Source organism: Gobius niger (assembly GCF_951799975.1).
Source record: "Gobius niger genome assembly, chromosome: 12".
Classification (NCBI taxonomy): Eukaryota; Metazoa; Chordata; class Actinopteri; order Gobiiformes; family Gobiidae; genus Gobius; species Gobius niger.
The window spans coordinates 34,485,720-34,749,166 of NC_136863.1; the positions used below are offsets into that span (position 1 = coordinate 34,485,720).

General features: G+C 43.8%; 4 protein-coding genes across 4 annotated transcripts; 3 read left to right on the plus strand and 1 right to left on the minus strand.

Annotated features, from left to right (window-relative positions):
* Positions 1-29,593: 29,593 nt before the first annotated feature.
* On the plus strand, positions 29,594-160,321 carry cspg4 (chondroitin sulfate proteoglycan 4). Its single transcript, XM_079568230.1, has 11 exons — positions 29,594-29,833; positions 114,670-114,833; positions 116,288-119,845; positions 121,895-122,083; positions 122,812-123,087; positions 139,661-139,837; positions 150,000-150,198; positions 151,187-151,318; positions 151,979-152,139; positions 156,394-156,577; positions 157,800-160,321. Exons 1-11 carry the CDS (start codon positions 29,761-29,763, stop codon positions 159,596-159,598), a joined length of 6,912 nt encoding a protein of 2,303 aa, XP_079424356.1. The 5' UTR covers positions 29,594-29,760; the 3' UTR covers positions 159,599-160,321.
* Positions 160,322-194,039: 33,718 nt separating this feature from the next.
* snx33 (sorting nexin 33) lies at positions 194,040-221,136 on the minus strand. Its single transcript, XM_079567394.1, has 2 exons — positions 219,676-221,136; positions 194,040-194,578 (listed from the first exon to the last, which is right to left on the minus strand). The coding sequence occupies exons 1-2, from the start codon at positions 221,132-221,134 to the stop codon at positions 194,325-194,327; spliced, it is 1,713 nt and encodes a 570-aa protein (XP_079423520.1). The 5' UTR covers positions 221,135-221,136; the 3' UTR covers positions 194,040-194,324.
* A 1,527-nt stretch (positions 221,137-222,663) lies between these two features.
* On the plus strand, positions 222,664-231,732 carry snupn (snurportin 1). Its single transcript, XM_079567227.1, has 9 exons — positions 222,664-222,756; positions 224,814-224,978; positions 225,093-225,285; positions 225,461-225,565; positions 227,188-227,284; positions 229,325-229,422; positions 229,703-229,780; positions 230,104-230,184; positions 230,970-231,732. Exons 2-9 carry the CDS (start codon positions 224,821-224,823, stop codon positions 231,288-231,290), a joined length of 1,131 nt encoding a protein of 376 aa, XP_079423353.1. The 5' UTR covers positions 222,664-222,756; positions 224,814-224,820; the 3' UTR covers positions 231,291-231,732.
* Positions 231,733-236,078: 4,346 nt separating this feature from the next.
* ptpn9a (protein tyrosine phosphatase non-receptor type 9a) lies at positions 236,079-260,084 on the plus strand (the record flags this gene model as incomplete). Its single annotated transcript, XM_079567599.1, has 13 exons — positions 236,079-236,153; positions 246,453-246,638; positions 250,943-251,032; positions 253,641-253,765; positions 253,842-253,947; positions 254,378-254,488; positions 255,679-255,995; positions 256,276-256,363; positions 256,503-256,572; positions 256,712-256,790; positions 257,804-257,954; positions 259,057-259,264; positions 259,824-260,084. The coding sequence occupies 13 exons, from the start codon at positions 236,079-236,081 to the stop codon at positions 260,012-260,014; spliced, it is 1,797 nt and encodes a 598-aa protein (XP_079423725.1). The 3' UTR covers positions 260,015-260,084.
* Between the last annotated feature and the right edge of the window lie 3,363 nt (positions 260,085-263,447).

A 263,447-nucleotide genomic window follows, 5' to 3' on the forward strand; every position in this document is an offset into this window, starting at 1 on the left:
CTTTAAAAATAAACTTTGTAAGCAGCTTTAACAACTTTATTAACCTTAAATAGATGATGAAATAACAACCAATAGAGAATGTTTTAACCCCTTTCTTATTATTATTTATTATTATAGTATCTGCTTCATTGAGATGTAACAGCGTGCAATGCAATGGATGGATCTAGTGTCAGATGTTTTTTGCATGAATGATTTTATTTATCTGTACTCAGTGTGTGTTTGTTTTGTATCCACTTCCCCTGAAGTGCACATTCAGTGCTTTCAGGCCAACTTTGTGAATAAGAATTTGTTCTCCATGTTTTGTCTGATAAAATGAAGGAAAATGATAATAATAATATTATATCAAATATCAAATTAAGAAGTGCATTATTTTTTTACACTGGGAGCAAGTGCCTGATCAGAAACATCGCTCGCTAACAAGCTAGCTTTGTTATGCTAAACATTTTAGCTCAACATTAACTTTCTCACGAAAACCAAGTGAGCGAAGGTTAAATCGGACAAACGTATGAATATTTGTACTTTTGTGGTGGTAGTCGTAGTTGTCATAGTACCAGGAGTGCTTGATTTAGTTCGATATCCCCTCCTGCGTATCTGCTCATTGTCTGACTAGCACAAGTGCCAGTCCGGTGGTCTGCTCTGCTGCTGCGCTGACACGTGAAAGGAAACATGTGGGACCATGTGCAGAGGTGCAGAGGTACCTGCAGCCGTCAGGCTGGACAGAGCTTTATGTGTCAGGCTGGATACAGTCAAACTCAGCTGGAGGTCTCCACATGGAGCAGACACACAGGCCTGGCTAAACATGTGTCTGAATACAGGGAAAAAAGAACAAGTGGACTTGAATTCACAACATTTGAGTGTTCTGTAGATGAAGCTGTTGTTGTTCCTGTGTAAAAGTTCTGAGAAAGGAAACTGAATGCACTTATAAACCATGACAGCTTGTGTAGCCGCTTCTCACAGGCATTTGTCGTCGTCGGATTCACCATACAAATAAGAACTAGTTCACACACTTAAGTCTTTTCCCCGAGCGTCTCTTTAAAGGCCAGACGCATCAACCATATAGTGGATAATATGACAGGACGACAACAAGTCCATTTGCATGAGCCGGATGGCAGCAGAAGAGGTGTAGTCTGTGCTTTAAAGGGCAAAACCGTCGCCACTTTAAAATGTGTATTATCTTCCATAGACTGTGATGCTTTGCTTATACAAGTGCGGCTGTCAGGGAGGACATGAAGCACATGTGAGCACAAGGTGAAGGATTCAAGGTGGGCGACAGTGGCTCAGTGGTTAGGGAGGGTGTCCATAGATTCAAAGGTTTGAGTCCTGGTCGATCGACAAGACTTAAAGCTTTTTAACGATATTAAAGGTATTTGTAACATTTTCATCCTAAACTTTTGCTGTTCGCACTGTCAGGTTTCCTCTTCATAATTTGTGTATTTACGACATTAAATGTTGCGCGAGACAAAAAGCCCTTTCAAAGCGGCGACCTTGATTCTGTACTTTCTGTACTGGTTGACAGTCTGGATTGGCAGAGCAACTTCCTGCCACTTTTGCACGCTGCTAACCTTTAGCTACAAAAGCTCCATTCTCAAGCAGAACCATTTCAGAAACATTTGCAACATTTTTCCATCCAGCTTCCCCCATGACTAATTGATTTCATCCGTCAAATCAAAGCAGATCTTGAAGGACTGTGTTCAGATTGTGTTCCAGGTAAAAGGAGCTCCTGACATTGTTCCCTCATCATCTGTCTGGAGGATTTCACTTGGGGTCCGATACCGATATGAAGGGGGCTGGCATTGCTGATAGCCGATATATATGCCGATATTTTTTAGTTTTTTTTTTAGTTTAGTTTATTTTGAGCAATTTCAAGTTCCAAGTTGTTACAAAAGAAAAGAAACACAATAATGCCCTAAAGGGAGTCGGCTGAAGCAAACAATGCTTATTTATGCCGACCCCTTTAAACGTATTTACAAACTTTACAACTGCCGTTCTTTTACATTCCGGTTTGTTCTCTGAGACCAGCTCATTATGGTACAATTAAGATATACATAACCATAATCAACACATGGATTAGGGTATAGATACCTGACCATAATCAAACATAGGAAATAAGTTTACATTGTCTTTGGTACAGAATAGGAAATAACATAGGAAATAAGTTTACATAATAATTTTAAGTAATTTAATGTGATGTTGTTTTTTTAAATCTCTCAAATAGCCTAAAGTTAAACGTTTATTATTTTAGTAAAGGTTTCAATGTCGACCAATGTGTTTTTTTCTGAGGCTGATTGGCTGATGCCGGTGTGCACCACGGATATTTTTGGCTAAATGTCTAAAAAACGTCTAAGAAACGTCTAAAATGGTGTAAAATCTAAATCTAAAAGCTTCTAAATGTGTCAGTAGGCTTGAGCGAGGTCCCCTTAATTGGCCGTTGACGATGTTTACAGTGAACCATCGTGATGCACGATGATATCGTCCATCGGCACAACTCCTCCTCCAGCTGTTCTGGGGGGACCCCGAGGCGACACCAGGCCAGCTCGGAGACATAGTCCCACCACCGTGTCCTGGGTCTTCCACGAGGCCTTGTCCCACTAGGACATGCCTGGAACACCTCCCGCGGGAGGCGACCAGGAGGCATCCGAAACAGATGCCCGAGCCACCTCAGCTGGCTCCTTTCGACGTGGAGGAGCAGCGACTCTACTCCGAGCTCCTCCCGGGTAGCTGAGCTCCTCACCCGATCTCGGAGGGTGCGCCCAGCCACCCTGCGAAGGAAACTCATTTCGGCCGCTTGTATTCGCGATCTTGTCCTTTCGGTCATTACCCAAATCTCATGACCATAGGTGAGGATCACATGACCACAGGTGAGGATCACATGACCATAGGTGAGGATCACATGACCATAGGTGAGGATCACATGACCATAGGTGAGGGCAGGAACGTAGATCGATCGGTAAATCGAGAGCTTTGCCCCGACTCAGCTCCCTCTTCACCACGACAGACCGATACAGCGACCGCATCACTGCTGACGCCGCACCGATCCGTCTGTCCATCTCACGCTCCATCCGTCCCTCACTGAGAACAAGACCCCGAGATACTTGAACTCCTCCACTTGAGGTAAGGACTCCCCACCGACCTGTAGAGGGGAAGCCACCTTTTTCCGGTGGAGAACCATGGCCTCGGATTTGGAGGTGCTGATCCTCATCCCGGCCGCTACACACTCGGCTGCAAACCGCCCCAGTGCGTGCTGAAGGTCCTGGTTCGTTGAAGCCAACAGAACAACATCATCTGCAAACAGCAGAGATGAGACTCTGAGGCTCCCAAACCGGACACCCTCCGGCCCCTGGCTGCGCCGAGAAATTCTGTCCATAAAAGTAATGAACAGAACCGGTGACAAAGGGCAGCCCTGGCGGAGACCAACACGCACCGGGAACAGGTCTGACTTACTGCCGGCAATGCGAACCAAGCTCCTGCTGCTCATACAGGGAACGGACAGCCCTTAGCAGAGGGCCCCGGACCCCATACTCCCGGAGCACCCCCCACAGGGCACCACGAGGGACGCGGTCGAACGCTTTCTCCAAGTCCACAAAACACATGTGGACTGGTTGGGCGAACTCCCACGAACCCTCGAGCACCCGACGGAGGGTATAGAGCTGGTCCAGTGTGCCACGACCAGGACGAAAACCGCATTGTTCCTCCTGAATCCGAGGTTCAACTATCGGCCGGATCCTCCTCTCCAGCACCCTGGAGTAGACCTTACCGGGGAGGCTAAGGAGGGTGATTCCTCTGTAATTGGAACACACCCTCCGATCCCCCTTCTTAAAGAGAGGGACCACCACCCCCCGGTCTGCCAATCCAGGGGCACTGTCCCCGACCGCCACGCGATGTTGCAGAGACGTGTCAGCCAAGACAGTCCTACAACATCCAGAGACTTAAGGTACTCAGGGCGAATCTCATCCACCCCCGGAGCCACCGAGGAGCTTTCTCACCACCTCGGTGACTTCAGCCCCGGTGATGGGCGAGCCCACCTCCGAGTCCTCAGCCTCTGCTTCCTCATCGGAAGACGTGACGGCGGGGTTGAGGAGGTCCTCGAAGTACTCCTTCCACCGTCCGACGACATCCCCAGTCGAGGTCAGCAGCCCCCCACCCGCACTGTACACAGTGTTGGTGAAGCACTGCTTCCCCCTCCTGAGGCGCCGGATGGTTTGCCAGAATTTCTTCGAGGCCGACCGATAGTCTTCCTCCATGGCCTCCCCGAACTCCTCCCAGACACGAGTTTTTGCCTCCGCGACCGCACGAGCTGCAGCACGCTTGGCCTGCCGGTACCTCTCAGCTGCCTCAGGAGTCCCACAAGCCAACAAGGCCAGGTAGGACTCCTTCTTCAGCTTGACGGCATCCCTTACTTCCGGGCGCCACCACCGGGTTCGGGGATTGCCGCCACGACGGGCACCAGAGACCTTACGGCCACAACTACGAGCAGCCGCATCAACAATGGAGGAGGAGAACAGAGTCCACTCGGACTCCATGTCCCCCGCCTCCCCCGGAATCTGGGTGAAGCTCTTCCGGAGGTGGGAGTTGAAGACCCCACTGACAGAGGGATCCGCCAGTCGTTCCCAGCAGACCCTCACAACACGCTTGGGCCTGCCAGGTCTGACCGGCTTCCTCCCCTGCCAGCGGATCCAGCTCACCACCAGGTGGTGATCGGTTGACAGCTCCGCCCCTCTCTTCACCCGAGTGTCCGAGACACGCGGCCGGAGGTCAGACGACACAACTACAAAGTCGATCATCGACCTCCTGCCTAGGGTGTCCTGGTGCCACGTGCACTTATGGACACCCTTGTGCTCGAACATGGTGTTCGTTATGGACAAACCGTGACTAGCACAGAAGTCCAATAACAGAACACCACTCGGGTTCAGATCGGGGAGGCCGTTCCTCCCAATCACTCCCTCCCAGGTCTCACTGTCGTTACCCACGTGGGCGTTGAAGTCCCCCAGTAGAACAATGGAGTCCCCAGTCGGAGCACTATCTAGTACCCCTCCCAGGGACTCCAAGAAGGCCGGGTACTCTGCACCGATGTTGGGCCCGTAGGCCGAAACAACGGTGAGAGACCTGTCCCCGACCCGAAGGCGTAGGGACGCGACCCTCTCGTCCACCGGGGTGAACTCCAACACGTGACGGCTGAGCTGGGGGGATATGAGCAAACCCACCCCAGCCCGCCGCCTATTTTAGCCGATATCGGAAATATCCTAAGCCAATAATAACGGCCATCTTGTGTTTTTGAGACCATTCCTTCTTCTTAAATGGATTATCACTCAAGCTTTATTGTACGGCACTGCTGATTTGCTAGCATGCCGTTGTGTAAATATGAAAGCTTGTATTCTCTGTCTGTTCCTCATTCCTTCTGCTGCGCTCAAGGCCCATTTGAATTCATAAACAAGACACTATTCCAGCACAAAGGCAAACTTAAAGCTCCGTCTTTAGCCATATCTCCCGCAGGTGAAAGCCCTGCTCGGCTCCCTGGGAGACCCTGTGTTACAGTGAAGCCCTGCTCGGCTCCCTGGGAGACCCTGTGCTACAGTGAAGCTCACATCCCCAGACTCCATCACAGCCTGACACCCGGCTCTTAATCAAATGAAACGGTGCATGAAATTCAGGATTTACCCGACTCTGTGCTCGGCATTGATTGTTGGAAAGATTCCTGTCACTGCAGTGATGTGTCGTCGGCTTTGATGGAGCAAAAAAAGAACCCCCAAAAAACAGTTTTAGTCGATCAGATCTGGGAACATTAATAATCTCTTTCATGGCACGGTTTTGGAGGAACGAAAAATGTTGAGATCTGAAAGAATGTGACACTTTCTCAAGTCTTTCAGCGACGAAGTAAAGTTGTCAGCCTTTGGATGAATCATATATATAATAACTGCGCTTCCAGAAAGAGAACAAAGAATACTAGATACACTTCTCATGAGCTTTTGACCTTGTTATAGTGTTGCTTCTTCATCTAAAACAGTGGTTCTCAACCTTTTGGAGCCGCGACCCCTTTAGAACAGTTTATGGGGTTCGTGACCCCCCGCTCGGGTCACACCGAGCGGGGGTGAGAAGATAAGTTAAGTTAAACTGCATTAATCTTTGTAGAGAAATGAGTTCTCTGCATTTGACCCATCCTCAGTATCGCATGGGGCGACCTGTAGGAGCAGTGAGCGAGTGGGCCGGCGCTCAGGGACCCGTCTCCATGATGTGGAGCCAGGCTGGTGGTCAGAAACACCTGGCTGGAGGATTAACCTATTGCACATGTTTTTATAACCTACCACTAACCTACGCAGACACGGGGAGAACATGCAAACTCCACACAGAAAGGCCCCGTCCAGGTGGGAATCGAAACCCGGGACCTTCGACCTGTGAGGCCCGAGCACTAACCGCTGCGCCACCGTGCCTATAAACAGGCCCACATAAATTCATCAAACTATGAGCACATAATGGCACTCTGGTAAAATAGCAAACACATGCTACAATAAAGTATTAGATTATATGCTAATGAAAATATGCCTCTTTCATCTAAATGATCTGGCGACCCCCAGATTGAGAACCACTGATCTAGAACATATTCCTCTGTTGCCGTAGCTCCCACTTTGGATTTCCAGGACTTTGTAATGATGGGGTTCATCGTGGTTTTGTGGATTTGCTGGCATGCCGTTTGCCAAAGGCGAGCGCTCTTATAAACCTGCTGTTTTCGCTGCTGCCTGCAGAGGGCGCCTTATGCCAATTCAAAATCATGACCAACTCAATCTTACATTACTTAGTTTTATAAAAAGATATTACTGTTGAGGTGCCCAAAAACATATTAACACGCCACAATTATGCACAATATAAAGTAAGTGATGTATTTAAAGTAAGTTTCTCTCGTCATTATAGGCCTTTATTGTAAACACAGCAGTATGTGGGAAAATGTCCAAACACAGTACAGTTCATGTAAATGTAAACAAGAGTCTGAACGAAGACAAACACCAATGCACGTCTATGGTGGTCTGGCCTTATTCACACTTTGATTAAACATAGAATCTGTGCTTCTGATTTTGTAATGTAAGCTTCCGTGCTGCTGATGTAACTGTGGGGCCCCTGGAGGAAGGCCCTGGACACTGTATACTGCTGTAATAAACACCGGAGGGAGAAGAAACGAGCTGTCCAAACAGAAAAACACTCAAGAGCCGTTTACTTTGAGCACAATATGTTACGTCAATAGGGCCTAATATCCACTGACATGCACAGCTAACTCTCTCTGGCCTCTCGGTTTTCTCTCGTCTTGAGCCTGGTCAGGATGATCTAGTTAGTGACATTTACAATCCAAAACATTGAACATTTTCCAGGCGTTCAACAATTCTATTCACTCAAATAAAACATTGAGAGACAAAACCTTGGTAACAGGCTTTGAGGCTCAGCGCGAACCTCCAGGATGGATGATTTCTCGTCTTTATTCCATCCATACATTTTCTTCCGCTTTATCCGGGGGCAGCAGCTCTTCTTTATTGTAAAACCACATTTTCAACCAGACACTTGTTGCTTCGTGTCAAAACAAGCTGCTCTGATAGTTTGTGAGAGCGGAAACTTTTCAATGTAGACAACGAAAGACAGGATTCAAAAGTTTGACAAGTTTAAAGAAAATTTGATAAAAAATTACAATCATGTACATGGACCTTTTACTACGCTCGCTGTGAAGGATCCATAGTCCATTATATGCTCTTTGACAGTGGACAAATGTAAGACATTTCAAGAACAAATAAATCTCTTTTCAACCATTCAGCGCAAAGCTGGCCATGAGTCCAGCACCTCTCAGAAGTTCGGCCTCCTGCCAGACCTGCAGCTGCACCTTCACCTCGCCGTGTGAGGAGGCTCCTGCTGCCAGTGGCTCGTCTCACCCCTCCCCCACTTCTCACACCTGCTGATGATGTTTTTTCTGTCCTGCTGAGCTTTCCATAAAAAGGGCTGCTTCCAGCGTCCGTCTTACAAATGGTAAATGGTCTCAACTTATATAGCGCTTTTCCACCTACATTAGGCACTCAAAGCGCTTTACAGCAAGGATCCACTCACCCATTCATACTCTCATTCATACACCAATGTACGCATTTTTAAAGAGAGAGACAAACTATCTCTAAAAGGAAATATTCACCTTTGATTGGACTAAAGTATAAAACAGTTCCACAATGAATATAGTCATCTGAATATATCACCCAAACTCTCAGAATCTTCCCAGGTGACCCTCTCAGATTTGGATGATATTTTTCAGAACCTCAAGCTGACCATGATCAGTACCAGCCTGGAAAACATGTTGCCTGTGTTTATGACGAGCTCACTGGTACATTGGCAACACAATGCAAAGAAATGATGAAGAAAAGGATGTATTTGTAAACTTCATGAAACAGGACCGAGAAAACTATTTTCCCCCAGAAAACCACCCAGACCAGTGATGACCAGTGATGGGCCGTTTCACCATGTTCTTTGTGCTGTGGACGTTCCTATGATGACCCACCATACTGGCACAGGAGTTTAAAAAAACAACAGAACTGCTCAAAAATGTCTAATCTCAAGAAATATGTGTGCAAAACTAAAATGTTTTGTTCATATTTGTCTGTGTACAGACATTTGTTGTTTTTTTGTCATTCTAAACCTTGTCTTTTTGATTTTGACAATGGATTTATGGTTAAAGATGCACTCGTTTTTGTAAAAGAAGATTAGCATTCAAAATATTTTGTAACCATGAAGTCATTTGACATAGTTAAACATTTCCTGGCTACAGACTGACTGATGCGGCTTCAATCTGGGAAACATTTTGAAGGACCTCAGTCACTACGTGGTCAAATCCTGCATAGACTGGAGGGCCATTTTTGAGATTTTCCCGAGTAGGAACCGTCTTTGTGAGGCTATAACTCAAAGAGCCTTTATCAGATGGACATCCTGCTTCTACTGCAGCAAGATTATATCCTACTAAAGTAAAATCTAGAATATGAAGATGATCACTCAATACACTTTTGTAGAGCCCCTGACATTTTGGGGGGGGAAATAGAGGTCAATCAACACCTCGGCCGTGCCCTGAATGGCGTGTCATAATCACGCTGCAGCACCTCTGAAAGCTTCAGGTTTTGGGGGGTGGGGGAGCAGATTCTTCTCTGAGCTCCAAAATAGACTCATTATTTGAAATGAAAACCAAGTGCAGAGCTGCGGGTGTTGTATCTGTGTCACGCTGTTAACATCTGCAGCCGACACACACCGAGAGATGGGAACAAGAAGTGTGAGAAAAGACCCAAAGATGTCGTTCACTCTGCCGCTCGTGTGAACTCAGCAAATGGGGAAATGAAGTCACTCGATTCCGTTAACCCAGCGTTTGTTTGGTGTGTGCGTTCTGACTTTGAAGGAAACTTGAATGGGCAGTGCATTAGACAAAGCAGATTCATTTGTAGTAGTAGTTGTAAGTAGTATAAAGGACAAGTGATCGTAGAAAACAAACAGAGACAAAGTGTCTACAACCCAAGAGCTTGCCATTTAATTCCCATTGTTGGAACTTCACACCATCATGTCTTTGGGCAAAGCGGCTCTCTTCGCCTTTGCCGCTTTGAAGGTTGAACTAGATTGAAGTTGTGTTTTCTGTAGATAGGCAATCTACCACAACAAACTAACTAACCGTTCTGCAGTTGGTCAGGCATAGGTTCAGCAACACCTCCAATCAGCTGACGACCCTGTATTCCAAATGATTATGGAAACATTGTATTTCAGTGTCATAAAGGGAAGAAAAAAAGGACACCTGTGATGATTAGTTGTCAGGTAGGCCCAGTTAAGGGAAAAACTACGTTCCACATTATTAAGCAGACCATAATTTTCAAGCGATAAGGGAAAGAAAAAGGATCTCCCTGCTGATGAAAAGCGTGAAATAGTTGAATGCCTTGGACGAGGTCTGAAAACCTTTGATATTTCATGAACGATTAAAGGGACAATACAGAGTTTAAAAATGTTAAAATTCTGTATTTTCCTCCATGTTCCTCCATGTCCTCATGTGTAGAATGAGCCCAGACCTGTTCACCACAACTGCCTCTAAAATCCTGCACTGTCACTCAGAAAGGTGTCACTTCGGGTCTGAAGTGCCGTCATGCACGAGCTTAATATAGAAGCTGCAGTTACACATATGACCTGAGGTGGCAGTAGTGAGCATAAAATGGCCAACCTGCATCCAGCCCCTTTAAACTTACTCATCGTACTGAGGATTAAGAAGAGATTTGTGTCTGACTCAGAGCACACATGGGTTTGTTTTGATAAAGGCACAATAAGGACAGTTTTGTTAAGGTTTGTAGAGGAACCCCAAAGCAGAGCCAGAGACAAAACCAAGTTCAACAATTTATTTCCGGACAAGAGGCAGTCAGGATGGGCAGTGGAGACAGGGGGCTGGCTGGCCGATAGGTTGGGTAGAAAACTCACTCCAGGAGAGGCGCCTGAGCACAGGGAACAAAAATGAGAATCCAAAAAATAGTTTTCACACAGCTTTCACTGAACACTGAACTCTACCAAGTAGACGGAATAATCTGGCAGAGAAGTGGTGTGCAGCCCAGGGTCTTGAAGACTGAACTTAGTGGAGTTGATACAGGTGTGCCTCATTCCCCTGGAGGAGCCAGCCACGCCCCCTGTCACACACGCCCTGCACAAAACAGAAAAAGGGAGGGGGAGCAGAAAACAAAACAGATCCTCAACAAGTTTCTGCCAGACAAATACATCAGATCAAGAGAACAGCTGCTACAAAGCAGCAGACAGGTATTTGAAGCTGCTGGTGCCTCTGGAGTCTCCTGAACATCGAGGTGTCGGACCCTCCAGAGGCTGCAGTTGTGCATAAACCTTCTATCTAAACTGTTCATTGAAGCTGATGAACAGAAACGGCAGCAATGGCTCAGAAATACATGAAGAACATTTTCTTTTTCACTGATGAGGCCGTGTGACCCTGGATGGTCAGATGGATTGAGGTGAACGGCCCCAATGTCCCAACAAGGCTGTGACATCAGTAAGGAGGGGGCGGAGTCATGGGGAGAGAGCTGGTCAGTCCCTTTGGGCTCCCTGAGGGTGTGAAAATGACCTCTTTCTGACTGACCACTTTCTTCTACGGTACAAAAAGAAGAGCCGTGTTTTCCCGGCTTTATTCTTGGCCACAATTTCCCTCCAAAATGATTCTCCAGTTTTCATACATTTCTATATTGTAAATTTGCATATCTCCTACATATCACCGTTCTGCTTTGGGACTTACTCATAACTCATGTGTACTGTATGGTTGCACAGTGACTTAAAGACATTTTAACACTTAATAGGTCACTTCTTGTGCCCATAATAATAATATTCAATCAGTCAAACCCCTTTAAACAAGGCAAAGATCTTCGGTATAATGAACTGGACTCTCGGTATTGCAGCACATGAGGGCCATGTTCCCCATCAGGAGTCTGCCTGCAAATTGACGCTCCAAATGAGTTTCTATTATGGATTTACAGTCGATATCCCGCAAGCCTTTGTAAAAAACCCTTGAAGCGCTCCCCCTTCGGCACTGACGCAGACCAGGTCCCCTCTGTAATGCCTTTAATGCATTACTGTCAGCGTGAGCCTCAAGTCTTTGGGCCCTGTTTCCTTTCTCTGCCTCTCTTCAAAGTGTTTTCTTTTTCACCTGGGCTTATAAAATGACAGGGCCGCGCCATTTGCCACTGCAGAAATCTTTCCACTCACAAAGAGGGAGCCGCAATCACACGGAGGACGGCCACATGTGGAGCGGTGACGCCAGGCAGGTGGTTCTGGTTTACAGGCCGGGCTGTAGGAGACGTGGCTCTCCGTCGCTGAAACACTTCAGTTTGGACCATTATGGTGGAAAAGTGATGACGCTGATGTGGCCTTCGTAGATTTGTAAAGTCCAGGAACAATCGCCGCTCTCAAAGTGCGTCTATTACGGCGCCGTCGATCCGTTTGGACTTTACCGTGTCTTTACTTTGGAAAGGTTTATATCTAGTCATCTAACTTCAAACTTAGAAATATGTCAAATAATCTGAGTAATACAGATCATTAAATTTAATAGCTCGACAAACAGACCCGCTAAAGTGATGGACTTCTTCCCACCAAGGCCGTGGTAACCCAGGGTGCTGAGGGTGCTTCAGGACCACCTGGTGGATAGTTTGTGTAATGCAAGCAATATTATTGAATAGGAAATAGGCCCAGAAAGAGCGTTTTTGGGGGAAACCTCTCCCACGGCTCGGCTTACCACTGCTGTTGTTCAGACGGTCTCGACAAGCGGCACTGACATCCTCATCGGATCATTCATCTCAGTCACAGTCTATTAATGAAAAACCTGGGTGTAATTTTTGACTCTGATCTGACTTTTATTCCGCATGTTTTTAAGAGCAGGCTCCAGACCCAGCTTTTTAGCTTAGCTTTTAACTGACCTCCTAATATATAATATATATGGGAGGGTGTATTGCCAGGCGTATTGTTTTAAATGTTGTAATCTGTAAAGCACGTTGTGATACCTTTCTGTATGAAAAGCGCTTTATAAATATAGTTTGATTGATTGTTCGTACGTAAAAGTTATCGGGCCAGATCTTGTGGCGGTGCACGGGGCTGTGGCGCGGATCGGCCGCGCTCGGCGTGAACGCGAAGCAAAACAAAAGCACATGTTCACCCCCCACTCCCACACAACCACTCTCCTGGACGCGGAGTCCATCTGGTTGGAGGAAAATGTGTGTCTCCACCCACTTAAATGCGCTATGTCTGGAGTGGCAAGATCACAAAGTGCAGCTACTGAGGCAAAATGTCACGCTATCGTCTGCGTTTTGATGCACAAGATCAGGCCCATCGAGTTTACTCCACGCAGTAATCTTCACTTTACTGCGCGGATGCCAAACTACTCCTGGTATTATTACGCCTTACAATATAGTCCCCCCTTTTATCCACTTAGAAAATCCACATTGTTTAATTGTGTGTAATTATACTTTGTAGTGGAACACTTCACGTAACCATATTTAAATAGGGAAAACGTGGAAGAGCTTGGTAGCTTCTATCTTGACCTGTTTTGGAGCTATAGAGGAGAGAGGGAGAGGCTAAATGCTAACGCCGTCTGCGCTGTGTTTACGTGACTGAAGATCAGACAGGTCCTAAAGAACTCGTCACAGCTCAGGTAAGAACATATCTCAGTATGGAAAAACGGTGGCCTGTTCCTTTAAGCTCGTGCATGACGGCACTTCGGACCCGAAGCAACAACTTTTTGAGTGACAGTGCAGGATTTTAAAGGCAGTTGTGGTGAACAGATTTGAGCTCGTTCTACATAATAGGACATGGCTGGAACATGTAGGGAGAGGAACATACTTGCTTTTAGCATTTTTAAACTCTGTATAGTACCTTTAAGGTCCGGAGCCTTCTCTCCAGTGTCGTTGTCAATTTATGTTACTTTATTTTGGCCTGTATTATTATCAAATGCCCAGTTGAGAGTTAAGCCTGTATTTTCAGCACATATTACTTACTACATATACTTTTGGGAGACAAAAAAGATATAGTCGTGAGAAGGGCACTTAAAGGGCACTTACAGGGCACAGGGGCAGGAGCCAGAGCACCACCTGCACTTCCCTGAATGGAGATTCTCTGTAGGAATTACAAGAAGAAGATCTGACACATTTTTAAAAAGCCAAATAGAAAAACTATGACTCAGTAATAGACTGTCAGTCACAGCGGCAAAGCAAAGGTAGCAGTTACATTTCCAAAATGCTTACACTCGAAATATGAAACATGAAAACCAAAATCAGTCATGATTCATCTTCAGGCATCTGGTTCACATTGTGACTCGAGCAGTTGGGGGGGGGGGACACATAGCGCTTGTTGTGGTTTAATCAAGTCTTGAGTTTAGGGAAAGGAGAGTGAGAGAAGAAGGTGGTCGGGCCAGACAAACTCACAGGGAGATGTTCCAGCTGTGGTGAAAGCAGCGCCTCTCTGCCCAGTGTGACTTCAGAGCTGGATGTTTCAGCACAAACGTCCCGGGGGGGCTCACAGAGGACATCAGATCTACTACCATGAGAGTCGCCGTCTGAAAAGTTACTCCTACAGTAACGCTGGGAGGGAGCGCACGTTAGAGACTTGTGCCAATGGTGGAGAAAGTGATTAAAATACAATTAGCGTTCACACATTTGTCTTTTTTTCCCCCCGTCTTGGCTAATTCATTTAACTTCCTGTTTTGGCGCTGGCACCGTTATCAGCTCCAGCAGGCGCTAATCGAGCCAGCACCTTAAGCAACAACAGGCAGAATGTGTTCTTCAGTGTGCCGGCGTTTATTTCCTTCTGTTTCGCGCCAAATGCCATTCTGTGTTTGCATCCGTTTATCTATATACAAGTATTTATTATTTTAATGGTGTCACGTAAATATGCTACAAAAAAGAAATGAGGGAAAGCCTTTTTAGCAATGTTAGGCTGTTTCTGAAGTATTACCTGTTCGCAGAGGTGGTGGTACATTTACCCAAGTACATGTACTTAAGTCACTTCTTTAAAGCAACTTTTACAGGGAGTTTTTTCATACAGTGCTTCTGACTTCTACCTCATATACTTCATATTAAAATAGTATCTGTATCTTACTAGAAACGGTAAAAACAGTCAAACTAAAAACAGTAACTCGTGCCACTGTGAGTAAATGTAAATGCTGAAGTGACAAATCTTCATTTTGACATGTATAAAATATATATTTCTAGTTTTGTGCCTTAAGTCTTCACAGTGATTTCTTTGTATGTGTTTTTATGGGATTTTCTTTGAAAATATTGTAATTTTCACATTATTTCATGCTTTGTTTCTCATCATTTATGTCACTACTAAATCAGACGCTCAGTTCCTCAAGTCACATTTTCTTAGTACTCTTTTATCTTTTGTAATAACTTGTACCTATGTAGTACGTACACAATGGAATGACTTGTATTCGTACTTTGTAAGTACATAATGTTATAGAACACGAGACCCTTAGGGTTAGGGCTTAAGGTCAGGGTTAGAGTTAGAATTATGTCTTATTACATTATGTACCTACAAACTACTAATACATATTATTTCATTGTGTCTCTAACCCAGAGGTGCATCTTATTACACACTGTTACAGAGCACTTGTACTAAGTTTAGTCAGGTACAAGGTATCAAGGGTAACATAAAGTGTTTCTCTTTATCATGATTACACGACTCCATCATAGGAGGAGTCTGACGCCTTTTACCCCCCCCCCCCCCCCATATTACTCATACTCCTCACGTCAGATTTGCCAATATAATTGGAAATAGTTTATTGTAACTCCCTCCAGGACCTACAGAATCCTGGGCTTCTATTTTTATACATTTTAGACAAATGTGTGAAAGAAGTGCATGCTGGGAGTCCCTCGTCTGCCCGTCCAGCCCTGGACAAACTTATCTAAACTGATTTTTTTTTACTATTACTCTTTTGTGATTTCTTTTGTCACTTCTTTGTGACCTCGCTTGTGTCTATGAGCCGTGGACAGCATTATTTCAGGCAGAGTGATGCATCATGGGAATGTTTTATTGACATTGTACATTAAAACCTTCTCTTTTCTGTGCGCTGGCCAAACGCCTGTAACTGAATTGGCCCACAAAGACCTTATATGGCTCTATGTGCATATAAGCTGAGGGCTAAAGGCTTTTGCATTACATAAAGCACCCACACTGAAGCTGAGCCCACTCGCTTGTGTGGGTGCTTCACCTCCAGGGGGCAGTGCTGAGCTCCGCAGGGTGAGAGGGTGGGATTGGTCCTTGGCTTCAGTTTAGAGGGAGCCTTTTAAAGCTGTTACGGGGGCTGCGGCGTGGCAGAAGGTTGTCTACAGTAAACAGTGTCGTGTTACCAACGCCACGTGCGCTTTTACTGCCGGCTTTTTACAGCTTTAACCGAGTTGTAGAGTTTTCACTATCCACACGTGTTTCCTGTTCCCTGTGACTCTGTGTCAGTGGCTGAATCACTTGCTTATTTATACTTTTTGCCCCCTTAGTGTTTTTGGTAGTCATACAACAGAGGTCCCCGACTAAATGAGCTCAATGTTCGTAACGTTTCTTCTGTAACTTTCCACATAAGTCCAGGACAAACGAGTCGTTGCTCGTGAAAATGTTTCAACATGAGCAGAGGTTTTGTCTGTTTTTATTGCAGAGCTGATCAATGAATTAATCATTTTGCCATTTTATTTCAATGTTATTCAAATTGTTTACATCAGTTTAAAGTCAGCCTTAGAAATATATTGAGAGGATGAAAGGGCTTTGGGTCCTCTGGTATATAAGACACCTCTAATTACTATTTAATTGTTTGCATATTTCCTGTCTATCCTGTACACACCCTGAGTGTTTCTGAGGGATGAATCTTATCATCTTAACTTTCAAATTTCACTCTATCTCTCCTCACTTTGCAAATTTACAGACGATCACTTTAATAATGATCTCTCTTTTAATTTCTGACTCTGGAAACACATCTGTGCTAGTGCTGTTAGACCTGACAGCTGCGTTCGACACGGTCGACCACAACATCCTTCTTACCCGCCTCGAGTCGTGTGCAGGAATTAAAGGCACAGCGATCGAGCCTGACTGACCCGTCGTTTTCTGTTAACCTGGGTTCTTTTAACTCAAGAAAAGCTCCTCTTGATAGTGGAGTGCCCCAAGGTTCGGTTTTAGGACCTGTTTTGTTTTCACTGTACATGTTGCCGCTCGGATCTATCTTTAAAAGACATAACATATCATTCCACTGCTTTGCTGACGATGTTCAGATTTATCTTCCATTTAATGTCAAATCTAACTCAATCCAAGCCCTGCAGAAATGTCTTGATGATGTAAAGGACTGGATGTCACTCAAAACAAGAAAACAGAAATGGTCATATTTGGCCTGAGCTTCCTGTTTTGACTGGTGCATGTAGCCCCCTCTCCTCTTTCTGTCGTCCATTTGCAAAGAGTCTTGGTGTTTATTTTGATGTTGCTTTTAAAATGGACAAACAAATAAGTTCTGTGGTCAGAACAAGCTTCTTCCAGCTGAGGCTTTTGGGCAAGGTCAAACCCTCCCTACCACCATGCCAACCTGAGAGAGTGGTCCATGCGCTCATAACATCACGGCTGGACTATTGCAACTCATCATATTACGGCCTTGACCAGTCGTCCATCCGCAGACTCCAGCTCGTCCAGAATGCGGCAGCTCGTCTGCTCACAGGGACCAGACCACAGGAGCACATTACACCTGTGCTTTCAGTGACTTATAGAATCCAGTTTAAAATGTTACTGTTTGTTTTTAAATCTCTGTTACCCACACTTGTGCAAATTTGTTTCCATTAGTTGTGTGTGAAGCGGTGGATGACTCCGGCACTCCGACACGCTGTGATGAGCTGCTTTAAACTAAAGGAAGGCCAAACCTAACCATGTGTGAACCGCTTTACCCTCAGACCTGCCCGGTGTCTCAACAACAGTAAACACGAGCTCCCCCAGGGCCGTGCGCCGGACGCGTATCGCAGTCCTGCCTGTTTTGATCGCTGTTATTGTAAACCAAATCCAGGTTGCACGGCACGGAGGATTACATCTGGGACTGTTTAAGGACCTTGCCCTGGAGGAGTGGAATCCTATTTGAAAACATTATGCCGTCCGTGCCCTCTGCCTTCACCTGCTCCAGTCCCCCGCATCCTCTCCTCGCTCTCACACCGGCGAGCTCCGTGTCACTACATCCAGATTCCTCCTCTGGTTTGCTGCAGGACCGGGCGGGAGCTGTCAACATGAGTCTCTCCACACGGCCCTCCTCAGTCTGGGCCTCCATGACTTCACATCCAAAAGATCCTTTACGGGACACGTCCTGCGCTTCTTCATGGTCCAGTCCGTCCACGAGAGACCCCCCCCCCCCCCCCCACGCTTCAAGCATTTCAAATAAGTGTCTCAAAGTAGCGCTCACATGTGGACTGCCTTGTGCCAAGATGCTTTTTGTACTAATTAGATGAATGAAAGTGGAAAAAGATTGTGTTACAAAGCGGCTCACGCTATGAACTTTAGGCACATTTCGCACCAAAGCATGTTCACACCACTCCGTTTTCCATTTGTATCTTTATTTTATTTGTGTCAAACAATCCTGATTCTCCACTTTAACAAATGAATTGTGAAGCCAATTATAAAAGTATGGCGTGTTAATTTCATGAAATTGAGGTAATATCTCTCTAGGAACATTCAGTAATTATTTCTACCCAGGCTTTAGCATCACATAAATGTCCTTGGTAGAATCACAACAGCCAAGAACACCTTGCAATTTGCCATGTTTGATACTTAATGCAATGGATGTATCCGGGGCGTCAAACATGTGGCTCGCCTGCCCTGTAAATCCAGAGTATGTCAAAAAAAAAAAAGTCTCTCACCCATTCCTGTGCAGAGTTATGATGTTTTAAAGAATAACCAAAATACTCATTCTAGCCACTAGGGGGCATTAAATTAAAAAAGGAAAGAGTTCAAGAGCTTCAAGTGGAGGCGGGACTTATGACAAAGTGACAGAATCAAACATGGCGGCGCGCTCGTGGCTCTGGAGAAGGACGTGGGCAATGTATCCCCAACATGGAGGATAAAACACTGGACCACGTGCTTCTTTGTTTCTCTGAACATGGAAATGAAACAAGTTCAATTCCGAAAGACTGAATTGAAGTAAAGCTTTCTTTTAATCGCAGACCAGGTCTTTAGAGCGATTAGCTTTAGCTACAAGAGCTAGCAGTAGCATCGCCTTCATCACGGAGGACGCTATCGAGACTAAATGATTACAACATCTGTGTTAATGTCAGGCCCAGGCTAAACCTCATCACAGTCGTCAGTTGCTTTGGTTCAGATGGACTGAGACACTGTTCTTTTAGGGGCGACAGTGGCGCAGATGGTTGAGCGGGTCGTCTGTGTACACCGGTGTATGAAGTAGTAGAAATGTATTGTCCCCGTGGGGAAATTCATTTGCAGTGAGTGGAGATACACAAGTACAACAGTGACCACAGTAGACACATCCAAACATTGACAACATACAAAAAACAAACCACGGCCCGTCAACCTCAGTTTAAACTATGTTAAAATCTACATTCCTTAAAAACCTTCTCTGACAGACCAGCTGTGCAGAATTAAAAAAATAAATCACTGTTGGTTACTTCGTATTGTTGGTTTGTTTAATTGTAAAATGGCTTGTGGCACAAATGACTGCCTGGTCCTGTTTTTAGTCAGGGCGGGGCTCCTGTACCTTCGACCTGAGGGGAGCAGCTCAAACTCTCTAAACAGAGGATGTTTTGAGTCCGATAATATTATGTCTGCTTTATCTAGAGCCCGAGCAAAATAAATGTCCTGCAGACCCTTCAGACGAACACCGAGGGAATGAGAGTTTGAATGGGTGACTGGTCCCCTGCTGTAAATGTCAGTGCCTAATGTAGATGTAAAAAGGCTATACCAATACTCCACAGCTAAGCCAGCCCTGAACCAGCCCCCCTTGTGCCCCAGCAGCCTTCTCAGAGCGTTTAAAAACCACAAAGACGCACAGAGCTCAGTGACTGGCTCGGTTGATGTTCTCCAGATCTGTCATTTCCAGTGGTGGAGCTGCTGCTTGTGCCCAGACCCACTTTGTTTCGATCATAAAGAAGTGTCCACTGAAGAATCCACTGATGTTCACATGTTATATTCATTTGCACTTAAAAAAAAAAAGAAATCAATCTTTAATTATTGTAACAAATATTGTCAAGATCTCGTCTCATTCTTGTGAACCCAATCTCGTGTCATGTCTCGTCTGGTGGAAGCTGTGTCTTGTCCGAGAACAGATTTGATTATTTTGTCTCCATGATGGTGAAGTGGAGCAAATGAACCGTCATGGAGCTTTGGTTCATGTGTCAAACATTTGAGTGGAACAGTTCAGTCTCACCATCTCATACAGTTTCCACATGTCCCCACGACTTGCAGATATCATGAAGTGTGTTTTCTAAAATATAAATATGTGCAGATTGGATGGATGGCTTGTTCCAATACTTGCAATACTCTGCAAACTTTAAACCTGAGAACCATTGCCCAATTAAGTCAACAGTGTCTGATTCAGCTGCGACTTTCCTACACCTGAGCGGAAACATTTAGAAAACTCATAATTGCATCTTGTGCCGCAGAAGAAGAATCATTTGCTGCGTGTGAAACAGATGAAATTAAAGCGTTTGACTAAGAACTCAAGTTTAATCTTTGCATCCAACCAGAAAATACTAATCCTCGTGAAGTCTGTCATCCAGTTCATTATTTAGCATGAACATTTCTATGGATAAGTTCTCTTTCTGTTGTCGTCTTATCGAGGGGAGTGTAGACGCGGTAATTAAACAGCATTGCTCAAATAGGTGTAGTCATAATCATCTGAATGAGGAAAGGTTTCCTGAAAAGTGAAGAATTGCATCTTTGAAAATTTTTTGTACAAACTCAGGGTGAAGGATGAAGGACGCCATTTTGTTTGTAACTGTAATCATAGCTTAAGGATAGGGCTGGGCGATTTTGGGAAAAAAATGATCACGATAATTTCCCCATGTTGATCCATCTCGATTTTCGATTCGATTATTTTTGTTATAAAGACTAACATGTAAACAGATGGTCAAACTGAAAACTGCAGCTAACTCATGAGCAAAAACAAACACTTCTAGCCTCTCAGTACAATGTTCCCTCACCTGCCCACGAAACACTCAAACATCTGCAAAAAAGTGAATGTTTGAAGAATGTCAGGAGCGGGATTTGGTGCATGGCTTGGCTTCAGAGCCTCACGAGGCCACAGAGTGAAGCACTAACAACTTACTATGTACATAAAGAAATACTCGTCGTAAACAGCACATTTATATGTATAAAAGAAGGTCAAACTTAACGTCCAGCTGGTCCACAGCTGCAACCTCAGAAACAGTCCACATGGTCCAGAGAGCGATCGAGCTCTGGCGGCTCCTCCTGTGTTTCTGTTTTGCCCATTCGATTAGTTAACGTTTGCTTTGTAGCTGATTTTACACTTAGATCAGCAGGTCCTCTCCTCATGTGCCGCATGTGTCATCTGTGCTTCCTGTTTGTTTGGGCCGAGTGTTTCCCTGGGATTGACCTGACAGGCGCTGCAGCTGCGCCGTCCATATTCTTTTCCAGAATGTGACAGGACTGGACGATTCTCCTCGTTTAAAAAGCACCATGCGATTATCGAGATTGATTAGATTAAAATTCGATGAACTGCCCAGCCCAAGGCAAGAAGATAACGGCACATGTTCATGTAAACAAACCAGCATGAGTTTGTTTATAAGGCAAAGACAAAGCATCACTGCTAATGTTAAAGCTGCTCAAGACGTCCACGTTTTTTCGCCTCCACACAATAACAACATCTGCGACTCTATGAACCCTTTAAGGAAAAACTATAGTAAAAGCTTAGCTCTTAACTGTGTCACATGTTGTATCCAAGGCCGCATGGCTGGAGTGGAGTTCAGGGCTTTCTCTTGGAGAGGTTAGTACGACCTGTTGCTTAGCAGCTGTAGCTAATGTCCACTTTGCTGCTTTTAAGTGGAGTCAGTAATTCCCCAGGCAGTTAATGAGGATAAAATCCTATGTGTCCTCTGTTCTTTAAAGGTACATTATGCAACTTTTTATGTGGAAAAAAAGTTTATATCCACACGAAGACAAAACACTTATATGTTCATAAACTTTCTTTGTAGGCATGAGGTCAGCTCAGTAAATGTGTGCGTCCACATGGGTCGACTCAGGTCTGTGGAAATGCCGCAATTCCTCTTCCAGGCCTGTGTGAGGCGCTGTGACGCTCACACAGAGAATAGAACCAGATGTAGAGGGCGCATGTAAACTTTTGTGGAATGTAAACAATGAAAATGAAACTGATTCAAGGATTTAGGATCTACAGAAGAGACGAGGAGGAGAGTTTATCCTTCAGACGTAACGGGACTAAAGCAGAAAAACCTGTCGGTGACTTTTACTGTCAGTCCAAAAACACAGACTGACTCGTGTTTTTCTACTCGTCACCTGTGGCTTGTGGACTGAAGTGGAGCAAAGAGGGGCGGAGTCAAACCATCACAGATCCATGAGTAAAACTCAGTATAAGGTCAGTAGATTATGGATCACAGACTCCACTCTGGAGCTGTGATGTCATCGTTTAGTAAAAGTTGCGGAGACGTTTTAACAATGGAGCCACGTAAACGGTGTTTTGAGATCTTTCCACTTTGGGACGTAGTTTGATACACTGGATTGATCAAATATCTGTGTGTTTGGTCCTCAGTGTGAGTTCATATGGACAGGGCCTTAGTGTGGACCCAGTGGCTGGATGAGTGGTCAGCATGGCGTCTTTACTTTCCATCACAGTGGTCTCGGATGCTCTAGGACAGGGGTGTCAAACATACCTATGTTTGACTTTAATCCGGCCCTGCCATGTAGAGCATAAACTTCAGAGTATGTCAAAAAAAAAGTAAGTCTCAGCCCATTCCTGTGCGGAGTTATGATTTTTTAAAGAATTACCAGAATGCTCATTCTCAGCCACTAGGGGGCATTACATGAATAAAAAAGGAAAGAGTTCCACACGTGTCCATAGCCATGTGGCAAATGGACAGTCTGCCCCAGGGCGGCTGTGGCTTCAATAACAGCTTACCACCACCAAGTGAATGAACAATGACTACTGTACTTTCAGGAACTTGTGACACAGGCTTGCATTGGAAACATATTCTCTATCACCTGCGGCCCGCGACCCACCCTGGGAGCTGAATTTCGGCCCGCGACCCACAATGAGTTTGACACCCCTGATCTAGGATTTTTCACTGCTGACCCTCTCACCAGAAAACCTACGAAACCATTGATCCTAGAGTTTTGTAGAGACCACTTTGATCCATGCTGACCACTCACACAGCCACTGGGTGACTACGAGGTCAAACACACACACATATCAAGGCTATTTTTCACATAGAAAGCTCCATAATGCACCTTTAAGTATCAGCTCTGTTCATCTGCATGAGACTCTTGACCTACAGAAGTCACGTGACTGGAAGACATGCAGCTCCGCTTCCGTTCACTTTCCTCAGAGGAAGAATCAGCGCCGCCATTCCAGATCTGTGATTTTAATTAGGAGCAAGTGCAGAGCGGTGGAATCAAAAACACCAGCCCGGACACTGATCAAGGAAATGGCTCAAAGATAAAGTCACCTTGAAATCTGTCCTGCCTGGTTTAGACTTTAATTAAAGCGGCTTATTCCTGCACAAGGAGCAGACGCACTCGAAAAGGCCGCTCCAATTACTGACGGAGGGAAGAAGACCCGTAAGAGCCCGTCTACCTGCTGCGTCACAGGCAACAGGGCCAAGAAAACACATTTCTCAGTGTTTGTCGTATTCAAAAATAATCAAAAGGCCTGGTATTTTGTAAACCACGGGAGAACAAAGTGGCATAATAAAAAAAAAAACATGTCTCGCAATTATCTTGTATTGTTCACAGCAACAAAGAAATCTGTATATATATAGTGACTTCATTTCATACAATTGAAGCTTTTAGAGTCAGAATAACTGGATTAATGAACTGATTTATTGTTTAATTCATTCTTTCTTTTGCCTTTTTACGCAGCAAACAATGTGCCGCATTTTCAATACGCCCCAGATGCCTTTCCCGACACGACCTTTCGCACATTATTGAAGTTTGGCAGCGGCATAAAGGCTTCACTCACTTGGAACACAGTGTGACTGAATTGTGGTATTTTGTTTTGGTCACAAATGGGCAAAGCGGTTTTACTTTCAGTTTACCATGTGAGGGGCAAGTTGTACTCGCAGTAACAGTAGCAGAAGAAGAGCTGGTATCATTCACAAAAACTCTTAAGCCGTCATCTGCATTGGGTTGTTTTTAGTGTCAAGGACAGTTTAAGGCGAGACACTTTAGGTGAAAGTATTGATGTTTCCCGCAGTGGTGGAAGTGGAGATTTGTATCTATTTTCCTCCCTTTACATCTTAGTTTTCATGTCCGATATAAAAATGATGATGTTTATTTGATGATGTTTTGTCTGCGAGGTGGGGGCGACCCGGAAGTAGAAAGGCCGTCTTTCCCGCGGGTTTTCATTCATAAATATTGACAGATTTGACATCCACGTGTCCTGCTAAGGGGCCCCGTGATGACGCTTTCACCCAAATATGGTGTTTTTCCTCCTACGAGACGCTGGAGCGGAAAAGTGGAAGAACGGGCCGAGCATGCGCACTCGCTACAAAACTTCAGGGCTGGTTTTCTCTGAATGAGAGAAGCCGCACTCGGGCAGAGCCTGAGCCCTTATAGAAGCTCCCACAGACTCCACACTTTACAGGCTGAGACACAACAAGAGTTTTAAGGTTTTTTCAGAGGGATTTTTTAATATCTAATTCCTAGCCTGATTTATTCAGCTTTGAAACCAAAAAAAACAGGCGGAATTTGAGTTTTTACAGATTTTTTCACTGATGATTAGTTTATTGAAAAACTAAACAAAATATCCAAAATCCCTCTGAAAAAATCTTAGTTACTAATATGTCAATAAAATAAAACCATCACATTTAATCTGGCTCAATTCATTATTTTGATTTTGTTGCCCAAAATATAGGCAATTTGGGCCATTTTAATGCTCAAAATGCCTTATTTTTATGTGAAAACATAAAATGACAGAAAAAGTGCAATACATTTTTTTTCTCATATTTATATCTGTGATGTTCAGCAAAAGTTTCACATTGACATCTCTACATTTATTAATTTTTCCCCTGTTCACCTGCAGTGTCTCACCTTAAAAACGTTTGTCTGTATGAAAGAAAGGTGTAAGTAGCAGAGGTGGATTGAGTAGCCAAAATAATCACTCAAGTAAGAGAATATAAGAGACAATGGCACGAGTGCTGTGAGTGACGAGTGTAAAGTGTGATGTGTGTGATCCATGTCTCCTGATGTGCAGAAGAAGAAACATGGACATCTTACATGTATGGGTGGTTATCATGACGCCTCTTTAACTTCCATCACGTTGGCCTCGATGAAGCTCCAGGATCAATTGTCTTTGAGGGTTTCTGGGAGGCAGACGGCGTCTCTGGAATTGCCCATATACAGGCATGAAAAGGCTTTGGGGTCCGGATCTGGACCCAGGTCCGCCAGGTGGGGCCCCCTGGTATAGAAGGTACCCCATTACACCTGTTTACTATTGAATTGTTTTGATGCGCAGAGTGACGCTCGCTCAGTGAGGCGCTCGCTCAGTGAGGCGCTCGCTCAGTGAGGCGCTCGCTCCTCAGTGAGGCTCGCTCAGTGAGGCGCTCGCTCAGTGAGGCGCTCGCTCAGTGAGGCGCTCGCTCCTCAGTGAGGCTCTCTCAGTGAGGCGCTCTCTCAGTGAGGCGCTCGCTCAGTGAGGCGCTCTCTCAGGGAGGCGCTCGCTCAGTGAGGCTCTGACTGGCTCGGTTGATGTTCTACAGATCTGTCGTTTCCAGTGGTGGAGCTGCTGCTTGTGCCCAGACCCACTTTGTTTCGATCAGAAAGAAGTGTCCACTGAAGAATCCACTGATGTTCACGTGTTATATTCATTTGCACTTAAAAAAAAAGAAATCAATCTTTAATTATTGTAACAAATATTGTCAAGATCTCGTCTCATTCTTGTGAACCCAATCCCGTGTCATGTCTCGTCTGGTGGAAGCTGTGTCTTGTCCGAGAACAGATTTGATTATTTTGTCTCCATGATGGTGAAGTGGAGCAAATGAACCGTCACGGAGCTTTGGTTCATGTGTCAAACATTGGAACAGTTCAGTCTCACCATCTCATACAGTTTCCACATGTCCCCACGACTCGCAGATATCAGGAAGTGTGTTTTCAAAAATATAAATAGGTGTAGATTGGATAGATGGCCTGTTCCAATACCTGCAATACTCTGCAAACTTTAAACCTGAGAACCATTGCCCAATTAAGTCAACAGTGTCTGATTCAGCGGCGACTTTCCTTCACCTGAGCGGAAACATTTACAAAACTCATAATTCCATCCAACCAGAAAATACTAATCCTCGTGAAGTCTGTCATCCACTGTCGCCACCAGCGAATGGCACTTCTCCTGGTTTTCTTTTAAAAAGGCCACTCTGCAGTGTAGGCCACATTTGTGCAGTGTGCGACTAACAGTTGTTCTGTGGACAGTTTCCCCCACCTGAGCTGTGTCTCTCTGCAGTTCATCCATCATAGGCTCCTTGGTAACAGCTGTGGTCAGTGCGGTCCTTGTTCGGTCAGTAAGTTTAGGAGGACGGCCGGGTCTTGGTAGGTTTGCAGTGATGTCAGACTCTCTCCATTCCTGGATGGTGGATTTAACTGTACTTTCATTTCACTTCATGATTGTGTGTCACGATTGTGTTGTCACCAGTGTGTGTCTTTCACATAACATTTGTATTAATATATGTATGTTTATAGTCCATACTGTGGTAAAATATCGAGAAGTTAAAGGGGGGGCATATTTATGCAACCCACAGTATTTAGTGCCTTCATTTCATACAGTTGGAGCTTTGATAGTCGGAATAACAGGATTAATGAACTGACTTATTGTTTAATTCATTCTTTCTTTCCCTTTTTCCTCAGCAAATAATGTGCCACATTTTCAATACGCCCCAGATGCCTTTCCCGACACGACCTTTCTCAATTATTGAAGTTTGGCAGCGGCATAAAGGCTTCACTCACTTGGAACAGTGTGACTGAATTCTGGTATTTTGTTGGTCATAAATGGGCAAAGCAGTTTTACTTTCAGTTTACCATGTGAGGGACGAGTATCTTCTGAGTCACTGCTGGTAAATAATATCCACTGTGGTGTCAGTGTTTAATGTGCACAATAACTACAGTATTTTCACTTTTAAAATCTCCATTAGTTTACAATGGCTGCTAATCCCATAATGCTTAGCGATATGACGTCACATTCCCGAACTCTACACAGGTGTGATCATGTTGAAGAGGAAAACAAAGAGGAGCAAAATCTAAACTTTGTATAATTACTCCAAAACTACTTTAAAGGGACTATACAGAGTTTAAAAGTGTTAAGATTTAGTATTTCCTCCCCCTACATGTTCCTCCATGTCCTCATGTGTAGAATGAGCCACAACTGCCTCTAAGATCCTGCACTGTCACTCAGAAAGATGTTAATTCGGGTCCGAAGTGTCGTCATGCCCGAGCTTAATATAGACGCTGCAGTTACACGTTTGACCTGAGGTGGCAGTAGTGAGCATAAAATGACCAACTTGCTTCTAGTCCTTTTAACAAATGATGAATTATGAATATAGTTTTCTACCAAGATGCAAAAACATGGAGACAAAGTGGTTCAACAGCCCATAAATACAAAAATGAAGGAGAATGCTAACATGATGCTTCAAGTTAGCATCGTGCTACTAGCTAATGCTGGCTAGCGCTAGCTGCAACTGCCATTTTTTTGGCTTCTACTGAACAATCTGCTTTGAAAAAACATCCGTATGGGCCTGATTCAGACTTGACTTTACTTGTATGTGATAAATAAGTTTATATTTCGCCAGAAAACGCCCAGTGCACCTTATGTAAAAAACAAAACAAAAGGTAAGCAAGCTACTTAGTATTGCTTTGACGTATGAAAATGATTTGGCCTGAAAAGAATATATGGTGAAGTAAATATGGTGAAGTGTAAAGGGGAAACTCAAGAACATTTTTTAGAGTTCAGGACTGAATGCTATTCCTTAGAAATCGACCATGTCAGGTACCAGCAATCAGTGTTATTTCAAAAGAATATAACAAGTGCAAAAAACAATAGGGACTCATGCATGTAAACACGCCCCTCCCGACTGGAACTATTGGGCTAATCTACATCTGTCGTCCCAGACTTAAACACTGTCATTCATCCTGACCTACTGTACGTGTTTTAGGGACTTCTGGTTCTAAATGTCCCAGAATATGAAATAAACAAGTTCAATCTGACACGAAAAATGATGGCGATTGTGTATTGATATTGCTTACCTACTCCTTTTTGGATTCTAATGTTTTTTTTGGTTTGTTATTTGGTTTGGAATGAATTCGAAGCAAAGACTACGACTACTACTAATATTTGACCCAGCAGCTGTGTGGGTGGTTAGCACAGCGCCTTTACTTTCTATCACGGTGGCCTGTACAACGCTCCACATCAAGTGTTTCTGGTAGGTTTCCGTGCTGATTGAACTGTCTCCATGGTTACATACGTTCCATTCAGAAAACCTACGAGAAACCCGACTTAAACTGAAATAAAATGGATTCTGAAGCATCATAGATAGATACAGACGGCATCTCGTCATAGAAGGGGGCGTGGCTTCGCTGAGGGGTAAAATAGAATCTTTAGAGAAACATAATTTTCCCTCTTTTTTTAGCCATTTTCTGGTCGAATATGAACTTATTTATCACACAAATAAAGTCAAGTGTAAATCAGGCCCATGTGGATATTTTCTCACAGCAGATTGTTCAGTAGAAGTGAAAAAACGGCAGTTGTAGCAAGCGCTAGCTAACCCTTAGCATTAGCCCGATGCTAACATGTAGCATCAGGTTAGCATTCTCCGTTATTTATGTTATTTATGGGCTGTTGAACCACTTTGCTCCTCCCCATGTCTTTGCATCATTATTTAGTAGAAACTATATTCATAATTCAGTGTTTGTTACAGTAGTTTTTGAATAATTCGAGAAAATTTACATTTTTTCAAAATTATTTTCCCCCTTAACTGTTTTCAAGAATGACCATATATGGGCGATTCCAGAGATGCCGGAGAATAACGGAGAATGCTAACCTGATGCTACATGTTAGCATCGGGCTATTGCTAACGATTAGCTAGCGCTAGCTACAACTGCCGTTTTTTCACTTCTACTGCACAATCTGCAGTGAGAAAATATCCATATGGGCCCGATTTACACTTGACTTTATTTGTGTGATAAATAAGTTCATATTCCACCAGAAAATGGCTAAAAAGAGGGAAAAATTATGTTTCTCTAAAGATTCTATTTTCCCCCTCGGCGAAGCCACGCCCCCTTCTATGACGAGATGCGTCTGTATCTATAGCTAGCCACTCCTACAGCCTCTGGATCAAGTCAAATACGCATTTTTATTTTTACAGAAAAAAGTTACATAGTGCACATTTAAACATTTTCTCACAGTGAAAGGTGTAGTAGCCACAGCAGTAGTTGAAGCAGTTGTTGTAGTATATGGTGGTGGTATTAGTGAACAGCAGTAGAACTAGTACTTGTAGCAGTCATTGAGGTAGTTGTAGTTAGAACTGAAGAAGATTCACACATCTCTTTGTAACTTCCTGTCATTCCCGTGTGTAATGCCCTCACAGTGTGCACACGCAGCACAGACACAAACGCCGTCATTATCTCGAGTCTCGTGAACATTTCTGCGCCGCGATCACCCCGTCTGTGACCTGCACACACAGACAATGACCGTGTTCTCCGCTCACATGTGCGACGTGGAGCAGAGGCTGTGGATGTTTAACTTAAAACATTTATAGCTCTTAACACACAGACTTCTTCTTCTCTTTTTTCCCGCCCCCTTCCCTTTCCCCTGCGAGCTGTCTGACCAGAGGAGCAGGGGAGGAGGAGGAGAGAGAAAAAAAGGGATCTCGCTTGCTTCTTGAAGGAGGGCGTCTCTGTCTCGGGGCCCCTCCCTGGCCCTGCCCCTTCCCCATCTGCAAGTATCCCGTGGCAGGTCCCAAAAAGCTGGAAACTCATTCAGTCTCTTCTGAATGGGGAGTCTTTAACGCCGGAGTGTGCAGGAGGACTTACTAAACTTTTTGAAGAGAGATGAGAGTCATGGCTGTGGCGGTGGCCGGCGCCTTGCTGGCTTTGCTCTCCCTGTCCAGTCCTGGCAATGGAGGTAAGTCACACAAGCCTTAAGAGGGAACGTGGCTTCAACTTTTCTTTTTCCTCGGCTTCGTTTTGTATGAATCAGATATCGAAGTTCTGGTGAATGTGCGTTTCTGAATAAGCTTAAAACTTTTGTGCAACTTTTTTTTCATGAAGAAATTTCCCTTTAATCCAAGCCGGCAACCTTCATTCAGTCCGCCTTTCATCGCTTGAAATGCTCTTTTTTTTTTTTTTTCTTTCTGCCGCGGTTGAAACTCGAAACACCGCGCCGGGTGCCTGACCCTGATCCGAGGACGGCTAATATAAACCAGCGCATCTGCCCGTCTCCCGTCCATCAGCCTGGGCGCTGGTGTGAGAGGCTTTACCTTGAGAATGTTTGCTTTGGTTGCCAACAGGAGGCAGAGAGAGTGTCAGGGAGGTGCTCGGGTCGGGTCCCTCTGCCGGTGTGTGCCATGAATGGGTCTTTTTTTCTTTGCGATGTTTTGGGGAGGGAGGGGCTGGGGGGGGGGCACAGTGGCCTGGGCAGGGGCCGAGCCGAGACCGGCCACATGAAAGTGAGAGAGGCTGTGTGAGAGGGAGGGTGGATGCTGCTCGCTGTGCACAATGGAGCCTTAGTGAGGAGAGTTTTCACACTTTCCATAATATTTGGGTTAACAAGTCGGACGGGGGAGGAGACCTGGACGTGGAATATTCATATTCTTTATCTTACTACATTATGTACCACGTAATCATCAGTGTCTGCACCATTAATCTGACTTTCATGTTTGTAAGACCTTTCCCTGACAACGGAAAGGAATCTGAATCATCAACACCTGAGCCAGGCGGAAACCCTTTCCATTTACACGGCTGCACAATGTCACAGGTTATGTCATTGTAATATAGATTTGAGATTCCTGATCACTGCATATTATGAACATACCCAGAAGAATTTAAATTTAAACTTCTGCTTGAGCAATCGTGGTCATTGCTCTTTGGTATTACCATTGAAACTGTGAGTTCAGTTTGAATGAATGTGCTGCCCTACAAGTCTACATTAAAGCCACGACTAACCCAGGCCCTTATTAGAGACATGATTTTGGAAGAAAAAACAAGATAAAAAAAGAACATCTCCAAATGTTGAGCCTGATCATTCATTGAAAGTGTTGGATCCACAAACCTGGCACATTCGAACAGGCCCATTTGTGCCGAGGGAGAAGGCGTCGAACCTTGTGACAGCTTTTCTTCATTGTGGATGGGTCCAGCCATGATTATTGGTTTTGTCCATTGATACAGATGGCTACGGGTCACACAAGGGGGCGTGGTCTAGCTGAGGGGGAAGAAAACCTCTCATGGGAATCACGATCTGTCCCTTTTTTTAGTAGTTTTCTGTCACACACCAAAATAATCAAGCCAACATTGGGTAATTATGGATGTTTTGTTCACAGTGGATTGTTCAGTAGAAGCACTCATTGTTAATGTTGGCATGTGTAGCGTGTAGCTAACGTAACGTCCAGGTTAGCGTTGTCTGTTGTTGTTGTTGTATGTACTGTCTGTATGGGCTGCTCTGTGTCTTTATTTAGTAGAAACATATATTGTTAAAGTAATGGTGGAGAGATGGGAGAAAGTTCAGTTTTTTCTCGTCTTCGTTTTCCACTCTGGCAGTTTCGAACATGTCCATATATGGGCAATTCCAAAAAAGCCTTCTGTATGAATATATTTTTTCAACTAAATAAAGATACAAAGACATGATGAGGATCAAAGCGGTTCACCAGCTTTAAATACTTATAAAACGGACAATGCTAACCAAGAAGCTAGTGAAGCTAACATTAGCTTCATGCTACGTTAGCAAACGAGCGTATGGACTTGACTTTATTGCTGTGCGATAAATGTTTATTGTCTGCGAGAAAACGGCTTAAAATTGTGAAAAATTGTGCCTCTCATGAGAGGTTCTCTCCTCCCTCGGCGAGGCCACGCCCCCTTGTATATTTACAGACGGCATCACATCATAGAGGGGCGTGGCCTCGCCGAGGGGGAAAACAGAATCTTTACACTCTTTTTAGCCATTTTCTGGTTAAATATTAATGTATTTATCACATACAAATGAAGTTAAGTCTAAATCAGGTCCATAAGGATGTGAGTGTTCAGTAGAACCGGAAAAAACAGCAGGCGTAGCTCGCGCTAGCTAGCATTAGCACGATGCTAACATGAAGCAACATGTTAGCATTCTCTGTTATTTATGTATTTATGGGCTGTTGAACCACTTTGCTCCTTCCATGTCTTTGTATCTTTATTTAGTAGAAACTATTTTCATAATTCAGCGTTTGTTAAAGTAGTTTTTGAATAATTACAGAAAGTTTAGATTTTTCTCCAAATTGTTTTCCCCCTTAACTGTTTTCAAACATGACCAAATATGGGCGACTCCAGAGATGCGTCTGTATCTATGACTTAGATATAAATCACATCAGAAATGCAGCGTTCTGACGTTTCCCACAGTTCCATAGTGAGAAATCCTGAGCTGTTGTGATGTCACGTGAACACAACCACCAGCCAACTTTGCACCTAAACCAGCGCTGTGTTTGCCGTGACGAAAGCTTCAAATGGCTGTGAAATATGTGCACTTGAGTAGCAGAATTCATGTAAGTACCAGCTGGCGTCCGCCCCCCCCCCCTCCCTCCTCCCACAGCTGCACCTTCCCCAGTCTGGTGGCAGCGGTTTACATTTGCGTGGGTCGTGCACTGTTTGGGTGAAGACAATCTGGAATGAAGAGGAAACAGTGTCGTCAAGAAAACGAAAACAAAAAAACAAAAAGAGCGTAACAAACTCACCTCGCCGTGAAACCCCACATATGGCATTGTTGGCAGGATTGGCAGCAGCTGTTGAGCCCATTGTCTTTTTCCGCTGCTGTCAAATCTTCAAAACTCTCGCCGCAAAATCCACTCCAATTAACTCCGGCCAGAAAGCTCTCCGCGAGTGGCTTGTTGGCAGAGCGAGGGGTTCTTGATCTAAGAGAGGGGAGTGCCGCTTTGTCTCGCGCAATGGCACCAAATCAAAAGTTGCCGGAGGAGTTTGAGGCGGTGCCGCGCTGTAATCTGCGGCACACAAACCAGAAAGGAGACATCTGCCCTCCTGCCTGCCGCTCTATAGATAAACTCAGAATGAAAAGGACGACACGCACACGCGCCACCTCCACCGATGAATCAACTGTACGCTCGGCTAACGGCGCGGGGATTAGCGAGCGCCAGGAACAACCTCCGTCTTCAAACCTACATGTGTGCATTGAGTCAGCAAGTCGCCCATATGGAGCCAGGGACCCAGTTTATGTACTGTAGGAGGAAGATGTAAAGTGCAGGAGTTGGATGCGGTTGACTTTCTAATAGGATTGAAGAGGATACGTGTTATACACTTATTATGCCGTTTATTTTGTTCGACAAAGTGCTGATGAACACATTCATTAGCGTCTTTTATCCCATTCGTCAAACACTGGTGTATGAAGACACAGAAGGGGAGGCAGGTGAAGTGTCTTGCATAAGGTTGGTGTCATGTTCCATCACAGAAAGGTTCTTAAAGGGGGGGTATTATGCAAAATGGACTTTTTCAAGCTTTCCATCATGTTATTCTGTCACTCCCTCATTAAAAACATGGCTGAAGTGTTGCCTTGGCACATTTTGAGTAATCTGTAAAAACTCTGATGGCGGCCATTTTAGGGATAGGTTTGCCTGAGTCCTCCTAGGAACGCCCCCACCTCCTGGAGACGCCTCCGAGCTTTGGTCACCAGCCGAGTAACCAACCACTGCTCCTCAGCAGAACCCCCTCCCCACTGATGCCACAGACAGCGTGTGGAGGGGGCGTGTCTAAAGGCTCAGAGGTTCTTAAAGAGACAGAGGCCTATTTCAAGACATTCACTACAGCCATTTTGAGAGAGACATTTTATACAAGGCAGTTATTCTAATTTACTGCATTTACAGACCAACAGAAGGTTTGTCATCATTGTAGTGAGATATAGACTGGTGCTATGGGACTGGACAAAGCAGAACACCCCCTCTTTAAAGGGACTATACGGAGTTTAAAAATGTTAAAATGATGTATTTTACTCCCCCTACATGTTCCAGCCATGTCCTAATGTGAAGAATGAGCTCTCTGTGTGGATAGAGTAACTTTAACCATTTTGCATTTCAAATACCTTATATTTGAGCAGCATCAGCTTCGTGGTTGTATAAGCTACGCGGCGGCGGAGTGATCTGCTAGAAAATAGTCCCACAAAATGCGATCATTCATGTGATGCAGGTCAGTTATATTCCAAACATGATTCTATGGACACAGACATGTATATGGTTAGTCTGGTGTTATAAGTGATTTGCCTCAGGTGCTCTGTGGAGCGGCTCACACTGTTTTTAATGCAGGCTAGCCTTGCATTAGCCTAGCGACACGAAACTCTTCAAACATAAGAACTGCATGAATTACAAAAAACATATCTCCAGGTACCAGCAACACTCTGGATAACTAGGAAATGAGGCCCTATGTCAAAAACCCTGAAATATCCCTTTAATATAGAAGGTGTAGTTACGCATAAGACCTGAGGTGGCAGTAGTGAGTATAAAATGACGAACTCGCATCTATCCCCTTTAAAAGGCCTACACCACGCAAAATCAAACTTTCTTTTAAAAGTTTTCACCATGTTTCAGTTTCTCATCTAAAACATACCTGAAGTGGTGTTTGCGTTCGTTTGCGTAGCCGTTATCTTTCTTACTCAGTTCGTCTCCCTCTGCCATGTTCTTCCACCACTGCTCTACATCACCAGGGAGAAGTTCCCTGCCATGATGTTTCTCAGTTTTTTTTACAATCTCGACGCCTTCGCCAAACTGATTGATCCTGTCCGTGGCCAAACTGTCTCCCTCATGAGGATTAGCGTGTCCGCTCGTGCGTGTAGCGCTTAGAGAGTGCGCGCTCTGCTGGCCTAAAGTACAACTGTGCTTTGTCATTCCATCGAAAACAATCAGAATATTTTGACAGAAAAAATATCATGGCTAAGGGGTATAAATATAGAAGCTTAAAGGAACAGGCCACCGATATGTTCTTACCTGAGCTTAGACGAGTTGATGTGTACCTGTCTGGTCTCAGTTTTGGAAACCATTAGCATCTTCACTTTCCATCACGGCGGCTTCTACAACTCTCCAGGATCAATTGTTTTGTAGGTTTTCTGGTGAGAGGGTCCGTCAGCAGCGAAAACCTACCAGAAAACTCAAAACAATTGATCCTGTAGCGTCACAGAGGCCACTGTGCTGGAATGTAAAAGTCAAATACACACAAATCAAACTTTTTCCACATAAAAAGTTCCACAGTGCTCCTTTAATATCACACTGTAGCATCATGTCAATCTCAAAGCTCCATTTATAATTAGAGGAAAGGTTTGTTGGCAGGAACTATGGCCTGGTCCCGGATACTGATAAACACACCAATTAAAACATAATCATGTGTGAAGTTTTCAAATGAGTGCACAAACACTTAGATCATGTTATTTTCATACATCCGATATAGCAGCGTGTAAACAAGCTAATCGAGAAAGCGCAGGGAACATTGACATATCTGTAATGATTAGGCTGAGTGTAGCGCAGGTCATTTACACATTATCACATCCATATTGGACATGTACCTGCTAACGGCTAAAGATAACCTCGCTGTAGCGCGGGCTAATGGGCTTCTTCATTAAAGGGAGCCAGTATGTGCCGCATGTACAGATGTCTGACCGTATAATAAGGACATTTCTGCGAGGGGGACAGTATCTCCACGTCTAATTATCCGCGGGCACGGTGCTGGCTGCGTCTGTGTGTGAACAGCTCTCACCCGCTGACCCTCGAGAACGAAATGCTAATGCTGACCAGATGTACTCGGTCGCTGATTCAATTTGAGTTTGTCTGCCACAAGCTGCTGGGGCCGTGAACCGCCCACTACAGAGGAGACATCACAGCAGCCAAACAGTCCCTATGAGGTCCACATGCCCGGCCATTGATCAAGCTGTTCACCTGCAAACGGTGTCAGGAAGTGGATGGAGAGTAAGTAAGAGAGTAGGGAGACCAGTTTAGGAGAGAGTAGGGACAGACAGACAGAATCCGATATGCTAATGACGAGGACTCCAAAACAAAACGCAGCGAAGCATCGGGATGAATCTACGAGAACAGCCATGTTAATCTCACAGGCTACACAGGATCAATGCTTTGAATTGGGCTGAATGGAGGCAAGGTGTTCACAGGCGAAATGCTAACTGGAGGCAGCAATGGGATTTTGTTTTTACTTTCTGTTTCCATTTACAGAGAAGAGGACATTTGGGGGTTTTAACAATGATACAATCCAGGAAGTACAGAGCGAAGTGCTGACACCACAGAAGAGGAACCGCGCACATTACAAGATTACCCAAGAATAAACTATTTTAATACTGTCATAGACACAGACGGCATCTCTGGAATCGCCCATATATGGTCATGTTTAAAAACAGTTAAGGGGGAAAACAATTTGGAGAGAAACCTAAACTTTATCTAATTATTCATAAACTACTTTAACAAATACTGAATTATGATTATGAATATACTTTTCTACTAAATAAAGATACAAAGACATGGAGAGGAGCAAAGTGGTTCAACAGCCCATAAATACATAAATAACGGAGAATGCTAACTTGATGCTACATGTTAGCATCGGGCTAATGCTAACAGTTAGCTAGCACTAGCTACAGCTCCCGTTTTTTCACTTCTACTGAACAATCTGAACAATCACTGAGAAAATATCCATATGGACCCGAATTACACTGGACTTTATTTATATGTAATAAATAAGCTCATATTCAACCAGAAAATGGTTAAAAAGAGATTCTATTTTCCCCCTCAGCGAAGCCACGCCCCCTTCTATGACGAGATGCCGTCTGTATCTATTGGGATACTAGAGTTCCATGTCTGCCGGGCCCTCGTTTAGAGATTGGCTTTGAGGTTCTCTGAAAAAAAGAGAATAGATCTAAAACATTGTATACAGCTTGGTGTGGTAGGGCCTCGAGGAAGACCTACATCTTTCATGAATGTCATTTTGTTTTTTGCCACAAAATTGGACACACAAGTGGGGCTTAAAGGTTTTTGGGGTGTGAGAGAGGAGTAGGGTTAAGTGCGTGCAGATGATTCTAAGATTTTATTGCGTTTCGAGGACTTCCTTCCTTTGACAGTCTCTAAGCTGTCCCCTAGCCTTCATATTTGCTCACCCACACACCACGAAAAGTTGGTTGCTAGCACCATCGGTCACTTAATCAATTCAACATTTCCCAAGAATGTAATCTCCTCAGCAAAAATGCAGCAAGACTGACAGTAAGTCGATACATAAAGCCTCAATATCCGACTTCTCTAGTGTCCTTCAGAAACCAACACCTGGCCATAATGTCTATAAAGTTTATAAGCGAATGGTGAATTCCGCCAACTTCAGAGCCAGCGCCGCGGTGGACGTCCTCAGTGGATTTATTGAAGTCATATTTCCAAACAGTAAAAGCCGACATGACAAGCAGCCATTATTATTCAGAGTCTCTGTGACAGCCAAATTGCAGATGCACAGTTTATCCCATGCAAAGCCGAAAGTGGACATGACAGGTTCCTGATTGTATCTCTTTTAAATCACAAAGTCTGCTGCCTGGCACATTCAGAGGTCTGCTAGAAAGTAGCCTCTCTTAGTTCCTTCTTCAGCTTTAATGGCACGAATACAAAGTTAGTATATGATAGAAATGATTTATTAAAATACGCACTACCTTACCGTTAGTAAGTTAGTCCTCCGATACCATAATAAACAACATACATTCAATAATGCTGCCCCCTTCAGCATCTGTGGCAGAAACGGGTGATGTTGTATCAAGAGCCGCTTTGAAACCTCTAATGGATACACATACCTCCAATGGAGACTAGTCCACTATGGCAACAGTCGATAGACCAGTGCATGGCCTCAATCTATCCATCCCAGTTATCCATCACCACAAAGACCTCCTGTGTGTTGTATTCCACGTGCCACTAACTTTACAATCTTGTTGAAAATATCCAATTTTCCCTCTCACAGGCTGTCATCGCTGTAAAGGGATATTTTCCATGTTTTTCATGTCCTGATAGGCCTCAGTTTGAAGGTGTTATATAAATTAAAAGCTTCATGCTGCGGAACTGCATGTCTGTCACCCTTCAGCCGTGAAAAGCAGATCATTCACTCTAATTAGCACTTAGTGCTTGGAAATCTATTTATAATAAAACTGGCATTTAATAAAACTCTAGACGGTTGAGTTTGCAGATAGATGGAGGGTTGGACGAGGAAGAAGACAGTTTCTGTTCTACTGTTTTGGCAGAACTAGAGGCGCTGTGTGTCTTAAACCACAAATATGAAAAATATGAGGAGTGTGTAGAGAATTGGATTACTCAGCATATTTTTCATGTCTTCAATTACTAACGTTTCCCTCAGTGGAAAAGTGGAATTTTATGTAGTATAGTAAACTTTTAGCACCAAGCTCTACCTCATAAAATATTTGAAATACTAGGCCTAGATCAATTACCAAATCAGGACTAAACCTTTTCTAAAATTGACTTAAATTGGATTGAATTATGTTTTAACTGGGTGTAAAGTGTCTCAACCATAAACGTCAAACATGCATTATTTAAGCAGAATTATCTCGGAATGAAATGAATGAAGAAATCAGATATTGCAGTGACAGTGGAAGCAATAGCAATATTGTTGAAGTTACAGTATTTAGATCAGTTTGAAATGTTTACAGTCAGCAGAACACAAACTGAATCACTCTCTACTGTCTTCAGTCGGTGAATGCTTTGTGTGCTATATTTCATCTGTCTCTTCAAGTGTGTTTGCGTTTGTTATTAACAGGGAGATTTGCATCCTGAGACGGGACGTGACTGTACGATCTCCCCCTGCGTATAAAGTCACTATGGCAACAAGGGCAGAAAACAAATAGAGCCTTTGCCTGTGTTTGGCGAATGGTCCATTTCCGACAAGTGCGGTGTGTGTCTTCCCGGATCGCTGGCAGCATTTACGGCTCGACTACAAGTGTCCCCTTCAATGATTAATAAGCCCAATATTTGCATCGGGAAATTGACTCTATTAGCGCTCCGGTAGCTGTTCCTGCCTGTCTCACACTCGCTCACATGCTTCTCGACCCTTCTCTCAACCCCCCGGTTTAAACACACAGCAGTGCTAGGACAGACTGAAGACGTGCTGTTTGGAGCCAGTCCAAGCACAACTGCACAATGAAGATGTGCAGAGCGTGAAGATCCCTCCTCAGAGAGAGGGAGACGTGGTATTAGCTGCTATAGGCCGGGAGATCTGCCTATACATGGCTTAACGCGCAATCCCAACATTGTAGACATGTTGAATATTAAATTGCTTGGAAGGTAAATTGAATGTTCAGTTAAAAACCTACAGCATTAACCCCTTAAGCCACAGGATGATTACGTCATCAAGGCGTGATGCAAAGGAATAGAAACAATCATTTTCTCTGAGCCTCAACGGTGAGATGTTCCTCTGTTGAGTTTTGGACTAATCTACACACAAGGAGCAGCCAGGGCAAAGGATACGAGAAGCTTCAAAACCTCAGGAGTCTTCAGCAGTCTACCTTCAGTTTTTGTGCACAAATCTTGGAGTTGTGCTGCAAACGAACCCTGCTAGAGGGACGTTGTGCGCTCTGGAAAGCTGTGAGGACATCCTTGATAATCATTTTGTCTTGATTACGCTATTTTTGTAATAGTGTACTGTAATAATTGGAATTGTAGCCAAATTTCAGCCCTGAGCTCCTCCTCAGGTGGTTCCAGAGGCGAGGGCCGTAATATTGGAAAGACGCCTCATCATGAGTCTTTTTGTTGACTTTAGGAATAACTAGGAGGCCCCTGAGGAGGAGCGAAGGGGCCGTGAAGGTTCGTAAGGTAAAAGTAGTTCTGAAAGATAAGAAGGACCAAGACCATTAAGACATTTAAAAACCATTAAGAGAACTTTAAACACAATCCTGAAACACACGGGGCCAGTGCAGCGATTCTAAAACCGGTGTGATGTGGTCCCGCCTCCTGGTCTTTGTCAGGACTCGAGCTGCTGAAGTTTGTCAAAGTTGTAAACCTGAGATCCTCTTTATGGGAAGACCAGAAAGCAGAGCATTACAGTAGTGGATAATCCTGTTCACTTTCTGAAGTACTCCCATCTGTATTTCTTGGATTTTGTTGCGTCATAGAGAGAACAAGAAACCGTCCTCGTTTTGAAAGCCCGAAATCCATTACGGACGCGTTCAGTTAACACCATGAATTTGCTAGCATGTCGTTCACTTATTCCAACCACAGCCTTCAGATGGCGCTCCAGGCTGAAATCCTGTCCAGCTCAAACTCCTTGCTGCGATTTCTTTACATAGATGTTTTTTTTTTCTCTTCAAGTATAAATGATGTGCCCACTTTAAAACGCCACGGTATTGCGCTTAGCTAAACAGATTTTTTTCTTTAAGAGGCGTCCATGCTAGTAGCTCCAGCCTCCCAACTGTCACTCAGAGTGTCCAAATAAACCCAAAGACCTGATTGAATTGTCTTCCACACAGTGTCCAAGCTAGTTACTGGTACCTGGCCCATATCTACGCCTGAACCACAACACATTGAATTGCTAATATGCTATCTCCTCCCTGTATTAGCCTACTTAGGGGTCTCTTCGGCTCCCACTACCCATAATGTCGGTGTGCTGGTCCCCCTTAATTGGCCACAGTGAATAAATTGTGAATGGTTGTGTGACGCTAGGCCTACCACCTTCTGCCCGTTGTTGCTACCGTTAGCGCCACAGGTGACTTTTACCACTAACTGGAAGTCAGCGACTTGGCACGCTCCATCACAGCACCCGATCAATTGAGAAAAATGGTATATCGTGTTCACTTGTCACTTTCTGCCTGCAAATTGCAAATCCATCAAACTGAACTAGTTATACGCGCCAAATCCTTCTGAAATACGGTTTCATTTTAGTGATCGTGCTGGATGTTATATTCTCACAAATTCTGTCTTCTCCGAAATTCAATTACCGCCCTGTTCCTCAAACATTAGTGCTCGACATGAGTCCCTTGCCAGTCCCCTGCTCATTGACAACCTCATCCATTTGGCCGCATTTTAATGAGGAACTCATCGCATGTCACAGTGGGGAGACGATCAATATTGATAATGTCTGTAATAGGATATAACCCCCTCACGCTGCCTCCTGCCTGCCCGCCTGGCGCTTCAGCCTGCCACGGAGTTTCACAAAGTTAGGATTTATTTATCAGTTGTATGTGTCCGACATCATAACAGGAAGCTTGTTACGCTTGGCCAAGTTTCACCCAGTTTTCTCACCTGTACCTTCACACGTTGATTCAAATACAGTGAAGCCATGGATCATTCGCTGTTTTTCAAAAGTAGTGTATTGGTTTTATGACAATGGGACTGCTTCGGAGCCTCTTTCCTAGTTTTATCCAGTCCGGTCTGTTCTCGGAAGCTTGGAAACTGGTTAGTACCATGGGCGACAGTTTGGGAATACCAAGTACTGTTGGCTTGAAGAGAGAGTGGCACTCGTCTTCACACTCGTCTTCACATCCAAAAGGTCGGTGCTTCTAATCCAGCCCAGCTAGTGTGTGTTGCAATCGTGACACGTGGACCACCTTGCCTTTGTAGGGATGTGGTGCGATTGAGTGATGGGTGGTGGTTGGAGAGGCCATTGGCGAAGATTGACTGTGGCTTTTCTGTCACTCTACCTTGCTATAGCAATAGTAGCGAGCCAGTCCTGTCTAATTCCCAACCTCAAAGGAGAGGGGATGGGTATTTAATTACAAGCAAGAATTACGATCAAAGGCAAACGTGATGGCGAAAGAGAAAGTACAGAAAGAGTGGTTGGTTGGTTGAATGGTTGATAGGTGGGTAAGTAGGTAGATAGGTAGGTGTAGGTTGGTTGGTTGGTTGGTTGGTTGGTTGGTTGGCTGGTTGGTTGGTTGGCTGATTGGTTGGGAGATAGTTAGGTAGATAGGTGTAGGTTGGTTGGTTGGTTGGTAGGTGGTTGGTTGGTGTGTTGGTGTGTTGGTTGGTGGGTAGGGAGATAGTTAGGTAGATAGGTGTAGGTTGATTGGCTGGTTGGTTGGTTGGTTGATAGGTGGGTAAGTAGGTAGATAGGTAGGTGTAGGTTGGCTGGTTGGTGTGTTTGTTGGTTGGTTGGTCGTATGGTTGGTGTGTTGGTTGGAGGGTAGGGAGATAGTTATGTAGATAGGTGTAGGTTGGTTGGTTTGTCGTATGGTTGGTGGGTTAGGGAGATAGTTAGGTAGATAGGTGTAGGTTGGTTGGTGCGTTGGTAGGTTGGTTGGTTGGTCGTATGGTTGGAGGGTAGGGAGATAGTTAGGTAGATAGGTGTAGGTTGGTTGGCTGGTTGGTTGGTTGGTTAGTTTGTTGGTTGGTCGTATGGTTGGTGGGTAGGGAGATAGTTAGGTAGATAGGTGTAGGTTGGTTGGTTGGTCGTATGGTTGGTCGTATGGTTGGTTGGTTGGGAGATAGTTAGGTAGATAGGTGTAGGTTGGTTGGTGTGTTGGTGTGTTCGTGTGTTGGTTGGAGGGTAGGGAGATAGTTAGGTAGATAGGTGTAGGTTGATTGGCTGGTTGGTTGGTTGGTTGGTTGATAGGTGGGTAAGTAGGTAGATAGGTAGGTGTAGGTTGGCTGGTTGGTGTGTTTGTTGGTTGGTTGGTCGTATGGTTGGTGTGTTGGTTGGAGGGTAGGGAGATAGTTATGTAGATAGGTGTAGGTTGGTTGGTTGGTCGTATGGTTGGTGGGTAGGGAGATAGTTAGGTAGATAGGTGTAGGTTGGTTGGTTGGTCGTATGGTTGGTGGGTTAGGGAGATAGTTAGGTAGATAGGTGTAGGTTGGTTGGTGCGTTGGTAGCTTGGTTGGTTGGTCGTATGGTTGGTGGGTAGGGAGATAGTTAGGTAGATAGGTGTAGGTTGGTTGGTTGGTCGTATGGTTGGAGGGTAGGGAGATAGTTAGGTAGATAGGTGTAGGTTGGTTGGTTGGTCGTATGGTTGGTGGGTAGGGAGATAGTTAGGTAGATAGGTGTAGGTTGGTTGGTTGGTGTGTTGGTTGGAGGGTAGGGAGATAGTTAGGTAGGTAGGTGTAGGTAGGTGTAGGTTGGTTGGTTGGTCGTATGGTTGGTTGGTTGGTTGGTCGTATGGTTGGTTGGTTGGTTGGTCGTATGGTTGGTGGGTAGGGAGATAGTTAGGTAGATAGGTGTAGGTTGGTTGGTTGGTGTGTTGGTTGGAGGGTAGGGAGATAGTTAGGTAGGTAGGTGTAGGTAGGTGTAGGTTGGTTGGTTGGTCGTATGGTTGGTTGGTTGGTTGGTCGTATGGTTGGTTGGTTGGTTGGTCGTATGGTTGGTGTGTTGGGAGATAGTTAGGTAGATAGTTGTAGGTTGGTTTGTAGGCTGGACCAGAAGGGAAGTGCATGAAGCGAACTAAAGGTAATACACATTTCTTCATAAAGTGAGTGAATAATGCATGTTCTAGAAAGCCTCTATATGTGTTGGACTGCTGTTTGTGTAGGTTTCCTGTATACATCACTCTCCACCCAGGTAGTGAAGTCTACAGTTTATCACCTATTGATGAAGGAACTGGCAATGCAATTGAATTATTGGAATTATTTTTTCTACCAGCTCCTCACACCCATGCTTCTTTCATGCACCAGAACACGTCAGATTTAGAATATTCTTATTGTACATACCCCACTGTATTCTTATTCTTATTCAGTTCATGACAATAAACAGCTAGTACACGTCTCCTTTGAGATCCTTTGAGACAATTTTCATTCCCAACACTTTTTTTATTATTCCACAATAAATCCACAATCCAAATGAATGGCTTAAGTGACACATCACGCCTTGGAGGAATAATGGTCAAAATTGCAAATTAGCTTTAATTTGTTATGTAAAAGAGCGCATAATAAAATGAGCCATCTGGAATACTAATATGAGCAAACCGCATGAAGACCGGGCGCCATAATGTATGCAGATATTGAGGATGCTGTCACGCTCCAAGCAGGGGAGGCATTGACTTCAAAAGCGCATTCTTTGGCTCCGGTTTGTCCTTATTGTGCGCGGAGAAATGCTAAGAAACAGCCATGTCGCTCGCCTTGAGGACTCTGCGCTTCTCTGGCGGATGATCTTTCCCACAGTGCGCTCTTTGAGGTGACTGGATTAGACTTTAGGCCCATGATCAGCTTAAAAAGGGCCCACACACACACACAAACCTCATTTGGCCTGGGGAGCGTATGCAAATAGGGTTCATGTGATGTCAGTTCATTCTAAATAGACCTTTTTGCAGATTTAGGTTCAGACCAGGTAAGTTCTCCATGAAGCAAAAGTTTGGCTAGACTTTTTTCTTTAACTTGTTGTTTGTTTTTGTATTGCCATTCGAGGTTCATCAAAGCACAATAATCCTCAAACGTTTCACCCATAGATTCAAAAGCATTAGTTTTGTTACACATACCTTTCCCTGGAGTTCTCTGAATGAATCTGACTCAACTTTGCTAGAAACGGGACATTGTCTCCATGGAGATGTTGCTTACTTTGCTTTGACAACAGGTCGCCAATTCACAAGTTCCTCTTCCAAATGCTCTTGTGAGCAATATATATAACGTGGAATGTTCCGCAGTGTGGCTTTGAATTAAGTATATCTCATGCACCTTCTATTTTTAATGAGTTGAAAGATTTAGTGCATTTAAACTTGTGCCATTAGAGGTATATAGTTGTTAATAGGTTTCTTGGGATAGTACCTGGTGGGTAAGAATCCTAGTTTTACAGCAGTAAAGAGAATATTTTAAAAAGGAAAGTTGGAAAACGGTTATATTCTAAACATCGGAAGAGGGAGAGTTGGTATAGATACTGATGACATAGCTGCAAAGAATGAGATTAAACACTCATGTCTCATTCATACCGACCCGATTTTCAATTAACTTTATATTTGTGTGCCAAATGTGCTTACAGTCCGCCAGAAAAGAGTCAAAAATCTTGATTTCCATGGGATATGACTGTGTTGTTCTTATAATCATCGTCAAAAACGTTGGGATTTTGATGCAGTAAATCCATCATCCCACAAGTCCCCAAAAACATCACTAAACAGCGAGGTTGCAAATCCCTGAAAGAAGTTGTACTATATTAAAAAAATGCCGTTGTCTTTGCATTTTCATTGGCTGTGATTGTTCCACCAGATTGCAGCCTATGGAATTTTCACACATAAACAAACCTCCGGGCTCTCGCCGCTCTCCCAAAAGTCCCAAAAGTCCCAAAAGTCAAAGTTCAGCACGGGTTGAGTGGACCCGTGTTGTTCTAACCCAGCCCATGTCAATCAGTCACGCCGGCGGAGGGGGGTAATGACACACGGCTACAGCCAGATTGCTAAGTGGCAATTCGACATGGTAAATTGCGTCTAAACTGTGATTACCTTGTCAGAGATTGCAGGCGGCACTTAAGTTCCCAGTCTTACCTACATCAGCGACCGGCGGTGCTACTGAATGGAGACCAGGACTTACTCCAGACAGCTTCACTCCAAAGGAAGTGAACGTCACATGACTGATGGACCGTAACATTAAGACCACTGGGCTGATGTGCTGTACCTTATTCTTCAACCTCTCAGAACCAATAGATTGTGCTGGACCATGTTGAAGCTTTATACATAAAGATCTTTTTCTTCTTCTTCTTCTTCTTCTTCTTCTAAGTTTTGTTTCAAAAGTATGTGAATGTTTGTTCTGAACTTACTGTAGTTAACACGATTCTATTTACATGCAGATAAATTAACTAGTTTTCCATGCTCCGACATTTTCTGTGATGTTTTTTATGTATGCTTGGCCACGGGAAGTAACACGAAGAGGTACATTTTCCATAACTGTTGCCGGGAAACCATATTCATCTTTAAAAACCTTTTATCACCTTTCTATATAAAGCACATCGTTTGACACCTCACGTCCAAATTCTTTTCTAATGCAAATGGTAAACAACATGTTGTATCGTGGCATAATTAGTCAGTCCATTACAACCACAGCAGGTGCCAACATCCGTCATAGTTGTGCATTAGTACATGAAGTCATGTCATGCGCATCTATAAAAACTTCCATAATTGAACATGAGTTACAGGGAAACGGAGATACTTCCTGAACCCACTGAACACAATATTGTTTTGCATAAAATGAGCTCATATGCAACACAACAGTGCTAGACAGGACATTCCAATCAACTACTGTAAGTATGTTCACATCAAATATGAATCATACTCCATGATATTAACAAGTCTCAGTAACGTGGCTACACTTCAGAGACCGACAGTTTGATCTGATTTTCAGCCATTTCATTCCTGACACATTTGTGGGCGAAATGTGCAGCTCACGGTTTCCACAATGGAGTCAGAATTCTATAAGTGGTCCTAATGCTATGGTTGAAACACAAACACATTCTTTGTATTTCCGCTTTGACACGGCAAGACATGAACGGCAGCCAAGAAAGTGCACGTAGATTTATCACGTTGGCCCAAGAAATGGATACAGGCACATTTTCCATTCACAAGATTATCATCTACTGCGAGAGACTTGTAGGGAAACTTGAGCTCACATGATCATTTAAGGTGATTTATGTTGAAAGACTGCAAGTGACTGTCCACTGTCCAAGACGAATGCACAGTTTAGTGTTGAACAAATGCTCGTCAAGCCTACATTATTTCCCACATAACATTTTCTTCTTAAGTATAAATAGTGTAGATGTGTTTCCAGAAACTAAGCAAACAAGTAAAGCTAGCATTTATTTTGCGCGCCTGACAGCTAAACACGGCAAACATCCTTTAGTACAACATGTTGCTCGCTTTAAAACAACTTTTTATGTATGTTGGTGGTGTGTGGGTGCAGAGGAACACCCAGGGCCACCCGCATTTAGCCCTTCGTTTCTGAGCAGGCCTGTCGTTGAGCATTTCCGCTGGGAGAGTCTGCACGTTTACTGTCGGCCATGTGTTCTGCACCAAACGCTTAATTTAGGAACTTGAAACATTGTTTGCTGTCTCTGGTTTCCGGTATAGGTTTTAAAGCTGTCAATGGGAAAATGGATGAATATGGTATGAAACTGGGATTGGGGGTGTTTCTTGGAACGTTTGCTTGGGTGGCTAGCAGCGTAATGTTCCTCCACCGTCTGAAGCATAGAAATAAAAAAGGAGAGGCACCGTTCGATCCTAGCGTACGCAGACAGTTAGCAAGTAGGCTAGTCAGGGAAACTTTTCAGCATCCGTTAGCCTGTTCAATGTATTTGTTCTATAGCCGTTAGCATTAGCCATCAAACCTGGCAAATTATGAACAATTCAAATATTTTCATTTTTTAAAATTGATATGAAAGCCTAGGAATGGGTAATAAATACAGGCTACTGACCTTTGCCGATTTAACTTCAGATACGAATCAGCATATAAGAGTAGTCTCTGAGCTAAATGCTAAATCATATTCAGCTAAGTTTCTGCTTTGAGTGGGTCGGATACTTATTCACCATACTAATAATACTGTATAGGGACTGGCTTCACTATTCATTTGTTTGGGGGATGGGACGGTCAATTCCAACAGGTCCAGCTAACAGAACTAGGCTAGGCATTTGGAGGAACAGGCTCAACGCCATAATGCTAACTACCGGAAGTGTCACCATGGTTACTACCCTCCCATCTTTAGTCTGTTTAGATTCATCCCTGCACTTAATCCTGTTCTGTGATCACTTACCCATCGTTTGGCATGTGTGTTTGGCGACGGTTAGAGAGAGGTCATAGTCTAAGAACCTGCCTCAAAGTACCTGTGACAAGTATCGCAGTATACAAATCTCTGCACACTCACATATGTTTAGCTTTGACTAATAAGATGTCATCTCAGGACCCTTTGAAACCCATTGTCATCACACAAATCGCTCTGCTTGGAGGTAGAGCATTGTTTCCATGACCTCCCAGTAACTTTCAAAACACAGAATGGCGAGTTTTCACCTTTTGAACGTGCCCGAAAAGACCCCGTCCACTCGGCTGCTCTGTTTATTTCCGATAAGAGGTATTTGAGAGTTCAGTGCCCAAAATGAACCTCCAGAGAAAATGCCCATCATGGCAGCGCTGCCCACTTTTCAATCAGCAGAATTATGCATGACCAGATGCCCCGATATGAGAGCACTCTGTGGGATTTCCACTTTTACTTTGGATGAATGGAGATGACTATTTTTTATTCATATTTCACAGCTTCATTTCTACTGAATGAATCCATTTATTTGTGATCAAATTGTGGAAGCTGTAGGCGCTATGGTGTCAGGTGCTTCTGTGGCACTGACCAGTCTGCAGACCAGATTTAAGCTTAAGTGTGGTCCTGAAGATTAAGGCGAGACACTGCAGGTGAATAGGGGAAAACAAATAAATGTAGAGACGTCAATTTGAAGCTTTTGCTGATCATCACAGATATAAATATGAGGAAAAAATGTATTGCATTTTTTCTGTCATTTTATGTTTTCACATAAAAATAAGGCATTTTGAGCATTAAAATGGCCAAAATTGCCTATATTTTGGGCAACGAAATCAAAATAATGAATTGATCCAGATTAAATGTTATGGTTTTATTTTATTGACATATTAGTGACTAAGATTTTTTCCGAGGGATTTTGGATATTTTGTTTAGTTTTTCAACAAACTAATCATCAGTGAAAAATCTGTAAAAACTCAAATTCCGCCTGCTTTTTTGGTTTCAAAGCTGAATAAATCAGGCTAGGAATTAGATATTAAAAAATCCCTCTGAAAAAACCTTCTAAACATTGTCAGGTCTCAGCCTGTAAAGTGTGGAGTCTGTGGGAGCTTCTATAAGGGCTCAGGCTCTGCCCGAGTGCGGCTTCTCTCATTCAGAGAAAACCAGCCCTGAAGTTTTGTAGCGAGTGCGCATGCTCGGCCCGTTCTTCCACTTTTCCGCTCCAGCGTCTCGTAGGAGGAAAAACACCATATTTGGGTGAAAGCGTCATCACGGGGCCCCTTAGCAGGACACGTGGATGTCAAATCTGTCAATATTTATGAATGAAAACCCGCGGGAAAGACGGCCTTTCTACTTCCGGGTCGCCCCCACCTCGCAGACAAAACATCATCAAATAAACATCATCATTTTTATATCTGACATGAAAACTAAGATGTAAAGGGAGGAAAACAGATACAAATCTCCACTTCCACCACTGCGGGAAACATCAATACTTTCACCTAAAGTGTCTCGCCTTAAAGGGCATAATGTAACTTTTTATGCGGGAAAAAAGTTTCTATCTGTGTGTATTTGACCTTCGACCCGGCAGCTGTATGACTGGTTAGCATGACGCCTTTACTTATATATCAACTCTTTTTTTTTCCGTATAAAAAGTTGCAAAATGCACCTTTAAAAGTAGTCCATGTCCAGTCCATGCGTCATTCATTTTGAGTAACACTGTTTACTTTTTCTCACGCAGAAGCTCTTTGATCTCTTTCCTGAGTTTTGTAGCGTAATATAAATGTCCTGCACATTATTATTGCCCATAAAACTCTACAAATAAAAAACGGAAACGCATTTCATTGAAGTCACATGAAGCAGATTAATGTCCCGATGAGACTGGCCCACAGAGTGCCCATTGTGGCATGGCGTGTCACTCGCATGTTAGAGCCGCAGTGATGTGGGCAACACCAAACGCTGCTGGAAAAATCAGACTGAATCACGGGAAATGGTTCCGAGCGCTGAGCCCTGATTCATCTGCGTTGTAGGAAACGTCTGGGGTTCGACATCTGGAGCCAGAGCGGCCACTGGCAAAGCTCAAACAACACGGTCCCGCCGCTGCTTCAGCCTGATATAGACAGAGCGGCTGCACTTTAAGAATGTGCAATTAGCTGAGTAATGAAGAATGTGGCCTCTGCTATAATGTCTGTCTGTTTTTCAGTACACCATATATGTACTTCTAAATAAATGAATAGGTTTTGTCTTTTTGAATCTATAATCCATGATTTCTTCATGCTTTTTCTTGTCCGAATGTTACAAGATTACGAATAAAACAAGTTATGAAGGCATGGCTGTGGCTGAGTGGCTGAAGCTGGCATGTTCTACCCCTGTCTGGGAGGGTTAAGTCCGGGCACTATGTCGTCCTCCACACAACTCAAGATAAGGCCCTTCTGATGGGTCAATGCAGAGGAAAGCTTTTCCTAAAGGGACATTTACAAACACACAGAAACAGTTTTAGATTCCCTTCTTGCCATGATAAACGGCTGGACATTAGCGCTCACACTGGTAGATTTCCATTTCAGCAAGTGACACATTTTCTCTCAGTTGCCACTTTAATAATGTTGATATTTGAATTTATATGGGCAAAAATCATAGATTGTCAATACTAATGGGCTAATTATAGCCTCATTCTTCTGGAAACCATAAGGAAGTGGGGGCACGGGTCAGAAGTCACTTTCTCTAATGGACCTTACAGTGAAACGTTTGGACTGTCTGAAAGTCGTTATTGAACACAGGCGTGATTCTGACCTCCACGTGTTTGTCTTCACATGCCCAACGTCGTCCTACTTTTCCTTTTGCTATTTATATTTTCACACTATTATAATGGAGCTGGCTCCAAAAACCCGATGACCGAGCTCCGCTAGCCCGCGCTGGGGAAGCCACGAGGCTATTGACGGTCTATGGCAATAACGAGAAACGTAAATATGGTGCACCTCTCTGTGAAAACTACAGAAGCACCAAAACCCTGTTTCTATGAGTGGGAGAACTGTGTGTACATTGCAGACGCAGACATGTTTATCTATCATGAACTAGCAGGTTAGCTGTTTTTATATTTCTTTGGCAGTAGCTCTCTGAAAGTTAAATGTGCTCATAAACACATCCCTGTGGAGCATTAGGATGTTAGAATCTGGTTAGTGAGAAACCACAACTAACTTCCTCTTTCACTTTTAAGGAACCTCAAGTGAAAGGGAAAAAGACAGCGGCCAGGGAGGAAGTGATGTCAAACTTAGAGCCACTGCAGTAACTTATTGCATATTTATAGACTCTTCCCATAACATAGTCTTAATTATTTCTTTATACGTCAACAATGGCTCTCATTTATTATCTTTACAGCCGGGCGTGTCCGTCTCATGGGGGCCCTCCGGAGCCCGGTCCGCTCCGCTCTCCCCGTGTTTGGATTCCCTCTAAACAGGATCAAATCATTTGTTTGCCTAAGCTCAGTAGGGACACTCGGAGCTGAGCTGACACATGAAAATGAGTCACTTTCTTAAATATAGAGGAGTCCGGCGTGTGCGGGATGGGAGCGGGATGGGAGCGGGGGGTATGGGGTAGTGCCTGTGTCCCGGGGCGAGTGAGTCAGAGGCACCAGGCCGCTGCTGTTTAATCATGAGACTCCAGACTGATGCTTTCTCTATGGCTCTAATTAGCTGGGCGCTGCGAGCTGTTATTAGCCTCCTGGACTCCACTGTGCGGTGGAGCTCTCGGGACGGTGAGGGCCGGAGCTGTGATGTTCAGGACCTCACAGTTTAAGCTTCTTGAAAAGTATTGCATGGTTTAATATGTGACGTCACAACACTCTCATCTCACTTTGTTCCACTCATGTCGGTCTGGACTGTGGGAGGCGGCGCACAGACCTCTCTCAGTCTAAACCAGGAGCTCCCACACTTTTCAGACTGCGGGCCCTAAAATGATCATGCGAACAGCTGGGGACCCCCACGGTCAAACGGGATTGCCTCTCGCCATAGTTTAAATCAGCAACAAAATCAAGTATTAACCTCTTAAAGGAACAGGAACACCGTTTTTACACACTGAGATATGTTCTTACCTGAGCTTAGACGAGTTAATACAAACGGAGTTAAGTTAGAAGCGACCGAGCTCTTACACGGACACTCACACAGACCAGACGGGTACGTATCAACTCGTCTAAGCTCAGGTAAGAACATATCTCAGTGTGGAAAACAGTGGCCTGCTCCTTTACTGAGCTCCTATCTCTGAGCCTCTTCAGCGGGTTCTCCTCGAGCAGTCCACTGAGCTCTTCCCTGGTGAATAAACTCTTCAATCTTTCTTGGCTTGTGTTTGGGATGCACTAACAGGGTGACCAGACCTAGAGCTTTATAAATGGGTTATACTTGATGACTGACAGAAAGTGTTCAAAGGGACACATCTGTTCACCCTGTTACGCATTCGCAAACCACTTCCAAGGCTTTCACTGGCTGTCACAATATTGTGCAACACATGTTTGGGGTTTTCAAAGCAGTGCAGTTCATTAGTTTTCGATGTGTCGCACGTGAAACGACAAACTTCTAACGCCTTGTCATCACAACTGCCACGGGGATTAAATTGAACAGATAGAAAACCAAGAGAACGACTTAAAAAACCCAAACCCAAAAAGAAGCTTCATTTTGTACCAAGGCCTGGACTTTTGCGCGAGAACCCTGGACAGCAGCAGGACGTCCCGAGTAATCCCCACAGCAGACGTACTCATTACACATCAGTATAAGAGCGCGGACTGTCCCGACGAGCCCACGATGACGGGGCTAAATTTAGATTCACGAGGAGCCGGCTGAAGGGATGAAAGAGGGAGCGCTGGGTGGGAGGGGCTGCTGGGTGTGGTGGGTCTTTGCTCTTCTGTATATCCCAGCAGCGCTCACACAGACCCCAGTGTTTGTCCGGCCAGCTCCAGTGACGTCAGCGCCGGGAACGTAAAGAGCTTAAAATAACCGCAGGAAATGATGTGTCCAGAGAAAGTTGGCGGGACGTTTGGTCCGCTGGTGTGACTGGTGTGTGCTTGAGAACAGCTGCAGTGGAGCCGGGGAACACGTCAGGGCCAGAACCGGACAGAAAGCCTCATTGTGCAATCAGGAGTTTCACACAGAGGTTTCGTGAGGCTACAGCAGTGGCTGCGCTGGTAGGAAGGTCTGCTTTCTGAAAACATTTACACACTGAAAACAGCATTTCACTGTGCGCGGCTTTCGCTGCATATCCAGTGTGTGTAATAGTGTTGAATGGCTTATGATGGTTATCCAAATCCACTTCATTTATATGGGGCTGGCACCGTTTATGAACAACATGCTGCACACATTATAACTGATATGACGATAATGAAACACAGACTCCCCTCGGCTTTGGAGAATAATAAGTCCCAGTAAAACCCAAATTGGAGCATTATACGGAAATGGCTTTTAATGCAATAAATAACCAGAGTGAAAGCAATAAAGCTTCATTTTTTGGGGGCGGAACAGTGTCCCAAATAAATCACACCTTCGTGAGAAAAAGCGGAGATTTCATCCTGCAACGAGAGAAAAGTATATTCTCCTGTCGGATATTATTAGTATAAAAGATATGATTTGGGGAGTTCTTATTTCATTCCCAACATAATGGCTAACTTCCTGTCAGAAGGCGGGGCACCACATTATGTAGATTTGTCTGCGCCTCTGACATGACCTATAAGCCTGTGGCGAGATCGTTCTTACATTGTGGACTTTAATCAGAAGCAAACTGTGGCTGATGAAAACAGACGGACACAAACAAATACAAAAGAGGAGCACAACACAGACGCTTCCACTTATTGCCCAAAAAACTACAGTTTCCCTTAACCCTGAAGAGCCACATCTACTCACTGTCTGTAATGGAAGATATTGATGAAAACTGGAATTTCAGATGTCTGTGATTGAAATATCTTGGAAACTGGATGATTTGATGAAGCTTTAAGGATAGTAGGGATTATGTGGTCACATGTGGCTTCATACTGAACATATACAATGGTACGTTCTTCACTAGACCGTAAAGCAATGTAAAAACAGCAGAAAATCCCTGTGAATTAGTCTTTGGCATTCATTATGGAGCATTGACTCATCAGACTGCTGCTCCTTCAGCGGAAAAATAGGACATCCTAAAGCCGCTGGAGTTTACGTTGAGAATTAGCATTAGAATGAACTAAACTAAACCATATGTATTGTGTCTGTACTGTAGAGCTAAAGCAGAGGGGCTGGAACGTTTGCCTCGTTTTGAATAGTATTTCATAGTTTTTAAGTCTTGGTTGATTCAGTTTGGTATATAATGGAACTGTGTTTCTATAACGACATTCAAGACAATGTTTCTCATATTTCTCGGACAGAAACGCGTCAGATGTGGCGGAACCAACCTATAGATACTGACGGCATCTCTGGAATCACCCATATATGTTTGAAAACAGTTAAGGGAGAAAATAATTTGGAGAAAAATCTAAACTTTGATGAGTCCAAAGTGATGGCATTTGAAGACCGTCGCCATGACAAATAAGAATCGTGAACAAAATGGACTGTTCTGAAAATGGTGATCCTCCTTGGACAATGGCTGAGCTACACTATGCATTATACAGTGCATCCCCTTCCTTTTCATAAAATAAGCTTCTATATTTGAATAGTCTATTTATAGCAAGCTGAAAACAATCTCATATTTTGCCTTGCGTTTCCATTTGCAGCCATTATTCGGATGGCATGAACTTAATGGGACGCCTTTCCAAAAGTGATTATGTGCTTGATTAAACAAAATTCATAAACATCGAGAGCGTGAAAAAGCGTCGGAGACGGGCAGCGTCGGGGCCGGGGAGCGACCCATAAAATGTAACATAGTGATGAAGGTGTGCTTGAAAGTGATCCAAAAGCACCGTGGCTGAAGTGTCTGTGAATGTTATTGTGGTAAAGTACATTTCTTTTGCCACCATAGGTTTGGGGAAGTAAAAGCAGACCGCGTATGCTGTTTTGTGTCTAAATATAGTGCATTTTTACTGCGAATGTGGACATAAGGAGTCTAAAGTAGCTTAATGTTTTCTGCCTAGTTCACTTCTGAAAACTGTCTCGATCTGAGCTCAGGGTGAGTTTACTAAACCTGTTATCTGCCAGGTTAAAGTAAAGGTTTAGAGTTAGAAATGATGCATATCCAGATTTCAAAGTGTATTGACTGGGAACTTACATCTTATATGCCAGTGTGATCCATCCATCCATCTGGTTCCACTTGTCCGTTGGCGGGTCGTGGGGGCAGCTGTTGGAGCTGCCCAAATCACATTGCACCAGCCCCTGATGGCGCCTCCTGCTGGCGGTGGGTCCACAGAAGGACGGCCTCATAAGGGCTTCTGAACCTCTCTTTGTCTGACCCGTCACCTAGGACCAGTTTGTCATGGGAGACCCTACCAGGGGCACGAACCCCCCGACACCATAGCCCCAAGATCATTCAGGTGCTCAAACCCCTCCACCACGTTAAGGTCAAATGAAAGGCTAAACGCCGGCGTCGCGAGCGCTCTGGATGACAGCCCCGCACTTTTGTGGTGCGTAATGCAGCCTGATCCGCTGTGTCAGATCGGGCCATGGGAATGCAGCGTGTGGAGGACCGGGGGGAGGAAGAGGGGGGTGAGGTTGTATATGCGCCCACTGGATGACCATTCGTGACCCGGAGCATCCTGCCACTGTGCAGCCAAGAATGCGCTCCCAAACGTCCCTTCCAGTCCCATCGTTATTGTCCTGTGGAGTCAGGGGAGCAGCGTGTTGTTCTGTGCGGCTCATTCACTTGGAAAGCTTACGCAGTAGTTTTGTTTTCTCTTTTTTTTTGTGCTAAACAGTAGCAGATGAGCTCCAGGGCTCTGTGACTTTGTATTTGATTTGGATAAATTGGGTAAATAAACAGCAGCGTTGCATCAGCATAATAGTTCTCGCTTCTTACTGAGGAAATGCAATGCGACGGTAGAGCTGGGCAAGATGTTCTGTCCTGAAGTACTGCGTATTCCACACAAAGAGTCAAGTTTGAGGAGTAGTAGTAGTAGTTGTACTTAGCATGTGGTAGTTAGTACATGTAGTAATTGTTTCAGTGTTATGTTTTGCTTTTTTGTGTGTGCTTTGCAAACTGAAGGACTGAGGTAGGTTGTATTTGAGGTGGTGGTATAAGGTAGCAGTAGAGGTAGTTATAGTAGTAGTAGTAGTAGTAGTGGTAGTAGTAGAGGTAGTATTTCTTCCTCTTTTTATATGAAAATGTCTGAATGTTCAAATAAATTTAAAGTGAAAATTAAATCTGTCATGGTCATATCATCATAGTAGTACTACTACTAGTAGTAGTAGTAGTAGTAGTAGTAGTAGTAGTAGTAGTAGTAGTAGTAGTAGTAGTAGTAGTAGTAGAGGTAGTAGTAGTAGTAGTAGAGGTAGTATTTCTTCCTCTTTTTATATGAAAATGTCTGAATGTTCAAATAAATTTAAAGTGAAAATTAAATCTATCATGGTCATATCATAGTAGTAGTAGTAGTAGTAGTAGTAGTAGTAGTAGTAGTAGTAGTAGTAGTAGTAGTAGTAGTAGTAGTAGCAGCAATATTATTAGCAGTAATAACAAAGGATAGTGGCGTTAGTGATGGTCAAAGTACTTTGCTGGTCAAAATACTGAGTAGAAGTACAGATACCACTTGGCCAGATATTACTCCAATACAAGTAAAAGTTGCTCAGTCAAAATACTACTTCAGTGAAAGTACTGAAGTATTTGATGTAGGAAGTAGTCAGTTAAAATAAGGTATAATAAACATGACACGGCCGCTACAAAAACATCAAAATCGCACAAATTCCCCTCAGTACGGAAACACAACGGGGACAAACCTTCCTCATCGTGACTGTGGGATTGACAGTCCACCGGCACAGCGCCCCCTACTGCTCTGGAGTGTGGATCATACGGCTTTAAGATGAACAAAAACACAGTACGTTTTACTTTGGAGCTTTGTTAGACATGTAGAGGAGTGTAAAGCATTGTGTTTATCTTTGAAATGGAGTGGACTTAGTAAAATAAAGTTTGCCTTCCTGCCACGGCTTCTTTTTTTTAAACATATATATCCCCAAAGAGTGTTGTGGTGAATTTGCAAAGTAAAACGCCATTATCTAAGTTCTCCCTGCGCACCAAGGAGTTAGAAGTTTTTTAGCTGAGGGCCAACCCTGGGGCACAAAAGAAATGGAACCATTATTTGCTGTTGTTTTGCAGACTTTTAACACCAGATTAAATCAGCTTTTCACAGCACTTTCCCTCATGCGTTCCTGTCCAAATCGTCCACGAGCAGTTCAGCCGACCAAGCACTTTTGGTCACATCTGCCCGACTCGTAGCCCTAATGTCTGCACCATATGGACTCGGGACCTGTGGAGAGGCGAGGTGAAGCTTTGGCCTGGTTTTAACTTTATATTGGAGTCTTCATCCCAATATATTTGTCCCTCCTCATCACATCTGGCATCAACATATGTCCCACTGTGTCCCATTTCCTCTGTTCGAATAAACACATGGTTGTGATTGGCCGATCGCTGTCATCTTTCATTCATGCCAGAGGAAAAGACAGAGATGAGCTCACCCTGTCACGAACCATTGGCATTTAGGAGTGCGATGAGAGTCAAGTATTTGGATGCAGACTGCCCTGTGAAGTGCGTCAGGAGAATGTATTGTTCTAAGAAATAATGCTCTGAATGATAATGGTCCATTATGGCACTATTGACAGACTAATTGGATGTGATTCAAGATGGCTGCCAACTGATTTGTATGGCCTTTGCTCACTGATGCCTGTCAGTATTTGCTCCTGGATTTATTGAGAATGTACTGTTATATAATATGATTGTATATTATTACACTGCCTGACCAATAAAAGGAGTCATCACATACTCTAATATTTTATTGGAACGCCTTTAACTTTGATTACATCCCTTTGGCATTGTTTCAGTAAGCTTCTATGATGTCCAAAAGTCCGCTACATTACAGGGTTTTGCTGATCTTGCATTGATGATGGGAGAGTGTGGCCACTGAACAAAGCCTTCTCTGGCACATCCCAAAGATTCTCAAGTTCTGGACTCTGTAGCGGCCAGTCCTGGTGTGATAATGATGTCTCACGCTTCCTGAACCTTTACCAATGTGAACCCGGTGAATCCGAGCAGTGTCGTCTTGGAATATGGGTTCGTCTCATCATGGAAGAAGAAACCCATTGATGGACATATAGTTTTTCTGAACCTTGACCTGACCAACCAACAGCAGGACGAGATCAGTTAGTTAATGAATCCAAGTGGATGCTTTTGGGGGTAAATACCACCAAATACAACTGTTTTGAAAGCTGGAGGTGTCCTTTCAGCTGAACACGAGCGGTTTGTTTTTACACTTTGCCGTCCTTTGTTCGGCCGAGGGGAATTTTCTTAAGAAGTATGATTAGTTAGTTAGTTAATTTATTTTCTTCTGTCATTATTTTAATTATTTAAATTACATGTCACATGTTTTCCAAAGATCTTAGACATTATACAATAAGAAAACACATACATTAAGAATTTAGTCTAAATGATGCCCGACCGAAGGGGTTTAGGCTGAAGCCAAGACTTATTTTGCCTAAACCCTTTTACAAACTGTGACTCTGTGTCCAAAGAGACACATTATACACTTTCTTTAATACCAACGATGGAAACACTTAAACTTCAACAAACAAAAATGATGCTCTGTTTCCTCGATCGACTTCTCTTCTAATGGTCTTCATTCAAGTGTACTATACTTGTCTATCATGTTTGACTTATACATTTTCTTAAATGCTTTAATAGTTTTGGAGCCTTAAGTTGAATAGATAAACCGTTCCTTTAACTGATAAACACCTCCTCTTAGTATTACTGAGCGCCAGAGGTTTTTGTAGCAGATCAGTTCCTCTGAGGTTGTTTATAGATTCTCTAGTTTGAAACATCTCCTGTAAACACTGAGGGAGCCTGAGACTGTGAGCCTTGTACATCACAACTGCTGTGTAAACATCAACAAGATCATGCAATTTTAAGATATTTAGTCTGATGATGGATCGGTAACTAATCAAGTAGGCGGCAGGTCTGAGGGACAAACTTAGCAACACTTGTGTTAGATTGACAAACTTATCAGTGAACTGTAAGCCTAAATGTAGCACTTCTTCACTCATTATTTCCAATCAATGGATGGCATTTATCTGTTCATCTGCACAAGGCTCTAAACATATACGCAGTCTCCAAAACTCGCTCCATCGAGGGCCCAACGGTCTGAACCTTGTCCGATGGTGTCAACTCTCCCAACGGCAGGGGGAGAAATGGTGTGAAAAGGCCTTTAGTTTCCAAAGGTTTCAAGACATTTAGGGTGTGCAATTTCAAGGGGGAAATGCACACTTAAGCTTTCAACACAGCACATTTTAAAGATCATCTTAAATTGTCAGGCTTTGAGCTGGTATTGAGTTCAGCTTGAGTTCAGTCCCAGCGGGAGAAGCTGCTAAACGAAAATAAGTTACTTCTAAATCAGAAATAAGCTCTGTCAATCATTTCGCCATAGAGTTGGGAGAATATCTTTCACCAAGTGCTAGACATTCAAACTTGCCTAGATCTCATTTGAAAGAGAAAACAAGCCTCACACCAAACTCTCTGTTGGGAATACAGAGGCTTGGCAAGCACGATATTGCAGCCGCTTTGGCTTGAGTTTGTGGAAGTCTTGTGGGTTCAGAAGAACACAAATAGACTCAGAATCGATGAAGCTGGTGGATATGAAAAATAACCGTTTCCCTTTCCCAGTGGAGGTAAAGGTTCTCACTCACAGCCAGTTTTGTTAACCCTGGCGCGGCATCGCTTTGCAGGTCAGATTCAGCTGTCGACAGTCGTGTGGCTTTTCGTCAGCGCGTAATAACCTGCAGTAGATGGTATACAATGTTCTTTTTCTAAACTTGCAGTTACCTTCATAGACATGGATGGGAAATCACATTATCTGACAGATTGTATAAAGCGGAAGCATTGAGGAGAATCTGTTTTGAGTGGGAAGCAGCGGATTTGTGATATGAATGCTAAATTTGTTGGAGTTCTTTCCATTTTTTTTAAAGGCCTGGGCCCGATTTTTGCTGTAGTAGTTTGATGAAGCGTGTCTTGCCCTTTAGTATATTGTAAAAGCAAACATTGGTGGGAAAAAAAGACGATGTTATGAAGAAAAATAAAGCATTTTTATACTTCGTGAGTTGAAAGTTGGGAACCGTTCTTATAAAGTCATCCCTGTGAACATTTGGGATGTTAGAAACGTGTTTGAAAAGCAAAGAATGAGAATGAGCTTAGACCACAACTTTAACCTTTACTCGCTTGCTCTTACATTGATGTAAACCGAAAACATCGGGTACACAGAGTTTGTTTGTTTTGGGCACCTTTAAAGCAACACTAAGTAACTTGTATTACCCCAGAGGGACTACGGAAAGGATTTATTAAAACAAGTGTTAACGGGAAGATTTGGGGGTCGTTCATCTCCTCCTGGTGTCTCTGGAGGCCCCAATACACACTAATAGAATCATGAAGAAGAAGCTAACAGGCTAAAGGGCAACTGCGGGCTAGCGCCACTTTAAAGAGTATTTAATTAAAAAGTAAAAAAATCGCAACTTGAACAACACCTGCAGTTGCACGTATGGCCTCTGGGGCAAGAGATAGTGCTGCTTTAAAAGCGGGGTCATTTTATTTGGTACGGTTACAATAAAAAGCGTAAACTAGCATTAGTATATTGTTTTGTGTGTGTGTTTTTGAGAACGTCTTCCCCTTTAACCCCTTCTCAAACAACATGTGTGATTGTTTTGCGCAGAAAGCGACAGCAGCAGTATTTTAATCATTGGGAATCCTTTTTTACAAGCACAACCCGCACACAGAAGCCCCTGAACACAACAAACATTGATTATAATTGACGTAAACATCTCTACTTGCTCTTGCCATGTAAATTCATCTTCTGATAACAATGACAGTCTGTACAATCAGGCCTAAAGAATGGTCCTCTGATTAGTCCTAATCAAGCGCAGAGCCGTTAATGTCTCCGCAGCCTCAACACAAACACTCCGGGCCACGGCTGATCCGTTCACTGCTCTTTTAAAACATGTTCTGCTCTTGTGTTTCTCAGGTGGGAAACTACAGTTCTTGGCTGACTTTGGGATAATACTCCAATGAGCTGTTCATGTTACTGCTATACTTTTCCCACAGTGGCCGGGGGGGTGAAGGGTCACGTCGCTAAACTAAGAGACTTCAGGTTTCTCAAGGGGACAGGAGATTTGCTGCGCATGTTGAACGCGGTTTTAGATCAATATAGCATTTTCTTACCCATAAAATGTAACATAGTGATGAAGATGTGCTTGAAAGTGATCCAAAAGCACATTAATGAATGTTATTGTGGTAAAGTACATTTGTTGTGCCACCATAGGTTTGGGGAAGTAAAAGCAGACCGTGTATGCTGCTTTGTGTCTAAATATAGTGCATTTTTACAGATTGCGAATGTGGACATAAGGAGTCTAAAGTAGCTTAATGTTTTCTGCCTAGTTCACTTCTGAAAACTGTCTCAATCTGAGCTCAGGGTGAATTTACTAAACCTGTTATCTGCCAGGTTAAAGTAAAGGTTTAGAGTTAGAAATGATGCATATCCAGATTTCAAAGTGTATTGACTGGGAACTTACATCTGATATGCCAGTGTGATCCATCCATCCATCTTGTTCCACTTGTCCGTTGGCGGGTCGTGGGGGCAGCTGTTGGAACTGCCCAAATCACATGGCACCAGCCACCAGATGGTGCCTCCTGCTGGTGGTGGGCCCACAGAAGGACGTCCTCATAAGGGCCTCTGAACCTCTCTTTGTCTGACCCGTCACCTAGGACCAGTTTGTCATGGGAGACCCTACCAGGGGCACGAACCCCCCGACACCATAGCCCCAAGATCATTCAGGTGCTCAAACCCTCCACCACGTTAAGGTGGCAGTTCCAGGAGGGGATGCCAGTGTGATACCTCATTTAAAGGAGGGGCATTATGCAAAATTCTGTCACTCCCTCATTAAAAACATGGCTGAAGTGTTGCCTTGGCACATTCACATATTTTTGAGTAATCTGTAAAAACTCTGATGGCGGCCATTTTAGGGATAGGTTTGCCTGAGTCCTCCTAGGAACGCCCCCACCTCCTGGAGACGCCTCCGAGCTTTGGTCACCAGCCGAGTAACCAACCACTGCTCCTCAGCAGAACCCCCTCCCCACTGATGCCACAGACAGCGTGTGGAGGGGGCGTGTCTAAAGGCTCAGAGGTTCTTAAAGAGACAGAGGCCTATTTCAAGACATTCACTACAGCCATTTTGAGAGAGACATTTTATACAAGGCAGTTATTCTAATTTACTGCATTTACAGACCAACAGAAGGTTTGTCATCATTGTAGTGTGATATAGACTGGTGCTGTGGGACTGACAAAAGCAGAATACACCCTCTTTAAAGCAGAACACCCCCTCTTTAAAAGATCCGTGTGAGTGAAACACATTTGCTGTTCCAAACTCTAACCTCTGACCCTAGACCGAACCCAAACTCCCTGATTGCAAGGAACAGGTTAACTTGTGTTTGGACAGCTCAAGCGCCTCCGACCTTCACGGTTTGAAGTGCTCTTTTAAGGTAACATCATGGCACGACTACGTTTTGGCAGAGCTTTCCGTTGAAGGAACGCTGGGATTAGTTTGCTGTTTAAAAGATGTTCACGATCAATGCTCAGACCCCATCAATCCATGCATTATTGCAGGCGGCACAGTGCTCTGTTACTAACGGTCTCCAGCCAATCCATCCGTGATCTCCCTCTGATCCTGTAGGAGTTTGCGGACAGAACTTCCCTGGAAAAGACACTGAATCTCAATGGGACAGTGAAATAAAGGTCACAATAGCCTATAGATGCAGATGCAGATACAGATACAGGGTCCAGACACACATACACCGAAAATGAAAGCGACAAACCTCAAGACGGCACTTGTTCGATGGCCGTTTCTGACATAACACTTATATCATCAGCCTGCGGGGGAAAATTAGGTCATAAAAACACTATTCTCGGGAAATTTGAACATATTCATCTTGAGACATCTGTCTTTGTGCACGTTAGCGTTTTCAGGCTGAGAGGAGAGAGCTGTGGAGCCGGTGCAGGGAATAGTTGGATGATACCTTGGAGGGGAATGAAATGCAAAACAGCTGCGCTACAGTGTGACAGAGCCGCCATCCTTCCTGTCCTGACTACAGTACAAGCTTCTGGCTGCAAACTTTCACTTCTCTTCCCAAGAAATCACTGAATATTTATAGACATGCACTTTTTTTGCGCACAAAAACTCCCAAAACCCATATAACTATTGTAGCAGGATGAAAAATAACCTAATGGGGACTTTAGCCAGTCAAGTGGAGCCAGGAGGAATCAGACTGAGACGAGAAAGGCTGGGATCCTGAACTATTTCTGAAACAACCTGGATTTGAGATCTGGGGCTTTCCTGCACTGCATGTCTCTGTTAACAAAACTCTCGTCCTCTTTGTCCAAACTAGTTCTTAAAGAGGGTCGGCCCTGTTATGCTTCATGCAGGTTTGGTAATAAGGTCAAACACATGTTTCTATCTTACACTTTGTGGATCTGGAGCAACTTAAACCAGCTAAAACAATCACAACACAAACAAATATCCTGTAGTCTCACTCGCTGGTTACCCACCAGCACCTTGTGCTCCCCTTAGCTGTGCAACTGTTTCAATAAAGAGAAACAGAAAGAAAAAAAGTCTGGTCAGCCCATGTGGCTGTGAAGCTGTGGCGAGTGTTGATGGATAAAACTTAGCAAGAGACCGAGAGGTGAAGAAAGATTTCCTGGATTTGTAGGACCTCAGGAGGAGCTTTTCAGGAGCTGCCACTGCAATGCTAAGGCAGCCACTGGGGAAGATTCAAAGATTGCTCAAAGATGTGCTAGTGCCTTGAAGTACAACTGCAGGTATGTTTTTGCTGAGAGAACAACATAGTAATAAAGAGCTCGAGGATTGGACTTTATTGATCTCACTATGACAAGTATACTAGAAAGACACTATATACAAGTGAATTTCTCATTCCCTTGTCAGCTCCCAAGAGACACTTGAGAGTGGTTTACATGACCCCCCTCTTTAGAGTGGGGCTGAGTGAGCCCAACTGGCCAAAAAAGGCCAAATGGTTCACATGATGTGATGTACATGATGTACATGATGTGAAGGGGAAAATAATGCCAACACGTTGCAGCAAACTCGCATCATTAACTCCATAGATTTTCCCGGTGAGCTAAGCTGAGTTTCTGAGAATCTGTCAGTGTGCTGTTATAGTGAAGTGTGGCTCGGTCCTTCTGCTGCAAAGAACTGGAAGATTTGGGAGATTTTCCGGAATTTCAAGAAATGTTCTAGAAACTCTTCAAACCCTGGTGCTCAGACGTGGCCAACATGATTTATTTAAGACTTTTCCTTTCTCCTGTGATGGATAGGAGAAAGGAACAGCATGCCACTGGCTAAAACCCCATTTTGAAAACTTTTAATTGACTCAGAGTTTGTTGATTATACACTTTTGCAGCCGCTACCTCAACATCGCTAATTTAATGTGACAGTGTCAGACAGTTTGTTGGGACCCTCTTAACCCAGCATCACCCCCCCATAAACACCACCCTGTGACCTGCTCATCATCAAACAGCCGTGGACCGACCGCCTCTGCCGCACTTCCTGCCGGGGTCGACCTGGCCTATGATTCACTCTGGGCGCATCACGGCAGCAGACACCCTTTTAAAGCGCTCCTCATGCATTATCGATGGCGGTCTGAACTTTGGTGAGCCACATCTCTAAAGGGTGAAGTCATTTGGAAAGTGTGTCTGTGCTGAAGAGGTAGTAACCCGCTGTAGTACGTTAGCGCACACGTGGGGTTTATCAATGGGGCCCCTCGCGGCGAGCAGCTGCCTTTTGTTGTACATGCGATAAATTTCACTCCCCCTCAAAACTTGAGCCCTGAAATATCGTGTTTGTGGAGAAACGGGCGTGGCTTTGAAAATATAGGGGAAGTCATGTTTTATTATGTTTGCTTTTACATTTTACTTTGAAGGGTACACAAGCGTATGGTTTGGGGAATAGGTGGAAAGGATCAAACCCACACAATGTATAAGACAGGGATCATTTACGCTATATTGAACTGACCATTTATTCAACAGTTCCAGTGAAGTGTCAAGGGAATCCTGCCCTCAGAAAGGACTCGTATCATTCGTGTTTTTATCGGTAGTGGAAAACGAGGAGGAAGGATACTGTTATGACTGTTAGATGGAAGATATGCAAATGTACAATGTCGGGTTCATCTCCAATGTCGGGAAAATGGGGAACAATTTCTAAAAAATAAAGAAAAAGGGGGAGAAATTGGGAGAAATTTGTGTAAAATTGGAACAATTTGGAAAAAAATAGGGGAAAGATCACTAATAAAAAACAAAGTGGGAATAAAATAAGGAAACAATTCATTATCTTATACCTAAACTCCCCCCCCCCCCGACACCATACCAGTGTCGCTGTCAGAAATTCTGGGCCCTATGGAAACAAACATTTCTGGGCCCCTTACACTCTTTTTATACAGACAAGTTTTGACCCAACAGACATTTTTATTTGTCAAAACGGGCAAAATATACACAGTGAGTGCATGAGGGCACATTAAACTTATGTAAAAGGAAAAAGGGGTCTGCTCTTCTGGGCCCTTAGAATGGTCCTGGCCTTCCACCCCGTCGCCGGTATCGTTGAGCGGTGCCCAGCCCTACTCCTGCCCCCATTCTCTCTCCAATAACAGCCTGTCCCTTTCCATTTGGTCACTTTGGTCCCTTTGGTCCCCCTCTCGGTCGTCCTTTTAGTCTCTGTTACTCAGTCTCTGTGGAGAGATGTTCCATGTGCATTCAGGGGCAAAATGCTTGTGTTACATTGCAACCTTTAAACTGTTTAAATGCTGAATCATTTTGTGCTTAACTACTATTAGCAGACAATTACCCTTAGCATGAAACCGCAAGAGTGTGTGCTACTTCTAAAAGCGTGAGCCCACCTACTTAGAGAGCGCTGTCTCGTTATGACCCTGTTTAGTGCAGACGTTTTATGAGGTAACTGTGTCCTCTGCATTGGGTCTTTTAAATGTTTTTTTCTAATAATGACTTAGTGTAGTGTCAGTTTTATGATCGAAGGCTGAAGCTTGTGTGTTTTAGGACAGTGGGTCTGAAACTTTTCACTTTAAGTCCCGCCTAAAAAAAACTTGACATTCCATAGATCGATATCAAATCTTGAGTAAAACTGGTGTAAAAACCCCCCAAAGTGGTCCTTTTTGTCCCGTAGAGAGCGGACATTGTTTTAACGGCGTTAGGTGAGACTGGAAGCGTCCCTGAACTGAGCACATGTGCTGAGTAAAGGGAATGGGATCCAGGTTTCAGACTAAAACAAGGCCAACAGTCTGTGAGACAATAACATGCGCTCCAGGAAGTGTGTAGAACGAGTCAGAGCTAGACTTTACAAATGAGAACAGGGTGTGGGCGGACCAGACAGGACCATCCAGTAACCACAGTGTGCTAAGTACCCGTTCAGGGAGGGCTGGTTTGAGGAGCTCTGCATCGTTTCAAAAGCATCATGTTGAAGACTCGTGTTCAGCTACAGTTTCATGTGTAACTGGTGGAGTATTGGAATCCAAATACAGACTTTTAAGCAAAGACAACAAACTTAATCCAATTAAACAAAACATGAGTCCACAATATTCTATGTTCTGTGCTGTGTGATGTAGTTTGGTGATCAGTAAAAACTTAAGATCAAACTAGGGTAACACATTGTTGTTTTAGTTAATGACATCATTATGACATTTAGCTCACCTCCGTCATGGACAACACCTCCCACCCACTGCACGGGACTGTAGAGGAGCTGAGCAGCTCTCTCAGTGGCAGACTGAGACACCCTCAGTGCAGGACGGAGCGCTACCGCAAAGCCTTCATCCCCACTGCTGTCAGACTGTGCAATAAGACTGTGAAGTAACATGTGCAATAATCTCTGTATCAGCTGCACTTTATTAACTCTTCTTCTTGACTCGACTGTAACAAGTGAATTTCTTCTTTGTGAGATCAATAAAGGTTTATCTTATCTTACCATTTTGTATCATGACATCATGATTACGTCAATATGACATCATTATGGCATAATAGTGACAGTATCAGTATTACGCTTATGCTAACGGAACCATTATGCTAATGAGACCATTATGCTAACCATAGTGTTATGCAAACGTTGAAATAAACAAATCAATTGTAAGTCTATTGGGAGAGATATTGTCAAAATGATATCGGAAAAAGAAAAGAGAACATTTGAGAAAGTTCCAAGTATTCACAAAGTAGTGGAACGTTTTATGTTGTAGCTTTGAAAGGTTTGAGAAGTTGCAACATGCCACAATTAAAGATAAGGTAATACAGAACTTTATTGATCTCACAATGGAGAAAGTTGCTCGTTACAACAGAACAGAAACACTCAAGCTGGTGCAAATAGTCAGGAAATGTGCAATAACAAAAAAGACCAGGATTTTGTGCAAACATAGGACAATGGACAATACAACACTCTAGGGGCAAAGAGTATAGATAGATATAGAAATGAGAACAGAATATAAGATATAAATGTATTAAAGTGTCTCACAGTCATAGTGCAGGTGATTGATAAAGTGACACTGATGCAGAGATTATTGCACATGGTTTGTATAAAAGGGGGTGTTAAATGTTGACTCATTTCCTCACGCTCTCTCTCCGGGCTGTGAGAATGGCACATGTCTGCATTTATCATTCATGATCTGTGATGTTTAGCTCCTTGTGCTCATTTGAAGCGTTTGAAAACCCGCCTGGCTTCTTTCTATTGTTCACCAACACTTCTTCACTTGACCTGGCTTTGACCCGTCTCACTGGTCTCTCTCTCAATCCCATTTGCATCTGGCTTTCGCAGCTCGTCCACATCCAACAAACATTAAACTTTTTATATTCCTGAACTTTGCGTAACTTGCAACACGCCATGAAACGTTACATTTTACGGCCATAGCTTCGTATATACGGCACATCTGGATTGGATTAGCCTTCCCGACGCTCCGCTGGACACGCAGCAGATATGCCTGTTACGTCGGGACACTTCGCCATCTTCCAGCTACAATCGGCCCATTGTTTCCTGTCAGTATTGCATCCCGTCCAAACAGTTGCCATCAAAGGCCCGAGGCGAAGCATGTTTACGAAAATTGCACACTCCATTCTCCACTGTACGGCGTTACCAATACAGTGTTTCCCAAGGGCCGTACTCTATTTGACTGCTCGACATCTGCGCGGCATCTGAACGCCAGCTGGATAGTTCAGGAAAAAAAGCCTTTGGTTGGATTATCCCGACTTGAGAAAGAATGTATCTGTTATGAGATGAGATACAGGGCTCGCCGCATTTGGCCGCGTATTCCGTGTACATTCTAATAAACAAGTGTAAATGTATTCACAGCCAACAAAGGGCTCATTTGCATGCCGGGTTTTTAGTCTGTTGCTGTGTAGCATGTACGCCGCGTCGCAGTATCTGGGATGATTATGTGGGTCAAAACGATGCGGTTTTCAGTCAACAAGTCTGATGTGACTTTGTTTTCAGATCGAAAGGAAAGTTTTGAGGTCTTGTGGACGTCCTACTGTAATAGTGCATAGTTTTTACTGCCTGATTGTGACGCCTCTCAGGCTCCACTGTTGGTTTGTCAGGAGGGATTTTAACAGACAAATATGTTGGGTGTAATGGCTAGTATTTGATTTGGTCAGTGTTGGTGCTACATTAGACCATAGACACTCCCGCCCAAATCGAAACCTGTTCTAAGTTCCGAAGTACTTTTCTGGTGACTTTTCAAAAGTATATTAACCTCTTAAAGGAATAGGCCACCGTGTTTTCATACTGAGATATGTTCTTACCTGAGCTTTGACGAGTTCTTTAGGACCTGTCTGATCTTCAGTCACGTAAACACAGCGCAGACGGCGTTAGCATTTAGCCTCTCCCTCTCTCCTCTATAGCTCCAAAACAGGTCAAGATAGAAGCTGCCAAGCTCTTCCACGTTTTCCCTATTTAAATATGGTTACGTGAAGTGTTCCACTACAAAGTATAATTACACACAATTAAACAATGTGGATTTTCTAAGCGGATAAAAGGGGGAACTATATTGTAAGGCGTAATAATACCAGGAGTAGTTTGGCATCCGCACAGTAAAGTGAAGATTACTGCGCAGTAAAGTGAAGCTAAGCTAAGGTAAGAACATATCTCAGTATGGAAAAACGGTGGCCTATTCCTTTAAAGGATCTGAATCATGCTAAAGTGAAGTATTGGCATTCAAATGATGTATTGTACCAGTACCACTATGGAGCACTCATTTTTGTGATAAATATGAGTATTTTCTGGAGGTGTTCTTCCAACCCATAAGACAAAACACTTGGCTTCGGTTAACTCCGCCCCCTCTCTCCGCTCATACAACTTTACCGTAGTAGAAATATAAATATCACAGCAAAACGTTATTTCACAATGCAGTTATAAGGAGTTGACATCTGCAACACAGCTTCACAAATGGCTAACACACATAGCTAGCACACAAGCTAACTCGCGTTTTGATTGACTCTGCGCTCTGTCCAGGCCGCTCCAGCATCAGCTGTTTACGTGATGGGACTCGCGTTGGTTTTAAAAGTGAATCCACTTTGATTCTGGTGAAGGTTCACCAAACATCCATCAGTGACAGTCACAGAAAAACACTCATCTGTCTGAAAGTCGCTGAATCCCGGAGAGAAATTCCAACCTCTGGCGAGTGGCCTCTTCTTTAGGAAGGGTGAATAAAGTCTGTCCTCTCGCAGCCAAACGCGCATTTTCGCCACATTATCGTTTGGTAAGAAAAAGAACACGTGTCCAGAGTAGGTTAGAAAGAGCTCCTTCATGACATCTGTTCAGACGCTCAGGGGGTGCGTTTGTTTTCACTGCGACAGAAAAGATGTAAAAGCCACCGTGGAAGAGCTTTGTCGCTTGTAACTTCACCCCCGTTTGGAGCTACAGGAATGTACTGTGAGAGGCCAAATGCTAACAACATCTTTGGTCTTTTTACATGATTGAGGGCGCACACAAAGACCAGACAGTTAAGAATCAACTTGTCTAAGCTCAGGTAAGAACATATCTCAGTATGCAAAAACGGTGGCCTGTTCCTTTAAGGCGGGTGGCAAGAGGTTAAACACTTATAAATGAACAAATGCTGCTTTGTAAATAGTTAATAAATAATAGACACTAATAAGAATAATAACGCTTTTACACAACTTCAGTGCTCCAAAGGTTATTGTTGAGAAAGGAGCATGGATTGCGATCTCCTCTGAAATGCCGGTTGGTTTGGTGTCTGGGCGTTGGTCGAGTTTCCAGCAGCATCACTTTCTCTTAATACCGTGTTTTATTTTTGACTGCTCTTTGGTGGAGCGATGTGGCAGCACTAACTGCATGTGCCATGTCCAACGTAAAGCCACAGTTTAGCGCAGGCACGGACCGAACACCACAGCCCTGTGAGGAAGTGTTTCCAAGCACCAACTTGTACTGCCAGCGTTTCCCAACCCAGCACACCTTTAAAACAGCCCCACACTTGAGATTTTCCCTTGTTTTGCCACAAACAGGACTTTCATGGAATTAAGTGACTCTATGTTCATAGAGTTTTACTGTTTTGGCCGAGCAGAGGTAGTGTTCTTGGCTCTAAGCAAGAGAGCTGAGCGAGCCTGTTCTTACCATCGAGGCGTGAATGGCAGGTTCAACTGCTTTATTATTTACAACACAATATTACACAGGATTTTTCAGAAGATTTTACAAACTTTTACCGGGTTTGACATTTATTTGATGTGTGTTATTTTACTTCTTTATGATCTTGTTAGAACAGAAAATCTAAACATTATTTTTCACACCCCACTTCATTAGTGTGAAACTATGTTGACTTCTGACAAACACCATTAACCTTAAAAGTAACACAAAGAATAACATAAAATTTAAAAAAAACTTTAAAGTTTCAAGTTTCAAGTGTAATGGTTTTGTAAAGCCCAATATCACAACAGAAGTGGCCTCACAGCTGCACCAAACATCAAGGCAATAAAACAGAGCAATAAATATGACAATTAAAGGTTCAGGTGAATCCAGGCAAATATAATGTCCAATAGGAGGCAGCGACGAGCGGCGTGGGCGTCCCCCGTCCCCCCGAGAGATCCACTCCCATGGACGGACAGGCTATAGAGACCCAGGGCCGAAGGATCCCTCAGCAGACGGGCCGAGATCACAGACCGTCCAGTCCTCAGACTCTAGAATGCAGGTTCCTCCGTTCACCCAGGTTCCTCCGTTCGTAAAGCTGTTTGAAGGTCTTTAGAGCAATGTTTACTTTTAGATATATAGGATAGAAATCAGTGAGTCGGATTATGGGCTGCACCATTTATAATGTCTTTATAAAGAGTTGGTAAATACTTCATTATTTGTACCATCTGAAACTGTTGGGGTGTTAAAACTTCAGTAAAACTTCAGTTACTGCCAGTCTTAGGTTACAGTAATCATTTTAGCAGGCGTAGTTGCAGATGTTACAGTTTTATACAATGTGTATCGTTGTTTAAATGTCCCAAAAGAGGATTCAGTTAGAAAGCGTCTTTTTCCAAATTTGCTAATTTTACATTTCTTGTTGCCACAGAAATGGTAAATGGACTAAACTTATACAGCGCTTTTCTCCCTTTATCAGGCCCAAAGCGCTTCACATTCACACACCAGTGTACGCAGACACTAGAGGCAAGTGGGCTGAAATGTCTCGCCCAAGGACACAATGACAGTGTGCATTTGCCAGAGCTGGGATTCGAACCCATGACCCTCCGATACCTTCACGAGACGACCCGCTCTACCAACTGTGCCACCGTCGCCCCTGATGAAGCGCCATTTCTGAAGACAGTTAGCAAACAAGACACAGAGTCCGTTAGCCTGTTCAATGAATTCATCCCATAGCTGTTAGCATTTAGCTATCAAACATTGCTAATTATGAACGATCCAGAAGTTTTCAGCCGATGTCAACCCATAAAAGCCCAAAATCATAGAGACTTAGAGACTTTTTGACATGTTGATTTTGATGAGAACTAGCGAAAGAGCTAATGAGCTTCATGCTAAAGTTTCTGCTTTTTGGGCCTGATTTCCGGGAAGCCGTTGGCTAACAGCATTTGTAGAAACAGACTGAAATAGCTAGCAGTATTTCTGTGATTTCTATGATTATTACCATCACAGTGTTTTACTTCCTCTTTATACCATTGCCATGACTACAAATGGTAGCATAGGGAGAAGTCTTCTAAAGCACGTTTCCCTATGCTCAAAGTAACCATTTGTAAGGCAAGAAAGCAATGACATTCAAATGGTGTGGATGTTTGTGAAGGGATAGAAACTCAATGTTACTAAACGTTTGAAAGCCTATTTTTGACTCTGTGTATTGTGTCTTTCATCCCTCCACACGTCATCAACCACCGTGATTATTACCCAGTGAGTGTACCCAGTAAAGTATTATTTGGTTTCATCTCAGAGGCTCACCAACACTCCTCCCCCCTCCTCCGCTCGCCTCGTCTCTGGTACACGGTGTGCTGCTTGACTCGATCTTTCCGTTGGAGCGTTTTCCTCTGGTTGGACTCTCGCACAGGAGTCGGAGCAGTTTTCTGAGGACACAAAGGCTCCTTTTACGTCTCAACAGAGGAGCGACAACAATGCACCACCTGTAGAAAGTGCTTCACCGCTATTACGCTGCGCACACTATACACAAGACAAATGTTTTAACCATGAAGACAATAGGCCCTAAGTATACTTTATTAATCCCTTGTAGAGAAATGAATTATTTCTCTGAATGTGACCCATCCTTAAAGGAACAGGCCACCGTTTTTCCACACTGTGATATGTTCTCACCTGAGCTTAGACGGGTTAATACATACTTGTCTGGTCTGTATTCGTGCCCGTGGAAGAGCGTGGTCGCTTTCAACTTCACCCCCGTTTTGAGCTATAGGAATATGCCGGGAGAAGCCAAATATCAACAACATCTTTGGTCGTTTTGCGTGATTGAGCGCCCGTACAAAGACCAGACAGGTACGCATCAACTCGTCTAAGCTCAGGTAAGAACACATCACAGTATGTAAAAACGTGGCCTGTTCCTTTAAGAACATTGCATTGGATGTAAATACATGACTGGTGGAACGTCTAAGTTGAAGCTTTGTCGCTTTAGTGCTGCCGATCAGCTTCAATACAAAAACACCTCCCATGATGTGCACGGAAGTTTCCTCCTATCAAGTCTTGGCTCCCGACACAGTGCCTCCATGTAATCTTGAGCTATGTAGTTATTTGGACAATATGCTACTACTAAATCATCGAGAAAAAACAGGACAGGAACAGCTGTGCCTCCTGAGAATTCACTCGGGAGTCAATGTAGCCCAATAAGCCCATGGGCTCCACTGACTTGCTCGCTATTGGTACAATCTGCACGAGATCAGTTATGGAGATTCATCTGATGTACAAATCGATGCCAAAACTATGATTATGCCAATAGCAGATTTCATGTGCCAACCCCTTGGAGAGAGAAGCTGAAAGTAAAAAAAAGACTCAATCACTACAGTCACTACAATCTCTACGTTTTTTAAAAGTGTCCATTTCCTCCTGTTCCGCCATGGCTCAGCTTACGGCCCCTCCTTTTTCCAGAGTCCTCCCGCAGCTTTATAAATGTTTCAAAGCGAGCCAGCATCTTCTCTTCAATCCAAAACCACCTCAAAGCCTCGGCCAAGAAGGCAGGGACCAACACAAACCGGCACTTCTGCAAACACATGCCTTCACCGCAGCACATCACAGAGCAACACGACACTGGACTGGCAACCAAGCCGACTGCAGAGGCCACAGGGGGCAGAGCCACTTCAAGTCAGAATGATCCGGGATGGGTCGCCGTCACATGACACAGAGATGTTATGTTAAGGTGGAGGATTGACTGTCAAAATGCAGATGTTTGGAAGTCCTTGTGCGCTAATCGTCTTTGTAATAATGCAACTGGACACAACCTAGATGGGTTTCACAGTGAAGAAATGTGAAGAAAGTGTTCATAGCAATTAAGAATTCTAAACACCCATCTTTTGAAAGGTGAAAAGTCCTCAACATGACCTCCATAACAGGAAAAAGTAATGTGTCTGAAACCCATCCTTGCGGCCGGTGTACGCTGTATTGCACTTTCTCCCAATACTCTGCTACTACTTCATCAAAGAGTGAATCATGAGTATATTTTTCCATCAAATAAAGATACAGAGACGTGGATAAAATACAGAAATAACGGAGAATGCTAACCATGATTCTAACGTTAGCTTCATGCTACATATGCTAACTTGCTGTGGGTGCCGGTTTTTTGCTTCAACCGGACGATCTGCTGTGAAACAACATCCATATGGACCTGATTCTGACTTGATCTCACTTATACATGATACATTTGATCATAGTCCACCAGTAAATGGCTAAAAAGAATGAAAAATAGTTATTTGTATCTGTATCTATCGGCTCTTTAGAATGTTTTGATGCCACATGAACACAACATATGGACAGTGTTTGCTAGTTCCCCCTAACATAGCACATTTAGAACAATGTTGGGCAAATCTGAGCCAAATGATCACGTTTTCATACTGCTGTGTATCTGCATCCTCTCGTCAGCTCGATGCCACAGTCGCACTCAGTCACCGCGCCCTGATGAAGCCGTCGCGCTCATCACGGCTGGATTTAAGAGCCACATCCAGCCACACTCATGATTTAGGCCCTTAAACTTGATTTACGGGCGACATTTTTCTTTGACGGTTGGTCCTACACGCAGCGGTTGGAGATCACATGGAAGCAGAGCAACATGGTCCACAGCCAGTCACTTTGTAGAAGCTAATAAAGCGTGGGGGGTGTTACTGACAAAAACAGCTTCTCGTTGTTGTCTGCAGAATCTGATGTGAAAACAGAGTGTCACATGAGGCGACAGGGCCAGTTTTCATCTCGATCTTCTTGGTTTTTGGAAGTATGGGCAGGGTTAAGGATGAGTTTGGTTACTTTTGCAGGATATCGAGCACAGCTAACCACGTTACCGTATGTGTTGCCCAGTAGAGTTTGTGTATCGTTTGGCTTTTCCTTCCCACTACTTTGCCAAGTTTGACTTCAGTTGGATAAGTGGGCTTTATAGGCATGTTTTAAGTGGGTAGTTTATCTGAAAGCAAACTTGCAGACACTAATGGGGTTGTGATAATGTTTAAAAGTGGATGCAGAGGAGTCCGCGGTTTGTGCGGTTCGAAATGCAGACCACAGGCCATTGACTTTTAATCCGGTGCATCCCTCCGATCACTCCTGACTGTGTGCCTGGTGCGTAACGCCACACAGATGTCGTCGAACTCCAAATACTATTGTCCTTTGTTTCTTTACGACTCTACAACTAGTCTAAGGATTCTGTCATGACAAAAACATAGACAAAATAATTAATAAAGTTTCCACTATTATCATTGGCAATATGTATGTATTATTGTATATCATATAAGCAAAATGAAATATCTCGAGATATTCTCGTCTTTGTTTTATGGAAGGTGTGCATCGTTTTCATTCAAAACAGAACCTTTCACGTTTCAATAGTAAAACTTATTGATTGATGTGTTGTTTTAAGGGTTTATCTCACCGGCCTAGGGACTAGTTGGAAACTGGAGGTGCTGCTGGTCACAGAGATGTCAGGAGATGCCTGTCTGGAGATGCGAGTATCCAGATCTTGGTGAAAATGAGCAGGTTCGATCTCAGCGGCGACTGCATGTGGTCTCTGCATGGTCTCGCTAGGCTTCCTGGTGTTCCTAAATGGTCTCCCATCCAAGGACCGACCAGGCCCTTCCCTGCTTAGCTTCCAAGGTCTGACGGGATTGGGCAGAGCAAAGGCGGTGTGGCCACTAGTTGGGTCGAGAACACTATTTGTTGTCCTCAACCTGTGTTTCTGTGACGTCCCTGCAATGTCTCCGACATCTGTCTGACACCAAGGAGACCTCAAAGAGACTCCATACGACTCTGTGACAGGTCTGGGACATTGCAGGGACGTCACAGATACGTCTCACCACAGCTGCTTGAGACTGTGGACACGTCTCGCAGACCATGTGGAGACTCCGCTGAAATTCAACCTGTAAGTTTTCACCTTATCTCCATGGGACGTCTTAGAGACATCTCCAAACTCCAGACTCTGGTCTCCAAACAGTCTCTAGGCCGGTGATATAGGCCCCATGGGTGCAGTCCATCAACTCTCTCACTCACTGCACACGTCCATGATTGTATCCATGATGAGATGAACAATTCTGCTAAAACTCTCCACAGTCCTAAATCATCATTTCAGATTTGGACGTGCGCTCCTGCAGTTGTCGTTAGCAGTAGTAAAAGCAGCGACATGTCCAGCCGTTACGGACCACACCCTTCAGTGAGTCACGCGGCGGAAACTACATGTCACTGAGCTTTTTACACAACGCTGACTTCAAGTACCTCAAAATATTCTGTCTGTGCGTGGAAAAGAAGCTGCTGGCTACTTTTCATGGGACAATTACACTCCTCTCTTGGCTTTTTCTTTCTTTCTTGTTCTAATTTCCTGCACAGTTTCCTTTGTATAGTTAGTGAATATAGTTAATCCAAATGATTTCATTGAACTTTTGCTGTTTTGCATGACTACATTTGGAGAAGTAGGGATCTGTTTTTCTAGGTTATAGTCTACTTAAATTACTGAGGCAAAGGAGATTAAAACATTTGTAAAAGGCCAAATAAAGCAAAACATAGAACCTTTGAGACAGAGTTATTAGTATTATTAGCAATTAAAAAACTCGCACGAGCAGTAAAAAGTACAATTTCTCTAAAGTTTCTTTGTGAAGTTAGTCGTCTAATAACTATAATTAAGCAGTATGTTGTACTTATGAAAGAATACTTTTTCTTCAGCAGTCCAGCCCCGCTGCAGCAGACTAATTACTCTTTGTAATCACTGGTTCACACATTAGTTATGGCCCCGTCTCAGTCAGAGCTTCCTCACATTCTTCTAGTTAAATGTAACGCAGCAGGTGGGGCCTCAATATTACACTTTTATTTCATTCGGAGCACAGAGAATAATGAATGACTTGTAATGACACGTCTGGAAACACCAGATTAACATAATTAAAACCCAACTGCAAAATAATTTAAAACTAATCTTGAAATGATCGAAATGAAGCTTCAAGATGTCAAATGTTCCATGAAATATGAGCAACATGTAAACACTACAATGACAACAATACCATTTCTGAAATGGAAATCCTGCAGCATCTTCTGGTGAGGCTCGGGTCTATTTTAACGTTCGTTGTTTAAAAGTCGCCCAACATTGTAGAGCCAGTCATTGTCAGTTAAAGCCACACGAACAAAGACTCATGTGACATGTTGTAGATCACATAGCAGCAGTGATGTTTTCCATACACTCATTGTCTCAGATCGCAGAGTTTATATGACTCAGTAGCAGCAGCAGCTAATGCTCCAGTGGGTGCATAATGGAGCAATGCTGTACATTAGGAGTTAATATCCTGGTTTATTGTCAGAGTTTATTGGGTGTGAGGATTTGTTTAGCACTATAGCTTACAGGGCAGGCTGTACAAACAGGCGAGAGCGTGTGAGCTCACTGTGACGCTAAATGAAGTCGCTTAACACATTGTTTAATTAAAGTGAGCATTTACTTACAGTGCGGTGGGGGGGCCGGACTAATGTGAAGCCTAACGGATAATACAAGAATATACAATGCTTTCCCTCAGTTTAAGGCACTTTCACACCTTCCAGACTTGGACCACGTCACCCATTGTTCTGGGTCGTGCTCACTGGACGCAGTAACAGCACCGAGCCAGAAGGGGGCAGTGTGTCAGTGTTGGACAGCGACAAGGAAGTGGACCTCAATGTTAACGGAGGCAATGAATTATTAAGTTTTATCCACGCAGCAACACACGCTTTTAGTCTGGCAAGGCAAGTTTATTTGTTTGGCATGACAACTCAATGTGCCTCACAGCAACATCAAACACCCAAACACAATAAAAAAAACAATAAAAAGCATTAAAAATACAATAAAAATCAATAAAAACAAATAAATCGACACAATTACATTAAAAAATGTGTATATATTAAAATCTGTTGATGCCTGTTTCCCGCCCTCGCGGAGGCTCCAGGCTAAACTGAAACACAGCCTCACCGTGTTTGGTGGCGACTCTGGAACCACCAGGAGGCCCCTCCCTGAGGATCTCAGGGCCCGAGGTGGTTCATACGGCTGTAACACACAAAAAGTATTTAACTAGATCAGTATAAACATCTCAATTTGAGCACAATAATCCACATTTCAGTTGTTTTGACTGGTTAAGAAGTTGTTGGGCATTTGTCCCGGATTATTTCACTTGTTCTGAGATGTTTCTGACTCGTTTCGATACGTTTCGTCCTTATTTCAGGTCATTTTCTTTGCCAGTGGGGAAAGAAAATTGGTCTTATCTCATTGGCAATTTTACTTTCTTATTTCAAGCGAGATTTACCCTAGAACTGGTCTGAAATGTCCTCAAACAAGCAAAGTAAACTTGGTCCGATCAGGAAAAGTGTCTAAATGAGTGAAAACCGCTCAAAACAAGAAACATTTCCTCAATTCAAGTCATTTAAGCCAATGCTTGATATTGACTTTTTGTAGCATGTCAGAGATGGACTTTGTGCCTGACCAAGAAGGGACTTGTACACAAGCAAGAGCTAATTTAAAGTCTATTCTCTGAGCAACAGGAAGCCAGTGCAGAGACCGAAGCACTGGACTAATGTGGTCGCACTTCCTGGTTCATGTCAGGACTGGAGCAGCAGCGTTCTGGATGTACAGCAGCTGTCTGACAGTTACAGTCGTCTGACCTGCTGGAGACAAATGCATGAATGAGTCTCTCCAAGTCTGGTTTAGACACTATGGACTTAAAGGAACAGGCCGCCGTTTTTCCATACTGAGATATGTTCTTACCTGAGCTGTGACGAGTTCTTTAGGACCTGTCTGATCTTCCCCCGTGCCTTCAGTCACGTAAACACAGCGCAGACGGTGTTAGCATCCGCACAGTAAAGTGAAGATTACTGCGCGGATTTCGAACTACTCCTGGTATTATTACGCCTTACAATATAGTCCCCCCTTTTATCCGCTTAGAAAATCCACATTGTTTAATTTTGTGTAATTATACTTTGTAGTGGAACACTTCACGTAACCATATTTAAATAGGGAAAACGTGGAAGAGCTTGGTAGCTTCTATCTTGACCTGTTTTGGAGCTATAGAGGAGAGAGGGAGAGGCTAAATGCTAACGCCGTCTGCGCTGTGTTTACGTGACTGAAGATCAGACAGGTCCTAAAGAACTCGTCACAGCTCAGGTAAGAACATATCTCAGTGTGGAAAAACGCTGGCCTGTTCCTTTAATATGACTGTTGAAATTCAGGTCTGGGTCCAGGATTACCCCTAGATTTCTAACTTGACTTTTGGGTCCCAGTGAAAGAGCTTCTTGACGACCCATGTCTGCCGTCTCTAATGAAGTGATGAGACTGAATGTGGAGAGCAATGACAACATTGTAAACGCACTGTGACCCGACCACTTGGCATAACTTTTCACATCAGCTTGTTATGAGACCTGGGCCTCGCTTTGATCGCAGGCATCTGAAGCGCCACATACAAACGGTTTCAGGGGGGATTTTGTCACCGCAGTCAAAGCCAACGGGCGAAGGGAAGGCGGCGGGAATGAATCTCCATCGCACGTGATCGCGAGAGCCTGCTAATGAGCCTTCATGAATGCCTGACCCGAATAACGGCGTAATCGCATTGGGAAGGAACACGCTCGCGCACGACGCTCCCAAAAGAGCTGTTAGCGTCCTCGCTCCAAAACGCGCTTAAATCCTCGGGAATTTTAATTACTCGGAGATAGTGGGGAACTAGGTTAGCCGGTGTTGTTCTTCAAGGAGGAACATTATCGCCGCTGTGAATTTGCCTTTACTCGGAGCTGCGTCGAAGCTTTCCCAGGTGATGGCAGATGTACGGGAAAGCTCAGAGTTTGGCAGGTTCTATTTTGATTATTTCTTTCATTAGGTTTTATGTTCTGCCAATGCTACATTTAAAAGAGACGCATCATGCAAATATTAGTGAGTCTGTGAATGGAAAAAGGCTCTTTCAGAGGTGAATGCTCCACCTTCTTCTCCTCTCTGTACATCTGTAATGAGATTTATGTTGTGTATGTTTTCTATACAGACTCATTAGTGTCTTGATTCCCACGTTTGGCCTGCAGAGTTGCGTCTGGGCTGTAACATGTGGCTGAAGCGTGTTCCTCCGCCTCCCCACACATCCACTCCGCAGGTTTTGCTTACTCCTAAGGAAAGGCGCCAGTAAACACATCTGCTCGCAGTTTAGGCTTGGGGTTTCTGCGGTGTGGGAGGCGCCCCGTCCCGTTCCTCCCGACCAGGTGAAAGTAGCATTTTGAATGTAAGTCAGCCAAAGAGAATGGAAAACACCTCTCCTTTCCCGCCCTGTGTAGCGGTGAATCATCTCCGCTGCATCCTCTTCACTAACACCTCCCCTCCGGCAACACAAATCAGAGCTTTCGTGCAATCAGCGTCCCATATAGTGCAACTCTAGCTTTGACAAAGGGAAAACCTTAAATCCACGGTGTTCCTCAAGTTTTCTTTTACGCAGATTAGATTTAACCTGCGTCCAATTGGAAAGTCTATTGTCGAGTTTTCCTCCTCTGTTGCGGGGCTTAATGCCGCCGTTGTCGACAGTGAATGGAGTGGCAGGATTTGGTCTAAAACGACATCATTAGAGTCAATGACGGGACGCCTGTCTTGTTTCACTCAAGGATTTTGTTAAGACTTACCTGATTCAAAAGGCCTTGTTTCATTTGCTTAGAGTTTTTCAAGTAAAGTCACGGTATTGTGCAGTGTTATAGTAGATATAGTTCTACAACATGTGCGTCCTTTATCTGGGACTTTTAGAATGATGTAACAGGCGTGGCTATGGGAGGACAGCAACACAAAGGCAGTGATGTCTCAGATAACTGGGAATAGTGTTATGTGTTCACTCATAGAACTGGAGTTACATCCAGTAACTGCCATTTAAATATTATGCAAGTCTGTTAGATACAGTATGAAAAATAACAGTGAATCATGCAAAGGAATATATTTCAAATTACAAATGTACAATGCAAGACAATCAGTTGGTCACTTCAACCAGTTAATTACAAACGTGGCGGTGTGAATGTTCCTGAGTTCCTAGTGCTCGTTCAGCAAAGTAAAGTTTTTACATTAGTAGGTATTTTTCTAAATGACTCATTTTGATAAGCCAATACATAACGGATACTTTTGAGTCATTCATGTCCATGCAGAACATGTCCTGTATGTAAATGACTGTCATTGTAAAGGCGTAGCCGTCCCTCTCACACATGGTCGACTGATGGACCATTACTGATAATGTCCCCTTCCGGACTCACTCTGGATATAATTTAGAAAATTATATGTCATTTTTATATTTCATTTCCAGCTAATAAAACTCTATATGCCTGGTCTTTATGACATACAGTTAGATGGGTTAAAAACGACTTCAGTTGTTGTAATGTTCACAACACAAAAAGTTTTCTAAGTGCACTTTTTCTTGAAATGTATATTTGCCCTCAATTTCAGTCAGTAAAAAAAAAATCTGCTTAGAAGAAATAAGTATTTTTGCACTTTTCTATATTTAGAAAAGAACATGTCTGTTAGAATTAGATTTAAAAAAAACAAAATTACTTGAAATGAGTTTTATTCTCATTTTAAGTGCAAAAACACTAGTTCTACTGGTATATTTGTTGTCTTTATAAGTCAAATTGTCTCAAAATGAAGTCAAGCATTCGTTATGGGAGTAATTATAACTTCTCCAGCTCTATGTTGTGCAGTGCAGCTTATGTTTTAGAACATTTATTGTATAGTTTATTGACTGTCCTGCTCGTTCATGAAAAGAGAGGCGACATGTGTCCCCCTCCCTGTGTGCACCCACGGGAGCACTTTTCCCCAGCAAACACTGACCCAGTTTCCCTAATAACACGTCTGACCTGTAAAAGTGCTGAGACGGCTCCGGGTAAGGGTGCTGAGGTGGGACACATTACTGTATGTCAAGCACATGTGCACGAGGCGTTCAGGGGTAGATGGAGATGGGGGAAAGTGAAGGGCATGAAGAGTGAGTCTGGAAGAGGACATGATCAGTAATGGTCCATCAGTCGACCATGTGTGAGGGGGACAGATACGCCTTTAGAATGACAGTCATTTACATACAGGCCGGACATGAATGACTCACAACCAACATTTACGCCATTTTAAAGACTCAGTGTGGAACATTGCAGCCATATAACCCATGTGAAACTCCAAAGTATCCTCGCTATGCATTGGGTTATCAAAACGAGTCATTTGGAATTGGACCTAATGTAAAAACTGTTCGCACTTTACTTTGCTGAACGAGCACTGAGAGAGAAACTCCAGAACATTCATACCATCACATCTGTGATTAACTGGTTGAAATATTACACCGTGTTTTTAAATATTAATGACAGTATTCCACAAACCCAGCAGTAAGAGAAAAGTCACTCAGAATGACTCTCTGTCTCTCAAACTGTCGATACTCTGAATCATGGGCTTTGTTACACTTCGTGCTTTTAGATATTATTTTTGCTCAAAGTTTACAGTGGCTGCCAGCTTGGGTTCCTGTTTTCCTTTCTTCTTTTTTTGAGCTACATCCGCTTTAGAAGACAGCTATCGATTTTAGTGGTGGGCTTTGTTTTATTTCCAGTCCAGATCGTGTCTGAGTCTCGACGGGCAAACCCTGGCCTCCAGCAGTGAATAAAAACTGCATCCTTTACCCCCCCGTGCAAGTCATTGTGGGTAATCTCTCTCTTCCCCTCCATCGCTCGCTCTATCCATCACGCTACAGCGCTCTTGTCAATATCCACCTCCCTGAGCGGCGCCCGACCATCCAGAGCCACTAGAAGATGAACAAACGTGCTCATAAATCTAAATGTTGTGCCTGAGCTGTCGTCCGTTGTATGTAAGAACTGCGTGTAGCGCCCGGGGGTATTACTCGCCGGATCTGTCGTAGCCATCTGTGAGGAGCTCGTCCTATAGCGTCGAACGACTGGCCCATATGTGCCACCTAAACCTAACTGTGCGAAGACTTAAGCGCTGATGGAGGAGACGGATCCCGGAGCAGGATTAGTGTCCAGATTTAGTTCAGGGACGGCATGAGACTTGAAAACAATAGTTACTGAAGACAAATGACGTGATTCTACCCAAAAACAAGCAGAGATAAGTTTTCAAAACATCTGTGGCACTGATGCAAAAAACAAACTAGTAATCTAGACTAAATAGATAGATGCATCTACAGATACATAGAAGGAGTGCGGCTTCGCTGAGGGGGACACAGAATCTCCATAGCTAGCGTTAGCATAACATAGACTATGTCAAAATAGCCTTTATTTTCTGCAACCAAATCTAAACAATGGATAGAGCCAGGTTTAAATGCATGGTTTTATTTTGTTGAAATAATTAGTTCTGAGTGGATTTTGAATAAGCTTAAAAACAAGTGAATAAAATTGGTAAAAATTCAAGTTGCATTGTTGTTTTTTGTGGCTCAAAGCTCAATAAATCAGGCAGGGAATTAGATATTAACACAAAAAACCTATTGTTAAGTAAAAGACTGGAAGGTTTGGAGTTTGCAGGAGTGACTAAAGTGGAGATATTATTGCAGGAGAGGAATAAAAATTCAATTTTAAGAAAAGATCCTTTTGTTTTGTAACGTCTCTACATGTGTTTATTTCTACCATCTTTAGCTCATGCTTTAGCCAAGGCTGTTTCCCAGAAAGGAAATGACCATATTTGATTTGGACAACTATGTTAAGATGATCGAATTATTCATCAATATTTTCACAATCCCTATAACAATACAGTATAGGCTGTAGGTCCTTGGCCACCATTGAACCTGACTATTCATAACTGTCTGGATGTTCTGAATATATGTGGGAAACGTCTCCTCAAATGTTCTCTTGTCAAGCATCATTAACACGACTTTAGCAGCAACACTGACATAAAGAAACTCCATGCAGCATGTTTCCATAATCCCTGCAGCCAATGTTTTGTTTCCCGTGTTTTAAAGCGCCCCACAGCTGACTGTTTTTGGGCTATCCTCGCACAATGAGGGGGTGAGTAAAACCTAAACCTTCCTTTTACTGGAGCCCTTGTGCAGCCATGTGCAGAGGTCCATGTGAAGTCTCCGCTGTTATGGCGAGGCCCACGGTCCAGTCGCGGCTCCTCGGGGGGAGAACATGTGGTTTGGACACAGAAGCCGGCGTTCATGTGTCATTTCAAAACAAAAATCAACACTGAATCCGGAGACTGTTGTCACGGCTGACGCTGACATTTAACTTCCACCGCAAGTTATATTTTTCCTTCCTGCGACCGTGGCTGCTGTTGTTTCGGTGTCTTTGTCTAACCATCTGTCAACGGTTGGGTAACGAGTTCCGTCGACTGTTTTTCAACCCCGCTCCTGCTCCCCGGTGATCCAAACATCCATAACTTCTATTGTGTGCGCTGAATGCTCTTTGTGCGTCCCAGTAGAACACATTCAGCTGTCATGCACCGCCTCACCACTTTGGCTGAGCAACAATTAACCACCACTTCAAGAACGGACGTAAATCAGCTCAGTTTTGAGGAGCAGTCAAGTCTTCACAATGGCGTTCGCGACTTGCCTTCATCCTCCACATGGGTGGTTTGACTTTTGTTAGAAAGAACAAAACAAAAAGAACAGAGTCGTGTGAATGGGGAGAAGGTTAGAAAGTACATCGAAGTTCAATGGCTGATTTTCAAGTGACGTTCTTCCACGTTTTGGCCCTTGAACAAAGTGGGGTTGAGACGGTGGACAGCAGATGCTTTAACCTGACATGCAGCATCAGTCAGAGGAAGTGTGGGAGTTTTCAGTCTTGCATATGCACAGCAAATGAAACGAACAACAATCTCATTCTGTAATTTGGAACTGCAACTTTGGGAGCTTTGGGGAAAAGGATATAGAAGCACTTGCAAATTCAGAGTGCCTCAGATTCCCCTCATTTTCTCCAAAGTTCTCGAGCCCCACGAGTCTGACACTGCAGTGATCCAGTGAGCACTCTGCTTCTCCTCTTCTCATGTAGAAAAACATGTTCCACATTGGCATGGAAATCTTAGGCACCCATACCCACATACTCTGGACATGCCCTGGGATGACATTTTCTTTGCCATCAGCACGGTCTTTAAGCAGTCTTTTATCAAGGAACCCCTTCTAGCAATCTTGGGTGTAATCCCAGATAGTTTTGTTGGAAATAGCAGGAAATACCTCTTGGCTGCCGCTGTCAAATGTGTCACTTTAAAATGGCTGAAATTTGAATCACCTATTCCATGTGGGTTGAGAAAGTTAGAGAAATATATATGATGGAGATACAAAGAGAGCTGTTTATTAAGAGATGGAGCCCTGTCAATTCAGTCTTATTTTATGAGTAAATGTTGTGTTTCTTTTTACTTTATACATTTCTGTTTTGTATGAACCAATGGCCTCACAATTGTTAATCTGATGCTGTTGTAATGTTGATATGACAAACATAGGTGGTTTGTATGAGCCTTTGCAATATCGATGGGTTTCACTCTCGTCAACTTTCCCTGTTATAGACTTAATGATGAGAATTCAAATGACAGAAACTCTTCATGGGCTGGAGAAGTGACTTTAGCAGCTTTTATAAACCACTGAGTGCTTGCTGGATACTCTGCCTTTAACTACGAGCAGCATATCTTCAGAATCATTTCTTTGGGACATCCCTGAAGAGCTGATGATGTGGGCCCGGCCTCGTGATGCCGTCACGTTGCTTGCTTCGCGGCAGTCGTATGAAAGCGAGCTGATAAAGCTTCGGCGGCTCCTTTCTTGTTTGTTCAGTTTGTTTTGGAGCGTCTCTGACAAACAGCCTCTTCCATGAAACCAGCAGAGCCCTGACTCCGTGCCAGCTCCAGTCGTGTTGTGTGTGCGGCCCCCCCGGGCGTCTGCCGCTGCGGAGACAACACGAGTCCAGTGGACCATGCTTTCGAACAAACATTTGATCGCATTTCCACTCAGCAATCGAACGATGACTGTTAGCTTTGTGAGGCCGCGCCGCATGTCTCCATCGACACAGACGCACAAAGCAAACACGTGGCGTTGACAGTGCAAGTTGACTGAACTGAATACACACGAGTTCAGGTTATTTGTCTCAAGTTGCTAATTTTGTAACTCGGGTCCCACACACTCCAAACCCGCTCTCTTCCTGACACTCCAAAGATTTGACTTGTATTTGTTGTATGTTTTGCACTTTTGGGATTCATGATCTTCCCCATAGAGAACCATGGAGAGACTTTCCCACCCTGCTATCAAGCCCCTACAGCGGTCAGGGACAATTGTATTAATTCAGCAAAGAGGACATGGACAAAGTGCTTCCAGGTGAGGCATTACAGGCTGTAATGGGGGCACTTAGCTGCTGGGTTAAGCTGGCTCCTGTCTGTGCATGTGTGTGTGCGCACAGAGGAGAACAAATGCCTGATTATTTTTGGAAACACACCTGGAAAACATGACAAATTGGTGCAAGACGAGCGCGGGTTTTTCTCCGCAAGTGCTGGAGTTTGGGGCAAGGCTCAGAGTTCACAAGAGATGAGAGAGGAACCGAGGCTACAGACGAGAAAGAACTGGATGTTCTTCCAAGTACTCACAATAATATAACCGTGATGGAAAGAGGGCAGGATTCATCGCTCGTACCATCTTGTCATGATTGGGATTATTGTTCATGAAAACATAAAACACTGCCCCGAGCACATGGTCGTGTCATCAGTCCAGGAACGTGATTCTGCCAGAGCTCGGCTTGTGCTCACGATGGCAGGGAGGTATTTTCTTTGTGATTTTTAGAGTCTAGCTGCTCGAGGTGTTAGCGGTAGCTTGTGCCAGCTGCAAGTCCCCGCTAACACCCCAAAGCTATAAGCTATATTCACCTTCCACACAGTAAACAGCTGCAGCTCGCATCTAAACCCCCTTCAGAAAAATACAGTGACGTTGTAGCTTATCTCCATCAGCATTTTGTTCAAGATGAGATGTTTTCAGCAGCAGAAAGGCGTCTTAGCTTAGGCGTACAGTCCCCCTTCAGCCCTTCTCAGTAACTCAACAGTAACTATAAATCTGTGCAAGCTTCATCTTGGTGATGTGTCAATTCTCATCTTACACCAAATGATTGAGTGATAAAATATGACCAGTTTGAGCCATAATCTTCTGATATGAATAACCTAGCCAAGCAAACCCGTGATAATGTCGCGAATCACAATTATTTTCTCCAAGATCATTTCATTATTGTCCTATGCCCACTTTCAAATTAACTTTCAAATTGTTTTTTTTATTTTTAAAGCCAAAATGAAGTTTGGAAGGAAAGTAGTTACACAACCTCAACTCCCAATTGCGTGATATTTTGAAGAGTCAATTTTGACTTCTCTACCCCGGGTCCCTCGCCGTTCCCCCCTCTCGCCGTTCCCCCCTCTCGCCGTTCCCCCCTCTCCCCGTTCCCCCCTCTCGCCGTTCCCCCCTCTCGCCGTTCCCCCCTCTCCCCGCTCTCCCCTTTCTCCCCGCTCTCCACTCTCGGCCCCGCTGTCTCTTGCCCAAAATAAACACCTCCCAAAAGCCCGGGAACGCGGTGTAGAAGAAAAATTGAAGAAGTGGGGAAAGCCTAAACTAAAACAGAAGCCCCCTTATGTTACAGCGAGCAATCTTTTCCACAATGTGCGAGTTCTACGTCTCATTATTCAGGACGTGTAGACGGATAGTGTTAGTTTTGTTGAATTTTTCCGCCAAAGGAAGCTTTGTTAGGCGACTTGGCTCCTTCTCACTTTTCACATTCACTTTAGCAGATAAACAAAAAGTATGTCTCCAGGCTGATAGCGGCAAATCTGGCAACGCTAACGATGAAAGGCAATTATACAGGCCTGGGGCTTTTCGTAACATTCATTTGGGCTTGTTATTATTGTTTGTGTAAATAGAATAAGGTAATGTGCAGAGAATCAGAGAGGTTTACTGTACAGTTTGTATTGACAGTATTTGGTTGTCCTCCTAACACTGCATACATAAACATGAACTGTTTCACTAAGAAAGCTTCTGCTCGTGAGCTCCATGTCGGCTCCTGTATTGAGAAGAGCAGGATGGGGAAAGTCCCTTCACTAAGACACCTCGTAGATGGGAAAGTTTGACTCTGCATAGACTTACGATGAAAATGAACGGAAAAGGCTGGGGTTTCATTGACAGGACCTGCACGAGTTCATGCCTATGGAAATATATATATATATATATATATACACTGCACAAAAAGAACACTTAAATTACACTCTTTTCTCCTGAATTATTATTGAAGGATGGTGGAAAGACAGTTTTGATCTGTTTTACATGCAGCCTCTGTTGCGTAACTGTTTGGTTTGGCACCGTGCGCCGGGGTCGCCCATGCCCAGAGCTGATTCTCTTTTCCTGAGATCTGACTCGTGCTTGTGCTTATTATACGAGCGGGACATCACCAGCTTGTCTCCATGGAGATGTTCCTGCTTTATAGTGTTCGAGAAAATCCACTGTTACCATGGAGATCCGCCATGTTTGTGGGTGCTACCGTATATTTTCCAGGGACTAACATTAGCTACCATATAAATACCGTATAAAGAGTGGAGGAAAAGCTTTTAGCTGAGTCACCGGTGGTAAATACATCTAACACAGTGGTGTCCCAGTGTTTTGATGTGGACAGTATTTAAACTTTCCATTTCCATTAGTTTATTATTGCTACAAATCTAGGGCGGCAACTAACGATTATTTTGTAATCGATTAGTTTATCGATCATTTTTACGATTAAGCGATTAATCGCTTGGCTGTGAATGGTGTAGTAAAGTTTTATTTAAAAAAGAAATTCATCACATCATAGCTTAAGTCACGCTGTTTAACCTCTTAACTCCCGCCTGAACCGAGAGGATCTTTTTCCTCACGTCATCACATTTTTTTGTTGGTATTCAACTTCAACATTTTTGTAACTTTTTTGTCATTTTTTTGTCCATTTTTTTTGTAATTGTTTGTCAAATTTGTGTAATTTTTTGTCAAATTTTTATCACATTTTTTGTCATTTTTTCGTAAATTTTTTGTCACATTTTTGTCACATTTTTTGTCATTTTTTTGTTACATTTTGGTCATTTTTTTTAGAAAATGTGCTCGGTTCAGGTGGGAGTTAAGGGGTTTAGGAAGTGCTGATGGAGTAAACTAAAGGGAACTGTTTTTTGAAGGCTCTTTTCATGAAATTTACATTGTACCAAACCACTACAGACCCTAAATATAAAATCAAAGTAGGTTTTCATCAAAAATACAAATTTTTTTTTGTCATTTTTGCTCCATTTTAGTCTGTGTGAGCCAGAAAACGATTAATCGATTACTAAAATAGTTGTCGACTCTTTCAATAATCGATTAGTCGTCGATTAATTGATTAGTCGTTTCAGCAAATACAAATCCCATGATGCCTGGCACAATGACACAATCATGCACTGTGTACTTGGGCACTAATATTCGACTCATTCAAAATCAATCACAAATCATCAGTTTGATTTTGAGAACCTGTCACAGTATATAGCGAGTTATACTTAGCTTATACTGTGTGTTTGTTTAGCAGTTTCTATGATGTTGTGATGAAACATAGGGGTTACAAGTTATGGTTATGGTTACACTTCCTAATCCCTATCACTGTCACACTGTGAGGAAATGCTAATACTCATCTAAAACGGCTTACTCAAAGTCTCCCTTAGCTATTCTTCTGCTTCCTGCTTCAACAAGCGCCATGTTTACTTACATTTACTCAAACATCGAAACACAACTCCAGATCCTTGATAAGAAACAACATTTCAACATGGTTAAAAGGCTCTACAAAGTCAATTTTACTCAATAACCTCCTTTCATATCACCAATAAATGGCCATAACGTTTCAAATGAACGCTGAGACCACAAATGAACTTCCCCTGATGTGAACAGACTGAGCTAATGCTAAACGCTTAATCATTTCCTTATCTCAGCCGTACCTCCTGATCCACAAGGCTCCCTTTGTGACCCCATAAACCAGAGAGGAGCCCTGTGTCTGTGCCACCACCGTGAGGTCCAGCCCAAACTTAACCTACAGTTAAGCCAAACACTGGCTTTTGTTGTGTCCACATCTGTAGTATTGCTCTAAACGTGTGGTGAGGCGAGCGGCTCCAGGGAAACTCTCGCTGACGCTCTGCCAGATCACTTACGCTCAAGAAGAACAACCACAAGCGGCCGGAGCTACGTCATGGCAGGAGACGGCCACTGTGGAAAGTCAGTGTTAAATATACCATGGGGAGACTCTTACACTTTGTAAAACATACTGGAGTCAAATAAGTGAAGACATACTGCGTAGAATTGTACATAAATGTGATGAAAATACTTGTATTGATCTCATGATGGGAGTTTCAGAGTTTTAGTTGCTATTGTGACAACTAAAATAGATAGATGTGGACAGTGTGTTTGGGAACGCCCACAAATGGTCTCGTTGAAGCTGCCTGAGAGGGAAAACAAACTAATCTTTCCCCCATTGAACCCTCCACGACTTTAACAAATGCTGAAATGTGTATATATTATCTACCAAATGAAGATACAGAGACATTTAGAGGAGCAAAGTGTTTCAACAGCCCAAATGTGTACATATATCAGGGAAAACTAGCCATTGCGCTAACGTTAGCTTCATGCAACATGCTAGCGCTAGCCGCTTTTTTACTTTAGTGGATGATCTGCACGTGAAAACATTCATGTGGGCCTGATTTGGACTTACTTTTGTTGTGTGTGCTTATAGTCGGCCAGAAAACGTCAGTAAAGAGTGAAACGTTAAAGGAACAGGCCACCGTTTTCTCCACACTGAGATGTGTTCGTACCTGAGCTCAGACGAGTTGATGCGTAACTGTCTGGTCGTTGTGCGTGCCCTCAGTCACACACAACGACCAAAGATGTTGTTAGCATTTAGTCTCTCCCAGCATATTCCTACAGCTCCAAACAGGGGTGAAGTTGGACGCTGCCACGCTCTTCCACGGGCACGTACAAAGAGGTACGCATCAACTCGTCTAAGCTCAGGTAAGAACATATCTCAGTATGGAGAAACGGTGGCCTGTTCCTTTAAGAGTTCCAGAAACTGACCTTCCCTCTCGCTAAGCCACGCCCCCTAGTTTGACAATGAGAGTCAGTCACATTACTTTTTCCTCACTGCAAAAAGTAATTAACTAGATCAGTATAAACATCTCAATTTGAGCACAATAATCCAAATGTTAGTTGTTTTGACTGGTTAAGAAGTCCTGGATTATTTCACTTGTTCTGAGATGTTTCTGACTCGTTTCGATACATTTCGTCCTTATTTCAGGTCATTTTCTTTGCCAATGGGGAAAGAAAATTGGTCTTATCTCATTGGCAATTTTACTTTCTTATTTCAAGTGAGATTTACCCTAGAACTGGTCTGAAATGTCCTCAAACAAGCAAAGGAAACTCGGTCCGACCAGGAAAAGTGTCTAAATGAGTGAAAACCCCCCAAAAAAGAAACATTTCTTCAATTCAAGTCATTTAAGCCAATGCTTGATTTCTACTTTTTGTAGTGTGGGTGCCATTTTGAGGACTTTTCTCTTTTCAAAAAGACAGAATATTTTGTTTTCAACTCAGCAATGTCACCCAGCATTGATCACAGTGAATCTAAAGCTTATTTAGAATGTTATGTCACATGGATGCAACGTATACTGAACTTCTACAGTCAAGAATCTAAGGTCCACATGCGATGAGGTTTATCCAAGTGTGTGCAGTCTTGTAATAAATGCAGATATGTTACCAATATAAATGTAACAGCTAGACGCACTGGAACATTTCAGCAGCAGGGGTAAGGTAATCCCATCTGGTTTCGGGGTGATTATAGCCTGGGGTAGCCGGGTGGAGCAGGGTGGGCCTCCTATACGGTAGCCCGCTGCTGGAAAACCGTTTCAGTGACTGGCAGCTCGCAGCTCGAGGGCTGACTCAGCCGACAGGCAGCGGAGAACGACTGTGGGGCTGAGAGGCTGAGCTCAAGTGAAAACAAAGTGTGTCGGCCAGCAGCACATGCCCTGGTGAGAGTCTGCTGTACTGGGCGTGGACGGACAGTCGAGAGCAGGACTTCCACTTCCCGGGGACTCATGATTCAAAATGTTAAAACAATCCTGACTTGGCGTACGCGCGGTTATGTTCACAGTAGCCCCTTTTACAAGCCCTTTCCAGGAAATGTGTGCTCATTTGTCCCGCCAGGGCCCCCTTCTTTTGCAAATTGTGCAGTAAAGTCAATGCTACGCTAGAGGACAACATGACGTATATGACATGGCACTATAGTGGAACGGCTCCAGTCTGTCAGTGGTTTAAAGCAGTACTAAGTAACTCTTGCCCCTAGAGGCCATAAGCGCCACTGCAGGTGTCGTAGCATGTTCACATTTTTTACTCATTAATTGTCCGTGAGAGTAAATACTACTACGACAGAAAAGACAAAGGGACAGAGGGATATTGTACATCCAATAACACAATGGAGATACATTTTTTCACTCACACTTGGCTGTAGTAAGTAGCTTTGCCCGTTAGCCTGTTAGCTTCTTCTTCATGATTCCATTAGTGTGTATTGTAGTTTTCTGGCCAGTCATCAGTCACCAGTCATCCCAATCATCCCACTAACACTTGTATTACCCCCAGAGAGTCTACAGAAAGGCTTTATTAAGGTAAACAAGTTACTTAGTACCTCTTTAAAGTTTTCTTTTACCTTCTTTTGTTTCCATACTATATAAACTACATAAATATGCCTCTCCAGATGGAAGCAACGAGGAAACAGATGGAAAGAGTTGGATAGGTCCATCTTTAAGTGAGAAAACAAAATCTTTTCTGTGCTTTTGAATGCAATTAAAATTACGTGCAAAACAGTAGTAGTAGTAGTAGTAGTAGTAGTAGTAGTAGTAGTAGTAGTAGTAGTTATAGTAGTGGTTAGAGTTGGAACAATATTGTTTTGTCTATTGTGAAATGCTTATGTGGTTGTTGTTTAATGACTTTAATGACCCTCCAGTTCAAAAGTCCTCTAGGATTCTTGGACTTGTCGGTTCCTTTACGTCACATGTGCAGATTGTGTTTGTCAGACTGATGCAATTTGGTTTACAACTTTTGGAAACTCCACTTGAGTTTTCCATTTAAATGAGCAAACGTACTTTTGTTTGCATCTAAAGGTGCTGGTGACACCGTACAGCACAGTCTGTTGCTGTCTGTTTTTTTAATAATTCTTTGTTTTTCCCCTTAAAAAATAAAATCATGTTTTGTTGAGAGTGCCCAGTGTCCATAGGGCCAATGCCGTCACTTAAGGATGTACAGTAAGAGTAAGCAGCCCTTATCTCCACTCAGCAGCATTGGGTGTCGCAGTATCATACTTGGAGCTTTGATCGGTCCTGTGTGAGCTGCTTCTTTTAGATCTCATTAATAAATGGACTTTTCTAAGAAATGTAATCAGCTGTACCATCACAAACAACGTTCAAAGCAGCAGAAAGCCTATGTTTACTTAACCCACATGTCCCTGACCCACCTCTGGAATATCGCTGTATGGAAGTCACGCATCTGGATAAAGCGTTGATGTGAGCTCAGCGTCAGCCGGTCAAGGCCAAGAGAGACGCAGGGGTGGGAGTTATTCCTCTACGGGACGGTCGGGGTCAGACTGGTCTCTGCGTGCCTTCAGCTGGTTCTCATTAAGGGCCTAATGTGGCGCTGTGATCTGGAACACAGGGACTTTGCAGAGGCAGGACGGAGCCGGATATGGGCCCCTCTCACTGCAGCTTCTGTGTCGCCGTTATAGATACACTCGGGCACTCGTTTAGGGGCCAAGACACACAAGGGGGGGGTCAGGTTTGGTCATGGAAAAACCCAAAGTCAATGTGTTGAAGAGCTTGCAGCATCTTTTACACGAGTGAACCGCGCCAAACAAAAACAGCAAGTCTCCATCTTTGTTTCGTTGGTAATCGCCCATTGCAAGACAGTGGTGGAAAGTATCAAAGTAAAAGGAGCAAGAGTCCCTTTCAGTACGAGCACTGATGTCCGACAGTAGCAGTAGTAGAAGATTAGCCGTTTTAGATCAAAATAGCAAAGTGTAACCGACAAAATGTGGCATAGTGAACAAGATGTGTTTGACATGTTCAAGAGTCAAGTCCTTGTAAAAGTCTCAGCAAATAAAGTCAGTTTTTTGTTTTGTGTTTCCACACAATACATGCAAACTGACACTCTTTTCTCACGATAACCAAATGGAAGCCTGACATTTTGCTGGTTTATATAAAGATATAAAGAGCTCAGCTGTTGGCCTTAACTGCTTTCCAACAAGTACCACAATATGCATAGCTTTCATGTGACATTCTTGGCGGTCAAAACACCAGCCAACGCCATGGTAACCGTAGTGTTCCTACAATGTCTGAAGCTCTTTTTACTTTTTTACAAATTGTCATCATGAACAACTGTCTGGGACTTACTGCGAGTAAGCAGATACGTTGATTTATACGCTCCTCTGAAACAAGTTTAAATTCACAAGCTCGTGCTGCTCAAAGACCAAGAGAGAACAAGAAAAACAGAGCTCAGAATTTATGGCACGTGTCTGTGAAATATTTGCATACGCTAATGCATCCAGGCCAGACTAAAACAGCAGCTCTATCAAGCCCTCCGCTCTTTAGACCCCAGCCCAGCACACTTTCTCGGGGTCCTGCTCCTAAATCTCTCCCCTTGGCTCCCGCGTCTAAGTGGGATGATTTATCGCGGCAAACTGCTACTCAGCAAAGTGTTTTCCAGCCCACTGAAAAAGCCAATGTCGTGCCGATAATTAGCGGTTGACTGACTGATGCCTGCACTCTGGGCCTTGAACGGCAGTCAAGAAAGCTGCTCTCTCACAGTCGAAATGAAAGGAGCTTTTGAGTGGTCGTGCTTGGATGTACAACGGCAAAGAATTGGGCTCTGAAATGAACTTGGCAGGCGGCAAACAGGCGGGAGAGGGATGAAATGGCGAAGATAACCAGTGGCCACACATGCAGGATGCCATTTAAGATTCCCTCAACTGTGTCGTTTTTCTTTTTGTAAAGGTTATTTAAACCACACCGCTGTGAATGCTTTGAAAGAAGAAGGGTCCTTAATTGTGCGGGGCCCCCTGGTAGCCTCGGGGCCGTACGCAGCTGCTTGGGCTGCTTATAGACCCTGCACTTTGTAGGACGGCTAACTCCAACCCAATGGGAAAATAACGACCGAAACAACGCGGAAAATAGTTTTAGAATGAAAGTAATTGAGTTGCACACTTCAGCACAGATGAGTCTTCCCCTCTGTCCTGTCCCTCTTTCTGCTGCGAGCACAGGCTCCAGAGAACAGCACATGGTGTAAACGCTTTGTCAGGACGTCTGAACTTCAGATTCTTACGTATTCTTGGCACACATTTCCATAACTCTTCTTTCTCAACGTTCTCATTGAATGCAAACCGTTCTTTATTGTCAGCTGCGTCAGTAAAACAGCATTCATTCACATTGGCCTCCGGGCGGCGCCTCTCCGAGACTTGGTGCCCAACGTACAGGGCTTTATGAGCGTATAGGGAGCGGCTGTCCAGCTCCTTCAGATACTAGTGCTGATGTCCAACAGTAGCTGCATCCACAGACCCGGAGAGGCACTTTATTCTGATGGGGAGGAGCATCTTAAAGCAGTGCTAAGTAACGTGTTTATCTTAATAAAAGGGGTCGACCCGACACCCCTCCATTGTGACGTCCAGTCAAGCCGACACTTTTTAGATTCCGAGTGTTGCCTGTTCAGTTTGTAAACTCCACCATCCAAAAGGTTTGGGCTAAGGTAAGGTTAGGGTTAGTTATAGAAGGAGAAATGCCCCTACTCTGACAATTAGACCTCAATGTCGGAATAGCGGTGTGTAAATCCTTTCCGTAGTCCCTGTGGGGGTAATACAAGTGTTAATGGGATGAGTGGAGGTTCTTTCACTCCCCCTGGTGTCTCTGGAATCACGAAGAAGAAGCTAGCAGGCTAACAGGCAAAGCTAACTGCGGGCTAGCGTCACTTAAACAGTATTTACAGCCAAGTTTGAGTGAAAAAAATTACTCTCATTGTGTAGTTGGATGTACAATATCCCTGTCGTCCTTTGTCTTGTCTGTCAGCGTAGTATTTACTCTCACGGACAATTAATGAGTAAAAAAACGCAACATGCTACGACACCTGCAGTGATGCTTATGGCCTCGAGGGGAATAAGTTACCAAGTACTGCTTTAAACGGAAAAGGGGATTTACAAAGTGTAGTACCAGTAGAATGTGTTTTAACAGTAGAAGTATAATGTCCTCTTAGAAGTGTCTGGTTGTCCCCAAGAGCTAGAATGTGTTGAGATTGTAGTTCCAAGATGTGGAGAGTTGGAATACGCCACGATCAAGCTTAACGTTTGTGGTGATGGGTTAGCATGTTTCCATTTCCTCTGGCTATCAATGACTGTTTGTATGTATGTGCATGTGTGGAATGGCTTTCTCCATTTACTGTACGTCCTCAAGTAACCTGTTTCTGCGATAAAATCTGGCCCCTAATAGCGAGTAAATAAATAGCTACTCTGGAGTTTTCTTCGAAACTTTGCCGGTCTCAAACAAGGACACCGACAGTCCCACAATGTGCTGCATAATGAGCCTAGTTTAACCTCCAAAATATTTGTCTTTTTAATATTTTCTGAGCCTAAGGGGGCTTCAAGGCCAAACACGGGACTTGAAAGGCGCTAATATCTACCATTTCAGTGGCGTAAACAAAGTGGACCCCCTCAGCATCCATTAATTCCCGTTTCAGCTGTCGTCCCGTGTTTTAAAACCAAGAGACAGAACTCCTCGCAGTCAGAAGTGAAGCCCGACTGGCCCTGCGCTTCATCTACAGTCTTTATCTGTGTCTCACGCAGATGGATTACAACATAGAACCTTCCACAATAAAGTTAGATTTAGTTTTTTGTCATAACTCAAACACTCCACAAGTCCTATTTCTTAGACTTTACTAGCATCACTGGGCCTGGGCCTGTCGTGTTCGTGACATCTTGGAATAACAGATGAAGAAGTTTTGATCAGTGCATGGGGTTTGGGGATAAAATGGCCTTTAGCTCACTGGAATAATTATTTACCTGAAACCTCGGTGCTTCTCTGATGGCTCGGACCAACCTCCTCCTCACAGGCAGGGACAGCGCACAGTTGATGGTTTGAGTTGGGCGATAAATGACATATTCTTACATAGAAAGACTCAGGATTTTGCAGAATTGTTAATTAATTGTTAACTTCTGGGCTGTGGGGTCGGCAGAGATGGTCTGCAGTGGAAAGAGCACATCCGGTGGAATCAGAGGGTTAATAAATAGTTGGCTTCATGAAGGGCATCTGGCCTAATATTTGTACCAAAGAATGATCACAAACATTAAACGTGGCAGAAATGAACCCATTGACTTGAATTGTGCTCTTTTCTTTAAGGCGAGACACTGCAGGTGAATAGGGGAACTTTTTACATTTAGAGATATCAGTTTGAAACCTTTGCTGTAGATTACTGACATGAAAATGAGAAAAAAACGTGTTTCAAGTTTAGTGACTTTTTATGTTTTATATGAAAATAAGGTCTTTTATGCCTGAAAATTGGCTTGAACCAGGTTTAAATGTATGGTTTTACTTTATTGACACATTAGTCTTTTTCGAGACTTTTTCGAAGGGGTTTTTTGGATATCTTGTTTAGTTTAAAAAAATCTGTCGAATATAAATTTCGCCTGGTTCCAAAATACAACAGATCAGGTTAGGGATAAGGTATTAAAACAAAAACCTCTGGGAAAATAACTAAAAAAATACCTTCAAATTATTGTTCAGTCCAAGACAGGAAAGTTTAAAGTGTGTAAGAGCTGCTGGAGATGCTCCATGACAAAATCATCATTGTTTCATTGTGAACCACAGGGGGCAGCACTGAATTAATGTATTTTAATATGTCTGTAAATAGGAATGGTGATTGGACTAGTTTCGTACCAATGTGACAAAAATGCATTTTGAGAAAATGGTCTTGATTACACTTTCCCATATAAATCTATAAGGAAACATTGAATTAGTGCAAATATTTGAACATGTTGTTGTGAAGTTTAGGTCTTTTTTTGGTTTGCAGGTGAAATATATGAGAATTATATGTGAAGAGAGTTTTGCCTGCAGTGTCTCCCCTTAATCAAAGACCTCATTTCCAAAATCTGGCCAAACTTTCCTTCATTTCCGTTTTAAAGTGTATCCGATAATCACGGCTCATCAAAGCAGAGCTGATATCTGTTCATTAAGCGTTAGCATTAAGCTGCACGGCTGGTCGGGCCGCTGTGGTCGCTGGCCTAAAATAACAGGCATTAAAATCATTTGGTTTAATTATCCAGAGCTAATCAGCAGCTGCCGCGACAGGACAGTGAACCTCGCCGCCCCCCCCACTCTGTGCTGACACTGTGTTACAAACGTAAGTGGTGGGGCTAGCCGCGCTACATTTAGCTGTGTTACAAACGTAAGTGGTGGGGCTAGCCGCGCTACATTTAGCTGTGTTACAAACGTAAGTGGTGGGGCTAGCCGCGCTACATTTAGCTGTGTTACAAACGTAAGTGGTGGGGCTAGCCGCGCTACATTTAGCTGTGTTACAAACGTAAGTGGTGGGGCTAGCCGCGCTACATTTAGCTGTGTTACAAACGTAAGTGGTGGGGCTAGCCGCGCTACACTTAGCTGTGTTACAAACGTAAGTGGTGGGGCTAGCCGCGCTACATTTAGCTGTGTTACAAACGTAAGTGGTGGGGCTAGCCGCGCTACATTTAGCTGTGTTACAAACGTAAGTGGTGGGGCTAGCCGCGCTACATTTAGCTGTGTTACAAACGTAAGTGGTGGGGCTAGCCGCGCTACACTTAGCTGTGTTACAAACGTAAGTGGTGGGGCTAGCCGCGCTACATTTAGCTGTGTTACAAACGTAAGTGGTGGGGCTAGCCGCGCTACATTTAGCTGTGTTACAAACGTAAGTGGTGGGGCTAGCCGCGCTACATTTAGCTGTGTTACAAACGTAAGTGGTGGGGCTAGCCGCGCTACATTTAGCTGTGTTACAAACGTAAGTGGTGGGGCTAGCCGCGCTACATTTAGCTGTGTTACAAACGTAAGTGGTGGGGCTAGCCGCGCTACATTTAGCTGTGTTACAAACGTAAGTGGTGGGGCTAGCCGCGCTACATTTAGCTGTGTTACAAACGTAAGTGGTGGGGCTAGCCGCGCTACATTTAGCTGTGTTACAAACGTAAGTGGTGGGGCTAGCCGCGCTACACTTAGCTGTGTTACAAACGTAAGTGGTGGGGCTAGCCGCGCTACATTTAGCTGTGTTACAAACGTAAGTGGTGGGGCTAGCCGCGCTACATTTAGCTGTGTTACAAACGTAAGTGGTGGGGCTAGCCGCGCTACATTTAGCTGTGTTACAAACGTAAGTGGTGGGGCTAGCCGCGCTACACTTAGCTGTGTTACAAACGTAAGTGGTGGGGCTAGCCGCGCTACATTTAGCTGTGTTACAAACGTAAGTGGTGGGGCTAGCCGCGCTACATTTAGCTGTGTTACAAACGTAAGTGGTGGGGCTAGCCGCGCTACACTTAGCTGTGTTACAAACGTAAGTGGTGGGGCTAGCCGCGCTACATTTAGCTGTGTTACAAATGTAAGTGGTGGGGCTAGCCGCGCTACATTTAGCTGTGTTACAAACGTAAGTGGTGGGGCTAGCCGCGCTACATTTAGCTGTGTTACAAACGTAAGTGGTGGGGCTAGCCGCGCTACATTTAGCTGTGTTACAAACGTAAGTGGTGGGGCTAGCCGCGCTACATTTAGCTGTGTTACAAACGTAAGTGGTGGGGCTAGCCGCGCTACATTTAGCTGTGTTACAAACGTAAGTGGTGGGGCTAGCCGCGCTACATTTAGCTGTGTTACAAACGTAAGTGGTGGGGCTAGCCGCGCTACATTTAGCTGTGTTACAAACGTAAGTGGTGGGGCTAGCCGCGCTACACTTAGCTGTGTTACAAACGTAAGTGGTGGGGCTAGCCGCGCTACATTTAGCTGTGTTACAAACGTAAGTGGTGGGGCTAGCCGCGCTACATTTAGCTGTGTTACAAACGTAAGTGGTGGGGCTAGCCGCGCTACATTTAGCTGTGTTACAAACGTAAGTGATGGGGCTAGCCGCGCTACACTTAGCTGTGTTACAAACGTAAGTGATGGGGCTAGCCGCGCTACACTTAGCTGTGTTACAAACGTAAGTGATGGGGCTAGCCGCGCTACATTTAGCTGTGTTACAAACGTAAGTGGTGGGGCTAGCCGCGCTACATTTAGCTGTGTTACAAACGTAAGTGGTGGGGCTAGCCGCGCTACATTTAGCTGTGTTACAAACGTAAGTGGTGGGGCTAGCCCGCTACATTTAGCTGTGTTACAAACGTAAGTGATGGGGCTAGCCGCGCTACACTTAGCCCGGCCATTACCTGCAGTCATCAGCGGCGCTAAGGCTGCTGCTCGATCAGCCGCCACAGCCCACTCTGCCGGCCTCTTCACTCCCTTAAATAAAGCCTATGATCCACTATTGACGTTTAGTTACACCGTAGCAGCTGTGCGAGCAGAGACAGAGGACATTGTGTGAGAAATGTATGTCATATTTATACCCACTCGCGCATCTTTGAGTAACCTTTGGATCTTCTCTATAGTGATTAGCAGATAGAAAGCTCCTGTTGTTCCCGAAAACCTCCACCTGAGCCACATGAGCCGCAATGACACCACCCTCTTTGTTGAAACAGCTGCACAGCAAAGGGGAGCAAGAGCAGGGCGGAAAACGTTTTCCCCCATTTGGGAAATGCACGTGAACGCTTGCTCAACTGGGGAAAACAACTGGGGAACTCGGGTCAACTTCCCGACTTTCACACCTGACTGGAAATCAGCTGATTTGTTCTTTTATAGTTAATAAATTACTTTTCTGAGTTTAGTGTGAGTTATTGTCATCTTCGGAGGAACAAAATCGCAAGTGAAATGCCCGATCAATGCTAGGAGAAAGTCAAATCACTGCAAACTGCTTAGCTTTTGAGACGCTAACAACACATGATTAAATGATTAAATGATTTGCTGAGTTAAGCGCTAATCAGTGATTAAAGACCATTTTTATTTATTCATCAAAATCCCCACTTTCCCACAGAAAAACCACATGAGCACAAACCAACTGGGGCAATGATGTCACATCTCGGGAAACGAGCTCCTCAGTTTACATGAACACAGCATGATTCCTGTCAGTGCCATTAAGGAAGTGAAACTATGAACATCACAAAAAAAAGCTGGGTACAATGTCCAGCAAAATCTTAAATATAATTGTGTACATATATGTGTCATATGCACTTTAAGTCAATTAAAGCAGCACAAAGTAACGTGTTTACCTCAATAAATCCTCTCCGTAGTCCTTCTGGGGGTGATACAAGTGTTAATGGGAAGACTGGGGGGTCTTTCATCTCCCCCTGGTGTCTCTGGCCAGAAAACCACCCTTGCAACTTTCCCTGCCTCAGACCCAGAGACCCAATACACAATGGAACCACGAAGAAGAAGCTAACAGGCTAACGAGTAAAGCTAACTGTGGGCTAGCGCCACTTAAACAGTATTTACAGCCAAGTTTGAGTGAAAAAAAAATGACCCTCATTGTGTAACTGGATGTACAATATCCGTCTCTCCCTTTGTCTTTTCTGTCAGCGTAGTATTTACTCTCACAGACAATTAATGAGTAAAAAACAGCAACATGCTACGACACCTGCAGTGGCGCTTATGGCCTCTAGGGGCATGAGTTACTTAGTGCTGCTTTAAATAGTTGGAGCTCATCTTAGCTTGAAATCATCATAGCTAAAGCCAAACAAAATCAATCCCAAATAATAAACCACTTAACTGTCATTGCTCTTAGCGTCTCACCTCTCCTCAGACTCTTGGGGTAAACTGTATCAACGTACACTGCCTGAACAAAGAAAAAAGTTCTCTTAACTAACTGTTCTAATACAGGGATCTCTGGCGGACGTGAATCCGGTTGCAGACTGCTTTCCTTCAACTAACCCACGGCACCCACTTCCCCCCGCTTAGACTGAACAGACTTGGCATCCGTATGCGACTTTCACTGCTATCCCTCACTAGTCCTCGCTTCCTTCCTGCCTTCTCCCTCGACACCGTTTCCTACTCACTGGAGTCCGTTACGTTGGTGTCAAAGAAGTCCTTCAACTCAGTCACCTATAAACAGCACCGCTCCAGCTGAGAGAGAAAACAGCCATCGCTTCACTCAGAAACACAACGAAAACCCCAAAGTGTTGCACAGGTCAGCTGCTGTGCTGATGGCGCAGGGGGGTCGCTCCTCTGATGTCACGGTGGGGGAGCTTTGGCGGGATTTCCGTGGTTTTGGCGTCGCCGACAGACACGGGCTTTGTATTAGGCCGTCGTAAACTCACAGCAGAGCCCCGGAGTGCCCACAATGCACCTCTTCATGCCGGTGTTTGTCTCACCGCGTTGTTATGCAGGTGAGATCCCCCGCCCAAAGTCGTTACGGCCACACCGAGACTTTACGTACGCGCCAACACACGAAGAAACCGTTAAAGTTAAAGTTGTATCTTCGACGAACGTTTGACATGTTATCCTTGCTTGGTCGTGGGGGTTCTCCAGAGTGAGGCGCCCCGGGGCAGACTCCTGAAGCGGATCATGTGCATGTTTTGTGTGCGTGTGGTCCTCCTCTATCCTGTCACCTTTGACCCCTCTGAGCTCTCCTTATTTCCTTCCATATCTACCTAAGCGGACAGAAAATGAAAACAGATGTGCATGTGTCACTTTTTCCGGCAGCACAGCACAAACTAAAACATTATAGTTAACGTCCCACCACAGGTATGACAAGGAATTAAATGTTATCCTTAACCTTTATCCATTGATGAACCTACAAACCTGTCCTGGCTGGATGTTCTTGAGACCGATGTGTACCGGATATGCTAAGCCAAGGGGCCAAATAGTTTGAATAAATGAATGTAGGTGTTTTTGACCAGTACCTGACCACACAGTGAGAACAACCTCATCTTTTCACCACTACACGGCCCCTATTCATTTCTTTCACTGCCCTCTTCCATCCAAACAACACTGAGGTATTCACAATGTACTTTCCACGCACCCGCCTTTTCATGGCTCCATTTTCCTATTTTCCTATTCTCCATTCACTAAAGGTCATATTTTTTTATGTTGAGCCGCCACCCCTCGCGTGTTGCGTAACCCTGAAAGGCTTAGTGAAAAGTTTTAATTACGAGCGCGGACGGGACAACCTGCTGTGTGTTCGAAGGCGCTTGTTTAGTTCATATTGTGCGGCACCTCTATTGAGGGGATGCAGATGTAAGGAGGGTGGGATTGGAAAGAGGAGGGTGAAATGATGCAGTGTTTGCTCTGAGAAATGGCTCCATAAAGGTTGTGAAAGCGTGTCCCCGGTGACTCCTGAACAGAAGCAGAGAAGGAGAGAGGGCTGGGGGGCTTATAAAGCTGCCCTGTCGGGGTTTGTGTAGTTGTGGCTGTGCTCTCCTGCTGGAAGCCACAGACTGCAGAGTGTAAACATGCTGCACACACTCCATGACATCCATATAAGCACACGAGGTTTGTCCAGGAGGAACGGGGCTGGCCTGGGCACGACACTTCGCCCAACTTGCCTGTACTGTATGCGGTGTTTGAGGGAGGGATTGGTTGTAGTTAGAGAGGCTGTTGGCGCAGATTGGCAGCCATGTTCGCCACATTCGCCTCTCGGGCAGCTGCGAGTGCACAGCAGGTTGGTGACAGTGGCGCCCACTAGATGTGGAAGTTTGTATCATTCGGAAAGACGTGATTCCTGGGAAAGCTTTTTAAAGAAGCTTCTCAGATGAAGCGGTTATTGCTCCTGCCTCACGTCTAGAAGGTCTGGGGTTCGATTCCCACCTGGACGGGGCCTTTCTGTGTGGAGGTTGCCTGTTCTCCCCGTGTCTGCGTAGGTTTCCTCCAGGTGCTCCAGTTTCCCCGACCACTAAAAACAACAGGCCAGGATGAATGAGAGTGTGGCTACAATCCGGTGTGGCGCGTTTACATGCATGAGACCCATGCACTGCAAAAAGTAATTTACTAGATTAGTTTAGATGTCTCAATTTGAGCATAATAATCCAAATTTGAGATGTTTCTGACTCATTTCAATATATTTCGCCGTTATTTCAAGCACGTTTCTCTGCCAATGAGGTAAGAAAAATGGTCTTGTCCCATTGGCAGTTTTACTTTCTTATTTCAAGTGATATTTACCATAGAACCAGTCTGAAATGTCATCAAACTAGCAAAATAATCTTGGTCAGATCAGGAAAAAGGTCTGAATGAGTGAAAAGAAAACCCTTCAAAACAAGATGCATTTCCTCAATTTAAGTAATTTAAGCCAATGCTTGATATTTACTTTTTGTAGTGTGTATGTTCATTAACATGCACTGTCCCGACCAAATAAACCAACCAGATTAAGCCCATTTATTGGCCAGATCTTTCACTTTCTTGGTTCTTGATTGGTTCTTAACATAATCCATAAATTAGTGAAAATCTGTCCATTTGGCATTTCATTTTTACACTTAAATGAAGAAAAAACATCAACATATTTTTTAAGTAAATAACTATTTCTTGTCATCTTTTTGGAGTGCAGAGAGAATTTGTTGCTATTTTCTTTAAGTGTGAAAACCTTGCCCAATGGACACATTGATTGAAATGAGTTACTCAAATGAAAGACTATTTGTAGATGACTTTTTGCAGGGCAATGATTCTGTAAATGGACCGAGTGTTTGTTTCCTTTTGTAACTATTATTCTTTAGTGAGAGCCGACCTCAAACCAAAACAAGATCAGAATCTTATGTTCCAAATCAGCGTAATTCGGCCCCAGAACCCAGAATCTCTCATCTCTCGCCATCATACACACAGACTTTGCGACAGGATTGGCTTTCTAAAATACTCAGTTATATATACGTCTATGAGTCAGACCTGCAGAGTGACCCAGACGCCCCCTTTTGTTTCCGTTTGATTGAGTAGATTGAATTGAACCACCTGTGTGTCTCAGAAATGGCGTCATCTCCAGCTATGTTAAATATATTAAATATAGCTGGAGAATAATTCATCAACTGTTGCAACTATAGGAACTTGGCTCATTATAGATGATTAGATAAATGCATGTTATTATATTACAGTATGGAACACTATAGCACCGCGTTCTATCAGTAGCGCTTTATTTCCGAGCTAATCACTGACCCCTGGGACTCTCATAATCGCTCATCATGATAACAGCCGTGTTGCCATATGCTGAACACACTTCAATCCTTGCAGTTGTCTCCGTTGGTAACTTTAGCCCGTCTTTCATATAATTATTCCCATGTATCACAGTAATGGCGTGTTGTTGTTGTAGCAGGCGGTGTCCCGCTGTGGAGACAAACGACCGGCAGGAGCAGTATTTATAGTGGAGCTCGCCGCAGTTTAACCGCAGTTTAACCGCAGTTTACCCGCCGAGACGTGAGCGCAGGGTGTGTTTGGACAGAAGACCGTGTTACCAAAGCAACGCAGCAGGAAGATGTCCATAGATGTAAACGAAATCAACAGATATCTGTGTATGACCACCCCATTTACATCCGGGATAGTGTTTACTCTGATGCTATGCAGAGGTGGAAAGTCAGATACTTCTTCTCCCATTTTTTCTCCCATCATTTCTCCCAATAAAGTATCATCTATCTATTTGGGCACTGACTACTGAATAATAAGATATGTTGTAGCGCCAGTTTGGCTTAGTGTACAGTAAGAGTATTTAAGTATTTAAGTGTTCGAGGCTACTGGAAGTGAAGCAGGTAAAGAGTCGTGACAGAAAGTATGTTTAGTTAAATTTGTTTTGTTTTTGTGTTTTCTACAGGTCAACTTCCACATGTGGTTTTTGAATATTGTCTATTATGGACACCGTTGTGAGAACATAATAGGACATTACTTCACATGTGCTTAGATGTTGTACTTTGTTAAAGATTGTGTTTTATGTGGATAGGTCCAGGAATGACAGAGATATTAGTCATTCATTTTGGCCATGGAAGTTTGAGCTGCCCTTGGCCTCAGTTTTTGACTCTAAGCTGCCAATCCCATGATGCTTTTACGGCATCACAGCCCTGAACTTCAGAGTTTCAAATTGAGGTGGAGGCCAGGTAAGAATTCTATGGTGGTAACTATGGTAACTGTGAAAAGGCAAATGTCTAGTTTGAGTTTATTACTAATTTCTAATTTCTCTATAATTCCTGGGCCAAGTCACAAGAAATAAAAAATGTCACAAAGTTCAAAGTCATTTCTTCCAGAACATAATGAACTATGGTCCAAAAGAGGTGGCAATATTCAGTAACATGTGCCTGATGTTGGCCAGTAGAAAATACTTTCAGCCAGAAGACACATTATGATACAGTCCTTTCAAATAATGGACTTTTTTTTTTTTAGGAAATTTCTTTAAAAAACGGGTTCTCTCCGATGCCCTCCAACTGAAATGGTATTCTGGAACATGAACACAACTTTCACGTTCTAGAATTTGATGATACCATAATCTCAGATACAGACGGCATCTTTAGAACTGCACATTTATGGTCATGTCCGAAGAGAAGCAGAGAAAAAAACTGAACTTTCTCCCATTACTCCACCATTACTTTAAGAATGTATTTTTCGACTAAATAAAGATACAGACTCATGGAGAGAAGCAAAGTGGTTCAACAGCTCATAAATACTTACGGACTTGACCTGACTTTATTTATTTGTATGATAAATATGTTTATAGTCTGTCAGAAAAAAGCTAAAAAAATTTAAAAATTGGTGATTCCATGAGAGGTTTCTTCCCCCCTGGCCAGGCCACGCCCCCTTGTATGATGCTTTGTCGTCTGCATCTATGGGCTCTTTAGAATGTTGTGATGTCATGTGAAGACTCCTGAGTTCAGGATTGTGATGTCATATCGCTAAGCATCATGGGATGTGCAGCAATAATAAACCAATGGAGATTTGAAAGGATGAAACACTGGAGTTTTTGTTCACATTAAAACACTTGGATTCTCCAGTGTGTTACACGTATGTACCAGCAGTGACTCAACAGCTATTGGAGTTGTTCCACAGCTTTTTCCTTGTGTGTATGCTAACTGCCACAAACATGGCGGATCTCCATGGTAACAGTGGATTTTCCCGAACTCTATTCACCTTATTTTGCCCCGCCCACTTTTGCCTCTTTTTGCGTTGTCTCGGCTCCTCGTTGTCCAGACACTTCCGGTCGAGCGCGAAGCCCGTTCATTTTAACGGAGAACGAGGGAAAATATTCTCCGCTCAAATCTGATGTTTAGTCGATTGATTTGTGTAAAATGTCCAATGTTCATTTGCACCGACATGCCGACACTGCAGCGTTTCTCTGGGCGCCTGAAAACGGCTTTGTTTTCCTGTAGTGACTGATTTTATGTGGATTCTCCAGCCCCATGTTAACACATAGGAGAAAAGGGGCGGGACCAATTCATGGGGGCGCCCACACGAACCTCCGGAATAAGGTGAATAGATACAGATAGCATGTGTCATAGAAGGGGGCGTGGCCTTGCATCATGTTAGCATTCTCCGTTATTTATGTATTTATGGGCTGTTGAACCACTTTGCTCCTCTCCATGTCTTTGTATCTTTATTTAGTAGAAAACTATATTCATCATTTGTTTAAGTAGTTTTTGAATAATTAGAGAAAGTTTAGATTTTTGTTCAAATTGTTTTCCCTCTCAACTGTTTTCAAATATGACCATATATGGGTGATTCCAGAGATGCTGTGTGTGTATACTATCGCTGCAACTACTCTTACTGCGACTTTTTTAAGTAGCCAAAGTCCAGATTATTCCAGCATATATTATTCCAGTATCCAGTACTCGGGCAGGCTGTTGTCTGCCAGAGAATCCCACCTCACTTTCCTGGGCCGATGGAAACTAGTTATCTAGCTATAATCTGGTGCAGCACATCTCTGTCTCTTTGAGTTTAATGTCTCTGTGTCCCTTCAATAAAGATTAAAGTAAAGTATTTCTACTACCACGGCTGCCACCCTCAATGTAACTATGCATTCTCAAGAGTTAAGTGCCCTGTCCTATTGTTGTTTACTACATTATTTGATAGATAAAACAGACTATTGTTTTGTTTTACACCAAATATCATCCCTGCCTGGAAAGTGACATATTTTTAAAAGTATGGCCTGAGGAAAGTTTGTCTGACTCATCTTCTCAGGCTGATCACAAGGCTCAAACCAAGCCGCATGTCTTCAATACTTCGTGTCTCTTCCCATGGGCTTCCTGAGCATGTCGTCAAGTTGGCCCAGAAGAAAGTGGGTAAAATAGGAAAAGGAACAAACAAAGCGCTTATTCATTCACTGGGGGAAGACCGTGTTTCCTCCGGCGATATAAATACAACCAGTCAGTCGTCAAATCATACCCATCTGCACTGGCACCAGCCCAGGCCGCCGCACATAAAGTGTTGTGGACAATGGGGCGCAGTGTGCGGGCAAGGAGGGAGGGGGCGCTGCGGGCAGGGACAGGCTGTCCTTAAAGTCACTCTCACAGGCTGGACACAACACCGTTAAAAGACACGGGGAGCGCGGGCGTCGGCTCTGCGCTCTTCACTCGCCTGGATGGCCCTTCACAGATAATGAGTCAGTCTCCAAAGTCAAATGTGAGTCCGGTGAGAGCCATGACTGTAGACTCTGGAAACGGCAACGTTAGACAGTAAGAAGCTGTAAGGTCTTTGTACCATAGAGGGAAGGAACTCATAAACATGGGGAGGGTGACACGGAGTCTTTTGGTTTGCACAGGATTCTTCCAGGTGCTCCATTTAATCCTTGTACTTTCAACATGGAGGTTAGGAATGCCCATGTGCATAATCACTGCAGCTTTCACTAACCTTCCATCTGGTCCACAGCATTTTGTTGCACAACTTAAGGGGTGACGCTGCAGATCATTTTCAGATTTTGGACCAGTTCGCTGGAATGTGTCTATTTTGTCAGCAGTGTTTAGTTATTGCTCTGAGTTACCAATACTCTGCGGAATCCTAGTTTATGGGAAAGTGTAACTCGGCCATTTCCGGAAAAAGCTAACACCGACACACACCAAATTTTGAAAGGATTTTTCAACATGCAAATTGCCTGGTTTGGTGAGCTCTGTGCACCATTATTTCAGATTTCTTCAGCAATAACAAAAACATTTTAAACTTGGCTCTATTCATGATTCAGATCCAGTGACCAAAAGTGTGACAGTACTTTTTTATGAGAGAATTAAGTGAAAGGAAACTTGCTAGCCTAACGCCTGACTTTTCCAGTTCACATTGTAATTGTTTTTTTTTCTAGTTTTGGCCCAAACTCATTCGGAGCTCTCACTATCCCTCCCGCACACCCAAACTGATCAAGCAAATGAGATATTATGCAAACTGGAGCAGGGGGGACCAACCCCAAAACAAACTGCACTCATTTATATTCTACTTCTCTCTTCCATCGCTCAGTTGGGTGTTGGGCGGAGACAAAGCGACAAGTTCTGTTGTTTTGTCGTGTTTTCCACATACTCCGATTGTGGCCCAAATAAATGTCCAACAAAAAGTCAGCTTTGATGTCCACTAAAGCCACCTTTACATTTATTTAAGTGTGGTCCGAGGTACAGGTGGATTCTAAGCAAGTAAAAAATGTCTTGCTTTAAGAAATAAGTTCTTTTTCCCTATAAAGTAATCATGTCTTGCCGAGCAAAGTTTTCTTGAGAAAAAAAATCTTGTTTTAGGAAATAAAATCTAGCCATTTCTTGTTCAGATATATTTGCTAAAAACATGCTAATTTTTCTTGTAACAAGAAAGAAAAACTTTTTGAATCTTCTTCAGTTTTAGACAAAGAATATTTTTTCTTATTTTAAGAAAAACTAAGATCAACAGCTCTTAATGTAAGAACTGCTTCTCACAGAGAGATAAAACATTCCATTCTTTAAAGTGGGCGGCTCGGTGGCACAGCGGTTAGAGCCTCCGCTTCACAGCTCGAAGGTCCTGGGTTCGATTCCCACCAGGACGGGGCCTTTCTGTGTGGAGCATGTTCTCCCCATGTCTACCACTAAAAACATGTACAATAGGTGATTCCTCCAGCAGGTGATTCTGACCATCAGCCTGGCTCCACATCATGGAGACGGGTCTCCGGGCAATACTTTCCTTAAATATTAAATATATAAATATAACATTTTGCTCAAAAATGTGAGTAATTAGAACATTTTGCTTAAATCAAGCAACATTTAAGTAAAATATCCCACAATTTTTCACAAAATAAGAATGTTTTCCTTAAATTATTCCATTTTCTGAGGACATTTTGTTAATTCTAGTTTTTTATTTGCTTAAATTTAGTGTTTCTTTCTTGTTTTATGATGAGAAAAATATTCTAGAAATAAGAATTCTTAGCAATGCTGACCCCATTGGCAGAAGATTTTTTTCCTTGTTTTTAGTAGGGCACTTATTGCAGCGTACGCCCTCTACAACACATTTTTCCACAGTTCGCACTTCCTAAATCAGGCCTTTGGATAAAAATCTGACGATCTTTTCGATGTTTTGCTTATTCTCAAAGTTTCCTACTACTATTCAGACTAGAGTTGTCGGTTATTCCTGCTCCACTCAAACCAGTATTCTTCTATTCTGTGTGCGCTGATATCCCCCTCCAGACGATTGCACAACAAACCCTGGAAAGGTTTTCTGTCCGTTCACCGCCGGATAAAGTCACAGAAACACTCCGCACTCGGTTCCAACTCAAATTGAAAGAGTGCTTTTGCCTTCCCGGAGCCTGTTCTGCACAGAGCTTTGCGGGGCTTAGCTGGGAACTAATGAATCGGAGGTCCAGGTACAGCGCAGAGGGGAGTGCTATTGTGTGGATCATTAGGAAATGTGCTGCTTTCTGCTGAAGGCGCCGCGGCAGGCACAATCCCAACCAGAAAATCCCAAGGCACAATTGTCTTGGCATCACTCTCTTCCCCCCCCCCCCCCGTCTCTCCGTGGCTTTCTTACAGACGCTCAGCGAACAATCCAACAAAAGCCGGGGTTTAGCAGACACGGAGCTCATTGCGGTTTCCTTTGTTAATGCAGTTGCCCACGGGAAAAGATTGAGTGCGCTTAAGTTTGGATTCAAATGGAGCGGGAAGATCGTTTACAATTAGTCATTTGACAACAATGGATGGGTATGCACTTTCATTTTCATTATGAATACACTTCAGGACTGAGGGTCAAAACAAATCAGAACATTGTGGAATTACCATTACTGACTTTGCACACCCTCGTCTGAAATACGTGCTGTATTTCTCAGGGACATGCCCAAACGTCTTTCATGGTGTGGCCCAAGGGAGGGTTTCCATTGTCACCACAGTCACATTTAGTCCTGTTTTGGAGCATGTCCACTTGGTGCCAGCTGGGTCGAAGCAAGCTGAGCCGGTACTAAACAGGACATCAACAGACCGCAGGCTGCTGATCTGCCAGAAAACCTCCCGAGTGAGTCAGAGCAAACTCAATTTCATATTTTGCATGACAGAGTTTTGGGAATTCAACAGAGTTTGGGAATTCAACAGAGTTTAGGAATTCAACAGAGTTTAGGAATTCAACGTCACCCAAGAATTTTGCCTGGCACAAGGCAGGATGCAAACGTTAGTTTCATAGGTGGAAGCCTGATGATTTGTGGCCACACCGTCAGATCTCGGTAGCTAAGCAGGGAAGGGCCCTGGTCGGTACTTGAATGGGAGACCGTTTGGTTACACCAGGAAGCCTAGCGAATGTAGTGAGTGAGTGAGTGAGTGGTTGGTGGTTGGTGGTGGTCGGAGGGGCCGATGGCGCAGACTGGCTGCCTCGCTTTAATTGTAGCTTACCACCACTGAGTATGGGGTGAATGAATAGTGCAATGTGAAGCGTTTTTGAGTGTCCAGAAAAGCGCTATATAAAACCGATGCATTATTATTTTTATTATTATTATTATTATTATTATTTACCAAGTGAGCTAAGCAATCACAAGCTGGTGTGGAGAATCCTGGGCCCTGCTCCTGCCCTTGGACTCCTCTGACTTGTTTTGCCACCTTCATTGTGGTAGTTGGTGTCTTGCGTTCCTCCAATGCGACAACAGTGCTAGTAATGGAAACACTAAGGACCTGATCTTGCGGAGAGACTTTTGCGCAGACGTGGGGAGATCTGTGAAATCTTCAGCTTCAACCCTGGCACAGTCAGTGGCTGGACAGACTCCCACGGCGATGTTACGCACAGCACTGGTGCCTCCCCAAGCTTCACCTCCTACAAACCCTGTAAGAGGCTTAGGTGGCTGGGATGTTTTCTGCACGTGCTGGTGTTTTGATCACATTTCGTGGAGTTTGTCCCTCGCTCTTAACACTGGCGATAGAGCCTGGCCATCGATACATTCAGGAGCTGGAACTCATAGTGGAGGAAAGAGTTAATAGTTTGTCCTACAAGCTTTTGCCTAATAAGATATGCAAGGCTGTGTGCGATGTTCCAGTAGAGAAAAGAAGAGCGAAGAGGAGTTCATATTTTGCACGTCGCCTCCGCCGCCCCCTTTTTTCTCTAAGCGACTCCCTCAGGCTGCAGAAAGCACTGACGCACCGATGTTTGTACACAAGATTCCAACTTCGTCTTGAGCAACACTGTTGTTGTTGTTCAGGCCCTATAAGTTCAGTTAGTGAAGCTGCCACCGCGTGTCCTACAGTGTTGGTTTGAGCTGTGCTGAATGGAAAGGACAACCCACAACTCGCAGAATAAGCTCAATGAAGCAATGAACAAAACTTCATGTTGGCAAGAATCGCATTGCAACTCACAGAAATAGACACATTTTGCACATTCCCTCCTTGACTGCAGGATATAACAGTAGCTCTTGTTTAGAGGCAGGTTCTCTTTATTTGCTTATGCAACAGACATGTCTCCTTATGTTTGCCGCTACTGTCACAGCTTGTACTCATCACAGCAGCGTTTCTCCGGCTTCAGGAAACTGGGCTGTGTGTGCCGAGCGCTCAAATCCAACTTTGTTTACGACGGCGCGGTCTCGGAAGCAAAAGCCAAATGCCTCTTAGTGAAATCACAAACGTCCTGGCAGGACAATAAAAAGCGTTGCCTTCATCTTTACTGACATCGGGATTATTATCTTGGCGTTTTGATGTGGGTAGAGAAAAGGAACGAGGGCACATTGCAGGAGAAGAAACCGCAGCCTGGAGTTTTGAAGCCGCCAGCCCCACATTAATGTTGATGCAATACAGACTGCAGTGTTCTCTCACTCCGGCGTCTTACAAATGTTCTTCCATTTATAGACGCTGCTTTGCTGGAGGCTCTTCCCTTCCGGGGTCGCTACGGCAAATCATCTGCCTCCAGTGCGCAGTCATTTGTCTCTTGATTTGGTTTTAGGCCAGATGCTCTTCCTAACGCAACTCTCTCGCTCTCAGTTTTGACTTTAGACACTGCCTTGTGGTCTGTCTTGTTTGTTTTCTTCCATTTATAGCGAGGAATGTGAATGTTTAGCATCCAGTGTTCCGAATGGAGTTGTGTGTGAAAAGCCTTTGACAGATCTTGTTTCTGTTCTGAAGGAATATTTGCGCTTGTGCCAATCCCAAAAGAATCTAACTAAACATCCCAGTTCTTTCTCTTTTCTCATTGTGTAATCAGTCAGTGACATTTTCCCAACCTATGAGTCAGAGCTGATTCAGAATGTTATAAAATCCAACTGGAGCAGGTTATCAGTTGAGCTGCATAGCATAATATTGCACTAAGAAGGGTATCCATACATAACTATCCACCAAAACGCAGCCGCATTGGTGTATTGTGGCAACATTGATTGAATGAAGATGTTAAAAAAGGGGGGGAAAGTCTCTCTGGTTGAACTTGACAAGGGCTTAGAAATATCCATCACTGTCGTCTTGTCTATGATGCAGAGATGACTTTTTATCTCTCAAACTCTCCCTGAGGGCTGAGTGTGGCGCTAACGTAGACCCCACTGTCTCATGGCTCTCAGCTAAAGTCCACGCTCGGCGGGAAACAGCCTTGGAATTGATCCAGTCTAATTTCAGAGGATGTGCACAAGGAAATAATTGACTTCCTCGGTGTTTTACATTTTGTGGAGGGCCTGCGAGAGTGCGGTCCAAGGCAGGTGGCTACATTTGCATATCGCAGCAAATGAGGCAGCTCAAGCCTGGGAAATCCTGCAGCCGCGGCGGACTCGACATGCCCGGAAAGCCTCTGCGGGGGTAATGACTGATGTCTTAGTGAGAGAGTCCTTTGAGGCTGAAACAGTGCGTCTTTGGCCCGGAGCAGCTGAGGGATCCTGATATTATAGACTCTGCCCGGAGCCAGCCTCTCCTGAGACTGGGAGGAATGGCTGTCTAATTGGCTTCATATTAAAACACAGAGTTGGCCCTAGACGCATATTTTAGGCCCTCACACAAATTCAGATTGTAGTTGAAAAGTCTTTTGAGAAAATCGGTTGTTACACACCTCAATAAGATCAAATATTTGGATCCATGTTTCTGATAAAGCGCCAGGGATTTCAATTTCCTGTGCTCAATGGTCATGTCATGGAAAAGAAATGTCTTTAAATGAGCATTCCTCCTGATGTTCTGACCAATCACATGTTGAAGCAGATCATGTTCCACCAACCTTTTTGAAAACCATGTTAGCCGAGCAAGAAGTTGTTGTGTTGGGGGGAAAAAACTAACAGAATTGCTTTGACTTAAACTAATTAAGATAACCGTTAAGTACTTTCATTTTCTGTTCTCCTCATTAGCTTGGCTCAAACTTGGCTAATACATGTAATTTCTTTATCTTTTCCAGAATCCTACTTCGGGGACAGCTACTGCGTTTTGAAGCCCTTCCAGGACATCTCCACGTTCGAGTTGTCGCTGCAGATTAAGACGAGCCGGAGGAGTGGTCTGCTGCTCCTCGCCGCCGGCACCGACGACTACCTGTTCCTCGAGCTGCAGAACGGGAAAGTGCAGGTGGGATTTCATGTATAGATTTCATTGTTCAAACTTCACTATAGTCATGAAGTATCGGCCTGTGCCAGATGTTCTGATTCTGTCGATACCCATCTTAAATTACTCTCTCCTGACAATTACATAGAATAGCATTAGATTGTGTAATGAATATAGAAGAATATCTGGGCAGAGGAAATGAAGCGCATGTTGGCTCATGAGCACTAGCCTAATGCAAATGAATCTAATTATTACTTTAGTTTAATAAGGCAGGTACGCTGATTATTTCTGTGTTGTTTTGAAGATGGCTCATTACATGTGAGGAAATTATAATAAGGATCTCTTAATTAACCACAGCAGTTTATTAAAATAGCATTCTATACAAAAGGAAAAAGTCATACATTACACAGAATTATTTATTTTTTTATCTTCTGTTCTCTGAAACATAAATACATATCAGTGGTAAGGTTTATTTCGACTGGTGTAATGACGTTTTAAAATAACACAACCTTTAGTTGAGAACAGATTTTGAGCACTTGTTTGAACAAGGGCTGAAAGTTAAGTTACAATCGAATGGTTGCGAGTTGAAAGGGTTGCAATTATTTAGTTCCTATGCTGTTCTCTGCCCATCACTTAAAGGAACAGGCCACCGTTTTTCCATACTGAGATATGTTCTTACCTGAGCTGTGACGAGTTCTTTAGGACCTGTCTGATCTTCAGTCACGTAAACACAGCGCAGACGGCGTTAGCATTTAGCCTCTCCCTCTCTCCTCTATAGCTCCAAAACAGGTCAAGATAGAAGCCACCAAGCTCTTCCACGTTTTCCCTATTTAAATATGGTTACGTGAAGTGTTCCACTACAAAGTATAATTACACACAATTAAACAATGTGGATTTTCTAAGCGGATAAAAGGGGGGACTATATTGTAAGGCGTAAATCCGCGCAGAAATCTTCACTTTACTGTGCGGATGCCAAATTAGCTTCTATCTTGACCTGTTTTGGAGCTATAGATGAGAGAGGGAGAGGCTAAATGCTAACGCCGTCTGCGCTGTGTTTACGTGACTGAAGATCAGACAGGTCCTAAAGAACTCGTCAAAGCTCAGGTAAGAACATATCTCAGTATGGAAAAACGGTGGCCTGTTCCTTTAAATATCCCCTCTAGGGGCAAGTCACAGAGGAGCTGAGACAGTTTATTGGTGTTTTATTGATAACCAGAATTCAATTTTACTCATAATATATCACCAAACTATAACAAAAACAGGTGAACTAAAGTCTGGACACACCCCCTTATTTCATTCAAATATGTGTTAAAAACAAAATAAATCTGCCATCATCTGTACTGGGCTGCTCTTAACAGCTAACGGGATGAAAACCTTTTTCTACTCTGGTAAAGTCCCACACAAATGAGAGCCTACATAAAGTTTTCCGATCTTTATTTCTATCTATCCAAATGACTTTATTGTTTTACTTCCTCTAGGCCCGGATGAACTTGGGTGCTGGGGAGGTGACCCTGTCCTCATCTTCAGGGGTGCCGCTCAACAACCTCCTGGACCACAAGATCTCTCTGACCCTGACCGAGGACATGCTCACCATGACCATCGACGACAGCTTCCCCACGTACGTCCCCGTGTCCAACGATGGCGAGGAGCTCAACATCGACGTCGGAGTTTGGCTCGGAGGAACCGGGAACCTGGACGCTTCTTACCTCAGCAACGCCATCCCGCCTTTCCGTGGATGCATGACCAACATAAAATTCCAATCGCATCAATTCGACATCCTCACCAACACGCTCAAACAGTGCCACGACACTAAGGAGTCTTGCAGCAACGAGTTTGAAGCCGGGGATGGAGAGACGACCAGCTTCAGCACTCCACAATCGTTCATATCTTTCCCAACTTGGAGTAAAGCAACCGGAGGGACGAGGACGTTGGAATTTCTAATGAAAACGACGATTGAAGATGCATTGCTTGCCTTCCACCCTGGCTTAGAAAACGATTTCATTGCTGTCGGTGTCATGGGAGGCTTCCTGAAAGGCGTGATAGACTTCGGTAACGGCATGGAAGTGATCGAGAACACGCTTGTACAGGTGGACGATGACCAGTGGCATAGAGTGAAACTTCACATCGGGGAAAACTCATTTGAGATTCACGTGGACAGCCAAATCGCCTCGCTCCCTCTCGATTCTTCTCAGAAACTGGACTTGGTTGGGAATCTTTATCTGGGAGGAATCCAAGAGAAAATGAAGGAAGTGTTCCGTGAGAGCGGGTCCTTGAGTCGCGCAGAGGAGGAGATAACTGCTGAATCATTCATAGGTTGCATGGGGGAAATCAAAGTCAACAATAAGGACCGAAGCCTGCACGACGCGCTGGTGACCAAAGACATCCATGTTAAATGCGAGGGAGAGGACTATGATTACTCCAATTTTTACGATGCCGACACAATAACAACTGCTCCACCTGTTTTTATTGGATATGACGAAACCGAACTGCCCGAACAACATTGCTTTCCGAACGAAGACACTCCGGATATTTTCAAAAACGTCACTAAGCTTCTTGACCTGAGCCAGCTGCTCGTGCGAGAGGGAGGCGAGGCTAACATTGAAATGAAAAACCTGCAGCCAACGTTTGACCTCAGCGCAGCAGGCATGCAGAAATCCCAAATCGTCTTCACGCTAAAAAGCGATCCCTATTACGGGCTGGTGGACATCAATTCCAATACAAAGCGCTTCCTAAAGTTCACTCTTCAAGATTTGGTTGATCAAAAAATTAAGTACATGCATGATGGTAATGAAAGACAAGCTGATCAAATTCAATTTGAGGTGGTGGCGCAAGGGATCGACAACTTACCAGAGTGTTTGAAATCGCCCCAAAGTTATGTATTGCCCGTTGAAATCATCCCTGTCAATGATATACCCCAACTCAGTGGAGGGGAAATTACCATCACGGAAAGGGGAAGAACACGTTTGAACCCAAGCCTTATCAGAATTCTGGAGTCGGACACCCGCTGCGATGGATTAGTGGTAACCGTGACATCAGAGCCTCCATTGGAAGTGGGATACCTTGAAAATGACAAGCAGCCTGGCAGACGCATCACGCAGTTCACCTGCAGAGAGCTGAAGGATGGAAATATCTACTTTGTGCACAGGGGAGGAGAAAGCGCTGGCGAACTTACTTTAGAAGTCTCGGACGGTCAGTCGGAAAGCCATACCTCGACTTTTAATCTCGTCGCCACCCAGCCGCACATGACAATTGTGATGAATTCCGGGCTTACTTTGTCTCAAGGACGCAACATGTCCATAGGTATCCAAAACCTGGCTCTGCTTTCGAATCCACGTAATGGGGACATCCTGTTCAATCTTACATCACCTTTACAATACGGTGAACTTCACATCATGACGGATTACGGCACGTACAAACAAGTGTCAAGCTTCCATCAATCCGATCTCGAGCAAGAGCGTCTGAAGTATTTTAGCACCGATTCTACTGAGCAGGAAGATGTCGTGGTCGAACGGATACAGTTCAATGCTCATTTAGGACAGTATACGCTTTGGAACAATACTTTCATGGTAAACATAGTCCCAGCACAAGTCAAAGTATCCAACCTAGTGGCCCTTGAGGTCCATGGAGGTGAGATGAAAATCATCAGGCAAGCTCAGCTTCTCGCAGAAGTGAAAGGTCAAGACGCCAACCTGGAATTGTTAAAATACGTTCTCGTCAGGCCTCCAATGCTCGGTGTGCTACAACTCTTAGATACGCAATTGGGAGAAGGAGATGTTTTCACTCAAAGAGACATTGTGGACAATACGCTTAGCTACAAAGTCCGAGTGCAAAGAGCTGTGGACGATGTAGATTCATTTCAGTTCCGAGTTGCACACCAAGATCAGTACTCGCCATTGTACACGTATCCAATCAACATCCTCGCCACGGCCGACGTCCCTGTTTTGACCAATGAGCTGATGACCATTGTGCAAGGCGGGGAAGGAACCATCAGCAAAAATTACCTTTGGGTGAACTCGCCTGATATTGGGGACTATGTTTACCAGATCACTGAAGGACCAAAGCATGGACGCATCATGAGGAACTCGCCTCCGGGAATGCCAAAATTTGAAGGTGCGATTAGGATTTTCAGCAACGAAGATTTAGAGCTGGATCGGCTGATTTACAAACACGATGGATCCAAGACAACCAGCGACGATTTTCATTTCTCGGCATTTGACCAGGAAGCGCAAGGCTCCTACGATCACGAAACCATAAAGGGCATTTTTAAGATTGCGATCCAAACGAAGAATGAGCACGCCCCCGCCAGAGTTGTGGATAAAGTGTTGAACGTCGTGCGACACGGTCAGCGCCTCCTGACAACTGACGTGATTCAGTTTAAGGACGATGATTCTGGTTTCAATGACTCCCAAATTGTCTACGCTCGCGAGGGCATCTTATCGGGCAACATTGTGTCAGCGGCTAACCCCTCGCATCCGCTTTACCGCTTCACTCAGGCCGATCTGCGGGACAACAAAGTCCTCTTCATGCATCACGGAGCCGACCAAGAGAGATTTTCCTTACAAGTGTCCGACGGTTTTCACAAGACAACAGCTTTACTCCAAATCCAAGCTGGAGACCCATATCTCAGATTAGTCAACAACACCATGATTGTGATTGACCACGGAGCAACCAAAACACTTAACACGACCTTACTGGGTGCAGAAACCAATCTGGACATTAGCGGTGATAGCGAAATAAAGTTCAGGATCACCGCGACGCCTCAAGATGGGAGGATTATCGTAAGCGGGATCGAGGCGTCGGAATTCACGCAAGAAGACATGAAGAAAGGCGTGGTGTCTTATGAGCACAGCTATGACAGTCTGCGGTCCAAAGATTCTTTCAGCTTCACTGTCCAGGCCAAGGGGCAATCTGAGGAGGGAACTTTCAAAATCAAAATCTTCAAACAAGGACACAGGTCCGAGCCAGAGGTGGTCAAAAACGATATGATTATTTCCTACGAGGGGGAGCACGCTGTCATCAAACAGGATCACCTCAAGGTAATTTCTACTCAACATAAATAGTGTCAGAGTGGAGTTAATATTATAGCCTTCAATTATTATTCTGTGGGTTTGCATTTGTCCAAAAGATGTGTTAAGACCTCGCCTAAAGTCCATATGGTCACTGATATATGTGGAATCAGCCTCTATAAAGCGGACACATAATGCAAAACCTTTTTTTTTTTACCTTTAAACCATGTTATAACATTCCTTTGTTTGAGATGTACCTGGAGTATGCTACATCCACGCAGTTTTGAGTAATTCTCAGGTAATCCTGTTTAATCTATCTGTTTCTTCTTCTATGATCTACGGTGCGAGCACTTCGTTCTGTACTTTTGCGTTATTGTTCAAACCCAACACTGTGCTTCACATTTTTAAAGCCCTTAATACAACATTATATCAAAGCTCAGGCAAACCCAAATGAATGTTTTGAAGGCTATTTTAACCCATATATGCATGATATGTCCACTTTAAATGATCGCATTAAACTGATTAAACTGATTAAACCAGTCATTTTCCTAAAGTGGGATAGATTCAACACTTCTTTGTGCCCTGTATGATTGACCACAGTGACCACATTCTGCTAATATTCTGGTAAATATAGTAGCTGAAGGGAGACCCCTGCCTCACAGTCATTGTGATTTGCACATTCTATCCAGCGATAACTTTTTGGATGCTTCCTCCTGGGCGGCAGCATCTTCAGATCTATATTTGGCCTGTAGTTAATTGAACTGTGACTGAAGCATTGCTCATTACAGTACAGTGTGCTCTTTGCCAGCCACATTATCATGATCATTTCTTTCTAATGTACTTTCTTCTTGAACAACCCATTTCCCATGACTCATTCCGGTACATAAACCTCTTGTGAAAGCCTGTCTGTAATGCGCGTAGCACCACATGAAAGCTGCGCTAAATCTGACTGCCATGGCGCTGCGTTTAATCTCGTTTACGTTCTAAATTATAGTCTATTACGAGAGGAACACAGCAGCGAGTATCCCCCGGAGGGATTTCCTGCAGCCCGCTATCATTTTAAGACGCTGCCTGCACTTGACTGTATAGAAGCAATTAATGATGTTTACATAGTGGATGCATTAATACCAAGGACATAGCACAGGCCTCATCTGCAGTTTGACATTTAAAGCGATGCGTAAGAAAGCCTTATATTTACCCCAATTAAACTTCCAATAATGCCCATGTCTGTCATTACGTAAAATAGAAGCAGATACGGGGCATAAAAAGTAATTGGTTTTAGTTTTAAGGATGGCTGTGTGACATTATGAAATATGCTACATGCCAAGATTTCACTCCACTTCCAGCAATTAAACATAGTTATTACCCTCATAATGTCCTTTTGATTATGCCTGAAAGGGCCGAGAAGTTGCAATATATTTTAGTGGGTCGTCTGTTTAAGCTGAAACTGCTTTTCCACAGCAGCTAAATCTTACAAGTTAGGAAAGGACCAGAGCCAAGGACCAAGATTCATTATCGGCTCGACTCATACCCGACACGTTTAATCACTGGAAACAGAAAGAAATAACTGCAGGTGTGGAATCAGGCAATGGTTTGGACCTTTTTTTTTTTTAGATTGTCCAAGATTACCAAGACTATGAAATTAATATTGTGATGGCTTTCATTTATGTTGCTCAGGTCAAGGGTCGGGGTCTGCAATGTTCAGAATCAAACCAAACAAATGTAGCAAAGAGCCTGTAGTACAACAAAGTATAAGCTCCATCACATTCTTATCAATTGTATTACGACAAATAAATTAAATAAAAGTACAAATTGAATGTGCTTTAATGTAGTTGGATGTATCCGGAGGGTCTGTCCCTGGAAAATGTAATTCTGACTCACCCACTAATTCTATAGCAGCTTACAGTCATTTAATAAACTTTATGGATTTACATTTTCCTATCAAAGCCCCAGCAGAGGCTTTAACGATTGTGTAGAGCAGTTGCACATTAAGTCTAATCCTCCACCGTGTTCCTGATCAAACGCAGCGCACAGTATGAAACAAATGAAGATGCTACAGAAGCTTGATTGGTCTTGCAGGTGGAGCAGGCAGACATCCTCCCCACAGAGATGGTGTTCACAGTTCGACAGCCTCCTCGTCTGGGACATGTGGTGATGCTGACCAACAGCTCGGACGGCTCAGAAACCCCCATCCTGGACTACATCCAGTCTTTCACCCAGGACGACATCGATCAGGAGCGCATCCTCTACGTGTCCACGTCCATACAGGTCTGCGCAGGCTCATGTTTCTTTAGAAATGCCTTTCATAGGACAGAACGTTTAGTTGGAGTATAGTCTCATGGGAGGCTATAGAAGATAAGATAAGAAGAAAAGATAATAAGATGTAAGATAATAGAAACTTTCGATTTGAGGTTTGTTTGGTGCCACTTTCAGGGGATATCAAGGAGAGTTTGCATCTACAGGTGCATAGTGGCCCAAACATGCAAAAGGGTTTTTGAACAAATGTTGGTGTCATCATGAAGACCAGATGATGAATATGTTGGTCCTCTCTCTGAAAAAAAATATGAATCAAGGTTTTCAGTATTTATTAAATCTTTTTATGTGATGTCATGATAACGAATGGGCCGAAATAACCTGTTTTCCCTGTTTTTATAAGAATTATCTAAAAGGAAAACGTACAGATATTTAACTTGATTATAATATGTTGGCAACTAAGCCTTTGAACTAGTTATATTCCAATAAAAGTCCAAATTTTGTCCGTCCCTTATAGGCTCATTGATTGTAATGATGTCAAATGAAACCCAGCAATTCTGTCAAATTTGAAAGATTATATGGTGTTTTCGTAACCTGGAAATGTTTCAGCAATAGTAAGATAGTTGGAAGACATCAGGAGACGTTATGAACCACAACAAGCATTTTAACTAAACCAGTTCTTCTGTCACGGTCTGAAAACAGGGCCTTTCACAGCTGATGTTTCACTTCTCTCTGGCTCGTAGGGGGATGACGCCTTCACATTGGACGTCAGTAACGGTTTCACGGCGGTGGAAGATCTGCGGATTCTGGTCAACATTGTACCCAGATACATCCCGGTCCAGGCGCTCAACTTCACCGTGAAGGAGGGGCAGAGTCAGACCATAGATGACCACGTGGTGAACATCTCCCATCCCTTCTACACTCTGGCCAACATCGACTTTGTGGTGGAAGACTCCCCGCAGCATGGAGAGCTGCGAGTCCGAGACGGAGATGAAGTCACCTATTTCTCATGGGAGGAGGTGTGTGTGAATTTACACGTGAACTTATGGAATATTCTGATAGATTTGTCATTGGGGATAACTGTTTTGGGGTGGTCGGTCGGTCGGTCGGTCGGTTGGTCGACTGGTTGGTCAGTTGCTTGGTTGGTTGGCTGATTGCTTAGATCAGGGGTGTCACACATCAATTATAAGAGTATGTAAAAAACAGTAAGTTTCTAGTCCCTTCCTGTGTGGAGTAATGATTTTTTAAAGAATGACCAAAATCCTCATGTTAGCCACTAGCGCAGCGGTTAGCGCCTCCGCTTCACAGCTAGAAGGTCCCGGGTTCGATTCCCACCAGGACGGGGCCTTTCTGTGTGGGGTTTGCATGTTCTCCCCGTGTCTGCGTAGGTTTCCTCCGGGTACTCCGGTTTCCCCTACCACTAAAAACATGTACAACAGCCATGTGATTCTGACCATCAGCCTGGCTCCACAATCATGGAGACGGGTCCCCGGGCGCGGCACGGCCGTCGACCACTGCTCCTTACGGGTCGCCCCAGCGGCATCGAAGGATGGGTTAAATGCAGAGGACGAATTTCCCTACGGGGACAATAAAGTAAACAAACAAACAAACTAGGGGGCATTGAATTTAAAAAAAAGGAAAGAGTTCCACACGTGTCCAGCAGAGGGCACTGACATAATAAGAGCTCAGGATATGAACAACACATTATATAGCCACGTGGTAAATGGACAGTCTGCCCCTGGGCGGCTGTGGCTTCAATAACAACTTACCACCACCGAGTGAAGAGTTAATGAATAATCACTATTATGTAGCACTTTGAGGAACTTGTGACACAGGCTTGTAAAGTGCAATGCAAGTGTAAACTGTTGTTATTGATGAAGCTACAGTCAAATTGGGGCTTTGACCAAATCACAGCTCATTATTATTCATTTATTGGAAACATTTTCTCTATTATATGCGGCCCGTGACCCGCCGTGGGAGCTCAATTTCGGCCCGCGACCCAAAATGAGTCTGACACCCCTGGCTTAGATGGTTGGTCACATAATCACGTAATGTGTAATCAGCTGTAGACTTATTATTTCTTCTTCCTGATTTTGCTGTAATTCTTAGCTGCGGTGAGTCTTCCCGAGTTCTGTCTAATTGAATGCTCATAGTTTGGTAAGGTCAACAACTGGATTCGCTTTGGAATTGTGAAATGTGGGTGAAGTGTGGGTGGCAGAGAGACGCAACGACACCCCAGTCGCAGTAAATCAAACATGCTTGAATTTTACAGCCAATTTTGGACGCACAGGAGAGGAGTGGGCGGATTTACTGACCCAAAAGTGAACACACAGAAAGCAGGAGCCAACAACAGAGCAGAATATACACAGAAACACCTAGTTTTCATTTCTCTGTCATAACAGCAGCACAAACAACAACACAGTGGCCACAGCAAGCCTGATCATGCCAAAGACCTTTTCCCAACCGCATCGCAACCGCAAACATGCTCCAGCGGCACTTTCACAAGGCCGATGTCTGTCTCCTTTTCTTATCAAATCCATTAGACATGCATCCCGCTTCTTTGTTTTGCCTACTTTTGATATCCATTATAGAGAGCTACGAACAAGCTGAGGAAGACTCTTAGCAAAGAGAGAAATAAAGCAGGGAGAGAGGACAGAGACATGTAAAGTCTGCACCAGAAGCATGGACATAGTGTCGCCATCCTCACTCGTATGTGTGAACCCCACTTTTTCTACGCCAAATCCATTTCAGTCTACAAACAAACAAGCCTTATATAAAACCTTTTAGAACAACTTGAAAGTATTTATTTGCTCGTGAGTTGTTTCCAATGGTTCCCATGTGTGCACCACTTTTCCGAATCCCGCCTTCGACCAAACTCGCTATTACTTCCAGGATTTACACATTCAACACTTTTTCATTCTGCGTGGAGGAGAGATGCAGTCAACAAAGTTCTCATTTGAATTGCAAAGAAGCTCCGAAAGAACCCAAGAAACATTCAAATCCACTTCTGTCTGATCTAAACGACGCCGAGGAGTAAACTTTCTCACTTTAACTTATTTGGAAACTGTTTTGTCAACTTCTAATACTCCTAATACTTCTTTGAAACAATATTTACTTCACTTCCTGGATGCTTTGTTCCCTTGTATCCCGTCACTCCCTGCTGCATTTTCCGAGTTAGCCTTTATTGCGGCGGGGGTAGAAAGGTTAGAATAGAGGAGAGATTGCGAGTGCGTGTGGCTATCTCCCCGTCTCTCCCGACGCTGGTTCCGAGGCTGCGGCTTTGGGAAAATATTAAAAATGCATGAAAAACCCCACAGACGGAGGAAAATGGAGGAAAAAAAAAACCTCATGCATTCTCAATATGGACCACAGAGTTTAGCCCGTGATAGTTAGACACATATCTCAGAGCAGAACATCTCGCCTCCGCTGCTTTGTGGAAAAATTGACGTCGCCTTTACACCGCCCGCAGCCAAAATAAACTGGAACTATATGTATTTTCTTTTTATAATAACTTGAACGGCGGCAAAAATAAGGTTTTGTCTGCTTCTTCTCCAGAGCAGTTTCCCACAAGAAGGGCCCGGTATCACAACTGAGCAAACGCTGCTGCTTTCGACCACTTCTTCTTCCTTTGAAACTTTTCTATGCGCTTTTCACGCTGTTTGCTGTAATTTTGATAATATAAAACAAGGTCGGTCGGTAATAAGTTCCACATTGAAGAATAAATATGTGTCTCCTCTGGCCCGGGGTAACGACGTTCAAGCAAAAACCGAAATTGTTCCCAAATGAAAGATTCATGTGCGCAAGCCAGTGGTGAGTGGGAGACCAGAAGAACCAAAGCTTTGACAGGAGGGGAAAGTTTCAAAATACGTGGGAAAAATCCGAGTACATATACTTGAGTTACTTTTGTACATCGCAGTCTTCTTTTTACTCCTACTTCAATAATACTATACATTTTGAAGTATCACAGTGTTAGTCGTTACTGTGAGTACATCTGTCGTAACAAAAGATTTGTGCGCAAAGATGTAAGATGCGAAAAGCTTTATATTCAAAAATCATTCATCAATTTAGGAAAGAAAATTAGGATTTTTATATTATGACAAGCTTCTTTTGCCGAAATCATCTTTCGCAAAAGCCCCGCCCACTTAACTACTATCGCTAGGTCTGGTCAGGTTTAACACATAACAAGAGAGAAGTGCGTGTTAGTGACTCTCTTTGGTGCAATATCAACGCAATATCCTCCAGATCGAGGGAAAATGGGTCACAATGTACAAAATATGCAACGAAGGGGACACTACAACTATCGAGGATGAAGCCCCGCCCTCATGTGAAATTGTCTAACTTTAATCTGAAGTTACGACGACCTGTGACCACTCAAACATAAAGAGACTAGATGAAGTTGGTCATTTTTATACTCACTACTGCCACCTCAGGTCGTAAGCGTAACTGCAGCTTCTGTATTCAGCTCGTGCACGCTGGACCCGAAGTAACAACTTTTTGAGTGACGGTGCAGGATTTGAGAGGCAGTTGTGGTAAATAGGTCTGAGCTCATTCTATAATCATTCTCAGAGCGGCGCCTACTTTCCATCACAGTGGTCTCTAGGACAGTCCAATATCAGGTTTTCACTGGACCCTCTCACCAGAAAACCTACAAAACAAGAGACCACCGTGATGGAAAGGATAAACTGACCACTCATACATCGGCTGGGTCACTACAAGGTCAAATACACATAAATATCAACTTTTTTCACTTAAAGAGTTGCATAATGCACCTTTAAGCTCTCTGTGCCCCCACCCAAGTGTAACTTTTAAGTCCAGTTCGAGGTAGACGTAAGACCCAGATTTCTGATCACACATGCGATCAGAAATCTGGGCCTGAGACCCCGAAAGAGATGGCTCTTACCGGGGGGGTACGACAGGCATCGCTGCAGACCAGGGCCAAGGGCTGGTCATGGGTCACAGTCCCAGGATGCTGCTGGTGGCGAGGGACAGCCATCTCAGACAACGACCCATCAATAAGCCCTTGGCCCTGGCTGTGGATGAAATATCAAAGCCTTTAGAGAAACTAACCACTTCCTGTTGCACATGCTGCATAATTGTGACGATGTCCAGCAGCAACAGCTCATGAAACTCTTGGCCAGCGAAGAGACGGATGGTAAACCAGTCTTACCTTGGCTTACAGGGTGGGGTTTTGTGAAAGGTCAATTACTTCTCTGTTAAAACATGAATCCAACTTGTTCACTCAAATAGTAAATGGTGAGTCATTTGGATACGTGTTACTTCTACTCAGGGAAAGTGTTGTCAAACCCATTTAGACAAACGTTTTGGCGACTCGACCCTTGGGGAATAAAGAGTCCAGAGTCACCGCTGATGTCAGATTGTAGTAGCGCGGTGGTGGAGGACGACATCAGAGTAAAGATGAGCAGTGTTCTCATACAGCCAGTTTGTACTTTTCCATTCAATCACATAATTACAGCCTTTCAGTGGGTTTGGCTGGCTTTCATTGAAGACCCAGAGTCAGACGTAGTGCTGCATGTGAAGTTTAGTACTTCTGTTTTTGTTCTCTACGCTCTTGGACGTGCACGGTGAACACAATCTTTATTTTTAAATAGAAATTGCAAATAAAACCACAATCTTGCCCGAAAAATGTAAACTAGATCATTTATTCCCAAATCATGGAGCATCTATAAACAGCACTTGTGTGTATGACTTTGTCGTTTTGCCTCCCCATAGATGGGCCTGTGGCTGGTCTAAAGCTCGTTCTCTTATCAGTGTTTGTATTACAGTCATTTCCATGTAGTTTTCTTTACTCCATATTCTGCCACTACAGGAAAAGCCATTATGATTTCATCTATTGATTTACATAATGTTAGTTTGTGGGGCACAGGGCAATAGCAGAAAAACAAAAGAAAAAAGTATCACCTACATTTCATTTTCTCAGTGAACATGAGGCCTGCTCTGCAGCTGGAGGATCACTGAGAGAATCCAGTCTGTTGACTGTGGCCCTGATCTGCCTTCTGTGTTTGCTCTGTGGATGCTCTGCCTGGAGCAGGTGCTGCTCCTAAACCTCCGCACCTCTACGGTTTGTCCCAAGAGAAAGAGAGTGAGTGAGAAAGCTTGATACAAAAGTCCCAATTAGCTTAGAAATGATGAAATTAAGACAACCGTGCTGGGCAAATATAACTGTATATCATTCAATCAAAATGACATCACTATGTTTTATCGTGACAAACCCACAGTGTCTGTCATTCAGGCCAGATACGGTGGTTTGTTTTGTCCTTTTACTTTTTGGTTTTAATTTTTTTTTTAAATAGACCAAACTCATCCTTCATGATACTTATCTTGCAACATTTTGTCTACTAGTGAACTGGAGATTTCACATATGCAAACGTTTTTATTCATTTCCCTCATACTTGTTATTGTACCCTGTAAGGACTAACCCTAACAGTATTTAAATAGTATTAGGGTTAGGGTTGACAGACGCGGCAGTTCTAAAATTCGTGGCTCCGCGTCGTGCATTATGCATTATTACGAGTTGTTTAATCCACTTAAACCACGGTCCCACAAACAAAACATTTTATAACAAATGTTTATTTCATTTACTGAACTCTCTAAATATGCCAAACTACAGGGACTATTTTCTGTGGGCTCGTCTCAGAGCGAGTCATTCTCTCACTGCTGTGAGGATCTGCGCTCAACAAAACCACATGAGCACAGAGTCGCAGAGTCGCAGAGTCGCAGAGTCGCAGAGTCGCAGAGTCGCAGAGTCGCAGAGTCACAACACAACAGGACGAGCCCGGCATTGAAGTAACACCGATAGTATGCAGCTGTTTAACCTGAGGCTAGCTAGCTGAACGTTTATGTTTGACTCTACTTATCCATCCCAATATGCTTAAGTGCAGGGATCATGTAATGTAGGTCTGAATATAATGAATAGTGCCTGAACCGTTTTCAGTAGAAATGGAAAGCTCATATTTGATCAACAGCAGAGCCCACAGTGGAGAGATATCCTAGAGATTTAACTACCGGACTACGTATTCAGTTATATGAAAATAATGCATAGCCTCGGCCCCTCTGATCCCAAGGGTGACCTATGCTTCCAATGCCTCCCCCCTTGATACACCCCTGGAGTCAGACCGAATGAATGCAATTTTGCCAAGACGCTCCAGTATATATAAATGGAAGCCGATATCCTTCATCTTGGACCTTCCCCTGTGGCTGAGTCAGGGGTCGTGCGGGTCGTCCTGCGCGGCGCTTTAGCACTGGGCCATGTTAGCCTACAGCATCATGTGAAAGAGTGCAGGCGTGTGTGAAAGGAGGCGCGCCAAGACCTCAAAAATGTGCTGCGTGGCTCTGATGCGCCGCTTAGAGTGTCAGCGTCTCCAGCCAAGACAAAGATTCACGGCAGCGTTTTATGTAAAGGTTTGATAACAAGGGAAATGTCTGAAGCTCTTTGTTCAGATCAAACGTGCGGATCTTAATGAGTGCTCGGTGCTATTAAATGCACATCGTTTTGATTTTATCGCAGCAAACTTTTCAACTTCTCCCCACACTTTTTGGTTAATCTTCCCTTCAAGACTTGCCGAGGTTTTATGCGTCCTGTGATTCTGTAACCTGCGCCGTCTCTCGCGTGAGCTCGGCGTGTATATAAGATAAGACGGTACTTTATTGATCTCACAGATGGAGAAATTGCATTTGATGAGAGAGCATCCGGCAGCAGCACCATTCAGTGGCACCGCTCTTTTTCCACTCTTTTTTTCTTTGGTGAAAGATGGTTGTGTCGCGGCCGCCATCTTCACTGTTTTGGTCACAGGAGGAGCACTGGTTGATGGGAAATCCGTAGACGATGACCACGGCGGTGGAGCTCTTGCGCTTGGCCACGATGTTCTTGTCCACACAGGTGTAGTTGGCCGTGTGGGACAGACGCGCCTGCTTGATGATCAGGTTGTGTCCACGGTGATGTAGAAGTTCCTGTCCTCGGCCGGGTCCATGATCTCGTTGTCCTTCAGCCACTCCACCCGCATGACCTTGGAGGATGGAGTAACTGTAGCTGATCTCTGTCTCCTCTGATCATCTGAAACGGTGCACCGCCTCCTCAGAGCGTGGTGTCCTGCACTGGTCAGCTCCACCTCGTCCTTCCTCTTCCTCCTGCACAGCTCCCTCCACAGTCTGTCACCATCTCCTCGTTGGTCCCTTTTGTTGTTTCCTGTAGCTCCTCCTGTGACGCCTCCTCCGTGCTGCATTTCTCATTTGTCCTGTGACTCTGTAACCTGTGAGCTCGGCGTGTATATCTTATTTGTCCTGTGATTCTATAACCTGCACCGTCTCTCGCGTGAGCTCGGCGTGTATGTTATTTGTCCTGTGATTCTGTAACCTGCGTCGTCTCTCGCGTGAGCTCGGCGTGTATATCTTATTTGTCCTGTGATTCTATAACCTGCACCGTCTCTCGCGTGAGCTCGGCGTGTATATCTTATTTGTCCTGTGATTCTGTAACTGCACCGTCTCTCGCGTGAGCTCGGCGTGTATATCTCAGCTCTTTGTTCACCCACACGTTGCTTCAATCAGCTCGGCATCAGGTCTCCATTAGGTCGTCCATCAGTGGAAGGGCTACAGCACACGAGCGTCTATGTTTTTACAGACCGCCAATTATTCCGAAAGCCAAGACGTTTTTTTCCCCCCAACATATATCGGAAAGAGAAATTACTCACCAGTGCTTTTGTATCTGCTGCTGGCACGGACACCGGTCTTTGTAGTGTTAGTTTTCCCCTTGGCGATCCAATAATCTGGACAGACTGTGCTTGCGCCGTAAGAGCGTGCTGGGATGTTGTGAAAGGGCGACAAAGCTTCAATATTTGTCAAACAGTTTGTAAATAACGGTGAGCTCTATTGTTGTGCTTTGTAATGTGCGGAAATCAGTCCCATTATCCGTCTATGAAAGTCCGACTGCTTCAAGGACAAGGTGTTGAAAGAGTTAGAGAGTGAAGTGTGGAAATGCCTGCGCCTGTTAAAAAGAGAACTTTATGTCCTAGCATTTGACCCGTCCTGCTGTGACCTGTCAGGCACAGTCAGAGGGGGTGGGGGGGGAGTAGCCAAAATATTTACTCAAGTACAAGTAAAAAGCAACGACTCAAACAATTACTCAAGAAAGGTAAAAAAGTACTTGGAGAAAATGCTACAGTGAGTATACTGTGAGTAACTCATTTATTTCTATTGTGCCATAGACTGTGTGAAACAAAGCATAAAATGATGCGTCATTTGTGATATTTAAAAAAAGAAAAAATGGCAATAAAATACAGAAAATTAAATCATTCTAAAGAGTGAGGTGCGTGAGACGATCTACATCTATTTTATAGATCAAAATACTTAAATATTTACACTTTATATTCATTTTTTTACCCAAGTAAGAGTACAGATACTTCATTATAATTGACTCTGTGCATAACTTCAAATCATAACAACGCCGCCCAAGAAGTGACTTCCTGTTTCGATCCAGTACGCCAAAATAAAGGCACACAGCTCGTCTCATTGATTAGTTCAGCCGGTACTTGCAACATTACAAGAATATAATTAAATACACACATTAAAGTGTTTTGTTTGTTAATAGTTTGGCAGAAAGAAATTGGAACTAATGGCCTGTGGAACTGATGAGTAAAATGGTGCTTTTATTGTGGTGCTGGATTGAAACAGGAAGTCACTTCTTGGGCAGCGTTGTTCTGATTTGAAGTTGTGCACAGAGATTGTATGATGAAACTACTCGAGGAAGTACAATTTCTTCCAAAAGTTTTTCAGTTTGAGTAACTACTACTCTACTACTGGCCTCTGGGTCCAGTGGGGACCACAGTGTAGCCCCTGAAACAGATCTGCCTCTAAGCTTCCAAGCCTAAATTCCCAACCTTTTTTGTCTTGCCCCTTAAGTCATTTATTTATCCAAAATCCAAATACCCCCATCTTGGTGATCCTGCCAAAACTGTATCAAAGCAACAAACTAAACTCTTATTATTCAATATTTAGTATTAAAATTGATGCAAAATATTCTCAAACTTTACTGAAAAACATTGTTCAATTCTCAAGTACCTCAGGGGTCCCCATACCCCATACTCCTAGTTGGGAAACACTGGCCTTAATAAAAGTCTGCACTGAGTGATTTGTGGCCCTCCGCGTCACACACACTGGAAAATGTGGCCCTTGATAAGAAAAGTTTGGACATCCCTGATATAGAAATGTCCATGATTAGAAGTACACGGCTGGATTGGTCCATCACATGCATCAGCAGAAAGCTTCAGATATGGAAACACTGTATCATGTATTTGTCCATAGCTACAGACATCGTTAGCAAGAGGAGCTAACCTCAGCTAAATACACGCCGTGTGGAGCCTGAGACTCACTACAATTCTCTCGGGTAGTGTAGATGAGTTTAGGCTCACGATTGCAGTGTGACATCGTGATCACGGATTCATTGTGCAGTAATTGAATGGCATCATATGTTTCCGACCAAACACACAACAGTATCTGGTGTCTGAAAGTCAGAGCACATAGTTACATTTAAATTGTGAAGCTTTGGCTTGGTCGTCTCCTCTCGGTGTTTTGCCCGACAGCAGCACCAGCGTATACTGGGGGAAAGTCTGATTGTGCCTGTGTATTTGTGATCAGTAATGACAGAGGGGTTCGGGTCCAGGAGGAGCTCGTCATCTGGGATCCATTTGGCTCTTCATGCTTCTCTCTCTCTCAAACTCCCAATCTCATCATCACCACCAGTGCTGCTGCTGCTGGAGCTCCTGGCTTCTGTCTGCACAAAGCCCTCTTGTGTGCGCACAAACAAACCACCAATCAGTGCGAATTTGTCAGAATGTACGAGCCAGGGAAAGAGGTTAGCTCAGCAGATTGTTTGATTCAGATACGACGGGCGTGCGGAGGACCAGAGCGCCACACGAGCAGAGGAGGGAGCGGACAACAATAGTACATGGCAGAGTCTTTTCATGTTTGATTTTTTTATTCTCAAAGTACGGATTAGCCAATGAGGAAATGACTTTGGTTTGGGAGGTAGAGCCACAGAGCAAAGCATTATTCACATCTTACATTTATAAAGCAGTTAGAAGCATGACTTTGGTTTGAAACACACACACACACACACACACACATGTAGGTTTCTGCCCGTGCTTTGTTTGTCCAGAGTCATTGCAACGTAGCAGTGCATGAGCTAAACCGCTGGATAAACAAAGGATGAATATAGAAAGGAAACATAATCAAGATAAATAAATCGATCTTCTTCATGGATACCAGGCGAGCGAGGGATTGTCCATGACGTTTAGTTCTTCTATTCGGCACAGGAGTTTCACCGCAGGTCGTTTATTCATGTGTTGTAGAAATAGAATGAATCAGCCCAGTTCTTTATAACACGCATTCAAAATTGGTTTACGTTTTAAAAAAATCTGTTTTTGTGTTTGATGACTTTCACCAAAATGACTCTGGTAGTAATGAAGAAATCATGCCCAGAGATTGACTCTGCTTACGTAAGTGTGGTGTAAAAAAACATTGTGGGCGGCGCCATGTTGTTCTGGTCTCAGCTCTTCACCTCCTGTTTGGGTCCATTTCCCATCGCCCTCTGGTGGTGACTTTTGACAACACATGCTGGACTTTGGAAACGTGTGGGAGCGTAAATGAGTCTGTGTCTGGGTGGGTTTCCTGAAGTCGAGCCGCTTCCACCTCAACCAAACACCTGCACAAGAGGTTCAACCACAAGTCACTGAAGCAGCAGCAGGATGGGGATGAACAGCGCCATGGAGCATTAGTGGAGACATGATGTAACTGCATCATCAAAATCATCTAGTCTAGTCTAGTCTTTACTGCAGGCTTCATAGTGATGGGTTGGTTCATGGGGCCCTTGACTGGTCAGCGCAGTTTTGACGACATGAGAAGCTTAAACCCACCCGTTGTAGAATGAATGGTCCATTATTTTTGGCTCTATGATGCCTGATATTGCTCTAAGACAAAACTTACTCCGTACGATGTTTATTTTATGATGTTTTGTACGAGAGCGATGTGGAGATAAGCAGGAAGTAGCTTCCATGTCGCTTTGCTAAGCCATCGTTCCCTCGCGTATTCATTCACACATATTGGCAGGTTTGACATCCACGTGTGCTGCAAAGGCTGCCCGTGATGACACTAGAACCTAAACATGGTGTTTTTCCTTCTGCGAGATGCAAAATGACACGGGAGAGCGGAGAAATGTGCCGGGCATTATTTAGATTTCATCACTGAAAATACAGGCAATTTTTTAATGCACAAAATGCCTTGATTTTACACGAAAATATAAAAGGACCGAAAACTTGCAAGACATTTTTCCCTCATATTTCTATCAGTCATGTTCAACAAAAGTTTCAAATTGATATCTCTAAATGACCGGCAGCGTCTCGCCTTGATTACCTTCCACTGACACCGTTCGTGTTTGCAGCGCAGAACGTTTTGGAAAAAGAGAGCAGAGGATGTGCTCGCAAACAAACCCACAAATGGCTGTGAATGTGTCAGAATGCGTGAGCCTGGGAAAGCAGTTTGCTCAGCAGATTACTGGAGTCAGATATAGGAGTGGGGAGGACAGGGCGGCTCTTCTGTATGCAGAGAGCAGAGGCGAGGGAAGGGGCTGGCAGAGGAGCTGGTGTGTCCCGGCCCCAGGTGCTGCCCTCTCTTCTCGGGATGACTGATTCCTTTGTGCGTGGTTTTCGGCCCCTGAGGTTTTATCACACGGCCCGGGACTCTGCGCTCCTTTAGGACTTGATGAAAGCCCATAATCTGCAGGAGATATTCACAGCGCGCCTTATGTAAACAGGACGACACATGCCTTCCTTTATCTCCGCGCTTTCTCCCATGCATTAGATTAGAAAGGGGCCAGTACGAGCAGATAAAGTTATCGGCTTAACAAAACATGCTTAGGAGGACTAAATACAAAATACTTCAGGTCATTATGGAGCTCTGAAGGGTTTGATTCTAGAGCCTGTTATTGCTCCATAGAAAGTCTTCTCACATTTTCTATCTGTGTGAGACAAAATCGAGAGGCAACATCGACTTTTTAGACCTTTTTACCAGCGATTGAAGCCTTGTTGTCATGGTTTGTGGTGGTGTGAAGAAAAGAAAAACCCAAAGTGCAGGACTGCAACAAAACTGGTGATGTTTAATGAAGGATGAAAACCAAAATAACCAAATCCAGAGAAAACCAAAAACGGGGGCAGACGAAGACAATGATGCAACAAAGGACAAAGGAAACACAGGGGTGTAAATACAAGAGGAAACGGGGCACAGGTGAGACACATCAGGGCGGGGCACATCAGGGCGGGGCACAGGTGAAACACATCAGGGCGGGGCACAGGTGAAACACATCAGGGCGGGGCACATCAGGGCGGGGCACAGGTGAAGCACATCAGGGCGGGGCACAGGTGAAACACATCAGGGCAGGGCACAGGTGAAACACATCAGGGCGGGGCACAGGTGAAGCACATCAGGGCGGGGCACAGGTGAAACACATCAGGGCGGGGCACAGGTGAAGCACATCAGGGCGGGGCACAGGTGAAGCACATCAGGGCGGGGCACAGGTGAAGCACATCAGGGCGGGGCACAGGTGAAGCACATCAGGGGGAGACACAGGTGAAGCACATCAGGGCGGGGCACAGGTGAAACACATCAGGGGGAGACACAGGTGAAGCACATCAGGGCGGGGCACAGGTGAAGCGCATCAGGGCGGGGCACAGGTGAGACACATCAGGGCGGGGCACAGGTGAGACACATCAGGGCGGGGGCACAGGTGAGACACATCAGGGCGAGGCACAGGTGAAACACATCAGGGCGGGGCACAGGTGAGACACATCAGGGCGAGGCACAGGTGAAACACATCAGGGCGGGGCTCAGGTGAAACACATCAGGGCGGGGCACAGGTGAAACACATCAGGGGGAGACACAGGTGAAGCACATCAGGGCGGGGCACAGGTGAAACACATCAGGGGGAGACACAGGTGAAGCACATCAGGGCGGGGCACAGGTGAAGCACATCAGGGCGGGGCACAGGTGAGACACATCAGGGCGGGGCACAGGTGAGACACATCAGGGCGGGGGCACAGGTGAGACACATCAGGGCGGGGCACAGGTGAAGCGCATCAGGGCGGGGCACAGGTGAGACACATCAGGGCGAGGCACAGGTGAAACACATCAGGGCGGGGCTCAGGTGAAACACATCAGGGCGGGGCACAGGTGAGACACATCAGGGCGGGGCACAGGTGAGACACATCAGGGCGGGGCACAGGTGAGACACATCAGGGCGGGGCACAGGTGAGACACATCAGGGCGGGGCACAGGTGAGACACATCAGGGCGGGGGCACAGGTGAGACACATCAGGGCGAGGCACAGGTGAAGCGCATCAGGGCGGGGCACAGGTGAGACACATCAGGGCGAGGCACAGGTGAAACACATCAGGGCGGGGCTCAGGTGAAACACATCAGGGCGGGGCTCAGGTGAAACACATCAGGGCGGGGCACAGGTGAAACACATCAGGGCGGGGCTCAGGTGAAACACATCAGGGCGGGGCTCAGGTGAAACACATCAGGGCGGGGCACAGGTGAAGCGCATCAGGGCGGGGCAGGTAACGAGGGAAGTAAAGCAAAATCACAAGGACAGAACACACGTCAAAATAAAACACAGGACTAAACCAAACACATGAAAACATACAAAAACAGATGAACAAAAGACGAATCATGACAGTTGTAACACGTCAACGCTTTCTTGGCATAAAACTCTGATAAGGTTCGAAGCCTCCGAGCTCCTTCCTTCTGTTTGAACTCTGACCTCTTGTAACAAACTAATACTGCGACTTCTCATCAATATCACTGATGATTCTCATTGCTATAGTGGACCAGTAAACGTCTGTGGTTTAGCGCCTCGACACTCAAAGCAGTCCCAGCCAAGGCAGCAGTGAAACCGCCCTGAGACACAGAGACACTACTCACAGAGTGAAGCACTTTTCCAGACAATAGACACTGCAAAAAGTTATTAACTAGATCAGTATAAACATCTCAATTTGAGCACAATAATCCACATTTTAGTTGTTTTGACTAGTTAAGAAGTTGTTGGGCATTTGTCCGAGATTATTTCACTTGTTCTGAGATGTTTCTGACTCGTTTCGATACATTTCGTCCTTATTTCAGGTCATTTTCTTTGCCAATGGGGAAAGAAAACTGGTCTTATCTCATTGGCAGTTTTACTTTCTTATTTCAAGCGAGATTTACCCTAGAACTGGTCTGAAATGTCCTCAAACAAGCAAAGTAAACTCGGTCCGATCAGGAAAAGTGTCTAAATGAGTGAAAACCGCTCAAAACAAGAAACATTTCCTCAATTCAAGTCATTTAAGACAATGCTTGATATTCACGTGACCAAAACGTTACCAAAACAGGCTCTGACGCAGTGTTTCCAAACAGTCTACTTCAGGAAAAGCAACGCAAGCTCTTCAATCACTTCTTTTTACCATTCTTACAATATGGTTCTCTCATCCAAACATGTTCCAGCCCCAGTGCATCTTTCAATCGTCCACCCAATCAGCTCCTCCTGAGGTCCTGGATGGGTTAAAAAATGCAGAGGCCAAACTTCCCTATGGAGATAATATAATATCACCATAGGGAGACTTTATTTGTCCTATTTTACTTAAAAAGTTTCAATCCAGAGAAACTGAGACACTTTGGCCAAACTTCTGCAATGATCCACCACCCTCAGGTTTGTTTGGGCACCACTGGAAGGCAAACGTGTGTCTTTATATAATGGAAAGGGCCCTGTGCTGCTGGAGCTGTGTATTAACGATCCGCAGATAATGAAGAAACGTCTGTATCCATTGCTTATGTGTTTGCCGAGCTCAGAAACAGCCGGCGCGGCGAGAGGAGCACAGTTCACCCTCTAAAGGTCAGGGACATAAAGCTGCCAGTTACTGCAGACTTTCTGACAGCTCAGAGTTTAACTGCAGACGTGGAGGGCGGACAGACAGGCTGACATCTCTCCCACAGCTTTTATATTTCCGTGCATCTGCCAGAGGCGGGTGGTTAGGAGCTACAATGACTTTTCAATAGGTTCTGTAGGTTTGACTCATTTTGGCCTTTCTGTTTGTGCGCTCTCTCCACGTCCATGAGAGCAGCTTTTAAAAGGTACATAATGTATCTTTTTTCGGTACTAAAGCGTTTATATTAGTGCGTACTTGACCCGGTTGTCCCCAGGATGCTCCAGGATCGTTTTTCAGGGTTTCTGGTAGGTTTTCTCTGCTGATGGAACCATCTCCATGGTTACGCATACATTCAGTAGAGAAAACCTCCCAGAAACCCTGAAAACATCCTGGAGCGTCCGTGAGACCACCTGATGGAAAGTGAAGGTGCCAAGCTAACCACCCTCCCCCATGACTCCCAGTCAAAGGTCAGATACGGACTAATGTCAGGGTTTTTTCTGCTTAAAAACTGACATGAAAGGCTGGGATCACGTGACAACAGCACATTCTAGGCTAATATCTCTGTCATCACTGGGACCATCCCCATGAAACAAACACTGTCATAATGTTCAACGTCTTCTCTCTCAGTGAGTGAATTCAGGTCCATTTTTGTTTTCAGAATGTTGGGCAAAAGTGGAGAAAACAGTCTTTTAAATGATGTGCTTGATAATGGACGTTCAGCCATTAGATGAATGTGGCTCCTTTATCAATGGAGTCACTCCAAATAATGATCAATTTTCTTCAGATCAGATCAGATTTCTTTCAAAAACGGTTTCTTTCCCATTGACTTGTATTGGTCCCTGCCCTCAATCTGAGATTATGACCTCTTCTAGAATTCTAGAACATGTTGTGGGCCAAACATAGATACAGACGGCATCTCTGGAACTTACTGAACAATCTGCTGTGAGAAAATATCCATATGGGCCCGATTTACACTGGACTTTACTTATGTGATAAATAAGTTCATATTCCACCAGAAAATGGCTTAAAAGAGGGAAAATTGTGTTTCTCTAAAGATTCTATTTTCCCCCTCGGCGAAGCCACGCCCCCTTCTATGACGAGATGCGTCTGTATCTATCCCTTTTTTTGTGAGGATGAGACACTTACTTTACTTACTTTACCAAATGCTAAATTCTGAATATATTTTTCTACTAAACAAAGAGAGAAAGACATGGAGAGAAGCAAAGTGGTTCAACAGCCCATAAAGAGGCTACTTAAACAGACAATGCTAACCAGGAAGCTAACATTAAAACATTAGCTTCATGCTAAGTTAGCTAACGAGTGCCGTTTTTTGCTTCTACTGAGCGGCTGTGAAAAACATCCGTATGGACCCGATTTTGAGTTTTATTGCTGTGTGATAAATATGTTAATAGTTTGCCAGAAAACTGCAAAAGACATTGAAAAATAGTGATTCTCATGAGGGGTTTTCTGCCCCCTCAGCTTGGCCACGCCCCCTTGTATGACGCGTTGCCATCTGCATCTATACCTCGCTCTATACAATCTTTAATATAGAGACTGGCTTTAGTGGGACTTTTAATAATCCTGTTTCCACTCCCGTGTGCTGACGTCTGCTGCCTTTGTGTCTCTACAGTTGAAGCTGGGCCACATCTACTACATGCACGACAGCAGCGAGACCACGGAGGACTCCTTCACCCTGTCCGCCTCTGCCTATGAGATCCAGAGGAGGAGCCTGCCCATCACCATCGCCATCACCGTCATCCCGGTGAACGACGAGCCGCCCAGGCTGACGCGCAACACTGGACTGGAGGTGAGCGCCATTCACTTCAGTTTGGACCAGCTCATCCACAGATAAAGCACATCTGTGTTCCCGCAACACTGGACTGGAGGTGAGTGTCATTCACTTCAGTTTGGACCAGCTCATCCACAGATACACAAAGCACATCTGTGTTCCCGCAACACTGGACTGGAGGTGAGCGTCATTCACTTCAGTTTGGACCAGCTCATCCACAGATAAAGCACATCTGTGTTCCCGCCAGTGCAGTTTCAGAGCTTCAACATGGTCTGTATTTGAACTCAGATTGAACTTGTGAAAGAGCGACTTCTCATATTCTATACTGGGATTGTTTTCAGCAGCGCATAAAAGCTGCATGAAGCGAGTGTTTAACTCACCCCTCGCTGAAATCTGACTGATCTTCACCTGAGAGACACGCACGTGCAGTACACGGCTTTGGCCTCGGCGTATGTTTCCACACAGAGCTGTAAAGCAGCAGTGATTTAGCGTTTTCCGAGCATGTCCTGGCCTAAAAAGTGCAGAATGAATCATGTACTGCAGAGCGCACTGGTGCCACAGACCTGGGGAGGGACGGCTGTGCTGGGGGTGCGCCCTGAGCTGCTGAGCACAGGCTTTACAATGGAGAACATGCTGCTGGAGTAAGGAAGGAAGAGGAAGGAAGAAGATTCAAAAGTTTCTCAGAAGAAGGTCGAAGTACACGTCACGTTCACGGGGAAACATGGGGCTTTTTTTGTTTTTTGTTTTGTCACTTAAACACAAGAGAGCAGAGTCAAATGTTGCGAGATGAATGGTACCATAGATCAATCACCCATGTTAGGGGGTGCACAGTCTACCATTAGCCACAAGTGCCAGGTGCTCTTCAGAGATCAGGTATAAAACTTCATGAGCAGAAGAAGAAATGATCTGAGGCACTGAGTTAAAAGTCCTTTATTGAATGGACATTCTGACGCGTTTCGACCAAGAGATGGTCTTCCTCAGGTCGAAACACGTCGGCATAACCATTCAATAAAGGACTTTTAACTCAGAGTGCCTCAGATCATTTCTTCCTCTGCTCATCAAATGTTTATATAGATTGAATATCTGCCGGGTCACTTGTGTACTGGTGAATAGGATCTAACTCATGGAGTCCTTGTTTTACTTGGGACCAAATATAAACTAAACTAGGTCTAAAAAACAGGAAATAATAACTTTGACAATTCGATTTGAGTAAACTGTACATCAGTAAACTGCACTCTGATCCCGCCCAGTGTCGACCCCGCTCAGATGTACCTGCGCTCCTCCAGTGACTGCGTGTTTCCTTCCTCAGAGCCTGCAGATGTACCTGCGCTCCTCCAGTGACTGCGTGTTTCCTTCCTCAGAGCCTGCAGATGTACCTGCGCTCCTCCAGTGACTGCATGTTTCCTTCCTCAGAGCCTGCAGATGTACCTGCGCTCCTCCAGTGACTGCGTGTTTCCTTCCTCAGAGCCTGCAGATGTACCTGCGCTCCTCCAGTGACTGCGTGTTTCCTTCCTCAGAGCCTGCAGATGTACCTGCGCTCCTCCAGTGACTGCGTGTTTCCTTCCTCAGAGCCTGCAGATGTACCTGCGCTCCTCCAGTGACTGCGTGTTTCCTTCCTCAGAGCCTGCAGATGTACCTGCGCTCCTCCAGTGACTGCGTGTTTCCTTCCTCAGAGCCTGCAGCCTGAGTTACACAGTGCACTGAGCAGAGGAGGAGGCCGGCAGCAGTAATCAGCTCAGAACTGGAGACCCACTGTGTCATTCAGCCCTCCCTGCTCTGCCTGCTGCGGCTCGCGTCGCCACGGCAACACAGAGTTTTTTGGGGGAAAAGCAATATGGCCGACACGAGAGCGCCGCTCGTCCCTGGCTTTGGAAGTGGGAGGGCGGGCGGCAGACTTTATACATTATATACATGTGAGTCAGGGATGAGCTTCATGTGCACTCGGCTTCAGCTGAACTCCACTTTTATTTATTGACTCCGCACATTTGAAACATTATTTTTATATATTACTTACTTAAAAATATTAAAAGACCCTGAACAAAAGGTCTTCTATTCAAAACCTTTTGACTCCCGCATTAACCGAGCACATTTTCTCCAGCTCGGCATTACCCAAATCTAAAAGCTTCTTGAAAAAAGTGGCCAAATAGTGAAAAAAACAACAAAAACGCAATACAAACGTAGCGAATGAGGGACAAAAAGGCAACATGATGACAAAGCATAAAGTGACAAAAGAGCAAAAAACTTTTCAAAAGAGCAACAAAAAAGACGCAAGAAAACTCAAACACATAAACAAAAGCGCGAGGAAACATCTTCGATCACTTTTGTAGACCTTAGCTTTCAAATGAGAGGTTCCACTGGCCAATATAAAATCTCCAGTCAAGAAGCTTTAGCCCCTTGATTTGGGTAATGCCGAACTGAAAAAAATGTGCTTGGTTAAGGCGGGGGTTTGGAGGTGAAGTTAAAGGCCCTGAACCCAATCCAGTCACTTTTCTAACCCATGACTCAGAGAGCTATTGTTAGTTGTGTCCTAAACATATTCTAATTTCACTGCTAGTCTAAAGGAAAGTGAGTATTTCTTTAGTGGTGTTTGTTGTGGTCGGCGTAAGCTCCTCTCATGAGTCACCTGGTGTTGAAAGATCACAAACGTCTGGAATGTCTCCGTCGCAGCCGCCGGCGTGTTTGACACCGTTTTCCCTCGCTCTCTGATTGAAAGCAGGAAGTGTGTGTGTGTCTTTGTTACAGCGCGTTCAGGGACCTGCAGGTGATCAGACAGCGGGGGGGGGGGGCAGTACCTGCTTCAGATCCGGCTCTGGTCTGACTCGGAGCATTGATCCTGGACTCGCTCTGTCTGTGGCTTACAGCTGCTCCCCATTAGCCCTCACACTGTGTCCGTCTGTGTCTGCCAGCCTCCCCCCCCCCCCGGGATCAGCCCAAACTTTCTCCTTCCTTCTACTCCAAATATGACTCCTTATCTGCCGGGCCATCTGTCTCCACTGACTTGGCTTTGAACGCTTATGAGTAGGTTTGTTTGCCTAAGATGACAGACTCCTGTGTAATAACCCATGGCCAGACAAACTCCCTTGGCAGTTGTGTTTGGGGCGAGTGAGACATTTGGCTTTATCCAAACGCAGAGTCTCGGGATATTTAGGCTCTTAATCTGCGCCTCTGCAAATACCACAGCTGCTGATAAAAAGCGCTTATAAGAAAATCAAATTCCCACAACGCTCTCCGACAGCCTGGCCCGCTCTTTAGCTCATCCTCTCCCTTAATATTGCGAGACAGATTCAATATCGTTTTTTTGCTTCTTTTTTCAACACTACTGACTAGTTTTAGGGTTTGAAGGGGGTCCGGCACTTCGAGAGTTTAGTGTTGAGCTCAAAATAAAGGCGGGATGAATAAAAAAGATCGTCATGACAAAGTAAATAGAAGGACCTGTCCGAAAATATCCGCTAGCATTTCAAGAACAATGACGCTAAATGGGCTTTGCCTGTTTTTCTACTCAAGTACAGTGAAATCCACTATGCTCCATTGCAGTATGTTGTGTTCAGCAGACATTTGTGGGGGTAAAAGAAATCAATGTGTTAAATAAGCTAGCGAAAACCTGGAAGTAGCACCAATGCTAAAAACAATTAGCCTGGTGTTGCCAGCTAAGGAGGAAATACGACGTTTCTTTGGATGCTTTAAAAGTTTTCTACAGTGAGTGAAGAGGTGAAGATTCATAGACATTTATTAAAGGCCACCGTTTTTACATATCTACTGAGCTCCTTAGCTTAGACGAGTTCATGTGTACCTGTCTGATCATCGCGCGTGCCCTCAGTCACGTAAACACAGCACAGACGGCGTTAGCATTTAGCCTCTCCTCCTCTATAGCTCCAAACCAGGTCAAAATGAAGCTACCAAGATCTGCAACATTTAAATATGGTTACGTGAAGTTTCACACTATAGAGCGCAGCCGTCCCGCCCACTCCCGGTCACGTGTCGGGGTCCAACATCAAAAATCACATGTATTTTTAGCATTGACTTTTCGAAAAAGTCAACTATTAAGAGCTTAACATCGCAGCACCAGCTAATCAGCGATGTGCTAGCTCACGGAGATGAAACATACAAGGTTTGTCTAAAACATTTTGTCGTATTTTCAAGTATTGTTTGTTTCTTGTAAAATACCCACGCATGCGTCGGTAGTTAGCGCATAGCTGATTAGCCGGCGTCGAGCTATTAAACTCTTAATAATGCTAAAAATACATGGGATGTTTTATGTTGGACTGTGACACGTGACCGGGAAGGGGGCGGGACTGTGGAGCTCTACAAAGTATAATTACACAAAATTAAACAATGTGGATTTTCTAAGCGGATAAAAAGGTGGAACTATATTGTAAGGCGTAATAATACCAGGAGTAGTTCGACATCCACACAGTAAAGTGAAGATGTTACTGCGCAGATGTCGAACTACTCCTTCATTTATTTATTTTATTTCAAAATGGACAGTGCAGATTGATGAATGTTATACAATGTAAATGTGCCCGAGTTAGCAGGAAAAGCTAATTTTGTCGTCCCTTTGGCGTCAAGGCCAGCCTAAAACAAGACGGAACAAGTTACAAATACAATCAAACTACAACACATACAATGTATATATGAACAAGTACATAAAACGAGCAAAGTTTACGGTATAGTTAACGCTCACAAATCTGTATCTCCACTAGCCACTTTTCAACATTCTTCAAAAAAGAAAAAAAAAACATTGGCCATGCAACCATACTGCACACCAGGGCCACATAAGGGAGCCCTACGACAGAATTCTCCCTCTTCTGAAGCAACTACCTATTTTCACCAGTAATATCAGTCGATGCCCTTTTTAAGCTCTCCCTGAACATACAGACAGAACATTATTCAGTGTTTTTGTTTCTTTTCTTTTTTTCAAATTAGTTTTAGCATTTCGCTTCCAAATCCCGGCTCCCCCTAGAGTTTAAAAACAGAGACGGCGCTGCTCTGTTGCGGAGTCACGGTCTAAAACTAAGTCATTTGCCTATAGCGGCTCCTTCATTACTGCCCTCCAATGAAATAACCGCCATTGTGTCCGATCAAATTGAATCTCCAGCCCCATCCTTTTAGGTGCTAAACGCATTGATTGTTATATAAACCTCCACTTTAGGGGGCCATTCTCAGTCTACCTGCCCCAGATTGTCCCGCCTGGCGCTCGGCCCGCGTAGGTGGACCGCTGAGGCCATCTGGTGGCGGGGAGAGGAACTGGCCCGAGAGGGAAGAGTGGCGGTGACTCATATGATCCTCATTAAGCTTCTCTTCCAGACAATGGGCTTTTGTTAAGAGGAATCTACAAACAGAAATAGCGACTGTGCAAATGTTAATGGTGATTGCAGCAGTGGGTGAATTTAGACAAAAAACACAAATAGAAAAGCCTGTTTGGACAAATCTGTTTCAGGCAGAGTTGTCTTTAAAATAACAGTATTGAATTATTATGTATTAAATGATTAGGACACACTCCATATGAATGGGATGGTCAGTCACACCTCACAGCATAGTAAGTGTGGAAAGAGTGGACTGTTATTAAGAAATAAGCTGGATGTCCTGCTTGCATACAGTCACCAAAATCGCTACGTTATTACTTTTAGGTGCCTATTTTGTACTTTGCTATCTCCATCCTACTACTGTGCTTCACGTGTGCTACTTCCGGGTCCAAACTGTTGAGAGTTCCCGAGACAAACACAGCAAAAAACACAACTTTATCTGAATCTCCTGCTGAAATAACAACAGATAAAAGGCTTGAACAGTTTTGATTAGAATAGTATTTCCGGAGTAAAAGTAATATTTCAGATGTTTAACATTAGTCAGCTCTGTAACAGGTTAAATCGTATTATAGTGAATGTGACTAAAGCTTTGTTGGGCCTAGAAGTGGAGCGATGAAATCAGTACAGTGACAGTAATTATGGTAGCCATCAAAATGCTGATTTTTTGACTTGGTTTATGTTATGTTATTGTTTATTAATGGAAAGCCCCTTGAGATGTAGCATCTCATTTTCGAGGGGGTCCACAAAACAGTCCGACAGAAAACAGAAATGGCACTAACAGCACAGTTTACAAGCAACACAACAAACAAAACAATCATAAGAGAAACAACAACAAAACAGTTACTCAACACAATTCCAACTAACATGACACAGAGAAGACAAGACAAACATCAACCTCCCTCCCCCCTCCAATCCAGATAATAACACTATAGCAGGTGGTCCTTACAAATAAGGACCATTTGCTAGGGCTTGCATACGGTGTAATAATATGTGTCCATAATGATGTAATCTATCCATGAAACAAAAGCTGTCACAAAGTCTCTCAGCACATTTAAACTAAGGTCAGAGTACCGTCTCATAAAGTTGTCCGAAAGTGGTGACAAAATTCAGAATGATGTGCGTGATGTTGGTCAGGTTTGGGGATCTAATCTCTTCCAAATAATGGGATAATCAGGGAAATGATCTGTTTGGAGATTTCCATGTACTTCCCAGTCACCCTCAGGTCTCAGTAATACAGCTGAAATACATTACTAATGGAGCGGTTAGAGGACTTTTGATTTGTTAGGTTTAGTTGAAGTGTTTTGGGGCGTAAGTGTTTCTCTCTGGAGGTTGTTCTGAATCTAGATTCCGGGGCCAAATCCGCTCCTTCATAAAAGATTGTTTCGTTACTTCTTCTAAACAACACCCTTTTGAACACACATCACTCGTATCTTTTCCACTTATCTTCGGTGCTCTTGGTTGGTCGCCGTGGTGATGGTGGGGGGCGGCGTTATCAGTGGAGTGATTGGTGCCGGCGCTCTCTATCTCTAAAGCCAGGGATAGAAACCAAGAAGGATGGGGCCAAAGAGCAGCTGCCTCCTCTTCTTCACGTGATGAGGGAGAGCGGGACTTCAGCCCGACGGCGGAGCACATCTCACCTCCTAAAGCGAGCTCCACTGTGACTCAAATTGTTTTTAGGCCCTATAGTGTGCTCCTGGACACACTGTGGGGCTCGTGTGCTCCTGGACACACTGTCGGGCTCGTGTGCTCCTGGACACACTGTGGGGCTCCTGGACACACTGTGGGGCCCGTGTGCTCCTGGACACACTGTGGGGCCCGTGTTGTCCCTGGACACACTGTGGGGCCCGTGTGCCCCTGGACACACTGTGGGGCTCCTGGACACACTGTGGGGCTCGTGTGCTCCTGGACACACTGTCGGGCCCGTGTTGTCTGCAGACTCTAAGCCGCCATGGCGTGCTTCACGTGCCACTAGAACCTTTAACAAGAACCTGGAGGGAAACGCAGGTCGTCCGTCGGTAAAGTGGACAGTTGAGGCGACTGCATTAGTGGACTAGAGTTATGACACACATCAGAGCTTTTGGACACTGCAGTGTGATGCAGCAGCTGCCTGAGACGTCCCACTTCTCTTTCCGCCACTATTTATATGTTTTGAACCTAGTCTATGGATAATGTTTGCTGGTGCTACCCAGAAACATGACGGATATCCATGTAATAGTGAATTTACAACATTCCTTCCCAAACTCTTTTCCAGCTCTTTGCACTGAATGTTGCATATATAGACATGCTGTCTCTATTTGACTCAGTGGAGTTATCCGTGTCTTGCTGAAATAAATACATATTTAAACAGTGGCAGAAACATGCAGCTGTTGAAGAATCCCAACATATCAAAAACTTTACACACGATTAATACAGAGAAGACTTCTGTATATATATTATACACAACTATCAAACGTTTGGGGATCACTTAAAATATCCTTATCTTTGAAAGAAAAGTACAGATTTGTTGTAATGAGGATAACATTAAATGAATTAGAAATAAAATGTAGACATTGTTAATGTTGTGAATACTTACTAAAGCTGGATTTTTGATACCGATATGTATCGGGGGCCGATCCGATACGTATTGGGAAACAATAAGTAATGATGATTTGTAATATGTTTACCTTAAAGTTTGTCAAAATAAAACAGTTATGTTTTACAAAGTTTATAAACCCAATGCCACTTGACAGTTTTTGAAGTGTTAAGATCGTATTGCAATACTTGAAAAAGTATCGATACTTGGTGTTGCAGCACAAAGTATTGCTATCCAAATCCGATCCAGCCCTAATACCTACAGAGGTGCATCGCTCCAGTGTCCTAATGCTACATGGTGTTAGCTAAGCGTGCTAAAGGGTAACTGATGATTAGACACACTCGTGCAATTACGCTAGCACTGCTGAAAAAGGCTGTGCTGATTAGAGAAGCTCTAGAACTTTGGAACGGTCGTGTAACTGCGATGTTTTAGCCTTGAACACACTTACGCGCTTTAGCCTTGTTTTAGCCATGAGGCTAACATTAAATTAATGCTAACAGAGGGTAATTTTATGAAACACACTCAGCATGATGTTTATTTAAGTTCTCTTCTGTTTTGAAATCATATTCTTATTTCGAATGTTCGTTATTATGTGGACAGGATGTACTCCTCACAGCGCACTGGCTAACAGGAAGTTAGCCAACAACAATGTGTGCACAGAGCCTGTTGCATTTTCTCAGGACTAAACACATACCTGCTCGCAGTGTTGTGACTATTATGCTTCACTGAGTCACCACACCAAAGATGTCTTTACAAACGATCTCTGGTCATTTATTTACTGCAGTCTTCAGAAACACGGGCTTCCTGAGACGGGAGCTCGCAGGCCGGCCGAGAAGCTGTCACCCTTAAGAGCAGAAGTGGCAAAGCCTGAGAGCCAGAAGAAAGTAGGCTATATCCGAGAAGATTACGGCACTTCCAGCTCCTGAAGTGCGCGCTGTAGATGGATGATACACGCTCCACTGTGCCACAGAAGTTATAAATTCACTTCTCCTGGCGTGATTAAGCCTTCTCCAATCCCGCCCAGAGACCACGGGGAGAGGGAAAACGTAGAGAAGAGTGGGGAGAGCGAGAGAGAAGGGGATCAAGAAAGAGTGGTATCAGTTGAAATGACTTACGAGATCGATAAGTATAGCTCACTGCAGGAGCGCCCTCGCCTCGCTCCCTCTCCCGCCTCAATCCAGCTATTTAAAAAGTGTCTTTCAGGGGATCTGGCCCATTTCTTTCAATTAATGCTCCTCTCAGGCAGCCAACCATTACAAGTCCATTAGGAGGTGCCGCTGCTCCGTCTTGTGATAACAGGAGCGTCTAGACTGCCGCTGACGAATAATTAACCTTTTAAATTGTTACTTCAAAAGAGCGCCTGATTGTGGAGGGATTTTCTGTCCTTATTTTGAACACAGAATTCCTCAGCGGTTTGTCTTATTCCTTTTCTTTGGAGTGATTCATGCGGCAGCCCTCGGACTGATCAAACCTCTTCATGCACAGACTTCAATTTGAAAATAAACCATTGTAGGATTCCTAAAGTGTTAGTGACTAGTGGCTATTAACCTCTTAACCCCCACCCACCCACATTTCCTCCAGTTTGGCTTTGCCCAAATCTAAAAGCAAAACAGTGAGCGACAAGAAGGTTTCCTGGAGAAACTCTTACAATAGGCCTATATGTTCTCTACCAACTCTACCAACAGTGGCAATCATTTTATACCAAAAGGAGGAAAAAATGGCACAGGGACTTTTTAATTAACAAAAAATAAAAGAGGGCTCTCCCTTTGCTTCATTTGTGGTCCAAACTATAGCTTACATTCCAATGCTTCAGTTTATAAGCTTGGTTTACGACTTTCAGAGATCATACTTTTACAATTTCACTGAAAGACAAAACTAATTTAATTCCACTAGTAGAAAAAAGACGGTCCCTTAGTCACTTTTTTCATTATAAGTGTAGTTCTACCCTGAGCCTCTTTATTCAGAAATTCCCGATGTGAAACTTTGAGGAGCGCAGTAGTGTTCTGACGCCAGGGTTGGGAAGTTCTGCTTAATGGGAATCGTATGTGTTGTCATTTATAATTGAGTGTTGCATTAGCTTGTCCTGCTGCTAAGAGACTGGTAGTTGCTGTCGAAGCCTCTTTTTGTGAGAGGTCGACATTAACACTACCCAGTACAGATGACGACTCAAGAAGTTTTGTCTTCTCCTGTACAAATGTGGGTTTACACAAACAAACAGAGACAACATTAAAACCAATACAAAGGTCATGTTTATGAAGTGTTTACAACAAGCATGTTTTAAAGGCTAGTCTATCTCTGCTCGTAGGTGTTGGCCGGGGAGGAGGCCGACATCACAGCCAGCATGTTGCAGACCGAGGACGCGGACACGCCGGCCCAGCAGCTGTTCTATCAGGTGGAGGCGCCCACAAACGGGATGGTCGCCTTGAAGGAGGCGCCGGAGGACGAAATCATGAACTTCACCCAGGCTCACATCAACAACGGAGAGGTCATCTTCCTTCACGAGGGTGAGGGTGGACTGGAGCATGGACCTTTTATACAGACGCACAAAAGAGTTTGTGTATCAGTGCAAACAGTCATTTCTCGACCATTTACAAAGTAGAGGGTATTAGCCATAGAAATCACAGAAATGCTGTTAGCTCTCTGAATTCAGCGTTCTATCCCATACAAAGGAACGGTGAAGCCAATCTCTACATATATATTGATGTGGGTAGTTTCAGAGCATTTCATCATTTCTATGGTTTCTTTATCATTAACATGTTACACCATGATGTTTAGTATTTCCAACCCCACTAAAAGGAGAAACTTAACTTAACATTTAGTTTAGAGGCCACTTTAACATGCTAATTCTTCAAATATCTGTAGCTTTGATATCGCCTAAATGTGGTCGATGGGTGAAACAGCTGAAAACCTTTAGATCACATGTGTCGAACACAAGGATTTAATCCGGCCCCCAATCCAGCCTACATTCCTGTGCGGAGCTATGAATTTATGAATTTATATATGGAAATAGCCAGAATACTAACTCCAGCCACAAGGGGGCAGTCAATTGTATTGTAGTATTGAATTCCACACGTGACCAGCAGAGGGCACTGACATCTTAAGAGATCAGGATATGAACAACACATTATAGCCACGTGGGAAATGAGACAGTTACAATAGTAACTTATCACCACCGAGTGTGGAGTGAATGAATAATCACATCATGTAGCACAAACTTGTGACACAGGCTGGTATAAAGTTATAGATGGCCTGAAACCCGCCATGGGAGCTCAATTTTAACCCACGACCCAATATCAGCTGACAGCCCTGCTTTAGATCGTTTGGGATGTTTGATGGCTAAAGGCTAAAAGCTAAAAGCTAACGAAGGCTGAAAGGTTTCCCTGTCCACACATGTCAGGACTGAGCATCACTCCTGTATATTTCTACAGTGTTAACAAAGGTTCCATATGTTCCCTCCATAACTCACAGCCATGATCTCTTCTCTGTTTGCAGGCGAGGAGTCCGGAGGGTTCGGCTTCACCGTCACCGACGGGGAGCACACGTCTCCGCTGCACCAGTTCGTGGTCACCGCGCGACCGCTCACCATCACCATGGTAACGCAGGAGGAGCTCATGGTGTTTCCAGGTAGAATAAACAAAAGCCTTTTCTTTTATTAACGCCACAGACATGTAGGCGACTCTAGTGGTGCTTTAAGGGAAGAGAAAGTCAGAGGCTTTTTGTTGGACTCTGCTTTGGTGACATCTTGTGAACACACTGAAACTGCAAATCCTCATTACCCTCTTATCAGTAATCTAATATCGACACAGTCAAAGTAGGTTTTTTGACTATTTTTATTACAACTACAAGCCCTTCACTACACTATGTGGCTGTCATGAAGGGATTGTGTTCTCTATCAATAGATCTGTCACAGTAAATATGAAATGAGCTTATTTTCTTATGACATGTGAGTCGTAGGGGTTTGAATAGTGCATTATGATGTTTGCACAATTCTCTACAAGATCAAATGTGCTTTGAAAATGTGTTTTCATGACCGGCCTTTTTGTAAATATAGCAGGAATCCATCTAATGATCCAGCACTGTTCTGGCATGTCCTCTGAAACATGTCTTGGTTGTTGTTGTTGTTGTTGTTGTTGTTGTTGTTGTTGTTGTTGTTGTTGTTGTTGTTGTTGTTGTTGTTGTTGTTGTTGTTGTTGTTGTTGTTGTTGTTGAAGCTTCTCTTCACCGTCGGCGGTAGAAAGAAAAACAGTTCTCACATGGTGCTCGTGTCCCGTCTGTGCTTCACAGGAACTCGTCAGCCCATCAGCAGCGCCAACCTGGGGGCGGTCACCAACGAGGACGGAAACGAGATCGGCTACTCCCTGGTGCGCTCCCCCCGGCTCGGGCGCCTCATCATGGCGCGAGGGGACAACCGCTTCGACGAAGTCACGCGCTTCTCGCAGACGCAGGTGATTACGCTCACGGCCAGTTTCATCGTCCTGCTGAGTCCGTCCTGACTTCAGAATCGTCTGCACAGCTTTGGAAAAGAATGTGGAGAAATCGTCGGGTCTCATTAAAGAGGCCGACCTGACATTTTTAAGTCTAGGTCTGTGAACGAGGCAAAGACCCCTCACCCCCCCTGCATGGGCAGTTTGAGCTCCTGCTCTCGGGTTGGAGGTCCCGTGTGCCCGAGGGCAGGAGGTCCCGTGTGCCCGAGGGCAGCACCAATAGAGTGAAGAAGCGTTTATCCCACTGTTATTGGGTTTTTAAATAAGTTATAGATATTTTACTCTTCTCGGCTGTTTGATGTAATCTCCACACTTGTTTACACAGATAAATCGCTCCTCAGGGGAATCCGATGAAGATGGCAGATCCAAACACACGCTTTAAGACATCAGATTGACTTTACTTCTATTTTAGTTTATATATATATATATATATATAACTTTTACATTATTTATTAGTTTTATTGTTTATAACAAAATATAAACAGTCAAAACTCCGTCAGATTTGTTGACCGGTTGGAGTTTGCATGTTCTCCCCGTGTTTGTGTAAGTTTCCTCCGGTTTCCCATATCACTAAAATATGTACAATAGGTTCCCTCCTGGGGCCAGGACTCCCCTGACGAAGAGATTTTTTAATCTCAGTTGGACTTTCTTGGTTAAATAGAGGTAAAAACAAAACAAAAAACATGACAACATTTGTTTTAAAGGGGGGGTGTTCTGCAAAATGGACTCAAGCTTTCCATCCTGTTATTCTGTCACTCCCTCATTAAAAACATGGCTGAAGTGTTGCCTTGGCACATTCACGTATTTCTGAATCATCTGTAAAAACTCTGATGGCGGCCATTTTAGGGATAGGTTTGCCTGAGTCCTCCTAGGAACGCCCCCACCTCCTGGAGACGCCTCCGAGCTTTGGTCACCAGCCGAGTAACCGACCACTGCTCCTCAGCAGAACCCCCTCCCCACTGATGCCACAGACAGCGTGTGGAGGGGGCGTGTCTAAAGGCTCAGAGGTTCTTAAAGAGACAGAGGCCTATTTCAAGACATTCACTACAGCCATTTTGAGAGAGACATTTTATACAAGGCAGTTATTCTAATTTACTGCATTTACAGACCAACAGAAGGTTTGTCATCATTGTAGTGTGATATAGACTGGTGCTGTGGGACTGACAAAAGCAGAACACCCCCTCTTTAAAGCAGAACACCCCCTCTTTAAAGCAGAACACTCCCTCTTTAAAGCAGAACACCCCCTCTTTAAAGCAGAACACCCCCTCTTTAAAGCAGAACACTCCCTCTTTAAAGCAGAACACCCCCTCTTTAAAGGAACAGGCCACTGTTTTTCCACACTGAGATATGTTCTTACCTGAGCTTAGACGAGTTGATCCGTACCTGTCTGGTCTTTGTACCAGTGGAAGAGCTTAGTCGCTTCCAACCTCATCCCGTTTAGAGCTATAGGAATATACTGGGAGAGGTCAAATGCTAACAACATCTTGGGTCGTTTTGCGTGACTGAGCGCACACTTAAAGACCAGACATGTACGCATCAACTCGTCTAAGCTCAGGTAAGAACATATCACAGTATGGAAAACAGTGGCCTGTTCCTTTAAGTATATACTTAGAAGAACTTTTCAGCTGAAAATGCAGTTCTCAGCTCATCTTCCTATAAATAACAATTATATTTCCTTGATGATTGTGTTGTTATGGCATTTTTTAGTTACTCCAAACCGAAAGCAGATTGTGCTACAGATTCAAAGATTCAAAGATTTTGTTTTATTTCCTTAGTGTGGGGTGGGTGGTCGTGGGTGAGGACTGGAAGCATATTTTTGAACCAGATGCAGTGGATAGTATGTGTGGTGTTTTGTGAACTGAATTCCCGGCCCTGAGTTTGCTTGTACCCATTGTGTCCAGCAGAGGGCGACATCCAGCACGAGGCTCATGCAGCCAGGCTCAAAACAAACAGTGCCAGATGTTTAAAATGCCTCAAGTCAGTCTGAATGAAAACCAGCGAGGATTAAAGACTTATGTATATTTACAGCATGTGTCATCATTATAACTCATTTACTTAAAGGTCATGTGTAGCCTGGACTTACTGTTTTAAGTATCACAATAACAAATAAGCACTACGTTATCTGAACTTGTTATATAGTTTTACTGCCCATTTATTTGATCATAGACACAAACAATGTACGGTGAAAATAACCCACTCAAAGTATCCTCGCTAGGCCAGCCTTTAATGTTTAGCAGTGATACTGTGTCTGTTCAGCGCGTAGCCTTGAGCGTTGCCCCAGTCGCTCCCACTATTTTCCCAAGTCCTTTATAGCATCTGTTCCTCTAAATATCCACATCCCAGACAGATGACTGCACCCGGATCAGCCTGAGAACAAATACTTTCTCAGGAAAACTACCCCATTTTGAGACTGAAATGTCTGACTCTTGACTCTGTTTGTACACTTTAACATTTTCCATTTATCTGTTTGCTTATCAACACATCGGAATGAAAGCCGGTTTGGATTAGTGGATCTGATAAGCCTGGTTTTGTCACGGCTTAGACCTGGCTTAGCTCTGGTAGCTAGACTTCTGTTGCTCTGTTTTAGCCCTGGTGGCTTTTATTCTGCGGATTAGTTTAGTCCTGATATTGTTATACTATTGCAGGACATCTACAACTTTAGACTTTGTTTTTTCCGAGCTTGGATCTGGTCTTGGTCAGAGGTGGTGACATTTAGAAGTAATTGTACTTCAGAGGGTAGATATATCACACTGTACTTTTTTTTAAAATAAGATAAGAGATAAGATAGAGAGATAAGATTCTCACAAAGGAGAAATTCACTTGTTACAGTCGGCGTTCAAGAGGAAGAGTTAATAAGTGCAGCTGATACATTTCCTTGTAGTTGAATAATTTAATTCTCGAGTCATTAGATTGGATAAATCTTAATCACCCCATTTCTGCTCATTAATGTCACTTCCTGGGTTTTGTGGCAAAACCTTTGGGTTTCCATGAATGATTTACTGTATTTTCTGGACTATAAGTCGTTCGGAATATAAGTCACACCGGCCAAAAAAATGCACAATGAAGAAGAAAGAAACATATATAAGTCGCACCAGCCTTGGTAACTACCTGGGCATGGAGACGTAGCGGCACCGTTGACAAGCCTCTCCCGGCAGCACGTTGTTATAGCAAACATTTGCAAACTCGTTCCTCTAGCTGTGGCCGTCCATGATTCAGCCCCAGCTTTCTTTGTTTTCTTCATTCTTGCATTGCTATTCGCCAGTGTGTAATTTCACATTTTGATATATAAGTCACACCTGAGTATAGGTCGCATACTCAGTCAAACTATGAAACAAAGTGCGACTTATAGTCCGGAAAACACTGCAATTGTTTTATTGCTTTCATTGGAAAAGTTTTAATATTCAAAATTACTTAAACATAAGTCATTACTCGATACTCAAACTGTATTTTACTGAATGAATCTTGGTGTTACTTCGTGGCCTCTCCGCCCCCTCTGGTCCTGGTTAAGTCCTCTGTAAACAATCTGACTTGATCCTTTGCTTTCTCTCTTTTGTACTTCCTGTTTGTCCATCTTGTGTATATTTTCACATTCCCTCGTGCTTGCTTTTGTACAAAGATGTAGAGAGAGTAGGAGGAGGAGGGAAAAAGACCTCAGACTTTAAAAATGAACCATCACATTCCAGTTGTCCAAGCATTAGCGACGCTGAGCCGAGCCAAGCCACTGCTATGACCATTAGAGCTGCCATTAAAACTAAAGGGAAAATAGTATTGCATTTCAAGTTATTTCTAACACTATGATGCTATTACTCTATTACTGTGTTTTAGAGTAAAATGCTACTTGTATTTAGTTCTTTTTGAAGCTGATTTAAACAGCCCCTGCGTACTCTTGAATAATTGAAGCTGGTGTTCAACTCATTTAGTCCTGGTTTCATCTCTTTCAGTCCCTGGTTTGCTCTGGGTCAGTCATTATTTAGTCAAACTCTAGTGCATTAACGGTACTGCTGCAAATCCAAATATTGTCTGAGGCAATACTTGGCAAGATGGGTTAGAAAATCATTGGTCTAGACAGCCATAAAAAACGTCTTTGCTTGGTCTGAGGCGCTTGGGATAAAATGAAATATAGCGCCCTAAATTGCTACTTCGCCGCTGATTTATGAAGTGAAAACTGTGTGGCTATAAATTTGACACCCGCTCTCCCTGTCTCTGTCCCCATAGCTGGAGTCTGGAGCAGTCTTCTATGAGCACCAACTTCCCGAAGAGCCGTTTTGGGTCACGAGGGACTCCATCGAGCTAATCCTGTCGTCTCAGCCGGCCCCGGACGTGCGGCACATCCTACCCATCACCATCTCCTACTTCGCGGCCCAGAGCAACATCTCCTCGCAGCTCTGGAAGAACAAAGGTGCGGCCCAGGAGACACAGTTTATAATAGAAAAACTTTTCAGGTCAGGGCCCTCAAAATGACCAGGCAAACAATCCGGGACTGTAAAAAACAAATACATGTATCAACCAAAAACAATGTTCATTTGTGGGGAAAATACAGTACACGATGTACACCACATGACACAGTGATATATTAGAAAATCAATTATTATTTGGGATGCGGCTACTTCTTAAAATCTCTTACTCCCCATCTGAACCAAGATAATGTAAAAAAAGTGACAATCATCCATTTAGATGAGTTTTGTAGGCCTTAGCTTTCACATTAGGTGTTACACTGGCCTATATATGAGCGATCGCGATGTCGTCACATCCGTTGGCCGTGGTCGGCATTTTACATTTTCATATTTGATAAACATTTTATTAAAATCCTATAATCAGCAAAAACAATGTCCATAAACAGGGCATTGCTTCTCTTGCGCTGTAACAGATCTATCATTTTATAAAACCGAGTTAGACGCCTGGATGCATCAGCTGCCGACCAAACATCCGGCGAAAATTGCGGAAGTAAACAATAACAGCGATCGCTCGTATGCTGTAACCTTTTAGATTTGGATAAAGCTGATAGGAAGATCGGAGAGAAAATGCACTTGGTGAAGGCAGGGGTTAAGAGGTCCATAAATGTCATGTCATGATTTCACAATAAGTCGATAGTTGTGCCTCTTATATAATAGTAAAAGTATAATAATCGTATATTATAATGCACTTGATTGGTGCCCTTCATCTCCTTTCTCTATCCACCATATGCACATAAATCCTTGAAAACACTATTGTGTTTCCTGCTGAATAATATTATGCTGCGTTATCAAAGCAGTGCAGAGTCATGAAGAGATTTATCACCCTCAGATTCCAACAGTTCCCAAAACTTCACACTCCCTCCTCCATCTGCTGCCGCGGACGTGCCAACTGCACGAACGCAAAAGCTGCTTCATTAAAAGCACAACTGGAGAGCAAGAGAAATCCACACACTAACGTTTTTATTTAGACACAAGTTAACTGTGGTTTTGATCTTTTATGTCTTGCTTCTCTATAACTTTAGAGATCAGTTATTGTTTTAATTTAGGTCGGGTTTAGGTGCTTGAAACTCAAAGAGCCCTTGTGTGACTCAGAGCTGGGGACATTTATGAAATTTTAAGTCACGCTGCTGAGAAGTGACAACAGATTTTTTCTTTTTCCCTTCTCAGGTTTGGATATCGTGCAGGGTCAGAGAAAACCCATTGACAGATCTATTCTTGACGCTTCGAATCTCCTGGCAAGTCTCCCCGAACCGAAACGAGCAGAGGCGGACGTGGTGTATGAAATCAAGCGCTTCCCCTCTCACGGCCGCCTCACCCTCGGAGGACAAGACCTGCCGCGGGACGCCCCTTACTTCATGCAGGAAGACGTCAACAATGGAGCTGTGGAATACCTCCATGACGATTCTGGCGCTTCTTCTGATAGCTTCGTATTCAGGGCAAGACTCCGGACGCCGAGCCAAGGCACCGCCTCCCCGGCCGAATCCGTGATTCTGGAAGAAAACTTCAACATCCCGATCCGGCGACGAGGATCTGACGCGCCAGAACTGGTCACGTCTGATATGCTTCTCGAGGTCCTCCAAGATTCGATGACCATTTTGACCCAGAAGCATCTCAACACTCAGGACGAAGACAGCTCCCCAGATGAGGTTCACTTCAAAGTAACCAAGCCGGCACGAAACGGCAGGATTTTGGACTTGCTGACAATGGGCGTGACCACGGATTTCACACAAGACATGGTCAATCGCGGTCAAATTGGGTTCCAGAGTGATGGCAGCCTCCAAGAAGGGTTTTTTGAGTTTTACATCACAGACGGGGAGCACCAAACGGAGGCCTACACGCTTCATGTCGGCGTGCTCGCCCACACGCTGGTCCTCAGCAAAGCCCCAGAAATCAAAGTGAAACAAGGCGATGACGAGACGCTGATAACCGAGGAGATGTTGAAGGCTTCCACCGGCGGACCTCTCAAAGAAGACGTCCTATATAAGATCACGAGTGTCCCCAAATACGCAGCCGTGATGGTGGACCGCCAACCGACTTCTGCGTTCACCCAAGAGCAGATCCGTCAAGGTCGAGTCAGTGTCCGCTTTGTCAAGTCCACGTCTCCGCGGGACAGCGTGGCCTTTGTAGCTCGCAGTCGGGCCGCAAACGTCTCCTCCGTACTCAACATCACGGTCCAGCCGCTGGCCAACATCGCTGAAAACCCCACGCTGCCCCGAGGTACCACAGTGCGAGTGGACCGCAAGCTTTTGGATGCGACTCCTTTGGCGAAGAAGACAGGAAAGTCCCCGAGATTTACTGTCATCCAGCAACCGAAAGGGGCGAGATTCGTCATTTCCGATGGTCCCGCGGCCGGGCAAACAGTCGATTCTTTTAGCCAACAGGAGCTCGACAACGGGCGCATTGCTATGGAGGTCAAACCAACTCGATCTAAAGCCAATGTTAATCAAGATGAAGCTAGGTTTTTGCTGAACTCTCACGGTGTCCCCCCTGCCGAATGTGTCCTGTCCTTCCAAACCGCTCCGTACAATGCATCCGGGGTGTATCCAGTCACTTTACTGAAGGTACCAGCTGGGAAAGGCCTGCCAGGTGGTACCCAAGAGATGCCACGGATGGGTGAAGGATCGTGGCCCACCACTGCTCCTACGGGCACGCACAAGAAACCAGTTACATCCAGACGTAGCAACATTTGGTCCATCCTAATCCCGATTCTCGTCATTCTCCTCCTCCTGCTCGTGGCGGCCATTTTGGCTTACTATGTGATCCGTAAGAATAAAACGGGCAAGCACAACGTCCAGACGGCGTCTTCCAAGCCCAAAAACGGGGAAGTGGCGGGCAATGAGACTTTCCGCAAAACCGATGCAGCCAATAACATCCCCATGTCGACAGTGGGGTCCAAAGACGCGGATCCAGAGCTGTTGCAGCACTGTCGAACATCGAGCCCCCAAAAGAGCCAGTACTGGGTCTAGGACTTTGATCAATTCAAGATGGACACTCAAGAGTTCAAAACCGCCTCTTCCAATTCAACTTTTCCTCTTGCCGCAGCAGTTTAGATCACAACGTCTTGAAGCTATTGCTAATATCTGTTTTCTTAACAAAAACTGTGGACTTTTCTCAGGCAACAAACACTGAAACGTATTGGCAAGGAAGAGACAATTTCCTTTCGTAGAGGCTCCAGGCTATTTATTTTAGGTTGGTTTGTTTTTTTTGGTCGAACCTCTTTGTCAAAGGGCACGAAAGAAAGACATGAACATGAACTTACTGTTTGCAAAAAAGTAGTATCTCATATGTGCCCTGTTTTCCCTTACAGTATTATTGCATTACTCTTTTTGATGGTTAGATGATTTAAACGTTTTTTAAGCATTTAGTTCTTTCAGAAGGTTTTGTAAATAGATGATGAGAAAATATGCTGTAGTACTAAGAGGGCAGTCTGCCTCTGTGGTTTTGAATTAGCAGGGTTGTCCAGATACCTGTTATAGTATTTGGTACTTTTTTAACAACGGGGGAACCGAACTTGGTCCTAGGTGGTGTAGTATGGCACTTGGCTAACACATACCACAGCATGAAGTGCCCCTGGCTCACCCCAGGGGGATAAAAAAGCTGGACACACCCCTGTTTATGTTTTTATTTCACTGATTCAGAATGTAATTTATTTAAATATCTTGAAGAAAGGTCAGGTTAGCGGGATGCATTTTTTAATCTGCCATTTTAGGGTTAGCTTTAACGCGTAGGGTTATCAATTATATTATCTAAATCTCAGCCTATATGCTAGTGTGATACCTCATTTGAAAGATCTTCTAGTTTCTAAAACTATGTGTAAGATCTGCGTGAGTAAAACACATTTGCCGTTCCTAACCCTAAACCCAGCCCGAGCCTAACTCCCTGATCAGGGGGGGCGGTAAGTACCAGGCTAAGGCGGTTCCTGTCCCGTGAAAAGATAAACTGACTTCAGCGTTTACATCTGTTGTTGAAATATTTCAAATGCCTTTCTATGAGAGATATCAGGGCAACCCTAACGTTTTATTAATGTGTTTCATTTCAACTCTAAACACTTGTACTACAATGGAACAGTCCTGGATGACTGAAAGCTTACACAGATCGTGTTTTATCTCAGGGCTAAATTCAGTTCTGTTTTGTTTTTTACCAGCACACATAACTGAATGTGTGGTGGTTCATTTGAAAAGCTAAAGTAAATATAAAACTATTGAATTTAGCTCAGATTATTAATCACATAATCGTCATCATATGTAGGAATTATATTTCCCCTTTCCTTTAAGATGCTTGTAAATATCCATATGAGAGCAGTGACCCCCAAAGGACACAGCTGCCTATCCTGTCCTATACGGACACTTTTCTGTTTTGTTGGACAAAATGGATTGGGTTTTAGATTCAAGGTCAAGCAATTAGCAATTAATTTAAAGCATTTTTTCTTCATGCTTTCCCTGGTAAAATACTTTCAGGTCAAACTGAATACAGGTACTTATGCTCAATGTCGTCTTCTGATTCATGTCTCTGTTTTGTTTACGTTTTGTTTCGAATGGTAAATGTTAAAGGGACCGTTCAGTATTTTGGATTTATGGGTAATAGTACACTTATGTTAGATACATTCTGTCCATTTTCTACAGTACTCTAACATGTTATTGCTCAAGTTGAAGTAAAGAACAGAACTGTGTGATAAAACTAAGAAGTACAATGTTACAGAGTTCTACACAAAACGATACTGGACCTTTCCTTTAAATGAAGTTCTCACGTACAATGTTTCTTTTCTGTATTCTTGTACCAATGTCAGTATTATGTGTTTGCCGTATTAATCTTTCTGTAGCGTCTTAAAATTGAGGAGTGCTTTTCTAAAACTGAGAAATGACCACAAACAGCCATATCGAAGTGGACGTAACATGCATAATTACAATGAGGCCGGAAAACGCTATTCTGAGAATCAATATTTTACATTTTATTCTGAAAATACTGTCTATGTGTGGAAACGACAGCCGTAACTAAGACACAGGCTGGTGAGGATTTGGCCTGGAGCTCCCTCTGCAGGCAGCAGTTGGAATGACACAACAGAAAGAAGTAAATTCTGCATGATATGTCTCCTTTAAAACAATAACTACTTCCTTCAGGTATACCACAGCCACAAACCAGTTCCTATTGTAAATACAGACGTAAATATCTTTCTCATTGTTTAGTATTGTTTACATGTAACAGCATTAAGCACATTGTAGGTCCGATCATTCAAACCAACTGGATAATCTTAACTTATCATCGTTTTACTGCTGTTGGTCATGAAGAAATGAAAATACACACATCTTCTTGCATTAAAAATTATCTTTTCATTTGCACTGAGTACGTTTACGAGTCCCGCATTACGTTGTTCCCGTCGTGTCCAACTGTGGGCTCGATCTCCGGCAGTGTTCTCTCCATCATCGCCCGTTCTCATTATTTATTTTCCCGACACAGAACATGAATTGATAAACAAGTGCCTTCTTTCCGTTAGCCAGTGAGAAAGCCGATCCAAACCGCAGCGTTGTGCCTTTAAGGTTGTTGTCTCTGCACAAATGGAAATAAACTCATCCTCTCCATCTGATTGGCTGCATCGTTGTTATTCCTTTGAATTCTGTTTCTTTGGTCACAGGTTGTTCGTAACCTGATACAAAGGCAATATTTGGCAAATGACAGGGTTTTACGAGCGTCATCAAGCCAGACATGATGCAGGGTTAGGATTTGGACAAAATGAGCCATATAACAAAATAAAGTATTCAAATAAACATGAATAAAACTATAAGTGTAATTTACATTTTACAGTGGGAGGTCCAAGGTTGTTGCTCTGGCTTTCACAGTTCGAGAGGTTTAGGAACCCCTCATCTAGTCTCTACAATTAAACCTTATTTTCCTACTTCCTCTATCAACCAGCATTGCGATATGAAAATATAAAACACCTGTTCCTATATTTGTCCTCCTGAAGTAGATACCTTGACGTCATGGCTATGTAGCTACTTTTCACTGCTTCTTACAAAAGTTCTGTTATATTGTGTCATTCAGAGATCTTCTTGTTATACACATCTCTGGCCACCAGATGGCGCCCTTGTCTAGTCATTTTAACGAGTCGTTCTTTAGCGTTTTCCAAGCTTCCCTGGTCTGTCATTGTTTCCAGTTCCTCTCCCTCCTCAGTTTGGTCTGAGCTCTGTTTTAGTGCTCAGGCGCAGCTTTCATAAGGCTCGGCTCAGCTCCACATGTGTCTGCTTATGTCATGAGCAACAGCAGACACATAATAATATAATAATCAACTTTTTATTTCAGTGGGTCTTCAAAACAATGACCTATCGATACTGCAAGAAATCAAAGGATGTATAATTGAGCAAACTGGCTGAAAAATAGGCTATATACACAGTAGGATATATATAACTCACAACCCATTAACTAAGTGGGCCCAGGCCAGGCAACATGCATCTTCACGTACCTCTCTCGACTCACAACAATAGGGTCTGGGGTTCCATTCCCATTGCATCTTCTGGCGTCTGCGTGGGTGTGATCAGTCTAGGCCTGGAGTGGGGAACCAATGAGACCACTTGACCAGGCCCCCAAGGCATTTTTCATATTTAGTATAGTTTAGATAAGGGTCATGTCATTTTCTGTGATCGCATGGCAGTGACTGACATGATTGATTGATCGCTAAGAAAAGGAAGGTGGGTCTTGAATGCCGGGTATTCCAGGAAAAATGGACAAATGATTTCTTCTTTGTCAAAGTGAAAGGCAAGCATGTGGGGAGGGGCTGACAGGGATGAAGAAGGCAAATCTCGAGCGCCATTACACCTCGAAAACAAATGCGTTTGGATCAAATGAATGCTCCTTGTTGGAGTTTGGGTGCCCGGCAAGCAGCTTTCACAATACTGACCCAACCTTGGAAAACCAGCTTCGAGTAACATCATCATCATCATTACTGCCAGCTGACATCAGACGCTTAACAAAGATAAACAATTCCAGCCATCGCAGTATGTGAGTCTGACAAACATAGAAATGATGATCCTCCAGACTGTCAGTTCAATCGCACCTCAATGTTGTATGTCGCTAAATTATAAGGCCCTTACTTACTTTGTAAAGTTGATTTGGCCCTTGATGTGAAAAAGCTGCTCTAGATAATCCTCCTGCTATGTCATCCTGATCAACATCTGGAGTCTATGGCCCTTCACGATGACCGTCCGCTGCTTCTAACAGACTTCACCAGCAGCAGGGACGGAAAGAGGACAATGCCATATTCTAATGTCCAATCCAAACAGGTAAAACATTTAATGATGCAACCCAACTCTTTCCCATATTACACACAGTGCGTGTCAACAGAGGCACATTGTGACCTCTGACGACAGATGTTTCAATAAGGAACCATTCAACATGCCTCAAAACAGGTTATACGTTTTCCAGTTGCGTGCAGTGATAATCAAATTGCATCACAACCAAAACAAGTAAAAGAATCTTCATAGCAAGAGCCAAGGCCAATGTCAACATTATGCCAAAGGTTAACACAGCTCTTTAACTCAAACAGGCTGTAAATGATGCATTAGTGATCAGGAAAAGGAGGTAAGACAGAGGAAGATTTTATGACGCCAAGGATCTGCCACGGTAGATGTTATTGTGACGCCGTAATGTCTTTCTTCTCTCAAATGTTGACAGGAAGGACAAAGCTGTGGCTCTGAACCAGTGAGAGAGAGTCTGCAGAGGCATGTGAAGAATGGTCCTCCTCCCGGGCTGTGTGTTTTGATTGCTCGTCTTCAGGGAGGAAGGAGGAGTCCAATAAACCCACTTTAACTACAAACCACGAGTCAGCATCCAGGCCTCATTTGCCAGAGAAAATCATAGAAAGATGCAATTTGGTGCTTTGATTGGGATGTTGATATGGTAAACTTTCAAGCCAATGTGGTTATGGTGGCCTTTGACCAAGAATGATCTGTTTGTCTATGGCCTGGTTTTGAGACTTAGTTTCCACAATTAGTCATGTCTGGGTTTGTTTCCTTTTGTCACTTTAGACTAGTTTTGGTGGAAAACCAAGCGCATGAGGTGGATACTAGACTGTAGAAGAGCGATGGATTAAGTGAGAAGCGTTCAGCACGGGCTAACTGAAGCTTGTTCATGCTAGCAATCTGGCATTTTGAGTGTTTGGAGGCTCCATTATTTAGAATTGGCCGAAAAACAAGCCTGTCTCCAATAATGACTTAGAGAGAGACATCTATGCTTTAATGGAGCCGGCCTCCACTTGCATCTATGTTTTTCACAGTCTAACAACGACAATCTGACTCAGCAACTGCACCTAATCAGGGTCATTAGCCTAAAAAGCTTCTCAAACCCCCATAGGACGTAAAAGAGGAATGCATGCACGTTCCCGTCGGCTCGCCCTGCTTCCATAAAGACACATTAAACACGGTTAGCAGAAACAGACAGCTCCCAGTGCGGCAGGAGCGACCCTCTCCCCGGGGGCTCCGAGCTAACACATGTAGCACTTCACACAGCTGTCAGAGGGGTCTCCTGGTCCATATGTCAGGGGTCCCGATGCTGCTGGAAGGGTCCACGTTGGGGTCCTGCTCTTGTGGTCCGTCCCGGGGTGAAGAGACGTTCACACATACACACACGTGTACAGGGAGGGGACAGCTGCTACAGAGATAAGGGCCTAGAGTTTCCCATTCAACAGGCGGCTGCAGAGGACGGCGGGTGGAAGGGCAGCTGGGCGAAAACAGGGAACAAGTGCTTGTCAATGTGTACATTAAGATAACAAGTTTGATTGTCAGCTGCACAAATCAGAGAGGTCGCCCAGTTCCACGTTACGGACATTGTTTATAATGTGCTATAAAGCCTTTGCCTTAAGCTGCTCCACTCATTTTGCCAGTCCTATGTTCACATAAGCCTGATATATTGGTAGCATTTGAAAGTCATTTTACAAACACACTCAGACACCAGGATATAAATACTGTGGTTCTAGCTACTACTCAGCTACTCCTAATCTACTCTACCCAGTACACCCCGAGGGATCCGCTTAATAATGGACCACAGTTGTTGTGAGCCGCGCTCCCACAGATGTGCACCCTGTAATACACATTACTGAAGGAACAACAGAACAGCCCCTCCAGGAACCGCCACCTTAACGTGGTGGAGGGTTTGAGCCCGAATGATCCTGGAGCTCTGTTGTCGGGGGTGTCGTGCACCTGGTAGGGTCTCCCAGGGCAAACAGGTCCTATAGGTGACGGGTCAGACAAAGAGCGGGTCAGAAGCCCCTCATGAGACCAACAGGCCCGGTTAGAACCATGAGGCCGTCCTTCTGTGGACCCACCACCTGCAGGAGGAGCCATGAGGGGCTGGTGCAATGTGATTTGGGCAACTCCAACAGCCGCCCCCACGACCCGGCAACGGACAAGTGGAAGAAGATGGATGGATGGAACAACTGAACAGCGATAAAAACAATGAATGGTAAATAATGCCGTTTGGTGGGGTTTATGGAATTATTCAGAGGAGCCAAGGCAAATACTGGAGGAAAGAAGCAGCTAAAAGACAACGACGAAGGGGAGCTACATGCTAATGTTATGCTAAGACCAGTCTAAGTTGTGCTAACAGCGGCTAAATTCTAAATCCATATGAGCTGCCTGCTTTAGAGAGGGCTGTCCACTCAGGAAGAGCACACCTGAACAGATCACTTTTTTGCTGCACGGAGGAGGAAGTGTTGTGTTATTTTATCTGCTTCCTTAAATGGTATCACACTGTATCTGCCAACAATGGGGTCCAGTTCAGGTTAGATAAACAGGCTAATAGCCAGGCCACAGTCTGTGTAACGCAACACCACTAATGCTAACAGTAGCACGTGCACAGGAGCTACGCTAATGGGTTGTAAAAATAAACTTCATCAGGTACATGGTAAAGCACAGGGTTTCTTTTAGCACATCTGGCTTTGTGCCCGATACTTTCTGTATGTGCAGAAGTTTAGGTGCAGGAGGAAACATGAGGGTCTGTTCTTGTCGTTATCGTGGCACAAACCTCCAGGAAACACCAACAATGGATAGAATTAATGTTAAAGTTGAAAACTGAGAATCAACCTATATAGTTTGAGTAGTTTCTATTATAGACAAAAGCTCTCAACTGTCCTCAACTGTACTTGCTGGTTAAAGTTTGGATGTTTCTCCTCTCTTATTAATTACTATTATATTTACCAATCAACCAATCATCATCATTGTGCCTCATAAACATGTTATCGGACTTGCCAGATTCTTCGCTTTACAAACTAAAATCATTTTGAAAACTTGGACAAGAAAATCCGATGGCTGCTTGGTCCGTTTATTGAACCAAGTCACCAAACTTATTACAAATTTAAAATCTGACACAATTCACACCGCTGAGGGACCCGGGTCCAGTAGTTGGGAAACACTGGGCAACACCCTGACCCGACTCCACACACTCCTGTTCTCGTCCATTAAAGCTCTGTGCGTGTGTGAGATGCTGATCTCAGTGTGATGCCTACACCGTGCAATTAGACCTACATACAGACACGACACAGAGGCTTCTATTAGAGCCCGGAGGGAAAACGCACTAATGAACTACTCACCTAAAACATTCCTCTGCGGGGGCTTTTCAGGACATTAATTATTCTTTATAGTTTCCATGGAGGGCGCTGGGAAGCATTGTGCAGGTACATTAAAGTCCTTTGTTCTGTAAGGAGTTCTAATATTGGAAATGTACCGTTACCATGGAGCTCTGCTGTGTTAGAGGGAACTAGCTCTGTTAGGCTTTACATGGGAGTCAAACCCATAGCACAGCTCCGTACAAACAAATCTGAGTGCTCACCACTCTGTCAGAATGTCATCTGCGCCTGGAGGCCAAAGCTGCAGAGATATGAATGTCATTTGTTTGAGTGATGCCCGGGTTACATTAGCCAGATTAAAGCTGTGCATTTAATGACATCATGGAGGTGCTTTGGTCTTGGTGGGTCTGTGATGGAGAAAGCTTTACCTCCATCATGGCCTGACTTTTTCCAAAACGTTTGTTTCCAGTAACTGTAAAACAGATCGGAAACAGATCTTGTTAAATAGTAGAATAACTGTGTGGGGAGGGCACTTGGTGTAAAAGCTTTTCCCACTCAACATGCACACTAGAGAAAGACAAAATGTGCATAATCTGCAGGTGCTGTAGAGCCAGTCAAATATTTGGAATGGAAGCTCACAAGAGATATTTTAATACAGATTTTATCTGCATACTCTTGCAAGAATACAGCTTTCAAAATACAAGCGTCTCCTCTATGGCTTTACTTAAAGGTGCATTACTTTGTATGTTAAGAGAAAGTTAATTTTCATTGGTATTTGACCTTTCAGTGACCCAGCAGATGCTTGGTGGTAACTTACCATCCCAGTGGCCTGTAGCTCCAGGATCAATAGTTTCTTTAGGTTTTCACTGCCGATTGTTACTGTACATATGCACTCCATTCCACAGAGCTACCTGGAATCCTAAAAACCTGAAATAAAATTGATGCTGAAGGATCATCCAGGAGCCGCCAGGATGGTAAACAATGATGCCAAGCTGACCACCCTTACACCACCCTTACACCACCCTTACACCACCCTTACACCACCCTTACACCACCCTTACACCACCCTTACAGCCGCTGGGTCACTGAAAGGTCAAATACACACGAATATCAAGGGTTTTTTACCTAAAAAATGCATAGTGCACTTTTAACTTGCCATTTGTCCTTATTCTCATAACACAAATTTCACACATTTTTATAATTAATTTGAATGGCCAAATATGAAAAACTCTTGTTTCAAAATGTTTCAACATCATATAGTTAGTGATCTATACACTGCCAGGTCCCAGTAGTAGAATGAAATAAACTATTGTTGTGCCTGAATGGAAACAAACACGACTGACCTTCAACCAAAATAAGTTGGATGGACGAAACAATAACAGCTCCGATCAGAATAAACAAAAAACTATACAACTCAGTTCTTCCTAAAATTAGTTTCTTCCTTTTTTTTACTTCAATCATTAATTTAAAACAGAACAAAAAGTTCTCACCCATCACTTTCACTACCCCTGAATGAGGTGCAGCTAATTGTCCAGAGCTAAACCGTCCCCCCCTGGAGGAGCCAAGTGGTAATGCGCCCAATAACCGTGCCCTCACCCTCAGCAGAGCATCCTCCCGGGGCCGAGCAGACGGCGGCGGCGGCGGCGGCGGCGGCGGCGTGTGAAGGCATCTCCTGGCTGATGTGTGCTGGAGGCGCTGGAGCAGATGATTGGTGAAGTCCCGGGGATGTTTTCACACTCTCCCCGCCTGTGAGAACTGCTCCACGGTCAGCCGAGCACTCCCTCTGATTCAGACGCTCTTTTTGTTATGGAAATATGTCCTTTGTTAACGTGTGTGTGTGCCTTTGTAAAGGCCTTCTGCAATGGGCGGGACCGAGGACCGCCCCATGTTTGTACCTCGCCCACTTTTTATACTTCTATTTCAAATCTCCTTTGACATATTAAGTTCTCACACAGTTTAGGCCAACAAGGCTTCTGCTGAGCCAAAAGGAACACTCAACCATTTGATATTCAGGAGATAATATACTTTTCACCATGTTATACAGCTCCCACATTAACATATACCTGAATTATCCTGAATTATCCTGTTCACTTTGGTCGGTTCTTCTTCTGCTGCTGCTGCTGTGTTCATCACACCACCATGGGATTGATCAGCATGCAGTTGGATGAAAATGAAAGCTTGCTTTAATGTCTTAGAACATGCCAGTCCCATTGTCGCCTGTAGAGGGCACTCTCCAGACGAGACTAGATGTCCATGTTACTGTTTCTTCATTGTTAGTGTTAAAACAGGATGCAGTGAAGCCGAGTGGAGCCTTCAGGCTTTCATGATGTCACTCGTTTGAACTCAGAGGAATGAGGAGGAACCGCTTTCACTAAAGAGGAAACGCCAGCATGAAAATCACAGAGTTATTGGTCTTTGTTTGCAAATGGTGCACAAGTATTTCGCTTTTGCCATTTTGACTCTTTTCATGCAGCATATGCCCTGATGAATGAAGCTTTGTTTACTGTATACTAATACTGTAGCCCTGAAACAGGACATTTTCACATGTTTCTAACCTATGGAGTGTCTTAGTCTTTGTTTTAAAGGTGAATTCACATCTTTGGCCACAAGAGCATTCTGTATTTTGCATAATGTTAATGAATTGTTTTCTTCAGACCCCTTAGCTTTGTTTTCATAGCAGCATAACTTCTCTTGTCTACAAAACACCCCTGGATTTAAAGATGATGCAGTGATACAACATGTGTTGGTGACCAGAGCAGCAGAGCAAAAACAACACTGGAAAAGTATGTAGAACTATGTATCACGGCTAAGTGTCAGGACTTCATTTATTTATTATCGATTACTCTGTGTGACATGTCGGAGCGCGGCCATTTTGTTTGTGTGGTGCTCAGGGAGATGGATTCAACATGCACAACCGTCCTGGGATATAACACAATAACACTGTTAAAAACTCAAACAAGTTGATTTTGCAAGTCACTCTGAGCCCAAAGACTGAGATCAGCTGAATGACCAGGTTATTCCATCAGTGGATTTCTTCTTCCTTGATGGAAAGGGCGTATTCCAAGATGACAATGCCAGGATTAATATGGATCACGCTGTGAAAGAGTGGTTCAGGGAGCATAAAATATCACATGGATTGACCACAGCAGGGGCCTGATCTTAACCCCACTGAGGATCTTTGGGATGTGCCGGAGAGGCTTTGCACAGTGGTCACACTTTGCCATCATTGATAAAACATCTTGGTGAAAAAAGGAACTCTGGATCTTTGACATCGCAGAAGCTACAGAAACATGGCCACAGTGAATGTGTGCTGTAATGAAGACTAAAGGGGCTACAGCCAAATATTAGAGTGTGTTTCTTTCTGGTAACTGTTTTGTTGCTCAGACAGTGATGGAAAGTGTGATCGCGAAACAACAGAGTCTCAGAACAGTTGCAGTTCCTTTATGTGCAGCAGCTCGTACATTATAACTACACAGTGTCAGTCTGGGATTATTTCAAGTCCTGATTGTTGGATGGACATGAAGAATGAAATCACAGCCTTCAGTGTCAGAAGTATTCCTAATGAGGTGGGGGTTGGTGGGACAGCGGAGCACAGAGGGGTTGGTGGGACAGCAGGGCACAGAGGGGTTGGTGGGACAGCGGGGCACAGAGGGGTTGGTGGGACAGCGGGGCACAGAGGGGTTGGTGGGACAGCGGGGCACAGAGGGGTTGGTGGGACAGCGGGGCACAGAGGGGTTGGTGGGACAGCGGGGCACAGAGGGGTTGGTGGGACAGCGGGGCACAGAGGGGTTGGTGGGACAGCGGGGCACAGAGGGGTTGGTGGGACAGCGGGGCACAGAGGGGTTGGTCCGCTCGGGGTGTGTCCAGTGTTCACGGCTCGCACAGATGTGGTATGCAGGAGCTGCTGGGAAGTTATTTTTGGGCAAGTCCTTCTGGAAATCCACTCACAGCGTCTGCTCCTCCTACAGACAGGCATGAAAACAGGACTCATGCAGAGATTAGTATTAAAGACGTCCAGAGTGACTATTAATGACATGAGCTATGGGTACAATAACATATTACATACTAATAACATATTACATACTGGTACAATAACATATTACATACTGGTACAATAACATATTACATACTGGTACAATAACATATTACATACGGTGTCTGGTCAGCGCAGATATAAAGTGACACTGACAATAGGAGCCACAAAGCAGCCAGAGACAACAACTGCCTCGGGTTTTCTTGGGTTTAATGTCGACTTTGGAAAGGCTTAGCACAGATTTGGTTACATTGAGATGAATATTTTAGGGCTGACTGGATAGTAAGATGTCATGTTAATCATTTTCAAGCACAGACTGGGGAACCTTTTAGATGCAGAATTTTCTTTTTTGTTTTTACTATTTTTCAAAGAATATGAAAGATAACACACTTCCACAACCACTCCCTCTTAGTTAGTCGTTGTGTGAAGCCATTTGTGGTGGAAAAAACTGAACTTTTAAAATCATCCACGTACCAAAAATGACCCTGATCAAAGGTTTGTGAGAGGAATGAGCCTCTTTACCGTCAGATTATAGAACCTTCTCCACAAAAGACTCCGAGCTGCCAAGCTGGGGCAACACAGAACGGGGGTATGTAAACTTCAGGGTCATTATGATTTAAAAAGAGATGTTCTTTTGATGTTCTCCTCGAGCATTGTTTTGCATCTTTGAGTAATCTTTGAATCTTTGAAACCAGACTCGTCTGGTCACTGCTGCGTCGATTCCATTCCTGACTGCACCGGATCGTTTTGATTTTGTGGACACCGCCACTGGGGGGCGGAGGGTCCGGACTGATCCCCCTCTGTATAAAAAGACATAGAGGGGGATCATTCTGGTCTCACCAGGCGAGAGCAGCATGTCAGCAGCATCCAAAAAGCTCTCCCTGAGGTCCCGCCCATCCAGGTAATGCTCTCTTTACCTCCTGATCTCTCGCTAATCCTTTCATTATTGAGTAAAAACACTTGCCATGGCTTCACTAAATCTCATGTCATCCTGAGTTCCACTTTCTGTCCCGTTAATCTGGAGCCTCTGAGAAAGACAGTGTTTCATGTACGGATATTGGCACTTCCTTATTAAAGCTCAGGGTCTGCACCTTCAGCACATGTTCATGACTCTGTATCATGAAGAACTTCTTCAAGTGCGTGACATGACAGGCTCGCACCGCGTCCCTCATGTGGCTTTTGTTACGGAGTCATCCCCGATAGACCATTGTTCTAATGCGAAAGATATGTTTGATCCTGTTTCCAATTGCAGACAGCTGTTTTATTAAGAGTACATTAAAGATCGCAGCGGTGACAAAAGGGATGTGGTCATTTATGGCAAACTACAGGGAACTCAAGTGTGTTTAACGTGCCATTAAAAGTAGCTACGTAGCGATTATGGCTTTATTTGTATATTTATTAAGTCTGCGAGAAGAAGGTTGTGTTTGGTGCACGAGGAATGCGGTTGAGGAAAAGGGGATCTGCCTGAAGTGGTGCGATTACTGTGATATCTGTTGATTGTTTAGTCTTCCAATTCTAACCGCAGTGACACAGAAAGAGCTGGAAAACAAAGGCCGGCATGTTTCACTGACACACATGTGCAGAGGTCGACGGGTGTGAGTGGATTTGATCCTTTTATTTGCATCAACACTTCAGGAAAAAGGGAAGTGTCCCAGGGAGACACAGATCTGCTTTGTTTCATTTCTTTGCACAAATACTTTAGTTAAAGGGACGGCATGTCAGATTTTAAACATTGCATAAATATAACATAACATGATTAGAACATCGTGTTGTGATGTTTAGATTCTTTTGCTTCTCGGGATGATGATGCAATCACAAAACAGATGAAGTGATAATCTCTAAAACAAAGTGTCAACAGTGCTTCGGCCAGTGCAGGAACATTACTCTTATGGCAGATCAAGTGTGAGTGTTTGGATGAGAACTGTCTGTTAAACAAAAGGGTTTCTGTGGTGTAAGCTCTTAAGTCGTTTGCAGTAGAGGTTTTCAAAGTCTTCAACTGGACTGGGCTGTTTGCTCAATGCCCACCACTCAGAACAGCCTCGTACAGTGTGTACAGCCTGTGTTGGCTCTCAGTCGTACAGGAGTTGTGCACCTTCAGTGAATGTTCTTGAGTCATCTTTGTGAGTAGTTGAAGTGTAGAACGTTTCACCTCTCATCCAAAAAGCTTCATCAGCGAATTCAAGCTGAGCTCAGCCCGCAGCCCAGATAAAAACCAGTGGGAGGAGGAGCTTGGCTAAGTCCCTCCCCTCTATTAACAGCTACTCTCACCTGAGAGTAAACGTCTTTGTAGTTCCAAGTCCTAACAGCTTAACTCACACTCTCAGCTGATCACTGCCAATCACCTGTTGATCTGTCCTGGGCTGAGTTTCATTGTGTGTTGGGAAAGACGCCTAACCCAACAAGACTGTGCTCATGTGAAGCTGATTGTTCGGTTTCAGTCCTGTCCATGTTTCCGTGTTTGTTTTAATCATTGTTGACCAATCATCTCAATGCGATCGTTGTACATGTGTGTGTGTCATTTTCTGCAAAACAAACTGTAAACAAATAACAGACGTGATGGTTTGGACTTTGCGCCCGTGACGACATGTGAAACAACAGTGTGGTATTTTGACTCTTCACATTTCCTCAGGAACTGCATTTATCATGAAAACATGTGATTTTCATGAGCCTCACACTTGAAGACCCTGCCCCGCTCCCTCAGCCTGCGGTCTGTCATCAGCTCAAGCCTTTAACTGGATCCAGATCTTCACTGAGACCTTTTATTGGAATTTTGTGTCTTTTGGTTACCATTAAAACCATGTATCAAATCAAATGAAACCATGAATCAAACAGAAAATGATGTTGATGAGGTGGAAGATTAGTTCTACAACCTTTGAGGCCGAATGGCAGTATGAGTGGTTTGCATTAGATCTTCACCTCGACAGAGCTCCTAGTTTCAATTGTTTTGTAGGTTTTCTGGTGAGCCGTGGAAACCTACCAGAAACTCTGAAAACAAAACATTCTGCTTTTGCAGGTTTTTGATAAAAATAAATGTGTTGGTTAGAAAACGGAAAATTGATTTATCACTGCTGAACAAAATATATGTACCTGTTAACTACACAGCTGCTTAAATACATCCTCCGACCCTTTAGGTTGGAGGATGTGACTGCAATAGGAAAAGAACAAGTATGCTACTTGTTCTTGGAGCCATGGCGAGTGTTTTCACTCCTCAATGACAGGGTTAAGCTTTGCAAAGATCGAGAGCTGAGCAGAGTGTTTCCTGGATGTGTAGGACCACAGGTGGAGCTCCTGGATGTGTAGGACCACAGGTGGAGCTCCTGGATGTGTAGGACCACAGGTGGAGCTCCTGGATGTGAAGGACCACAGGTGGAGCTCCTGGATGTGTAGGACCACATGTGCAGCTCCTGGATGTGTAGGACCACAGGTGGAGCTCCTGGATGTGTAGGACCACAGGTGGAGCTCCTGGATGTGAAGGACCGCAGGTGGAGCTCCTGGATGTGTAGGACCACAGGTGGAGCTCCTGGATGTGTAGGACCACAGTGGAGCTCCTGGATGTGTAGGACCACAGGTGGAGCTCCTGGATGTGTAGGACCACAGGTGGAGCTCCTGGACGTGTAGGACCACAGGTGGAGCTCCTGGATGTGAAGGACCACAGGTGGAGCTCCTGGACGTGTAGGACCACAGGTGGAGCTCCTGGATGTGTAGGACCACAGGTGGAGCTCCTGGATGTGAAGGACCACAGGTGCAGGTGGAGCTCCTGGATGTGTAGGACCACAGGTGGAGCTCCTGGATGTGAAGGACCACAGGTGGAGCTCCTGGATGTGTAGGACCACAGGTGGAGCTCCTGGATGTGTAGGACCACAGGTGGAGCTCCTGGATGTGTAGGACCACAGGTGGAGCTCCTGGATGTGTAGGACCACAGGTGGAGCTTTGTGGGAGATGCCGTCGTGATGCTAAGATTAGCCACAGGAGAAGATCTAAAGATTACTCAAAGATGCACTAGCAGCTCAACACACAACTCCAGGTCTTTTTTTGCGAGAACAACAGAGCAACAAAGCTAAAAGCGTTCAAAATACCCCACACCCAAAAAGGCGCTCATGCAGATGAAAAACGATCCTGATGAGCATTGACTGAACAGATCAATAATCCTAATGCAGTTTAGTTACTCTCAAGATCGGCAGCGAAAGTAACGAAAAGGTTTCAAGATTTTTCTTTTAGTCCAAATAATAGTCCCTCAATAACATTGAGGGACATCAAATTCACAATTTTGCCATTTTTCACATCTTTGAATAATATAAACACTAAATAATCAGAATTATTTGATATAGGGCATGACAAGGGTATGCAGAGTAAATGACAAAATGTCCAGTCCAGTCATAACAATGCAGACTTGCCACTCATCTGTTACTATGCTGTGACATCACTCACATTGCCCCTCTGTAGGCCTAGAATAAAGATCACTTATCCCTGAACTAGGATTGCCGCTCTGGAATAATGACTGCGTGTGTGAATTAAAAGAGCTCATGCTTATCCTGAGACGGTCTGGATCTGGACTCTCCTGAGATAAGACTGGTACTTCTGCACGGGCTAAAACCATGGCTGAATCCTGTTAGTCTTCAACATTTCATTGCATTACATGGAGTTGGCTGCCGCTCATGAACCCTTCAGGTCGAGGATGTGACTGCAAATTTCCACCTGATCCTTCTCTCCAACGGTGCCAGAAGTCGAGCGCGTCAAGGCTGCAACATCATTTTTCTGTCATTTAATTAGCCGAAAATCTCGGAAATAAAGCTCAAAATGCCTCAAGGAAATGTTGACTCCATGACGCCCGGATGTTTCCCCATAAAGTGTTGGCATTTGGACTTGGATTGAGTTGGGTTTCAAAAGGACAGAACGTCAAGTAAATTCCACTTTTGGCACCTGGGCAAGTGTCGGCCGCCGAGGGGACTTACTTTGTACTGCACATGGATACATGGATACTGCAGCCCCTGGGAGGGTACTTTGTACTGCACATGGAGAGGGCAGAGCCAAAATCCATATCCTGGGAGAAAGAAAACAAGAAACAAGAAGATGATGGTTTGCCATGGAGCACACCATAATTGTACATAATTGTACTATTGCAGAAAACAGAACGTAAACCAAGCAGCGAGACCAAAACATTTAGAGAGTAAAGTCTAGACCATGAACATAATATGTATCGAGGGAAAATATTGCTGGATGGAGGGGAAGATACTAACCGATGACTGGAAATATGTAGAGTTTTTACTTTTATCCATGGCTCACACCTCCGTTAACCTGTCGACCAATCATATGTAAGACATTCATACACTGTGCACTTAAAGCCCCCTGTCCCGGCAGCAGAGCCTACAGTCACCTCCTCTTCATCACCGTCAGCATCAGCATTTACAAGCACTAAGCAGGCTGCCAACATGCAAGAAGCAATACTTAGGGTGACCAGATTCCACAGCCTGAAAATCGGGACAGGGCGCATGCTTTCTTCCTCCTCTTTTCGCACCAGAGGAGTGAATACAATTGTTTCATCCCCAAGTCACAGACTAGATATAGTGCAGGGATGTGTGAGAGCAAGAGAGGACAGGAGGCCATTTTAGCAGGTTATAAGTGAGAGACAGACTGCAGTTACAGCTCGGAGCACAGACCTCGTCTCAAAGTTTTCTGCCTGTGTCCTGCACAGAAAGTAATGTGCTGTGTTTCAGCTGCATCCAAAAGGAGCTGTGTGAACATCAGGGTGTGAGTGTCTCCTCCACCCATTGGTGCTACTGTTCTCCCACAGACATTAACAGTCTCTGTATTATACTGACTTCAAAGGAAACCGGGACGCCCGGGACGGGACTGCATGAAAGTGGGACAAAACAATGGGGCTGGTGAAATCTGCCAGGACAGGGGACGCAGAGCTCAACACCGGGACGTCTGTCTGGTCACCAAGGCAACACTGATACAGTAAAATAAAACCAACAACTAGCCTGCTAATCACATGTGGCAACAAACCTATGAGCGTCTGGAAAATTGCTATATAAGCCTAATGCATTATTATTATTATTATTATTATTATTATTATTATTATTATTATTATTATTATTATTATTATTATTATTATTATTATTTAGAATTCAATACACACAAAAGTATTTTTTCACAAATTACAATATCGAAGGAAACCCCCCCTTTTGTTTTTAAATTTGACTTCTTTTGTCGCTGTTTGAAAGCGACATAAATCGGGTACAGTGCCTTTAAAGGGGCTAGATGCAAGTTGGCCATTTTATACTCACTACTGCCACCTCAGGTCATACATGTAACTGCAGCTTCAATATTAAGCTTGTGCATGACGGCACTTCAGACCCGACTTAACTACTTTCTGATTAACAGTGCAGGATCTTAGAGGCAGTTGTGGTGAACAGGTCTGAGCTCATTCTACACATTAGGACATGGAGGAACATGTAGGATGAAAATACTTCATTTTAACATGTTTAAACTCTGTATAGTCCCTTTAAACATTCCATTGTAAATGCTCCCCTGTCCTCCAGCTGTGTGGTTGTGTAGTTGGCGCTGCATAACTCTCAAGAACACATTTGTCCACTGCTTGCCTGAACATGGTGTCACTAATCGACCCTGCAAATCACCTTCAAGTTCCCAGAAACTCCTGCCCCCTCCAGCCTCCCCCCCCCCTCCCTCTCTATCAGGAGGATCTTGTTCTTTCCCCATCTCTGCTCTCTCTTCTCTGGAAATGAACCATAGCCACGTAGCATCCAGGGAGCACAGATATGATCCTGAGCCCGTACTGAACCTGCCTCGGCCTGCGGTGAGGAACACATGACATCATTACTCAGGCGGTGCCGAGGCTCCTTCACACTGCAGCTCCTTCACACTGCAGCTCCTTCACACTGCGCCTTCACACTGCAGCTCCTTCACACTGCAGCTCCTTCACACTGCAGCTCCTTCACACTGCAGCTCCTTCACACTGCAGCTCCTTCACACTGCGCCTTCACACTGCAGCTCCTTCACACTGCTCCTTCACACTGCAGCTCCTTCACACTGCAGCTCCTTCACACTGCAGCTCCTTCACACTGCAGCTCCTTCACACTGCTGCTCCCTCACACTGCAGCTCCTTCACACTGCTGCTCCTTCACACTGCAGCTCCTTCACACTGCTGCTCCTTCACACTGCAGCTCCTTCACACTGCAGCTCCTTCACACTGCAGCTCCCTCACACTGCAGCTCCTTCACACTGCAGCTCCTTCACACTGCAGCTCCTTCACACTGCAGCTCCTTCACACTGCTGCTCCTTCACACTGCAGCTCCTTCACACTGCAGCTCCTTCACACTGCAGCTCCTTCACACTGCTCCTTCACACTGCTCCTTCACACTGCAGCTCCTTCACACTGCAGCTCCCTCACACTGCAGCTCCTTCACACTGCAGCTCCTTCACACTGCAGCTCCTTCACACTGCAGCTCCTTCACACTGCAGCTCCTTCACACTGCAGCTCCTTCACACTGCAGCTCCTTCACACTGCAGCTCCTTCACACTGCAGCTCCTTCACACTGCTCCTTCACACTGCAGCTCCTTCACACTGCAGCTCCTTCACACTGCAGCTCCTTCACACTGCAGCTTCTTCACACTGCAGCTCCTTCACACTGCAGCTCCTTCACACTGCAGCTCCTTCACACTGCAGCTCCTTCACACTGCAGCTCCTTCACACTGCAGCTCCTTCACACTGCAGCTCCTTCACACTGCAGCTCCTTCACACTGCAGCTCCTTCACACTGCAGCTCCTTCACACTGCAGCTCCTTCACACTGCTCCTTCACACTGCTCCTTCACACTGCAGCTCCTTCACACTGCAGCTCCTTCACACTGCAGCTTCTTCACACTGCAGCTCCTTCACACTGCAGCTCCTTCACACTGCAGCTCCTTCACACTGCAGCTCCTTCACACTGCTCCTTCACACTGCAGCTCCTTCACACTGCAGCTCCTTCACACTGCAGCTCCTTCACACTGCAGCTCCTTCACACTGCAGCTCCTTCACACTGCAGCTCCTTCACACTGCAGCTCCTTCACACTGCTCCTTCACACTGCAGCTCCTTCACACTGCAGCTCCTTCACACTGCAGCTCCTTCACACTGCAGCTCCTTCACACTGCAGCTCCTTCACACTGCAGCTCCTTCACACTGCAGCTCCTTCACACTGCGCCTTCACACTGCAGCTCCTTCACACTGCTCCTTCACACTGCAGCTCCTTCACACTGCAGCTCCTTCACACTGCAGCTCCTTCACACTGCAGCTCCTTCACACTGCAGTTCCCTCACACTGCAGCTCCTTCACACTGCAGCTCCTTCACACTGCAGCTCCTTCACACTGCAGCTCCTTCACACTGCTCCTTCACACTGCAGCTCCTTCACACTGCAGCTCCTTCACACTGCAGCTCCTTCACACTGCAGCTCCTTCACACTGCAGCTCCTTCACACTGCTCCTTCACACTGCAGCTCCTTCACACTGCAGCTCCTTCACACTGCAGCTCCTTCACACTGCAGCTTGTTTCAATGTGATCATCAGCCCGTTTTAAAGATGGGACTAACAGACTCTGGACTTAACGTTAGCTCTATCCTGTGCAGTAGGTGCGAGGCCGATGTCACAGAGAAGACGTCGGCCATGTTGAGACGTCTGTGGACTTGGGTTCTTGTCACAATGACGTGTCAACAACAACAAAAACTGCACCAGACTCACAATTTATTGGGACTTTCCAGAAGAATGTGGAGACTCCAGACCACGAGAATGTGTTGTTGTTATTGACAGACAGCAGCCTCTTCAACATAATGAGTGTCAGACGCACAAACCAAACAGTCTCTTTAGCACTGCGCCAGGTGAAGATTTGACCTGTGAACTCCGGGGCGTTAGCACCTTTTATCTGCTCCTAAACATGTGCGGAGCGATCGGTCCCGGGAGCACGTTCTAAAGATCAAGTGGAAGGTGGGGCTTGTTTTAACTCGAGCAGCAGAGGTTACATAACGAAGGTCTCCTCAATGTGTTTTTGGCATAAAGAATCCTGGAAAATGATGACGGCATTTCCACTGGAGGAAGTTCATATTTATAGGCTACATTCATGAGCATTGAATGTTCTTCATTTCATGTATTCACAATGAGCGCACTGGTGTGTGAATGTGTTTGTACCTCAGAGGAAACACCAATAAACTATGACAATCAGGCTGGCAGGAGGATTTAGATTCATGTATATACATATATATACATATATATACATTAACCTGGCAGGAGTCGGATAATAGTTCATATTACATTCAAATAGTCCAATAATAGCAATCTGGAAAGGGTCCAGTTTAAATTCTTATGAAGGAGATAGATGTTCAGCCGGTTACTTGTTGCGGCCTGAAAATGCACCTTGTTGGTTAAGCCAATCACAGCCGTGTGTTGGCAGAGTTGTAAAACAAGGCAGTAAATCACAAACTCACACGGTCAATCAGTGCATGGACTCAGCTATGGGATCATAGATGATGAAGGCCGTCCACTGTCCCACCACTTCCAGCCCCTTCCTTCTGGGCAGAGATACAGAGTTCCTCAAGCGCTGAATAAGCTGTGACTCCCAAATGTCCCTCAGTCTGTTTCATTAGTTTCTATAATGAGGTGAATCTGCGGCTGTTGTGTCTGCAATTAACCGATTTTAAATGGACTTTAAATGTGTTCATATCATATTTGCTGAAGCTGCGAGTGTCTGTGCAAGCCAAAGTCAACCTTCTGCCATTATGTATTCAAACATTGCTAAATAACAAAGTGCTAAAGCAACTGAATATTTAGCTTTTGAAATTGGTATTTGTGTTTGTAATTGTATAGCAGCACCTTGTGATTTTTAGTCAAGTTGTACCCAATGGCCGCTGGCTGCTCTGCTCTTTGACCACGAACGTGGGAGCCGCCATTGCTGTAGTGCCTCCATATCGCCACTAGGCCCCCATTGAAAAGCATTGGAGTTTAGACACCTTAAAAACAACTTTAACGGTTTCAATGTTTTCAACTCTAGACTAGGCTGATCTTCCTCCTGAGGTAACGCTGGGTTAGTCACAGTTTATGAAACCAGGCTGGTTTTCGTAAGAAGAATTTTAGAAATCTGGTACTTAATGAGGCTCGGACTGTTAGCATTGGAGCAGCGCGAGCTACACGTCACACAAGGGCGGAGTCTACAGTGAAGATCCCGCCCTTATGCCCTTTTTAGGAACATACTTCGTCAGAGCTGGGGAGGAGGAGTCTGTAAATCCTCCATGACTTCCTCCTCGACCGTGGTCATTATAGTAAACGGGGAGGAGTGAGCAGAAGACGTCCATTATTTTTACAGTCTATGGTTGTACCATGTTGTTAGTTTGTGTTAAGAGTGCTTGTTGTTGTTGCAACACAATTGGTCCAAACCAGCTGTGGGTTTGAGCCCGAACATGTTTTTGCAGTATACACAGTATTGAGAAAAATGATGCAGCCAGTTAGTTTTTCTGGAGTCTATAGCATAATGTAATTTCATCAAATCAAAGCAGACTGGCATGTGGGCTCAGTGATTCATCCTATACCATCTGACAGCTCGATGCTCACAGTGCTGTCAGTGTCTGAAGTAATGTTCTTACTTTTCTTTCTAGTAGTGTCTGATTCTGCAGTGTGAGATCAGTCAAGTCGTTTACCTGGATGTGCTTTTTTCCGCCCACTCTGCAGCTTCTGCCACATCTGGATTCTGTCAGTGAGTCTTGGGTCTCTCTCTCTCAGTCTTTCTTTATCAGCTGCAGACTAGCAGACACCGATCGCATAAAATCACTCAGAGATAACGGGAAAATGTGAGGCTCCACTGACCTCGTTCCTACGGCTTTTTCAGCCCCAGCAGTAAATCAGCAGCAAATATGTGAAGGTCAGCAGAAAGTGTGTGCATTTAATGACCAACGCAGGCCACAAAAAACACGAGGAAACTTACCGAGCTGATTTGTCACGCATCAGGCTGCTTCATTACACAATGGAGGCAATACGAGTCAGGCTGTGCTTCTGGAGCTATAATTCACACAGGGAGGCGTTTACAAAATAAATGTTGGGGCTGCAGTTCCCATGTTCATGATGACGAAATGACTTTTGAAGAGTGTCAATGTGATGTTTGCAAGTCGTCAAGTATGTCCTTCTTTAAAGCGGACACATCCTGCAAAAAAAACATATAAAGTTGGTTCCTCATCCAGAATTTACCCTGAGTCGTAACTCATTTCATGCAGTTTTGAGTAATCTCTCTGTATTTCCTGAATTTTAATCCCCTCATGGATGAATCTCAAAACTGTACTCATGTTTTCGAAGGGGCGTATGATGACGGTTAGCTTTTTACCATGATACCACTGTTCTCTCGTCCAAAACAGATCTGGAGCTCGCGCACCTTTGAGGAATCCTTGAATCTTCTCCTCCTGAGATCCCACGTATCTTTCCTCACCTCTCAACCTCTTGATCCTTTTATTGCGGAGTAAAAACACGTCTCTTTGTTGAAATATCTGAGCATGAAGTGAAGCTACTGGATATTTTGTTTTAGCTGCATTTTCCAACCAACAAAGTGTAAGTTTGTGATCAAAATGTGTGTGAGATTATTACCAAATACCTGCTGTTAGAAGTCAAAGCTGGTTTTCTCTGTTCTTTCCCTGTCATTCCCACTGTGACCTGCTGACCACACTAAAGGACAATTCACACACATGACCCACAACAACGAGAGACTTAAAGAAAAAGAAAGAAGCAGGGTAAGAAATAGGTCAATCATGTGCAGACCCTTTCTAAGAATCGCTCAGGGAGAAGTTTACCTGCTGCTGCTTGTTTGGTCATGCTGCAGTCTGTCTGATTTACATTACAGAGCACATTCCTCGTCCCGGGCCCAGGGAGCACCGCATTTGGCCCATGTTAAAGACGGGTGTAGATTTCTCCTGAGCGCGGCTTTGAGGGAGTGTGGTAAAAGCATTAAAGGCCAGAGTGCCAGCAGATGTCTGTTAGACGGAGAGAGAGGGTAGAACACTTCACCTCCAGCCCCCAGTGCAGGAACGGGACGCCTCGTGGGACTCATCGCTCCCTCAGTCCTCATTTGTTCTTTTAATGCACAATCAAGATCTTGGACAAAGTAGATGCACGAAATTGTCCGCTTAGCATATCGGATTTCTCTAACGTTTTATCTTTACCAATGGGTCTGATGACTTTTCCTCAGACCTGCTCAAAAGATGAACCTCTGGGACTAAATCCTTGTGGGAAACATGCTTCTATCACCACTTCATTGCAGGGGACTTGATAGATCTGTAACTAAACATCTGCGCGATACATCGGCTGCTCCTCCAGAGCGAAGTGCTCTACACAGACTTGACCTCCCAGACAAAGGCAGGAGCAGATGGTGGGATTTGGACTGTGCTTCGTCCCTCCTCCTCCTCACAGCGGGGAACAAAAGTCAACCATCACAGCTGATCCGCGGTTTCCCCCATGAGTCTGTTAGCGAGGACCAGACGCGGCCAAAGATTTATGGATGTAAGGACTGCCTCTTGACTGAAGGATGAAGGAAAAGAAAAAAGGAAAAATCTGAAAAGTGTCAAAAATTAAATACACCCCCAAAATAGAGCCCAATATCTATAGTTAGTACCACTGGTAGATTCTCACCAGAGGCAATGCAGGAGGGCCCTCAAAACGCATCTTCATCCCATAGTGCATTAAAGTACATTCAATTTACTTTAGCTTGAATGGAAATGTGCTTTTACTAAAGTATGTTGCAATTTATTATGCAAAATACATTTTTCTCAGATTTTCTAAATTGTCAACTTAAATAAGAGTCAGCATAATTTTCAAGTCTTTAACTGTTAGAGGATCATTTGAATGTGATTGAAAAAAACTCCCAGTGATAACAGTATTTTTTTCAAAAATAAATATAATAAACATCTTAATCTACTGTTCCAACTTACTATGTACAACAGTGTTTCAATACAATTTATAGCTTGTAATTAACTGAAAATGGTCATTTGTTGAATCTGCAGCATTAGGAGGTCATATTTACTGAAATCAAAATCTATTTCAATAAAAAAACATCTTAACAGGTCAAGTTATATTATAACATAGGACTCTTATTTGATAGCAGCTTCAAAGTTCTTAAATCCATTAAACCTGTGAGTTTTTGGAGAGTTTCTGCTTAGATTTCTTTGCAGGATGTTAGAATAGCTGAAGAGCTGCTGTTTGGATGAAAACTGCCTCCCACCCTCATAGATGTTTTTTTTGTTGAGGCTCCAAATGTTCTCAACAGGGTTGAGGTCAGGGAGGAGGGGGTCCACATCATGAGTTTCTCTCCTTTTCTGCCCATAGCAGCCAGTGATGCAGAGGTTTTCTTTGCAGCAGGACATGGTGCAATGTCATGATGAAGAGGATCTTGTTCGGGAAAACACGGCTCTTCTTTTTGTGCCATGGAAGAAAGTGGTTATTAGAGGTCATTTTCACACCTTCAGGGATCCTAAAAGGGCCTAAAGTGGCCGACCAGCTCCTCTCATTATGATTCTGACTCCGCCCCCTCCTTACTGACGTCACAGCCTTGTTGGGACATTGTGGTCATTCACCAACTATCCACTACTCCATTGATCTGACCATCCAGGGCTACTCGGCCTCATCAGTGAACAAGACTGTTTGAAAATGAGTCCTCATGTATTTCTGAGCCACAGCTGTTCTATTAATCTGATGTGTTTGTCTGGCAGAAACCGTCCTCATTGTGCTTTTATCTGCACAAACCTGAGTGTGTCTGAATCATCCACAAATCTCTTATCAGTTCGATGATTACACTTACAGTGATCATATGAGAAATATTGAGGGTTTTCATACCTAGTCCAAGGCGTTAAACTATTTCACGCTTTCCATCAGCAGAGAGATGCTTTTTCTTTCCCATATTGCTTGAAAATGATGATCTGCTTAATAATGTGGAACGTCCTTTTCAGTAGTTTTTCCCTCGACTGGGCTTAACTGACAACTAATCATCCCAGGCATCTGAGATTGATGTCAGTGATTCAAAGACACAATACCATCCATGAGCTTCATTGATTTTTTTGTTTTTTTTTAAACCGTTTTGACACTAAAATATCATTTGCATAATTATTTACATACTTTAGCTAAAATGTGCAGCTCAGTAAAGTCTGTCTTGAGCAACACTTTACCCCGAAACTAAGATGTTTATGTGACATCAATGTGCACAGTTTCGGCACATTTCTCATGTTTCCCCAAAATATCTCTGGATTATCTCTGTCTAGAAATAAATCCCCTCAAAGTGTGAAAGAAAAGGACAGTATTTCCCACGCCTGCCTTGGAGTAGACAGACCGAGGAGTGACCGCCAGTCTGCACAGTCACCCTTCAACCTCTTCTTGATAACCCTTCTTCATTTATCAGGACTTGGGACCAGCACCTTGATCACAAAGACCTCTGGGTTTTCCTGCTTAGCTCATCCATGTGGAAAAAAAACGCTGCAAACTTCACACATTTTCGTCCGCCTCGAGTCAACTTCCTCCTTCAAACAAATAGAAAAGTGGCTTTCCAGCTGAGAGTTGCACTGTTGGCATTACTTTGGCAGAGTTTAGCCGCTTTTTCCGAGGTTTCGTCTTACTTATACTCCCATTGAGCAGTCTTTACCTCCCTAACCTCTCGCTAAAGCCCCGAGCGTGTTGGCGTGTCAGCATAATTGCTCAGAGTAGTTTCGAAAATCTCTCACCACTTCGCTCCGTGCTGTGATTTATGCCGTACGTTTCCATTCATCACGCAGAGCTCGAGCTGCGACTTTTAGATGAGTCAATCGGGCAGATACAAGCGGGAAAGTTGTTTGTTCAGATTTGAGGTGAAGTATTAAGAGAAGATATACGGATTACAGGCAGTGCCAACACATAAGAGAGTATTTAGCCCTGGCTTTGTCGCAGTCTTTCGTTTTTTATGGATTAATTTCCTCTGTCTCAAACCTGAATGCCCCGAGGTGTTTCTCTCAAAAGGACGCGCCGGTTGGAAGTGCAAAGAGGGCCGCAAGTTCACCTGGGAACACAACCAAGAAGCACAGCAGAGGTTTTCAAATATCACAGACTCAACTGACTGAGCTGAGCGTTCGTCTGGAGGGAGGTGAAACAAACTCAGTCCAGTCCACTTGATCATATTTGAGAAGAGAAAATGTCCGGAAACCTAAACAATGGGGAAAAGAAGAAGAAGAATCACCATTTTTGACTTGACAAATATTATGATAGAACCAGACAAATTGCTTAAATTGATGAACTGGGAGCAGGGAAGTTTGAGAAGCAGATTCCACTCAGACAGTGCTTGATAATCATGATTTTAATGAAGTTTGATTTGCTTGTTTAGTGCAATTCACAGAAGACATTATTGGAAAAAGTGTGACCTGTGACTTTGTAAGTGTAACCAACCAAAAGTGACGTCCAGTGGCTTCTATGCTGAAACGAAGGAAGACTGTATTTGAGACGTACTAATCACACACAGGACAGGTCTAAAAATGTAAATACTATGGCTGGAACTCAAAAAACAAACAAAAACACAGCACTTTTCGGTGTGTATTATTTGCCAAAATATACATGTCCACCTTTTCAACAGCCCATTAGTCATTGTTACAACCTGAATGTTTCTTTGTTCCTTTTTCACTGCGGAGGCTGCACATACGGGCTTTGATTGTTTGTACAAGCTCTCAGTCATCCAAGCGGTTTCTGTAGTATAGGTTTTGAAAGTGGACCGGGCTGAAGCTTCTCCACGCTCATAATCGAGTGAGCAAGTAGAGTTTGAAGTTAGACGATGTTTGTGCGAAGCCAGTTACGCTCAGTAAACTTGACCAATGTTAGCAGTGAATTAAGACAAGACTACTATATTTACATTTCTTGTGTTCTTAAAGGAACAGGCCATCGTTTATACATACTGTGATATGTTCTTACCTGAGCTTAGACGAGTTGATACGTACCTGTCTGGTCTTTGTGCCCGTGGAAGAGCATGGTCACTTTTAACTTCACTCCATTTGGAGCTAAAGGAATATAGCGGGAGAGGCCAAATGCTAATGACATCTTTGGTCGTTTTGCGTGACTGAAGGCACACAGTTCTTTCATACTGTGACATGTTCTTACCTGAGCTTAGACGAGTTGATACGTACCTGTCTGGTCTTTGTGCCCGTGGAACGGCTTGGTCGCTTTTAACTTCACTCCATTTGGAGCTAAAGGAATATAGTGGGAGAGGCCAAATGCTAATGACATCTTTGGTCGTTTTGCGTGAGTAAGAGCTGTTGTGACAAGTTTAGCCAGTTAAGCTGGTAAACCTCTGACTAAACCAGGTAGAAAGACCGGCTTCTTCCTGTGCTCCAGACGAGGCCCTCACACCTCTAGACAATAGGGCCCAAATGGCCCGTCTCCTCGGCATGACAAAGATCTCCTTCCGTCTCCAAACGCCGCCCTGATGCATTACCATACGCTTTTAGGTGGCCTGCAACTGTATTACCATTTCTATGTGTGTTCTGTGTTTCCCTTGTGGTGTGCCTTTGGTGTCTCACCTATAAAAGATGATGCGAAAGCTAACTTGGGCAGAGCTTACCATGACCTAGCGTCATGCGTAACCCTCTCCGCTATGCATTCTGTAATAAACTTCACATCTTGACTAGACAAACATCTCTTATTAAGTAAGAAAATCCACAACAGGGCACAACAAGAGCTAACTGCACTCTCTAAACTTAAACTAACTTAAACGGTTTGGGTTTCTAAAATTCACTGATTTTGCCAGCTTTGTAGCTTAAATTATTTGGATGCTCTCCACTGTCCGTAAACCTTCCAACTTCACAGCTGGAACTCGGAAACTCGGGAAAAACTTCTGTCCCAGCTCCAAATTCCAACCAAATCATTTGCAAAAACGTTCACTTTCTGTTGTTGGACTTGTGTTCTGGGTAAGATTAATCACTAGAAACCTCTCCTATGACACAAGCTTTAATATGTACAGAATCATGTCTTTTGTTTGCTACCCAATCACACTGATTATTTGAGGTACGTCATCACCGTCAAATGAATTCTTTTGGTCATGAAATACGTTTTCTCATTAGCATCAAACTCAGACACTGGAATTAAGCAAAGACCATATCTTTCCGAAGTGCGAAAGGGTCTAGGTCTACAAACGCTGTGGTTATTTGTCTATGTCAGCATAGTTAACTGTCTTAACAGCTGCAACAATGTGAATGACCACAGGCACTGGTCATATGAAAACAGTGGATGTGGTGCTGCGCTGCTATGTCCACAATTTATTTAAAGCCGTAGCTGTTGATGAGCTCGGTCCAAATGAAACGTTTGCTCCTGAAACATCTGGAAAAGGAGCAAAGAGAAAAGAGTGTCTGCTACCAAATGTTCCTGACCCTTTGTGTGAACTCCTGATCTCATTCATATCAGTGTTTTATCAAAGACAGTGTCCCGTCGAGACTAGTGAGGGGAAAGTGGTTGAACATTTGTGAAAACTAACCCGGAGCCAGTCTTTAGAAGCTGCAAAATGTTTTCAGTCCATGAACTTCTAAGTGATCTGACTTAGATACCCACTCTCTGCACTCCTTTAGAGACATACTGGAAACACAGCATACGGCATTTCTGTGGATGGGAAACATTCGCACGTCTATGTTACAACGTGGTCACATGTGTGAAATTCGTGGCATGTTTCTCATCACGCTGCTTTTCAAACCTGAAGCAAATGTCCGGTTTTGTTATCGTAGGTTGGCCATACAGCTTGGAACGCTGCACTGTAAGTTTATGCATTATTAAAAAGAACTGGGGGGGGGAAGTAGGATGATGATGTAAAGTTGATAACTATGTGTGAAGAAGCCTGTTTTTCTTTACAGAGATATACAAAATAAGCTTGTCCAGTCCCCAGGAGTTCTCAGCTGTAGCCGAAGCCTAAACAGAGCTTTGTAAATACGAAAATGCACATCTGAGTCACGGTCCAGCCATTTGTTGACAATGATTCAGCAACTCTGTGTTAGTGGAGAGAGGACGGAGCAAAACGAGGATTGAGGAAAACAAAGAAAACAGATGTGTCAATTAATCAAAGCGCGCTCGACGATTGCCTTTGCTTTTTGGCGGCGGCTGTGTCTGTTTTTAAAGCCACATATTCCAGGTTTACGACATTGCTACTTCACATGAGCGATTAAACTCTTCTAAAACTTAAGAGCATAAACACTGATGCTGAATGTGCTCCTGATCGTCAGCTACTCACCGGCACTCCCAAAACTGGAAGTGGATCTAATGTAGAACAAATATTTCACGGCCTGTGGTCAAAGCAAAAGAGCAGCATCTCCATGGAAACGAGCCGGTGACGTCCCGCTCCCAGCAACGTTACGAGTTCACTATAACCAGAAAAACAACCTGTAATGAAATAGTTGCCTTTATTTTACCACAAAGTGTTATGCAATATGGCTTTAAAATGTGCAACACGACCTTCAAGGCACCAGGTTTTATTTCACCAGTAGTGAAATGAGATACGTTTTATCCTCCTTCAGTATATTGAATATGCAGTGGAAAAAGAAAAACATAAAAAAAACACATTTATCAATTGTTAGCTTGCAGGATAGTTTTAGTTAGTAGGTTATTACTATGACTTGGCATGTTAAGGTGAGTTCCAGGCAACTGGTAAATTTCCCACTTGGTTTGGAGAAATGTTCATTTAACGTTAGCATCGTATGAGCTAGCTGTTGTAGCATTAGCAGTTTTGTTTACATAATAACTAATGGTGCCTGGGACGCACCGTTAGCCTAGATGTTAGCATTGGGAATGTTACCTCTTTATGTCTGAACTACGTCTTCACCAAAGCTTATAGAAACAAAGCCACAGCAGATGCGTCTTGTGGAGGGTGTGGCCTTTTATTTTCGTGGTGTAGTTTGTAAGCAAAATGTTAGCTAACAGGTGTTTTAGTTTGATTTATGTTAGCCATCCTGGTCAGTTCTGTAAATCACATAAAACAGGAAGGCAGATAATTGGTAAATGAACTGCCATTTAAAGTGGAAGTTCCTCATTGAACTTTGGGGAAGTGCAGCTACAACATATGGCAGTTTGTTCTCAGTATACGTACAGTGGAAATGCTTACATCACCCCAATTTCTGCCTGGATATTTTTTTCCCTAATACTTGGCAAGATAACCAGACTCCGCTGTATACACTGTACAGTCAGGAATGGAAAAACTGAAGTGGTCTCCCCATTAAAAGTGTAAAACGCCCACAACATAAACCCACTGTGAAAATAAAACAACCAACAAGAGCTCATTCAAAGTGTACCCTGAGGTCCAACAGGAAACAATAGAAATATATTTAAGCAGGAGTGTATTAATAGAAGCAAATCCTCTCTGGTTTGATCAAAAATCATTATTTTTGTATTTCTTTTTTTTTTTTTTCTTCCAACAAAACTGGCACTGTCTCTGTGACGGACGTTGACGGACAATAAAGGTATCTATCTATCTATCTATCTATCATGATGCTAACATTAGCTTTATGGTTAGCATTGCCCATTATTTATGTTTTATGGGCTTTGCTCCTCTCCATGTCTCAGTATTTTTATTTGGCAGAAAATACCTGTGATTCAGTATTTGTTCAAGTCGTGGTGTGGACACTGAGATGTCGTCTGTTTTTTTACTTTTTCAATCGCTTATTTATCACTTTTTTGTTGCTCTATTGTGGCTTTTTAAATTGCATTTCTGTCAAATTTTTGAGACTTTTAGTTGAGTTTTTGCCATTTTTGTCACTTTTGTGTCACATTTTTGCCACTTTTTCCATGGCTTTCTTTTGTGTTGCCTTTATGATGTTTTATTTTTGCGCTTTCATGCATGTTTTCGTTTTGTTTTGTGTGGCTATTTTGATGCTTTTTTCATGAAGCTTTTAGATTTGGATAAAGCCAGGGTCAGGTGTGGGTTAACAGGTTTAGACTTGATCACGGACATTATCCCATCAAAAAGCAAGTCATATTTTTGAAAATCACGGAGGTCTGTCACATGCACTTTAAAAAAGCTACGTCAAGTTTGAAAAATCAGGACCATTTTCAAGATAAACAGCCGAAGCAATAATATTTTGGGGTAAACCATGTTGCCGTGTGAATCATCGGACTGGTTAGCTTAGGCTTATTCCAAGAAAAGGCTCTGTGTCCAGTCACTAAAATATCTTTCCATGCTATGCTTCCAAGTCAGAATAACTTAAACTAGTAAAGCTGCACTCCACGCGGATCAACCCACAAAAGCCTGAAGGATACAACAATCAGCTTCAAAAATATGTCTCTGACGAGCCAAGTCTAAACAAGAACTGAAAACCACAATTTCACATTTCTTTAACATACTTTATACCTGAGTTTCTTGTAGTAGTGCATATTTGGCCCAGAGAGATAAGTGAGAAGCATAGTAATAAATAATGTTTACTACTGTGCCAGAAGTTGGTCTGTGAAAATGCGTGCTAACCCTACCCACTCCCAATTACTTTCGATAGCAATTACGCTATAAAAGGCACTTTACAGATGTTTACGTCCTTCTGCGTGATTAGAGTTTCAGTGGCAGCAGCTGAGAAGGAGCGTGTGTTTTGAAGACCTTATTTAGACCTGTTTGAGTTAATCTCTTTAGCAACACTGCGCTCTGCAACTGGTTCAAAAAGTGTAAACAACCCCAAAGCAGAAACACAAGTTGGCTGTTTGAGTGCCCACACTTGCACAATACCAGAAATATCAACACGCACTCACGGAGACCGGGCGCAACATCATGACCAGCTGTCTGTTATCATGGAGCATGTGTGGACACTGATCACTGAACCAGAGGTGAGCGATGTGACGACTCAAAATGTGATAGACTGATTCATTATGTCAAGATACTGAATCAGTCCAGACCTTAACCCCATTGAGGATCTTTGGGATGTGCTGGAGAAGGCATTGTGCTGTGGTCACACTCTCCCATCATCATCTTGGTGAAAAATATATGCAACACTGGATCTTTTGACATTGCAGAAGCTTGTTGAAACAATGCCTTACCTTTTCTTTTTTTTTGGCCAGGCAGCGTACTTCCCACCATAGACTGTAAAAAAATAATGGACGTCTTATGCTCACTCCTCCCCGTTTACCAGATTGACCACGGCCGTGGGGCAATTCATGGCGGATTTACAGGCTCCCCCTCCCCAGCTCTGACGAAGCATGTTCCTAAAAAGGACATAAGGGCGGGATTTTCACCGTAGACTCGACCCTTGCGTGACGTGTAGCTCGCGCTGCTCCAATGCTAACAGTCCGAGCCTCATTAAGTACGAGATTTCAAAAAATCATATTACGAAAACCAGCCTGGTTTCATATATTGTTATTAACCCAGCGTTATCTCAGGAGGAAGATCTAGCCTAGTCTAGTGTTGAAACAATTGAAACCAGGCTTTAAAGTAGTTTTTAACGTGTCTAAAGTCCAATGCTTTTCAATGGGGGCCTAGCGGCGATATGGAGGTACTGCAGCAACGGCGGAGCAATGGCGGCCCCCACGTTTGTGGTCAAAAAGCAGGGCAGCCAGCGGCCATTGGTTCCCACTCACCTATTGGTCAGTCTGATTGAGTGGCAGGCAGATTTAGCCAATCACAGAGAGGTGTGAAGGAAAATGGATTCTGATGGGCTCAAAGTAGGGATGGGCGATACCACATTTTTTGGAATCGATACGATACCGATACTTTTTAGGTCATTTTTGTCGATACCGATACGGATACTGGTCATTTCATATGGGTGAATGTATTTCAAATATCAATATACTAAAACTGGTTATTTTATATAATTAACTGGTCAATTAAAATTATATTACTCTAACAGGTTAGTTAATTAATACTAATGTGAAATTAAATACATAAACAAAATGTTTTATTAATACTTAAATGACAAACTGAACCTAAACCAGAATGATCAGCCCGGCTCAGTTCAATCCTTTGCTGTTGTGACTGTTTTGGGTCAGAACAAAGAAATAAATCATCCTTTTGTGTTGATAATTGCTGCCCCGCCTTCTTTTTACATATGCAAATTAGTATCGGTACTTTTTGCCCAATATCGACACTTAAAAGTAGCCGTTTGGTATCGATATATCGATACTTTGGTATCGATCCGCCCATCCCTAGTTCAAAGGGGAATAAAGCACTGTATCGATTTTTGTCCATATTGTCAATTTCTACAAGAAAGACCCCACAAAAATCGCAGGTTCTGGGATCCAGCAATAGAGCAATTTGACCCATTTGAAATTCTTACAATTCTCACCAACTGTTTTGCCTTTATGAACTGTTGAAGTGTTGTCTAGCATCTCCTCGCTGCTTCTTCCATGTTTCAGGTTGATGCTGGGGTCCATAGTTGATGCCTTATCAGAAGCAATGCTAAAACAAAGTGCATTATGTGTAAGGAGGGGACGCCATTTCCAAAATTACAACCCGTTTTATGGCTTTATTGAAGCGTCATTACTTATGGAACCGCTAAAAATTTAAAAACTATATCTTATTTGACATGAACATTATACATTAAATTATGCAAGTCGACAGGTTTGACGTGATATTGCAATTGAATCTGCTGTGCTACATCAATCATTCAATCACTCGATCAAAATACAAGGGAGTTCATTTCAGTGGTTTTCTTCAAAAGGGAGTTGCTCGTGCGGCCTGTGCTTCCAATTTTAGTCTTTCTTCTTTTGCATTTAACGAAAGCTGCTTCAAAACATACTTTACTCCAACCATTTCTCAAACGTTAGCATTACTTTGTCAATCAGCCGCTCCCTTTTTCATACGAACTGATTTGTATCGGCCGCACTTTTTGTCGTAGCCAAATGCACAACTTTTACACTCACGATTAAAATAAATAAACACTTATCCCACTGTTTTTGAACCACTGAAAGAAATTCCCTTCTATTCTGATTTCGTGATGTTGCTTTCGACAATTAAAAAGGTACAGTAGGTCTTCAAAATCCTCCTCAAAACCAGTCCAAGAAGCAGTGTCTCTTTTCAGTAACAAGTTCAACCCGCAACCATCATAGTCCTATGACATCTTTTAAAAAAAACGATTGGCGTTTTGGTGTTCCGCGTTTGTCCGTTTTTGGTCCCTCCGTCCCCCGTGTTTGGTCACAGGGTCTCGTACATGCGGAGGGTGCGTTCCAGTTGCTGCGTGACCCTCTGGTAGAAGGCGATCTGCTCTTGGAGGTAGGCCTGCATCATCTCCTTGAAGTCCACCTCTCGCCTCTGGTGGAAGTGGCTCATTTCGGCCTGCAGCGCGAAGCCCACCGTTCGGCAGCGCTTCCGGATGCCGTCCGACTCGTTCTGGTCCATTTTCCCCTCGTCGCTCATCCGCTGGGACTCCTTCACCTTCGCAAACGCCCCTGGGAGGACAGAGAGAGAGATGGCGTGAGTAAACGGTCTGGCTTTCAAGTAATATCAAGGTCGGAGCAAAGGCAACACTGGGATGGAAATCTATTGCATTACTGAGGCTTAAAAACATGATTCTGGGTACCTCAGCATTCATACTTTACATTTATAACTTGACTTAACATGACAGTATGAAAGACAGTTTAGTGTGAAAGGAGGTTAAGAATGTGTGTCAGTGTTTTTGTTATGTTGTGCTTTGTTCTGATGCCAAACTTGTCCCACGGTGCAAGACAAATCAACCTGTGGCACTAAAGAAGCTGCCTGAACCTGAACATGAGACCACTAACTGCAGGAGGGTCTGGGGTTCAATTCTTGAACCTTTCTGTGTGGAGTTTCCATGTTTCTCTCCCCACCGGGGTTTCCTCCGGGGGCTCCAATTTCTCCCATCAACCAAAAACATGCACAATAGTTTAATCTTCCAGTCACTTGATTCTGACCTTTAGCCTGGCTCAACATCTGGAGATGCGGTCGCCCACTCTTATCTGCCGTCCAGCGCATCGAAGGAAGGGGCAAATGCAGAGGACACATTTCCCTGAGGCAGGTGTGGGAGAGTTTGTGTGGTGTAGGGCAGGTTTTCTTCATTGTGAAAGGACCAAGGGCCGGACCCTCCAATTGTAGGACCAAGGCAAGTTTATTTATACCACTCATTTCACACAAGGCAACTCAATGCGCCAAAGTGCAGTGTCATTTTCTACAAATGCCAACGTTGTCCATCATATATGGCCTAACTGGGCAAGGCAAGGAACGGACAGTATTTTTCACATTTTTACTTTACGAGGCATTCGATCTTTGATTTGTGTAATAATATTCCCCAAAATCATCTCGAGAGTCGGAGATTCTCTGATGGAGAGCCGGTTTCACTGACCTTGCCCAACAGGGACAACAAAGTACTCGTTAGCCTTAACTGTCAGAGCCAAGCTGCAACTTTAACCCCGAGGCTATGTGAGCTCTTTACTGTACATATACAGTGTGTTATGTGCTTTTCATAAATTGGTTGTGTTACATCATGTGTTAAGTATTTGTCCTAGACCAGTGACCTCATGGAACAAGACTATGAAGTCATGAAAAAGCAGCTCGATTCTTTTTCAAGAGAACATGTCAAACCAGCCTTGGGTGAACTTAGGTGTTTGAAGACATTTAAAAATATAAACAGGCAACATTGCTACTATTTATGCTGCATGATAATGTGTTTGTGTGGTCGTATGAATAACACAGAAAGGACTGAGTGTGATCTGATTTACCACTTGTGGAATGTTCTTTTGGATGTTTTGAGAAAACGCAGAACACACTGGCTGATTACTGAGTTTTATCTGAAAGAGAATTTGTAAATTTACCCGCATTTAATGATGAATGTAGAAGCAAATCGTTGTCCGCCTGAGTGGTTTCTGTGGTTACAAGTTCTGTGTGTCCTGTGTGTCAACATTGAGAGTAACAAAGCCATGTGGAGAGGTTTAAGTTTCAGAGTGTTCAGTAAAACCATAACCGTTAATGTTGATGTTAATAAGACAGTCACAGGCTGACAACAGGAAACACTCCTCTTCAGTGATGTGGGGGAGACTGTGCTGCAAAGTTGTAAATGCCAAAGTTTTTGAGGGAAAAACATAAACTTCACTAAACGTAATGCGATAAAAGCTGTAACTCTTTTGCATTTTTATTGCACGGCTTGGACTCGGAGGGCAATTTGTCATAAATACTGAAAAGCAACACGCCAACATTTACTCAAATAAAGAAGCAGTAGTGACGTAACCTTTCCACAGAAATCTCTGCTTTTACACGGTCGGGCCGAGGGCTTTACAAGTCGCACCACACAATCCCTTTTTGTTTGAGCGCATACCAAACGTCCACTTCATGCAAACGAGACGCGACCGCAATGGGCCAGACTGGTCTCACATCACTTCAGAAAACCTGGCAACCCAATGGAAAACTACCAGACTCTGAAATACAACATCCTGACGATCACTGTATGGATTACATTTAGAGATCCTCAGTGAGTCCATTTTGTGTGTTTGTGACAGAGATGTGGCAGTTCTTCCATGACCCGTAACATGTTCTCTCCAGATATCAGCAATTACACTAAAACAGGGCTCTACAACTTTTATTCTTCCCCAAACTTTAATACAAACACTTCTTCTGATTTGAGGACACTTGTGCACAATGATCTTAGGCATCACATGGACGCTGTACACAGGTGACATTAGAACACATAGTAAGAACATTTGTGGGCTGTACAGAATGTGTAGAGCCATATTTTGACATCAGGGCCGTGACTGGCCCGCAGGCCAGACTTTGGGCATGTCTGATTTAGGTTAAGAAATAGGTCAACATAGTCTGTTTTTTGCTTTGTTTACAATATATGATATGTCATATATTGTAAACATTGATTGACTGAGATCATAATCTTCTCCCTCCTCCAGGAGCTTTTTGAACACAGGAAAAGTCAGGATAACCTCCGAGGAACTGCTATTTTCAAAAAAGCAAAAGCTAAAAAGAATAAAAAGAGTGGATGTGTTTCTGTAAGAGGTGTTAATCTGTGGAAGATGAGTTAAAACAGTCCCAAACAGTCAAAGCTTCAAAAAGTTGTTTAAAGCTACTAAAATTCAAGAATATATAAGCTTAGGATGAATAAAGTAAGAAAAATAAATAAAAATAATAATAATGACATGATTTAGTTTCAACTAAATTAACTTGAAACAAATGTATGTAACATATTTGTTGGAATATTGAAATTTATGATACATGCTTATTTCTCTTCTGTTTGACACTTGATATTGTTCATTATTAATGTTTGTGTTTTGTTTTTCTCTGGTGAAGTCTGTAAACTGGATGTTATAAGTTTTCACTTCAGCCTAAACCCTTTCGGTCGTGTTGTTCACAAAGAATTGGAAATGTATTTGCGTTTAAAGGAATGAACTGACCGAATAAACTACTACTACTAATATACTTTGAAGTGACAAGAATACATTTACTCTCCAACAACACAAAGTCAGGTACCACAGCTTTAATAATGATCAACAGCCAATGGTGACACACTGAGGTTAAGGCGCTTTGTTGGTCATTATACAACAACTGTACAACAAAACCTGTCCTCTGCATTTGACCCATCCTTCGATGCCGCTGAGGCAACTCCAGCCACAGACCCAGATCCAGATGTGGAGCCAGGCAGAATCACCTGGAGGATTCACCTATTGCACATGTTTTTAGTGGTAGGGGAAACCGGAGTACGAGGAGGAAACCTACGTAAACACAGGGAGAACGTGCAAACTCCACACAGAAAGGCCCCGTCCAGGTGGGACTCGAACTCGGGACCTTCTGGCTGTGAACAGCTGCTGCTCTGCCGTGCCTCCCTAAGAGCACCTGGTTTGTAGGAAAAATGAATTGTTAGGTAAATGGCACTAGAGTTTAAATACTAACTGGAACCGTTAAGAACCAAAGAGAAAAACTGAAATAAAACAATGTAGATTAATCTGAGGGATCTCAAAGTGATGATTGGTTTTGCCATGTCCCCCAGCCCTAGTTAGGGGTATACAGTAACTGTCGCAGTACTGTTATCAGCAGCTGTCAGAGGAGCTACACATGGAGTGCCATTGGTTACAGTATAAGGCGTAAATACTGTTGGGTAATAATGTCTTTCATATTGAGCAAAGTAGTTTGAAGTAACACGTAAAGCCTCTGAGGCCGCCCTCCACCTACACATTTCCCACATTACTCACAGACCGACGGGCTGATAACGGGAAAAGAAGTCGGTTAAACAAGACTGGTCTAAACAAGCACAGTTTCACGTCTCTAGGTTTGTGTTGGCGACTTGGCAGGAGTCTGGGAAAGCATTAAGCACTTAGAGGAGAGAGCAGAGACTGGCAGTGCGGCGGGTATGGAGCTGACCTACATCTCTCTTTTCCTCATGAGAACAGACTTTGCATCACCACATTTCACAGTGGCACCAAAAATATGTGAACGCGAGAGAAAAAAACAAAAGGGCAACGGCAATAACTCTCAATCAGCTGAGCTCTTTACACAGACAAATGAAATGACCACGACTAAAATACACTTTCAAAAATGTTCAGTTGGTTTCATGTAATGTAAACTTTAAAGTAAGACCTCCAAGACAACCACCCCCTCTTACAGGAAACAGCTGCTGCAGATCGCAACATTCATCATTATTCATTCATTATTACTGTAAAACGTCAACTATTGTTTCAACTCCAAAAAATAATTCCAAGGAATGTCGAGAAATCTTGTTGATTCATTATGAAACAGTGAAAGTATGTAGTCAAACTGTTAAAGGAATAGGCCACCGATTTTCCAGACTGAGATATGTTCTTACCTGAGCTGTGACGAGTTCTTTAGGACCTGTCTGATCTTCAGTCACGTAAACACAGCGCAGACGGCGTTAGCATTTAGCCTCTCCCTCTCTCCTCTATAGCTCCAAAACAGGTCAAGATAGAAGCTACCAAGCTCTTCCACGTTTTCCCTATTTAAATATGGTTACGTGAAGTGTTCCACTACAAAGTATAATTACACACAATTAAACTATGTGGATTTTCTAAGCGGATAAAAGGGGAACTATGTTGTAAGGCGTAATAATACCAGGAGTAGTTTGGCATCCGCGCAGTAAAGTGAAGATTACTGCGCGGATTTCAAACTACTCCTGGTATTATTATATATACCTGTTTTGGAGCTATAGAGGAGAGAGGGAGAGGCTAAATGCTAACGCCGTCTGCGCTGTGTTTACGTGACTGAAGATCAGACAGGTCCTAAAGAACTTGTCTATGCTATCTAACATATCTCAGTATGGAAAAACGGTGGCCTGTTCCTTTAAATTGTTGGGAGCAATTGTTTTTTTCTGTGTAAATGTTTTCTGGACCACCAATCCACAGCCTCTTAACACCTGCTTGCCCTGCATCAGGAGTCTGCAGAGTCTCGATCCGTGCCAGGTTCAAAGCGGACTTAAAGGACAGCTTCATCCACCAGGCTGTCTGGAAGCTAAGCTCTGCCGTTCCCGCCCTGGGCCGCACCCACAGCCTGTCATTCCCAGCCCTATCAGCCTTCCCTTGCGTGAGGCTGTGACCGCCGCTCGGCTGGCGGTGTGGAGAGTCACCAGATTTGTTTATCTTGCCCGACCAGACGGACTACCGCGTGTTTTCATGAGCGGAGACGACCAGAGATTAGAGCTTTTTCAAGTGTGACAGGTTCATGGGGCTGAGCCAGAGAGAGAGAGATATCCACCGGGAACTGAAGCAGATAAACAGTTACTATGGGGACTAGTCCTGGTTTCAGACTGGTTTAGTCCTGTAGTAACAAAGGCAGTCAACTGTACTTGGTTATTTTATTTGAAGACGTTTCACCTTTCTTCAGGCATCGGTTTATTCATGGTCAGTAATGAAGTAAATGAAGTACTTAAAGCGGTACTAAGTAACTTGTTAACCTTAATAAGTCCTTCTCGTAGTCCCTCTGGGGGTAATACAAGTGTTAATGGGATGATTGGGGGTCTTTCATCTCCCCCTGGTGTCTCTGGCCAGAAAACCACAATTGCAACTTCGCTGCCAACAGGTCGGTGTCACCAACACATAGCATAACACACTAATAGAATCACGAAGAAGAAGCTAACAGGCTAACGGGCAAAGCTAACTGTGGGCTAGCTCCACTTAAACAGTATTTACAGCTAAGTTTCAGTGAAAAATATGATCTCCATTGTGTAACATGTACAATATCCGTCTCTTCCTTTGTCTTTTCTGTCAGCGTAGTATTTACTCTGCAAGACAATTAATGAGTAAAAATAACACCTGCAGTGGCGCTTATGGCCTCCAGGGGCATGAGTTACTTAGTACTGCTTTAAGTACTGTACTTGAGTAGAGTATTTGAGGATCTACTTCCAGAGTATTTTTGTTCCAAACGTATTACCTTTCCTCCACTACATTTCTATAAAGGCTCCATGTGTTTTTGTTCACACTCCAGTAGGTGGCGCTGTCAATGCCACGGAGTCAACAACAAGGAAGAAGGTTTGTCCCCATGGTGTTGCCGTACAGAGGAGGAATTCAGGCACAATTTTGAAGTTACAAAGTTATTAATCTGCCTTTACTAGTGTGTGAAACCCAGCTTTGCAGAGCACTCGCAGTCTCCCATTCAAACCAGGAAGTGTCTCTGTGTTGCTGAGAGTCTGACTTTCTGTGCAGCTGCCAGGAGCATGACTGAACTATGGAAGCACTAAGTGGACAAAACAACACAAACTCAAAAGGCAAACAACTCTCCCCACAAGGGGGCAGTGCAGTTATTTGTCCTAACACTTATTAAAACAGATTTGTACTTTCTACTTTGAATACTTCAGATACTTCAGTGCTTTCACTTAAGTAATAATTTGACTGATTAACTTACTAATACTTACTCAAGTAATGTAATCAAGTATTTTGACCTCCACCATTACTAACTTCTGGGACGGCACTTGCGGTGAAGAGTCTGACAGACACTGCACTGAATGGGGGAAAAGCACAGAGGGAAAGAATGCTGTCCTCTCAGAGACTGAACTAAGGCATTTCCCACACAGTCACAAGGGTCAAAGGTCACTGAAGTCTGCCTTTACCTCACATTAGCCCTGTTCCAGAGCCTGCTGTTCCTGTACAGGTCACATCACAGATCAGCTCATTACATATGGGAAACTCATGGATGTGCCCCCGTGCTGCTCTAACTGCAGACGGTAAAGTCCCTCAGCCAATATCTACCAGAGTGATTAATAACTACAGCTAACGTTTAAAGCAACAATGACCCCATGTTAACAGTGCAGCATTCAATGTGGGTCAGACAAGAGACTATTACCATGTTTCTGATCTTAGAAGTGAGTCATCCTGGTCATCTGGGTGCATGTTTTGCAGTCACGGCTCATTAAAGCGTCCGTCCTGTTAAACCCAGAGAGGAGTCAATAAACTGGAGTGCATCCTCTTGAGCAGGAGCCAGTTTGTGTAAATCTGACCTGAGCAGACAACAGCAACTCTCAGCAAAACTCTGACATGAGAGAGACGCAGAAAAAACACTGACCTTATATAGCACAGTCAGCAACATATAAAGGTTCATCAGCTTCCTTACGCTCTTTCATATTAACATCAATTATTAAGTAGAAGGCAATACATTCTCTGGCAGATTTTCTTATAAGGCGGCACAATAAAACACCTTGCGTTTTTTGTGTGTGTTATTTTCAATATTATTTGCTAGTTTGGATTACAATTCACATTTGATTCTTAGTGCACATTTTAAACTAGTTTAGAAGAATTCCCATATGAGACATCACCGCTCTGAGCATGTGTGGAGACGTCTACCCAAAAAAGTTTGAAGATTTTATGATAAACCAAATACTTTACCCTTATTTTGTCACTTTCAGGACACATTATATTACCTAAGCCTTTGTCGTTTATCTCTTGAAATTACGACTTTGTTTTTGATTACCAAGAATTGTGCTGCTTTAATTTGCTGCAATATGGAAGGAAGCGGGAGCGTATCACCCTGTGCCAGCCTCACTCCACTGGCTCCATTGGCAGGATTGATTTTAAGAGATTTCGATGCTTGTATTTAAAGTCTGAGCTAATGTCTGTTTCTCCCCAGTCAGATCAGGGAGGTCTGCTAATCAGCTGCTCTTGAACGGGCCCAGATCTGCTTTAAAGGCGCAAGGACATGGGGCTTTTGGGGTGGCTGCAGAACCCCCCAAGACTTTATAAAACTGCTCTACAAAAATCTGTTTGCGAAGGTCGTTTGATTCAAGTTGAGCTGCATTGTCCTTGTTACAATTCTTTATTTACTTTACATTGTTGTCATTGTGTCTATGTTGTTTATCTCTGACGAAAGAAAGAAAGAAAGAAAGAAAGAAAGAAAGAAAGAAAGAAAGGAATGAAGGAAGGAAGGAAGGAAGACAGAAAGAAAGAAAGAAAGAAAGAAAGAAAGAAAGAAAGACAGACAGACAGACAGACAGACAGACAGACAGACAGACAGACAGACAGAAAGAAAGAAAGGAATGAAGGAAGGAAGGAAGACAGAAAGAAAGAAAGAAAGAAAGAAAGAAAGAAAGAAAGAAAGACAGACAGACAGACAGACAGACAGACAGACAGACAGACAGACAGAAAGAGAAAGAAAGAAAGAAAGAAAGAAAGAAAGAAAGAAAGAAAGAAAGAAAGAAAGAAAGAAAGAAAGAAAGAAAGAAAGAAAGAAAGAAAGAAAGAAAGAAAGAAAGAAAGAAAGAAACTGCAGCCCGTAACAAAGTCCCCCACCTCTTGTTGCCTCACAATAATCTTATTTTGTCAGTGGGGCGTGGACAGAAACCGAGCCAATCTGTCAAAGCCCTGGTATGCACTGTATGACCTCACCGCTGCTCCCAAACCACTGAACGTGTTGCCCCACCAACCTCCCTAAAGACACTCTGAGAGACGAGGGGGAGAAACGGCCAGCGATCGGATGACAACATAATGCGCCCGAGTTCGGGAAAAGAAAATATCTGACGACTCGAACATTTCTATTTCCATTACAAGACGGGGGAAGAAGAAATGCACTGGATCGGTCACGAAAAACAAGCAAACTGGCCATTGAAGGAGTTGGAGTTGCGAAAGAATGAGACGTGTGGCCTCCGTTACCTTACAAAAGCAATAAACAGCGGCATTTTTCACTCCGGACAAATGGGCCTTGTCACCACAAACACTGGAGCTGACGTCAGTGTCAAGCACAGCCCTGAACTCTGTCAGATAAACCGGAGAAAAGGGAGGAACGAAGGGCAATAGAGCGGATGAGCTGTGGGGGAAATGCAGAACCACAATGGAAATACAAATTAGTAATACAATGTATAATTTGTATCACTGAATTATGAGTTGTTATCCCGAGACTGACCAGAAAGGATGGAGGGACAAAGTCAAGGACACCAGAGGAACACGGTGATGGAAGTAGTGAAAGAGGACCTGGAGTGTCAGAAAAGAAGATGCCGAGTACAGATATTGATTTGGAGATAAAACGTTTTCTCAAATGTACTCGACATGAAAGCCCGGCGCACAGCGAGGCATCTGTATAAATATCTCCCACTGGTGCAACAACAGGGACTCGTAACGAACACTGCCATGTTGCAACTCACATCTCAGACATCTTTGTACTTGTTTACCAGCGGAAAGAGCAACTGTCATCCCACAACAAAGACCTCTGGCTCTCAGATCGCTGCGTTTCATGACAGAAGAGCTGCGGCACGGTTTAATATGCGACATACTTGGAAGACAAACACACATGAAGGCAGATGATCAAAGCTGGTCAGTTGAATAGGGGATGTAAAGCATTATGGATTTTAGCTTTCATTTTACTTTAAACACACAGCTTTCACCCTGAGCTGTCCTGTCCAATGAAGCCGGAAAAAATCCTTTTAAAAAACTACTTTACGTGATAAAGTCCTGTTCTGTTCCTGTTTTTCTTCTTTTTTTTTTACCGATATTCAGTATTGATAGCCGATGGAAGCATTTTCAGAGTATCGCGTTAGATTTAAAAACTGAACCGGGTCCGATCCCCCAAAAGGTGGCCGTGAAAACCGCAATGCTATCGCTAAGCTAGGCTGCTATCGCTAATCTGCTGCTTACATCTGCGTCTTGAAAACTCACTGAGTGCGATCAGCACCTGCTAAATTTTGCAGTGCTGTCATTTAGCTTTTACAGAGGACTCAGAAACTCCGACAGAATCCAGTCCAAAAGCAGAGATGACAGAGCGCACTTTAACGACATAATAATTACCCACGGGGTCCTCGTGCTCAGGTCTTTAACAGGTCCTGAACACAAAGAGACTTTTAGAAGCATAAAGAGTCCAAACTATAATATCTGCTGCTGTTGTTTTGTGAAGGGGCTGAAAATCCTGCAATTTTAATACTGTTTTTGTTTGAATGCCCACTTTAGCCTTTAAAATACCCAACATTGCCTTTTAATTTAAAATTCAAAGCTATAAATCAAAAGCACGTTTATAAAAAGGCCTGTAATAGACACGAACTGGTAAAACGATTGTAATATCCAATAGGGCTACAATGTGTAAGGGATAATGTATAGAACCTTCAGGGCGAAACAAGACCCCTCCCCTTATTTTCCCGATAATGACCAGCGTTCTATACATTATCCCGCTTATTATACGGCCATTTGCCAACTGAACACACACAACATTAACTTCGTACACTTTTACGAAGTCGAAAGGTTTATTTAATGACTTCAGCGACAAATAGTTCCTAAAAGTTTGCGCGTTGCTCGGCAACGTTTGGCTAGGCTAGAAGCAGCAAGGCTAGCAGCTAGCCTAGCTACTTAGCTGAAGGCGCAGTTGGAGGAATGGTGGTGAATCTCTGGGTAAGTTGAAAGTCAGACTCACGCTAACTTCACGAGCGATTCCCCGACTTCTCTCTCAGTGACGGGACAGATAGTGTCACTACTACGTACGTGTGGAGTGATATGAAAGCACCGACTCTGTTGCCATTGGCAGCGTCATTATTTTTCTCAGAGGTCCTTTATCAGAAAATAATGACCGGGAGAACGTTGGGAAATCCCATTCAAATCAACGGAGCTTCTGCTTACGTTGTGAAGAGCCGTATAATAAATGGATATAATATAGAAAATAAAGCATTAATGCATTGTATAAAAATATAATAATACAAAAATCACTATCGGATCAGTATCGGCCGGCATGAAGTGTCAAAATAGCTTAAAAAAGCAGATCTGGGCATCCCTACAAACACTCACAATGACCCGACTTTGACTTGATTTATCAGTGTGTGTGATAAGTACATTTATGGTCTGCCAGAGTGAGAGTGATTCCATAGCTCACTTTTTCCCAGTGGGAAGTACAACACAAAAGTAGGCTTCAATTCATATAATTCATCTTTGGACCAGTGGACAAACGCTCTCACCACTGACCCCAGTATGTGTGACTGACATCACCTGTTACACTTCTGTGGATCAGCTTGACAGCAGCCTTTCTTCTGGTTCATCATATCACATACTACACACATACTACACACATACTACACACATACTACACACATACTACACACATACTACACACATACTACACACACAGCCGTACCAGTCGAGTACCATTATCTGTTCCACCGCTGCAAGTCCAAGGGAAAAGTGAGCTTCAAGAATGCACATCGAGGTCAGCAGGACTTGGCAGACATGTTTAAAACAGTCCTTAAAAGCCTCCAGCAAAAGACACAAACACGGAAACCCCACTGCTGAGTAAGCGAACAGGCAGCGTGTTTACAGTCAGATAAAAGGCACGAGTTTGTGCCCTGTGAAGAATGCGACTGTGCCCATGCGCAACGAGGCTCACGTCTCCCTATGGAGCTAACGTTACACAATGACTGGGTTCTTCATTACTTCAGAGACAAGGAATGTCCATAACAAGAAAAACACATGTAAAACAGGAAGAAATTAGGCACTGACAAGTACAGAAAAACAACAGAATTAGTAGTTGGGACCCCAGGCCAAACGCACAATAACACTCGCTGAAGTCGGCTAGTTGTTGCTAAGTTAGCCCGGTTGTTTAATGGGTTGTTATGGACCGAAGTAAAGGGTGTTTCTTTCTCATAGAAATAAAAAGAAGAAGCGGCATTAGCTCCAAAGGTATGCGGACATTTAGCAAGCCGGCTTTTCAGAGTTTGTTCAATGTATTTTTCCTACAGCCGTTAGCCTTTAGCCATTACACATCGCAAATTATGGCAGATTCCGATGTTTTCAGCTGTTGTCAAAGCCTGGTTAGAAATCATTTGTGAATGTACTGACACTTTTTCGATTTTACTTCAAGAATTAGCGTTTAGTTTAGTTTATTTAAGTCAGGACAATGTGCAGTTACATTTAAAAAAATGGCTGCATCAGATTTAGCACGATGCTAATTTCCATCTGTCGTCCTACACAATTAAAATTACGTAAGTGAGTTAAAATTACAAAACAAGGGGCAATTTACATATGAAGATTACATAACAAAAGACAGTCAATACAATATAAAAAGGCAGTTTATAAACAAAGTGCAATATGCATATAGTAAAGAGTGGTCTCTGAGCTAAATGCTAGTGTTCGGTTTCTGCTTTTTTGGGGTCGGACCAATGTTAATGACATATTAAGTCCTAGGGGTGGATTCAAGATGAACCATGAAAATGTTACTTTGCTGAAATGTCCTTCAATGTATTCCCAGTTTTTTACTTACAAAAAGGCATCTTCGGGTCTCAATTGGAGGAAAACCACACAGAATTCCAAGATCCATTGAGTGAGTGCTTTTTCCCCCCGCACGTTTTAACCTTCGATTGACACGAGCAGAGGAACCAGTCCAGCAGCTGGCAGGTCCAGCGCGTCGGTTTGTGGCTCCTCACTGAAATTGCTTGGCTGGTCTAAATGTGGTGAGGAAATTCCCCTGTTTTCACTAAACGGTTGCAAATTGTGCCACTCCGTTTACCAGAACTGGCACCAAAACATCAGCCAAAAAAAAATCTAATTGTTTTGCAGAAAATTGGGTTGACTAAGACTGAAATTGACCTATAAAGAGACTAATCAATGTCTGTGTGAAGATGAAATTGGTTAGTTGGAAAGAACAAAACAATATCCTTGAGTGCAAGCTTAACATCATCTCTACCCTGTGCTGACCAGGAGAATTCCATAAGCAAACATCTGGTCATAGTTTTGCTCCACCTTGTGTCCGATCAGCTCCCTCTGCTCAGCTTTTATAACGCCTGTTCTCGTTTTCGGTGATTCTTCTTCACACAAAAACTGTTTATTATTAAGAAATGACTGGAGTTTACACAAATGGCTCAATAACAGGTTTGTATCCGCGTTGTTTGAATCCCCACAGGCGCTTCTCTGTTTGGGATTATGTCAAATGATTTATGACTCGGCATGTTTTTATTATTGAACAGATGTAGTCCTTCTGGGCCAGTTTTTGTCCAACAACTTCAATAAACAATGCACGGTCACAAGAGTTTCGAAGCTGCGATGAGAGCCGGCTAAACAGAAGGTGCAGAATCAAAGCTTCAGTAAGGTGAGTTATACATTTAAGAGGATTTAGAAAAGTGTTATTTTCCTAAGATCAAAGGAACCCATTGTGGTAGTCAGTCATTAACTTTAAAGGGACTATACAGAGTCTAAACATGTTAAAACTTAGTATTTTCCTCCCCCTACATGTTCCAGCCATGTCCTAATGTGTAGAAGACCCAGACCTGTTCATCACATCTGCCTCTAAAATCCTGCACTGTCACTCAAAAAGGTGTTAATTCGGGTCTGAAGTGCCGTCATGCACGAGCTTAATATAGAAGCTGCAGTTACACGTATGACCTGAGGGGGCAGCAGGGGCGGACTGGCCTTATGTCCATTCTGGAAGAGCACAGAAGGGCCACCGGCTCTAGGGCCAGTCTCAATGTTCTCCTCTTATCCCCCGCCTTAACCAAGCTTTACCTCAATCTAAAAGCTTAAAAGAAAAGCATCAAAATAGCGACGAGGATGAAAACGGAACAAAAATGTGCCGGAAAAGCAACAAGAAACGTGACAAAAAAGCAACGATAAAACGCTATGAAAAACCAACTACAAAGCAACAAAAAACCACAAAAAGTGAAGAAAAAAAAACATGACAAAAACATGACAAAGCAATGAAGAAAAGCAATGAAAAACCAACAAAATAGCCATAATAACATAACAAAAACACAAGACAGTGACGAATACACAACAAATACACACACAAAACAAAACACAAAAAAGTGGCGAAAAATGTGACGAAAATGCGGCGACGTGACAAAAAGTTTCAATCACTTTTGTAGGTCTTAGCTTTCAAATCAGGCATTACACTGTTGCTCTTCGGGGGCCCGGCTGGTCAGAGTCCAGGTCTGTTGTTCAGTCCCAGTCCGCCCCTGGGTGGCAGTAGTGAGTATAACATGACCAACTTGCATCTAGTCTCTTTAAGCTTCGTACTGGCACAGCATTAACAAAGAAAAGCTGAAAACGTTTAGCTTCACCTCTAACATTAATGATCTGCCTCTCCTCTTATGCCACAGTTCATGAAAACAATGCACATGTTCTCAAACTTTTTACACCAAGTGCCACCTCGGCCTCTCTGGAATCGCCCATATATGGTCATGTTTGAAAACAGTTAAGGGGGAAAACAATTTGGAGATAAATCTTTCTCTAATTATTCAAAAACTACTTTAACAAATGCTGAAATATGAATATAGTTTCTACTAAATAAAGATACAAAGACATGGAGAGGAGCACAGTGGTTCAACAGCCCATAAATACATATAATGCTAACTTGATGCTACATGTTAGCATCGGGCTAATGCTAACTGCTAGCTAGTGTTAGCTACGACTGCCGTTTGTTCACTTCTGCTGAACAATCTGCTGTGAGAAAATATCCATATGGGCCTGATTTACACTTTATTTATGTGATAAATAAGTTCATATTCCACCAGAAAATGGCAATAAATGGAAAATTGAGTTTCTCTAAAGATTCGATTTTCCCCCTCGGCGAAGCCACGCCCCCTATGACGAGACACCGTCTGTATCTACATCATGTCTTAACGTCCTTGTTTATAATTACTGCTAATCCCACTGTTTGAATGAGAGGCCCAGACCACCTCGCCTGAGAGTAAACCTCTGAATGAGCTAATAATTAAAACCTATTGAGGAGTAAGTAAGTAAGGGGTACGGCACAGGCTTGGCGTTTCCATGGCAGCCGCTCCACTTGGCAGACGCCCACATACGCCGGGCTCAAATCTTCACTCCTGATTCACTGAAGAGACTTGATACTGTCTAATCACTGCGAAAACAAGCCAAAACTAACAGACTGCGGCACCGATCTCAGCACATTTACACATCCAGGCGACGGGAAGTAAATCTAAAACCGGACACGCGCGGCTCATGTTCAGCCAAAAAAGAGAGATTCTGCAGCGGCTGGTTTGATTCCAAGAGAAAGATTCAGCTTTGCCGTCGCAGTCAGCCACGAGATATTCGCTGACTGCTGCTTACACAATAAACTCAATTGGTTTACTCATATATATCATCACCACTTACTGTACCTCCCAGCCTTGTAATTAAACTGGATTTGTTTGCATGTAATAGTTATCAGACGTACAATGGCTTTGGGGAGCTGTAAAGCCCAAGCAAGAACCAACACATGCAGCAGTAAACGTCCACTGTCTACATAGTGATGGTTTAAAAGGCCGCCTCGGTCACTCCAAAGCCCCGACAGTGAGTGAGGGGGCTTTGAGCTGGCATTTGCAAAGATTTACGGGCGAGAGACAGTCGCTATAGACGGCAGTACTGGCCTGGAAATATCGCGCCGTATACACGATATGGGTTAATTGCAAGCAGGTTTTTCGTGACTAAAGCAATGCATGGAATTTTTATTGAAGGCGTAAAGAGCGTGTAAAAAGCCATGTGGAGAAAACAGAGGAGCAACGCTATTGTTTTGTCCAAACACATAATCAAAACAGTGTAGTAGAGATAGGAAGTCAGGCCATTTCTCCCCTCCCTTTATTCTATTGCAACATTGCACTTTCGCTTAGGGAAATGTTTCTTATTTTAGGAGACTCTTCATTATGCAACCACCACAACAACATGAAAAAGAATGTCTGCTTTTGCGATGTACAAAAGGACAGAGTGATTTTCATTCCACTGCTCGTCAGACTGTTCCCAAACCAGCGTTTTGAATCACGTTTGTTCAAAATGTGGCCTGTTTGCTATGGCAACACCGTTACACTGAGTGACATTTGGTGAAAACATTTCCTGCGCCTCCCCTCCGTCCTGATGTGGTCTCCATGTGCGCCTGTCCAGAGCGGAGTGGGGCGGGCGGGCGGGCTGGAGGTGTCCCGAAAGAGCAGGCTCTGTATCTCAGTATAAGGCTCTGCTCCGGGGCGGCCGGGGGGAAAGATAACACTGCACTTTTATGAATACATTTATGACAAAAATGAGTCACGGTTAGGTTCAAATGCAGGTTTTAGAATGGTTTGGCACACATGTCTTTACAACACCATGTTATACTAGTTTTGTTTGTTAAGGGGAGACACTACAGGCAAAACTCAACTTTCAGTTTTCAGGTTTTGGGCCAAATTGGTCTCTGAACATATAAGCTTTCACTCGGAAACAGAACATATGCCTAATCTTCACAATAACATGTTTAAATATTGCGCTGATTCAATGTTCCCCCATAGACTTATATGGGAGAACACAATTTCAAGGGCCTTTTTCTCCAAACACATTTTTCTGTCATTGTGGCGACACTATGTCCACGTCAGTCGGACCTAAAGACTTTTCCAGCCTTGGACTGAACAATATTTGGAAGATTTTTTCAGAGGGATTTTTTATTATTTAATCCCTTAAGCCCCATTTATTGAGTTTTGAATGTCAAAAAATGAGGCGAAAATTTAATTTTTACAATTTTTTCCACTAAAAAGAAATCCTAAATCCGCTCTGAGAAAGTCCTGGCAGCTCATTTATCAATAAAATGAAACCATAAGTTTGAATGTAGCTCTGTCCATTATTCAGATTTCGTCGCCAAAAAAATGGGAAATTTGGGGCATTTTAGGCATAAAACACCTTGTTCTTATGAAAAGATAAAATGACAGAAAACTTGCCATGTATCTTTTCTCACATTTATGCCAGTGATCGACAGCAACAGTTTCAAATTGATATCTGTAAATATACATGTTTTCCCTGTTCACCTGCAGTGTCTCGCCTTAAATCAACATATTAATAGGGATGTAACGATGCACTCGATTCGATTTTCTATTTTAAGTTATTTCACAAAATGAATACGACTCATTTCATAGCTGTTGTCTCAGAGCTTTACAGTACAAGAATAACTACATGATATAAAAATGAACTGATCATTTTGACTGTGTCTTTTCTTACGTCTGCATCTGTCCTTGTATCAGACTGTAACGATTTTTCATACATCGATCCACATTTCAAGCAGTTTGAATAGATTTTAAACACATTTTTGATGAATTGTTACAGTCCTACATTTTATACATGATTGTGGCTCATAAACCTGCATTAGCGCAGTTTAGCTTGAACTTGTTTACCTTAATAAATCCTGTCCGTCGTCCCTCTGGAGGTGATACAAGTGTTAATGATTTGTCTTTCAGCTCACCCTGTTGTCTCTGCCAGAAAACCACAACTGCAACTTTCCCTGCACCGGGTCGGAGGCGCAACACACACTAATGGAATCACGAAGAAGAAGCTAACAGGCTAGCAGGCAAAGCTAACTGCAGGCTAGCAAACCTTTAGCAGTATTTACAGCCAAGTTTGAGTGAAAACAATCTTCTCCATTGTGTCATTCTGTAGTATTTACTCTCACGGAGAACATGCTACGACACCTGCAGTGGCGCTTATGGCCTCTAGGGGCGCGAGTGACTTAGTTCTGCTTTAATATTGCATGTTCTAGAACCTACAATAATGTACATGGAAAAGGCATTTAATGAGTCTTCGATTCTTGTGCGCCCTCTACTGGCAGTTTGGTAAAAACAAAATTCAAGCCAGCATTTCTAGCCAACAGCCTGTTAACAAATCAATGAACTGTAATGAACACATGTAAGTACTCAGCACAGCCAGGAACGGGTCCAATGAGGTTTATGGACAGTGAGAAATGTGAAAGACACTTTTAAGCTCTTCCTATTAAGCATTGCCAAATAATCCCTGAGTTTGGCTGCAGGAGGCTGTGGCGGCAACTATGGGCCTTGGGCAGGGTACACTGAGCAGCACATTCAAGTGTTGTTTGCAGAGCATAGGTTCACCAAAATGCTTTATTTTTGATAACTAATAATAGCATTACGGTTTTCTAGCAGGCATTGGGAGGAGGGTGTTCAATATTGAGATCTAAAACGTCCAGCGAGGCAGATCCTGGAGAAAACAATGTGAACTTGATCCAGTGAGCGTCATATTTCCAGACACGGCTCGGCTCCTGGACCCGCAGTGTGGGGCGGGGCGGTTTCACTCCTTTGTGTTGCAGCTCGAGCGTGCGTTGTCCCAGATTAGAGTCTGGGGTTGCCAGGTACAAACAACAATAAGTCTCTATGAAGCAGGTCTCACAACAACACAGTTTAAACGCCGGCACCAAATCTTCATAACCAGCAGTTTCTCATGAGGGAAACACAAAGTCTGTCATCCAGGATCTTAGAAATGTACCATTAACAAACCACATACGTTAAAGGCTAACCCTAAGGCACATGTAGCTACAACAAAACAAGAGTTATCTTCACTATGACACATTGAATCCTTGAAGGAGAAAAGATCAAAGCAGCGCAGAAATCAGGTCAGCGATTCTGGATGCACACGCCAATACATATTTGTGAGATTACCCTGATCTTTCCTCTCTTAAAACGCCTCGTATGTGATGAGGACCACATGCATTCAGCCGGCCCACATTCCTGCAGCTCATATGCTCACTGGGATCACACTCAAAACCTGCTCCTATAAAACAAGAATACACAAGAGGTTTCAATCTGTGGTGGGCATTAACAAAAACTATGATATGAGGGATTCTCCTGCGTGGAACTGGTCTTACTAAACAAACTTGTTCCTGGATGGCTGATTTTAGACTTTGGTCAGTGTTATGCAATTTCTCCATCTGTGAGATCAATAAAGTACCATCTCTCATCTCTAGTCCATGGATTATAGCTTGATTTTGACTTGTTAAAAACTGATGAAGACCGGCTAAGTCCTGGTTAATTCCACTTGAGGCCCACATTATGTCAAAACAAGACAAAAATGTAACTAAATGAGGAAACTTTTACAAATGTGATGTTGCGACATATTGTGGCTTCTTCCGATACGGGTATTGCAACACCTTAATATCGCGATAATGTTTTCGTTGTGATAAACAGCTCTACTGGAAAGGATTTAAATTAGGCACATTTTATCCACTCCGATGTTGAACTAAATCAGTTCAAGAAGACTTATTGAAATGCTAATTAAACACAAGTCTTGCCAAAGAGGACCTCGACAAAGCATTCAAACCACAACTCACCCTTGATTAAGCCTAACCCAGATTATAATCCTGATAAAACTGTGATGAACACATAAAGCCGCCTGGTGTGAGGTGGACTGCGGCGCTCGGAGGGAGGAGTGCGCGCCGGAAAGGCCAGATCAAACCTCTGAGTGTCCGGAGTGTTGCTACAGCTGCACTGGATTGAAGGGAACACGCTCACATCAAGGGGAGCAAACTGCACCGGGGGGAGGACGCACAGGAGGTGGAGGATCTGAAAACAAAGCTCCTGACACCGGCGGTATCTCCGGGCCAGGGCCGCTGTGATGGGAACCTACACTGAAATAATATGACGATCTTAAAGTCGGTATGTGGCACAGAGTGTGAGCCAATCAAGGGTCAGAAGGCGGGACTGGAATCAGAAAGCCCGTAGATGTGGAGGTTCTGTTAGAGGATGGATTAGGATTAGAAATGAGGATCTCAGGGACTGATTATGATGCACAAGTATTGAGATGACGTAACGTTACAACCTGGCAACAGATGCACGTTTGAGAGGAAATGTTTCTGCATAAGTGAAACCAGAGGGGGGGGAGTGGCCAAATGATTCACTCAACTAGAGTAACGTTACTTTAAAATAATCTTACTCAACTAGAAGGAAAAAGTGGCCCAAATAATCACTCAAGTAAAAAAAAAGAAAAGAAACTGAAAATTGTAATGTTTCCGGAGAAAATGCCGTAAAAAAAAGAAATTATTAAGAATGAAGCAAAACAAAACAGAATTGTATTAGATTTATATTCACCTTATTCAGCCCCGCCCACTTTTGTGGTCCAAGCATTTCCGCTCAGTCTAAGCACTTCCTGTGAGCGGGGATTTCAACAGATTAATAGATACGTTTGGCTGATCACATAGGTATTTTCACGAGCTTTCTGTTGTGACTCTGCATTGACAGTCTGGCTGTGAGGTTCTGTAACAATATATTTACACAGTGGGATGCTGGAAATGTCACATTTTACATCAATATCACTGATTAAAGCCAATGTCAGCTCGAGTTTGACCTGCAGTCTGGCCATGAACACCAGATGGCGCCATATAAAGATTTACTCAAAGTGTAAGGAGTAACTAGTTTCATTCCTCTAGTAGGAATTAGTACGACTATAATATTACTCAAGTAGAGGTAAAAAGTGTTGATAAAGCTACATTAAGAAGTACTTCAAAAAGTTACTGTAGTACATGTACTGGAGTAAATGTAACAGAGTACTACCTGCATCTGCAACTAAATAATCGCCTGTATTGGATCGACCACTGGCCGACCTGTAACTGTCGTTTAACCAGACACTAATGTGACTCTTAATTTAGTCACTCCCTTATTCCCTGTGACCCCATAATAACATTAACCATAACAACCCCTTTAATCTCACTGATACAATGCTCTGTGGGTGGACTGACGTTCTGCTCTCATTTCCACATTGGGGTGGAGTCCTGGTTCCCTGTTGTTCCTCTGACCTCTGCCTGCTGTAATGAGGCCCAGCTGTTTGAAGTAGATAGTGCTGTTTACCCACTGCCCACTCTCTTCATCCAGCACCGCTGATATGACCACACTAAATGTTTGTCAAAGACTCGGTGCAGATGCCAGAAGACCAGCGCTCACACCGCGAACAACAGTGACCGGAGATAAGAGTTTGACCCAAAAGACCTCCAGAGAACGAGCGCTCCGCTGTGGGAGTCTGGAAATCAGCCTGGGTGAACACAACCAGGGCGGCTGCAGTGAGACAGACCTGGTCACCTTCTGGGTTAAAGATGAAAACAACATGCTCAAACTAATCCACAAAATGGGCGGTATGTTTGTGATTGTCCATATATGGTCATGTTCAAAGCAGCCAGGGGGGGGAAACAGAGGGGGAAAGTTAAGAAAATACTTCCCATTTCTCCACCATTACTTTAACAAATGCTGAACTATGAATATATTTTTCTCCTAAATTAAATAAGATATACATGGCGAGAAGTAAAGTGGTTCAACAGTCCATAAATACTTAACAAAGTAACAATGCTAACCCGGAAGCTAGCAAAGCAAATGTTAGCTCGATGCTATGTTCACTGACGAGTGTGGATTTCGCTCCTACTGAACAATTGACTCTGTGCATAACTTAAAGTCATAACAACGTCCCCCAAGAAGTGACTTCCTGTTTCGATCCAGCACCAAAATAAAAGCACACAGCTTATTCATTAGTTCATTAGTTTCACTTTCTTTACTAACTAACTATTAACAGACAAAGACTTCAAATGTGTGGATTTCATTATATCCTTGTAATGTTGCTGAACTAATCAATGAGACGAGCTGTGTGCTTTTATTTTGGCGTGCTGGATCGAAGCAGGAAGTCACTTCTTGGGGGACGTTGTAATGATTTGAAGTTATGCACAGAGTCAATTTGCGGTGGAAAAACGTGACCATATTGACCCGATTTTGGCTTGACTTTAATGGTATGTGATAAATGTGTTTATGGTCCGCCAGAAAACGGCTAAAAAAAGTTTCATCAGTTGTGATTCTCATGAGAGGATTTCTCACGGCCCTTGTGTGATGCGTCTGTATCTAAACCACTGCTGTGGCCGTGTTATCGCTCATTTAGGAGGAAAATGACCCTTCTATTCTTCAATCTATTCATTCAACAAATGCTTCCTGTGGTAAGTCCCTGTCTCTCTCTCTCTCTCTCTCTCCCTGTCTCTCTCTCTCTCTCTGTCTCTCTCTCTCTGCTTGTAAGTCCCTGTCTCTCTCTCTTTCTCTCTCTCTCTCTCTCTCTCTCTCTCTCTCGGTCTCTCTCTCTCTCGGTCTCTCTCTCTCTCTGTCTCTCTCTCTGCCTGTAAGTTCCTCTCTCTCTCTCTCTCTCGGTCGGTCTCTCTCTCTGTCTCTCTCTCTCTCTCTCTCTGTCTCTCTCTCTCTCTCTCTCGGTCGGTCTCTCTCTCTGTCTCTCTCTCTCTCTCTCTCTCTCTCTGTCTCTCTCTCTCTCTCTCGGTCGGTCTCTGTCTCTGTCTCTCTCTCTCTCTCTCTCTCTCTCTGTCTCTCTCTCTCTCTCTCTCTCTCTCTCTGTCTCTCTCTCTCTCTGTCTCTCTCTCTCTCTGTCTCTCTCTCTCTCGGTCGGTGCTACTGTGAGATTGTGCCTCTGTCGTCGCAGCTGCTGATACTGGAACAGGCTCTTCCACTTCACTCCAGAGGGAGCGTCAGGTTCATTTCCACAGAGTCACAAACTCTCAAAGCTGTCGTTGTTGAAACACACAGAGACAGAGACAGAGAGAGAGACAGAGACAGAGACAGGAGCAGGTTTAACATGCTTGATCAGAGCAAATATTACTAATGAGTGTAGGTGAAGAGTTCATATGATTATAGTGCCATCTTAGTATCAGCTAGAGTTGGCAGCAGAATTTAGTTTTCTGCTTTAGTAATACTTTTGTTCTAAAACCTTCTTCCACACGAATATAAGCTGTCCAGTCCTGATTTGACCTCGACCTCACCCTGATGGTTCTTGGAAGGTCTAATGTTTTATGAGGTGGCACTTGGGTGAACATGAACCACACTTTAGATGCAAATAGATGGAGGTAAGCGTTGAATCGCCATAAAAAATGTTAAGTACATTTACATACATTCAAATCGCATCAATATTGTCCAACATTTCAACAAGAGCCAGCTTAATCAGTAGCACAAACACAAAGATCATCTCCGGCTGCTAATAATGAAGAGAATCCAGCGACTATGGGCCTTGGGTGGGGCACATCCTGGACCAGTTAGTCACAGGGGCAAGACTGATACAGTATGAAGAGAGTAAACCGGACACTCTAATGTAGATTCATTCGTTAAGTTACAGCATATTCGGTTTGACAAACATGTACCAGTACGAGCATGTACAATAGGGGTGTTACGTCCGTTTACTGTGAGAAGAAACACAGACTTACCCAAAAAAGTAGTGAAAACAGTTGAGTTCATATGTTCAGATGACAATACTTCCATCTTTATTTGTTTAATATTAAACCCATTCCCTGCCTCCATAGTTCCCCCCGACCAGTACAATAGGAGTCTGTGTGTGTTGACAAAAGCAGGGGAGCACAACCTCTCTCGCCCCGAGCCAGAACACTGACCTAATATTTCTCTGTGACAAATGCTAAAACTCACAGCAGCACAAAGCGTTTTTCTGATCCAGACCGAGAGGCTGGAGGCACTGTGACCTTATATGTCACGTCCATGCATTAAACATGTCGGTATGTGAAATCTGGTTAAAAATCTATTGAATTAACACCGTATTTACACTGTATTTGAACTGACTTTACTGACTTTATTATGAGCTGGATAAACTGCTTATTGGATGCTGTTTAATGCCACACAGTCTTCCTGTTGGTGAAGCTGGGGGCGTGTGGTTCCACAGTGGGAAACCATGAAAAGACACAACTCTTTGTACACATTTATTATCTAAAGGTCATCATGTCTTCAGAAGTGGAAGTACCTGTGTAGCAAATTGTAAGATATAAGCGCAGACAGCTGGATAAGACCTCACACTAATGATGGCTAAAACGTCAAACATTGAACCTGACGTGGGAGTGGGAGGGGCCCCGGCGTGGGGTTTGTGCATTTCCTCCATGGGTTTCCTCCTTGTACTCTGGACTAACTCTCCCCATAAAAACATGCACTGTAGGTGATCTTAACCTATTATGAGGTAATATTTATAGCAGGTAGCACATGACTTCCTCTTCCACTTTTCACTAAAGGCCATAACCTTTTAAAGGTCCTGTACACAACATTCTTTTACACTTGTAGTGTAATAACTCATCTCAGTGAAGAATGGAGATTCATGAATGCGTGAGAAAAGTTAGGATTGAGTTGGGACACAACTAACAACTTAAAGGGACTATACAGATTTAAAAATGTTGAGATTAAGTATTTACCTCCACCCTACATGTTCCTCCATGTCCTAATGTGTAGAATGAGCTCAGACCTGTTCTCCACAACTGCCTCTACAACCCTGCACTGTCACTCAGAAAGGTGTTAATGGGCTTCATACACAGTGACCCCGCGTGATTCCGCCTGGACAGTGAAACCAACACTGTCCTTCGTGTCCACTATCCCATTAAATATGAGCAGGTCCCATAGAAATGAAGCGATAGCTCAAGATCTGGTAAAGGACAGAGAGTAAAAGTGCAGATGTGACGGAGCAGGTTAGAAAATATTACGTGAGACGTAACGACTTCACTGGAGGAAACTCTGTGTTCATAACGGTGGATGTTTCTGCCTTGAGGCTAACGTGGCTAACGTGGCTAACGTGGCTAACGTGGCTAACGTGGCTAACGCGGCTAACGTGGCTAACGCGGCTAACGTGGCTAACGTGGCTAACGTGGCTAACGTGGCTAACGTGGCTAACAAAATAAAAAATTAAAACTAGCGCAAAGTTTTGAACTAACCTGCACAAAAAAAGAGAAGACGTGACGTGGGGAAACTGTGCAGATACTGCAGCCCATTCAGGTCCGAAGTGCCGTCATGCACAAGCTTAATATAGCAACTGCAGTTACGCGTAAGACCTGAGGTGGCAGCAGTGAGTATAAAAATGACCAACTTGCATCTAGCTCCTTTAAAAGGTGCATCATGTAACTTTGTTTACGGAAAACAAATTGATGTTTGTGCGTATTTGACCTTTTTGTGACCCAGCGACTGAATGGTTAGTTTGATGCTTTTACTTTCCATTCCAACCATGAAGTCACTAAGAGGTAAAATACACACTTATATCCACATTAAAAGTTACATATTGCTGCCTTTAAACTTGTGCTCTTTCTATCATCATAGGAAACAAAACAAAACACAACTATAACAAAACTAATCCGCTGACCCCTTTGTTGTCCAAACCTGCCCACAGATGTGTTCAAAGAGTCAACGTGTGCCCAGCGCTCTGAAGAAAAGACAATAATGTTGGGAGTTGTGCCCAAACCAGGCTTTGTGTTGAAGGTTTTGACAAGAGAGTTGTGTTGGTGGTTGGAGGTTTTGTACAATGTAATTTAATCTGATGAATGAAATAAAAAGTTTATGTTGTGATGTCATCAGAAAGTCATAGCTGTGTTTATGTCTCTGAAACAGTACCTTTCTGCAGGTGGATGATGTCCGGGAAGTTGGCGAGCAGGCCCTGGTACAGCGACAGCTTGTCCAGCATTTGGAAGAGGTCATACTTTGGCTGCTCCGCGAACATCTCCCCGATGTTCTCGTAGGTGCGTCCCGTGTGCGAGATGGCGTTGTTGAGGGCGTCCGAGCCGTGGGGAGGGTCCAACGAAAACGAGTGACTTACGGACTGGAAGGCATTGCCCAGTCTCTGAAACTCCTTCCTAAATCCACCCAGGTGCTTCCGAACCAGCTCCGAGGCCACGTGCGTGAGCTGCAAAACGCTGTCGTCCATTTTTTTGGCAAAGGCTTTGAAAGTGTCCACTCTCTCCTCCACGTCCTGCAAGTCCTGATGCTCGTTGGGGATTTGGAGGGTCAGCATGAAGTGGGCGCCGACCATCTCGTCCTTCTCAGCTCGCCTTTTGCCCAACTTCCACTGCTTGTCATCCGCACACATCAGAAAGTGCTCGAAGCCCTCGTATTGGGCCAGTACAGGGTGACTCGTCATGTGGTTCATCCACAGGACAAGCCGTCTTTTGCGCTTCTCGATAAAGTCCTCCTCGAACCGTCCCGTCGCCTGCTTCTCGGGCAAGTGCGGGACAGAAATCACAGTGAATTTGCTCAAAAGCCGGTTGTAAAGCCAGTCAAAGTGTTTGTACCGTCTGTAAACGGGACCTCCCGTGTGGGTGGGGGTGACCCGGTACGATATGTATGTTTTAATGCCCTTAAACTTGGTCTGTTTCGTCGGGTCCTCTATGGAGCATGAAAAGGGATTGGGGTTGTCTTTCCAGCGTGGGCCGAGGGGGCCCATTTCAATGGTATAGGACTCTGCTATCTTGGCCATCATGGGGACGTCCCCCAAAACAAAGGCCTCCACCCCGGATCGGACAAAACTGGAAAACCTGTTCAAGTTCCTCCCCACCATGCTGCCTTTCCTGGCACTGGAGATGCTGTCCTGGCGCTCCATGGGGGGCTTGGAGCGATAGTGCACATTGGGGTTGCTGGAGTTGGAGACAGGGCTCTGGTGCGCATGCCCATTGGCTCCCGGGCCCCTCGGATGATTGCTATGATCGATTTCCTCCACCACAGTCGACCGATCGTCCCAGTCGTCCCAGTCGTCGTAATCGTCGTCGTCGTAGCTGTAGCTCTGCTGCAGGTGCGCGCTGCTGGAGTTCTGCGTGTGGAAATAGGGCGAGGAGGAGTCGTTCCCCAGAGATCCGGCCGGGCTGATGGAGTTGTCCGTCACGTTGGAGTTGGAGCGAGTCCGTAGAATCTCCACATAGGACGCGGGGAAGAGCCCCCTCTGCCCTCTGCTGTTCTCCCCCTGGAACCATCCGTCCACCGAGTTCTCATCGAAAATCACCACCTCCTCGTTCTCCTGGATGCTGATTTCTTCTTTGTTTTCGCTCTGAAAGGTGTAAATGGCTTTAGCTTTCACGGACATCTTGACACTCGGTCCTAAAGTCTCGCATCTATTGTGCCCAGATTTACTCTTTCAGTGCATGATGTGCTGGAAACACCTCTGACACGCGCTCACTGTGAGATTAAAGCTCCCTATCGAGTTACATGGCAGCTGCTCGGGTCAGGTGCTCAAAACAAAACAATAACTTATGGAACATTAATATTCAAACCCACAAAGCATGTGTTGGAAGCGTCATACATGTAACATGACCCGGGCATCCTCTTGTCATTAACTACTGGGTTAGTGCAACTTTACGCATCGTAACAACCGCCTCCCTAAGACGTGACGGAAACAACAGGTTGGCAAACAAAGCTGCCGAATCAAAAACAGCCTCGGAATAATCCATGAAAGAAGCCAAAGCTACGCGCAGTTCCCTCGCGCCGCGCGTCGCTCCGCGTTCCCGTGCGTAAAGATGATCCTCGACGCGGATATTTCCAAGACAAAGTGTGCTGGCGTGACGATGTGCAGCCCGTGAGCAACGCTATTCCCCCGGACTGAAACTCGCTGCGTTTTCCTGGTAAACAGGTCCGCGCGCATCTTCCCTCCTCGGTCCTCCCTCCGCGAAGTGAAACCCAGAGAAGGCGAGATCCAAAAGGCAAAACATGGAGAGTCAGAAACCCAGAGCAGGAGCCGTTCAGTGCGGTTTGCTTCTGCTGCTGAGGCTGAACAAAGTAACTCTTTCCATGACGTGAGGCTTGCCTGGGACAATTGGAGGCAAGTTCGCCCCCCTTTTTTTTCATCTGCTTCTTTTATATTCTTTGGAAGAGACCGGCTGCTCGATGCTGCCGCCGGCTGGGCAAAAGTAGAAATAGCATCACATTTTTTTTTCTTTTTTTTTTTTTTTTAAAGGAGTGCCCTATAAATATGTGAAATATTGACTAATATGAGTGTACACGAGGCTCAAGGTCCAGAAAGGACTTCCTTAAAAAAACATTAGGCGCATTGAGTTTCCTTGTGTACGAAATGTTTGGTATAAATAAAGTTGCATCTGAACTTCCTTGTGCGTATTATTGTTTTTTTGGAGGATAGGTTCAAATGAAATAAAATCTGTCATGAGGCTAATGCCACTGACACTGATAGGAATGAAATGCCATTGAATGTTTTTAATCATAGGAGAAAATAAAATAAACAGGTCCAGCCACACACAGGCTACAGTGCTTATGTTATTGTCAGTGTTGACATGATTTTACAATGCTGTGACACCGCCTAGCCTCTATTACAACGTTAGGTACGGGTTATTTTACTTCACTGTGATGTTTTTGTAATTTTTGACAAACACTGAATTGGCAAAAAAAAACAAAAACAAAAAAAACAGCTACTTACCTTTCTTTAAAAAATAATGTGCTTTGAACATAGAGCCAGAAACACAGCTACATCCTCCTGTGTAAGTTACATTTTAGTCTGTAGCCTAGTTTTATGAGTCAGTGTTGTCAGTTTTGCGGGGAAATGTCCCTTTGCCTTCATTTTAGAAACGCTGTACCCGCGTTCACCGCTAGTGTCTCACCGCTAGAGGGCGGTCACACCGTTTGTCACAGCCTCGCTCTGCGCCTGAAGAAGAATCCAACATGGCGGCCTAACTTCTACAGCAGCAGCTTCATCACGGTGTGAGTTATCATTTATTTCTCAACCACACGGTCCCTAAATGTGACTAACTGTAGATTTAAAAGTGCTCGTCCTTCTCGACATGTTGCTCTTTGATCAGCCCTGTGTGTCGGCTCTGAGGTAACTGAGCTCTGAGGAGGTAACTGAGCTGTGAGGAGGTAACGGAGCAGCCGGAGCCTCTGATGCGAAGAGAAGCCTCATGATCCTCACGCTTTAGTGCCATAGTGTGTTTATCTGTGTCTTTTCTGTTCGCTTTTTCTTATTATTATAGATTTGGCAGTAGTTCAGTAATTAAATTGTGTTCATGTGATCTATTGACATCCAATGATGATGAGAAAGCTGTTATGCAGGAAAACATTGTTGCTTGTTGTAATGGCCTGTTTCTTTGAATGACACTTCTGTAGTGACTATCGGCCTAAGTGAAGGACACTCTGTTGTTTTGGCTGCAAGACACGGTTCAAGAACCACGTAAAATTGAAAAAATCCGACTAACACAGAATTAGGACCGAATTAAACCAGCATTAAGGCACATTTAATTGTATGTAGGGCAGTGGTTCAAGAAAGATCAAATCAAAGTGTTTCTAAATTGTACCAAATCATGTCTAAACCAGAGCCTGGTAATTCTCTAGGTTTGTTTTGTTTGTTCTACCTTTACAAACATGTTCCGAGAGGCAAGTGATTTCTGTGTTAGTTTAACGCTAATAACTGAATCTTTATTGTAAAACATCAATCACAAATCAACTTGCAATTGCGTATAAAGTTTAAGAGCGACTAACCTCTTAACCCCCACCTGAACCGAGCACATTCTCTTCAGTTTGGCTTTACCCAAAGTTAGTTAATATTTAGTCAATTTATTTTCTTGGGTCATTATGAACATTTAAATCACATGTCACATGTTTTCCAAAGATCTTAGACATTTTACAATAAGAAAACACATACATTAAGAATTTAATCTAAATGATGCCTGACCGACAGGGGTTTAGGCTGAAGCTGAGACTTATTCTGCCTAAACCCCTTTTACAAACTGAGACTCTGTGTCCAAAGAGACACATTATACACTTTCTTTAATACCAACGATGGAAACAGTTAAACTTCAACAAACAGAAATTATGTTATGTTTCCTCGATCGACTTCTCTTCTAATGGTTTTCATTCAAGTGTTAATACTTCTCTATCATGTTTAACTTATACATTTTCTTAAATGCTTTAATAGTTTTGGAGCCTTAAGTTGAATAGATAAACCGTTCCATAGATCAACGCCTTTAACTGATAAACTCCTCCTCTTAGTATTACTGAGCGCCAGAGGTTTCTGTAGCAGATCAGTTCCTCTAAGGTTGTTTATAGATCCTCTAGTTTGAAAAATCTCCTGTAAACACTGAGGGAGCATGAGATTGTGAGCTTTGTACATCACCACTGCTGATCATGCAATTTTAAGATATTTAGTCTAATAAAAAGTGGATTTGTTGGAGTATTCTGCACGGCTGATCACTCGAACTGCTTTCTTTTGCAATAAAAAGACAGGTTGTATGTTAGTTTTATAGGTATTCCCCCATATTTCCACACAATAGCTAAGGTATGGAAGGATGAGGGAATTGTACAGTATATATGATGCGTCTAAAAGCCTCTTGGAAAAAAAGTGTCAAAACGATGACAGAAATGTGGCAAAAAAAAAGCGATGAGTAACAAGATTGTACGACGAAAACATGCCTAAAAAGAGCAACAAAAATGTGACAAAAACCCAACAAAAAAGCGATTGGAAAAAATGTCAAAAAAGCGACAACAACGTGAGGAAAAAGCTCAATCAAGACGGGTTTTGTAGGTGTTAGTTTTTAAATGCGGCGTTACACTGTGACCTTATGGAACGCGGCGGCTAAGAGGTTAAGGTTATTGGAATGTTTAGCCTTAGTCTGAAAAGCAAACTAAGGGTCAGCTGTACAGTATTTCCTCTTGGTTTGCCACATGTTTAACTTATTTGAATGTTTAGCGTTCTGAAAGGTTATCTGTACAGTATTTCCTCTTGGTTTGCCACGTGTTCCATCTCATTCTTTGTCTGCCTTCAGAGCCCCCATGGACGACCTCACCCAAGCCCTCTCGGCCAGCTTCGCCGTGTCCAAGGAGCCGAACAGCACGGCGGCCCCTCACCCTCGGCTGGCACAGTACAAGAGCAAGTACAGCGTGTTGGAGCAGAGTGAGAGACGCCGGCGATTCCTCGAGCAACAGAAAACGTATTTATTATTGATTATGTCTTTTACACTCAGTGATTAACCAGTTCATTTCCATGGGTTTATTAGTGTCCCTGTAATGTGTCGTCTTTGCCTTTTCCCCGTTTGGAATCTCAGTAAACGGCTGAACTACGTGAACCACGCGCGGCGCCTGGCCGACGGGGACTGGACGGGGGCCGACAGCGATGAAGAGGAGCAGCTGGAGGCGCAGGAGCAGGGAGACCAGCCGCGGGACGTCCCAGAGGAGGAGGAGGCAGAGGAGGGCATGGAGGTGGAGAGGAGGAAGCTGCCCAAACACTACGCCAACCAGGTCAGACTGAACTCACTGTATGAACCACGTGTACCTTGCCTCATGTGTGATGTTTTGTTGTAACATTTCAAATCCGGATGATCCATAATGTTGTCCAGCAGATGGCGCTGGCTCCCTAATAACTGGAGCTCACTTTGACACAAACCCTGTTGTTAATTGCATGTGTATTCTGCAGCTGATGTTGTCCGAGTGGCTGGTGGACGTCCCGGCAGAGCTGGCCAGGGATTGGCTGTTGGCGGTTTGTCCCGTGGGGAAGAGGTCTCTCATTGTTGCCTCCAAGGTAAGAATGTGTCACGTCTTTCGTTTCATATGGTCCCAGTGAGGAGAGAACACGGTGGATAAAAACCAACGTCCTGTAAATCCCAGAGGAGGAGTCGCGAAGAAACAGATAGACGTAAAAGTGGAAGTAAGCGGTGACCGAAAGTACTCAAGTAAAGGGAATATAGTAGTTGAAAATACTACTTGAGTAATGACTGAGGAGCTATTTGAGAGTAATGAGTTGGAGTTATTTTAATCCTCTTTTAAAAGACATTCGGTTCTGAGAGATTAAACATGTTCTGCACCCGATTATTATTATTCATTTGTAGTTAGTGTTGGAGGACAGCCATTCCCACAGTCTGGGACATCGTGGCCTCCTTACTGATAATTTACAATAATCAAATGAATTTGTTTTTATTTTACTGCTAAAGTCACATATAAAGCAACATCTAACACTGACTGTTAGGTTAATCCTGTGGGTAAATTCGTCTTGCAATTCTGAGAACTAGTCACACATTAAAACACATTATACGAAGATAGAACATCTTTGTGCAGAGATGTTTTATCTTTGTATAAAGTGTTTTATCTTTGTATATCTTTGTATAAAGTGTTTTATCTTTGTATAAAGTGTTTTAATGTGCGACTGTGGCCAAATACTGGTTTTAAACGGCACATTTGAGCAGATAAATAACTTTTGGGGCCCCCTGTTGTGCCTTTGAAGCCCCGGACCACACTTTGGGAACCACTGTAGTAGGACAGATCCAAAGATTACAGCATACTCAACAATCCTGAAGATAAGATGCATTTAAGTTTAAATAATTAAGTCATTTTTTAATATGACATTTTGGATCTTTTCATATTTACTCAGTGGAATGACTTCACAGTGTTTTACTCAAGAGTACAATTACTTCAAAGCCATATTACTCAAGTAAAATGTGCTGTGTTGTAAAATTACTTAATTAATTAGTGATTAAAAGTTGCCCAAGTACATAAACTTGTGCAAACTAGTACGGTTTGCTGTTAAATCATTATAATGTTGTGGGATATATTGTTAATAATGTGTCTGGGTCAATAAAGATTTCGATTTAAATCATTAGTAGTAACATCAGTATTTAAATGTGATGGTAATTCTTTTCCAAGCACTTCTCAAAGTCACTCGCACGATTGTCAAAAGTGCAGTTGTTGTACTGGCTCTGTGTGAACTGACTCTGCTCCTACTTTCAACAACTTCCTTCTCTGGTTTTGACCCAGTTCACATCAGAAACACGAGCACGTGGGGAGAACGCCGTTGAAAATGAATCGCAAAATTGCCATTTTTTACCTGATAAAGTGTCTCAGAGTTCAGAGTGTGGCTAATGCAACGTCAGCAGGACTTCCATGTGAGGCAACATTGTGGGTCAATCATGGAAGCCCTGAAGTGCACATGCTTTTGAAGTTGTATAAGTAGGAATAGTTTTATCAAGTTAATCAGATGTTTTAAAAGTACAGCTGCCTGCTTAATGCTAATGCTCAGCAACACTTGGAACAGTTTTTGAACAATATGCTGTAAAGTGGCCAAGTCCTCCCTGGCTTTGCAGGCGGGTGCTGATCACTGGAGACCTTTTGGGAGTCGCTCATTGTTTGTTTGTGTTTATTTGTGCTCAGGGTTCCACTGCGGCGTATACTAAAAGTGGCTACTGTGTGAACCGCTTCCCCTCCCTGCTGCCCGGTGGGAACAGGCACAACTCGGCCATGGGAAAAGGTGGGCCCACTGTTTTGTTTATAAGAGACTTTAATGACGCGACAGGACAATAAAAAAAAAAAAAGTGCCTTTGTCTCATTGTTATGTAGCCGAGCGGACGAGCTGCTGCGTGACTTTCTCACTTTGAACGTCAGGGCCGAGTCGGGGAACTGATCCCCCAATAAAAGCTTTCAAACCTCTGGGCCTGTAGTTCAAGTGACTAAAACCTTTCACTGCGTGTGATGAGACTGAACTCAAAACAAACAGAGATGTACAATGTTTCGCCAAATTATTCTCATCCTTAAAGGGGACTGTGCAGAGTTTAAAAAGTATGTTCCTCCCCCTACATAATGTGTAGAATGAGCCCAGACCTGTTCACCACAACTGCCTTTATAACCCTGCACCGTCACTCAGAAAGATGTTAATGCAGGTCCATCATAATACAGAGACTGCAGTTACGCTTCAGACCTGAGGTGGCAGTAGTGAGTATAAACTTGACCAACTTGCATTTTAAAGCAGTACTAAGTAACGTGTTTACCTTAATAAACCCTCCCCGTCGTCCCTGTGGGGGTAATACAAGTGTCTATGGGATGATTGGAGGGTCTTTCATCGCCCCCTGGTGTCTCTGGACAGAAAACTATGTTTGCAACTTCACTGCCACCGGACCAGAGTCACCAATACACACTAATGGAATCACGAAGAAGAAGCTAACATGCTAATGGGCAAAGCTAACTGTGAGCTAACGTCACTTTAAACAGTATTTACAGCCAAGTTTGAGTGAAAAAAAACATTTCTATTGTATAATTGGATGCACAGTAACCCTCTCTCCCTTCCCTTTCCTGTCAGCGTAGGATTTACTCTCCAAGACAATTAATAAGTTAAAAAATCGTAACTTGCCACGACACCTGCAGTTGCGCTTATGGCCTCTAGGGGGAAGAGTTACTTAGTACTGCTTTAAAATGAAAAATAGTTGAATTTGAACAACTTGAAGAAGAACAAATGGCTCATGAAACAGTTGAGTAAATGTTCAGTTATCGAATGTTGTTGCTGTTGTTTCTTGAGCCTAAAACAAACTTTACTTGAGTAAATATGAAAAGGGGAAGTTGGTGTTGTTCATGAATGCCTTAACCCAGTGCATTGTCTCCAGTTCGGCTTTACCCAAATCTAAAAGCTCCTTGACTGGAGAGCAACATTGTAATGTCATTCGAAAGCTAAGGCCTACAAAACTGATCCTGACTGTTTTTTTTTATTTATTTTCGCATTTTGTGTTTTGCTTTTTTATGTGTTGTCAGTTTTTGTTGTTTCTTTTCATCACTTTTTTTTGGGGTCACTTTTCTGTGGTGTTTTTGTCGCTTTTTTATTTTTGCTTTTTCCTCACTTTTATGTCGCGTTTTCACTTTTTGGCGTGAAGTAAAACTGGAGAAAATGTCCTCGGTTCAGGCGGAGGTTAAGAGGTTGAAAAGAAACGGACATTACGCTGGTTTTTACCTGTAGAAAGAGTCCAGCACTTTCAGAAATGGAGCAAATAAAGATTAGAAAACCGTCTCCTAAAATGTACAAGCCTATCATTATAGTTACATTTTCTTAAACATGTTATTTTGAGGCTTTGCTACTGAGTAATTGATGAAATATTCTGTAGTAGATCAAATAAACCCAAAGATGCCACTTGTTGTTAGTAAAATGAAGAGTCCCAAAGCTGCTGTAATCACTCTGTGACCAACTTCAATCTGTTATGTGTTAGGAATGGCCTATTTTTCCAAACACTTGACTAAAGTTAACATTAGGGCTACACAATATATCACAAATAATAATAGTTAATGCATTATCCGTGTCGCAAGAAGCCACAATATTTGCAACATCACTAAAGCTCTTCTGTTGCTTTGTCATCACTTTGTAGCCATGTTTCTTTTGTCATATTGTTGCTTTTCTCGGGTTCAGATCTATATTGCTGCTTTTCCAAGTAGCTTCTGTAAATCCAAACTAGAGAAAATGGGCTCAGTTCATCAGAATGTGCTTGTTGTTTTGCATTCTGCTGATAATAGTTGTGCTTCTGTGCTTCAGACTACACGATCCTGGACTGCATTTACAGCGAGGTGGACCGGACGTACTACATTTTGGACGTGATGTGCTGGAGAGGACACCCGGTCTACGACTGCCCGGTGAGTCCGACCTGCAGGGCTGTGCGACACTAAACATATGTACAGTAATACCTGACAAAGAGTCAATGACACTGTGTTAAATAAAGGTTAAAAAGTCTTGATGACTTTAGAACGTCTGAACCCCCTGAACCCCCGAACCCCCCGCCGCTCTCAGATGCCTGTGTAACGACTTAAGTGGCAGCGCTTGTGCTGCAGATGTGCTTCTCGGGGCCACGTTGACCGCAGTTCCTCCTGCGTCGTCCAAAAAGGTTGTTTACCCTCCTTGTTTTCTCATCAACAGACGGAGTTCCGGTTTTACTGGCTCCAGTCCAAAGTCCAGGAGACAGAGGGGCTCTCGGAGATCGCCAAACGGAACCCTGTGAGTGCACGTTTTAGACTTTTTAACTCTCACTTCAGACACCATTCATGCTCATATTATCATTCATGTTTATGTTCATCAGTGTTGGAGAAGACAGGTATAAGTGTAGAGATAGATTCAATTGTTTAGGGAAAAAAATATACTTTACTAATCCCTTCAGTAATCTTTCTTTTTCCAAACTCTTCATATCCCTGATTATTCCTTCGTACTTATTGTCATTTTCACATGATCGTTTCTTGCTTCCTGCTTCTCATTCTTTCATCCAGGACTTGTCGCACTGCATTTTTAAATACCGAGTTTATAATTCTGTGATGTTTCTGCAGTTCCGGTTCGTGAGCCTCCAAAGCACCGACTGCTCTGTTGAATCGATCCACAAATCTCTGGCCGCCGACTACAGCTTCAGTGTAAGTCGTCTCTTTTAAAGGAATAGGCCACCGTTTTTACATACTAAGATATGTTCTTACCTCACTTTAGACGTGTTAATATATCCCCGTCTGGTCTTTGTCCGTGCGCTCACACATACGCAGCCTCTCCCACATGTCACATAGCTCCAAAAAAGCTCACGATAGAAGCTACCAAGCTCTTCCACGTGTTCCCTATTTAAATAAAGTTACGTGAAGTGTTTTCATGCGAAGTATATTTACACAGAAATGTAACATGTGGATTTTATAAGCAAATAAAAAGGGGGACTATATTGTGAGGCGTAATGATACGAGGAGCAAAACGTCCGCGCAGTAACTCCTAAAGACTTCCCCGCTCACTTCCGTCAATTACCTTTAGGAGTTACTGCACTGACGCTGTGCTCCTGTATCATTACGCCTCACAATATAGTCCCCCTTTTTATTTGCTTATAAAATCGACATGCTACATTTCTGTGTAAATATACTTGGCATGAAAACACTTCACGTAACTTTATTTAAATAGGGAACACGTGGAAGAGCTTGGTAGCTTCTATCGTGAGCTTTTTTGGAGCTATGTGACATGTGGGAGAGGCTGCGTATGTGTGAGCGCACGGACAAAGACCAGACGGGGAAATATTAACTCGACTAAAGTGAGGTAAGAACATATTTTAGTATGTAAAAACAGTGGCCTATTCCTTTAAGTGTCTCGATTTAGAGTTGATATTCGTGTTTCCATCTTTAGCTTTTCAGTCGAATGCGTTTCCTAAAAGCTCGTCTCCCTTGCGCAGGTGGACGGCCTCCTCTTTTACCACAAGCAGACGCACTACACCCCCGGCAGCACCCCTCTGGTGGGCTGGCTGCGTCCTTACATGGTCACCGACATCCTGGGCATCCCTGTCCCCGACGGACCCTTGACCAAGAAGCCCGACTACGCGGGACACCAGCTCCAGCAGATCCTGGAGCACAAGAAGCCCTCCAGCGAAGTGCGGCCCGTGGACAGCAGCGGCGGCTACGAGCTGGAGCACCTGTCCACGCCCAGCCACAACGGCAAGGACCAGATCGCCTTTTTAAACCACAAACCCATCCGAGAGGCTCGCATGGAGATGTGAGGCAGTGATGCAAACCTGTGCTGGTAATGGAGGCAGAGGAGACTGGGGTTTCTCCTCTATCCTCGTTCAAGACCTCAACCATGATGGAGAATGTCTGGACGATTGTGAGCTTACACAAACATCTAACTTTCACCGCCACGTTTAGTATGAGTAGATTAAAAATCAGGATTAGTGCTCTGTTACAGCACTTATTAAAGACTAAGTAAAGAGAAGTACGAGAACATGTCCCACACATCACCGCTATAGATAATAATGGATGAAATAACCGGAACATGTGGAAAGTTGGATGTTCCTTCGACTTTTTGGGGCTTGGGAGCGACCACAATACTTTGTTCATAACCCTGTGGTTGGTTTACTTCCATTTACAGCATGGCTTTTGTACATTTAAACTATAAACATGTGTTTATGGCACATCCAACTGATAATCACTTCCTTTCACTTACATTTGAAATACTACTAAAGGTCAACATGTCCACAGCGTTTAATGTGTTTGTGTGCATCAAACCAGCCTGTATTCGGCCGTAATGTCCGTAAATCATCCGACTGTAGAAGTGAATCATCTTGTTTTGGTGCAAAAGAGAATCAATCCTTTTCTTAAGCAGAGGAAACCTTGTTGCTGCTCATTTTTAATTTCATGGACATTGTTATAGCAGCCGCTGAGGTGTCCGCACAGAAAGCTTCTCCATTGTTTTCATTTTCAATGTGCTCGTGCTTTCTGCGCTGCCCGTTCTGGTAATGACAAAGTCACTGTTCAGACAAATGAGGAACTGAGTTTTAAAACGTAGTGTCAAAGTGCTGCTTTCTTTTTTATCTGTATCATGATGAATAAATGCTTTTTATGCCTTGCGCAGTGAAGCTTTGTGAGGTAATATTTCATGACATTCCATTGGTTTATTGTCAGGTGTCTTTGGCGTTATTTGTACAAAGCAGTGTTTGTTACTAAAATGGAACAAATTGGTCCATTATAGTGGTTTCATTATAGTGGTTTCAGCTGTTTCGGTCCAGCCGCCTACATGGAACATTAGCAGGTGAAAATAACACCTTTACATAACGCTGCGCTTGGTGCAAGTCATTCTGGGAAACACAGGCGTCGGTGAGAAAACTGCATATCACACGACTGGTAGAAAGTATAAAGGAAACTATTGTCTACATTGTTTCATAAAGCTGTGGCACCCGGGCTTTTCTCACTGGCTACTATAAACAAAATACTCTCAAACTCATATTGTTTGAATATTTACCCTTATTTTAATAAAGGAAATGGTTCATTTTCAAAGACAGATGTCTCTGGATCGTTACAGTGACTTACGAGCTGCTCAACCCAAACAAGTCCACAAATAAAGTCTCACTAACATTGCCTTTAGCTTTGATTACAGAATGCATTCACTGCGGCAGTGTTTCATAAGCTTCTGCAGTGTCAGAAGATCCAGCGTTGCATTGATTATTCACCAAGATCTTGTATTGATGATGGGAGAGTGAGCACTGTGCAACTCCTTTTCCAGCACATCCCCAATCCCAGCACTTCCTGTTCCAAGCACACTTCCTCTGGAGGACCCGAGATGAAACCAGCTCAGACACATGGGCCCTCCAGGGTGTCCCGGGTCTTCCACCAGGGCGGCGACCAGGAGGCATCGAGGCCTGAGCCCCCTCAGCTCTGCTCGACGTGAAGGAGCAGCCGCTCTACTCCGAGCTCCTCATCCTATCAGTAAGGCTGTGCCTCAAACACATTTGGTCAGAAACTCCACACAGAAAGGCCGGTCCGGCTGGGGTTTAAAACTGTCTAGATGAGTTTGTTCTGGATTGATCTTGATCTGTGCTCGGGAGGTTAAATGTTTATGAGGTGTTTGAGAACAACTGGTCTAGGCCTTTTATGCACAAATGACTTAAATAACAAAGTCATATATTTGTTAATGAAACGCTCCCACAATGGTTGACCTGAGGATTCATTCTAGGATTGTGGCTGACAAATCTATTAACATTGTACAAACTTGCCCAGTTTTCCATCGATGCTACAGACGTGAGTTGTCAAGGTAATTCGTCGAGTACAAGCAGTGTTTCTTTCACAATGAGTCACGGCTGAAGTAAAAAGGCCAAAGTCAGGTGTGTGGTTTCAGCAGGAATTAGTCAGCGCCGCGATCGCTTTCCAGGAACTACACACCTGCCAGTTCACATTAGAGCAGCTGCCTCGGCTCTGCCTCAGCTCGGCCTCAGCTCGGCCTCAGCTCTGCCTCGGCTCGGCCTCAGCTCTGCCTCAGCTCTGCCTCGGCTCTGCCTCAGCTCTGCCTCGGCTCTGCCTCAGCTCTGCCTCGGCTCTGCCTCAGCTCTGCCTCAGCTCGGCCTCAGCTCTGCCTCGGCTCAGCCTCAGCTCGGCCTCAGCTCGGCCTCACTTCGCTTTGGCTGTGCAGACATTTCAGTGAATCAGCAAGAAATCATCTTAAAGCCACACCAAGAAACATTTCACCCAACAGCTGTAACAAAATACACGCTTTCTTGTATTACATGTGTGTTTATTGCTGGAAAAACACCATTGTTTTGTTGCTGTGAGCGCTTCACCTCAGACCAGGGGTCACCAATGTGGTGCCCGCAGGCACCCAGGGGCCCTTGGGACTTTTTCTAAAGTGTAAAACACACAGTGTACGTTTAAGTCCTTAGGATTTGTTTTTAACTGGTCGCCCTCGAACAACTTAATGCTCTTAAAGTAGCCCTCAGCTGAAATAAGGCTGGTGACTCCTGCCTCAGACCTGACAGTAACTTCACCGGGAGCAGGACCAGGTCTCCAGCTCGTCTCCATGGAGATGTGGACTAAAGGCACCAAGTATGAGATTCATCCAAATTCATTCATTAGTGTAGGTGTAGACCTATAAATGTCATGTTTTTCTGATTGGTCACATTTCTTCTCAAAATATCAAATGATATTATTATATATGATTAAAATATGAGGTATAGCTCCATTACTTTCACACTTTTTACATTCAGGGCTCCGCACTTTCGCTCTGGGGGTCTTGTGTTGTGGGTCGATATTGTAAAATACCCAAATATCGGCCGGCTGATATATCGGCCGATCTCTATGTTAACATCGTGTGTTTTTGCTCTGATCTGTGGAATAAAACCAGACTGCAGTGAATATCTAGTGGTTGTGCCCACGCTGCAGTTTGTGATTGTACTATTTATGCAGTACTTATATTTACAGGTATAATCTAAGACAACTGCATTACTTATATTTACAGGTATAATCTAAGACAACTGCAGTACTTATATTTACAGGTATAATCTAAGACAACTGCAGTATTTATATTTACAGGTATAATCTAAGACAACTGCAGTACTTATATTTACAGGTATAATCTAAGACAACTGCAGTACTTATATTTACAGGTATAATCTAAGACAACTGCATTACTTATATTTACAGGTATAATCTAAGACAACTGCATTACTTATATTTACAGGTATAATCTAAGTCATTCCCACAGCATTTGTAGAAACAGAGTGAATTGTTCCCATCTGAGCTCAGTGGTTACTTAACACAACAAAAGCTAAACTTCCTTCTCTGTGTTTCTTAATAAGCCTCTCAGAGCTCGTGAACCAGGTCACTGCATTTCTAAGAAAAGTTACAGTTCTGTTACTACAGGCTCCATTGTCTATTCATGTCTATGAAATACTGCAGAACGAGGTCAGTCACCAAGTCTCCAATGTTTTCCTCCGCTTTCCTCACTGAGGCCAATGGCACATAATCGATTATTAGCTACTCAAATAAGAGTAATGTTACTTCATTCACATACGTAATGAGTAAGATGAAAAATAGAAAAGCCTTGCATGCGTGCCTTATTTTGTCACGGATCACGGATTATGGATTATGTGAAAGCAAAGATGATAATGACACAGTGTATTTCAGGACATTCGATTGGTTCGATCATTGCATTGATGGAAGAAAAGGATAAATACGTTGAGGTTAGTTTGATCCTTCTGATGATGTGTTGTTTTAATAGTCATTCTAGAGCTACACAACATGGTGATTGAAGATTGTCATAGAAATGAATAAAACATATACAGTTGTCATGTATTTGTGTCACTCTTGTTGACCCATGAATGTTCTGTTGTTCTGTGTCCTGAACAGAAGCTTCTGAGGAGGTTATTTGAAACAGAGAAAGTGAGGAAAGGAGGGGGGAGGGCTCTTCCTGTCACAGAGCTGATGCTCGGCCGTGATTGGTCCATCCCAGCGCGTGAGTTGAGCACTTCCTGGAGCTATTTACAGATCATCAAAGGACCTGTTTGACCATAAACAACAGGCTGGTTAAATATCGAGCTGCACAGACTGAGGTCATGTAGCCAGTGGGTGAAACTGCTGAAACACCGAGGAGACATTACTGCTTCTGTTTCTCCACAAATCCACCGAGCGCTTCTTCTTTTGAATAAAATGGCAGCGTGATGTGTCTGCAGCACGTGCTTCTCTCTGAGGAGTTAACAATGTTCACTATGTGTTCAAACACTCGGACTATATCGGAGGACGAGATTTGCTTTGGGATATTTGATTTATTTATGTTATTGACCTTTATTTAACCAGGAAAGTCCCACTGAGGTTAAGAATCTCTTTTTCAGGGGAGTCCTGGCCCCAGAGGGGAATCTATTGTGCATGTTTTTAGTGGTAGGGGAAACCAGAGTACCCGGAGGAAACCCACACAGACACGGGGAGAACATGTAAACTCCACACAGAAAGGCCCCGTCCAGGTGGGAATCGAACTCGGGACCTTCTAGCTGTGAGGCGTGAGCACTAACCGCTGCGCCACCGTGATGTCCCAGCAGGACCGGTCCTGGTACTTGATGGGCGACTGCCGGGAGCACCAGGAGCCTGGGTGTCGTGTGCGAGTGAGTGGTTTATGGCGCAGATTAGTAGCCTCGCCAGGGCAGCTGTGGCTACAACAGTAAGAATGGTGTGAATGATGACTGCACATGTTTGTACCGTGTAAAGCCCATATGACTCATACTGAATCATATATAAGAGTAGAACTGTTATACATTGTTCCTGGTGGGAAGCAGCTGCTCTTCAGTCGACTGGACCTGGCCCGTGGTCCTGACTGTGTGAAGGCTTTGAGGGAGGGGTCCCTCTGGAGAACATGATGGGGCTGGGACAGTTCATGGTAAATCCTTATGTAGTGATGACGTCAGACTCCCTGGAGGCAGAGCTGACAATACATTCATTTACTAAACTAAACTGTGACCAGATACTTTACATTCCTCAATTAACCCACGCTTTGGATTCAGCAACTTTTGATTTATTTATACAACTCCTCAGTTTTACTCCTGCCAAACCCTGACTTCTCCAGCAATGACACTCAAAATGGCGATGTCTCTTCTCTGTTTCCTATTTTTATGAATGAAGGCGGTCCGGAGCCTGTGATCCCGGCCTTCACCAGCAGAGGGAGGAGCGCCCTGTGGAAAGCGGCTCTCCCCGGGGGTCAGCCTGCCTGCCCGCCTCCCTCCCTGCGTGTCTCTCTTACAACACACGGCGACGTTCCGCGCGTTAACCACAGACCCACGGCCCTGATGGCACAGTCGTAGCCCAGGCGCGCGCGCGAGAGGTCGGGCGGCCGAGCAGATCTGTTTAGCATCGACCAAGAGCTGAGCTTCACTTCCCCGCGCGCCTCTCCCTCCTCTGCCCGGCCAGGCTATCGTCTCCTCGGCTGAAATTTGACCCGACCTCCGCGAGTCTCTCCCGCTCGGATGTGGCAGCTCGGGGATCATTGACGTGTGTTTTTGGTGTTGTTTCCCCCCGCTACAGTTTCCAGCAGTCTTAAGCAGATGCTGTAGCAGATGAGTTTGAGCAGGACAGACACGAAAACGCCTGAAGGTTGTTGTTTTTTTCCGCGAGGACGCACCAGCACCAGCAGCAGCAGCTCGCGCTTCATGAACACGACACGTCCCGTCTGCACCAGGTGATTCATAACCATGGCAGCTCCTCTGACGGGGGAGGAAGAGCAGGTAGGCCACGACACACTGTCCGCCTGTACGCCGTGTTTTCACCGTGTCCCTGCCCCCCGTGTCCACACCTGGCCGCGCTGCTCCGTGCGTAATGGCAGCGGCGGCTTGGGCTGTTGCGAAATCCTTCCCGGACAGAGCGGAAACGCTGTATCGATCTGTGGCGCATTATTGCCCTCGGTGCCTCAGTGCCTCAGTGCCTCAGTGCCTCAGTGCCAGCGCTTCCTCTTTGGCAGAAGTCACAGAAACGGGCCGTGTTCGCTTTGGCCACGGCGGCTCACGCGTTACGCACTTCTCCCGCTGTTGTGGCGCGTTTGTTCGGTGGAAACTTGCTCTGAGCCCGTGCGCTGCGGTCATGACGCGCAGGAAAACTCTGATTGTGATGCTCGGTCTTGGAGCCTGTTTTGATGCTAATTCCAAAGCATGTGTTGAAAATGAGGTCGCTGCTTTTGGAGTGTGTGGGTTTTACATAAGGATGTTCATAAGAGCCCATAACCTGTGACCTGGTATGTTAATACAGGAACCTTTAAAGGGCATGTACCAGGGTTCTTTTGGGGTTTGGTTCAAACTCATTCCTAACTTTCCTCATGTCTTTCTTAAATCTGCAAATGGATGAGTTTGATGAGGAAGCAACACTGTCACGGTCATATAAAAACAACACACAAGCACTTCATTTATGATCATTATTTTTTCCAAAAGTGTCTGATTTTTCAACACACCGAAGGACAAAGCAGATTTGATTCCACAGCTGCAGTAAAATGTTTTTATTGTGCTTGTAGTTTAATGTTTTTACAGCGTTCAGCAGCATAAACCAGAATCACAGTTTGACATGACTAACCTGACTCGGGTAAACAGTCTCTCACCCATGGAGAGCCGGCAGCTTCATGCAGAGGTGACTTTACTCTAATTGCCAGGGCGAGTCCAGAGTCTCTCCTGTGATGAGAGAGCGGCGTCTGACGTGTCAAAGAAACGCTGGTTCTCGTGTAGTCTCTGTGAATGGGTGTTTGTGTGTCCAGACCTGAGATGAACTGCCTCTGTGCACTCTGTCTAAAGCCCCATGTCCTGCTGGGAATGTGACTGTGGAGGTCTCAGTATTAGCTTAAAGTTGTTCTATATTGTGATTTATTCATCCCCCTGCATATGTCCAGAAAACACCCATAGGATGCAAGATGTTTTCAAATGTACTTTTACAACATGTGTCTCTGCTGCTGTGGGGAAAAGGCCACAGAGTTTTCTGCTCTGTTATTGTTTTATCTGACAGGGACAGTACATGAGCATTGAACATGAAAGGGAACCATGGTCATTAACACAGGACAGGGGTGGATCTCTGACAGGATCAGACTAGGTTGAAGGTGTTTCGGTCTCTAAACCGGAGGAAAGCTTCACTCTGTGTGGCTTTTACCGGAGTGTGGCCGAGGAAACCACTGTAGTTATGTTGTTGAGACGGATGTAACATTATAACATGGTTAAAATGGTTGACATAGACTTTTCCAATTGCCAGAAAGGTAGATTTAGAAGTTGGCCATGTCATATTGGAGCATATTGTACATGAGGAACGGCCTCAACAATTGTGGTAACCCTAAAATGTTGCTTTTCATGTAAATTGTTACACAAAAACGTGGCTTCCTGATCGACCTCGATGAAGAAAAACAAGTAAAAGTCAGAAAAGCCTTTCAGCTCAGAAGGCTTGGGATTCAACATCAACTTTCTATACTTTTCTTTGCTTTGTTTCCACGTTTCTGTCCGGTCACTGCCTCCAAACATCCACGTAGGTTTAATCCCAAAGTCGAGCATCTCAATAATCTGGCGAGCGACGAGTGTGTTGAGCAACGGGTTTTGCTTTTCCGCCATATCTTTCACAATCTCCAGCCTGGCGTTTTTAAATGGTGCTTGTGTGTTTTGCCTGCTCTGATCATCTATCGGACTCGCAGCCTTATCTGGCTCCCCCGTTTCCTGTTTGAGCCGGGCCCCCTCCATGGCACCGGACGATCGCCCCCAGTGCGTCCCATTCCACACAGAGCGGAGAGGGGGAGCGTTCGTGTGTGTAAACCTCCCGAGCATTGGGAGAGCAGAGGAGGCAGGCAGCTGCTAAAAGCATTTCCACTCCCGGGAAGAGGCCGTTTATGAGTTACAGCAGCGGTTCTCAATCTGTGGGCCGAGGACCGATATGTTTCATCTCGGTCTGTGAGAACATCTGAACAAACTATTCAGCTCTTTGACCAGAATAACGTGGCACTTTTTGTTACAAGAACAAAATGGAACATGGTACATCAGGGGGAGGCAAGTTTCTTTATTGTAAATAGACCGAGGGCCGAAGCCGCTGATTATTCGCCCAAAGCACAACACTGGAAACATGACCATCTTGAATCAGATAAATGACTTAAAATGGCTTGAATTAAAGTTCTTCTATGTTGAATTTGAGTCGCTTTGAACTGATCCAAGATACAAATGCTTTAGCGCCGATGGAACAAGAATAAAAAAGAGAAAAACTACTAGAGGTTTTATCTCGTCTAAGACCAGAACAAATCTACTCAAACCTTAGATTTATTCTGTTAATTCAAGTAGGTTTATGTCATGTCTTCCTTAAAACGATGATTCTTTTTCCACTGCACTTCCTTCAAATGCCAGTGTTGTTCATAATATATGACCTAATCGGGTGCATTGACAGTATTTCTACCTTTTTTCTCCCATTTAACTCTAATAATGTTAAAAGTACTCTCTGATTTGTGTAATAATGTTGTGCTGTGCTGGAGGGCCGGATTTGGCCCCTGGGCCTGACGTTGCCGACCCCTGGTTTACATATTCTAGGCCCATTTATACCAGGGATGTTGGACTTAGAGATGTTTCCGATACCGATACTGGGGGTTTGAGTATCGGCCAATAACCTACATTAACCAAGAGACTTTCTTAAAAGTCGAGCCAAAACGGGCATCGGTCCAGGATGGATCTGCAGCCGATATCCTTATCGTATCGTTTTCCCGCATCAGCTCCGATATTCGATACCAGTATCATATCAGTGCAGTCCTAGTTGTATTAGTAAAGATTCATCTGCATACAGTAAAAACCCATCTGGCAGCACGAGACATCATGTTCGGCCACAGAGTCCAGATCTGAACCCCATTGAGAGTCTTTTGGACGTGCTGGAGACGGCTTTGCTCAGTGCTCAGTCTCCCATCGTCAGCATAGAATCTGGTGAAAAATGAATGCAACACTGGGTCTTTGCAGAAGCTTATGGAAACAGTGCTGTAATCAAAGCTGAAGGCGGCCCCACCACATATTAGAGCGCGTGACCTTTTCTTTGTGGTGACTTTTTTAATGTAACTGGGGCGAATAATCACAATCACGATCTCAACTTTGGGCATCGTGGAGCTTCTTCTGTGTTTTTTTACACCATCAAATGTGACGAGTAAAAACTTTAGCGACATTTGAAAAAGGCTAGTTGCCAGTGAGCCCTTCCTGCGCCCATCTCCCAGAATTCATTGGTGTCTGAGTAAAAACAAAAAAAAAGTGAACGATTGGTGCTGAGAGTGACGTTATTGACTTCCTGTTTTGGTATCGACTCGTGCCAAATGGGAAGCACCGCCCGGGTTACCACAGTGAAGTCGTGCCCACATGATCGACTGTAAACAGATGATACAGTGGCAGCGTGTGGAATCAAACGGACCTGCGGAAAGGAGGCGATGCCAAGGGCTGAATCACGACTGTCCGTAAACGTGATAATGTAATCCAATCGCCCGCAGGCGTCGGGAGGATGGAGGTGCCAGGATGACGGTGCAGCCGGCCCCCTCTGGCTTCCCATTAAACATCAACGCGACTCGCTTCCTGAGAAGAGACAATAATAGGCTGCGTCTCTCAATATGAGTCCCTCTGTCAGGAATGTGAATGCGAGGCACGTCGAGAAGGGAATGAAAGGCTCATTCTGGGAAGACGCGCTGACTCGGGAGGTGATGGAGTTGGAAAACTGGTTGTGCTAACCCTCAAACTGCTGTCGCCCATCGTTGGCATGATGAGAAAAGCCCAGAGTTCCCCAAACAGAGGTGCTGGTTCTGTTCATACCTGGAGTTGTTAATGAAAAGGCAAGAGACAGTTTGGATGTCGTAGGAAGTTTATCACCAAACAAAACATGCCTGGAGACGATCAAACAACAGCTCTGTAGACCCGCATCATTCTGCACATCAAACATCTTCATTCTGGGAAGATGAGGTGGAACCACGGAAGCCCTCTGAACATGACGAGGCTATTAGCCGCTATTGCCTGGCCACTTTCCAAGGAACTACTGACACTGACGTTAGCATCTCGAGTGAAGTGTGAGTGGCCTTTACAATGGTGCCACTGGATACCGGGAAGCTCATTCATTGGCTTCTAATTCAGCGACCACAGCCCAGGGATCAAACGCACGACTTCCGCGGTGTGCAGCACGAAGTCTTAGTAAATATATGAGCAAGTGGGAGGGTCCTGTACACCCTCCATTTACTCAAATCAAACTGAATGATAGAGAACGTTTTCTAAAGGTTGCTCAGCCCTAAAGGTTTCCAGTGCCTTTGCTCTCTGCCTGTGTCCATCTAGGGGTCTCGTCCTGTTCAGTGCTTACAGACTGGTTGTGTTTGGTTTAGCCACATCCGCCGAGCTGGAATTTGAGGACGAAGTTTGTTTTCTCGATCGTACGCTGGAGATTAATATGATCCAATTGGGACGAGTAAATATTTACCTGACCCGCACCAATCTCTAAAACAGGACTCGGTGTTTTCCTCCAAATTGTATTTATTGTTTGCAAGAGAAAAACCTTTAGTATTTACTGGTTCACCCACCAGCGAAGAACAGCACTATTCCGAAAGGACCCAGTTGTCTGGCCAGAACTCTGTATTAAAGGAAGGATGTGTAGGCTGTGCACAAAGACGGATAAACCTGGGCTGCCTTAAAGCTGTCCTCAGGTGTTTTCTTTCTTAGTCAGTAGGCGTCATCAGCGGTGAACCCTACTCTGCACATTTATCAGCAGAATAAACAAGCTGTGTCGCAAAGTAAACATTTTCAGACGTATATGTATTCGCTAAACTGCACCTGTAAGTCTGTGTGTTTGGCTTTTAGAACATTTTCCATTTTAGAACTAAATTTACACTGCAGAGCTTTTGTTTTTTCCACAACCCGCCTCATGCGCGTCCCGGTGCTTCATAAACCCAGACTGACCTGACGGCTCCCTGTAGATATGGGATTATTAAACAAACAACAGGTCGCTCAGATGTTTATCAGTGTCTTTTGTAAACAATGCGGACGTGCTATCCCTCATTTAAAAGCTCAGAACCTCCAGAATACAGTGGCCTGCACTAGTACTAGACTTTAGAATCTGCTTACCCTAAGTGTGGGTTTCTTTTTTGGATAAAACAACCTTATTACGTCTACTCTTTGTGGTCGGGATAAGGATGACTACTTTTATCTTGTCTCGATGCACTTGGTAAAGAATTAGTGATTTTTATCTGTGAGTGACGCGATCTTGATAAAGTTCTTAAGTTGCTTTGTGGTTTGTTCAGTGTGGAACAGTTTTTCCCCATGTGTTTTGCAATTCTTTGTTTGGGTTTTTTCAGCCAAACGATGAACCCTCCTCTGATGAATATATACCACAACAAACTGCAAAAAAATCCTACAATATCTACCTGTAATTACTACATCTTGAAGACTATTGGACGACACTACAGCTGGAGAATTGTTCAAAGTGTGAGGTCGACTTTGGCTGAATCGCTCCACATTTCCGCCAGCGTTCTTCGCACAGCTCGGCCTCTCTCCGTCAGGTGCAGCTTTCTCCCACGTCCTGAATGTTAAGCCATCAGTGAGGACACACACAGTCGAGTCCTCTGTCCCATCGTTTTGTATTCAGCTCCAAAAAGACTTGACTTCCTGTCCTTTCTAAGCCCTCAGTGCCTCCTCTGTCGCCTTTGGGCCGTTCAGAGGTGGAGGATGCTGAAAAAAAACAAAAAAACGGGCTACTATAGGCGCATTTAGCGTCATTTGAATGTACGCAGGCCCAGGTCAGGAATCGCACCAGCAGCTTTAGCGTCTCCGGCGACTGAAAGCTGCTGGAGTTTGTATTTGTGTGAAACTTGCAGGCTGGAGATCAAATAAAGTAGTTCTTTGGTTCTTGTATTTCAAAGTACGAGCCGCTACCTCATTGTTTTCACCATTTGGCGTTTTTGCTGCGCCCTTAAGTTGTGCAAACGCATTCCTAAAGAGTGGGAAGAAAGCGTTTGTCGTTTGTGCCGGTGTTTAGAGCTTATGATTTCCAGAGGTCATGGACGTCGGCCAAAACAGACTTCCAGGAAAAGAACAGCGGCCAGAGCTCGGCAGAATGAGGAAGAGGCTGTTGTTGTGATATGGTGTAAACGTGCAAACCAAAAGTAGCTTGTCAGTGTTTCTTGTGTGTTTTATTCTTCTAATAAGTGGTATTTTCAGTCTCGTCAGTGCTTAGTAGCTTTTGCAATAGTGAATGTATAGTTTTATCAGAGGTGAGGAGTCACTAGTTTGAGACTTGACTTGGACAAATAAAGACTTTTGTGACTGGATGTTGAATGAGCACCAGTGACTTGTAGGGCTGGATATCGTTAAACAAGGTTTAAAAAAAAAGCTTTAGATGCCACTTAGGGCTGTGCAATTAATTGAAATTCAATTACGATTTGGATTAATTGCAAACTGGTTTTATTCCACTGGGATGGTTGTTTCTGTTCCCTTTGCATTTCACGTGCTCTGGCAAATGCTTTGGTCCGATACAAACAGCGCTGTGTGATGATGTCATCAGGCCATGCAGTAGGGCTGAATTATTTTGCCAAAAATCAATATTGTGATTTTTTTCAATCAATATTGCGATTTCGATTTTATTGCGATTTTCCGCTAATGACTTTTTGTTGCAATACAATTAAATATTTACTACTGATTTAATAAAGTATTACTCACTCTTAAGTCCTTTATAATCACATGGAGATAATTCCAAATAGTCCACATAGTCATTTAGCCCACATCATTTCCAATAAGCTTATATTGAATTATTTTGTAAATAGCCTAAATAATTTCTTGCTATTTGCTCTTGTGTTTTAGTCAGTGGTTGTGAGATAAGTTCTTATCTTTATCCAAAACATTCCCAAACATAAGCCTCCAAACGTGAGCTGCAAAGGACTCTGAACATCAGCTCAGGCTCAGCTTCTGTGATCAGAGCATCAGAGCGTGTAGCGCTGCAGCTAACGCTATGCTAACGGAGGAAACCGCAATAGTCCTTTGCAGTGGCTGCTTTACACACGCTGATATTTTCCCAGTACATCCACGACCTACCTACCTACCACCTGAAGTAGACAGAGAAGTAAACAAAAGCACGAGGTGGAGCCAGAGCCGGACGTCGGAGGCGTCTCTCGCTGCTACACTCACTTCTATGGGCCGCGGCCGGCAGCTGCAGGGGCCAAAATCACGTGCTTCTGCGATTTCGAAATCGCGTTGTGTAATATCGTGATAAAATCGCAAATGCGATTAATCGTTCAGCCCTACCGCGCAGCTTGGTTTGCTTGGGCAGGTGTGAGGGTTGGCCAGCAGGGGGCAGGTGAGTCAGGGATGTCTCGAATAGAGGATTAGTTTAGAAACTGTAGCATATTTAATATCATTTTGACTTTTATTAACAGAAAATATTAAGCATTTTGCAAAAAAAAATAAATTTTTTAAGGCAACCAATAATCGTTTGAATAACCAGGATTTCAATTATTGCTAAAATAATAGTGATTATTTTTTTTACATAATCGAGCCTTAGTGCCACTGGCATCAAATGAATCAAAGTATCGAAAGCAGGTACCGAAAAAAAAGATCTTCTATCATTAGATCCAAGTTTTGATGCTGGTCCAGGGACGGCATTAAATCGATTGTTTAAGCTCAAATAAATGCTCCACACCCACATTTTTATTAACATACTTTTTCCATATTTTTGCCCCAATTTTTTCTCCTTTTTTTTAAACTAATATTTCCCCATTTTCTCCATGTTTTTAAATCATGACTAAAAATGAACTTCAGCATAGTTTTACCCTCCCATGTGTTTTTGTGTCAGGCTTATTTCTACATTTCATAATGAACCCAGGAGCCCGTATATAACAGGATCAGGGCTGCGTCAGGCCCGCGTTCTTCTTCCCCGCTCGCTCTGTAATTCCTGGAGGGTTTTTCCTGCGGCCGCCACCGGATTTCACATGCGCCTCATTAGTGGAACATCTGTAGCCTGCTGTACCACCGGCCTAATTCAGTTACACTGGAATAAAAGAAGGCACGGATGATGAGAAATCGGTTTTCCGAGCCATCAGGACTCGTTCTAGTACTTTTGTATTCTGAAGGACGGAAATAACATCTCTTTATAGAAGTCACACTTTTATACTTCAGTGCTAAAGCATACAAAACAATAGAACTTCATTGCTCATCCTCTCTGGTTGAGAAAGTGAAATTCCCATTCAGTTTGATTCTATTCAATCAAATGTTCTTGGTCAGACCATAGAGGATTAGCGGCATTTTATGTGTTTTTATGAAGTCTATGGAGAAATGTTTTTCCCCCTCTCTCGGGCTCCATTAAATCTGGAAGTTTTTTTCTCATTTCTTAGAAAGTTCATGCTTCATCCGAGCAAAATTGTGGGCCTCGTGTTCAGTCGGTCTTTCCTGGTTCCACTGCTGAGCGTCTCGTGTGAGCGCAATTGCAATTTTCCCGACAAACATTGGGAGTGGGAGTGCAATTTATGTTTCAACATCAAGATGCAGCACAGTTTAAACCAAGGAACATTACCTTTTGATAAGATAGTGAGCTATAAACTGCGAAAGAATCTGCGAAAGGAGAAAATATTGAGAGCAGTGATCTTTAAGTTGTTTCTACATGACTTTATGCAGCACTTTGGTAATGCCGCCTTTGTGAACATCTCCTTTTCACCCTGTAGAGCTGTGTGTCTTACATGCGAGTGCTGCTGCGTAGTCTGGCTCCCACTCAGATCACTTTTCAAAGCGGTTCGCCTTGTCTTTTTGCAGCGGCGTGTCATTAACTCCTGTCTCACCAGATTCCTCCACAGCGTTTGTAATCCTCCTCGTGCATATTCAAACCAAGACTCTCTAGGTCAAAGATAAGGATCACAGAGGGTACATCGAGTTCCACCACACTTCCTTCCTTCCCCGTTTCATCGACCTCTCCTCCGAAAGGTCACCGCAGTGTTCTTCATCGCGTCTTTTCTTGCTTTTCAGGCGACGAGGCAGTTTTTGGAGGAAATCAACAAGTGGACCAGTCAGCACGGCGTGTCGCCTCTGTCCAAGGATCTGGCCGTCAAGTTTCTTATGGCCCGGAAGTTCGATGTGCTGCGAGCTATCGAGCTTTTCCACAGCTACAGGGTGAGGCTCACGTGAGGATCTCAGAAGTACAATCACAATATATGGAGTTTTGCAATATTATATTTTTAGTGATGAGGATAAAATGGTACAATGGTAGATAACATGAAGCAACCACAGAAAAGGAAGACTTTAAAGTGCATATGGCACATTAGACACAATTTGGTAGCGCTTCACTGCAAAAAGTATTTAACTAGATCAGTATAAACATCTCAGTTTAAGCACAATAATCCAAAATCTTAGTTGTTTTGACTAGTTAAGAAGTTGTTGGGCATTTGTCCCAGATTATTTCACTTGTTCTGAGATGTTTCTGACTCGTTTCGATACATTTCGTCCTTATTTCAGGTCATTTTCTTTGCCAATGGGGAAAGAAAACTGGTCTTATCTCATTGGCAATTTTACTTTCTTATTTCAAGCGAGATTTACCCTAGAACTGGTCTGAAATGTCCTCAAACAAGCAAAGCAAACTCGGTCCGATCAGGAAAAGTGTCTAAATGAGTGAAAACCGCTCAAAACAAGAAACATTTCCTCAATTCAAGTCATTTAAGCCAATGCTTGATATTCACTTTTTGTAGTGTTTATATTAAGCTTCTTAAAGGGACTATACAGAGTTTAAAGTGTTAAAAACATGTATTTCCCTCCCCCTACATGTTCCTCCATGTCCTAATGTGTAGAATGAGCTCAGACCTGTTCACCACAACTGCCTCTAAGACCTGAGGTGGCAGTAATGAGCATAAAATGACGAACTTTCATCTAGCCCCTTTTAAGTATTATTAAGGTACTAATAAGCAATAATAATGTGCTTGTAAAGTATTAACACACTGCTTATTTTACTTTTATCTGTTAACATACTAGTAGGCCATTAACAATACGCTTAACCCTAACCGTAACCTTAACCCTACCATGATTACTAATGCTTATTAATACTTAATGAACACCTTCATTTAAAGCGATGCTAAAACAAAGTTGTATTTAAGATTGAGCTCGTTTCTTTTGTTTTTGTTTGGCCATTTTTGTGCCGCTTATTGTTTCACTTCCTCATTGGACGCCGACAGGAAGTGACATAGATGAAGGCAAACAATCTTACACTGTTGCCGTGCCGACCATGTTATGTCCATGGGAAATGAATGAGTCAAACTGATAGAACTTTACCAATGTCACTTCCTGTCATACATGTCTTCATTAAAATGCTGCTTCACTGAAATGAAATGATAATTATGCAGCTGATGTTATGATATAAAACCGGTCATGTGCACTTTGATAAAACTTAAAAAATGTGTTAAAGATCTTTGCTTTGCAGGGAATGTTTTCATGGTGTTCGATTGCAATTGGGCTCATGTTTTATTCCAATAAAAGTGAGTCGCTCACATTTTTACGTTAATCAAAGTAAAATGTAAGTATTTGAAGTAGAAAGTACACACCTGTTATCCAAGTGTTATGAAAAACAGCCTCAAAAGCACAAACATTGTGCCTGAAGTCACTGCGCGTTCGGCAACACGGCGCTGGTGTTTGAATGTACATCTGCACAGCGCCACCTATTGTTATGGAGGCGTTAAACATGAACAAAACACTTTAGATTTATTATTTAAATATAGTGGCGTACAAGTAATGTGTTCTATGCACAAAAACAAGTACATTTACTCCGTTAGCGACCGCCCAGTCTGCTCAAGTGACTTTACTCGAATGTGAAGTTGAGAACCAAGAAATATCTCAAATAGGAATAAAAATATAATGTGTAAAAAGTAATAATGAACTTAACATAATCTGAGAAACGATGCCATATTCTATCCATTCCATTCAAAATACGATCACCCAAGTACAAGTAAAAAGTGCAAGGTTAAAACTAAGAAGTACAATTACTCAGCTCATGTAATGTAGTCATTAATAATGTCAAATGTTCCTTAAAGGGGGGTATTCTGCAAAATGGACTTTTTCAAGCTTTCCATCCTGTTATTCTGTCACTCCCTCATTAAAAACATGGCTGAAGTGTTGCCTTGGCACATTCACGTATTTCTGAGTAATCTGTAAAAACTCTGATGGCGGCCATTTTAGGGATAGGTTTGCCTGAGTCCTCCTAGGAACGCCCCCACCTCCTGGAGACGCCTCCGAGCTTTGGTCACCAGCCGAGTAACCAACCACTGCTCCTCAGCAGAACCCCCTCCCCACTGATGCCACAGACAGCGTGTGGAGGGGGCGTGTCTAAAGGCTCAGAGGTTCTTAAAGAGACAGAGGCCGATTTCAAGACATTCACTACAGCCATTTTGAGAGAGACATTTTATACAAGGCAGTTATTCTGATTTACTGCATTTACAGACCAACAGAAGGTTTGTCATCATTGTAGTGGGATATAGACTGGTGCTGTGGGACTGACAAAAGCAGAACACCCCCTCTTTAAGGCAGAACACCCCCTCTTTAAAGCAGAACACCCCCTCTTTAAAACATAATTGGCTCATTAGTTCAAAGGAAAGCAACACAAAGTTCTCCTACAACGCACCCAAGTCTTTAAGTGCACAGTGCAGTGACATTATTGTTCCTCTTTGGCAGGAGAATGAGTTGACAGGGTCAGTGTAGAACGGGGACGTTCCATCTGGTCCAACCTCTGATGTGATCTTTTCATGCTAAATGCAGATAAATGTTTAACTTTTCCCTTGGTCTTGTATGACATTCGTGATCAGGATTCTCTTCTCTTTCCTGTTTGTTTGAGATGTTGGGCCCCGCTTCCTATGGGACCGTGGTTTGAATTAGGGGGAACACATGCCCCAGTGTCCACAGCTGTACATGTGGGACGTATAGATTCACCACATTGCTCTGAACATGTGCAAAGAGCAGATGGCGACCTGATTATTTAAACATCAAACTGAGGCAAACGTGGTCTTAATTAGATCCACAGGGCAGCCTTGTTAGTCGCTCTAAATACTGCTGACGTCACACAAAGGTCTTTCTTTTATGCCGTTTTGCACTTTAAGCTGCTTTTGGACACCCACACATGAGACGCACCACAACGTGTTTATCTTGAGAAGGAAACAGACATGACACAATTAGGCATAATTGGATTAAATATAATTGTTACGATAAAAAAAACTATCTTGAAACTTGACATTGAACATACTGTAAATGAACGGCTGCTTTTTGAATTGGGAACATGTGCACCAGTGAGTGTAAAAAAACGGAAGTGAAAGTAAGTAATGAACTGTTGTGGGCAGATCATCTCAAATGGCCAATAGAAAAGCCTTCTCTATTTCACTGATCAAACTCTGAACTTTTGCACGTGCATCAGTAACCGCAGATGTGTTTTTCCTCTGTTACATTCTGGAAATATGTTTTTTGTCATTCTTTAGACACTATTTTGTGAACTTGCCATGTTAAGACTAAAGAGGGGTTTGTATCTCACGTTCATTCACATTGTCTGTTCGTGGGACAGTTTTAGCACCGCTGTGTCACCAGCATTAAGTATCTTAGTGACGAAAGAGCTGGGCTGACTTAACCTGATGAAGATTCACTGAGTCGAAACGACGGTCCTGCCTCAGCCCGTCTCTGTCGTCATGTGGTGGCCCTACAAGCTTGAAGAGTTTTGTAAAGTGTATTTGCATCTTCTTTACCGTCCCGTGAGCTCTGCCTCTTTTCCTGAAGTATCTAAACTTTGGATCATTTTCTTTTGCTGCATTCAATTATTCTTTGTTTAAGACATTATTGCGCCTAAATGGCAACGTAAAGAACATTGGACACAATAATGACAATGATACAATAATAACAACAATTCAGATTGATATTTATACATTGATTTACTAAAATATAAGCCCCTTGACATCATAATAGTAAAAGGTTAATTTGATAGTGTGAATCTTTGGGTTCTGGGCAAAGAATATTCTGTGACTCACTGTCCTCCCTTCATATTTTCAGCCGGGTTACTTTCTCACAGGAATGAAAAGACAATGCCACCCATTGTCAGGGAATTCCTCTGCCTCGGGCTCATTGTTGCTTCAAATCAAAACTGAACCTGTAATTGACGTATCGTTGTCGTCTTGTTACAGTTTTCGTGTGAAATGTCTGGAGATCATGACACTTGCTCGGACTCGCAGGTTAATGTGAAGTTTGTTTACTCACCTCCACGCGACACTAACCAGTTCAAAACGTGGACCAGGTTTATATACAGTCAGGTTCTCCATTCAAACCCTCCAGGACTGACATAAGCTACTAGAACAATCTAAGTCCTCCCGCGCTGGTACCTGAGTGGAACAAGCTGAGGGCTGATTATTATGACGTCCCTTTGTGTTGATATCTGGCTTCAGCTGCTGCTTCTTTTGCAGGAAACTCGCCTGAAAGAGGGAATCGTCCGACTGCAGCCGCACGAGGAGCCGCTGAGGTCGGAGCTGCTCAGCGGGAAGTTCACTGTCCTGGTAAGAAGAGGTTTTCATCAAATAAAAAGTGTGTACATTGTGAACAAGTGCAAGGAAGTCGTGCTCAGTACAGTTTAAGCACAGTTTTGTATGACAAATGAACAAAATAAAGATTTAATATGCTCAGTGCACGAGATGATGATGCTAACTCGCTAACCACTGTGACCTGTGAGTTAGCTTAGCTTGTTAGATAAATTAATATTTAAACAGGGCAAACATGCAGCTGTTGGTTAGTTACTACAATGTTACTAAGGATGTACATACTTCAGAGGAGACTTCTGCGTTTGGAGATATTTAGCATTGAAGCTACTGGCTATTACTGTTTAAAGGCCAATGTTAATTTAGCGCTAAAAAAGTCAAAATCGTGCCACTGTCTGGATTTTTCTTTTAAACCCACTTGGCATTAAGTTTTCTTCTGTTTTTAAATGTAATTTTATTTTTAGTTTGCATATATATGTGGCAGCCTTTACCCCACACTGGCCAACAGGAAGTTAACTAATCTAGTTTAAATTATTAGTTCATTTTGTCGACTAAAATATTAGACATTTTTAGTCACAGTAATATTTTGGCTGGTTACAAGTTTTTTATGAAACTAAAACTATGACCAAAATGTCCAGATATTTTCATGGACTAAAATATATTTATAATAAATAAAGACTAAAATCATCTGAACTTCCACTGACGGTTTTTTGGCGTACGAAAGAGATGCACTTTATGTATTGTGTAGTTGTTGTCCTTGTCTGTAATGCTGTGTGTTGTGGCTTATATGTTTTGTATTTTGTATGGTCTTGTCTTGTTTTTTATGGGACTGCGGATGGAAATGAGCCTTGAGCTAAATCCGGCATATTTACAGCACTAGTCTGTTCATTAATATGCACCGTCCCATTCAAATAAATCACATTTAAATTCACTGCCAAAAGAACTGCTCTGAGCTGGAAGCAGAGGAAGCAGAGGAAGCAGAGGAAGCAGAGGAAGCAGAGGAAGCAGAGGACCGCCATTGAATATGAGTGTAATGAATATTATAAATGCAAAGTCCACTAAATTTGTCTTAAATGTACTCGACTAATAAAGGTTTATCTTATCTTATCTAAATGTACATGCAGTTTTAGTCGACTGCAACAAAAAATGCACTATTTAACTGACCACACACACACTCACACACACTCTCTCTCCCGCTGCTGTGTGTCTTCCCTTTGACGTGTTACCGATGCTGCACATCCTTGGCTCTGACGTGTGAGTCTCCTGCTCACATCCTGTTCCTGTCCGAGTATTTTTAGCTCCGAGACACACAGGACATGAGCCGATGTGCTGACGGGGAGGACGGGGCAGGGCCGTGTAGGACCGGCCCTGGTCCTGACGAGACACACAGGACATGAGCCGATGTGCTGACGGGGGGGACGGGGCAGGGCCGTGCGGGTCCGGCCCTGGTCCTGACGAGACACACAGGACATGAGCCGATGTGCTGACAGAGAGGACGGGGCAGGGCCGTGCGGGACCGGCCCTGGTCCTGACGGTGCTTTTGAAAACTGAAGAGCTTAAGTATAAATGAAGGAGGACGAAAGCCATAAAATCCGACTTTGAATCAGTTGTGAAATAGGCTTGTTGTTGTTACATTACCGTAAATACTCCTGAACTTACCCTTGTGAAGAGGCGGGCTGTTAAGAATGCGTTAGGAAAGTTAGGAGTTGTTTGTAAAGTAAAAGTCAGGTACAGGGCCTTTAACAGAATGAAACCATGGAAAGTCCAGGACGAAGTCTGCACTTTTGTCAAGTCGGCTAAAGTTCAAATCTGGAACAGTTTTCCTGAAGATGTGCGACAAGCCTCTAGTCTTTTGTGTTTACAGTATGTGCTCAAACACATCTTTTTTTGCTTTGTCAAACACTTTAACCTCTTAACCCCCACCTTCACCCAACACATTTTCTCCAGTTCAGTTCTACCCAAATCTAAAAGCTTCTCGACTGGAGTTTACATTTCATTTGAAAGCTCAAAAAAAGCTGATTTTTCCTCACGCTGTCGGCACTTTTTGTTGCTTTTTCACCACTTTTTTGTCACCTGTGTTGTTGCTCGTTTTCATCCTCACTTACGTCTCGTTTTTGTTGCTGCTTTAGCGCCTTTTTTCTAGAAGCTTTTCGATTTGGTCAAAGTTAAACAGTAGGCAGGTTAAGGGAGGTTTTTTTTCTGATTTGGCACATCTTGGATCCTTGTGCTGCGAAAACAAACGTTGAAAGGCTGAAAAGTGCGGCGTAACTGTGCTCGACTAGAGAAATATGCCGTGTTTATTGGAGAGGGAGCGGAGCTACAGGAGGCAGCATCACTTCAGACGCTCAGCCCTCTCTGGAGCCGAGCCAATGAAACGCCAGATGAGCTGAGCTGCCCCCCTGTGGTCAATGTTATTCAGCTTTGGGATGTTTTTCACTTCTGTATTTGTGACTTTGTGCAGTTTGTTTCCGTGCGTTAGTTCAGTCGGCACATTCACAACACACCAGTTTAAGTGAGAAAAAGTGTCTCTCTGGGTCCAGAACTATTGCTGACCTCTGACCTGAGCCGCTAAGTGCTGTAGATCCGCGTATTAGCTCTCAGTTCATATGATTGGACTCCTCTTTTGCAGAACGCCAGGGATCCCTCGGGCGCCTCCATTGCGTTGTACACGGCCAAACTCCACCATCCGAACAAAACCGGGAACCATGTGGTGCTGCAGGCCCTGTTCTACCTCCTGGACCGCGCGGTCGAGAGGTACGAGGAAATGGCATTAGCTGTGGTCATCTGAACTGTTTTCTACTGAGCCTGTTCCTGTTTGTTTCCCCCGCAGCTTTGAGACGCAGAGGAACGGCCTGGTGTTCATTTACGACATGGCCGGCTCCAACTACACCAACTTTGAGCTGGACCTCAGCAAGAAAATCCTGAACCTGTTGAAAGTACGTGTTGAAAAGATTATTCTCCGTTCTTGTTCCCCAGACCTTTTTATAGACAGGCAAGGAAGCGATGTTTATGGAGTAATATGAATCAAACAATATAGTATAGGCGACATACAGTATATGAATTTGATGTAACATTCTATAGTTGTACATAAAGGCTTTGGTGGTTTTGGTTGAAGATTTCTATCCACAAAGCAAAATACAGCAACATTTTCTCCTCAGTGCTTCAATCTTTTTGCTTTGTTAACCCACAAATGTTTCAATAATCTCGGGCATTTGAAGCATTTGTTTAACGGTAAACCTTGATGACATTTTACATGTTTCCTTCAACAAAAACGGGAAACTAACGAGTGGCTGATATTTGTAATTTACCGTTTTCCTGCACAGATAGTTGACTGTGATGTAAACAAGCCTGTTTGTTCTCCACTAGGGGGCGTTTCCTGCCAGACTGAAGAAGGTGCTGATCGTGGGGGCTCCGGTGTGGTTCAGAGTGCCCTATAACCTCCTCAGCCTGCTGCTCAAGGAGAAGCTCAGGGAGAGGGTAAAGGACAGCACTATGCACTTTTACCAATTAGCCAAATTAAAACACGGACATGTGGAGACTTCAAATAATTGTAAAATCTAGTCTTCCTAAAGTTTAGTACCGTTTTCCAGATGTATTTGAGTGCTTGTTTGCAGTGGTTGGGACGTGACATTGATTGTTTCCTGTGATTGGATTCGGGGACTCGCTCTGAGAATCAGCCCAGGCGACCGCACACATATCTGGGATGTTAATGCATGAATCACTGCCTCTGTCACCAACACTCCCCGCGGAATAACTACATTACCATTGATTACTTCGGAGAAAGTGCCACCGAGCACACGCACTTCCAAGTAACAATCTTCATGGAACCAAATCGTTCATTTTTTAAATATATTGCACCACTGCAAAAGCATCTCTTGTGTCTCGTGACTTTGGAGGATGTTTCATTGAAAAGTTTAACCTGCAGCGCCAGGATTTTAGTGTCATCAATGAACTTCATCATTAAGATAAGATAAGATGATACTTTATCTTATCCACTTCATTAGTGGACCAGCAGCTGCAGTAGTTCCGGTTATTGGCCCCACACATTCTAACTCTCTAAAGTTGCTGCCTGCTGGATAAACCAGAGCAGATCTTTTGTTTTAAGGATGTACAGTTTGTGGCTGTGAGCTCTATCGATGGGTTTTAGCCACATGAATATGAACAGCCCCCAAATACTGTCGTTTACATGAAAAGTCAAGAGAACCATTTGAATAATTTCTTCTTCTCATCCTCCTCCTCCCCCTTTTCTACCTCATTCTTCTTCACCTTCATCTTCTCCTTTTTCTACCTCCTTTACCATCACCTTCTTCTTCACCTTTTTCTCCATCTTCTCCTTCACCATCTTCTTCTACCTCCTTCACTTTCATCTCCTACACTTTCTTCCTCTTCTCCTCCCATTCCTCCTTCTCCCTCTACTCCTTCTTTTCCTTCTTCTCCTCCTTCTTTTCCTCTTCTCTTTCTCCACCACCGCTCTGGGCCCATCATTACATTCTCACTGTATCCTGTTCCTCCACATCAGATTCTCTTACATCAGGTTGACGGTGTCTTGAAATGTTCCTGTATTATTTCACTGCTTATGTTTTGTTTATGTTTCTCCAGGACCAATACAGTCGTCTTGATCTTTAATCCTAACTCTATATTCAGCCTCACACACTCTCTTTCTCTAGGTTCAGATGGTGAAAATGGCGGAGCTGAAGCAGCACCTGCCGAGAGACTGCCTGCCCCAGCACCTGGGGGGGCTGCTGCCTCTGGACGCCCACACCATGAACCAGCAGCTGCTCTCGGGCCAGAACGGGAGCGTGGACCCCGTGGACGAGCTGATGGGGGTCCCCTTGGAGGACTCTTCCATCCACGTCCCGGGCCCCGAGTCCATGAGGCCCCAGGAGCTGATGACTCTCCTGGGCCGGCTGCAGAGGTCGGGCATCCACCAGGAGTACGAGGAGCTGAGGAAGGAGCCGCCGCCGGGGACTTTCAACCACTCACAGTCAGTGCTTTGCAGTCGCCAGATTAGACTGGGAGTGTTCTGTGTTTTGGTTCTTTAGTATATGACAATATTTTAGTATAGGTATAGAGAAAAGTATTGTTCAGGTATAATAATAATTCAACTGTACCCGGCCCCGCTCACAAACAATGAAAACATCAAACGTTGATAAATGATACAGATTAATAATGTGTTTGTGAAACGCCGTAGGATCAGGTTTTGCTTTTTTAAACATCAGTATTAATTCTGTCTGTGCCAAATCTAACCTTCCCAATGTCCACAGAGCTGTGTACAACCAGGACAAGAACCGCTACGGAGACGTGCTGTGCCTCGATCAGACACGAGTCAAGTTGAAACTCCGGCAAAATGAGGTTTTTCAACTCTTTCTTTTCATGATTGGAATTATGTCCTTGTATAACAGGCTAACTAGATTGGAATTGAATATCCATCTGTCAAAATGGTACTACTGAATATTACTGGACGTGGGATTGAGATGTTCTTTTTCTGCAGAGGTCTGATTACATCAACGCGAGCTACATGGACGGCTACAAACAGAAGAACGCGTACATTGGTACTCAAGGTAAACATGTTATATTCTTATAACCTCTGGCTAAATACAATTCATTTCTTCATTTGAAATCGATAGCACTTCAGTGAGGGACACTGTTAACACTCCGTTACACCTGACTGCATGTTTCTGCGTCTGTGCTTGGGTTTAGGGCCACTGGATCGGACCTACGGAGACTTCTGGAGGATGGTGTGGGAACAGAACGTCCTCGTCGTCGTCATGACCACCAGGTGAGCTCTTTCATTTTCTTACTGTTGAATCTCGAGTCTGGTGCTTTCAGGTGCAACGCTAATCCTTTTCAGTGGTGATTTCCTCTTGTCGTCGTGGTAAAAGGAAACAACACACACACACACACACACACACAGGAAAAGGAAGGAAAGTGAGATGACATACATGTACATGCTACATAAGTGTCGTAGGCTCAGAACCATCTGAAAACCGGCATCAAAATGGTTTTGTCCATTTGTTCATCGCTGTGATGAAAGGTCGAAGGTCATCAAAATGATCCCCCAGTTCTGCAGCGGAAATGATGACATGAGGTGACTTTCATGAAGCCATGCACATGTAGCAGGTGGTGCATGTGCTTATATATGGGCGGTGCCAGTTGAAGTTAACGTTTTCCCAACACGTTTTCTACAGAAGTGTGACAAACCCTCCGTCAGTGAATACGTCAGAGAGGCTATATCTCGTGGCATGTCATCGCCATTTCAACATATCCATGTTTTCCATGTGAAAAAGAGCGCCATGGGTTGTCGGCATTTTTATTTCTGAGCCAATGGGCTCAGTTTTAATGGTCTTCTTCATGAATAAACCACTTGATTATTGTTTTGGTGAAAAGTTGCTCCCATTAGCTGCTTACCTTTAGCTTAAGCTTTACCTTTAGCTTAAGCTTTACCTTTAGCTTAAGCTTTACCTTTAGCTTAAGCTTTACCTTTAGCTTAAGCTGTTAAATGATCCATAGCTTCCCCTCAGACAAAAAGGCCATTCATGTCAAATCAATGTCAAATAAAACGGATCTGACTGATATTTATCCACAAATATTCCACTGTCTCGACTTTGGTTGGTCTTTATGGCAGAAATACATTGTTTATATACATGATGGAGAAAGGTTGGGAACCACTGGTCTGCTGTATAGTGAGGGTCTACAGTGAAGGACTGGAGGAGACATTCGGACACTGCGAGTACTTACAATCTCTTGCCATTATCAGAAGTGGAAGTGGATCTTGATCTTGTTTCTCTGCAGGACAGAGGAGGGCAGCCGGAGGAAGTGCGGTCAGTACTGGCCCCTGGAGGAAGGAGGGCAGGAGGTATACGGACACATCGCAGTGGTGAACCAGAGGGTGGACCATCATTCGCACTACAACCACACCACGCTGGAGCTGCACAACACCGAGGTAATGCATGGTTTCAAGAACTGAAGCTTCACTCAGCTGTTAAAGACACAAAGCACAAGCCATTATAATAAAAACATGTATAACGGCGCACATACATCTTATATCAGCTAAAGCTCATTCTGCTGTAGTGGCAGACTGTCTACTACACACTGGTTTGAGGGCTGTCATCTTTATAACTCATAGTGCTATAGGTGCACACAGAACCTCTACAGATGCTTTCATATTCAACCTGCTTATTTCATTTATGGAAGTGGAAGGTACAAGTCAATAATGCTGGACCCATTGAGTGGCTCGGATACAATGACCTGTCAATTACTTCAATGATTCTTTGCCTTTATAGTGGCTGTACAAATGTAATGCAATAAAATGGTTTACTAACATAGCAGTAGTAGTAGCCGGGGTAGTTAAAGGAACTCTACTGCTTTCAGGTACTTTCTGTGTAGTACCTTTTGTAAACGTGTACTTACTTATCCCCCCTCTCCTGTGAATGTTTACATGTTACGGCCAATAGAAATCTGATCAAATGTAAATGTTTGGGTGGTGTTGGTTTAAGCAGACTCTGTTTAATCATTCTTTTAATTCTGAGAACAGTCTGACCATATTTTATGACCAATGTAGGCAGAAATGTAATCAATTCCACAAAGTTTACTCACTTTTTCCTCCCACTGTATGTAGTGAAATTCTGTCTCCGGTTTACGCAATTTTCAACAGAATTCTTAGCAGTTTCATAATTAGTCATATTACTTCTGAAAAAGCAACACAATTTCACATGTAGGGGAAAAAAGACAACAATTATGCCTTTGCAAATCTATCTTTGGATGCATTTCTTTAGGTGTGTATTTAATTACACAGGGTGTCCTCAGATATTCTTTTTAAGACCTATTTTCTGCCTCTGATTTCAGCTTGTTGCTGGACATTACATTATGACAATAATATACTGATCTTACGTGTACAATCACCACTTTCTTTTCTAATTTGTCTCCTAATATTCCAAATCAAAATGCTGATTGATGCAGGTTTACAGGAGTACACCCCCCTGCCCACAGCTGAAGAACGGGACATTATCAAACCCCCACTAACGCCCCTGTCCCCTCTGGAGCAGACCTGTGAGCAGAGGCAGGTCAGCCACTTTCAGTACCTGAGCTGGCCCGACTACGGCGTCCCCACCTCGGCCGTGACGCTCATCGACTTCCTGGGCGCCGTGACCAAGCAGCAGAAGAAGATGGTGAAGGCCCTGGGACAGCAGTGGACGGGACACCCGCTCGGACCCCCCATGGTGGTTCACTGCAGCGCGGGCATCGGGAGAACAGGTGCGGCTGCTGAGAAACATGCCAGCTTCCTAAACATCACTGGTTCACCGAGTTATACCCACATACAGGGAACAACCTAGTCTCAAAAGTCTATTCTTCTTTTTTCTCATTTCCCATCTACTATTACCAAACTGAAGGTTCAAATGTTTACTGACTGCTCATTTCAAACAAACAGCAAATTTATGCTGTTTGATTTAATTAACTGGCTTTTGATAAACAAAAATGAAGTGGTTTTGGTCCAGTTCTCCACAGCCGGCTCCCTTACGCTGCCTGTTCACACACATCATAACCCGATCTGGCTTCTTGTGCTTAGTTATTTGTTTAACCAGATTTGAACCCATGAAATCCAGATCTCTTTAGTAAAGGTCATCCTAACATGAATCTAGCTCTAAGATCTGGAGCTGAGTCCCCGGACGCTCCTGACTGGCTGCCTTGAGGGAGGAGTTAAATGCAGGGGACACATTTCTCTCAGAAACCGTCTTCCCTTAATTCCGCAAAACCAACCGATAAATGAAGAAAATAGCTTCACTGAGAACTTAACCATGCTTTTGTGCGTCAGGAACCTTCTGCGCTCTGGACATCTGCCTGTCCCAGCTGCAGGACGTGGGCTCTTTAAACGTGCATCAGACGGTGAGGAGGATGAGGACGCAGCGAGCCTTCAGCATCCAGACCCCGGACCAGTACTACTTCTGCTACAACGCCATCTTGGAGCACGCCCAGAGACAAGGGCTGCTGCCGGCCAATCAGTGAGCTCCAGAAGACCCTTAACACACCAAGTACAACCACTGTCCCGCCGCCACCACGTGTGTGTGACCAAGTAGCTCTGCAGTAACGGACACTCTTCAAAAACACATACGCCAAGAAGAAGAAGGCTCAGTGTCGACATCGTGCTTTTGCTGAACATATCTCAATAATCAGGCACATGACGCTACATTTATATTATGGAAAATGAAACGAAATTCAACTGAAAGTTCCTGTAGCAAATGGTAATAATCGGTCATTCAGTCACACTTAGCATCGAGTGCGTTTTTCCACAATATTGTAATGTATAGAAATGTGCCTGTGGTTAAAACAAAAGCAGTTTGTGTCCGAGCACACTGGGTGACAAGTTTTGTGTTGCATATCTTGTATTTATTTGTTTTCAAAGTGAAAATGAAAGACATTTAGTTACTTTAGTCTCATACCTCCGTGATGCTTTATTCTGTGTAAAAAGATCTTTAAGAAAAAAACATTTTTATTTACACTTTTACTCTGCCCCATTTGGATTGTTCGATTCTGTCCTACACGGTTTATTGTGTGTGAGTTAAGCACAAGTAGTTGCTATCAGGGTTATTTTTGATATGCTCCCACTTCTTAGACTGTTACTGACACTGGAGGAGACGGGAAATGCGATCTTTCATATTGGGAGGTCAAGAGTGACAAAAACTAATGCACAATTTAACGTCCAACACGGAGTCGGTGGAAAAATGTGTGTTTGTGGCTCGAATCACGTCGTCACAAAAACATTGGTAGCATTTACAAAACACCACACTATCTCTACAACTACAGATGAATGAGTTATGACCGCAGAAATGGACTATTCAGTTAGATTCTTCCAAATGTGCCCTCAAAGTGAAGCCGCCAATTGTATTGCCTTAATTTTTGACCTTTTCCCTTCCTTTGTGCTGTGGAGAGTGAATGTTCAGCCTCTCGTCCTTGCACCGCATTTCTACAGCTGCCATGAGTTTGCCCTTGAATAAGTGTCATCTCCTTATCAGACCTAATGAGCAGTGCAATATTTATTTCTTTATTTTTAAACACAAATGGTTTCTTTGCACTTTTGTAAATTCCCTTTAAGCGCTGAGATAAAACTCTAATTTTAACAGAGACTCTTGAGAGTAAATGATGATTATAGAGCTTTATGATTGAAATGTTTAAACCATATACACCTTTAAGTGTCCTGAGCGCTTTCAGGCTTACAATATTGTGCAAAAGTAAACATGTGTTAATAAAACCCCACATTTACAAATAATTGAACTAAAAGCACTCACACGGAGACTCCAAGTGAAAATGACTTGACTCCAAATATTGAAAAACACTCTTCAGAGTAAGTTTCTCCAGGTAAACATTGTTCCTAAGATCATATCTCGTCTGTTGCCATTTATTTGTGATATACAACATGTACAGTGTCTGTGGGTCATACGTCATTGTGTTGCTGGATGAAAAACCATTATTTACTACAGAATTCATATTGAATTTGCTGGTAGTGAAGCCTTATTGCGTGTGCCATTGTCATGCACTCGGTATAACATTATTTTGTCCATTCGACGATGGACGCATTGCCCTATTTTTATTTTTCTATTCAACAAGTTTCTTAAATCTACACAAGCTATACAGGCTAGTTACATTAATTTTATATGTTTTGTTATAACCTATTTCTTAGTTGTTCATTCATGACTATTGATTCAAGCTATACTCTATTAAATACGACTTTGTGAAAGTGAAACGTGTGGGCGTCGTTTATTTACCTTTGAATGTAAATGCTTTGTTGTAAAAGCTCCAGGTGATGCATGTGTGGATGTTCAGTGCCTTTTCTCTCACACAGTAACTGTAACTGTAACTGTAACTGTAACTGTATCCCTGTGGGTGTGAGACGTCCTCAGGGAAACATTATGCAGGAGAACACAGGCTGAGCGTTATCCCGGCACACCTTTCACACTTTAATCATGCTTTTATGCCACGACCGTGGAGTTCAACACAGTAAGTATACTCGAGTACATGTCCCTCTCTTCCACCTAAAGAGAATTATACTTGAAAAATACCTTCATTCTGTTTACTAGTTTAAGACTGTCAACTTACTTTAAAAGAAACAATAATAATCAAATAAAATCCTTTTGAATGTCTGATATTATGTTAGAAAGTTTAACAAAAACACGTGCTGTAAGTTTAAAAAAACAAGGGTTTGGCAAAATAAGCATTAGCTTCAGCCTAAACCTTTTCGGTCATTTTGTATGTTATGTTAAGAAATATACTTAACTGTATACTTAAGTTATGAAGCAGTAACTTAACTGTATACTTATGTTCTGAAGAAGTAACTTAACTGAATGTGAATCTTTTGTCATAATTTTGACCGAATAAACTGAACTGAACTATTCCCACATGTACAATTTCTATGGACTCACTTTTATTAGTTCCTTTTAGTCAAAAACCAAGTGAATTGAATGTTTTACAAAAAGTTGTATATTTCTTTCATGGATCTTTTGTGACCTCGAGTACAAATGTTTCCTTTGTCCATAACGTGCAGCAGAGTTTAATAAACTAAAGACAGACAAAAAAGGAAACTAGCGTCGACATGGGCCTGTTTTGTTTCAGATAAAGCAAAGCCATAAGAAAAACGCTTATTTGTACGACAAAGACGGCGTTTATGGCTCCGATCATCAGTACTAGTTGTGGTTTATCATCAGTACTAGTTGTGGTTTATCATCAGTACTAGTTGTGGTCTATCATCAGTACTAGTTGTGGTTTATCATCAGTACTAGTTGTGGTCTATCATCAGTACTAGTTGTGGTCTATCATCAGTACTAGTTGTGGTCTATCATCAGTACTAGTTGTGGTTTATCATCAGTACTAGTTGTGGTCTATCATCAGTACTAGTTGTGGTTTATCATCAGTACTAGTTGTGGTCTATCATCAGTACTAGTTGTGGTTTATCATCAGTACTAGTTGTGGTTTATCATCAGTACTAGTTGTGGTTTATCATCAGTACTAGTTGTGGTCTATCATCAGTACTAGTTGTGGTCTATCATCAGTACTAGTTGTGGTTTATCATCAGTACTAGTTGTGGTTTATCATCAGTACTAGTTGTGGTCTATCATCAGTACTAGTTGTGGTTTATCATCAGTACTAGTTGTGGTTTATCATCAGTACTAGTTATGGTTTATCATCAGTACTAGTTGTGGTCTATCACCAGTACTAGTTGTGGTTTATCACCAGTACTAGTTGTGGTTTATCACCAGTACTAGTTGTGGTCTATCATCAGTACTAGTTGTGGTTAATCATCAGTACTAGTTGTGGTTTATCATCAGTACTAGTTGTGGTTAATGGCTTCTATCACCAGTACTAGTTGTGGTCTATCATCAGTACTAGTTGTGGTTAATCACCAGTACTAGTTGTGGTTTATCATCAGTACTAGTTGTGGTTTATC

Excerpts from the sequence above, each read along its gene's own strand:
- cspg4 (XM_079568230.1), top strand. The coding sequence starts at position 29,761 with ATGAGAGTCATGGCTGTGGCGGTGGCCGGCGCCTTGCTGGCTTTGCTC. Across the intron at positions 119,846-121,894 it reads TCAAACAGGATCACCTCAAG|GTGGAGCAGGCAGACATCCT; the intron begins GTAATTTCTACT and ends TTGGTCTTGCAG. Across the intron at positions 150,199-151,186 it reads GGTCATCTTCCTTCACGAGG|GCGAGGAGTCCGGAGGGTTC; the intron begins GTGAGGGTGGAC and ends CTCTGTTTGCAG.
- snx33 (XM_079567394.1), bottom strand. The coding sequence starts at position 221,134 with ATGTCCGTGAAAGCTAAAGCCATTTACACCTTTCAGAGCGAAAACAAA. Across the intron at positions 194,579-219,675 it reads CATCATCCACCTGCAGAAAG|GGGCGTTTGCGAAGGTGAAG; the intron begins GTACTGTTTCAG and ends CTGTCCTCCCAG.
- snupn (XM_079567227.1), top strand. The coding sequence starts at position 224,821 with ATGGACGACCTCACCCAAGCCCTCTCGGCCAGCTTCGCCGTGTCCAAG. Across the intron at positions 229,423-229,702 it reads ACCCGGTCTACGACTGCCCG|ACGGAGTTCCGGTTTTACTG; the intron begins GTGAGTCCGACC and ends TCTCATCAACAG. Across the intron at positions 229,781-230,103 it reads AGATCGCCAAACGGAACCCT|TTCCGGTTCGTGAGCCTCCA; the intron begins GTGAGTGCACGT and ends ATGTTTCTGCAG.